Source organism: Saccostrea echinata, unplaced genomic scaffold, assembly GCF_033153115.1.
Source record: "Saccostrea echinata isolate AGI-Se365-2 ecotype Australia unplaced genomic scaffold, CSIRO_AGI_Sech_v1 ptg000004l, whole genome shotgun sequence".
NCBI classification, from domain to species: domain Eukaryota; kingdom Metazoa; phylum Mollusca; class Bivalvia; order Ostreida; family Ostreidae; genus Saccostrea; species Saccostrea echinata.
Window position 1 is genome coordinate 3,376,880 of NW_026889753.1, and position 288,358 is coordinate 3,665,237.

Genomic DNA, 288,358 nt, shown 5'->3' on the forward strand with positions numbered 1-288,358 from the left:
GAAGAACTACATGTATTTGCACCATGCGAAGAGAATGCCTGCAGAATTTACAAGAGTAAAGAAAATTTTAAATGGTATAACAAATATATTTAAGACCTTGAAAGCCACGATTTAAGAATTTCACAGCTTTGGTAGAGTTTTAATTAGAGTCATAAAAACAATTTACCTAATACTTTACTTCCAGATATATGATTTTCAAAAATGTAATAGATGATGAATATACGAGCAATTTAGATTCTCTCCTGACTTTTCCAAATTTCGTACAGGGCTAACAGCTTGCTATAATCTTGCAAATTGTGCTGCTAGATGATTGAAAATGATTTTCAAACCAAAAATTTCACTAACGGCCATGTTTTGAAATATATTAATCTTTTATGTCAATAAACTCTTGAATATGGTACCTAATCATTTATAACAAATATTGAAAGTATTCATCTAAGAAATAGCATACATACACCAAAGAGGGCAAGAAACGGTCAATTTAATTATTCTTCATACTAAAACACAATTTTTCCATACGAGAGGGTCTTAGCTCCATTTTTGTGAAAGGTTATACTCAAAGTATGCGTAAAAATGCACATTCTTTGGTCAACAAAAACATGGAGAAATGACTCACTATACCTTAAAGATACATTTTAAGGACCCTCTCTACACTAAACGAAAATGTTTTTGGACATTGAGAAAATTATATTGTATAAAGGTGTAAATATTGAGCTTATTTATATCGTTTTCAACATAGGGTGTCTTGCTTTTGCCCCCAGGAAAAATGTTCAAGGTCAACTAAGTTTTGATGAATAGAAATCACTGTTGTTTACCTAAGTGGGGAAAAGCATGCAGATGAAGTGTTCAATTAATTTATCTTAGCCCATCAAAATGTTAAGAATGCTTCAATTGATTAGAAATTGATCGATAAACTGTAGACTTCAATTTATCTTATTTTAGATCTAAGGGCAGATTACTCAAACTACATAAAAATACCAAAGAATCAGAATCCTTTAGTGTGCAGTGTATAGAGGTTCTTAATGACACGGAATTTGTATTTTTTCGAGAAATATTTGAAGTTCATTTAGCCAAGGGTCATATCAAAACATGATTTAAATGCCCATATTTGTTTTGAGTGGTATAGCTTAGTGGTAAGCGTGTTAGTCTCGCAGGGAAGTTGAAACCCAATTGAAGAGTTTTATTGCTTGGGATCGGACCCAAAAATATCACATTTTAGAATGATTTTTGCTGAGAGAATTTTTCGCAGAAAAGTTTTGTTTGTTATAATTTCACACCTTTCAATGGTAAGAATTTTACTCTAAATACTAAATAGTCACAAATTGAATATGACTTTTATACATTTGAAGCTTTAGACATTTTGCACGCCTTATTCGTCCATCTCCTTTCAGACATTTATAAAATAAATAGTTTCCATAAAGTGACACTTGAAAATTCTAATTAATTAACGAGAAGAAAGGGAAACAATTTTTAATGACATTTCAAATCTTATCCTTTTTCTATATAATTATAATAAAAACTTTAAGAAAATGTACAGATTCAGCACAGACATTTGACGTTTTTAAACATTTTTCTTCGTGAATAAAAAAATTCTCCAAACCATAATGTACGTAATATGGAGATTTTTTTTAATTTCTGGAGAGAAATGTCAAATGACTCAAGTCTAAAACTTCTTATTGATCCTTGGGCTAGGATTGGGAGGCACTAGACACACCTGAATCAATCCTAGCGTTCAGATATTTTTATCATTTTAAAAAACTCATCGATCGAAATTCGTTTGTCTTATCTGGAGGATTTGAAAAGAAACACATCCCCTAAATTAAATTGTATCAATCATTTTTTTAAGGTTTTAAGGTCAGTTATTTGTAAGAGATAAATAAAACAAATGGATGTTTATTCATACAGACAAGGAACACAATGAATTTTCAATTTCTGATACTCCTTTGCCCCAATTTTAGAGTACTAGTATTTGATCGAATTCGATTCGGAACAGAAGATGACCTCGAGCAAGACAAAGGTATACTCCTTCATTTCCTACTAGAATCATCCGTTGATGTACATTCCCTAATCTGTGTTAACCTTAATATCAGGCTTATCTTCTTTATTCAAATGTTGCAGCTTCTTGATATGTAAAAATTATTAATAAGTCGTGTCAATATGTAATTCAAATTTGTCTGTAATGACTTAAAGGTCCAATGGGCCAGGTGCATAATGATTGATTAATTTCATTTATGACACTTCAGAAAATGATTATTTATCTTTAATCAGGTTTGGTATCTATGGTTTTTGGTAAACCGCAGAAAATGTCACAGTATTTTAAAAAGCCTTTTTTTCATTTTCTCATATTCCTGTTTCGTTTCTCAGGGTATGCTTTTTTGTTAATGTTTTGGAACAAAACAAGGAGATTGTCATATTTTATGTAAAGATCTAGATGTAATGGTGCATGATTTAAAGAGTAAGCTTTATTATGATAAAAACGTTTATTATATGGGATGAATTAATATACCCTCAACCTCAAATATATTTTCTGTATATATTATCAACAGTTTGCAATTTTCATTCAAAAACGTTGTAAGCAATATGAATAATAAGCCATTCCACTGTAATGAAACGTTGGGGGGAAGGGGGGGGGGCAAACGAATTTCAAATCATTTTAAAGGAATCCACGACATGTGTGCTTTCTTGGATTTTGGACACGAAGCGATCCTGAAATAACTTGTTCTTTGATTTACCATCTACATGTAAGAATTTCCGACTCTGTATAACCGATAACTATAAACAATTTGATATTTTGAATGTGTATTACTCTTATTTTTACAGAAAATCAAAATGATGTCATGTTTTAAATTTTGCATTTATTTGCATTTATTTAATTAAAACTTGGGAATTTTTTTGCAACTCGTTTAAATTTGTCAAGAAAGTAAAAAGAAAAAAAACTTGCCAAACATCGGAATTGTAGGCAACTGCATGGTCTTATATTGCATACCAAGTAGATTGTTTCGAATTTGGAAAAGCAATAAAAACAAAATGATATATAAAGCATAAAAAAAACCTTGAATTAATTGACAGAAAAAATATAGAGTGTCATCATTTTATATGTAATATGCCAAATAAACATCAAAAACTTAAAAAATCACGATGTTCTACACTGTAAATTGCCTTTTAATTACAAAATTAAAATTCTAGTCTCATGAGTTACAAATGTAGGAAATCTTGTTTACATAAATGACTGTCAGACAAAAAAGAATTTTTAAAGTAGAAATGACATAACTCATCTCTCCTCTCTTCAAATTTTATCAAGTTTTTATAGCATTCTTTGCTAACAATTGTATAATGGAAATGAGAAAAGAAAATTAACAGCTTTCAGGTAGAACATTTCTTGGGATCTTTGAAAACAAAGTTTTTCTCTCAAATCTTTAGATAACCTTAGGAAACAAAGAAATACACACAAAATTTCAAATAGCAGGTCTTTATCCATTGTGCATTATGGAATGCTATATCAACGATGGAATCATCTTGTTTGCACTTTTTGCATTTTAGAGAACCATGCAGTATCAAGTTTTATTCAAAAATTTAAAGGAAATGCCATATTGAACAAACAGAGACTTTATAATATACATTGTACTTGAAAAACCTATTGTTGGACAATCTACAATCTCTGAAAAAGTCATAGTGACATAAACTATGGTTACTTTTCAAAACATATACGTCTCAGACTATCTCAATTCTGACTTTTATATCAATTAAAAATAGTATATTGTCATGTTTAAAAAAAATATAGTTGTATCAAATACTCATATATCGGAATTCAAACACAGAATGTTTTAATATTGAGAAGCCATTGTTGTGCTAAATAACCACAGGACAGACACTGATACAGTAGAGGGACGCCCCCTTTTTTTCTGAGTATAGTCTTTTGCTGTAGTTTTAATATGGAATTTCTTATGCTGCTTGCTCCCCCCCTTTTTGTTGTTATAAGGTCAAACACTTGCAAAATTGCAAGGTGAAAAGGGTGCAAAATTAAAGAAAGGTCTAAACCCCCCCCCCCCCCACCTCCCGAAATAGGATTTTAGGATTTTCAAATTTGGGCAGTATTTATTTATTCATTTATTTATTTATTTATTTGTTTATTCATTCATTTATAGGGGGTTCCCCCCTCCCTTCCCCACTTTTGAAATCATTGCTATGGCCCCTGCATTAGACGCTCTGCTACTCATTATCAATTAAGGCAACAAAAGAATTTTTATAACTGAATTAAGTTTATGTCTCTTTAAAAAGAAAAGAAAATCTAAAGAAAAGTACTTAAGTCTGAATTATTTTATTTTCTTTAGTAATTTTCTGGTAAAAACTATTTTAATTTAGGTATTTGAATTAGTTCTCTCAACAGTGTAGTCTGGTGATGCATATGTGACAATTTAAAAAAAAAGGTCTTTGTCTGGAATGTCGTTTTGCCATATTTTTGTGCTTTAAAAATGTGTTTCAACAGAAAATATGCAAACACATGTTTTGCCTCCTTAAATGTGCAGTATTAAAATGCACATATTGGTCTTTCTACTGCAAAGAAAAACCCTGAAAAATAATCGTCCTCTGCCAAATTTCTTCTTTAAAAAAATTGCCTACATGTTTTCCAGAGATATAACCAAGTTTTGTTCTGTTTGAAACATTTAGTTTTTCTTATTTTAAAGTTATTCCCCGCAAACAGTAGAAACTATTCCAAAGACAATGAATTTAAAACTTAATTTTACTCTCCATTCTTTAATTGTTACATTCGCACCAGGTCTTCGGAGTCCCAACAATTCGATGGGCACAAATTGTACTCCTTTATTAGCCGATCTGTTTTTATCGATATTGTTGCATGGCCTTCAATTGGACAATAAGGGATGTCGACGTTTTATCAATAAACAATAGTTATTTTCATTCAGACGTCAACTCGATGTATCCCATTAAACTCGAAATAAAGGATACCACAGAGTCTGCCACATCAGTTTCATATTTGGATGTCTTACTGACTACGAGGGGTGATCAAAAAGTTCGCGAACTAATTGAATAACTTCCATAAAAGAAATAAATTAGATTTCGGTTTTTATTGCAGCCCGGAGGACCGGGCTGCTCTATACATATAAGTTTAAGTGTTGGTATATGGGGATTGAGGTGGGAGAAGTTATTCAGAATTAAAGGTTTTCTAAACATTAAAAAGATTGTTAATCAGAATGTTCTTTCCCTTTATAAATTACGAGATACACAATATATTTACTTCCATAAAGTGAATCTCTAAAAATATATATGTTTTTCATATTTAATATATAAAGTTGCTTATCATTTACTATCGAAAAACGACAGGTCCCTTTTTTTAGAACATCGAATTTTACTTATCGCATAAAAACGTAAAAATGTACTTTACACAGTTCGTGTTTTATATTCTTAAAGTGAAAGATATTTTTGAAAATAGGTGATGCATGTGTCTGGTTTCAAATTATATTTTATGCAGCCAACATTTACTTGAGGAATTGATAAAGTTTAAAAGGGTATCGTTTTTGATCGATTTTCATCCGACTATAAGTTTTCAAAATATTTTCGACTATCGTCTCCATCATTTAGACGCATGCCTTTTTCACACATATCGAAGCGGTTTGATGATAAAGACTCATTTCCATTGTTTACTTTATTTATTTCCCGGGCGACAATTGATGGTTACATCAATGTTTTCTTGTTATTTTTTAAAGTAGTCCTCTCCAATTTTAATGCACATCTGCCACTGTTGTGCCCATGCGCAAATCACGTGATCCAGGCGGTCACGTGACATGCTCCGTAGCGTTTTGTTTACAGAAGCTGAAAGATTTTTTCCGAGTCTTATGTTTCTTACCATGCAAGTTAATTTTTAAACAAGAATTGTCCATTTGTCATAAATGGCCAAATCTCAGCTATAGGATGGGTTGATAAGGATATCTTTTATGAGCATGGTGACCATCACAACCCGACTTCTCTGTCTTGGGTGCGTCGTTTTTCCATTGTGGACAAAGTATGGGCGCCTTCTTCCTATCATATCTGATATGTTTAAAGTCTAAAGTAAACGGCATTTTAGGGATTTAATAATTAATATAATATTCTTAAAATATTTAACTATATCTCTAACTGTAACTTGGCGATCTTTCATAACAAATTGCACAACTAAGGACGCATATCTTCTCCATCTTACTTTCACTGGGCACCAGAACAAACATCATTTTTAACCATCTTCCTTCCTTCACTTTAACAATCAGTCCAATTAATAATTGAACTTCTGGCAAGTCTTTTGTCTTCATAAACCTTAAACAAATTATTATATGCTACTGCAAAGGAATTTCCAAGATATACGTTAAACTTTACAGCCTTTCGTTGCTCGAGTACGACTGAGTCAGCCATTTTTTGTTACTTGTAAGTCATCTATATATTGACGTCATTTTCACATTAAGACGTCACAAACATGGAGCAAAACATTACGTACCATCTGCTATTTATAAAATATGTTTATGATTATATGTGTGCCAAATTTCATTCTGATCTGAATACTGGTTTTTTAAATATAGAGATAGTTCGCGAACTTTTTGATCACCCCTTGTATAGACGTTAATGGCAAAATACTACGAAACTATATGATAAACGGGATGACTTATGCATTTCCACCGTCAATTTCCCCTATTTACAAATATTACATTATCACCTGCATAAGCTGTTTATGTATCCCAGCTACATAATGAAATATGATATCAATGACCATGTTCTGAGGACTTTCTACTTTCCGCATCTTCTCAGGTAATGAAATGACCTTGTTTGCATTTTGACTGAGATGTTTCATATCAATATTAAGGCCATTCTTTTTATACTAATTTGGAATACAGATAACTCCATGTACCTGATCAATACAGAGGGGTTGTGCCGGACTACAGCGACCTCTAGTGTTTCCGGAGGGGTCTGTGTTTTTGCCTTGGTTTGTATTGTTTGCAGGATTCATGAGATTGATCACAGTTTGTTATCATCATGCACGTTTTTTTGTTTGTTTGTTTGTTTTTTTTGTTTTTGTTTTTTTGTTTGTTTTTTTTTTTTTTTGCTTTAAAAGGGGGTGAGGTGGGTGGGTATCAATTGGTGCTCTTTGGACATCCCTACATCCCAAGGCTATTTTTTTTCGAGTGGTTCATCCCAAAAAAACATTTCAGAATGGAATACTGAGAATGAAAACAATGCAAGAAAATGTGACAACGGATTTCCTTTTTTAGTTTACACAAATTTTGTAAAATTTTCAAGTTATTTTTGAGGATTTGATCGTGAATAGCAAATTGCTTAATTAGCACCATTTTCAAATGATCAAGCATAAAAAACAACCCTTTTAGTAAATTTTTTTGAAGAAGGTTAGAAATATGGCATCGATCGACATTGTTACTTATTAGTGTTTTACAACATTGCACGTTCTGATTAGAGTTTTTATGAAGTTGATTAGAGACATTTTTTTTCAAAATTATAAAACCGTTTAATCAGAACGGATTTTTGATCTCTATTATATTTGAGATCGTTGAAGATTTTAACACCTTTTTATGCTTGTTTCTCTGTTATCTGTAATGCAAAAATTGCTGGAGTAAAGAACAAGGGCCTTTGGGCTTTTTTTTGCCCTGTGAATTTCTGAAAAATCAAACAGCACAGTTTTTGTTGAAAATACATTGAATTTCACTTGGACCCTTGGTGTCTGCATATCTATTAAAATTAACCTAATTTTTTCGCTAGTTCAAGTATTATGACTAATGAATTTCGTCATTATCTTCAAATTCCTGAAAATTTCTTCAAAAATGGCCAAAAATTTAAGCTGTCTTTCAATATTATTTCATAGTCTCCAACATCTGATCCAAAATGTTCAATCATATAATGAAAGAACTGTTTCAGAAGATCACAGTCCATGTTTTATTTTTTGGATCGAGGGGTGGGCTCATATTTTAACTTTTTGCTGAAGGTACTCAGGCACCCATTTTCTTCAAAATTCAAGAACATTGCTATTTCACAAAGCCTGTTTTTCAATACCTGGACTCTCAGAAAAAAACTTTTTTAATAGAAAAAGAAAGCACATAGTCTCTGTTTGAAAAGGGACATTGTGACTTGATCAGATAACTGGTATACGGGCAGGGCCATTTTATGGATAAAGTAAACCTAGCTCTTTATCTGAAGAAATATTTTTTTCCTCTAAAACGCCTTTGCAAAACACTTTGTACAGGTGTATCTTCTATTTGTGTACGCTTGTCTAAACCAATTAATATCCGGGCTTCACTCACAAACATACAAGATAATTGAGGAAACATCTTATTAATAATTAATTATGAATACATATGAATTAAGCATGGTTAAAGAAATGTCTTCTAATTTTATTTATTAGAGATATTAATTAGAGATATTAAAGTGAATTCCACTTATGATTAATTTGAAGTAAAGAAAGTGGAGGCGTTTGTGTGTGTGTGTGTATATATATATATATATATATATATATATATATATATATATTCCTCTGGGCGTTTTTAGTTAGTGTGCATTCCTCATTAATTAAAATAATAGTCATTTGCTGCATAAAGAACACTCAGAATAAGCCATTTGTCTTATAACCAACTATATGTCCTATATCAAAACGACAGTCTGGATGTTTTCGTAGAAGGCCGAGGGAAACTGCGTTTTTTTTTTGGTTCAATTATCAAACAGACAGAAAGTGAAATAAGAATTCTCAAGTTTAATTGAAGCACGCTGTATGCCACATTTCAGAAGCACATTCATTATGCATATACATATGAGATACATGTATTAAAGCATACATAAACTTCTTGTCATAAATATAACATCATCGTTCTTTTGGAGTAAAAGAAAATCTCTGCCCATTCACACTCAATTGCATCTCCTCCCTAATATCAGCATTCGAAATACCCCAACTGTTTAGTACCCTAACCTAGCAAGCCAAATACACAGCTTGGTCCCCGTATTGAGAGACACCTCTTACACACTACATTTGTCCCTGTAGCAGCATCTTTCTCAACTAGTGATTCGAGATTAAATGCTTTGAATCCACGCGATAAGTTTTGGAGTTTGGAATCACGACGAGTTTTTCACGACTTCATTCGACGACTGGATTCATCGAGAAATGGCCGAGGAATTGGGGAAGGTTGTGGCAAATGGAACTTATAAATGTTGTTTTTGTAATTCATGCTGTTAGACTGGCGTGTATTCGCCAATGAAATAGCTTTTCCTTTGTATGGAACACAGACCGAATAATTGTTTCTCGTGTGTTGGCAACAAGCCATGTAAGAATCACAGTCCATGTCAGTTTTGCATTCTCGATTCGCAGAGGATATGATGTTATGAGTGAAACACGTCCCTGATTGCGTCATCTTTGTGATATGTCTGGCTGCAATAAAAAGAAATCTGGTTAAAGTTTTGAAAAAAAGGTACGGTTTCAATACAAATCTTGCCCGCACTTTATCAAAAATATATTGTTTTGAGAAATTAAAACATGTTTCTGAATTGCTCAAATTCCATTCAGTAAGGACATACAAATCGCTTTTCTCATACGTCGTCCTAAATGCTCATCATAACATGCACATCTTCTCGTAATTGCAAAAGACATCAATTTTCAGTGAAATTTTCTTTCAGACAAATTGTATAGACCACATGCATCGCCGAAAAAGATTTTAAGAAACGATTGTACACAACATATCCAAAAATTTTAATAAGCATCAGTTGTGGGCACTATTTTCTTCAGGAAATAATCCTAGAAATGAAACATTTTGATTTTTTTTTTTGCTAAAAACTTAGAAACGTAACAAATTTAATGACGTCATCTTTCTAGAACGGTCTTCCTTTATGCCATATTTATCACATTATTTCATGTTTTTGAAAATATTCAGTTTTAAAGGCACAATAAAGCCAAATCCGTACATATTTGTTGCGTATTACAAAGAATCTTTCTTGGTAAGTTATACGAGAAATGAATTTTTAAATTCTTTACTGTCCTGGTTTGTTATCGTTCCTTTTTAAGCAGCATTACGTGCAGTAGTACTGCCCATAAAAATTTAAGATGCCATAAAATTTAGAAGGCGTTAAAAATTGTTTTCTAAATAAGGTTAATTATTTCTCACGACTTGAATTGTAACAAATCTAACAGAAACAACAAATTATCTATCATAGTCACTAGAATATACCTATCACGTATTTTGCGACCTTTGATCATAATGTGAAGTCTTCAGTGATACATCACAGACGATGTTTGATTGGTTTAAAGATCTTTAACATTTAACAGGTTAATGGCTTTTGATTTATGTTAACTTCGATGGTGTTCTTGCGAAGAGAGCAATTTATCATGCGTTACTAAACATATGTTTAATTAATTGTTCTATTTTTTATTTTAAAATATTTGCGGTGTGTTTCTGCCAGGTCCCAATACTGCTATGACAGATGAAATACAAGGCTTGCTTTCAGTTCAATGCGCTTAGAATACTATTGAAGAAGATTACTTAAGCGGGGTTACATGTGATATCCGAACTTCCCATCACTTTATAAAGAGTTCTGAATATGCAGATATACCCTTATTAAGATTAGTTGATATTCAAAGTCACAGATGTTAAAATTAAATAGACCTTTTAGAGAGTATCATAGACTTAAAGCTTTCTTTATGATATCTGTGTAATGGTTACAAAATTAGAGATCTTAGGTCTAAACTAGAGGAAAGTTCTGCATCAAAGACTTTGCCCTTTGAGAATTAGAAAGTTGTACAAAAAATGTTTGGCTCACAAGTAGAATCAAACCAATTAGAAATGATGCAAATAATTTCTGGATAATAATTTTTATTATAAAAAATCCCTGGAAAGAATGCTATAATAAAGATTCTACACATGACCCCCCCCCCTTTTATGAAAATTTAAATCCTCACCTTCTAGGATACTAAAGCAAGCAAACAGTGCACACAAAATCCAGCTCATGTTTTGGAATGGAAAAGTCTGCAAAGCGAGAATTGTTGAATTGTTTCAATTTCCCTCAAATCTCGAATTTCCAAGAAGCAACCTAATTACTCTTTATGCAACGTTAAACTGAAGCCGGTGTCTTGTAGGGGCTGTGTATATAGTCCTCGGTGACAACAGGAAGTCTCGTCCAATGACTTCATTTCAATTAAAAATGTGTTGTCGAGTTTCATCAAAACAAATGTCAACATTTTTAATTAATTCACTTGATGCTATAAATTACTTACAACAGGTTCACAAAAGTTACACATCTAGTTCTTTCCGCTCTTCATATTTTTTGTGTGTTCAAGGCAAAGGTTCTTGTAAAGTTTGAACCACAAACCACAAAAAAAAAGGTTGATAACATTTTCCGAACAGTTCAAGTTTTACAGTGGATTATTTTGTGATTGGGAAAAGAAAATATGTAAATGTTTAGATTCTACCGTGATTCACAATTTCCAAACTGTCACATTGACAGTTTTATAGGTGTAGAGCATCCAGTGATGGTACCACAGGGTTGTAAATGAAATGAGTGATCAGGGAAAAAGCCCTTCTGATAATTAAATTTGCAAATCTTATAGAGTAGTTAAGTACAAATTTTAGATACCTATTGACTTTGTCTTATGTTTTAGTCAGTTTTTGGGATTCATAAAATCGTTTTAAAAATCTATTAGACAAGAAAATGCAAAAAAGTAAATACCAATTCAAATATAGAAAGAATAAATTAAACTGTGATAGATCGATTTTTATGATTTTCAGCAAACTAGGAACTAGGAAGACTGTTATGAAATTTTCTGAAGAAGAATACTTTTGCTGTCAATTTGAAATGTTCTAAACAGACAATAAAACAGAATAAGTGAAACGTCTAAAAATCTTTAAATAATCATTCTTTATTATGGCTTCAGGATTTGGGTTAGTTGGTTGGTTGTTTGCTTTATGTCTCCGAGAGAATTTTTCACTCGTCTTGAGACGCCACCACTTGGTGTTGAAGGGCTGCATATTAAGACTTGTACTTGTCACTGAGCAGCGATGAATCTTTTTCGTGACAGCACCTACTTGTAACACGGGACCTCTATGGCCATGTCCAAAGGACCGGTCTCTACGGCCCGAAGTGGAATTCGAACCCACAATGCAACTAAAGGATCAACTCCTTACTTCACGAGTCTAGAACGAAGCTCTTTAAGCACTACAATATCCGGGCGACACATAAATTCGGACCGAGCAGAAATAATTTAGCTCAAACCAACGGCTTTACTGGCCCTAGCCATTAATAAGAGATGCCACTGAGTCAAGTCTGTATCTAGACACAAAAAGTGATCTGAGGGTGTATAGTCATTCATACGGAAGCCCATTTAGGACCTACCAAAAAAATTTTTGAATTCGATATAACGAATTGTCGAATTTGTTTAAATGAATTTAATCTGTTATAACAAATTTATAGAATTCGCTATAACGAATTAAATTCGTTTAAACGACTTCTAAAAACTTGTTATAACAAATTAAATTCGTTTATACAAATTCAAAAATTTGTTACAACGAATTATATTCGTTTAATCAAATTCAACAATCGGGACCTATAGATAAATATATAGGTATTCGATATAACGATTTGTCGAATTTGTTTTAACGAATTTAATTGGTTATAACAAATTAAGGAATTCATTTTAACGGATTTAATTCGTCAAAACAAGTTTAAGAATCCGTTATAACGAATTTAATTCGTTATAACGAATTTTTGAATTCGTTTTAACGAATCTAAAAAATTGATTTTAACAATTGAATTTGTTATAACGAATTCAAAGAAATTGTTATATCGAATTAAATTCGTTATCATAAATTCGACAATTCGTTATATCAAATTCAAAAATATTATTCGATAGGTCCTAAATGGGCCTCCGTAACTGAGGGACGGACAAAGGATATCCGCATACATTTACTTACGGGCTGGGGTGGGGATGGATTAATGTAAAGGTACAACGGTCGTTATCTTCACAGTATTTAATTATTTTTCTTATATTGATTGAAATGAGTTTTTGTCGTTAAATAAAACACGACAACATACAGTAAGTACGGCTATAACAAATCCCTAGGGACAGCTAAGAAACTTTTTAATTTTTTTAATTAACTTGATATAAGCAAGTATGTGTAGTATCTGTATCAGTTGTGAACGTAATTTACTGTAAATTCAGAAATGAAAAATATCCAGGTGCAAGTTTTTACACAACATGTTTCATATAGATATTTTGCTTCCGACATATTTTACAAGACAGTGTGTTTGTTCAGAATTGCCCCACCTGAAATATTTGCATAAAGGTACATGTATCTTTATTAACACATATTTAATTTGCATAATACAATGTTCTGCAACATTCTCCATACTGTGTTAAAATTACAAATTTTAATGCATGTTCATAAAATTACCATTTTGTGCTACAAGGAGAAGAAATTTTTTTATTGTTGTCCTTTTAATATCCTTGAGACTATTTCACCTCGTTTTACTATTTTTTCCTAGAACTTAAGAGGAATTGGTCGTAGCTATCCTTCAAGTTCACTTTTTCTTTTCATGCCGTTAGTCTTTAATTTAATGCACTTTTTTTTTTTAGAGAAGATTCGTTCGTAAAGGTAAAAAGAAGATTTGTGTTGATGATTAACACACACACTACATGTAACAACATTGTTTGATTATTTCATTGTCTTGTAGCAAAATGTACAAGTTCCTAATTTTTCGAGAAAGAGAACAATTCAGGTGAAGTTCACCGTAAGTAAACCAAGCTTCATTGTAATTTTAAACATCACACTGAAACAAGGAAAAAAAATGAATGTTAAAAAAAACATATGAAATATACATTTTCATTAAAGTTGTCCATTTAGCGAATAAAAATAGTACTAAATTTAACTTAGTTCTTGATTGCGATGATTAAATCGTACAATTCTGCCAAATACGACGGCCCGCACTTTGACGCGTTGACGTAGTTCACATAAATCCCCTCGACGTGAAAAAGCACAACCTCTTGACACATCACATATCCTTGAAATGTCCATTGTAGAAAACAAACTTTGAATTCTATTCTCAAACTTTTAAAATAGAATTCACATTTATCAAATACTTTCAAGTATCAAGAGGAAATGCATACCATCCTTATGACTTTCAAAATGTCTATCACGTCTCCAGAAATCTTTAGTTATTCCGATGTATATTTTAAAAGTAATTCACAGTGAATTCCTTCATCAGCCCATTTCCTTATTATTTATACACAATATTCGTAGGAGCATAGATATAATTTGGCGGGGAAACCGAGGTGAACGAAGCAAGAAGGGGGATGGGAATGGGACGGGGTATGGGTAAAGGTAATGTCGACTCCCCCGCAGTTCGTGACCTCGGGGAGTACTGCACGATGACAATATCTGAGGGTCTTAATGGAACACAAACTGATTGGTCTGATGAATGAATTCTACAACAAACAGATGAAATATCACAGTCTAAATTACTTTTACACTTTGTCGATAGAGAAACAAAATTAAATGTATTTGCACATTTCCCCGATCTAGTTACTCTCTGTATTCCATTAATGTAGCGTCCTGTGAAAAGAAAATAAATATACATGTAGTACATGTAATTTTTTTTAAAATAAAAAATGAATTGATTTTATAAATTATGTAGGATAATGAATCTATTATTAAGATGTATATCGAAGTTCTTCCATTTTTTTTTAAATTCACATATATTTTAATTCAATTTTTTTTTTAAATATGCAGATTTTTTACTTTATTATTGTTATTTATTTTATTTTATTTTATTTATTTATTTATTTATTTATTTATTTATTTATTTATTTATTTATTTATTTATTTATTTATTTATTTATTTACTTACTTATTTATTTATTTGCTAAATTCTTGAAATTATAGGAGTACCTGTTGCTGTTCCGAGTAAGCTGAATAAGATCAAGTTCCCCCAAATCATACCTAAAAATAAAAAAAAATGTCAAATTGAAAATACACTTTTTAAAAATATAATAATGATAATTGAGTAATATTGCATATACTCATTTATGATTTTATATATTAATAACATACCTACTGATCAGAAATCAATTAGTGATATTTGTCTTTCAGATCCTATGGAAAAATTAAATTAAAAGCCTACTGTATGTTTTAGCAGTTTTATTCGGTGACGATTCATCATGTTTTCATTTTTCTACAAGGACATTTTATTACCATTATGTCAAAAGGTCAGCACTATGATAATTGATAATAATTAATTTCGTTAATCAAAGGGGTGAATTTGGGGAAAATTTGTACTTTTATGATAGGAGAATATGAAACGATCCAAAAATTTCCTGAATGTTCCCAGCAGACCATTCATAGGTTTTCTTTTTTGACAAGAAACATTAATGAAATTTATTAAGATAAAGGTATAATGACTGACAGAATTTTATGCGACATCTCCATGTAAGTGAAAAGTCTAATAAGTGGACGCTTATAAAACATTAAACTTTCTAATTTGACTCTAAGGGGGAAAAGACCCATTTTGCTGTGATTTACATCACCTGTTTCAGGTAATTTGGTTACCTGGTAGTAAATTAACTTATTTAATAATTCAACTAATAATTTTTTTGATGAACAAATAAGATTAGAAAGCATAATCAAATTCTCTCGTTTATACACTTCAATCACAAATTCATTGTTTCGAAAAAAAAAAATACTGTAGTCAAGAAATTCCATTTTCCTTCTTACGAAATTAAGAATTTTTAAAATTAATGTTAAAAATGACATTGAACCACAGAGAATGAGGTTGGATGAAGGTTACTCCAAAACCTGTAGCGCTATAGACAGTGCAGGTGCAAGAATTTAAATGAATATCATCCACACAAGAGGTTACTTCAGAAAAGAGGCGAAGTCGCTTAAACCAAAATAACCTTTTCAAATTTGCTTTGAGTGAAATGACATCAACCCTGCAGACTTTCACAGATTTTGCATTTACGAATGCTTCGGATGCTGTTGTTGATGTACATTTTCCGGATTAGTCATCAGGTTAAAATTGTTCTTAAGAAATAAAATTAGTCCATTTAACCAAAATTGGATACAAGTATATGCTATTTCTGGGAAGGGATATACCCCCTCGATGTTTTTGTTGCTGAATTTGACCTTCATTGTTTAATAATTTTTTATTCTTCTCTTTTTTTGTAACTATATTTTAATTTAGACGAATAGTATGAATAATGGATGTTGATGGTGTGAGCGAGTATCTCATAAATGAAAGATGTGTATCTGTAATTACTTTGTTTATTTATTATGAGAAAAATATATATTTAAAAAGAAAATTACTTGCACTTACCAGAATTAATCTAGTAGGCCTATTATCAAATCCTGAATCTGAACCACAGTATACATATGGAATATGAAAGACATGCTATCAGTCTTGAAAATAGCTTCTTTTAAGTTATGTTTTTCTTTTCTTTTAATAAATTCATTGATGCAAGTATATACCATGTCACTATAGAGTAAATAATTACTTATATACAGGTCCTGAATTTTTTTTTAAATTACGTTTCATTCCTTTTATCTAATTTTATTTAGTCTCCCATTTTCCGAATCGGGTGATGAGATTGAGTCATCAACATTTCGGCCATATTTCTGCAGCAACCTGATTAATCAGGGTACAGATAAACGTTGTCTTTTGTGATTAATCTCTAGCCAACTGCAGTAAATGCTTGTTTTAATTGTCTGTTATGTCATCAAGCATCTTAACTGGTACAATTTTATACATATTGCTTGCAAACAACTTAAGCTTATCGCTGTTTCGCTAAAACCTTGAAATGGCAAGGATCTAAAACACATTAATTTAATAAATATTATGCAATTGTAGAATGCCTCTAGACTATCTAAGCGGATGTTTTTTCCTTCATAGTGAAAGAAACATGATAGTGATTATATATTGAATGTTTTAAACAAATTCATATAACAGTGAATCGTGAGCGCATAAATTCTGTGCAGTCAATATTTTTTTGGAATCGTCGTCAAGCAATGAAGACTGTTGCTACGCCGGAGGACGTGGTTCATCATTCAAAGGGTTACAGTGTTTTTTAACCAATGTTTTTCGCGAATTAGATTCAAGTAATTTATATGAAAGTATATTACATGTTCAATACAGACCAATTATTTTAATAACATGTTTGAATCACATGCATGCATGCATTGTCTGATAAGACTGTTGATTCTAAGAAATATTTATCATCCGTGGACTTGACCTATCGATTCCGAGAAACTCCCTTCTGAAACGTCAAATTTTACTTTGATTATTTATTTCTTATCATTTGTAATTATTCTACATATTAATAACTTGATTGACTTTAATATAAATATGACGTAGCAAGAGACCTTCACAAGAATGAAAAAATGACATTATAAAACCATTAATGATAAAATGCAAAACGAATTGACATTTCTTCAGTAATCTAAAGGCATTAATGATAAATGTGATGTAATTATTGAATATTGATGAACTTTTCTGTGGGCAGTAATTGTTTGCGATATCCCTTTAGTCTAAGCAACTTTATGCACGATTGTTGTTTTAAGCATGGCTGGTCATTGAATTTAGAAGTGGTCTCTGTCGTAGATGAATTACAAATCTGTAGTTTTCCAAAAATAAGGATATCAACTCGGAAATATTATACAAAAATCAGTTCGAAACGTTCTAAAGACTAAAGTGCAAATTAAATCAAAACTGAATTACATGTATTATTTTATTTTATTTAAAAATTGACATTGATAAATTGGAAATATTTATGAATTTAAACATTAATCCATTTCATAACTGTAATTTTAATGATGAGGCAACCTTCATCAGAACTACACATGTATATATACATCTTTATTTAGAAGGAAAATACATATAAATTTATCATTTAAGATATAATCCTGAATATCGGAAATTATGAACATGCAATATACATGTATGTATAAATTGAACGAAAATGAAAATTATTGTTTTATCAATATGCATGATCAATAGGGTATGTTTGTAGATTTTATGAAAATTCATAAAGAATTAATAGCTTTTTTAATAATAAAAAACAAACAAACAACAAATTCTGTGTTTATTCTGACAGTCTGGTGTAATCTAGCTCGGAGTCCTTTTTCACTTTCTGTTGTTTCTTGAAACAGCACACGGCTACAAGAATGCCAGTGACACAAAGACAGACTAGTCCAACACTGATTCCAATCTTCATGTACAACACTGTTAAAAAATATACATAGGGTTAATGTTATGGTATTAAATGTCACTGTGAGAGTATTCTGGATATCTGGAGAAGACGGTAGAGAAAAGCATGAGGCAGACAACTAGAGTTTGCCAGGAGACGTGCGTGGCGGGACGGATAGCTAGGGTTCGACAGAAGAAGGTACGTGGTGGGGCAAATACTTAGGATTTGATAGAGGGCACGCAGTGGGACGGATAGCTGTGATTCGACAGAAAAAGGCAAATGAGTGAGCAAACAGCTAAGATTTGGCAGGATAAGTCAGGTGGTGGGACAAAAGATAGCTTTGGTCCGCCAGGAGAAGGCACGTGGTGGGGCAAATAACTGGGATTTGGCAGGGGGAGGCATGTGGTGGGACATATAGCTAGGGTTTGCCAGAATAAGGCACGTGGTGGGGCACATAGGTAAGACTTGGAAGGAGAAGGCATGCGGTGAGACAGATAGCTAGGGTTCGGCAGAAGAAGACACGTGGTGGGGCAAATAGCTAGAGTTCAGCACGAGGAGACATGCATGTAACGGGACAGATACATGTAGCTAGCTTATAGGTGCCTGAAGACGGCACGTGAAGACAGATACATAAGATTCGGCAAGAAAAGGCTCGTGACAGAGCAAATACTCGAATAACTGAGATTCAGCGGGAGAATGCAAGTGGCGGGGCAGTTAATTAGCAAGGGTTCCACAGGAAAAGGCCCATGGTGGGGCAGATAGGGATAATTCGGTAGTAGAAGACATGGGGGTTAGCTAGGGTTCGGCAGGAGAAGACAAGTCAAAGGAAATAGGTTGGGTTTCGCAAAAGTAGGTACTTGGTAACTGACAGGGCAGATACATGTAGCTTTGGTTCAACAGGAGGAGAAGATAAGTTCAGGGACAGATAACTAAGGATCGGAATTTTGCGAGATTTGATTCAGGATAAGACAAATTATAATGCTTTTTAATGGTTTTACTTGGCCAGATCTATAGCTCGCTGGTCTGAAAAAAAATCCTATGCACGGCTGGACAGCTACAGATTCATCCAATGAAAATAGCGTATATTGTTAAGTCCATCGAAAATTTCGCCTATTTATACTTCCATTTTTTTGGTCGCAAACTAATTCGACCAATATAGCAATGTATACACGGGTGGCATAAACTTTCCGTCAATGCTATCTGAAATATTCAACTGCTTCATAAATCAGGAAAATGTTAATACCTGGTACAAAAAATACAACATCAGAAGAAAAGACTCGAAAGACTTAAACAACAGACTTCAACAACACTGGGCGAATGAGAATGTATGTATGTGTATACACGTCTTACACGAAGCAATGGACCGAATTGTCATGACACATAAATATGCAAAATTTTCGACAATCGGATTTTTTGGGTCTTCCGGTAAGCTCGGAAAAACACCTCGAATGTATTTACATCACATTAAAAAACAATACAAAATGGAGTCTCTTCCAATTAATTGAAGTATTGGCTAGACAGAGGTGATTGTCCCTCTGAGGTATATTTTAGCTGATATCGTTGCATTCTATGAAGTTTTGCTCTAGACTCAACAGATAAGAGGTCGCCCTGCATTTATTTCATTATTTATAAAAGGGGGGGGGGGGGGTCATGGATGCCTTCGTAACAGATTCCATGTTTTTTCCGCTTGCGGAAGGCCCGATAATTTGCGATTGAATTTTCGATGGTCTCAATTTCAGGCCAAAGAGGGCTATAAAAAGGTTGTGGAGATTTCTTTTTGTTAGGAACACTGTGAGTAATATGTTGAGATGGCAGCTTAAATATAAAATTCAAGAAACGTGTGCATTTCTGTGTGCAATGAAATTACACTTTTTTTTTCAATGCTCTCTGGTCGTCCATCCCGATTTTTTTCAAACCAGCGAGCTACAGATCTGCAAATACATCAAAACACACTTGGGAAGGAGAAGCCAAATTTTTGAAGAAACAAATGGCTAGTCCTTTTCCTTTTTGGAAATATTGAAATGAGGGTAGTTTCATTGAATCATTCTCTAGAATCACAAAGTCGGAAATAAAAGCAAGTTTAATACATGTATAGTGTATTCAAAATCAGAATTATGGCCCCTGGGACAAGGAAGGGACCACATAAGGAGGGAGTACATAGTTTCAACCTTGGAGTAGATTGGAAAAAAATATATGAATTCTTCTGTACTCCCACAAAGAAGTCACTTGAATATACAAGCAGCCTCACGTTGTGAAGATTGAACCTTATTTAAATATATCAGGGATGGAGCAGGGGAACACATACAATACAAGAAATAATACTCGAAGCGACGGCGTAAATCGAAGGTTTGTACAGCACTTGGATCTGTAGCTTGCTGGTTTGTCTGTCCGAGTTTTCTGAACCAGAGAGCTAAGTTTCTGCAGCTAAGAATGATAGTGTCGTAGTTTGTTTAATCAATTGGCACGCATCTTTGTTTGGATTCAGATTTGTTCGCGTTGCCAGGGTTAATTGCCACTTTTTCAAGTCTGAAGTTCTTAATATTCTGAAAGAAGAAATTCAAGCTTAGGTTTCTAAGAGAGAAACCTGCAAACTGAGTCTTAACTTTTTTATGTTAGAAAACCAAAGGTACATTTAAAATTACTACTGTTGTTTTGAACATATTTTATTGACAATATGTCAAAGTGATTTGGACACAAGTTCCAAAAACTTCTCTCCATTTATCTGTTTAGGTTTGTTGGCTTTATTCAAGGAGGGGGGGGGGGGGGCAAGGGATATGGGTTATATCTAATTTTGAAATAATAACCTTCTTTATCGGCGCTATCTAGAGTAGACCCGACACATAAAGTACCGCTGTACTTCAATGATCTTCGTGAATTCATCAAATGCAAAACTGAAAGTGTTTAATTGCAAGGGTCCTAATTTGGTAATAAGTGTAAAGGCATTTGACAATTGATGAATGTGTCAAATTATTGTACCTGTTCATGTAAATTTGTACTTCTTAATTTCTAATGAACATTTTCAATTGCATATGCAGATTTAATAGAATATCTTCTTGTTTAACGAGCATATTTAATGTTATTCTGCAAGTTTTGTCATCAGTAATGCACTTGGTTGCAATCTTTTTATGATGAGTTCACTTGTACACGCAATTAAACGGCAAGTATTATCATATTTAATTGTTATCATAAAATTTATGAAATGAATGGGGATTTCAGTTGTTACAAAAGACGGCCTTAATGGCGTTCCTTGGCGTTTTTTAAATCGGTTAAATTAGAACTCTTCACTGATTCTTTAATTGCTTGTCAAGATTGTGATGACGAACTCTTCTGACAGATTTTAAAAGACTCTAAAAACTGCATACATTTATTTCACGTGTCCACCTTGAGTGCATTATGATAAATCATCCTATGGGTAAATGTTTGAAAGACTTTGAATAACCCTCAAAGAAACTTTCTTTGAAAGAAAGTTAAACAGTTAAATGTGAACTTGAACTGCAACACTAGATTGTATAATCAAAACATGAAACGTTTTACTCCTTAACGAGAACAAATATAGTCCTATGCTACCAACATCTGACAAAACAAATAGTTACAACTACATGGTTCTTTTCTCGATGATAATGAAATAATCTTGCATTGTTCGTGTGAGGTTGGGTATATCTGGAATATCGAGGAGGCAATGGTAATTCTGGGAATTTTGAGAATGATGTAATTCTGGTAACATTGAAGTATGTAAATATAGAAGATGACGTGGGTAAGTTTGGGAATATTGAAGATGGCTTGGGTAATACTAGGAATGTTGAGGATGGTGTGGGCAATTCTGAAAATATGGAATACAGCGGGGTGATTTAGGAAATATCGAGGATGGTATGCATAATTCTGAGAATATTGAGGATGGTGTGCGTAATTGTTGGAATATTGAGAATGATCTGTAGTTACTAGTAATTTTTCAAATATTAGGAAAAAACTTGAGTAATTATATATAGAAATAATTTTAGAAGGATGAATAAATGAGAAAATCGTAAGTATAAAATTATAAGATTAAATCTATCTTACATGTGTTTGTTTTCTGTGCTGTAACCAGAATTTTGAATGAGGATGTGTCGGACGAGTTTAGATCCGCTCCTATGAGGTTGATATTGGCAATGTGATTGCTTTCTGCGCACCAGACTCTGGGTTTGTGGGCACATGAATAGTTCTGCAAAACAAAGGTCATTTTGCTGATATAATGTAAAAGAAATAATTATTTACTGTGTAATAAAAAATGATCCATTTCTGATGTTTATAGCTTGCTGAACTACTAGAGTAAGCATAAAGTTAAATATTTCACTACTGCATTATTAACAGAATGTAATTAATATTCAACATATAAAAAAACGACACCTGTGTGTACATTACACTCCAATATTAATATTATGCCCAGTTTAATGTTAGAAATAAAGCATGAGTGTATTTGCAAAATACGAGGTAGATCAAAAAACGATTGCATACTGTGTACAGCCTCAACTTGCTCACCATCTGTTATTTATCCAGGATTAACCTAATAAAACTTATATTTGGTCTGTTTTATTATGTACATGGATGAATACTCAGTCGATTGAACTTAATATAAGTTATTGCAGAACACTAGCGTAATCATTCAATAACTTTATAGGGTCAAACAAAAAAAAAGCATGGACACTTAGATATGGTGCTAGAAGCTCCTACAGACAAAATAAAATACAGGAAATAAGTCATAAAATTATTGCATTTAAGGTAGCACACCAGGTTGGCTGATGCAGAGAGTAGAAAAAAAGGGGTGTAAATAAAAAACACACACACCTTGGCTTTTGTTCCATCTTTTTCTGAAAACTGTAATTTGACTTTGCAGTCCTTGACTTGGAAGGATACTGTGTCATAACAGACGGACCTGGTGTATATTGTGTCTCCTATCGGCCCGGAGAACCCCAGTATACAGGACGATAAGGGCATCTTTTCTCCTTGCCACGTGACCATGTATGAAAGTTCCGAACTCACATCTCTGATCTTGTAGTGGCCACAGTTTTTCAGGAAATGTAGTCCTTAAAAATAAAAGTAAGGATAAAAATCTTTCTCTCATTGCTGACTTCTGTACTAAACCAGAGCTGAAATGAACAAATAAATTAGCATCTTATTGTCACGACTACCAAAAGATGTAAAGGAACCATATAAAACATGGCTGCCTTGCACGTTCTTGTTACCTCTAGTTTCACTTTCAATTGAGAGAAACAATGAAAAAAGGACGAAAACAGCGCTATATAGGAAAGCATGACTAATCCTTCTCGGGATCATTCCAAATTTCGTTGTTTAACAACAATTGTTCAGAAATTTTCACGATTATTCCAGATTTTCTAAAGAAAAAGAAGTTTTTGCGTTTAGAAAGGTGTCGGATGCAACCGTAGGATATGCCATATATATGTTTGTCCTACAAAGTCACATTGCATAGGACAAGTACTTTTGCATAGGATTATCGGTCTTCAATTCATGGATGAAAAACTGAAGAATGCATGGACTTAACGAGAAACCATCTGTTGCTTAGCCGATGTCTTTCTGTTGGGACGGATCAATCGTTAGTTGTTTACCATCAGTATTTATTCTAAAGGGGAATTCAATATTAATATCATGTTTCACCAATGTTTGAAAAGTAAACCTTTGATTGATCGAATTTATTATAGAATATAGGACAGTGAACGAAACATTTGTACAACAGGTTTTTTAATAAAATGTGACATAATTTATAGAGGGTATCGATGTGCATTTATGTTTTGAAAATGTGACAGACAAATGCTGTAAACTGTACTTACTTGACATTTGAGCATTTAAGCGCATTGCGAACTGTTTTCAGATTAATCATCGCCAAATATGACATGCATACAAATGGCCCGAAGGAATTAAAAAAAAATCAGTTTCGGAGGGGGACACAACCAAATATTTTCAGTTTGGGGGCACTATCAAGCAAAAAATCCCTGAGAAGCCAAAAAGGGGGTCATCAGACCTTTAATATTATTGAGGGGGACAGGCCCATAGCAACGGTCTCAAAAGGGGGGGGGGGACTTCCCAAAAAAATCTGACAAGCAACAAAAAATGCTAATCTACTGTCCAAATCCTGGAATTTGCCAGTGCTCGATCTTACAACGTCAAAAAGGGGGGGGGAGGGGAGCAACCGGAGGGGGGGGGCAAAACATAAAGTAACTATGGTTTCTATGTATACAATATATCGGCAAAATTATTGTAGGGGGGTACAGACCCTAATGTCTCCCCCCCCGGTTCTTACGGCCATGTACATTTATTCATATAAAGCACAATACATCATACACCAGATAATATCATAGAAGTCGGATATCTTAAGATATGTTAAGAAATAGAACATTGCTCTATTCATAATACAACTTTATAAGCCTCAAAAACCTTGTGATACATTGTATTGAGAATGTATACGAATGCACAGTAAGATTTTGTAGTAATAATGTAATACTTTTACTTACTGTGTGTACCGGCCTTAAGCCTGCAAAATGACAAATGGATTCTATCATGTTTCTAAATTTTGAATTTACTGGGTTGGAGTAATTACAGAATTTAGAACATGACAACTTTCTAAAAAGCACAGAAGATGCCTGGAACAATACGGACATCTTTATTACTTTTTAAAAAATATAAAAATGATTTTTCTTGTTTTATACGCTTGGATATAACATTATTAATAATATAATTTTATCCAACGATTTTTTTATTCCCCAGAATTTGGCGAAGGGATATCAGAAAAACACAACCAATTGGATGAAAATCCTATCCCATTACAAACCTGGGATCGAGATTCTTTTTATCGCACGTTTTTACCTACGTTTTACTTGTATTATCCAATTTCCCGATATGTAAAACAATAAATTACACCATTAAAAGTAGTGCATACTGAAGATATTGTTATCATTGGTAAAAATGTCCTTATAAAATTGGATATTTCATTCGTTTTATTAATTAGATTATTTTGCATTGTACAATGTGCCTCGATTTTTATTTTGTAATGTCAAATTGGTTGATGACCTACACATGATTACTATAGAAAGAAAGTATTTATTCAATATAACTGTATACATATTCTAAATAAGTTACATAGTTTTGCACATGAATGAATGATGTATTCCGAATCTCTGACTCGAGCAGACATCCACTACATGTATATGGCCCATATATACAGGTATACGTATTACATATCAAAAATGTCATTGTGAAACAAATATACATGACGAATAAATGACGTTGCCTTCAACCAACTGCCCCCTCTTCATTCTGTTCGGTAGGTTCAGGGTCCTTGTTTTTCCTGAGATTTGAGAGGAATTTATTTGCGCTCCTCTTGACTGCAATGGCAGGAACGATAGACTGATCACGGGCAATTCGGATACTTGCTTTCTGCTTGGTTGCCATCTTCATCATGTTATGTAAATTATCTGTTGTTTTATTTTGACAAAATTTATCAAAAGCCTTTTCCAGCTCACTTTTGTCAAGAGAAAGTTTTGAGCTCTTTTTTGCAACGAGTGTTTGTTGCTTTTTCCCATTGTTCTTGCTTAAAGGATTGTACATAAATCGCTGCCTGGTTCGAAAATTTAACGTATATCCCGCCGGACGTTTGTTGAAGTTGTCTTGTTCGTGAACAAATGTTTTCACTTTCTGTTGAAGTCTTGCATAATTGATCTTTTCGAACAAAATTTCGCTGTTTCGTTCCTCTTCGTCTGTATCTTCAAATCTGACGGATTTTCCATGTATTTGAGTTGTTCCTGTGGTCAGATACCTTGGAGATTCAATTCTACTAGTTGAATGAACCCCTGTAAAATATGGCAATGTTACGGATGACTTAACGCTATTTCTTGATGAAGACAATGCATGGAATGGTTCGGAAACAGAACCTTTCCTTGCACCTGTTGGTTCACTGCTAGCATTATTGCCCTTCATTTCCATGTTTTGAACTTCAGTTAAAAAGAATTCTGATTGCTTTTGCATCGCGTCACTCAATATAGGTGGCGCTGATTTCCCGCGTTTAGTATGAACGTCTGGAATAGTATGGCACCGGGTATCTGTGGGATCGCTCTTAGCAGACGACAAACGTTTGAAAGCTATCTCCGATTTTCTTTGAAGGATCGCGTTTTTCTTTCTTTCCATCATTCTTTTCTCAATGTTTATGTTTTTAACCATGGTGTCCCTTTCTTTGTCGAAAATCTGTTTGACTGTGCTGCACCTTGTTGACAAAGCTTTATGTTTACTAGCAAGCAACTGGGCATGAAGAGGTGCAAGCATCATCTCGACATTGATTGTGTGGTCTTGCCATGTCAGGTCGTGAGTCTTGAGCATCAATAGCGCCATCGTTGATCTATAATGGAAAGAGATGCTTAGAATCTATGGTATGACATTAGATTCCTGGTCCATTTATTTGAATTTTAACACATCAAATTAAAAATTAAGTCAGTTAAAATTACAGCAACAATCCACTCTACATAACATTTTACTTACTGCTTTGACAAGAATGGCGAAATTATGAATATTCTGGTTTCTATTAAACAAACTACATTATTTTGCCTAGCATACACACTAACATTCTGAGTAATTTCAAAGTCTTTTTAATAAACTCTTGAACTTGTGTGAAAATCAGTCCAGTTTGTATAACTAATCCTGAAGCTTATGCATAATCCTAAAAAAAAAATTACATGCATCATTTTATAAAAATAATTAATCCATTGCAACATTTAAAGCAAATGTTAAGAGTTAAGACAAATAATTATGTAAAGGTTTGTGTCTTTAGAAGGTTAAGTGGGATTAATAAGACTTGATTTAATAGAGAAGATTTAATTGCAAGTCAGTCTGACTTTTCTCAGTGGTTGCTGTGTAGTCACTTGATATATATACAATTCGGTGTCGGGATGACTTCAAATTACACAACGGAGATAATAAATGGCCCCCGTGTCAGAATTCTGGGCTTTTATTTTCAGAGAGAAGTGTTCATGTCTAGAGAAACTGGAATTTGTCATTATGAGAACGTAATATAAACTTCATTTAGGCAGAAAATTACTGTAGATAAAGACTCTGCAATTGTATGTGCACGTTTTTTGAAAGATTAATCGAGGAACTACAAGACAATTTATCATTATCTTTGAGACAGTAAATTAGGTTTAAACATAAGTCGTTAATGCTATACTAAATAAGTCTTTCATGAACTAAAATCGCAAAAGATTTTAAGAAATAAAAATCCATTTTGATGATTGGCGAAGTTATAATTCAGATGGTCTTTTCCATTTTTTAGTATACCACATAAGAAGACAATGTTCCTTTCTCTAGATTTATTTGTACATGTGTGAAGCCTTATAGATATGTAATCCCTATGTGTTTATATAGCTTACATGTACATACATTTAGTCATCGTATAAGTTCTGTAAATGTTTATTACCATGAGAAACAAATATCTACGGTGGCGTGAATTTGTTGAGGTGTCAAATGAGATTTGAATAAAGCTCAAAAATATTTAGTGTCCATGACTTTTAATTCTTAAAAACACTACGTCTTCTTTGATTTAGAGGCAAAATATTTACGCATAGAATTAGACTCGGTGTCCTTTATCCTGCTTAAAATTCATGGGTATTTGATTCTGCATAAAGCATTTCTAATTAAACGAATTAAATTAGAGCTTTATTTAATTTAATGACATCAAAGAATTTGTATAGTACATGTACTATTTCAAACCGAATTAAAGCAAAGATAGAGAGGGGAAATCGTTAATAATTCCGTTTTCTTTATTTCATATAAGAAATTTTGCAGTAAATTTCGTAAGAGAGCAGCACTGATTAGAATTCTTTTTATTTGGTCTTGATATTGGGTCCTTTAATGAATATATATTGCACTGGTTCCAGCTTTCTATGGAATAATTGGAAACAAAATCGTACATTTATAACAATAAAATATTGACTTCTTACTTATTAATTAAGCAATATACGGATTAAGCTTAAAGATGTTAAATATTCAGACTGGTGACAAATGTTTTACAAGATGCGCCATTTAAACTCATTTACCTTCCGTAAAAAACCTAAATTGTTAAAAAAAAAAAAAAAAACCTACAAAGTCTAAATAATTACGTTTCACTGGAATTATCCTTAATTAATTAAGTTGATTAAAATTCATATTTATTTCGAGAGATAAAGGTTTTTTTTAAAAAGTTATATTGGCAATGCATGTCGTATCAGAAACAATATATTGTCCTTCGAAGATAAGGTATTTCGAGACATAGTATGTGGTTCGTCATCAAAAGGCTAACAGAGAAGTAAAGAAAATCGATGAAATGACATTGTAGACTAGTTAACTTTAATTGATCTTAATATTGCCTTTCGAAATATATTTTTGAATTTAAATACCGATAAATTTTGTCCCCGTTTAAAAATGAAGAACATTGGACTTACTGCTAGTGGTCGTATCCAGGCAAACTTCAGTTTTCAGCAATACATGGTATAATTTGACATGTCCGGGTTGACTTATAACAATGTCATCATAAATTTGCTTTAATTCATGATAATCGTAACACACGTAAAAACTTATTCAATATCCCAAGTAACCGTGTAGATTTCACTGAATCAGCTGGACTAATCCGATTTTCAATAATAATTTTTTAACAATACTCGCCGATCTACTAATAATCTCTCTCTTGGAGACTTATTCCATCTTTGAGAGAAATCGAAGCTACACCATCACAAGGAGGCCGAGATTTTAAATACCTTATCAAAACACTTCGCACAATGCAATGTGTCGGTCGAGAGTTAAAATAACTAAGCTCTGGGTTTTAAAAATTATTACAAATGGCATCAGTTGCACTTGACAAACAATTGTAAACAAAATAAAACTCTTAATGTACGCTGGAGACCTAATAGTTTTAAAAGGTTTAAAGGGATTAAGGGAATAATGCACTTCTGAAAATAAAATCAAATTACAAGCGGAATAAATTTCTACATTTACACATCTGAGATATCAAAGGACACGGTGTTGAAATCTATACTGTTACGGTGGTCACTGATAAAAAAAAATATTAGCACCAAAGTAGAATATTTATTTTCTTGGAAGTGTTGCAATGTAAAGGGTAATAGTATTTAAAAAAAAAAGGTATGGTATATGACCCCTTATTTGATATAAAAATAAAAACACAATCAAAGTTGTGATAGTTTGAAATAAAACATCTTTAAATGATGCTTATTTGAAAACGCATTGCTTTTGATTGGAAGCACACGTGGAGGCCACAAGAAGGGGGGGGGGGCAAAAATAGACATTTTACCTAATTTCGTCAATTTTGATGAAATTTCGTCACATTTTCAATTCAATTCAATTTAATTTATTCACTCAAAACAATGTAAATGGTACATGAGGTGCATAAACATATAAAACATATATACATAAAACAGTGGGTCAAGCAAAAGGTGAGATTAATTAGCTAGCTAGGGAGAACAGACCATACTATTAATTTTAGTAATAAATGTACCTAATTTTTTCAAAGAATCAACATCATTTTGGCACATGTCTTCACAAAACTTCATAGTGTTTGGCTTAGAACAAAATTTTTGGTTCAAAAAAATTTTCCTCAGTTGGTTTAAAGCACTACATTCTAAAATATAATGATATTCATCTCCTATCTGATTACTATCGCATAAGGTACAAAATCTTTCATTTCTTTGAGTACCATTCCATCTACCTGTATCAACTGTAAGGTGGTTGTTTGTGGTTCTAAATTTAACCAGAGTTTTTCTAAATTTACATGATAACAGTGTTAAATATTTTTTGCACTCAAAATTGGTTTTAAAAATCCTATAATTTAAACTTTTTGAAGATTCTTGAACTTCACTATTCCACTTTTGAATATACTGATCTTTTAATCTTTGTTTGACTATAGCATATATCCATTCTACATTATAGAAATATTGCTCATACCATATATTTGATAAACCACATCTGTAAAAAATATTTTGTACAAATGAAATCCATTTTGAGATACTATTTGTCTAAAACAAACGAACAAAAAACAAACAAACAAAAACAGAAGAAACAAGATGTGTTTGTGAAACACTATGCCCCCGATGGTAACACAATTCTGGAGTGGGAGGTAGACTACAGTGCAATAGTTATGGCCAATCTTAAAGTTTTTCAAATGTAGGTCAAAGGTCACAGTTGAGGTCACATGATCAAAAATTTCTGTACCAATGGAAAGGTCTTGTCATAATGAACACTCATGTCAAATATTAAAGCCTTACCCTTGACAGCGCAATAGTTATGGGCTAGGTTAAAGTTGACAACAGACAGACAGACAGCCAAACAGACAGACAGGACAAAAACAATATACCCCCGGTATCTTTCGATCCGGGGGCATAAAAAGAAACAAAGTACAAGCTTGTCTATCTGAGATTTTCATATAAGATGTATCTGATACTATTGCATGAAATATTTCAGTTTGATAGATATAAAGCAAGCTTGTGACTTGGCTTTTCCAGAACAGAATGTATCTTGGTACTTATGCAAGAAAACATTGAACATTTTTTCGTTTTTGTACTTTTAAAATAGGAGCTTTTGTGGCACATGTATAAAATTTCAATGTTTCAGCTTTTCCAATAGATTCCATTCATGGCTGAAATTGCCAGACTTTAGGACTGTGCCAGCTCAGGTTTCACTTTTAAAGGGTGTGTTATTTCGTACATGTACCATACCATAAATCTATAAAAACTTCTGCTTTATTTTATATAGTTTGTTAAAATATATAGGCCTATGAGCGTTTTGAAAGTGATTTCACTTCATCATCTTAATTTTTTCACCCATATTTAATTACGAGAATTTATATTATCATGGAAAACACTATCATGGTATAACCATGTTCTATACATGTATCTGATAAAGATATTAAAATATATTACTCTCGCATTTGAAAAATACATACAACACAACACATTTTCGACCCTCCAGGAATATTTTTTTAATCATACACGTAAAATCCGGTGGGGGGGGGGGCTCTCCGTTTCCCCATTTTTCCCCCGAGAATAATCTTCAGCTGTTAATTAAGTATAGACATTTTCAGGGAAAGGCTAATAACTCTTCCCCCCCCCCCCCCCCACACACACACACACTTTTTGTGACATTTTGTCAAGTTCTCCCACATAAATGTATTGGAAATAAATATCTTTTCGAAAGAAGAAAGTTTGAACTCCTCTCCCCCTTCCCCACGAAATATCTGGTAGATAGTCAAATTTGGTCAATTTATCTTTCTTTCTTTTTTTTTTTAGCTTTTCAGGTATCTTGTAATTTTTTCCACTTTTAAATATGGCACGTATCTGTTACTAATCCACCCCCACCAATGTTATTGTGATTTAAATTCAAGACGCGTGGTGTAGGTTGACCCATTCTAAGGTTACAGGGTAGAAATTGGCAGTAAACAGGAAATTGCTATAATTTGTTTCTTTTAAAAACATGTCCTATAAAAATGTGTTTCCAGAATTTTCTGAAAGATTTTTAAGATTTTAAAAAGAAATGAGTGGGATTTAAAAAAATTAAAGCTGCTTAATTAATCTTCGCTTTTCTGATAATTAACGGCAAAAATTGGAGCTTTGCGGGTAGTGTCGCGTGTAAAGGACTTAGTGTGAGCTTATCTCACTAGACAAGTACTGATATGCAGTATTGAAATCGTCTTTGATTGTTCTACAAAGTCATCGGCGCTTTGTTTGAGTCTCAAAATATTCACTCATCAGTCAAAAAGAAGTGTTCATATCTTTTGCGCATACCCAAACTAGTCATTCGATATAAAAAAAAAAAAACAACAGCAACACGTAACTTTGCGAAAGTCCTTTGACTCAATTACTGATGTTAATTTTGATTCATATCAAAGAAAATAAATATTTAAGGATATGAGAATAAAAGAAATGCTCTCTAGTCTGTTTTGAAACTTTTTTTTCAATTAGCATAAAATGAAAAAAAGTGTGTCTATTCAATCAGTTTTTAAATTCAATTAAGAAAAAAAATTGACTAAGTTAATTTTGATGGTATCACAATGTATCGCATTGTATTACAGCAGAGTGCAGTATGGTGCAATTGTACTTGAATTTAAACAAAGAGAATTATTTTACTTGTCAATGTATTAGAAATATTCCCCACCATCCACCCTCCAAAGACAGCTTTTATATACAATTTGTCCTTGTGATTGAATGTTTCTTTGAAAATTTGCATAATGTAAGTTTTGTTTCAAAGTTCGATAATTCAAATTATATCCCTTTGAACAACGTAGACAAAACGATCATTGATTTCTGCTTTATATTATGTAAATGTTTAAGCAATGCTAACGAGTAACAGGCTTGTATACTATATATAAGACGTTAGAGAGATACATTCACTAATGACCATGTGTTAAAGTCTGAGTAAATAACGGTTACGGGTAATGTCGCGTGTAAAGGACTTGTGTGAGCTTATCTCACTAAACAAGTACTGCTAAGTAGTATTGAAAAGCGTCTTTGATTGTTCTACAAAGTCATCGGCGCTTTGTTTGAGTCTCAAAATATTCACTCATCAGTCAAACAGGAAAGTTTATATTTTTTTTCACTGTTTTGCCCAATAATAAAAAAATGACCAAGTATGTTTTAATTAGACAGTACATCAAGCATTACCATGCAATGAATTGTAGGACTGTTATATTTTTATTTAAAAGCAAAATTGATTAGCTTGCAATTAAAGAACTTCACTCGACACTCCAATTTTCCTCGGGATGTTTTGCATATATCCATATCAGTCTTTCAATAAAAAAAATCAGCAAAAGTAACTGTTCTTTGATGAGAACTTAGCTCTATGTACTGTTATCAGAATATATTCTGTTTATCCTTCCTGGTGCTTATCTGCATCACTCTCAAAATTTACACTCATCAGTCAAACACGAGATTTCTCTCTTTTTCAATCTTTCATATACCCAAATTAGGCGTTGCATAAAATAATAAATAGCAATGAAAAAACATGTCGAAAAATCCTTCGACATTATTACTGCATTGTTAATATAGATTCATATGAAAGAGAACAATCATATAAGAAAATGTGATTGAAAATATTCCATCCATTCTGTTTTTCAAAACTTTTTAGAAATAAAAATATATTAGAAAATATGTTAATTTACACCTTATTTTCAATACCATAATGTAAAACAAAAATGGACTTCATTTTATTGATTGACATTGCATTGTAGTACAGTGCAATTAAATGCAGTTAAATTCTTATTATGGTAAACGGTAAAAATTCTCTTGCAAATAAAAAAAAAAATCCATTCATCAGTCAAAAAGAAGTGTTCATATCTTTTGCGCATACCCAAACTAGTCATTCGATAAAAAAAAAAAAAACAACAACAGCAACACGTAACTTTGCGAAAGTCCTTTGACTCAATTACTGATGTTAATTTTGATTCATATCAAAGAAAACAAATATTTAAGGATATGAGAATAAAAGAAATGCTCTCTAGTCTGTTTTGAAACTTTTTTTTCAATTAGCATAAAATGAAAAAAAAGTGTGTCTATTCAATCAGTTTTTAAATTCAATTAAGAAAAAAAAAATGACTAAGTTAATTTTGATTGGACAATTTGGCAGGCATCACAATGTTTCGCATTGTAATGCTGCAGAGTGCAGTATGGTGCAATTGCACTTGTATAGCAGCAGAGTGCAGTATGGTGCAATTGTACTTGAATTTAAACAAAGAGAATTATTTTACTTGTCAATGTATTAGAAATATTCCCCACCATCCACCCTCCAAAGACAGCTTTTATATACAATTTGTCCTTGTGATTGAATGTTTCTTTGAAAATTTGCATAATGTAAGTTTTGTTTCAAAGTTCGATAATTCAAATTATATCCCTTTGAACAACGTAGACAAAACGATCATTGATTTCTGCTTTATATTATGTAAATGTTTAAGCAATGCTAACGAGTAACAGGCTTGTATACTATATATAAGACGTTAGAGAGATACATTCACTAATAACCATGTGTTAAAGTCTGAGTAAATAACGGTTACGGGTAATGTCGCGTGTAAAGGACTTGTGTGAGCTTATCTCACTAAACAAGTACTGCTATGCAGTATTGAAAAGCGTCTTTGATTGTTCTACAAAGTCATCGGAGCTTTGTTTGAGTCTCAAAATATTCACTCATCAGTCAAACAGGAAAGTTTATATTTTTTTTCACTGTTTTGCCCAATAATAAAAAAAAATGACCAAGTATGTTTTAATTAGACAGTACATCAAGCATTACAATGCAATGTATTGTAGGACTGTTATATTTTTATTTAAAAGCAAAATTAATTAGCTTGCAATTAAAGAACTTCACTCGACACTCCAATTTTCCTCGGGATGTTTTGCATATATCCATATCAGTCTTTCAATAAAAAAAAATCAGCAAAAGTAACTGTTCTTTGATGAGAACTTAGCTCTATGTACTGTTATCAGAATATATTCTGTTTATCCTTCCTGGTGCTTATCTGCATCACTCTCAAAATTTACACTCATCAGTCAAACACGAGATTTCTCTCTTTTTCAATCTTTCATATACCCAAATTAGGCGTTGCATAAAATAATAAATAGCAATGAAAAAACATGTCGAAAAATCCTTCGACATTATTACTGCATTGTTAATTTAGATTCACATGAAAGAGAACAATCATATAAGGAAATGTGATTGAAAATATTCCATCCATTCTGTTTTTCAAAACTTTTTAGAAATAAAAATATATTAGAAAATATGTCAATTTACACCTTATTTTCAATACCATAATGTAAAACAAAAATGGACTTCATTTTATTGATTGACATTGCATTGTAGTGCAGTGTAATAAAATGCAGTTAAATTCTTATTATGGTAAAAGGGAAAAATTCTCTTGCAAATAAAAAAAAAATCCATTCAGCAGTCAAAAAGAAGTGTTCATATCTTTTGCGCATACCCAAACTAGTCATTCGATAAAAAAAAAACAACAATAGCAACACGTAACTTTGCGAAAGTCTTCGACTTAATATCAAAGAAAACAAATATTTAAGGATATGAGAATAAAAGAAATGCTCTCTAGTCTGTTTTGAAACCTTTTTTTTTCAAAGCATAAAATGAAAAAAGTGTGTGTATTCAATCAGTTTTTAAATTCAATTAAGTTGTTTGCGATGCCATAATCAAAGAGAGACAACTTGTTCTAAAGTTCAACAAAAAAAAATATGTTGTGTATATTTATAGACAAAAAAAAAACTGTCAAAATTTTCATGGACACCAAGTGATAATTTTACTGAAACACTCTATTTTCCCTTGAAACATTACATTTCAGCATAGCTTAATATAAGTTATTTAAAAGGATTGTCATAGAAAAAAGACACTGCTTATCGAAAAGAAAAAAATATTAAATAGAACACTGTATGCATCACTGAATTAACAAAAAAAAAATAACTTCACTTTCATGTAGTGCTCTGGGAATAAGCCTTTAGCACTGCGCAATCTAGCTGCAGATCTGTAGCTCGCTGATCTGAAAAAAAAACTGGGATGGGCGACCAGAGAACTCTAGTTCTACCCATTGAAAAAGAAGTGTATTATTTATTGCGCACAAAAAGTGCACTGTTTCTCGATTTATTTAATCCTGTGTGTTCCTAAACTACTCTTTTACTAATTATAGTGTTGCTGTTGATATTATATGAAAAACATGCTTAACAAGATGTGTTTGTGAAACACTGATGCCCCCGTATGGTAGCTTATAGCAAAGGTTAAACTTTCTCAAACACAAATCAAATATGTCGATACCCAAAGTAAGGTCTTGTCTCGAGGAATAAACCTGTGAAATATGAAAGGCCTAGCAGCAGCCATTGAATAGATATGGAAAAGGTTAAAGTTTTTTTTTCAAAAGTATGTCAAACATCAAGGTCAAGGTCAAATGGTAAAAATTAATGGTGCCAAAGGAAAGGCCTTCTCCCAAGAAATACACAGGTGAAATATGAAAGCCGAAGCACCAATCGTTCAAAAGTTATGGCAAAAGGTTAAAGTTTTCCAAAAGTAGGTCAAACTCCAAGGTCAAGGTCAAAGGGTCAAAGCTGTTGGTATCCAAAGAAAGGTCTTGTCACAAGGATTACATATGTGAAGTATGAAAGCCCTAGCACCAACCGTTCAAAAGTTATGGCCAAGGTTAAAGTTTGGTAAAATTTTGCAGAACTGGGTCAAACTTCAAGGTCAAAAGGTCATATATGGTGGTACCAAAGGAAAGGTTTTGTCATAATGAACACTCATGTCAAATATTAAAGCCTTACCCTTGACAGCTCAATAGTTATGGGCTAGGTTAAAGTTGACAACAGACAGACAGCCAAACAGACAGACAGGACAAAAACAATATACCCCCGAGATCTTTGGATCCGGGGGCATAAAAATCAGAAAAGTATTTAGTGTCCTTGGATAACTAGCCCTTACATTTAAATTCCCAAAACTTTTAAAATTTATTCACATTAGTAACATCTCTGATTTTCAGTTTTGACTAGTATACAATCTCTTTATGCGATATTAATTATTGAGTATTTATTACAGAATTCATAAAGTTTCAAGAAAAAATCACTTTAAACATTTTGTATGTTGGTACATTATGGTTAACATAATGTACATGTACCAAGTTCTCTGTGTTACATGGTCTTAAAGATATATACATGTAACTTTGTCTTTCCATGAGATGGCGGTATTCATGGTATTAATCAAAACTAATCCTCAAATTGTGCGTTGTATGCTGTGTTACCATGGAAACCATGATATTATAAAAATAATATTTCTATATTCTATTTATATAAGGTCAACTATTTTTATAGTTTCTCTACCATTGCCGATTGAGTTTGGTCATGTAGCTCCTATAATTAGTAAATAGTGAGCATTTTTCATCATATGGGATGGTTTGCCAAATGTAGCCATGGTTACTACCTACTTACAGATACATTCCAAAGAAGCACCCAGGTATAATGTTTGTGTAAGTGGTCGATTTGGTTTCCTCTGTCCTCGATAAGGCTCCATAAAAACTTGATGTACCGATAGCTGAACCTCTCAACTTTTGAAAAATTTCCGTCTGTTACTATGGCAACCTGGTCAGTACACATTGCAACCAAATTTTGATTGATTTAAAATCTGGTGTCAAACTGTATTAATAAGCAAAATTTCATTAAAATCGGTGACCATGCATACCAGAAAAGTTTAAGTGATTACAGAGAATTGTTTTTTAAAATGTATTATAACAAGCCATTCAGCGATGCACCCAGGTGCACCATGGCTACATGCATGTACTAGTCCATGAACACAGGATGTACGTAGAGAATTTCGTATGATTATGGGCGTAATCATTTCTGCTGGAATCTAAAGTTGTAAGCTGTTTTCAAATCACTCAAAGGCCTAGTGGTAGGGCGTTTGCTTCGTGATCGGGTGAACCGAGTTCTATTCTTTCACGCGTCAAACCTAGGACGTAAACATGCATACGTTCGGTAAGAAAAACTCAAACTTTTCATTCAAACGAAAATTTTTACCACTTCAATGCGCTTCATTGTAAGTAGTGACTGTTCCTTCGCAAAGCGCCCGGCACTAGAAATAAAAGTCACAGGTCTTTAGGATGAGACCTTAAAATCGAGGTGCCGTATCACGGTAGGCGTTGGCTAGATAAAGAACCCTCACTGCCCAATAACCCTGAGTGCTGAGTATATGTCTAAATTTCAAACCCTTTATGATCACATGCAACGGTATATGGTGAGGTCTCTGATTAAAAAAATTCTCGAATGGGACGTTAAACAACACACAATCAACCATTCCTGTCACTCTTGAACGCCTCCGATCTATGCTGACACGCACAAGAAACGTAAAATCCTATTTTCGGGGGGGGGGGGGATAGATAATAAGTATAATTTTGTGTCTGTAAATGTTACATCTTCAACTTTGCTTAGTCGATAATTTAACGGTGGATTGATTTTCATCCAATTTCCCAGAATAAACCAAAATCTTGAAGGGGCCTGGACATATTGGTACATGTATTTGCATTGTCGTTGTGTTTAATGTTTTAAATTTCTATTCTTATTCAAAAAATAACTTCAGTTTAACCATTGAACTTACATGGAAATTCTTAAGTCAATGACTCATAAGGACATTCTTTATAACATTACGTCAAACATCTGTGTTTTTAACATGAGCACGATCTCGATTATTGTTATTGTTTACGTTTTACTGTATGTGTTTAGTTTGTTAAACTCTGCACACAAAACACGAACTGACAATACTGGTGTTTTCGTTTTGCTTTCTCACAAATTCACTCTGCAAGTGCAAGGATGTGTGTCAATTAATCAATAAATTCCCAAAATTTAACGCTTTAATAACATTTCTGTCTGAAATTCTCTAGCAACATGTAAGTCGAATTCCCAACATAGCCCCCCCTTCCCCCTCACCCTCGGTCGTTTTCATAATTTTAATTCCTCCTTCAGACTTAGAATTGAATGCTTATTTACGAACTTTATCTCTATAATGTTACATAGCTTGAGGAGGGGGCGCCGATGCAACCTTATTACATTTTTTTTTCAGCCCACAATTTTCATGACTGAACTTTTTGATTGAATGGCTCTATTGCTTAATTGAATGAGTTTAATTTTCTCAGAAGCATGGCTAGGGCCTGTAATAAGGTGAACATCTACTCAAATTAATCTGATGGCCCAACGGTTAATCATTTAACACTACCCATTCAAATTAGTTAAGTGTAAATCTGTGGTTAGTAAAGTAGAACCATGTTACAAGTGAAGGATACATGTAGGTTTATGAATTAATAGTACGCATTTGAATAAAACACCAAACGAACATTTATATGCAATGAGAAAATATGACATACCGGGTAATGTATAGAACAACAAGGGAGTCATGATGCAAGTCCTGATGAACAGGACAAAAATTATTAAAATACAGACTTTAAGTAAACTGAATGCATACAAGGGAAAGGGATAGCGAATGTCAAACCCTAATTACATACTTGGTCAAATAAAGAATATTTCATAGACCTCCTCTCTGCATGTGGATGATTTATTGCATCAGCCACACATACACTTTTCATAACGGTACAAAAATTAATATCCAACAGGGATTTCAAGCTGACATATCATGTTTCTTGCCTGTAAGTGAATTTATAAATATTGTTCTTCAAGCATATAATAAAATTAAATGCGCAAACAAAAAACGCATAGATCAGTGTGAACTGAGAAGCAGTATTTTCTGTTGTGTGAAGTTGTTGCCCTTATAAGTATAAATTACATTCATTTTTTGCAAAATAAAACAATTCTGCTAAATCCAATTTAAAGTAAGAAGATCAAGAATAAACATTTTATAATTTCCTTTAAAATATCATAAGAATTTTCTATTTGTTATAGAATAAGTATTTTTTTTTCATTATTTTTTATTGTAAAAAACTATCTATGTATAATGCATATATACAGTTTATTTCATAGAACGAAATAGTAAAAAAAAATAGAGTATGAGAGAGTGGTTGAGAGGAAACGGCTGAGAGAGGGTGGGGAAGAGAGAGGGGGGAGAGAGAGAAGAGAAAGGGGGAGGAGGAGAATTGGGAGGAGGAGAGAGAGTGGGTGAGAGAGAGAGTGGAAGAGAGAGGTGGGAGCAAGAAAGTGAGTGGTTAAGGGACAGAGAATGTGGGAGAGAGAGTGCTGAGGGTGGTTGATAGAGTGGGAGAGAGAGAGAGTGGCATAGAGGGAGTGGGCAGTAGAGAGAAGGGAGAGAGTGGCAAGGGCTAGTGGGAAAATATATCTTAAGCAGCATTTTTACTCATTCTCCACGTTTACTGTGGACCGGATAAATACAGGGAAGAAATTTTGAGGTCCGTGTTTGCTCTGCTCCAAATTTGTATCGTTTCATTGGACTTTCCAGATTGAATACTGTTCGTTATCTTCATATTTCATTCGTAAACTTTTCACATTTTCACTTCTTCTCAAGAACCACAGGGCTAATTTTAACCAAACTTGCCATAAAACATCCTTATGTGAAGGGGATTCAAGTTTTATTCAAATGAAGGACCATGCCCTCTCTCAAGGGGAGAAAATTTAGAAATAGTGAAAATTAGGTGCCATCTTTTAAGAACGTCTTCTCTAGAACCACTGGGCCAAAAACTTATAGGAAACCTTCTCTACATAGTATAGATTCAAGTTTGTTTAAATAGAGACCTCTGGGGGTAAGGTGGGGCCAAAATGGGGGATCAAAGTATACATAGGAATAGATAGGAAAAAATCTAAAAAAATCTTCTGTTCGAGAACAGCAACACCATTAGTTACACTGATATGGAAGCATCCTCATGTAGTTGTTTATTTATGTGTGTATCTCTTTCTTACACCAGCTAAGAAAACGATCTTGATTTTTAAATATTTACAACGGTGGAAACTATTTTATGAAATCTGATAAAACAATTTATTATAAAAGAGTCTTTGGGTTATCAATTAGATAATTATTCTTCTTTACCCCGCAATATAGGAAGTCCTTAGAGACTTGAAATTTGGCATTTGCAGACACATGAAAAAATTGATCGCATGTGTACATAACAGCGATACATTTTGATCTTGTTTTATTTATGAAACACTGATGTCAAAATAGTCACAGAAGAGGATTATAAGTCTTTGAAAGAACTTCACGCTTTAATTAATATCTCAGACTAATTTCGAAAGTACACAGCTTAATGTTTACACTTGGGTAACCCTATTTAAGGATAAAATCTGGTGTTCAATCTATTGCTGAGATACTGTAAATGATGTGTTTTATTTGGCATGTAGATTTGATTTAGCGCTTTCTGAATATGATTTATTATACATGCATACATGTACACAAGACTTGATTTAGCGGAAGCTCCCTTCAGCTAAAGCGCTAAATAGAATACGCAGCCAAATGTAATACTGTATGTTTATCGTAATCTAAATTAAAGATAATAGTGGTTGCTGGATGCTGACGCATACGCAGGTTATGCATTTTTTTTCTGCAATGTCGCAACCGTTATCCCCACACTAACAAACAAAGAAACAAAGAAAGAAAGAAAACATTGTATTGTTTATATTTATATCTGTATAAAGTACATGTATTGTATGGAGTGGATGAAAATATGTAAAATATTGTACTGTTGGTCAGTACATTACATTGACGTTGTCTGAAAAGTTTCTATATATGGCAGAATTCAAGATTGTTTTTAATTAAAAGACCATAGATGCTTATTATAGATGCTTATTATCGGGGTATGTTACAAACACGCAAGGATTGGGTAATAGGCAAAGTCAATGATATACATATATAAGTATTTTCCTGTGTATTCTTTCATGATATGCTGTATGCTGTCTCCAATTGGGTTTAAATTTGACTAATCATTCCTCTTACTCTTCGCCGCTGAGAAGGATTAAATAAATATGGGTTTATCCCATTGTATTTTTAACACTTTGGACAGGATTAAAGTAAATTTAAATAACTTAATCGTTCAAACTTATTAATGAATGAATAAAAACATAAAAATCTTATTTGTTAAGATACAAAATAATAGTGAAATGTCAAAGAAAGAGAAAAAAAAAGAAGTTAAAAGAAAAGGAGAGGGGGGGACCAAAGTTATAAGAAAAGCATTATGTCGGAAAGGGGTCAAGTTCAAATTAAAAATATATATTTTTGATCAAGATCAAAAATCACAAATACCAATAAGACGGAAAATGGTTCAGTCAATATTAAAGTGGACAATGGCAAATTGTTCAATTTTGAAACACAGGACTGACTATTTTATCTTCTGATTATACATCTTGTCTGGCTTACAACTTCTATCCTGTGCATTCAAAGAGTTCCCCCTAAGCGTCTTCCTTTTATTTCCCTTTTGAATTTAGGGTATTCTTGTACAACTTTTAAGTATTTCAGGATAAATTAAATTAATTCTGTTATTATTATGAATCGAAGTAGCACCTGTCAATCTTGTTCAGTATTTCAAAATCTATTTCTTCATAGTTTATAAGACTTTTGTCTGATTCGTTTGAGACAAATTGCAAAGTGTCTTTTATTTCAGTTTCACTGGGATATATCGAGTCGACATATAAATGGAAGTTACTACAGTAACTACATGTATTGTTAATTGAAAAAAAGTCATCGATATATCTGAATATCGAGATGAAGGCTGCAGTGTTTTCTTTTAAATAAATTCTGCTTCAAAGGAATATAAAAACAAGTGGGCTAATAAAGGAACACTAATAGTGACCATCGAAATTCCATCCGAAGACTTCCTAAATGTTGTCAATGAGGAACTCCGGCATCTTTTTAATATTAACTTTAGAGTACGTTTGTGTACAACCAGAGTGTATTCAACAGAGTACATTGTAATTTTGTTGATGACCAATCACCAGATACGAAAATTTCAGAGTTATATTTTTATTGAAAAAACCTTTATATATCTTTTTGTGTGTTGCTTAGATATATTCAAAATTCATACCTTTATTATTAAAAATATATAAATTCCATTGCTTCTATTCTTTACAGAAGTATATATATATAAATATTTATATTTTACAATGTTTACGTTTCACGAGTATAACCGGAAGGGAGGGGGAAAATAGACTAGGTTCTGAACCAGGTACCATGAAATTTAGACAGCTGTCTATCAACTATTCAAGTTGTCTGACAACCAGCAAACGAATTTGCCTGGCCGTCATACAACTTCTCAAAGCAAAGAAATAGTTTAGAGGTCACGTGAGACGACAGCGGTTATGCAGGTATAATTCCGATTCTACTGGCATAGTTATCTAATACTGACAAAAAAGTCAAATATAAAAATGTATTCATAGTTTGTTTCATGAAGGAATTTTCTTCTTAATTTGCTTCTTTGAACTTCAAAAGATCTGTGTCATAAGACGCAAAGGAAACGTATAGCTTAGATAGCGGATACAGAAAGCTTTCATCAGCACCGTTGTACCGAATAATTTATAGATTTTTTTCAATAGAGACATGTGCCATTCAAAATATTAAATCATTAATCAGCTTGAATTGCTGACATTTAATCAGTACAGACAACGATCTCTCCAACAGCGTCACGTCTGAAAAGATACATACAAATTTGATGCCAACATGTTTGTTCACTTTATCAAATGTCACTCAGAACGCGTCTCTCTGATATTCAAAAATAGTTTCATACGTATATCACAACTAAAGCAATCAAGTTAATTTTATCCTTTACAAACGACTCGATCTCTTTCCAAATCAAAAGTATTAAGACATGTAATTTTTACCTAGAGTGCCGTGTCAAGTGTTTTATTATTTTTGGCTTTGTCACGTGCCCTGAACGAGATTTCGCGCCTGATTTCCCATTTGATTCTGTATCATGAGAAAAGACCGGGATGCTTTCACTGTGTCCACCGAAGGCACAATTTTGGAAGACAAATGAGAGGCTACTTTGTACTTCGTAGCATATTTCACAAGTTTTTGAAAATTATCTCGATTTGACAATTCGCAAAAATCGTCAAATGCACTGACTAGTCTGGTTTTAGAAATTCCGCACAAGTCTTCTACATTGTTCCTCCTCGGCAATTCAGTCTTTGGGATCGGAGCCCTTTTATTGAATTTACTTTGTTCCATTAAGAAAGCGTTAACTTTTCTCTGCACTTTAGGCTTTAGATTTTCAATTCGATTTTTCTCTTCTTGATACAGATCAACCCTCGGTTCTTTTGCATTTTTATTCTCTTCCTTATTTTTTTCTGCAAATCTAACAGTTCTGTCTGTGAGCAAAGGATTTGCCGAGTTTCTTCTTTGATCCTTCATTATTCCACTGGGCAAAGGTTGTTGGACGGATGGAAGATAGCTTGGTATCGGTGTATTGTTCCGACTTGACTTCTGAGATTCAGGGGTACCATCAAGGTCATTAGCAGAAGCAGAAAGATCTTTTACACAGTTATGGGAAGATAAGTTCATCGAGGACTTTGCCTGTCGTTGATACTGTATCCTAGGACTCGGTTCCGGTGTTTGCAGCGTAATGGCGGGCAGTACCGTTTCTTCCTCTCGAGACATTATTCCTACCATGTTTGGCGGAGCCGAGGCTCTAGCATTTGTTTCATCATTGATATCTTTGGTAAGTTTGGTTAAACTAATAGAAAATGATCTTCTGCTTAGAACCTGTTGCTTCATATCCGGAGGAATGCTCTGTAAGAACCTCTGAGTTTTAACGATGTAGAGTTCTTGGTTTCGTTCATCCATATATCTTTTCTCTGTCTTATAATTCCGTATGGTTGCTGTTCTTTGTTTGTCGTATCGTTGTCTGTCTTTTTCGCACCGCATGGAGAGAGTTTTGTTTTTCTTGAACAAGAGCTGTGTTTTCTTTGGTTCTAGCATCACTTCCATGTTCAGAGCCCGGTCTTGCCATGTCAGATCTTGTGTCTTTATCAGAAGGAGCGACATCTACACAGAGAGGACAAAAATTGTCGAGATTGAACAATACCTCATTTTAAACTACATTACATAATTTTGTTAAATTAACCATGTACCATTATTTGTTTTTATCATTAGAATATTAAGGTATGAAAGTAAAATCAAACTTGGCTATAAATATTGCAAAAATTGTATATCATACCTTAAGAATCAAAAGGGATTCCAACTGTAGACTGATTTTTTTTTTCAATCCTTATTTTTGTGCAGTCAAGTCATGATTAAAACATTTTCTTCAAATGGCTATCAAAATGGTACACTCTGACTCGACAGCACACACCTTAATAACAATTAGGGATAGAAGGCATTTTAAGCTGGCAATACGGCGTGTTCTACATTTTACTGTAACACTTATTATTTCAATTAATAAACTTCATCCAACGTCTGATCATAAAATTTAAGTATATCAAACAGTGCCAAAAATTACAAGGGGAATTAGTACACAATTCTTTAGCAGGTTGAAAAGCATTCGATCTCTTCGGATTAATCATATGGATTAAGGAATTATTTCACAAGATTTATTAATCTTTGGATTGAAATGCGATCGAATTTAATTGTCAGTTTGAATTTCTTAGTTAGGTGGTGTATAATATCTTTTGTTTTGATGTGTGTCAGTCAACAGGCACTTTTGTCGATAAAATAACGTGTCACACGAATGGGTTAGGTCAGCGAAGGATTTACATGTAGGTCAAGGGAAACGTTTTATTCTTAAATCATTTTCTAATAGATTACACTCTAACTGGCCTTTTTTTCTGACAGATATTTGATTTAAATATTCAACATTTTAGTTTTTCAATAAATATTTAAATATAAATACAATTTTTTTTTCTTTTTTAAATATTTTTCTTAACATCATGCAAATGCAGTTGTTCATAAATGCGTTTCACGCAAAACATGTAATCCCCCCCAAAAAGAAATAAAAATAATACTTATATTACTATAGTAATGAATAGAATGTACATGATGGTATATTTAATGTTATGTTCAAATGAGATAACTTAATTTATGTAAATTAAACAATTCCTTAAGAAAAATCGAAAATGCATTACTAGTAATTAAATTGTACAGAACGCATTGCGTTCTTAATTTGATTCAGTTAATCGGATTTGAATGTTCGGGTTAAATACTTCTTCTGCAATATAATGATAAGACTTCCAAAGTTAGCTCTCGCGGGCATGGTTGTACTGTACGTGTACTCGGTCCAATTTTTGTCGGGGTTCAAGAAAACTATCTTTTGACTGATTGCATTTCCGCTTTCACCGCCGACCAATAACAATCCTCCTTTTCTGTGAAGCGCGCCAAATCGTCGTCTGTTGAAATACTTCATTGTGTGAACACATTTGGCATCCCCTTGGTCAGACATTTCTAAAATCGAGCCATCCGTGCATACAATGTAGATGTGCTTATCACACACCACGGTTTTTGTTAATTTACATGGAGAAGGCAGAAAAGACACAACAGAGCTCGTTGAAAGGCGTGTGTCGAAGCATTGAATGTGGTCTGAATCCTTATCATCCGAAAGGATTCCGCCGTAGATGTATATTTTCTCTTTGGATACGGCAGCCGACATAGAGCGGACTGCATGTACCATGTCACCTGCTTTCCGCCAAGTTCGCGCGTTGATAAGATATTCCTCCACCGAAGAAAGAGTACGCTTGCTTTCGTCTTTGATTGTGTCGTCATATCCTCCAAGGACAAATATGCTTTCGCAGACAGCCACCATTACATGTCTTCTCCTGCCCTGAACAGGCGATGTACATCTGTACCAATCATTATTTTCTGCGCGGTACCGAAGCAGACAGTCGAGTTTCTGGGATCCTCCAGAAACGAATATATCGTTACCATAGACAATAGACGCAAACTCTCGACCAAGTTGAATCGGTATTGGTGTGAGAAAGAACCACTTTGCTTGGAGAAAGCTATATGCCAACATATCGACAACCTTTTCTCCAACTGCATTATATCCCCCAATGACGATGAGAACATCTTCAACAGAGGCATACTTTCGGAAGGCCACTCGAGGAGAATTTAGGTCCCATCTTCTAGAAGGCAACATCTGGTACTGGATAGCTTCTTTGACGATCTCTCTGCAACGCGAATTTTCGTTCACGATATCCAGCGGTTCAACTTCATGAAGAAGATATTCAGAACCGAGCAGTGGAAGTCGGAGGTATTCAAAAAGATGGATTGTGTCCTGTTTCCTCCCCTCTGGATCCGCTCCGAACCACCTAAACACAGAGTCGCAGACCAACTCTTCGCTACTTATGTGCAAGTCTTCGTGAGTTATTATTTCTATCAAGTCGTCTTTATCAAGGCACTGGAAATCTTCAGATCGACATATATCTTGAAAATTGTACATAATAATTCCCCAGGCTTTCTCTGATAATTTAGGACATTCATGAGATTTTGCTAACTTCCAGGCCCCAATACAGTTTTCATTGTTTACGTTTTCTAATAAAAACTGTTCGCATTTTGCGTGCAGTTGTTTAATTTGGAAAAGGGCACTTGCTTTCAGTAGCTCCTCTGCATTAGATTTTGTTACAACTTTAGATCCTGAGTAAATAAATTTCACAATACTCTCAAAGTTTACTTTGGATACTCCATGTAGTGTCACTACTCCGTCAATACTTTCTTTCATTCCAGACGAAAACATGGCGTCGAAATAAGGAGACACTGCGGCAAGAAGCGTTCTATGACACCGGAAGGTCCTATCGTCTACAATGACATCAACATCCGTGTGCCGACACTCTCTGTACATTTCTTCAAAAGCACCATGAATAAGCAAGGCAATGTCGCTTCTCCACGAATCCTCCATTTTTTTTGATTTCCTGCGGAGAAAATAAGAGCAATTAACTTCGTCACTTCATACATATACCAGTATCAGAAATAATTGCTATGAAAGTCTGGTAATTAATGTACAATTCTTGCTCCGAGATGGATAATTTATTGAATTGTTACCAATGACAACATTTGAAACATCATCTAAATGTGTTATCTCTGGCTGACATCCTGCATATTTCAAATAGAATTGATTAATTGCGAGAGGAAATTACAGGTTCTGCAATGATACACATGGTCTTGCATGTTTATGTGTAGTAATGACACGATAATCAGGCGCAAATAGATAATCGATAGGATATACATTATAATCAGATTCGAAGTTATCAAAATATCTCAAATTAGAAGTTTGCAATCGACAAACTTCATCCTATTGCAAACATAATTTCAATGGGATTGCATGTAGAATACAATTTGAAACAGCAGGTGTTTGTTTGCCTGGATACTAAAAATTACCGAATGTTGATTCTTCGGCTCAAAAGTCTATTATTATTGATATCTTTTCAATGTTGTACGCTTTCGATTGACATAATTTCAAACAAACATTTCTTTAAAATGCCCATCCTTCAAACTATTGCTGATGAAACAAATTAGTCGAGTCATTCATAGTCTGATAAGTGCATATGACGCATTTATGTACATATTTGAACACATGCATTAATCATTGAATACTTCCATAGAAGCAGTTTCAAAATACTTTGAACTCTATGATTTTTCACCTACTTCATTAACGCAGAATCAATATACTCCGTGTAGGATGTGTGTATTATACATGTATGCGGATATACAACGCCAACCGGGGGAGGGGGTTAACATTCACTTTAACCTGTGTACACATATAGGTATGAGAGTTATGATCTGTCTTCTTTCTTCCCTATTCCAAAATGACGTATTTTGAAGTCAAACCTCCTTTTTGTTTCTATATACATGTATACAGTTTTCATATTGTCTTAATCAACATCAAGATGTGTTGCTCATTACTCGGCACATAGAAAAAAAAGAAAACGGACTTTGTTTGTTTCTTAATATAGTGCAAGAACAAAAATATGATGCAGAATTTGCTGCCTAGAAGTCGAGACAAAAAAAATGTGCTCAAGCTTTAATAGGATCGAAAGTCTTAAAAATGGGACAATACATGCAAATAAAGTATTTAATTTTTCTACATTGGCTTAATAAACTGTAAAGAATGCTAGAATCGACTATAAACTGAGTAAAATTGTGTGGATTTCAGTTTGTTTTATTTAGATCTAAGGGCAGATCAGTCTAACTAAAAATACCATGGAATTATAACTCTTTGAGCAGTGAGCAGTGCATATATGGTCCTTAAACAAAAATCTATACTTATGAAATCACCCATGAAATCACCTTTTTTCTTGGCTACTAACAGAGACATATGGTTTTTATATGTCTCTGGCTACTAAGTCCTTCTATCAAGCTGTAAATTTTGAATTTACACAATAAAATCAAAATAAATGTTCTTAACATTAGATGTGTAGCTTAAAGCATTCAATACAATCAAAAATGTTTTGTAAATTCTTTCCCAAAAAATGTGGATCTTACATATGATAGACATTATTTTAAAACAGAATTATAATAAAACCTTTCCTACTCCTACTGAGAAATTAATTTTTAAAAGAGAACAGAGCAATTTTTACATGAAAATGTTTTTGTCTACAATTACATATGCTACGCTTAATCATCGTAAATGTCAACCAGCAAGAGTACAACAGATTCTGTACATAACTCGCTTCAATTTCACTTCAATAGATTTGTTTTCATTAAGACTGAAAATGAACTGATCAGTAAATGTTCTGAATCAATTCACCCAACAGCCATTTAATCAGCAGAGTTCTCAAATAAGAATGCAACAAATTATTCTGTACATTGTTGATCGAATATTTAGCATCTCTGTGAGATATTACTTCGAGAAAAAGTTCTTATTCCAAATGACCAACAGCATGTTTTTACTCACAATTGTTGAGCAGTAAGTTCCCTTTTGTCTTTAAAACCTAGATTAATTTTCTGTTGTTCTATCCATCGAAGCGATCTTGAGCAGCATACATATGGAATATTTACCTGAGTATTTAGTTGAAATGTGAAAATTACCCGCGATAACAGGCCGTCTATAGTTATATACAGCGAAAAAGCAATCGATTTCTGCAACAAGTCCACGAAAATAATCAAAGAGGAATTTCCCAATGCATGTGGTTGTTACAAACAATGGAAAAGCATCGATTACAGTCGGATGTTAAAAAAAATAGAACGTAAAACGAAGAGACGATTCATTTACGACCGACAAAACACAAATACCGGTTATATTTGGGTTCAAAGGACAAAAGCTTCTCCCTCTGAATCATTGATCCATGATATTCCGTTCCATGTTTTGAGCAAAAAGTCAATACGCTCCGCAGCATAGTTTGAAAGATACTTGTTTGAATAAGACTAGTCGAAAAACAATTTTCTTTTTTTTTTTTATCTATGAATCGATGTCAACACAGAAGGGTTTAATCAAATATTAATAAAGTATCAGTGAGTATTGAACTTTCAAATTAAAAAAAAGAATCGTGTTAACGAGATAATTCCTAGTGGGGGTATATTATCAGGGTTATATTTGCAAAAAGGTTATACATGGAAGAAAAAGTTTATTTTTAGATGATCAAGATACTTCTACATTGACATGATCTAGCTTCGACGCCTGCAATGAGCAATGGATATATGGTTGTAATCATAACATATTCTACATGTACATAACTCTTTAGAATAATTGTTTACAGTTGATTTTTTAATCTGAAACCAATTTTCATTGTATAGTTATCCACTGATTGAAATCTTATAAACTGTAATAGCTGGAACGGATCAAAACGGTGGAAAAAATCAAAGTTGTGATGTGGTTTTAGCCTTTTCCCAGTTATTAACCTTTCTTTTCTCTATCACGATGACGTAGACTGTGCTAATTCCTTACAAATGGGATTTCACACTCTGATTCAAATGTATCTACTTTAATCAATAATTTCCATAATTCTGTTAATTAAATAGTAAAAGCCTCTCTGATCAACCTTTACACAATAAAACTGCACGGGCAATTTCCTTATATAAAGGAATATAACTCCATACCAAATATTTATCAGGTATGATGTTGCATTTATTTGTAACGTCAAATTTCTGTGTCAAATGGTAAGGGTACATGCACGAACGCAGTAAGTAAAAGTAATTAAAATCGTTCATAAAAAGTATTGAAATATACCCAAATGAACAAGTTTCCAATTAATTTATAAGCACACTCCAAGTATGGTTGATGTCCATATTACGACGCAATAGCAAAACAAAATATAAAGATTTAATAAAAATACTGGTGTTTCTCTTCTTTGCCTGAAACAGTGTTCATTTAGTATATACATATAATTCATAAATATAAGAGCAGATTTCTTTTTAGTATAGATTTCAAATATGTCCTCATTTAGATTGATTGGTTTTCATCGTCAAATGTGCTGACTTACTTGCCTACAGTATTTTTGTGACATTCATTCATTCATTGATTTGTATCTCATCACCATTTTAAAAACATTTAACAACAGCATGAAGTGATTTAAAAAACAAACAGATGATATATACAAAATTATAATTAATGACAGAAATGGATCTGATCATTGGCCATATCAGAGCCAATATTTACAGGTCTTTTCAAAATTTAAAACCTAAAAGTAAAACAAAAGCCAGAAACAAAATTAAAACTACAAAACGCTTGTATTACCAGTACATTTATATGGAAGTGAAACATACAAAATGAGCAAAAAAAAAGAAACAACAGTTTGATAGACACATTCCAGAAGAAAGGGTCAAAGGCTGGTAAAGGTCTCGAGAGCTGAAACGAATGTCACTAGGTTACATCATCAAAACCTCTTGTTAATGCCTACCGTCTAAAATATATTCTGCCAACTAGTCACATGTCACACCTTCTCGAGGTGACCCTTGGCATGATTTCAGTAGCTGAGTGACAGTTGCAAAAGGCGAGTCTCCGATACCTTTAAATAACTGGAACCTGTGACTAAGGAAAACCTAACAGAAAACCACCAGTCCTCTGGATCCCGTTTCTTTTTAACAAGAAGAACACTGGAACTCAATCAAAGACACCCCGAGAGACACATCTGAAGAGATCCGAGGGAAAAGAGAAACACGATGAATGGCTTTCTGGGGGCACATGGAACTTTCTCGAGCAGCAGATTATCAGGATGAACAAAAGAAACAAGAACTAAAAGAAAGATACACTACACTAAACAACGAAGTAAAGAAAAGTTCAGAGAAAGATAAGAGACTCTTTTATAATGCACTAGCCACAGAAGCTAGGAAACAGCATAGAAAAGACACTTCAGCACCCTGTAAGGAGTCACTAGAACTTTGGCTGGGAAGAGACCACCATTGACCAAGTCAGGGAAAGATGAGGCAGGAAACCCCATCACAAAGGAAGAAGACCTGAGAAAGCTTTGAGTGGAGTACTTCAGAGAACTCCTAATCCTCCCTACACTTGAAATAGTATCAAACATACCAACAACAGAATCTGATTTAGCAGAGGAATGAAAAGGCAGCTGAGCCTGAAGGAATCCCTCCAAGGCAGAGATAAAGACTTCAGCAGGTACGATACTGCCTCTCCTGCAGAAGATCTGGTCAGAGGAGAAGGTACATGTTCCAGCCGATTAGAAGAAAGGACTTCAGGTGAAATTCCTAAAGAATGAGAACTTGGGACAACGTTAGAACTGGCGTGGCATAATGTTTCTCTCTGTCCCAGGCAAGATTCTGACAAGAATAGTACTGGAAAGACTAAAAGATGCCATAGAAGAACGATTTTGTCCAGAACAAGCCGACTTTAAAAAGGACAAGTTCTGTACAGACCAAATCGCCACTCTCCGCATAACAATTGAACAGTCATTAGAGTGGCAGATAACACTGTATCTTAACTTCATCAACTTTCAGAAGGCATTTGATAGTGATGACAGAAAAGTCATCTGGAACCTACTCCTGTATTATGGAGTCGCCCGCGTGGCGCAGTGGTTAGAGCGTTCGCTCTAGAGTCGAGGAGTAAGGAGTTGGTCCTTACGTCGCGGGTTCGAATCCCACTGTGGGACGTGGAGACCGGTCCTTCGGATGAGACCGTATACACCGAGGTCCCGTGTCATAGTATACGTAGGTACTGGCACGAAAAGATTCCCTCCATGCTAAATGGCCCTGAGTGCCGAGTATAGGTCAAAATTTGCAGCTCTCCACTGGCAAGTGGTGGCGTCTCCATATGAGTGAAAAATTCTCGAGAGGGACGTTAAACAATAAACAAACAATCAAACTGTATTGTGGAATGCCATCGACCATCATCCTCATACAACAATTTTATCGACGTGACATGCCACGTCATCCACAGCGGTAAGCTTACAGAAAGCCTTTGAGGTGCAGACAGGGTTAAAACAAGGCTGTTTGATATAACCGATGATCTCTCTAATGGTGGTGGTCTGGATCATACGAGAAACCACAAGAAATCGCAAGACAGGAGTCCAGTGAACTAAAAAAAGAAAGTTATTTTCAGAATTACATTTTTGTTACAATTTGTTCTAAGTCTTAAGTTATTTTTGCAAAACGGGGCCCAGAAATATGCGGCTCAAGACAGACAGGCTGTCCAAGAGAAACAACAAAGGCAAGTCTACAGGTCAACATTGAGAAAACAGAGGTCATGTTACTCAAAAACAAACAGCATACACAGTCACTCTTGGAGAGCATAACCCGAAAGACGTAGACTCCATCACATACTTAGGTATCATTGTCATCACCCTCTAACCAGTGTGGAGATCAAAAGCACTGTCCATATGCAACAAGCTCTGTATTTATAACAGTAACGTGTAGTCTGTGCTTCTCTACGGTTCAGAAACGTGTAGAGTCACGAACACCACCTCCAACACACTACAGACCTTCACAAACAGATGTCTGCGCCACATACTAAACTTCAGGTGGCCAGAAAAAATAAACAGGAACAGGTGGAAAGCAACAAACCAAGACCCGCTCACTCAGCAAATAGCCCGTAGGAAGTGGCGGTGGATCACTGGATTGGACACACCCTTAAAAAACCATCGGGAGACATTACACGCCACGCTCTTGAGTGGAACCCCCAGGGCAAACGTTGGGTCGGGCGTCCCAGCACATCTTGGCAAAAGTCATGCGAAGAGGAAATCAAAAAGCTAGTGTGGACATAGCTGGGGACAACTGAAAAAGGTTGCCCAAAACCCTAAACAGTGTGCGCTGGAGGACTATTGCTTAGGTCTTCCTGGAGCCAAAAGGAACCATGATGAAAGTTGGTTAAAATTTTGCAAAACTGGGTCAAAAAATTCATGGTCAAGGTCAAAAGGTCAAATATGATGGTATCCAAAGAAAGGTCATGTCACAATGAATACACCTGTGAAATATGAAAGCCAACCAATCAAAAGTAATTGACAATGTGAAAGTTTTTGCGGACAAACAGACAGACAGACGGACCGACAGGGCACAAACTATATACCCCCGAATCTTCGATTACGGGGTCATAAAAATTAACAACAAAATGTTTTGTGTTGGCTAAGAAGGTTAGAACAGAAGTTATTATAAGCGAAGTACGGTAATGATAAGGTAAATCTCTCAAGAGTCATGTCACAGTTATGGGGAGTGAATTCAATAAAACGTAAATAAGCACCAGATTAGTTTCACTTTGTGGTGACAGTCATCTGTACTTAGAGTTAGACTTTAAGGTAATCATTATTTTAGCGCTATTTGAACGGGTATAGTCAATTATATTGTAAACTAGAATGTCACTGGATTGTTTTTAAGATTTTACACGGATTAGCAGGTCGTGCACCGAAAGGCTACATTATCAATCGGGGAAGGGGCGTAATTTGCTGTAACGGTTGTGTTATGGATTGTGAATTGAGTTTATTGTGTTAATTGCTTATATTCAGGTCTATTTGTAGCTTAGAAAAAGAACGGACGATTACATTATTTTGTTTCAATACCTTGGTGAAAATATCTACAGCTTCTAAAAATCACCGAGTATACCTCTTCTTATTGACAGAAGTGCATACAGCCTGTATACTATTTGATAGTTTTTTACAGAGCTTTTCTCGTTTCAGAGAGGAAAAAAGATGACATCAGCTGGTATATTATTTAATTATATTAAATACAAATTTTTATCTATCAATCGATTCATTAAAAAATTAATTGTTCTTGCTGAAATTTTGAAATGACAAGACATATACAGTTGAACTTCATTATCTCGAAACACTGATATCTCGAATACCATGGACATGTCAAAGTGATATGGAAGTCCCAACCACATATTCTTTAATTAATTTACATGTGATATAATCATATCCTTGAATATCTTGAGTTTTTTACTTGGTCCAATCGAGTTCGAGATAACAAGGTTTGACTGTATATACTCTTTGGCATTTAAGCGACTCAAGCATGTAGTATTGAGGTAATTCCTTGCATAATCAATAGTCAAATAAATTTTATAAAACATCCCCAAATTTTTGCTACACATTACTTTTTGCAAGATTGTCAGTAGTATTTTTAAGCGAGACAAAATTTTCACAAATGTATATGCTAGGATGAAATTTTCAAGCAAACTGGCTTGCCTAATTACACAAAATAAAGTTTTTGAGAATAAAAAAGTGATTTATATATTTGATTTGTTTATGATAAGTACAGTTCAGGAATAAAAGCTACCGGTATACTAAATCTAATGCTGAATACTAATGTTAATTTAAAGCAGTTCCAACTATTTTGCCTATGCAAACAGTTCTGTTAAATTCTGAGAGAATATTAATCAGTTTCTTTTTATGTAGAGTATGTTTACGAGGACGTAAAGTTTGAAGTTACTGATAAAATGAAGGAAGATTTTGACAATTATGGTTACATAATGGTCAGGTAAGTAAAAGAGAGATATATTGCATTTGATTAATAAAATTTTGTACAATCATTTATGAATAAAAATCCTTCACATTTCTTGCATGTGAGAGGTAAAAAATTCTTTCCAAATTAGTGTTTTCCCTAAGAACCAGCTACTGGCCAAATTGACCACTTCAACTGAAAAAAATGCTGCTTAAAATAAAAAATTTGAAAAATAATTGTTGAAAGGTCCACAGAGATTTTGTTTGTAAACCTCAACCCCTAGCCTGTTACTATTTATCTCTAACCCTTGACTTTGAAATAAAGGGAAAACACTGCCAAGGAGAAGGAAAATGTGTGGATAAGACAAGTCATCTTTCAATGAGGAATTTTTAAAGTCGGAGATACATGTACATGCATATAGCTAATGCTATGATTTTGTTGTATCTGTGAATCAATTTTCTATTAACTAACAGTTTTGACTCTTATTCTGGTACATGAGGTAGATAATGGTTTTCTCAATAATCTTTATTTACGTAAGAATCATACAATTTTTTCTTACAGAAAACTTCTTGATAGTACTGAGCTACAAAAGGTGAAAGAGGTGCTTGAAGACAACAAAGAAATTACCAAGCATTCTTATGGTGTGAGTTTTCATTACACATTGTTTTACAAATTTTGTTTTTTACAAGAAACAACACGACCCACCAAATTAGTTACAACACCAGCAATTTTTTCATGATTAAGCTTATCCATAACCACATGATGACCTTCAATTGAAAATTTGGAACTTGCTTTTATTTTATCAATAAGAAATATTCATTTGCATCATTAGGTCACCTGAGTCACTCAGGTGACCTATTGCTATCTGTTCTCGTCCGTCGGCGTGCGTCGTGCGGTGTGCGTCGTGTGTTAACATTTGAACATTTTTAGCTTCTTCTCTGAAACCGCTTAACCAATTTCAACCAAATTTGGCATATAGCATCTATGGGTGAAGGGGAACAAAAATGGTGAATTTCATGGTCCCTGCCCCCCTGGGACCTGAGGGGTGGGGCTAAAACCACTGAAAATAATGCAATCTTTAAAAATCTTCTTCTTTACTCCAGGACATCAAGCAGTCAAACTGTTGGCATCATAGTAATAAGCATTGAGCCCTCTACCAAAATTGTGAAATTCATGGCCCCAGGGTCAGGGGTTCTGGTGCTAGGGTGGGGCTATATAGAACATATAGTGAAAGTGCATTATTTCTTTGAAAATCTTCTTCTCTGCTCCTGGGTATTAAATAAACTAAATAAGTACATAGTTATGAAGAGCAAGAGTGCCTCATCCAAAATTGTGAATTTCATGGCCCCAGGGTCAGGGGTTCTGGTGTTAGGGCGGGGCTCTATTGATTATGTAGTGAAAATGCATGAATTCTTTGAAAATCTTCTTCTCTGCTCCTGGGTATTAAATAAAGTAACTAAGTACATAGTTATGATGAGCAAGAGTGCCTCTTCCGAAATTGTGAATTTCATGGCCTCAGGGTCAGGGGTTCTGGTGTTAGGGGGGGGCTCTATTGATTATATAGTGAAAATGCAGTAATTCTATGAAAATCCTTTTCTGTGCTCCTGGGTATTAAATAAAGTAACTAAGTACATAGTTATGATGAGCAAGAGTGCCTCTTCCAAAATTGTGAATTTCATGGCCCCAGGGTCAGGGGTTCTGGTGTTGGGGGGGGGGGGGGGGGCTCTATTGATTGTATAGTAGAATTGCAGTAATTCTATGAAAATCCTTTTCTGTGCTCCTGGTTATTAAATAAAGTAACTAAGTACATAGTTATGAAGAGCAAGAGTACTTCTCCCAAAATTGTGAATTTCATGGCCCCAGGGTCAGGGGTTCTGGTGTTAGGGCGGGGCTCTATTGATTATATAGTGAAAATGCATGAATTCTTTGAAAATCTTCTTCTCTGCTCCTGGGTATTAAATAAAGTAACTAAGTACATAGTTATGATGAGCAAGAGTGCCTCTTCCGAAATTGTGAATTTCATGGCCTCAGGGTCAGGGGTTCTGGTGTTAGGGCGGGGCTCTCTATTGATTATATAGTGAAAATGCAGTAATTCTATGAAAATCCTTTTCTGTGCTCCTGGGTATTAAATAAAGTAACTAAGTACATAGTTATGATAAGCAAGAGTGCCTCTTCCAAAATTGTGAATTTCATGGCCCCAGGGTCAGGGGTTCTGGTGTTGGGGGGGGGGGGCTCTATTGATTGTATAGTAGAATTGCAGTAATTCTATGAAAATCCTTTTCTGTGCTCTTGGTTATTAAATAAAGTAACTAAGTACATAGTTATGAAGAGCAAGAGTACTTCTTCCAAAATTGTGAAATTCATGGCCCCAGGGTCAGAGGTTCTGGTGTTGGGGGGGGGGGGGGGCTCTATTGATTATATAGTGAAAATGCATTAATTCTTAGAAAATCTTTTCTGCTCCTGGGTATTAAATAAAATAACTAAGTACATAGTTATGATGAGCAAGAGTGCCTCTTCCAAAATTGTGAATTTCATTTCCAGGGTCAGGGGTTCTGGTGTTAGAGGGGGGGGGGCTCTATTGATTATATAGGGAAAGGGCATGAATTCTTTCAAAATCTTCTTCTCTGCTCCTGGGTATTTTTCAAACAAAGGAAGTGCATGGTTATGATAAGGAAGAATGCCTCTTCCAAAATTGTGAAATTCATGGCCCCTGGGTCAGGGGTTCGGGGGGGGGGGGGGGGGGGAGCTCTATTGATTACATTTATATAGTGAAAATGCTTAATTTCTTTCAAAATTTTTTATCTACTCCTGGTTATAAACTAAAGAAACAAGTGTATAGTTATGATGAGAAAGGGTGCTTCTTCCAGAATTGTGAGTTTGTGGCCAATGGGTCAGATGTTCTGGTGTAAGGATGGGGCTTTATTTATTTAATAATATGGTGAAAATGCATTTCTTTGAAAATTGTCTATGCTTCTTTGGATGTTCAAGACAAACAGAGTAAAAGTTTTAATATGCAAGGGTATTTTTACCAGAATTTTGAACACCTGGACCATTTAGTCAAGTTTTCTGGTCCTGGCCAGGGCTCTATTAACTTGTATTCTACTGAGCAAAGTTATTCCCCTTCATTCACCTTTGATAATTAATCAATTTACATAATGTATTTGAAAGCTTAATAGAATAAGAGAATTATGCAAGAAAATTTATTGTATAATAAAAAAAGTACTTTCATAGTTTTAATGACTTGGAAATAATAGATGAATAAAAATGCGACAAAAATAACCTATCTTTTTAAATGTTCTTCAACGGCCAAGAGAGGCCATTGTGAGAAGGAATAATATGGGCTTGAATAATAGACATTTTGTTAATAGTCTGCATGGGAATAGTGATAAATGGGGGGGGGGGGGGGGGGGGCAGATAGATACTAGACCAATTATTTTGTTGATGCTAATCATACTATTTTCTTGCTGTTGGGCAACAAAGCTTCATTTATCAGTTTATGGATCCTCTAAATTGTTGTATTGTACTCAGGTGACCGTTAAGGCCCTTGGGCCTCTTGTTAGAATTAAACGATGTTTCATGTGAATTTTTTATTGACATTTTATTTGATTTTTATTTTCCACAGATTTCTGATGGATCGGGTAGGGAATGCAAGATGGCACTGTGGAGCCATCCAGGAAGTGATGTCACAGGAATGGTGGGAAGGTGTGAGAAAATTGTTAATACCAGTGAAAAGGTATTATTAAATCAAGAATGTTTAGTAAAATGTTTTACAGTAAGTTTATTCTCTACAAACTTATAGTGAATACTTGTGTTTAAGTCATAATTACTGCCTATGTATCAAACTATAGTATTAGCTGTTCCTTGAACTACAATTTTACAAATTAAATTTCAGTTGTGTTTTACAAGTAATTAATCAATTTTTTGATAATGCTCCTTTGCATGTGTAAGATGATTTTTTTCATCAGTGATTTTTTAGACATATAATATCACTTTCATTTATTCTGCAGTTACTTGAAGGGGAAGTGTATCATTATCATACCAAACTTATGATGAAAGAAGCAAAAACAGGAGGAAGTCACCTGTGGCATCAGGACTATGGGTAAACATAATGTCTTTTGATAGAGCCCAATACATATATATGTCATTGCAGGACAGAGTTTACATTGCATAACAGTATAATTGTTATTGTCTACAGTAAAACCTCCAATCCAGACTTTATGAAAGGGACTTAAAATTTACATTGTATAAATAGGCAAGATTTTAGATTGCACAACATCTGGATTAGACAAGTTTTACTGTATGTATATTGATATTTTGTTATTCAGATACTGGTACAAGAATGGTTGTCTGTTCCCAGACCTGTTAACTGTTTTCATTGCAATAGATAAGTGCAACAAAGCAAATGGCTGCTTACAGGTATATTTCTATTGAAAATCTGATCATAAATTGTAGAACACAAGAAAAAAGATTTTTCAGTGAAAACTTCATTCTTTCCAGATCCTGAGAGGTTCTCACAAATGTGGAAGAATTGAACACTTGATGGTCGCTGGCCAGACAGGGGCAGATGTAGAGAGAGTGAGAGAAATTGAAAAAGTGTGTCCCATGGAGTTTGTGGAAATGGAACCTGGTGTGTTTACAGTCACCAAGAATATATCAGCTATATTTGCATAAAGACTGTCAGAGTACTCATACTTTGACAAAAAAATCAAACTATAGAACAAAATTTAGGATATGACACTAATTTTATATAGAGTTCATCATCATTTTTCTTTTATTTAAATAACAAATATACAAAATTGCCTCAAAATTGACTAATCATTTATAGCAAAATTGCTATCATTGATTTTGATAGTGAAAGGAATTCATCAAGTGAGTTAATAAACTATTGATAATTTTCTTCACAATTTTGTAGGTGATGCACTGTTTTTTCACAGTAATTTGTTACATACCAGTGGCCCTAATAACAGTGAGTTGAGGAGATGGGCATTTCTTGTGGCATACAATACCAAGGCCAATAACCCTGTCATTCCTCATCATCATCCACAGTACACTCCCCTGGAAAAGGTAATGTCCATTAAATTCCAAAATATTGAAATTTTTTTTTCAGAATGTTAAGAACTTGTAACAGCTGTTGTGAAATTTAATTTAATTTCATTTAAGTTTATGAATTTCTGACTTCAAAATTGGGAAACATGCATTAATCATAATTATTAACTTTTATGAAGGTTCCAAATTCTGCTATAAGAGATTGCACCAACGTGACAGACATGACTGGGAAGGAATTTTTGAACCCATCTGTAGATAAGACTGTCAAACTAGATAAAAAGGCTGGATAAGTCAAATTCACTTCTACAAAATGGACAGAAATCTTATCAATTGAATTGTAATATGCTTCAATATAGCATGCATAATTTGTTAATATAAGGTTTATACATTGTACATATTCCATAATGGCAATGCAAATATTTTTATCATGTGTTCTCACTTTCATTCATTTATTACAACCTTTCATAACAAGAGGGAACATTTTTCTGTGTATATTTAACAAAACATGTTTTAATTGTCCTTGCTCAGTGATTTATTAATATCTCATATTCATATAACTGGAAAGACCCCCCCCCCCCCCCCCCCCCGCCTCCGCAACTGACAAATGTGCCATATATAATATGAAAGAATGTTAGTCTTTTCAGCAATATTGCAGCAATTCCAAAGTGACAATAAAATTATCTTAATTACACTTGTTTGTGGCAGATTTATATTTCATTTTTTTAGTCACAGGTCTGCCGTTGAAACCGGAGGGGACTATAGGTTTCCTCTGAGTCTGTCCGTCCGTCTGTCTGTCTGTGCAGATATTGAGCTGATTTTTGGTATGTGACTGAGTGTATCTTGATGAGTTACAGATCAAGTTTGCATTTCGTTCCGCTTCAATGATTTTTGATGGAATTATGACCTTTTCAATTTTTCAGGGTTTTCCACAATTTTTTTCTTAACGCTTGCAGATATTGAGCTGATTTTTGGTATGTGACTTAACCTTGATGAGTTATAGATCAAGTTCAGATATCGTCCCGCTTCATTGATTTTTGACGGAATTATGGCATTTTCAATTTTTAGCGGGAACCAGATTACACTTGCCGGTAGGGGACTAGTATGGCACGCCGATTGCTTCAAAATTATTTTCTGCACAACGATCACGATTTTATACACGAGCTTGATGAAAAATATACACGAGTAAAATAAAAATGCACGTATCGGTAAAAATTGCACATAGTTTGAAAGATTTTAACACAAACATAACGAAAAATACACGAATCCGAAATTTTTTACACGATTAATGGGTATTAAATGCACAAACGTAAAATCAAAAACTGCACGAGCAGAGGAAACTAAAAATTACACAAACAATTTTACTGCGCATACAGCTGCGCATATCATTATTATGCACATAGAATATTCATTGTGTTCTTGGTTTTCTGTACTCTTTATCTCTTCTTGAATGCTGGATGTAATTAATCGAGAGAAAATGGCGTTGACGATGATATGCATGTTTGTTTGCTTCTTTATTTCTTTGCTAAAACTCGATCCGATTTCTAGCTAATGCCAATGAAACGAATGAAGTGTTTTCTTGTGAACTGTGTGAAAAAAATTAAAAGTTGTTCGGAGATATTATATTTTTCTTATATTGACCGAGATCCTAGCCAAATTATGGAGGTATTATATGATGCCGGACATAAATTGTGACAAGAAAGAAATCGCATGTTTGTGTTATAATGCGGGGGAAAGAGTACCATTGCATATGATGCACTCGACTCTGAACTAAACGTAATACACAGCAAACTCTAAATTCCTAACGATAAACAGATCTTGCTTTAAAAAAATGATAGAATTATTTATTTATCTTTTTTAAATATACGCTCTATGGCCTTTTAAAATTATCTAACTTATAGATACAACTTTAACGGAAATTACTTGTATAAAATAAAATTAAAACATGCATAATAAAACGATTAATAAAGTGGATTCTTCATGAAAATGATGGCAAAATTATTGCTGATTATAATCATTAAATTGTAGAATTTATTTCGGTACTTCTCATTTGTACTCATTATGATTTCATTTGAGCAGATTCTTTTTTCATTTGGGAGTTAGCTGGATATATTTTTTATTTTCAAAAAGACTAATAAGTGGGGATTACCTGACCTTAGATATACACAGTATGTTTTTAAAGTCAAACATAAAAAAAATATTTCTAATTATACATGTATCTTTACTTATAAAATATGAGGATATCAATTTTGGTTGGATATCTGTAGCCTACACTGTTATGAATTCCTTCCATGATATCGCATATTTTCAGTCAAAAACTGCTCAATAAAAAATAAGACATTCCTATAAAGGGAAAGCGTTACCCTCATTCGTAATGGCGATTACTTGATAAATGTGTTCACTTTTAATAAAAAGGACCAGATAAAGGAAAAATATATACTCTATGTGCTTTATATACATGCGGTTTTGTGTTTTGTTACTTAAAATTTGTCCAAATGAAATAACAAAACTCTACTCAAATGATCCTGGCATCGGCAAAACTAATGACATTAATTAGTGGCGGATCTGGTTCGTGGATTGATTGAGTCGCAACATCTGAATCTATGTATTTATTAAAGTTTCAAATCGTCGGACCATAATGATACGTCAGAAATTTTAAAACATAGTGAATTACTAAATACATCTACGTACAATGTTACAAATAATAAAATGGTAATGGATATTATAATAAATAGAAAGAACATAGAACGTGTTTTACCGCTCTTGAAAAATGCAAAATCATGTTCTTTATGGAGCTAGATGTTTGACAAAGATTTTCCAAGATAACAAATTTTCTTTACATTTCGAATTTGTATGCATAAAATTTTAATTATTATCCGAACACTTGTCTTTTGTAATAACACTTTTTTACCCAAAGATATAGTCATTATAAAAAGAACATGGCTGTATAATTATAAAATGAAAAAAATCTTCAATAACATTTAAGGAACATATTTGATACAAGCTTCACTTTTTAAAAGATTATTCATGTGCATATCTATAACATTTTTGAAAATTCAGATTACGAGTTAAAAAGCCTAATCTACGCAATATGAATTTTGTACGTATATATGTACAAGTAATTAAAAAGTTTGCTTTATAGCAATATTGTACATGTGTATCAATGGCATCAACCAGGTCTTGTTTTTATTTCGAGCATGACTACGAATAAATATAAGAAAACATATGATGAATATAAACTTCAAGAAATTTTTGTTTTATTTCCGTGTGCAAATTTATTATTGCCAAAATCTGCATTGAAAATAAATATGCATGTGTAGCCAAGTCCCAGCTAATTAAGTTCATCTTGTACATCTTCTTGAATTTGGTCTTACAATATCGTTACAAATCAGTTAAATTGCAATCCTGATTCCGATGGACTATTATATGTACCCTTAAATTCTTAGAAAATATTTCAGGCACGTAGCATCAGTAGCCCCCCCCCTTTTTTTTCCAAACACAACCTACTTCTATTGAAAATGAACACTGAAAAGCTGGTTGCCCCCCTCCCCCTTGTTGTAGGATAGTTTAAATCAAAGTAATTTGGCATTATAATGTGTTTCGAAAACAAAATGGAAGGTGGGAACCCCCCCCCCCCCCCCCCCCCACGAAATGGAGTTTTCGAGTTTGGACACTTTACCTTTTTTGTTACTTGTCAAGGTTTTTTTCAGGTAGCTTGTCAAAAAAAAAAAAAAAATTCTGGCTGCCCCCCCCCCTTTCAAAAACGTTACTACGTGCCTGTATTTTATAATTTTAAATTTTCTTCACTCCTTTATATGCATTTTAACTATTCAAAATAGACTACCGCCGGTACATTAAAAACAACAAAAATTAAGCTTTAATTCACATAAGTAAAACGACTGTATAATTTTTCTACAGTTTCATGGAGTTTTATGAAATCACCACACGTTGCTCAAAGTTAAGACTACATGTACTACTTTGTTACATACATATATCAAAAAGTGAGATATGCGTTTCAATATTAAAATTTCAGTTGCGCAATTATTTGCTTGATTTTCTTTACTGTTGACTTCCAAAAAGTTTTCGGTCAAATTCCACAACCCAGATAATCGCAACTTTGTATGAATTGCCAGTAATCTTTAATCAAAAGGTATTATTGGTGTGTGAAATAGCTATAAATCGATTAGCGTACAGATGTCTTTCGTTCCAGAACCAGCAGGGAGGGATCTCTGTATGAAAAGGTCACGCATGCACATCCTTGATTATTACCAAAAGTACACTCAGTGGGTGGTGGAGGAGAAGAGTTTGATTTGTTGTTAACTCTCCTGTATTATATCACATGTTGTTTTTATTTATTTTAATTTAGGCCTATATGCCATTGTTTTAAACTTTCAAAAGAAATTGCTATATAGAAGAATGACCTACTAAAAACAATCCAACAATTAAACACAACTGTAATATGCACCCCCCTTTTTTTTACGTTATCTATACATGTATTCTTTGTAGAATGTTTTTTATTCGGGAGTATTCATATACTACAAGTTTAAGATTGTGTGTCTGTCAATTTATCTACATGTATAATATACGTTGTACATATTCTTGAGAGTCTAGTGGAATTTTAAAAGAATCTTTTTTAAAAAGATTACTAACACGTTACTCCTCCTTTTGTATTTATAGTATGTTTCAAGCATCCAAGCCACATTGACCTGTTCTCTAATGAATATTAATGAAATATGCGCAATGAGGATGCGTTGCGTAGTATGTCGATGTTGTATTCTCACTCGTGCAGTTTTCGTTTTTACGTTTGTGTTATTTTCTCACTATATCGTGTAAATATATTGTTGATTGTGCAGTTTTTCTATAGTTTGTTTAAATTTCAATAACTTCGTGTATATTTTCCTCACTTTGTGTAAGTTTTTACTTACTCGTGTAATTTTTGTTTAAGGTCGTGCAGAAAATAATTTTGAAGCAATCGGCGTGCCATAGACTAGTATTGTTAATGCAATACTCTCAGAATGCTTGTTTAAATTTGCCTATTTTTGTCAATAAGAACAGTGCCACTAAAATCAGGGGTTACACCTTTATAACCCCATTCCCTGAGATAAAAAAGTAAATACGTATATATAAGGAACACTGCTAGTTCTTGTATGCTTCCAAGTCGGTTATCTAATCACCACTTATATATAACTGGCTCATATGCATATTGATTCTTATCACTTGCACATATGCACATTGATTCTTATCACTTGAAGTTACACTCGGCACACCTCGGCCGATTCGTACCTCATGTTTGATGAAGGTGACGGAATCAGCCCATAGGGGCTTGTCTTCCGGATTGTTAAATATAAAATAAATTTTAAAGATTTTGAATCTTCTTTAAATATACTTAAAAGTTGTTAAAATAGAGATTCTGACACTTTCAGTCAAGAAAAACCACGTTTAACAAAGACGTACCACACCTATATACATAATCTCTAGTTTATGTATATAGGTGTGGTACGTCTTTTTCTTGACTGAAAGTGTCAGAATCTCTATTCTAACAACTTTTATTAAGTGTATTTAAAGAAGATTCAAAATTTTTAAGATTTATTTTATATTTAACAATCCGGAAGACAAGCCCCTATGAATCAGCCGAAGTTTGCCGAATGTTGAAGTTATGGCTTTTCTGATCGTAAAAAAATAGATATCGTGAAAAAAATGGGAAAACGTGAATCAATATGCATGCAGTTTGGTCATGCGCGGATCTAGAGGGGGGTCGGTGTCCACACCCCAATGAATTTGCAGAGTTATTTAAAGTATATACTGAAGGAAATAAAAAAAAATACTTTGCCCCCCCCCCCTTAGAAAACGTAGACCCCACCACCACTCCCACTCCCACGAAATGGGTTTTTTCAGGTTCGGGAAATGGATTTAACGGGGTGTGTGTGTTTTTCTTTTTGTTTGCTTTTCAAGAAATTTCTGGGTTCGAAATTTTTTTGTTTGAGGTGGATCCCTCTGGAAAAAATTATGGATCCGCGCCTGTTGGTTACCTCGACGTTACTACATAGTTGCTTGACCATGATCAGAACAAACATCGTTTTAAAGAAATAAGTTTCTGAGGGGGGGGGGGTCCATTTCTTTGTTGTATTTATTTATTTATTTTTGCTTGTTCATTTTTTATTATTTTTTTTTAAATTTATTTTTATTTATTTATTTTTTCTCTTTGTTTTTTTCCGCTTGCAGTAAATAAAATTCTGAGAATTTTTTTTTCTTGAAGTGAACGTTTGTGTTCCTGAACAAATTGGCCGGATTAAGGAAGGATCCGGATTACTGAAACAATCTTAGTATAGATCAACATAAATTGTTCCCCACAAATGTTGTCCGGAAGGTGTAGCGTCCGGATTATTGGTTTCTGAGAAATCTTTTTATTGAAGTGAACGTTTGGGTTCCTGAACAAATTGGCCGGAATAAGGAAGGATCCGGATTAGTGAAACAATCTTGGTATAGATCAACATAAATTGTCCCCCACAAATGTTGTCCGAAAGGTGTAGCGTCCGGATTATTGGTGTCCGGATTAAAGAGGCTCCACTGTTTATGAGGGGGGATGGGAAAGGGTAGGGTTGTCCACGAGTATCCGTGATATTGATTTTCCAATTTCACAGTATATAGTCTTGGTATGGTTTATTTACTGTGTTCGTAAGTGACACACTGGCTTGATTTATATTTATACAAGGTTCAAGGAGTCTCATGTGATATCACTTTATGCATGCAGCCATCGACAGGTAATCTCCATCATTTTAAATATTTAATTTATTAGGTAACAATCATGTTTTGTGTAACATTACCCCCATTAAAGATAACATCTATATACTTCAGTGTACAATGTGTGTATCAGTTATCTTTTTCAGAGGAGGGGGCGTGATTTGTACATAATATACATTGTAGATTGCCCATGGGGGCTTAATCATCCGGCGTGTAAATAATTTCAAAAAAAATATATATATACTACCATCTTAAACAGTTGTTTAAATTTTAGTTGTTAAATTCATGTTATTGTTTTTTCTTTCTTAAATAAATATTTTTTTTTACACCAAAAAGTGCTGAAAAGCAGTGTTTTGCCATATTATTTAATTTACCATGCATTAAAAGCATATAAATATCTTTTTTATGATTAATATTTTTGTCATAACAGAAAACTTTTAGATACTGCTGAATTACAAAAGGTGAAAGAGGTGCTAGAGGACAATGAAGAAATAACCAAACACGCATATGGCGTAAGTATCCTAACAACAATGTGGAATCATAGATCTATGTATCTTCGTTTGTTCCTTTGCTTATAGTTCGTGTTCTTTTCTTCTGTTCTTGAATGTTTGGGGGGGGGTAGGAGGAGGAGGGGTACGTGTTTGTTTGTCTGTTTTTTAAATTTATTTTGCAATTTTTCATTTATACATAAAAGTCGACGTCTCTTATAAAGTTTTGTTTCCTTTAATTAGCATAGTTGAATTTTCACACGAAAATTGTAACTTCACACAAAACACTTATTTAACTGATAATTTAATCCAAAATGTGTAACCTTCAAAAAGCTTCCTGATGGATTAGGGAGGGAATGCAAAATGGTTCTGTGGAGCCATCCAGGAAATGATGTTACAGGGATGGTTGTACGCTGTGAAAAAGTTGTCGATACCACAGAAAAGGTAAGACTGGTAGAGATAATTGTCTCTGCCCTGTTTTGAATTAGCCCACTGGCGACATAGAAAAGGATGAAATTAAAACTGGGGCGAAAATGTTCCTGCATATGGTATATAAGTGTAAAGTGACCTTGAATTATTTTTAGCTCACCTGAGCCGAAGGCTCAAGTGAACTTTTCTGATCGAAATTTGTCCGTTGTCTGTCGTCGTTGTCGTTAACATTTCACATTTTCATCTTCTTATCAAGGACCACTGGACCAATTTCAACCAAACTTGCCATAAAGTATTCCTGGGTAAATCGGCCTCAAGTTTGTTCAAATGAAGGGTCACGCCTTCTTCCAAGGGGAGATAACTATGATTTTGTGAAAAATTAGTGGCATCATTTAAAAATATGTTTCTCAAGAACCACTGTGCTTGAAAACATGAAACTTTTGTGGAATCATTGTGAGGTAGTGTAGATTCAAGTTTGTTCAAATCATTGACAAGACCCCAAGGGGTAGGGCGATGCCACAATAGGCAATCAAAGCTTTACATAGGAATACTTAGAAAAAATCTTTAAATATCTTCTTCTTGAGAACAGCAAAGCTATGATTGGTAATATTTATATGGAAGCATCCTCAGGTAGTGTATATTCAAATTTGTTCAAATCATGACCCCCGGGGGTAGGGTGGGGCCACAATGGGTGATCAAAGTTTTACATAGGAATACATAGGAAAAATTTAAATTCTTCACAAGAATAGCAAAGCCATGATTGGTTATAATAATATTAAAGCATCCTCAGAAAATGTAGATTTAAATTTGTTCAAATCATGACCCCTAGGAGATTAGAGGGGCCATAACAGGGGATCATAGTTATACAAAGGAATATAAAGGATACATCAATAAAAATTGTCATCTTAAGAACAGCAAAACCATTGTGTGTCATATTAATTCAAAAGCATCCTTAGGAAGTGGAGATTCAAGTGTTCAAATCATACCCCTCCTCCCTCTCCCCCCGAACCACTTTTATATTTAAGCTTTTCAATACTGAACTGATGTCTGCTTTTTCCTAGCCATATTGCTCAGGTGAGCGATGTGGCCCCTGGCCCTCTTGTTTTTAGCAGCTGCTAGTTATTTTTTCATTTCAGTAGCAGCTTTTCAGTGGTTTATTTCTATAATTTTTTTTTATTTACTGTATTTATTTTCTATATAGTTACTTGGAGGAGAAGTTTACCATTATCATACAAAATTCAACATGAAAGAACCACACACAGGGGGCAGTTTCTTATGGTATCAAGACTATGGGTAAATGGAATTGACACTTCATTGTTTTTTATTTTACCAACTTTTGAAAAATGATATACCATAAAAATAGTAAATATTCTAAATATATAAATTGTTTCTCAGATACTGGTACAAGAATGGGTGTCTGTTCCCAGATATGTCAACAGTTTTCCTAGCAATAGACAAGTGCAACAAGGCAAATGGCTGCCAGCAGGTAAAAATAGTCAAGGACAGAGACATATTATAATGGAATTAAATCTGTGGAGTGTCCTGAATGGTTACTATTTTTCTCAGATCCTGCGAGGTTCTCACAAATGTGGAAGAATTGAACATTTGATGATTGCAGGACAAACTAGAGCTGATGTAGAGAGAATTAAAGAAATTGAAAAATTGTGTCCCATGGAGTTTGTGGAAATGGAACCTGGTATGTCTATGATCAGATAGGACATCAATATTCATAGGCTAATTCTATTACATGTATAGATATTACATATTGTATTATATATTGTGTAATAAAGGTATTATAAATAAAGATTATAAATAAAGATTGTCTAGTATAAATCTCCTTTTTCTCATAAAACATTTTACCCAGTAAACAGAATTTGAAAATGGCAAAAATCAATTTGTTTGTAATGCATCCATTTATTTTTCTTCTCATCAGAAGAATTTTCATCAAAGAAGTAATTTATAAAATAATTTTTACAATGATTTTCAGGGGATGCCCTGTTCTTTCACAGTAATTTGTTACACACAAGTGGTCCTAACAACAGTGATTTGAGGAGATGGGCATTTGTTACAGCATACAATACCAAGGCCAATAACCCTGTCATTCCTCATCATCATCCACAGTACACTCCCCTGAATAAGGTACCATACATCCAAATTAAGACTGTAAATAACCAGCAAAGTGTTCAGGGAAAGCTTAGCACCTTTTGTGACCTTAGATGTTACCTTGAACTCTGACAGCTAGGTCTTGCAGAACATGTGATATCACTTTATTATAAGAAAGGTCTGATCATCTGTTTGATAGTTTGACTTCTGACACTCATGATAGACAGGAACTGGGCAAATTAATTCGTGAAAGATGTGCAGACATTAGGAACAATAAAACTAATTCATGGGGGGGGGGGGGGGGAGTGTCAATTTGCAATAGATGAAAGTGGGTATGGCATTTATCAATAAAACAATTAAAATCAAGCAGTATGACATTGAGAACAATTAAAATTACAGCTTCCAGTCTTTCTATAATTTACAACCTAAATATGGACCAAAGTTCACTCTTAGAACTTGAAAATAAGTGGTGCATAGAATTTTGCATAATTTATATCTGAAAATAGCTAAAAATAGTTATTTTATTAATAAATTGATAACAATCTTTCACCAGAGGGTGCACCATTATCTTCTACATTAAAAGAATCAAGTTAACAGTCAAGTTATACTTAATAATTCATTTCCACAATAAACAATAAAGATACTTTTCCTGCATCTATTTTATACTTTGATTCATCTTGAAACTATTAAAAATTGTTTATGAAACTATTTTGCCTAAATTTCCACACTTATTACATGTACCAGGGTATATGTGATGCTGGGACTACTTTGGATACCATTACAAAGTGTAAGTGAAGTTTGTATAGTGCACCCTCTGGTGGTGGGATTGATAAGCACAATTCAACAACCTTTAATTTGATTGTAGGTGCCAAATTCTGCCATCAGAGATTGTACCAACATGACAGATATGACTGGAAAAGAGTTTTTGAACCCAGCAATTGATAAAACTGTCAAAGCTAGTGCATAGAAAAGAGCTGGACATGAAAAAAATCTTATTATTGCAAAATGGATAGAGAATCTGGGTGCAACATAAAATATTTACATTTGATAAGCACTTTCCTTTTATAACGCTTCAGAAAAAAAAAATTGTTAAATTCTGTCAAAGCATAATGTTAAATGTGGTACCACAGAGATAAACTGCTTGAGAGAAAAAGATTTTAAAAAACTTAGTGGTACTCAATAAAGGATTATAAATATAAGCATTAAGAATGTACATTTAAATAAGAATTAAGTGATGAATTTTTATAAATCACATATGTTTCTATATATTTTCATGGCACCATAACGTTTGTTTGTACCGGTATTCCTATTGATACTCATCATCTGTAACTTATGACAGTGATCGAAATGCAAAACAAACAAACAAACAAAAACAAAAAGTCAGGATACCTAACAAGCAGATAGTTTTATTCTTTATTTTTGTGCAACATTTTCATCATGAAATATATCTATAATAATTTATCCCCATTTCCACTCCTATATGAACAAGCATTCAATTACCATATACATAAATCTGTACAACACAACCAATGAGAATTTCATTTTTGTAAATTAACAAGCCAATGTGTATATTATTCTTATGCATGTATTAATTCCCTTATAGGCTCAATAAGTTGTCATGGAAATATTGAATTATTTTAATGTAAATCATACAAGTTATGAAATTGACAAATTTCAAGAGTTGTCTCTCTTGATACCTATCTTCCAGTTCGATGTTAATAAAATTTAAGGAAGCTCGATCTAAACACTGACCACTGAAAAGTTTTGATATCATGGTATTTTTATGCAGTTAGAGTGATCTGCCCTTTGATGAAAAGATGTAATAAATGGAATAAATTGAAGTATTCTTAACATCATAACCTGACCAAAATACAGTACATTATCCTATGTAAGTAAACAACAGTGATTTTTGTTCACAAATTCTTCATTGTCTTTGAACATTTTTTTCCTGGGAAATATATACAATGTATGGCTGAGAACCTTATGTTGAAAATGAACCAGATGAACTTAATATGTTCAACAATTTTCTTAAAATCCAAAAAAAAAAACAAACCTTTTTTTGTCATTTGTGATTATAGAGCTTCCTTAAATTAAATTATAATAAACTTTGACATTTTTTTCAGTGTTTAGAGCTACATGTAAAGACCTCTCTCACATAAAAATTCCAGTAGTATTCCTGACATTTTCTCCCTCAAGTTAAATTAAAGAAAAATTTTGTAAGATTAGAAAAGTTCAACAGTTTAAAATATTTTTAGAAACCATTTACCAACTTTACAAAGTTTTAAACCAAAAAAAAAAAAAAAAAAATTACAAAACTTGGACAACACAGCTGCCAGGGATGTGGACCCTTATACGATTTTACCATCAATCGTGTACCTGGTAAAGTTTTATACAGAACCACTACTGCAGAGATCTCTTTGATGATTGTGAAGTCACTGTCTTATGGTATATGTGATACAAAAACACATAAATAATGAGCAATGAAATTGTGTAAACAACAATAGAACATCAACTAAAGACATTTTGATTTTGTGTTTGGAAAAAAAAATTTCTGTCCATATTTAAAACAGTTGTAAACATTATATACCTATAATTATAACCATACAAATCTATATATCTACTAAGTCCACTCATTGACATTACTAACATTATTTGAAAACAAATCAAATGTAGACTAGATTGATGTTTAATATGCATCATTACATACATACATGTACTTAATAGCCATGACTAGTAGAACACTTCAATAATACTTATTTTTTTTGTAACAAATGTATCTATGTACTTACAAAAAAATATAATTTTTCTGTCAAACATACAATGAAATGTGTATATGGATAACATACCAAATAAATCCCATATCCATGATGTGCACTGGACATGACTCAAAAAATTAAAGGTACACATGAAAATTTGTGAGCATTTCTACACAGACAGCTTGAACATGAAGATGTTCTGTTCCTTATTTTAAAGCACCTATATCAAATTAAGAAATTTTGGCAAGTACATGTATTGAGACACCCATAGGCTACATTGCTCACCTGATTAACAAATGCTTTCACCTGACAATCAAATAAAAAAAAAGAAAAAAATGAAACACCTTACTGCAACCCATTGCTAAGCCAAATAATGAAAAGTGAGCTAAATAGGCATCAAGAAAATGAATATTGACTAGATATAATTTGATTATTTGTAAAATATATCCACAATATCGTGTGCAGGCAAGTCGTTATTGCAAACATGAATTTTCAATACTAAAAATATCTAAAATGTACATAATATCAACCAGTAAACCTATGCAATTGCATGTACATTTTCTCAAATATGATATACAATATGCATACCTGTCCAGTAAGTAAAAATTGTTTAAGTATAAAAATTAAAAAAAAAAAAAAAAAACAGCTTTGATTTTTCTGTGGAGTGTTGTTTAACTTTTTTAACAGTAAATCCATTTTTGCTCTTTTGAATTCACAGGGTTTTTTTCTCTTTATTTTTGGTTTAACTAATTGGCTAATACAGACTTATAACTTATTAGTTATTTTTAAGATAGCATTGATTTTACAGAGTTTTTTCTCCTGCAGAAACAACAAAATAAAAAAGTGGTGAAAAAAAGTGTATACAACAATAAATATACAATAAAAGTAATAAATTAATTAAGTGCTTTAAATAACAGTGTAATACTTATAGTCATACTTCAGAATTTTGGCATCACTTATATTGCAGATAAATTTAATCCATTTTTCAAAACAAAAAAAGGACAAGGTATGTATGCAAAACATCTAAATTATGATATAACAGTTGACAATATCTATTAATAGTTAAGATGGTTACTAAAAGGGGAAGAGCCCTTCTACTGTCATGATAACCAGGACAGAGACATTTCCAGAATTTTTTTGTCCCCATGCATGAATTCCAAAAAAAAAAAAAAAAAAGATTCGAGAGTACAATTAAATTAACCTGATTCAACTGGTGCTTAAGTGGTTGACCCTCTCACCATAAATATAATGCTATGGACTTAAGAATATTGTGTTCAACGAAAATTTGGCAATGAATTATACATAATTGCTTCAAAATAAGGTGTACCGTACATGTGTAGCTGATGCACAATAATGAGGCCATCTATTTATCAGTTGAGAAATCATTTAAAAATCTGTCCTTTAAAAAGGTAAATTTGTTTTTTTACTTCAGATTTCTTAATTTTGTTAAATTCCATAAATTTTGATAAAATTTGAAAGTGTAAATTTTTTTTTTAATATACTGCATGAGGTATTGTGCATATGGAAACCCTGTGGTCATGCAGCTCCATGAAGAATTCATTTAAAGATAACTTTGCAAAATTGTTTCTGCACAAAAAAGATTTTTTGAATAACAGAAAATCGCTGTGTAATGATCCAATGAAGGATATGCTATGAATTATATCAAGTCAATAAGTAGGATACTCTTTTCTCACAAAAATAAAACCATGCAGAATATAATTAAAAGTACATAATTTACATAAAGTGGGCAACGGATATTTTAGAAAAATTGCAAAAAGTATGAATGGGTATAAATTTTTAGGACATTTTAGCAGTTACCTTTAAAAATTCAACAGAAATTTTAGTGGATTTTTCTCACAGGTAAATTCAAGTCTCTTTATACAATGTAATGTCAGCAAAAGTTGACAAATTAATTGTAAAATTCCCAGCTCTAAAAGAAGTTTCAGTCTGGAAGTGCTAGATTTAGAAAACGGACCAAAGAAGAGTTATCATTTCCAATGGATTTCAAAACAAAATTGATAGAATACTTAAATCAGATGCTCTTTTCTGAAGATGCTCAGCTGCTGATTTGATATTTTGATAATGCTGGTGATTTAGACTTCAAAAATCTTATACTTTCACCTCCCTATTAGTGAGCAGGGGACAATTCATAGGCAGTCTGGCTGACAGAAGAGGTATGAATAAATTTTATGTAACTATCTGCCAAAAGGTCCACATACTATTTTAATTTCTGCTGAAATGTCCTATAAATCTTCTGTTAAAATGTCCTGTCAATCAGCTAAAATGTCCTGTCAATCAGCTAAAATGTCCTATGCCACATATATTACTAATAGATAACATGAACTTGTCTGATTGATTGAAAACTTCTACTAGACAGTATAGTAATAAAAAAAAACAATAGGGAAGGAAAGACAATGCTGTAATAGGCCAGAACACCTATTCTGGCCTCTACTGATAAACTGTCTCCACTAAAATGAATTTTTTATGATAGAATATTGGACATATGTATATTATATTTAAAAAAAATCTTATGACTTCAGATTTGTGAGATAGAAAAGACAAAATCCAAATGTTAAATGACCAAAATAAGATGAATAAAAATACCTGTATAAATAAATAATTAAAAAATGGAATGAAATGGAACACAAAATAAAAATGAACTGTTAAACAAACTGCAATGTAATTAAACACAAAACTGAACTTTAAGGACCTTGTTTATGCTCTACTTCCCAGTAAACTTTGGGTTTTGTTTTGGCTTCTTCTTAGGCTTAGGTGGGTGGAGCCAGTTGGGTGGTTTATTTTTTATTTCATCCCATAGCAAGGCTTGGATATCAATCAAAATGGTGTTGTATCTGACATAATGTTGATTGACTTCCATACTGTTCCCTGTTTTGTCAATTTTTTGCCCTGATCGATCACATTTTTTCAGCAAGTCATTCAATTTGGTCTTCACATGGGCTGGCGCATCAAATAAAACATAATCTCTCAGAACTTCACATATAGATGTATGAGAAGGTTCCATAACGTCGCTTGTACATTTTCCTGTTTGTTTATTGCACAATGAGTGACACAAATTCTGATATTGACAATGCGAGTCTTTTGAGCATTCCTTTTGGCTTAATATATTTCCTATCATAAATTCTGACATAATATTCTCAAAAGAGACCAAACTGACCTCAAATAATGAAGTGTGTCCAAAACACTGTTCAACATAATCACACATGTAGAACTTTGCGTTGTACTTCTCAGAAAATGTAATACCATATTCTAGCAAACCTACAGCCACTTTGACTCTCCTATCCCAAGTGGGAAAACTCCATCGATATGTATTAGAGAAAAAGTTATCCAAAAAAGTTTTGTTGTGTTTGTTAAAAAGAGGGCTTGCTTTAACATGTTGATGGGCATAAAGAGGCCCACATGTTCCATTTTTCAATGGAAATATTGGATCCTCATCAAAGATGAAGAGAATAAAGAATTCATGGATGTTCAAAAGTTGCCAAACTGAATTTGCTTCCCCATAAGTTAGCTGTAAAGAGATAAAATATCTTGAAATAAGATGAAAAATTAAAAATACATCAGAGATATCATTTTTTTTGCAAAAAAAAAAAAAATCCTTTATTCAAATTTTTCATATTATCATTTGAACTATTTTAACAAAATGTCTTCAATTCTTGCACCACAACTTGAACAATTAATTTTTTGCCACATTACGAGCATTATGAAATTATACCTTTCCATTGTTGTTGAAGTCAGCATATTTGTAGATTTTTTGTAACAGCCCAGTGACATCCACTTGTCCTAGTTTGGAATGCAGTAGCTCTTGTAGCATTTTTTCAAGTTGAGACATGGACAGTGGTTCTCGGAGTTGGGAATGTGGTGAAGAGGTCTTGTAAGAATGAGGTAGCTTAACAACTGTATCTTCATACTGGAATGTCTAGAAAATACAATAAATATATGACCCGATAATTACTAACCTTTGTTGACTGACTACAAGTATTTATCCATGAACAATAAATGCAGCAATCAGAGAATCTGAGATTGACAGAATACAATGACTCGATTATTTGGGTTAGAATATACACATCACTATAACACTGTGATTACTTAAACAATAAAATGCTTTCTTTCTTTATCAATATGGAAATTAATAGTTGAAACTTTTGGAGAAAAAAAATTATAACCTGCATAAGCAACTTTTGTAATCTTATTCTGCAATCTTTGCAACCATTATTCCCTGTATTTGCAAGGAAAGAAAGCATTTTATTGTTTCTACATATTCATATCTAAAAAGGAATGGGTTTTCTTACGAAATAAAGGGGGAAATACTTAGTGGATATAAATATAATGCATGTGAGCTGTGGTACATTTTACTGACCAGTACATAGTTAACTGTAACATACAAACTTAGGAATAACAACTGTGTTACACATCCTACCAGTGATGGACCACTTTCATAATGGCAACTGTGAAGCTGAATTTCTTCTTCGACACAAAGTGCATGGCACCAAGTCCCTGCAATCTTGCCATCCTTGTAGTCCTGGCACTGAAAAGGGAGTTAATCAGTTTTTCCCCTAATTTTGTTATTGTTTAGATGCCTTATGATAATAATCTTATTATGAAACATACTTTTTAAATCTGGTGTATAAAAAGTTGTACGAAGTTTACTCTATATTTTTTGCCCATTACTCTTACTATAAAGGAGAATTAAAAAAAAAACAATTTATAATTCATTGATTTTATCCCTTAGATATCATCCTCCAAAACATCAATATATCTTTAAAAACTATAAAGCATTATCCAATCTTCTATACCCGCTGTTTAGAATTATCTGTGATTTGCAACATATCTGATTTTATCATTTGTTTGTCAATTCTGACAAGGTTAATTCAGGGAAATAAGCAACTTAATATACCAATAAAAAGATTCCCTGAATCTATAGAAATCCTTTTTTTATTGTGACAAGTAGAATGCATTTACATGTAATACTATGAGACACTAGTCTGTTATTCCGCTCATTGCACTGGTGCCATGTTTTCAACTACATGTATTTTTCAACTGTATGTAAAACAAACATTCTGAGAGTATTGCATTAGCAATACTAGTCCCCTACCGGCAAGTGTAATCTGGTTCCCGTTGAAAATTGAAAATGCCATAATTCCGTCAAAAATCATTGAAGCGGGACGAAATGCAAACTTGATCTGTAACTCATCAAGGTAAAGTCAAGTGCCAAAAATCAGCTCAATATCTGCAAGCGTTTAGAAGAAAATTGCAGAAAACCCATAAAAATTGAAAAGGTCGTAATTCCGTCAAAAATCAATGAAGCGGAACGAAATGCAAACTTGATCTGTAACTCATCAAGATACACTCACATACCAAAAATCAGCTCAATATCTGCAAGCGTTTAGGGAAAAAGTGTGGAAAACCAAGTGGGACAGACTGACAGACAGATGGACGGACAGACTCAGAGGAAACCTATAGTCCCCTCCGGTTTCACCGGTAGGGGACTAATAACCTTGGCTTACCAGTCATCCATGACTGCATATCTGAGCTTCAACTCTAGTGGTAAGAGCTTTTCTTCAAATTATGAAACATATCTCTCTTTTCTGATCCAATCCTTCTTGTTATTCATTTTTCTGAGTGCAATTATTTCAGAAGTTTAAATTTAAAGTTGTTCTTTTTCCAAATCTCTTAAAATATTCTTACTTTTTCTAAGTGCTTGACATCAAAACCCATTTTGAAGTTTGTCTATTAGTTGGAAGTTTGTTTATTAGTTTGAAGTTTGTCTTTTAAAAATTATACATGCTGTCAGGTGACATGCCAATATCTCTGACTTGACTTGTTCAGTTGGCCATCATTTTTCAGCATTTTTGTATTTTTTATCTTATTTTCATGTTTTTGCTATTTTGTTCTTTTGTCATTTCAAAATGTTATTTTTTTAAGATGCCAATGTGTTCAAGGCCTCTTAAATTCCTAATTCCAATACCAAAGAAACAAAACTTGGAAATTTCATTAACACATTGTACTCGACATGTATTTTTATCTAACTGTACACACTATTCAAAATAGATTTTGAAAGAAAAATATTAAGGCAAAAGTGAATTTTGATTGGTTACCTTTGGAATTTCAAAGTGAGGTTGGTAATTGATACAAAAAGACTGAGTTTTGTGTACTTATGAGTGAGAAACACTTTTTGCAGATATTTGGAACAGGGAGGGAAAATTTAATACTTTTTAAAGGTTTTAGAGAAATAATCATTTCTATTTACCAAGTGTTTTTTGACTTTTTCTGTGTGACATTTGTCCCTTGTAATCTGCCAGATCACCAGAACCAAAGCAGCTATGAGGAATGCACAGATGTACACTGCAGCCACAATTTCCGTGTCCAGTCCACAACACTGAGGGATAGAGGTTTTAGATTAAAAACTAGATATTAAATCCATATTTACTAAATTCCACTGCTTATATAACTTACATTTAATGATTTTAAATGTATTTTGAAGTTTATAAAAACATTACAATTAACAAAGTGAAAAACAATACCAAAATCCTCAAAATTTTCTTCTTTCTGCGCTTGAAGAAAAGCCGAACTTCTCTGTTTATAGAGATCAGCATCCTGTTGGTCTTACTCAGACAATGAACATGATGAAACGTTCACCAAAACTGACCAGGATTTTATTACCCATAATGCTGTAAATAAAATGATCGAATTCAGTGCTGAATGGTAAAAATGCATAAGTTCCTAAAGCTATGAAAAACCATATCTTATTTGAGCCTATATTACTACTAATTAATAATGCATGAAAGTACTAAGATACATACTGAAATTTCTAGTTTCATCTGACATGCTTTTAACACAGCTAAGATCTCTGAATTCTGAAACTTTATTTAATTTAACATGTTTGCAGGTTGGCATTTGTGGCATTAACATTATTCTCTATTGAGAAGTTGATGTATCGTTTTAATATCCCCCCCAGGGGGAGTATTAAAATGAGCCATGAACTTTTCAATAGAGAATAGCTTTAACATCTACATGCAGTTGTACATTCAGCATTAATTGTGATTTTAACTTTGATTTTTTTCTTTCTTTTTAAATTTTATAAGGTTATGTGAATTTCGATCAGCACCTTAAAATATATACACTAAAACATTTGAATTTTTGATTTTCTTAACAGTCAGTTTAAAGAAACCATTTTAATTTATACATATTTATACGACAGGTAAAATGAGGTTTTACAAAATTACATAACATGTCAGAGAGTACTTAATACACCTGAGTAATGCACACAGCATGATTGATTGCTTAGATTAACAATTCAAAGTCCAAAAAAATCATGTGCTGTACAACTACAAATTCAGTTTTTTTTTTTTAATTTTCAGGGGGGAGTATTTCATCAAATAAAAAGCTGCTCAAATATTTCAGTGCATATTACAAAAGGAAGAAGAGTTCAAGGGTCATCAGGAACCGACACTTGATAGATAAGTGACGTGTTTACATAAACTCAGACTTGATAACTGTCTTATTCTGCTACATTTTGACCTCACTGCTATTTATATTTTTTGCTCAACACTTATATGCTTTAAAATATACCTTTATAAATAACTTTTTCTGTGACGAATCCACCACGTTTCGTATAACATTTAGTTTCTGCACTGTTTGTTAACGTGGTCAAACATATACGACATGTTGAGAAAATTCTGGCGACTGACACATCAGTAAATGTTAGAACCTAAATCGACCAATATAGTGAATTCCGAGAAAATAAGGTAACTACAGTTTACAATCAATGAAAACAAGTAAGTTGTAATAAATGCAGTGAAGAGAAATAAGGTATTTGGTTAAAAGGAAAGTAAATTGTAAAAATCACCATTTGATTCTTTGGAAAGGGAGGGGGTGCATGCGCGGATCCGATCTAGGGTTGGGGTCGATGGTCAAGACCCCCCCCCCCCCCCCGGGATTTAAGAGTTAGCAATTATCTATTTATCTATGTAAAATGGCCTCCCCCTCTCCCTCTAGAACCCTTTGGCTTGTCAAACAATTTCCGAGTCTGACAATTGTTAGAGTTGATGCCAGTGGAACCACCCCCCTTTCCGGCAAAAATTACTGGATCCGCGTCTCTGTGGGGCTGGGAAATTTTTTCGAGTCAGATTATCTATTTTCTTGCTATCGCAGGACACAATATTTATTTCTAAAATGACCAGGGAATTTTCCTTTTTCTTTTCTCTCTTCCCTGGAAAAGGCTGCCAAGCAAAAAAAAAAAAAATCCGCCCAAGAAAATCGGGATTCGGGGGGGGTGAGGGGAGGGGAGGGGGGTATATGTAGGTGTCACAAGTCAGGCCCTCCACAATTTGACAGTTAACTACAAGTAGAATATGTCCTTTAGAGAATTCGTTGTACAATATCATTTTAATGTTTGGGCATTTTGACTACTGTATATATTGTATGTATATACCTTTTTTTTTCAAGAATTTGATCAATGGCCTGGCTCCGGACTCATAAAACTTTTTTTTTATCTTTCCACCATGAATTCCTTTTGTAAATGTAAGGCTAAGATCAAAAGTGAGGATGTCTACGTTTTATGGCCCAGAAGCCTGAAAAGATTTATACATTCTTCTGAAAGTCTCCTTCAACTTAAACATATAATCTCGGGTCAAGGTTATGACATACTGTAAGTACCCTTAGGTCATAAGTGTCTTTTGAACTTCCAATTTTATTTGTTAAAAATTTATGGACCAAACACATATTATTCCCTTTCCTGTCAGTGACCTTTAACTTGCCCAAATGACTTTAAATCAAGGCCATGACATCCTTGGTCATAAGCAATTTTGACATTTGTAAGTATAGGCATTCTATATTTTTCCATTACAATATCATGACGCAGACACGGTTGTATGAACAGGTAGGTGGATAGCTAGATAGACGAGCAGACGGACGGACAAAATGATTCTGAATACATCCAAATTTTATTTGCAGGGGAGGGGTTATAATAATCACAAAAATAAAAAATATCATGTGCTTTATTAATTTATTGCAACATTACGAATGCTGGACAGAAAACGACAAACTATATACTAGTATCGTCATCCGGAGAAGCTCATTTCCGGTTAAGAGCACCTGAGCTGACTGGGCACGAAGCCTAGATATGGAGATGTTTCAAATTCTGAAATCTCACATTGTTGATTTATAGAAGAGGAACATTTAGTGTAGGTATACATTTTATTTATTTGTGAGCAATCTTTAAATTTGGAACTTATGAAAAATAAGGAGCATCTGTAGAGTGTTTTTATACCCCCGTTATCGAAGATTCGGGGGTATATAGGTTTTGCCCTGTCCGTCCGTCCGTCTGTCAGTCTGTTTATCGGTTTGTCCGCAAAAACTTTAACCTTGCCCATAACTTTTGATTGGTTGGAGCTATGGCTTCCATATTTCACATGTGTATTCCTTGTTACAAGACCTTCTTTTGGGTACAAACATATTTGACCTTTTTACCCTGACCTTCGAGTTTGACCCACTTTTGCAAAAAATTACCCAACTTTAACCTTTGCCATAACTTTTGAACAGTTAGTGCTAGGACTTTCCTATTTCACATATCTATTTATCATGACAAGACCTTTCCAAGGGTGTAAATATTTTTGACCTTGACCTTAGAGTTTGAACCACTTAAAAAAAAAATAACCGCTTACCTTGTTCATAACTTTTGAACTATTTGTACTAGAGCTTTCAAATTTCACAGGTTTATTCCTTGTGACAAGACCTTTCTTCGGATACAAAAACAATTTTGACCTTGACCTTGGATTTTGACCTATTTTTTGAAAAACTTTAACCTTGGCCATAACTTTTGAACAGTTTTTGCTAGGGCTTTTATATTTTGCATATGTATTTCTTATGACAAGGTCTACCCCTGCGTACCATTAACTTTTTGACCTTGACCTTGGAGTTTGACCTATTTTTTGAAAAACTTTAACCTTGGCCATAACTTTTGAACAGTTTTTGCTAGGGCTTTTATATTTTGCATATGTATTTCTTATGACAAGGTCTACCCCTGCGTACCATTAACTTTTTGACCTTGACCTTGGAGTTTGACCCTCACTTAGAAAACATTAACCTTGATCATAACTTTTGAATGGTCGGTGCTTGGACTTTCATATTTACCACGGATATCCATTGTCACAGGTCCTTTCTTTGGGTAACAACAATTTTGATCTCTTGACCTTGGAGTTTGACACGTATTTGAGAAACTTTAACCTTCGCCATAAGCTGCCATACAGGGGCATCAGTGTTTCACAAACAAATCTTGTCTGGTCTTACTTTGGTATATATATATATATATATATATATATATATATATATATATATATATATATATATATATATATATATATATATATATATATATATATATATATATGAAGGTCTAGATCTCCAACTATATTTTCAACTTTTTGGCATCTCGCATCACTGACGAGACGCAATTCGTTGATTGGCTGTATTATGCACACTACTGGGGACGCAATTATCAATGATGACAATGAAACGCCAGATATTCGTTCTAAGGAACGTCATCTCTGTTCAGTGACTCCTCTTAGCATGACCTCCACATATATAGTACATTTTATTTCCCATGACAGGCCATTTCTACAAGCTTGGAAGAAGACTCTTAGTAGTTTTTGACAATACAGAAGCAGCTACTTGGTCATATCCACAGAGCGCATTTATGTAGTGGCAAAGATCAGTCATGCCAAACCTTTAGCTCTTCTTCTGGAAAAGATGTTAGCATGAAATTTCCGATGTAAAGTACGGTTTTATAGTTGATTTTGTTTGTTTGTTGTTTAACGTCCCTCTCGAGAATTTTTCACTGATATGGAGACACCACCACTTGAAGTGGAGAGCTGCAAATTTTTACATATACTCGGTACTCAGGGCCATTGAGCATTGAGGGATTTTTTTCGTGCTAACACTTACTGCTTTCTAACTAAATTCGGGGGTTTTGCCAGTCTGTATAACCTAGTATGACATCCTGAACCTCAGTACTGGCCCGCCTCGGAACAGAATCCAAACTCGGTTGGGAATCAATGGATTCATCATGGGAATTTCAGTTACGCAATTCAGCGGCCAATCAAGAAGCCAACCCAGTGAACACTAAACTCGGTCATTTGCCTCGTCTAATCAGCCTTTGCAAGCTCACTCAACACCAGACAAAACAATCAGGATACGTATTCCATCTGTCGCTTGTTGTCAGTGTTGGGTCCAGAAACTGTGGTCACTTCTTGAAACTCCAGGGGACAGATTGCGTTGATCATCTCAAAAGCTGTATTTTGCTGAGCAGAATACCTCCGTTGCATAAGATTATGTCTGCTAGAAAAACACAGCAACGAACCGAATATCGTACATAAACACAAAAAACTTTATATACATGTAGTTGTAAGCATACTTTGAACGTCTTGGTTAGGATTCCGAAAACGTTCTCAACTACAAGTGGATCACTTGAAACTTTGCAGTTGTAGAATTACTGTTTTTGTTAGACCTCTAATAAGGTCTCATTAGAAATGTGCATCGTCTCCCTGAAGAAAGTAAGGCATACTCTGTCATCAAATGGCAGAGACTCTGGTTCTGGGCATTGAGTGCTACCATCTTCAAGACATTCTTTTAGTTCAAACTCATTAAATATCTGACAGTCCGAGAGGCAACGGACACCAACGTCTATCCACAGATACTACAAGTGTCATCAGGACGATAGAGAAGAATTTTTTCTACCCAGATACCCAGAGTGGGAATGAGTGGGGTGGAAAGGGGAACATGTAAAGGAACTTTACATTTGCAAAAATATTTATGAATATATTTGTAGATTTCTCGGCAAAATGTCAGCTTAAAACTTTAAACTGAGCTTAAAATCACCAGAAAACACCCAAAATAAACCCATTTATTTTTAAATTCCGTTGATTAACAGATCAAGACAAACTAGGGACTTTTATATAAGAATCACTGACAAATGATATAAAATCGTCATATAACTGATTTGTTGCTTGCAGTCTGAGAGCTAGTGACTAAGAATTATGTAAAATCCAACAATGATCTGTGAAATTGCATACATTAATGATAATATTTTTATCATTAATGAACGATTATGTACATATACATTATAAGTTTGTGATATGGCAATCCATAAATTTTTGTATCATCAGTGGTTTAAATGGATAATGGTAATTGATTATTGATACATTTATAGCATTAATAGGTGCAAAAACTTTCAAAAATGTTACATTATCATAAATGATTCCTACAGCAGTCGTGTATCATCAAGATGCCTGAATAAACTCTTGTTTAACAATCTCTATTTTTGTTTTCTCCCTTTTTAGGATAGAGATTAAATAATTAATCAATCAATTCATTTCTTCATTTTTAATTTAATATTTATTTTGAGTATGTAAATCGATCAGGGTAAGAGCGGACAAACCAATTTCTCATTTTTTTTTTTATTCCTCCATGTACAGTAAATGTATATCACATCTCAACGTTTTGACATCAATGGATCTTATTGTCATTGAATGAAACTCTTGGAAAAAGATATCAGCTTAAAGTGGCAGGTTTGTCTTTGCTCATAGCCAGGACAAGAATGTTGCATTCTTTGATAACCTATCATCTCCGGAATTTGTGGCCATGTTCTTCCAAAAGATACCCGTATTGGTTCTAAGGCACTAGTTTACAAATATTTGGAGTTATCTAAGAATGAAGATGAAGTTGTTTAATAAATTCACCATTCTTTATTTTCAATCAAATTAAGTAGGGATTTAGTCCGGTTTTTATGGACACATGTCGGTAATTGACAGTTAAAGACCGAAACTCTTGATGTTTCCAAATACCTGTCAATGAAACTATACGTACTGTGAAATTAATTAGTCTTTAAGATTAATAGAGGTGCTCCGGAAATCACTGAAAAATGTCCGGAAATAAAGAATGCACTTTATTCGCCAACTAAAAGAAAGACGAAATCAGAGCGTAGGTCAAACGAAATGTTGACCTTGTAAGACTATTACGTTCACCTTATCAGGTGTCGGGGGAACATTTACTCTATCTATCGAATAGAAGGAACTCTGTATACTTTGTTTTGTAATGGAAATCAAATTATTTATTTATTGTGAGTATTCAGTCTTAATTTTCTTTATTTGCTTTTTGAAAAGGTGAACGGCAAGTTTTTCAAATGTATCAGTTAGTATAGCTTATTTGGGTGGAAAAAAACAAACAAATGTAAAACAACTTTCAAACTTCTTGTGGTTTACATATTTAACACAAAGGATTCAATTAAATTCTGATTGATGTTTAGTTCAGCCGAGTCCGGCGATAGGAACGATGGTATTAAAAAGTTTGAGTGATATTTCTTTGCAAATTTAAAAACATCATTTTGTAATCAAAGATTATACTTAACTTTCTGTATTAAGTTTTCTTCTCGACAAAAACTCATCATCAAATCTACATTTGCATATTTGTATACTGACCAAGAAATTTTTTTAAGTGACTTGGAGTATATATATATATATATATATATATATATATATATATATATATATATATATATATATATATATATATATATATATATATATATATATATATAACGTGTTTTGTAATATGACAGAAGAAAAAGTTTGAACTGATAATTTTCCTCCCCATTCTCTTTTATTTATGAATGTGTTTTATTTTTTAGACATTCTGTTGCCATTTGTTAATAACCACGGATCAGTAGGTAAATGAGATATGTAGTATTTGTATTCTTTGTAAATTATTATAGAAATATGTGACGAAAATTCCGAAACGAGATCCTTTTCTTCCCTTTTAACATTTGGGCCTACTATACGCAAAGCTACCGTCATAATAAAAGCATTATGTACATATTGTGATATATTGAGCGACAGTTGTCTTTTTACATTTGATAGTGTCCGCATCAACGACAAATGAACCAATATCTACGACAAATAAACCCAAAAGAACATTTTTAAAATGCTTAACGTGTAATGATGTTGACACCGTGGATGCTTGCATAGAAGAGAGAGCTTGTGCTCCAGGCCAGGTACGTTTTCTTTCCATCGACTTCGTGGTAACACAAATACTATGAAATATTATCCAAGCTCGATCTGCAAAACAAATTGTTATAAATTATTTTGAATATTTGATACATGATTTTATTCTTATATAGATATATAGATATAGGCAACAATACAAAACATTATTTATACAATTTTATTAAATTCAAACACCGAAAGTTAATTTGAAATTATTGTATTTGTAAAAACAGATATAAATGCATTAAAATTTTATAGTTATTCTGTAGGTAGACATTCAACATTTGATTGAAATTATTTTTTCCCATAATGAACAAGTAAATTATTGTGACTGTGAGTTATAATGCAGTGATATTCAAATACAAGATAATACACGATGCATATGACTATAAAAACTTTTCAAAGATGCTACTTGTATTTCTTATTTCTTTATTTTTCAGTTCTGCTTCCTTGACAAATACTCTGTATTTGTTAGAGATTTTGAGGGAAATGATAAGGAAATTTTCAAATACAATGCAGGATGTCGTAGCACTTCGGTAAATAATTTAATCATTTTTTTTTATCAGGGAAATCAACCACTGAATCAGTATTTATTTTGTAATGTTTCATTTCCATCTATTAAGTATATTCGTCTTTTAAAAAAGAAACAAGTGAGCATGCTGTTGGAGGCATTCTTAGGTCCTATGACTGTTCTTGATTGTCTTAGAGATGAATTTTTAGAGATTCATGTGTCAATCATAGTTTGTACGTTGAAACCACCCTAGTTGATATGTGTAGAAGGGGAAACGAATAGTAAACGGATATACCCGCTGTTTGCTGTATGACTTGGCACTTAGCAGTAAATATGTATATGTATAACAACAAATACATTACAGAAGTGGGTATATTAGAAAAAAAAGATATAAGAAAGGCAATCTTTTTTGTTTGTTTGTTTGTTTTTGTTTTTTGTTTTTTTTTTTGTTTAACTGTTTTGGTTAAGTTGTTGTTTTTGCTTTTTTGTCGTTTATTTATTTACAATGTATTTATATATTTATTTTTTCAAAGACGAAGTGTTAAAAGAAAATGCTTTGAGGAACGTTAATATTTGATATACTACGTAAAAAAAAAAAAACAACCAAGTTTATACTTTGCTTCCTTACCAAAAATATTTTTGACTTCATGAAACTTATCTATAATTGCAAATTCTTAATGAGTCACTGATCAGAAAGAAAGTTCTATTGAACACATCTAACACTGGAGAATAGTGGTTAAATTATTTAGAAATAGGGGAGCGTAAACTATAATATGAGTGATGATATTGTATAAGTGATGATAAGACAAATATTCTCTGCTAGCAAATCAGGGAGTCTGGAATAATGAAGGTCTAAGGAATTACGTAGGAAACTTTAGAAGTTATTTTTTGTTTTAAGAATTAATTTGTGAAATGAAGAAATACTTAATAAAATTCTCTGATTGTCTCTCAGGCCTGGAATGACGAGCCTCTATGATAAAGCAATACTATTTTCCTTAAAATGAACTTACGACATGTCCGAGTTGTCCTTGGATTAAGACGATTCTTCAGAATTTTCCCAAATTAGGAATGGTTTCGATAGACGTACTTAGGCTTAAGAATTTTTCTAGGATGGTCTTCAGACATTCTCATAAAGTCAGTTGTCCTGAGTCCCCACATGGTCCTTGGACCCCTGACAAATCATTCGATATTCAATGGGCTGACTGCAGTGACGTCTTTCGGATAAATTACAAATCTTAATTGTTGTTTTTATTTCGGTGATAAACAACCCGTAACACGTGCATTGAGGTGTCAACTGCTTACTTTCTGTTTATGTTTTATGTCAAATATGAAAGCCCTAATCTGATTGGTGGTTCTCAAAGCTTAAGAAGCAAGCCCATTAAATGACGAGTGAAATTTGTCAGGGGTCTAACGGCTACGAGTGGACTCAGGACCATTGATGCTGTACGTGTGGACGTTGTGAGGATGGTCTTTGGACAGACTGTCTACAGAAGTCTAAAAAAAAATCTGTTGGGCTAGATTTGGATTTGAGCTTATGATTTTTTTTTTGGTCTAAAGAAATGCACTTTTTACATTCGGAACACCTCGGGCTTTTCACAGAAAAACAAGCGTTTTTTTTCTGTTTTCTGTTTTTTTTTTCAGCTATTCGTCAAAACGGTACCGTAAATCGAGGTATTTCAATGATTAATGTCTACGAACTGTTTATCTACTAAAGTGTATACATGTAGTGCATGTACCTCAACATATGCGTTGAAATTAGTGAGTGTGTGTGTTTTGATAAAGTTGTTTTTATACGGATCTGAACTATATGTTCTACTTGCATCACATCATCAAAAGTATGCAAGATTAGGGACCACACCACTGAAGTTTTTTATGAAAGCAATTTAATGGGAATATTTCCACAATAAAATGCTTTCTTTGGTAATAATAACACTAACAGCTGGGACTTTGCGGGAAAAAAAAACACATCACCTTTTTGCTGCATTAACAAGAAAGAAAAGATATTGTTTATATTTGTATCTGTTTAAAGTGGAAAATATCGTTTGATTCGTTAACGTTCCTACGGAACCTTGATGGAAGAGCCTATTCTTCTTTAAAAAAAAATCTTTTAAACAGGATATACATGTATGTACATTTGTATAAAACGAACACATGTAACTGCTTATTACAATTAGTACATGTACTTATTTTAGTAAAACTGAGGTGTCCTTTTTACAGATATGTCATATTACACAATGCAAAGAAAAAGAGAGCGGATTCAGTTACAATGGTAGTAACCATACTTTGAGATCGAAGAGAGCCATAACACCGATCCACTGTACACAGTGTTGTAAGACAGACCGATGTAATCTGGATCTTTGTGACTGTAACTATTTTTTTTTTTTTTGTTCGATAATCGCTTATCACTGTCATCATCATCTTAGTTTTCATTTTTGATAGTGTTACGATGTTCCTCAGCTAGATTAGTAAATTATAGTCGGAAGCAAATTGAAAGGGGCCTAAACCAACAAAAAATGTTTGGGAGTAAACTCTAATTTTCGATGTCTTTATCTTGTCTATGCAAAAGAAAAAGTGTTGGGAGATAACCCCCAGCCTCCCCCCTCTCTCTCCCCCCCTCCCGGTTCCGATGCCTATGAGAATACATCATTATACAACTATTCTTGACAGTACTTAACTTTCAGATAGGTACAATTTTTACTGAGCCCGATAGAAACGAATGGGGATTTAATCATAAGTCCCCTCACTATTCTTCCGAATCTATAATGATTGTTTTTTTCAATAAAAATTTTGCATATAATGTCCCCCCCCCCTCCCCCCGCTCAACGGGGTTATTTGTCTGTTTAAATCCGCTCAAGCTGGGATGAACATTGTGTCCACAGGCTCTTTTGTTCTTAATATAACGGTGCTTAATTATTTTTTATAGTTAAGTCAACCGGTTCCGATGCTGTTAGATGTTACTCTTGTTCAGACATCAGACACCCTAAAGACTGTAAAGATGTTATCTTCTGTCAGCCAAATGAGGTACATTTTTGTGTGATTTGTATTGTTTAATATGTTTAGTGAATTTCAGAACTTTCTGCGAAAGTTAACTGCTATTTTAATTCCTTTTAGTCAGTGTATTATTAAAACAGTCTTCAGTCAACTCTCAGACTGGATCAATCACTGAACTTTGTTTTAAATATAAATGTATTTTGGATAAAAATACTTGAAGTTAAAGGTAAATTACACAGTGGTCAGTAAAAATATCCTATAAACTTAAAAAGTGAATGAGGAGTGGTTCTTGATATAATAGCAAAGTGTAAGGGCGTGAATGATGCGTTTCAAATTCTTCAAGAATTTTTTCTTTTCTTTGTGAAAATAAGTACGGGTATAACGCATTATTTTGGTCTACCTTGGAGGTGTGCATTAAGCTTGAATAATACAACGCAATGTTGATTTCTTTTTTTCTTTAAAAATGCATCAAAAATCTCTAAAATTATATAATTATAGATTTTAATTGACTGTAAAAACAAATTTCATGAAAGAATAACATTTTTTTCCAGAAATGCTTAATCACAAGAGAAATACGCATAAACCCTGACGATTCTCTTAGTCCTGTGTATCAGCAGCGATGCGAACGGAAACAGGTAATTTTGGAATGGGGGGGGGGTGTCACGGGGGCAGGGGTTAAGGAGCGGCAATTTGCATGTTTTACAATTGTCAAGAATTATCACGTGCGCCAATCGACAAATCATTCCAACACGCCCAAAAACGAGACTGTTTATTTTTTGCTTAGTGATTAATACTGCGAAGGTATTCTGTAACATACCGTTTCTATTTTTTAATAATCCATTTACCATATGGACCCAGTTCACTATACAATATAAATTATATTATATAATTTACATTTATCTTTCACACTCTTCATGAAGGGGAGTTTTATCGCGATTTTGTTTTTTTCACTGTGAATTGCTGTTGTTGTTATTTTAACTTTGAAAAAAAAAACTATTTCTGTGAAAATATGAATTTTATTTAATGGGTAAATTACGTATTTCACTGCTGAAAAATTGTAATGAAAAGATTATTTTGCCTCTTTATTGCATACCCTACTTGATACCATAAATTATATCAACTATATCAAATCTATTTATAATACATTGCAAAATGTAATAACGATGGAAAATATATTAAACTAGGATAATTACATTTTGCGTCGAGGTAAACGCAGAATGTAATAATGCAAAATATAATGAATACAGAATGTATTAACACACTTTCTGGATTAAATAATTGTGTTGTTACATTTTGTGTCGAGTTTAACGCAAAATGCAATAATACAAAATGTAATAACAAACTCTTTGGATTGTTATATTTTGCACTGCATTTGACACAGAATTTAAAATGTGATAATCTCTTTTTTATCTCCTCAAATAAACGCCTTTTTAAATAAATTGCTATCAAAAAAGTTTTCCTAATGCAAATTAGTCTCTCCTATCCAACATTTTCATACATTTTCCTACCATATTTTCGGACTTTTGGAAGTTTTCTTGCTTTTAATCAATTTTTTTTTGTACATGTATATTTTTTAATGTACAACTGCGTTTAATGCGTTTCAATTTATATTATATTATTGTGACAAATATTCTTTAATTTGTTGAGCCTCGGGAAATGTATTCTCCTTGAATGTGAAGGGACAATCTTTTGTGTGGTAATACTAGTAATTAAATGAGTTAACAATTGAATCTTAATTTCGATATGAAATCCATAAAATATGTTCTTACATCTTGCGTAAATCTTGACGCAAAATGTAACAATCCAAAAAGTGTGTTTGAACATTTTGAGTTGGGTGCTTATCATAACCGCTACAGTTTCAAAATTGTCATTACCACTACATACTCATTACCGCTACAAAAAAGGTTACATTACCGCTACACTTAAACGTATACATTACCAATACATTGCCTCTTTCGTTAGCCAGCGGATTATGCATGTAAGATTGATTTAAAGTACAACATGTACCTGCACAAGACATGTTTCCCCTGCTCACCACGGGGAGGTGAAAGTAAGACTTTGAGCAAATTGTCTTTGTGTGTGTTTTTTTTTAATCTTTATCTAAAATCTATTTTATTTAATAAAACATTTTGAAAGTGTTAAAACCGAGCATTTTTCATGGATGAAACATATATTTTACATAATTGGTAGACCTTTGAAGGCCATTTGCTTAACGTACTGCTGTCTGGAAATCTCATATGAATTATAATGAACAGAACATACTAGTATTCTGTGCCACTGCTGGCTGATTCGATATGTAGCGGTAATGAGTTGTAATCGGCAATAATCTTTTTGATAAAATGTAGCGGTAATGTCACCCGAAATTTCGAAGAAATGTAGCAGTAATGAGTCGAAATTTTTCACAATGTAGCGGTAATGTTGACCTCCTGGTTCTTTGAGTTATTGCATCCTGCGTCAATTTGGACGCAAAATGTTATAACACACCTTTTGGATTGTTACATTTTGCGTAATTAAAACATTAGATACGTTTATCTCGACACGACTGTAATTATCCAAGTTTATTACATTTTGCGTTGTAAGAGAACTTAATCAAGATTATTTTTAAGGCAATGCAAGCAAAAACTGAGAACTACCAAAATACCCATAACCTTAAAAAAATTAGTTTGAATTCGTCAATAAATGGATAACCATAAATATAACAAATCGCATTCATGTTAGAGAACATCCCACTAACAAAGTACATTTCCTTTGTTTAGCTGTGCAAGGCTGTTCATGAACACAATATCATTCCAACCACTACCACCACAACCGTCGCTACAACAACTGAAGAACCACATAATACCACCATCTCTACCACCATTCCAACCACTACCACCACAACAGTCGCTACTACAACTGAAGAACCACATAATACCACCATCTCTACCACCACTACCACCACAAAGAAAGTCGTTGAACTGACACCTCCTCCCTCCATTTTTAGGTCACTCGCGCGTTATCGTCGTAGTCACAACCTGATACAGATAGGAGCAGAGTGTTGCGATGATGATTACTGTAATACGTTTGAAATTGGTGGACCAGTTCGTAAGTAGCGATCACTAAAAGACCATTTTACTGTTGACCACTATCTTGTCAACAACAAATAAAGTATATCGTAACTGCTTAGATATCATATATAATACACATAACAGGTGTTACCTTCCAATGTTTTCTTTAGGCCATACCATGTTTTTTTTAAATCAATTTTTAGCGCCTACCCTAAAATCAAAAACCTATCTTTCTACCCGAAAAAAAAAAAAAATATATATATATATATATATAAACCATCAGGAAAAGGAACTTCAACATTATAAGAATAATTATAAAATTTCTTTTGGGAATTTACTTCACATTGTAACAAAATTTAAAAAAATAACTAAACGTACATTATTAAATCTTTGGTACAAAACTTAAATAAGATGCCGATCCCAAGAGAAATATGCGTTCCAAATATCCAATCCGTCCGTGGGCACTAAACATCGGGGGGAAACTTAGAACGGCCTTACCTACAAGTCTGTCTGTTTTAGGTCGGCATATGAGTCACTCATGTGACCTATTGCTTTTTGTTTCATCAGTCGTCCGTTAACATTTGAAAATTTTCAGTTTCTTCTCTGGAACCGCTAAAGCAATTTCAACCAATTTTGGCACATAACATCCAAGAGTAAAGGGGAACAAAGATTGTGAATTTCATGGCCCTAACCTCCCCCTCCCTCCCCGGAGTCTGAGGGGTGGAGTTAAAAGCATCAAAATCGATGCAATCTTTAAAAATATTCTTCTTCACTCCTGGACATCAGGCAGTGTTACAACGCACTTTGAAAAATTACGCACTATGAAAAATCTTTTCAAAGTGCGTTTAAATTGGAACCATATTAACGCACTTTGAACAAAATGTGATTAATTATTTGATTTTTATGACAATGAACATTAAAGGAATTTCAATTTTAAAAGAACTAAAATTCCATTTACTAAGGACTTTCTTATACTTTTAACTGTATTTAGAATTTTACAATATGACCTTTAGGGTACGAGATATGCGACAAAATAGGGACCATGCAAGCTTGTATGCTCATTGAAAATAATTTTCCCGCATTTTTATAATAGTTATTTGATAAGAATTTAGAGGTATGAAAAATTGTTTATTCCCGCACAATATATGATGACCTAGCTTTTCTACAGTTCTTTGATTAGTACATGTATTAAGAGGTATGACAAATTATTATGCATTTTATACAATTTTTTGAATTGCATTTGATTTGGTAAAGCAACATGTACTTTGATTATCGTTGCTTAGATCAGCGATATGACCCCTGAGCCTTTCTTCTTTTAACATCATAAGGTGCGTAATTTTTTTCAGGAAAGCTTACCTCAATTTTAAGTTAACTCGAATATATTGTGAGAAAGTATATAAATGTCATACCAGTTATGTATACATATATTTGGGTATAGGAAAAATAAAGAGTAAGGCTGAGGGGCCTTCTACCTGTCTTCTCCTCGTTCTCGATGAGGGTAGATCAAATCATCAGTGTTTCGAAAGAAATATAACAAAAAATGCTGACTTTTACTAAAATCTAAGTCCAGAGATTTTTGTTTTACACATATTTTTTTCAAAGTGCTTTAAGTGTCTCCATGGTAAAATATATTGATGTACACTTTTAACGCACTTTGAAAAAAATTGGAAGTGCATTTATTTTGCTCCAAAACGCACTCTGAAAATTTTCTTCAATGTCCCAGTTTTAATGCACTTTGATTTTTTTTTTCAAAATGCGTAATCTTTTCAAAGTGCGTTGCCACAAAGCAGTCAAACTGTTGACATGATTGTATTAAATATACCAAAATCAGCTCATTATCTATTAGCACAACAATAAAAAAAAATCCGAAATACTGTGAATTACTAGAAATTTGCAAAGTGTAAGGGCAATTCCTTTTCATAATCAAAGTACTGAAAGTACTGATACGAGTTGATGGTTGTCCAAGCTTAGCTAATGGGTATTGCTTTTAGTGATGAAAAATTGAAGTGTCTCTTTAGAAAAAGAAATTAAAATTTCCATTTTATTTCTGATGTCAATTTATAACATGATGCAATGCATTTTAAAATTCAATTAACAAACAATACTTTGTGATAATATAAGAAAACAATATTTCTTACTTTTTTACAGTATAGATATACAAGTTATACATTTATTGAGCATTGCTGTCTTATTTTAACAAATGAAATGTACTTGCACAACTATCATAAAGTATATTAAAACCACAATTTTTGACATTCCTTAGTGTGTATGCAGCAAGTATTCCTTTTATATTTTTTTTTATAATTAATGACTAGTATTATACCTCATATAAAAATGTCAATTGTTAAAACATTACTCTGGTCTTCCAGTTTGAAGTGTAGTAAGCCAATAAACAGTACAAGAGAATGAATTTTTAGACAGTCAATGTCATATTTTTTGTCTGTAAATATTTCATATTTGACACAAACATTTTCAAATATAGAAAGCAAAAACAAAAAATATCATCTTAATACCAGAAGTTTTATACAGCATCCAGGTTTCAGATTTACAAATAAATGATACACTAATCAAAGTTATGATACAATCATGAAACACAGGGTCAAACTATTATAATCAACACAAACTTTTGCAGATTTTAAAGTCCTGTGACAGTGACACATTATGAACTTCGTAGAATTAAATTCAGTTTAAGTTATAACAAATAGGCAATTCTAAAAATCAGTGTTATGGACCTAATACCATGTTTAAAAGGAACAGGGAAAAATTAACCTGACACCATTAGTAAAAGTAATCAAACGTTGGAGCTTGATGATTAAATCTGTATTTCTAAATGAGAAGGTGATAATGATAATATTACAAAATCTAAACATTCTGTATCTGTTGATACATGTATTTTAAACCTGGAATATATTACAGCACCAAACATTAAAATAGTGTCAAGTGATTTGAGGTACATGGCTGACGAAAGTCATTTTCTTTCAAAAGAAAAACACAATAAGCTGATATTAAATAAATTTTTACATAGAATATTTATAAAAGGGAAAAGTCCTTATCATAAAGATGGACCCTCTTCACACTGAAATCAAGGGGTGGTTGTCCTCCAACATACAAAACACTGACAGCTGAATTCTTCGATACATCTATGTTAGAAATACCAGTTCTTCAACAAAAGGTTTATAAATATCTTCCAAGGCACAAAGCAATGACCATCTCTTTTGCACTGCCTTTTGTGGTTTATGCTTCTACAAAAGTAAAATCAAGGATCTGATAGGTACATAGCATTGTATATATATACAACTGTTGATTTAATATTAAATATTTGATTAAGTTTAATTTTCTTAATTTCCAGAATTTTTGGAATTCCCTCTTGTTGTGAAATTTAAGAAATGTCTTTTTTTTCATGCTTTACTCATTTAAAAACTAGACAAAATACAATTATTTAGCTCTAAAATTAAATTCTCAAATTCTCAGCCAGTCTGGACAAAATTTGTCAACATTTAATGGTAGGTAATTTTTTAACAAGCCTCTTTTTTCAAGTAAGCATTTTGCATAGACAGATATTAATTAATTTACTTTAAAATGTATACAAAGTTTCTATTCATTTTAATAATTTGTTACCAGTAGATTATGCATGCATAAAATAATTGTGTAGAAAAAATATGTTCGCTTTCATTTATGTTGAATTTTTCAAAATCAAAGATAAATTATTGAAGAAGGAACTAAATAAATGAGCTGTGTTCTTTGGATTCAATGCAGGAAATCTGAGTAAGAGCGTAACTGAGTTGATGTTCCATCAACTCGTAAAAATGGGCCAATCAACTCAAAACTCGAACTGTGAGTCAGTAATATCAAGAAATATTAAAATCAGCTAATTATCTTCAAGCACATCGAAGAAGGTCCGAAAAACATTAAATTATTAGGCATTTTTAGTGTAAGGTCATAACTTTTGTAAAATTGGGTCAATCAACACGAATCTTAAACCTAAAAGTCATCAATATTAATCCACAGACAAAAAATCAGCTCGTTATCTTTAAACACAGCACAACCAAAAACAAACAAACAAACAAAACAAAACAAAACAAAAACAAATAAACAAAAACAACAAATAAATAAATAAAAATAAATAAATTTTATTTAATAAATAAATAAATATAGAATAAAATAATTTTTTTTTTTCAAAAAAAGTCCAGAAAACTAAATAAGGTAAAACCCGGTTATAGCAAAGATCTGGGGATCTGTGAATTTACTTAGCTATATATATACGTTATTCGTTATATCCGTATAACGAATTTGTTACATGCAGCGAATTCGCAATAAATAATGTTTTCCTTCAATTATGACTATCCAATATGTTCTGGGAATTATTAAATACAAAACTTACACTGGGGTATGAAAGTTTTCAATGAATTGATTTTAAATATAAATATACTTAGTTACTTACAAAAAATAATGTCAGTTCAATATAATTAGTGATCTTTTAAATATTCGCTTTTCGTTATTTTTTTACTTCTGGGACACAAAATCAATTCGCTATATCCGTAAATTCATTATATCAGAAATTCGTTATAACCATAAAATACAAAGAATTGTTAGGAATTCCGCTCGGGATCCCCCAAAACTTCGCTTTTTCCGTAACTTCGCTATATTCGGACTAAAACAAGTTTTACTGTATCGACGGAATGACGAACGAAAAGGGGTAACACTATATGCCCCGGCATTTCATGGCGATGCATAAAAATAATAAGTGTTTTTTTTTTAAATTTTTTTTTAAATTTAAATCGATCGCATATATGTTTGACTCACTAGAAAAAATACTGTGAAAAAGGAAGAATTATTTATATTCAAAAGAAAACGGTAACAGTGCATATGATTAGTGTAAAATACTAGTTTTTTTTCTCTCCGCGTGTTTTTGCTTATTATATATATATATATATATATATATATATATATATATATATATATATATATATATATATATATATATAAAATTAATGTGTAAAAAACGCATAATCAACAGAAATTATTATGAGAACATAAAAGGCAATTATAATTCCATGTACATAAGACTTCATGTCAATTATTTAAGACAAAAACGACATTGACGTGTATATTTTATACATTTTTAATAGCCTGTATATATATTGAGAAAGAGGCTAGAGCACCGATTTTAGTTTGTCACGTACTGGTGTTTGTCGTTTTTACACACCCTCTCATAAGATTTAATCCTTTTCATTGGGGGGGGGGGGGGGGGATGCAAAGGAAATGAAAACAAAAGGATTCCGTTTTAATAAAAACTAATTCCGACGTCTAGCCAAATTTGCTTTTTTTAATTAACTACAAATATTTCGAAAGTGTGACAATCTTTCTTTTTCCCAATTTTTATTTATGTGAAAGGATGTTATATAATTAAGGTTGGCGGTAACATTTAAGGTTGGTCTGAAGAGTGTAAACCAACATTTGATTAATTTACACTACCTTTATTCTATTTTTCTTGTGAATGGGGTGGGGGAGCTTACATTTTTGCATATCCGTTTTCAAATTGACAGGGCTTTGTAACCATTTCTTTCTCATACTATTATGTACATGAATTACGTTTGAATTACTGATTTTGAAAAATCATTTTTGATTTGAGAGAGAGAGAGAGAGAGAGAAAGCACAGATCTCTAACACTAGTATAATTTTTAATGTGTCTCTGTTTCCGAGAATGTACATCTCGAAAAGAATTGGATGGATGAAAGCTTTAGAAATAAAACGAAAGTATATTCACTGTTCTTTATTAAACATTGTGCAGAAAAATATCACATTATTAAATTTTATATGAAAATAGAGAATGTCAGACATACATCCCAGCAAAATCTGTTGATGTAGAAAAGAAACCGCCTCACATTCTGTCGAGTTAATTGTTTTGAAGTTGTAATTTGTTTCGAGTAGTTTCTTTAGCACATGAAAGTCCAGATACATGATATTTAATAATAGTAATTTTTCGAATTGAAAGAGTACGTAGCGTTTCTAAGGGTGTGTTAAAAATCACGCAATTTCATGTTTTAAATTCTTTTAAATTTTTTCTCCCTTCGGGAGAGGGCGAATCTCTCTGCACTCAGCCCTTATTTGGTACTTTGCGCCTCAGAAGAGCCTAAGACTTCTTATAAGTGAACAAATGATCAGAAAGGATTACATATATATATATATGCCACTGAAAACCCTTTATACATTTTTCATTATCATCATAATTTACTTTAATTGTTCATTATCTGATATTTCTTAATAGAAGAAAGTATAATATGGCAATAAAATCTTGTTTTGATTTCAGACACTCCAGAAGAATTAATCTCACTGCCCGATAGTTACGTATGTCGTGAGTACACTAGCCAACATTCCAAAAAATCAAATCACTGTTTGAAAATTATGTATATGTTTATCCGAATATTTTCTTTCGCTAATGGAGACGTTGACTCAATAAGAATTATCAATTTTTAAAAAAAAACAGCAACAACCACTACACCATTCATAAATTTTACCTTGCCAATGACAACAACAACAACCACTCTGCCGACTACAGAATCTACAACACCGAAACCTACAACACCTCTAAAATCAACTCCTTCAACAAAGACAACAATCACAACGACAGCAACTACAGCATCGACATCAAGCACAACATCAACAACAACATCGACACCAGCCACAACACCGACTACAGTACCAACAACAACAGCAAGCACAACATCAACAGAATTGACAACCGAATCGCAAACTACATCAACAACACAAACTACTGTAACATCACCACCACCAATACCATCAACTGAAACATCAACAGTTACAACAACACTGACAACAGCAACAACAAAACCGACGACAACGACAACAATACCGACGACAACAACAACACCTACCACAACACCCACCACCACCACAACAACACCAACCACAACAACGACAACACCCACCACAACAACAACAACACCCACCACAACAACGACAACACCCACCACAACAACTCCAAAAGCACCAAGTATGTCGCAAAAATACAAACTACAAAGAATGCAGTGATCATTCTGGGTGCCTTAATTTTCTCTTTGTATTTTCTGCCCCTGAGATCAAAGATTGGGAGGGGGAGAGTGGAGATTTGTCTTTGTCTTGTTATCTGTCCAAATTATCTTTCTTATGGCTTTTGAAATAAACAACAATGAACCACATTAGAAAAAAATGTGTCATGAACCTGACTCAAGGTCACAAGCATTAATTTCAGTAACTCATTTATGGAAAAATGTTAGTTGATATTTGGCATAAGAAGACGATTTATCATGATGTTTTACATTTCAGCTTCCTGTTATTTGTGCAATGGCATGCCCATCTACATTTGTGAACAATTCTCCACCCCTCTACAGTGTGATACAAGTGATCAACAATACTGCTTGAATATTCTCGTCAACAACAGAGACGGATCACGGACACTAGACAGAAAGTAAGGAAATTTAATATACTTCATCACATATGCTTGGAAAGAATTTTCCTAGAAGTTCTGAAAATGTGCTTGGCAGATAAAGATCTTCTCACTACACCAATACCCAGTAAACAAGCACAAGCTTCAGTTTTAAACTTAGAATGTTACGCAGTTTTTCCTAAGTCAATACAACATAGCTATTTATAACACAACTACAGCGGAGACTCATTATCCAGATGCCAATTAATTGGATGCTTCACCTTCCCAATGAAGTTTGTTGGGAACAATTTATATTTATTACCAAGTATGTTTCAGTAATGTGCACTCTTCCTTTGTCCGGGAAAACAAGCATCTGGATTAATGTGACTGTAATAATAATTAGTCTTCCAATATCCAATTTTATATACACATTAAATATGGAATCCATTATTGGTCAAAAGGTTCTGTAGTAGTGTTTTTTTTTTTACATTACCCCAGCCTAGTCTAAAATGAAAGGACTGAAGTAAATCTTTTAAGTTAACATATTTAGCCATGTACAGCAAACTTATTTTCATCCTTGAAATTTTAGGTGTTTTTATGAGCAATCTCAAATGTTTTGGCCATATTTGTTTCAGATGTGCGACAAAAGATGAGTGTAAAACTAAGTGGTGGGACCAGACCTCGGACAGGCAAGAGTGTTCCGGATATGATCCCACAAGTTATACCGCGCAATATTTCACCTGCACATTTTGTTGTTCATCTAGCCAGTGTAACAAAAATATAGTCCCAGATAATCTGTATGTGCCAGACCAGCAGTAACAAAAATACAAAATATACATTTTTAATGTGATAGAAGTGGTGCAGGAAGAAAGTAAAATCAAAATAACTGTACATATATATCATACTGATGAACAAAATGTGTTTTATTAAATATAATCACATGGCTATTTTAAACAGATCCCATTCTTTCAGTTTTACTTGTTTGAATGTGAGGACATTCCAGGCACATTGTAGGTATGTTGAAATAGATCAAACAAATTGCAAGTCAATGTCTTTCTATGGTGAAAAATTAGAGAATCAGTCATCCTTAGTGTAAAAGAACATTCTCAGAAACCACTCTGTAACCTCCATAACAAAAGGGCCATTTATGGTGCTGTGTACCATTTAAGGCATCTTTGTATTTCTATCCTGCCACTTCATGCTGGCCCATAGAAACTTGGAGGTGGGGGTGGGGAGCATCCCCTCATATTTTTCCAGTATATACTGTACAATAGAAAACAATGCTTTTTTTACATGTGCCCCCTCAATAACATCATGACTTTTTTGTGAGTCAAAGAATTTCTGGTAAAGTTTGCTTAACATGACATTTTAAGTTCGGTTGTTCCCTCCAAACTGAAATTGATTTGTAAGGACCTGTCACATGGAAAAGGGTGGTCATCATTTATTCTGATTTTCCACACTTTTACCTTCATATATTGTGGTAAAAGAGAGAGCAGGAAGATCTCTGGCCTTCTACATTCACAAGAGAGTATTGTCCTACACCAGTAGATGGAGAGCAGGAGAAAGTTGTGTACCAAAACTGTTCAATTCAATTTTAATTACTGCAAATTCCCCAAAAAAAGCTATGAATGCTCAAAAGTTTTACCACACATATACTTTCTAACCAATTAGGGTACAAAGGTCTGGAAAGGGATCTAAGTATCATGCAGAAAATGTCTAATGGCAGCATATAAGCCAACTTTATGTCACAAACAAGCCTTTTTTACAAGGTTCTTGAAATTCTTATGGAACAAAAGCTCAATGTTTAATAGAACCACTGGTATCCTTGCTGTATAAGTCTGGAAGATTTAAGAAGATTTGTAAATGATTAAAACATTTCTAATATGATCTCAACTTAGCCAGTGCTGGGGCTTCACTCTTTTGCTCAGGATTCTGGTTGAAGACTCATTCGTCGTTGACGCTGCAGGGTGCAGTGTGAAGACAAATCCTTTGGATGAGAAGGAACAAAAAATTAAACAATTTTGTTCCCCCTTTACTGTACATGCAAAATCAAATGATATCAAAATTAAAATTGTTCAGCAGGTTCAGAAAAGAAGTTGGTATGAATGACATAGATGAAAATATATCAATGATATGGATGAAAACAGAAGGCAATAGGTCACCTGAACAAATCTGGAGACAAAACAAAACATCACTTCTGACATTTTACATTTTAAATAATGATGCATATCAGTACAGTACTTTTTTTTTTAATAATTACTAAACATTTATAATTTGGCACAATTACTGATACAGAAAAAAACCCCAAAGAAGCATATTCTCTATGACACAAAACAGTTTTCACTACTTTTATACATGTGCACCCATTATATGTACAACTTTAAAATACCCAAATCATTCAAAGTGATATGCATCTTAAAAACTTTTCAGTACATTTGGTTCTTTGATTTTTAACTCATTAACATTGCATACAACTGATCTCAAAAATGAAAACAAGTTTCTGACAGTTTGTAAAACACTACCATGCATAAAAGATTCAAACAAGCTATGCAGAAATTCATGCTGATAAATAAGATATAATTTAACCATGTTTATTAAGAAGTGCCAGGGACGGATAATTTTGCTTCATTGTAAGCCTAATTCCTTGTGTTGGGACGTTAAACAACAAACAAACAAAAACATGTATCCATTTAGTTTATTTACTGTACTATGTTTTAAAGTCATTCATCCATTAACTTTACTGTATGTTTAAAAGTCATAAATGAAAAATCAAAATAGGGGAATGAAAATCACTTTGTTGTAAGTGTCAATTCATTATAAGCTTGTTTTACTTTATATCACTCAAAAGATGAACAAAGCACGATTCATCCATGCATATGGTTTCTTGAGGTTTTTTAAAATCATATACTAAATATTTTAAATAATATGGTTCTCACCAAATTCAAGTCGAGAAGTACGATGAAGAAAATATTTTCCAAACTGCTTTGACATTCAGGAAATGTGATGAATTTTGCTTTGAATGCTCTAAACAAACCATACAAATCACAGATGGAACTAATTAAACACCACAGCTCGTCAGAAGAGAACTCTTGGACTAGCTACCTTAAGATATGATTACGAGAAGAAATAATAGACCAGACGAAAACACAGGCATTCAGGCAACACTAACAACATACAGGCACCTGACGTTTTAAACCATTCTCTTCATTGATAAAAAAAATAACCAAACGATGATAATTATAATACGAGGTTTTTTTTCATCAATGAAGAGAAAAGCTTTAAACTGGTTATTAACGACACTGAATAAGAAATAAATGAACCTCTTCCACAAATATTTGCTTTTCTCGAAAGGGAAAAAAACAATTCATGAAAAGATGATATGAAGATTGTGACTAGACTTACTTGGAACAGCAAAGTGAACACAGGTATAAATATAACAGTCTTCAAAAATAAAGTAAAAAGAACTAAAATGCCCATAACTGTGAATATAAACACATGGTAAAACATATATTGAAACTGAAATTCCCCCCCTAATTTTTTCATTCAAATTTGAACATCTATGCACTAAAAATTTAGCGCAATCTTCCTCATAAACTAGTTAGCATAATCGTAAATTAATATTTGAAGCAAAGCTTCTATATGTTTTTGATTTAATCATATATAATAACAGACAAGATGTTGCACTAAAAGAGTTAAAATATGATTTCTGCAAAATTAAGTATGTTTTCAGTACATGTACTAATATCTGTCTAAAAACAGAAGTCTATCATGAGAATTTCTTAAAAAAGTAAGCAGACACCAAAAACTGCTAATGATATTTTAGTGTGCAAAAAATCAAATTTAACAAAAATTACTACAAAAATTGAACTTCATTCACTTTTCCATTCATGTCAAACATCATAAATGAGCTTTCCAGTCATATCCTGATTTAACATTTTTTTAAAACCATTTTCTGAATAATTGACTTATCATTCTGACAGTAATAAAAAATTGCTGTTAATCATCACCTCATTATGTAATCAACCATCAACATAGCCTCGTCCAGGGGGCTGAACTCTGGATTGAGACCATTGTTGCTTGAAGACTTTTTTGCTTATACATCAAATATATTGCAAATCATAAAGCTCACCTGCTATATGCCCAGGAGCAAAAAAGAGGATTTTAATTGATTAAATGCACTTCCATTTAGATAATCAGCTAAATTTCATCCTTGGGCCCCGTTCTTTGACTGAAAGGATATGAATGACCCAATTTTGCAGAGGTCATTTTCATATCTAGCATGCAAACAACTAGTCTCTTTGATGTTCCAGGAAGTCAAAAGAGAGTTCTTAAGATGTAATGCTTTTTTTGTAAAAATGGACATCTTTGATAAATCTAGCTGTACACTAGGACATTAATACTGGACCCAATGGACATGAATATGTCAAGTTATATTGCTTATACAATAGACTAATCAAAGTTATTTAAGTGATTTTCCTTGTATTCAGTAGTGATAAAGAAGAGTGCAAATCTGGCAATCAAAATTTTAGCAGCTTCAAACAAAACCTCTAAAATAAGCCAAAGTCAGCACCCCGCTAAAAATACATGCACCCCGCTATATGGTATTACAAGATGTCCAGGAGTGAAAACAATTTTTTTTAAGATAAAGAAAAAATTAAAATCTTCTAACAATGATGGAAGGAAAATGGGTCTTAATATGACACTTGAGTGACTCAGGTGACCTAAAAATAAAAAAAAATGACCTAAGAAAAACTGTCATCATGAGCCTCTATCTCTCACTAGAACTCTGTTTTCTTGCTTATTGTCAAGACAAGTTTTAATTTTCTCCAAAACAATCTTCAGTCTTCTGTCCAGAGCCTGATAATGTTCCTCAGTCAATATAGGGGAAATTGGATCCTGCTTTAACACATTCCTTAGAACTTGGCTTAAAATTCCATCACTGAGGGTGAGTAGTCTGTTGTAGGTATCATACCTGATTCTAAAGAAAGCAGAAACAATATTTAAATAATAGGCTTAGCTGTGAGTCAACTAAATTGCCCCAATACTGAGAGGAAAAAAAAGTTTAATCTACACTACATGAGGATGTTTTCATACAGACATAAGCTTATAGTTCTTTGTAGTCTTGTTATTCTTACTATATACAAACTGCATAATATTCTCATGCTGAATTTTTGATTATGTTCAGTTTTTTTATTTATCTATTTTATTCTATGGCCTTTTACAAGTGCAAAGCCAAATCTACAATGTTTAAGAATAACTGCCCCTTCATTTTGAGAAGAAAATATCTTTACATTTAATCTACCGGTTCATTAGGTCAGATTTCAGCCAACTTTTAATTTTTTATTTATAAGAGCTTTTAAATAACTTTTGACATTTTGGTCAAGTGGTTCTTGAGATTTTCAAATGATCATATCCTAATTTCATTATTTCCAAATATTTTGAATTATATTGCATCTGACAATCTATTTTCCTATTTCTAGATTGGTAAAACACCCTTGATCAATTTTGCTTTCTGCCAAAGTCAGAGAAAAATTGACACCACTGCCACTTGTTAAACTAAGCCTAAACTTTTTTCCTCCCCTATTTAACAATACTGTAAACCAACTATTATTTGTGACAACTTTTATTCACAATTTGTCAGTATGAAATCTACACGTGTTGACTAATTTTCAAAACTGAGGAAATATTGTACATACGGTAGATACACTACGAAATAAATAGTTTGATGCGAGTATAATACAAGGTTGCAAAAATTGCAGATATTTCTCAACACTAATTCAAGAAAATATTGAGCATTTCAGACCTAGAAGAACTGTACGGGTGATACTGAATAATTAAAGTACTGAAACCTATAAAAGGATTGAGATGGTACGTACATCGATCTTAAAATTGCCAATAATTAATATTACAAGTACATGTATAATACATGTAGATCAACACACAAGAAAATATACCGGTAAATATAAATGAACTTACACACAGCATTGGTATAGAGGTGCTAATATTGAGATTTCATCATGGAAAGGATTTCCAAAGCTGAAAAGAATGTATGTTCTAGAGATTTTTGTAAAATATTAACAATGCCAAAGAAAATTACTCTCATCTTCATATTATCTTCCTTTCTTTATTTCAAGAACAAGTGAAAATTTCTTGGTATGAAAGCAAAGTTTCAAAATATACCTTTTTCCATTGTCAAGAATTAGAAAGACTGATTCTAATTGATTTCCAAGGGTTTCATATCTATGTCTGTCAGCATTTCCGATCAGAAAATCAAAGACAGCTGTGTCAATCAAATCAAAAAGTCTGGGTCCATGACCATATATTGGACTGGATTTTACAGCACTGCAGTAATTTGGATCCTTCTCCCATCTTAAGAAAAAGTTTAAATTATTAAGTTTAGCTGTTCGAGCAAGTGCTTATTCTTAAAGATTAAAGATTCTGATGGTCTCTTTGGATTATAAATCACAAACATCCCTGGTCAAAGTTAAACAAATTATTCAGGAGTTTGGAGGCAGAGAAAAAAATTAGAGAATGCATACTTTTGTGTGCATATCATAGTCTAAGATACGTAAAAAAAGTCAAAGGGGTGACTGGGCAAAAATGACTCTAAAAGAAATGACAGCAAACATATTCTTTTCCTGAAATTAGTTTTAGACTTGTAGAGCCATGCCATGCAATCAATATGAAACTGCATGTTCTCTCCAAAAAAGGTCCAAAATTTAATAGTGATTCTTTCATGCCTAGTCAACCAAAAAGTTATTGTAATCAGAGACCTCTTTTGATTTACGCACCTGTATCTTTAACATTAGTACATTGCATTTCAAAATACAAAACATACATGTATCAGGTGAACACAGTTTAGACTTACTGTGCTTGTTTCCCAGAGCGGTAAGTTCTTGCCCAGGGGTGTCTGTAAGTTTTGAGGGGGAAGGATTTTGGAAGCCACAGTATTACGGTCCCCTCTAGTACGTCCCCCTCTGCACACACTCCGGTTTCCTCCCCTTTACAGTAGTAACATTTACCATAAAAACAAGTGTTAGAACCTGCAAGAGTGAAATATTGAAATACCAATACAGTAAAACATGGTTAGAGCCAACAAACTTATAATGAATTCACACTTAAAGTGTTTTTCCAATCCTGTAGTTTTAAAACACACAATAAATACATAAGATATAACAAACTTTGTTTATAATGAAACAAAACTGTTCAACTCTAGCACTTCAACATAAGCATGTAAAAAGAGGCCCATGGTCCACATAGCTCACCAGAGCACTTTGGGTAGTTCAGTATTTAAAAAAAGGTTCATTAGATTTATTATAAGTGGTCCCAACCTACCCATGAAGGGGGAAGCATGATTTGAACAATCTTGAATTTTTACTACCTGAGGATGCTTCTACATATATATTAATATGACTAATAATCATGGCTTTGCTGTTCATGAGAATATTTTTAAAGATTTTTCCTATGTAAAACTTTGTTTGTTCATTGTGGCCCCATGCACCCTACCCCTGGGGTTATGATTTGAACATATCTGAACCCACACTACTTGAGGATGCTTCCAAATAAATATGACCAACCATGGCTCTGCTGTTTTTGAGAAGAAGAATTATAAAGATTTTTCCTATGTATTCCAATGTAAAAATTTGATCTTTCATTGTAGCCCAACCCTACCCTCAGGGATCATGATTTGAACAAATTTGAATTTACACTATGTAAGGAAGGTTTCACATAAGTTTCAACATTTTTGGCCCAGTGGTTCTTGAGAAGAAGATTTTTAAAAGATACATGTACCACCAAATTTTCACTATTTCTTGATTATTTCTCCTTGAATAAGGGTGTGGGACTTCATTTGAAGAAACTTGAATCCCCTTCACCCTAGGATCTTTTGTGGCAAGTTTGGTTGAAATAGGCCCAGTGGTTCTGGAGAAGAAGTAAAAAATGTGAAAAGTTTACAGACAGATGGATGGACGGATAGTCATATGGACTATAGACAAAATGTGATCAGAAAAGCTCACTTGAGCTTTCAGCTCAGGTGAGCTGATAATGTATTCAGTTCACATATTGCTCATAAACTGCATTATAAGTCAAGCATCTCTTCTCTTTTCAAAAGTGTTTTCTGTATACCCTAAACATTTGTCACAAAATTCTTTCAAATGCAATGACAATACAACAAACAATTAGAGATGGAAAACTTACAATGCTGATGTATGTCTTTTCTAATAACTGACCAAATATACCTATACCATTTACAAAAAATGTTTTCAGCAGCTGTTCTGATCCATTTGGAATAATTTCTGTTTTCAAATTGATCTTTCTGCCAATTGCCAAAGGTGTTCGTCTAAACTCCAAGATTCTGAAAATGCATACAATCATATTTGTAATCCAGTTTTTGTTTGTTTTTTTCCTTGACAATATATTTTTTTAATTCTTCAATTCCACAAATATTTCCCCGATATAACTTTTTCTAAAAAAATTAAATTTCAAATCAAGTGTCATTGCTGTGCAAATATGATTTCATAATAACATTTAAACACTTGAAACACATCATTAAGACAAACTGAAAAAAAAAAATTAATTTTAAAAAAGACTACATAAAATATAGCTTTTATACATCAAGTGGTTAAAAAAAGAATATAAATACAGTATAAGTGTTAAATAATCACTACCCTATTTGCATTGTACAGTGTCATACATCACACTATCTACAAATTTTCATATAAATGCACAAAGATCTTTGAACATCTCTTGTGATCTCTGACACATGCAAATGAATGCAAAAATATTATGATTCAAAGCTTGTATTCAATAAGCTTATCAAAATATTACCATTACAGCTCCTTATTGAGAGGTACATCATTGAAGGATACTGCTAGATACATTTCCTAACAAGTCATTCTGTTTTCTTAAAACATATAACTCTATATCAAAAGCTAACAAGAAGTGAAATGTCCGCAACATTTGGATCATAAAAAAGTTCATTAACTACAACAGGAGTCTCCAATCTTCATAAAAAAGGTAGTACTACCCATGATTTATGTACAAAACTCAATAAAGTGGCACTAAGTGCTCTAGGGTAATTACTTATTGATGATACTGTAGTTAATTACATTTACCTATTGAGATGGAAAGCTGCAATTTCACCATTATGTCTGTCAGCACCAGAGTATGGGGTCTCTGTGAAAATGTCCTCCCTCCTGTACCTGAAATATTTCAAAAGAAAACTTTGTAAACTCCTTCCTTTCATGCATATGACAATCAATGAAACATATGGCAATCAATAAACAAATGACAATTATTGAAAATATGACAATTAATGAACATATGACAATATCTGAACATATGACAATCAATGAATATGACAATCAATGAACATATGACATTCAATGAACATATGACAATCAATGAACATATGACAAAGAGATTGTCATATGTTCATGAACATATGGCAATTTTGTTTTCAGTGACTACTAAACAAAGAAACTTAACATTTTCATTTTTCAAATTAATAACAAATAATTTAATTGCTCTTCAATATCTGGAGGGAAATAAAATATAATCAAAGTTTCAAATTATTTATACTCAATTTATTTTTTGTAAATTACCATCTAGGTTTGAATGCTACCACTTGCCCTCCTTCCAGAATCAAAGAGAGCTTGAGTTGTGTCCCTTTAAAGCCTGTATCAGCTGAAATAATTTTCCGTGTGGCCATTTCGCTGAGAATAGAACCTGAAACAAACCAATAAAGATCTTAAAATAATATGTGAACTTATACTATCTACATGCATTATGTACTCTTATATGCAAAAACTAAAGATAAACATTGATTTTTGCTGTGAAGCAAAATAAAATGATGGTTACTAGAACTGTCCAAAAGGGACAAATACCCCCCACTGGGTTTTTCAAAGGTGCCAAATCACTAATATTTTATGGATCTAAGAGGTGTTTTCTTATTAACATTTAGAGTGAAAAAATAATTGCTCATTATATTTTTTTTAATGAATGAAACCAAGGAACAACCTAATAAAACATCAATACCAATACATTGTAGTTACATTGCTTTTTAATACATTGAAAAAATAAATTGCAACTATCTGTCATCTTTTTGAGACATGACATTCTGCATTGGTTGTTGAAAAAAAATCAATGAATTACAAAATCAAATTAATCTTGATAACTTTATATCAAATTCTTTTTAAAAATGAAAGGCTGGTCATCCAGTAACTATGTACTATGACAGACAATAAATTACAATTAAGAGAATTAAAGAACAGAGATCTTTAAATTCCCAGGAGATATAGATAACACATGCTTGATCAGAGATGCCCTAACAACTTCCCACACTGAACTCATTAATTTATCTCTAACTGGATGATGTCCACTCATTAGTCCCAAGGGACAAATGGATTTACACTATCTGCTGTGTAATGTAAGAATTGTTTTTAATACTTGGTGATTTTTTTTTTGTTTTAATGAATAGTTTTAATCTGTAGTTCACATTTTTGTACAGATGTTCTAGATTCTGTGTCTCAAACCTTAGAAATAAACCCAAAATGACTAGGTCAATAAAAATAAAAAAAAAAAAAACCCTGTAAAATGCAGAAAAATTATCAAATAATGTTGAAAATACCAGGTGCACATCTTCGTATGGTAAATAATGAGTGTACAAATTTTCATACAATTCTATGAAATAGTCTTTGAGTAAAGGTCAGGACAAAACCACATAATAAAAATGAAAAAAAAAAACCACCTGTAAAATGCAGAAAAATTATTCAATCATGATGAAAATACCAGGTGCACACCTTCATATGGTGAATAATAAGTGTACAAAATTTCAGACAAATCTATGCAATAATTTCCGAGAAACATTCAGGACAAAATCTTGTCTACAGACAGACGGACCGACAGACGGACATGGTGATTCCACTATACCCCCCCAAAACTTCGTTTGCGGGGGGTATAAAAATACTGAATAATTCTCTTTTTTTATTTCCATGCATAGAATACGGCAATAAATGTGACATCTGTCACAGAGCCTATCCCCAGAGATGTAACAGACAAATATGATTAATAATTGTGCACTATAAATAATTGTGCACATTATATAGATAACTTTTTGATCAATACATAGCAAATGCAATAACTAACCTCCAGAGTTCAGTTTAAGGGTTTTCAAGCCAACAACAAAACCAAAATTTTTTTCTACATCTTTTGTAATTTGAGTACTACCATATTTTTATTAATAGATGGTATGTCAATTTGATATCAGCAAAAAAAGTATAATCAATGGTTTTAAACTAAATAATGCATCTAGGTCTAATATTTTACACTTTAATCAATTTGGACGTTTAATCCCATATTGATTTACGAGAACAAATCCATCAAATGTGCTTAGGGGTTGAGGCTACTGAAATTGGTTGTGATAAGTGGGCTTCTTGCCTAGAAAGTTATTGACATTTCCTATGTGTTTTTCGTTAGTCCTGATGAGGTGCCTTAATCTTATAACACAGGGCTTCTTGACTTTACACAATAAGCTGTTGAAGCTGTCTTTGATGTGCAGTAGACTACATCTAAAATCTTGCTCAATAAAACCATTGATATCCCGGCCATTAAAAAATTACATAAAAAATGAAAAAAAAAAACAAAAATTCTTCAAATAACAAAAATGTGGCAACCTGCAATGCATTATGGGGTACACTTTATCAAAAAAATGTCTGCCCATGCAGTTTAATACAAAATTTTTTTTTTCAAATTCCCATTAAGCATTTCTGTCATGTAATGGGTCATTGAAACATGTATGTCATGAATTCAAAGACAAATACTCTTGTGAAGCAAAGAAGATGTCCCATGGCTGGAAATTAATGACTTTTCTAATGTGTTTTTCTCTCCTGCATGGACAACGACACAGTGTTGGAATAAATTTAATTGTTGAAATTAATGTAGATTGTCACAATCTATTAAGCATGTAGGATCTGGACTCCATCTACACAATAAGTATTTTAACTATGCCGATTCTATTAAATGTGCAGAACTAAATATCAATCAAAGAGGTCCATGGGTCACAGTGCTAAACTGAGTCATTCTGGCCCACCACATTTTTCAAAAAAAAAAAAATATCCTCTTAAATGACATTACCGGTAGTATTTTGACTTCATGTTGTGGACCAAAATCTACAACTAAAGGAGTTAAGATTTATTCAAAGTTAAATCAATGCAGGCAACATTGGGATGCTTTAATACTTTAATATCAATATGTTTAGTTCAGATCAGATTTTTTCCTTTACACATGCATTATGTAAAATCTGGATCTCTTATTTCAGATCAACTCTCCCAGGGCTCATAATTTAAAAAAAACATAGGTAATCAAAGATTACGAAGCTCACCTCGACGAATGTTATCTACATGTAAGGCAAATTTCACGTCATATTTTTTTTCTAGTTAGGGTACATCCCAAGATCAATATCCATGCAAGTTTGATTTAATTATAGATCTGCTCAAAAAACTTTTGACCTGTTTAGTAATCAAGAAAATTTTGGTCAGTTCCAACATCCAAAGCAAGTCTGGAAGTTTTCATCCTTAGATGCACCATCTATGCAAGTTTAATCATAACAGGCCATAATATTATATAGCTACTCCAAAAAATTACCCTGCATGGTCACTCATCTGGAAAATGTACTTCAGATTCAGAATCCAAGGCAAGTCTGGAAGTGTCCATCCCTAGATACATCATCCATGCTAATTTGGTTAAAATATGGCTAAAATTCACTCATGTGGAAAATCTAGGTCAGATCCAGCATTCGAAGCAGGTTGGTTAGTGTACATCCCTAGATGCATCATCCATGAAAGTTTGGTCCAGGTAGGGCTTATAGTTACTTGGGAACGAGACTACTCCTAAATCTAAACCTGGTCACTCATCTGGAAAATCTACGTCAGATCCAGCATCCGAAGCAAGTGTGGTAGTGTCCATCCCTGGATGCATCATCCATGCAAGTTTGGTCCGGGTAGGGCTTATAGTTACTTTGGAATGGACCTGCTCCTAAAACTTTAACCTGGTCACTCATCCGGAAAATCTAGGTCAGATCCAGCATCCGAAGCAAGTGTGGTAGTGTCCATCCCTAGATGCATCATCCATGCAAGTTTGGTCCAGGTAGGGCTTATAGTTACTTGGGAATGGACCTGCTCCTAAAACTTTAACCTGGTACACATCTGGAAAATCAACATCAGATCCAGCATCCGAAGTAAGTGTGGCCATGTCCATCCCTAGATGCATCATCCATGCAAGTTTGGTCCAGGTAGGGCTTATAGTTACTTGGGAATGGACCTGCTCCTAAAACTTTAACCTGGTCACTCATCCGGAAAATCTAGGTCAGATCCAGCATCCGAAGCAAGTGTGGTAGTGTCCATCCCTAGATGCATCATCCATGCAAGTTTGTCAAGGTAGGGCTTATAGTTACTTGGGAATGGACCTGCTCCTAAAACTTTAACCTGGTCACTCATCTGGAAAATCTACATCAGATCCAGCATCCGAAGCAAGTGTGGTAGTGTCCATCCCTAGATGCATCATCCATGCAAGTTTGGTCCGGGTAGGGCTTATAGTTACTTGGGAATGGACCTGCTCCTAAAACTTTAACCTGGTCACTCATCTGGAAAATCTAGGTCAGATCCAGCATCCGAAGCAAGTGTGGTAGTGTCCATCTCTAGATGCATCATCCATGCAAGTTTGGTCCAGGTAGGGCTTATAGTTACTTGGGAATGGACCTGCTCCTAAAACTTTAACCTGGTCACTCATCCGGAAAATCTAGGTCAGATCCAGCATCCGAAGCAAGTGTGGTAGTGTCCATCCCTAGATGCATCATCCATGCAAGTTTGGTCCAGGTAGGGCTTATAGTTACTTGGGAATGGGACTTGCTCCTAAAACTTTAACCTGGGACGCCGACGCTAACGCCGACGCCGACACCGACGCCGACGCCGGGGGTATAGCATAAGCTCATCTCGACTTCGTCGAGGTGAGCTAAAAACTTAACACATCTTAGCTTTGCTTATTAAGTTAGATTTAGTGATCTTGCACCTCACTTCACACATTTTCCCCCCTATACTCAAAGGAAGATAAACAAACACAGGCATTATGGCAAACACAGGCATTCTTTATATAGAGTAATTTATAACATTTACACATCAATGCAGTCAGAATTGTACCACTTTGTCCAAATCAAGACCCCTGGGGCTAGTATGGAGTCATATATTATAGTATATATACTACCAGAGGATGCTTCCAAATAAATATGACTAACAATGGCTTTGCTGCTCTTCATCATCAGATTTTTTTAAAGATTTTTCCTATGTAAAACCTTGATCACCCATTGTCACCCCATCCTGCCCTTGGGCTTTGCTGTTCTTGAAAAGAGAATTTTTCAAGATTTTTCCTATATATTCCTGTGTAAAAATTTGATCACCTACTGTTACCCCATCCTAGCTCCAGGGGTCATGATTTGGACAAACTTGAATCTACACTATGTAATGAGGCTTTCACACAAGTTTCATCTTTTCTGGCACAGTGGTTCTTGGGAAGATTTTTAAAAGATTCTATTTAACTTTTCCTAATTCTGTATTATCTCCCCTGGAAAGAGAGCACGGCCCTTCATTTGAATAAATTTGAATCCCCTTCACCCAGTGATGCTTTGTGGCAAGTTTGAAGTCAGAAATGTGAAAAGTTTACAGATAACAGACAGACACTGGACACCTTTTGATCAGAAAAGCTCAGCTGAGCCTTCGGCTCTCATTAAATACATTAAAAGAAATTTATTACGTAATGAAAAATGTACAAAAGTTTAGCTTTATTGTTTCTTTGAAAACAAATTTTTACCTCCAAACAGATAACAGATACAAGAAATTCTGTTAAGTCATGATTTCTCTAAATCTGAGCCGAATTCTTGGATGAATCAGACCAAATATCAAATCAGTGCTGAATATTCTTATATCTAATCTGATCAATATCAAACACAAATGTCAATTGATTGTTGGGACTCTTGAGACTTTCCACAGTAAAATATGCAGACTGTTATAATAACATGATTCGTCAAAAAGGCAACAGAGCTCAGAGGCAAGATCTTGCACAAGCAAACATTCATCAGTTTCATTTGTCTAGCCAAAGGTACTTGAACCTCAAAATTATTCTCATCTCAGGAAACTATCTTCCAAATTTGAAAGCCATTATCTCAATTAATAAGTTTTGATATCAAAATCTAAAAAAAAACCAAAAAACAAAAAAAAAAAAACTTTAATCTGATATTTAAAACTAAAAAGAGATCTCTGTTAACTTATTTTCTTTTTAATTAAAGAGAATCATTTCACAAAAACATTAATTACTAGCTCATATTGTAAAATAATATCATAAATATGTAAAGATGATGCCTGACACAACAGATGAACACACTACATGTATTTACATATCCAAGTTTCATTAGGAAATTAAAGCAGGTTTTCATGGATAAAAGTATCCCCCAAAAAATCTCTTTAGCTCTGATCATATTGATGCAGCTACCTCCTTTGAATCAAAAGAGCTTATTGGAATTTCCCCGGATCCAATACTTGCTCCCTGCTGGCCAGAGTGTTCACAGTTGGTAATGAAGTGTTTTTTTTCCAAAGTTGTTGCATGCTTGTGATCAATAAACAAAATCCTGCGTGTACATCTCTACTATAATAAATATGTAAAGGAGACATTTACTGCATGGACCTATTAAACACAGTTTAGAATAATGTTACCTCACAATTTTCAAGCAAACTAAAAAGTGTCTTTCTTAAATAACCGATCATGAAACAGAATGGGAGCATATCTGATGGGAAACATGTTATAATTACAGGTAGGACACCATTTTATGAGAAAGTAGCATGGAGAAAGAGATTTTATTACATTTATTTATTGACAAGTTGAGGGATTCAACTGAGGCATTTCCATTACTGAAAGGGTTAATGTCTCTTGTACATTAGAATTATTATAGAAATTTGGAAAGCACGTAAAATCAATCTGTCATAATAGATCTCAAGTTTTATTGATGATATAATCTTGATTATTTTGATATATGAAAATGTAATACCATAACTTGTTATCCTTGAAACATTCTGCATTAGTGTCTGTGAATCACTATGCATGCAGATAAACTCCACCATAAAAAAATTTCACAATGAAAAATTACTTTTGCTTTCTCTGTAATTATGAAATTTTGTGACTTCTCCTCAACAGATAGACAGATAATTAATAAAGTGGTTTCTATGGACCTCTGCTCCACAGGCAACACAAAAATTGACCTTTCTGTAGCCCAATCCTTGTCTTCACAGTCATACGGTTTAAAATTTACCATTCAGGAGCATATTTGCACAGTAAACATCTACCAGATGTTACACATATAACAATGCATAAAAGATGAAATTTTCTTCCATGTACTTGTTACAGTTGTAGATATAGTACATGTAGTATAGTCAGTTTTGTATATATAGTATATGAATATATTCAGTTTTGTATGCAAAATTATGATGTATGTCAAAAGTTGTGGTTGCATTCAAGATTATAATGTTTCACTCGCCTGATCTAGTGACTCTGAAACAGACTTCTCAGATTTTCTTTGATATAATACAAATACATGTATCTCAAAGCAAATCAGATTGTTGTCATGGATTTGGTACTATAATAAGCATTAAATATTCATTTATACAGGGGCTGGGACCAACACATTTGTCTGGATTGCAGCTCTTTACTGCAACTTAACTGTGAATTTGTGCATGCAGCCCCTGAGAAAATGGCCTGTAAAATGTTAGAATATATATAAACCCTACAAAGTTTTAAAGACAATTTCTAGTATTTGAAACAGCCATTTTTGAATTGTTAACTATACCAAGGTTCTACCACATGGGATAATTTTATAAAGTCAGGCTTACATATATATCCTGTTTACTGGCATTGACTGATACCTCTACATGCTCAATGCTCATCATCTGCGGATCGACTCCCACGATCAATCTCACTGAAGATGCTACATGCATGATTAACTTTACTTCCATCTTCTTCCATTTTGAAATGGAAATAACTGACTTAACTTTATTATCTAAGTATGCACCAAGACAAAAAAAAAATGCAGAAATTGGAACCATTGGAACAAAACTCAATGGATTTTTTAAAAAAAAATCTTTCCAACTTCCTGAGCTACAATCTCCAGTTTTTCCCATATTTGCTGCATGTACCTGACCTTTCAAAATGTGATTGTGAAAAGCTATATTCCCATTGCATCCATTCTAAATTCCACTTAATTTGGATGCAGACATAAAATACATAATATTCCCATAATCACCATGCATTTGCATGAATGAAGTTTGAAGTGTTTATTTCTGAAGGGCTGATGGTTCAATAGCAATTTAAAGTTTTTGATGGTAATGAAAAATAGAAATTCATACACAATATGGCTAATATTGTGTTCTGGATATTATAAGAATCATAATGAAATGATATTTTTTAATTAGAAATATCACTTTTCAGGGCTGTCTCCGTTGAGAGAAATTCTGGCGTCGGAACGTCCTGTTCATATATTTTTTCTGAGTTGTGTCACATGAAATATATATTACACTTACTCAATTACAAAACAAAACAAAAAAATCAATGCTGTAAATGCAATACTTCTGACCTACAGAGAGTCAGAGACAGTATCACTCAACTGGAATTTTAAATTACAAAATTTGAATAAAAGTAGATAAAAATATGTGTTAATGTTCATCTAATATGCAATCCAAAGTCGTTTCCAACAAACAGACAACAAAATAACTCTGGCAAAGTAATTGTCAATACTCTGTCTGAAAAAGAACTGCCATACACATAAACCACGCAACATTGATATAAAAAACATACTTGCTGAATTAGAAAAAAAAAAGTGTTTCGTGTTTGGCAAGCTCTTACAGTAGCATGGATGTTGACAGAAGTAAGCTCAAATCAGTCATTGATTTTCATGTGCATTCATGTGAAGCAAAGTCAGTTATGTTTCTCTCACAATTGCCCTGTCCGATAGATCAAGGGTATTGAGTTGACCTGAGTATTGACTAAAGGTGAAAAATAGCCATTGTGAATCTGCATTGAGTAACTTGGTCATTAATATGAATTATGGATTTTGTTTCACTGACTTTATGTGAAGTTATGGGCTTTAGCTGTTACTGTCAATAATGGGGTGAGTGTACAAAAACAATTTTGGCAATTTTTTTTTTGCTTTCCTATTTTACATCTACAAAGAGCTAGAGTTTTCCATAACTAGTTGTAGACATAACAGAGAAGATAAAATAAAATTTACTCTTTTTCTTTTTTCATTAACGTACAGACGTCGAGCTCCATCCCGAGCATCGGCGTACATTTCTTTGAGGCAAGGAAAACTGCAGTCTCATGTTTCTATTTTGGAAATCTAGCTTGACAGTGGAAAAGAGTCTGAATATATTTGGAATGAATAGGAAAAGTAAACACACGCTGCAAAGAATGGGATGGGTGGGAAAAGTGAACATGCACTGCAAAGAATGGGATGGGTGGGAAAAGTGAACATGCACTGAAGAATGGGATAGGTGGGAAAAGTGAACACATGCTGCAAAGAATGGGATGGGTGGGAAAAGTGAACATGCATTGAAGAATGGGATAGGTGGGAAAAGTGAACACATGCTCCAAAGAATGAGATGGGTGGGAAAAGTTAACACACACTGCACTTCACTTGGGTCAATTTAGCTTTTAAGCTTTTAAAAGCTAATTCAAAACTTTAATTATCACAACACTCTTTTATGTCCACAATATGTACAGTGTAAAAATTGTATTAAAAGCTTTAAATTCAAGATAGATTTTGCCCAATATAATTTTTTTAACCTTTCAATGGTTGCTGCTACATGTAAAATAACTCCCATGAATTATGTTCTATGGGATTGATTACATATACAAACTGAGCTCACATATGAGTATGATGGCAGTAGTTTTTTGCCATGGGAAAGCTCAAATATCTGTTTGGTCAAAACTAGGGATGTCAATTTTGTCAATAATTAATATTCGAATATTCAATGAAAGTATTCGAATATATTCGAATATTCGATTAAATAAATAAAATCTGGTTTATTTTAAATACCGGTATGCAGCATCCTCCTCTCATGAAAGATTTAGCGTTGGTATTCTTATATTGGAAGTAAAATTGTATGAATACTTTTGTATATGTACAATAAGGAATTCCATTTGATATTCGTCAATGTTTGAAATAAATAATTGATTTAAATGTAGAAAAGTATAATTTTAACAAATGATACATGTGTATTTATAGTAGCTCCGAGGAACCAGTCACCTTACCAAGGATAGTCATACACTGTTCAGATTTCAATACATGTCATTAATTACAATTATCAACCTAATAAGAGATATGATTATAATCTTTGATACAATGTTTTTAAAATATAAACAAATATTACCATAGACAATTTTCCTAGGTAATTAACTAATTTCCCGATAATGAATATAAAATTCAAGATTATGTACAACCCGAGATAGAGTAATTTACACATTTATTCTGAAATTGAGCCCTGTACAATATTAATTACAGACTAATTCTATCGGACAATTGTTCAATGATCAATTAAATTTATTTTGATAAGTTTACTCTTCAGGCCAGGTCTTTAGACATTCTAAAAAGATTTTGTTGTCCTCAATTCTAGATCCGATTGTATTTATTTAATAAAAACTAGGAAAATACGTTTGTACTATACATAAAGCATTGTTGTATAATTCTTTAATACCTTACTCAAAACAAAATAATTTAGTAGATATATACGATAAGAAAGTAGTGAAAGAAATCAGGCGATCGAAATTGATCACTGGTAAATTAAACAGGGATAATTCCAGCACTGTTCTAACCAAAATTTATTAAACACAGTACTTCTTTTTATGAAATCAGAAAAAAATATCGAATATTCGAATCTTAAATTCATATTCGAATATCAACTCATGGAATGAATATTCGAATGTTCGAATATTCGTTTACATCCCTAGTCAAAACATAAAGAAGGAGGTGCACATTGGCACTATGCAATAAAGATTCCGTGAAAGTATCATTAAATTTTATTCAGTGGTATAGGAGGAGTTGCAGATAAGAGATGGGTACCCCTCATTTTGTAAAAAGCGTGGCAGTGTCCATGTTTTGCTAAGTTTTCCATTACTCTCAGGAATGTTTATATACCAGCAGGGTACAACAGATTGGCTAACATTCAACAGAGAACTACAAGAACTTGAAAACTAAACATTCCATGTGAATAATTTATACCTTATTTTGGCACAATCTAAACCCTGGAACCAATAATCTGCATGAGAGGCCCATTATTTGAACAAACTTAAATCTACACTATATGAGAATGATTGCATATTGATTAATAGGACTAATCATGACCTACTTTTCTTTCCTCCATATTCTCATGTACAACTTTGATCCCCTATTGTGGGGTGAGGGTGGATCTGAACAAATTTGGATCGTATCATTATCTTATGATACTTGCATATTAATATGACTGATCATGATTATCTGTTCCTGAGTACAAATTAAAAAAAACAAATCCTCTATATTTCACTGTTAAACTTGGATTCTGTTTCTTTTCCCCACTCTATCCCCAGGGGTCATGATTTTATTGAATCTATACTATGGGAAAAAGCTTTCACATAAGTTTCACATTTCCAAGCCAAATGGTTCTTGAGACGAAGACTTTTAAAATACAATGCACCCTCCTATTTTTGCATTGTCTTGATTATCTTCCCTTGCGAGGGGACATGACTCTTGATTTGAATAATGTTTATCCCATTAACTGATGGACACTTTGTGCCAAGTTTGGATGAAATTAGCCCAGTGGTTTTGGAGAAGATATCAAAAATGTAAAAAGTAAACACATAGACAGACAAGGGGTTGACAAGTGAGCTTCAATCAGAAACTCACTTAAGCCTTTGGCTCAGGTGAGCTTAAAACAGGTATCATGCGATACGAACGAGTGGCCATTAAATTTCTTTGACAGACCAGTGTGCCATGTGGTCATTAGAGACCTTTCATTGCTAAGTATTTATGGCATCTTTGTTTAACCTTATGCTTAAATATTAGACACTGGTATCTTGATGTACATGTTAATATTAGTGAATTTAAGAGAATGCTGAATCTCACATAAATATAGAAGGCTACCTATCTATGTATATAAACACAAGTTTTTTTATTCTGACTAATTTTAAGTCTAAGGCATTATCCTGATTTATTAAAGTATTTATCATAAGTGGCTTAACACAATGAGAATTATAAGCTGTATATCCATGTAAGAAGATATACAACAAAAATGCATGGACATTGAAATGGATTTTAATTTAAATTCAAAACAACTGTAACATATACTAAGTAAAATTAATCCTTGTACACAAATGAAATTACATGAAAAACAAGCAAAATTACACCATCAGGTCATCTCATTTGTGGATTACATTGACCTTGACATGCAATACACGTGCATCAAGTGTTCCAATTTTCCCCAAAAAATTAAATGTTGAGTGAAGTACAAGTGACACTTGATTCTTCCTGTTCAATATAACAATGCTTGGCTCCTTATCTTCTTTAGTGAGTGAGGAGGGGGAGAATGGTTCCACAACCCATCGTCGAAGGTATAAAATCAAAGAGAGAAGAGCTATGAGGAATAGATATCAGAAAGTTCCGACATACCCTTTAGGTCCTGATAAAGACATCCTAAATTATGCATATGGATCAGAGACCAATCTTGAAAGGTAAGCTTAAAATTTTTATTAATAATATCACATAAAAGGAGAATTATGCTGAATTTTTTTGAAAAAGCAAAAACTTATTTCATATCACACTCAAATATTAATTTAAAATAAATCTACAAATCCATTCATAATGGGGATCCAGAAGTTTAGAAATCTTATACAGAGCCTTTTTATCATACTCATTTGAATATAAATTAAAAATACAATATTAAAACTCAGCTACAATATCTCAGTGTCGATAAAGATTAAATTCTTAAGAATAATGATAAACTTTTCTAATGTGTCCTTAAATTTCATGCTTATCGAGGAAATGCATTGTTTGCTTTTACATGTGTAATGGATTATCCATGAAGGAGTAAATATAACTAAATGTACTTCTGAACTCCTCTGCATTGCTGTGTGATGACAGAATAATATTTTCTAAGAATCTAACTTTTTTTCTGGCACATGGTACGCAAGTTTTTTTGAATTGTAAAACAAGAGAGCAACTCCCACACCAAAAGCATGCAATATAAACTGACCTATTTCTGGTGCGAACTCCGGATGTATTTCTCGGCTCTTCACCATTTTTTCTGCCACCCGCCATGGAGATTCTTTGAGGGGATAGTTGAAATCTAGTCTGTACTTTTTCTGTAACTCAATAACAATGTCCCCTGGGTCTCTCTGAGTCTTCTCTCTCACTAGGCCAGAGTTGTCTTCCCTTGCTACAGGAAGACCTTTGTCATCTGTCTGGATTATCTCCCCTTTGATGTCTGGCTCCAGTATTTTGTAGGAAACAAACAGGATAAAGATGACTGTTAAACAGACAAAAACTCTCCATTTTCTTCTCATGGTAATGACTTCATTGTAGGCTGATCTGCCAGAGTTGTCCCTCTTTCACCTAGCATAGGAATTAAACTTATCAATAATAATTAACATGAATATAGAATTGTACGTCTATAAAGCTTTTGTAGATGGCAGCTGCCAAGTACTGGTGTTAGGAGAAATCACCTGTAATACCTAAGATAAGACAATCATCTACCATGTCAGTAAAAGTGATTAGACAACTCAGAGTTTATCACAATGTCTGACCTTTCTCAAGTAACATTAGAAAACTGTCTCCTAGGCTCCTACTAGAACTATAGTACATGTATATGGTTTAGCATTTATATACATGTTTATGTACTTTAGAATATATGACTTCTGAGCATGTTTCTTCAGCCAAAAATTTGTCAGACAGCCATGGTGTGATTTTGTATGTCAAATCAAAGCTACGGGCAGGGAAAAATTTTAATAACATTTCCATTTCCCATTACCAATTACATAAAATAGGTTGTTTTGGAACCAAATTGCAAGTTCTACTAAAATAGAAAACATTACAAAACTTCATCTAATAAATAATGCCCCATTTCAAAAGACCATTAAAAATCTTAGATTAAAATCAATTTGCTGAATGTAGGCATTTTAACAATGATTATGTGCATTATTAGTATAAATATAAGGTTGTATGCACTATATATGTGTACAGTAGATGTACACATACATGTATCAATATCTTTACAAATCAATTTTTTCACTCTGCTTCCCATTGAACTAATAGTTGATAATGATAATGAGCATCCAACATTTTAACTAAGCTAAAGGATGAAATATGAATAATTCACCATTTGAAAGTACTTCTATAAATAACAAGAGGCCCGTGAACTCTAACACTCACCTGAGTCAAATTGGTCTTACTGTTCTTCAGAAGATTTTGAAAAGATTTTGTTCCATTCCCATAAAATTTATCAAATACTGAGGCCCCAACCTAGCCTGAAGGAGTTAAATGATTTAACAAAACCTGAGTCCAAGCATTGGGATGCTTCAATATCAATAAGACTAAATGGCCCTGTTGTTCCCCATGGAGAAGATAGTTAAGATTTTTTGGCTGGACACATGTGTTATCTCTGATAATCTGCAATCTCTGATTTTAGACCCACTCTAACCCAATTAAGGGTTCAATATTTAAAAAAAAAAAAATAAATAAATAAAAAATAAAAAAAAAGCTACACAACTTAAGAATGTATATACATGTACAGTAAAACTTTTTTTAGTACAAACATAAATATAACAAATTTAAGGATAAAGTGAAGTTTTTAAAGATCCCTGGCAAAATTCTAAACAATTCCTTGTAATATTTTATGGTCATAAAGAACTCTGATGTAAAGAATTTATGGCTATATTGAACTAATTTTGTATTCCATACATGTTAAAAATAACGAAATATTCATTTTTTTTTTTAAACAAATTTTAAAGATCTAAAAATTTAAAATATTGAACTGACACTTTTGTTGCATGAGTATTTATATTTGAAATTCAATTCATCAGAATATTTTAGCAATCCAAAGTAAGCTTTATATCTAATACTTCCCAGAGCATGATTGGTTGTCATACTTGAAGGTCAAGAAGTATATATTAGGAATTCGCTATATAAATTTTAATGAATTTAACGTGTTACATGGATATAAGGAATTACAGATATAGCAAGGAAAATTCAAAGGTCCCCAAGACTCCACTATGAGTTGTACTGTACATTAAATAATTTAGTGTGTCTACTCTTGGTTAGATTTGTTTTTATGTATTCCCTTGTAAAACTCTGATTCCCCATTGTAGCCCAACCTTCCCCTGGGGCCAGGACCAGTGATTTGGAAGGGCTTGCACCATGTGCCATAATTAGTTGCATGAAAGTGAAAATTGGTGCATTAAATCAACCATTGGCGGCACCAAGGTGCACATTCAGTTTTTTTGTGATGTTATTTGGAAATATTTTGTGTACGACTTTCTTTGTTTTACTTTTGTTTTAAATGCAGTCATTTTAATACAACAAATCTCATTGGTTGAAACCTATCAAAACTGATTCCTGCAATATGAAGCATTTAACATAAGACAACAAATGGGGTACATTACCTCACTCATTTCCAATGCTCAAGCCAAATTTTGATGTTAATGATCCAAAAACAGGGATAGATCATACTACATAAGAGGGTTCCTATAAATGTGCTGCACTGCATAAGTGAAAAAATTAGATATGGTTAATTAAAAAATGTGTTTTCTTTCGTATTCCATATATGTTTGTCTGTTATTTCTTAAAATGGCCATTCAGAATATATAGATGCCCCATTCATTTTCAAAATGGCCCATTAAAATTTTGACAGATGCGCCACAGTCCCATTGACCTTCATGGCCTTCCCAATCACTGCATGACTTTAATAAACTTCTCATGTTATACTTTGATCCTCTGTTGAGACCCCATCCTACACCTTGGGGCCATGATTTGAACAATTTTGAATCTACCCAACATGAGGATGCTTTGAAATTCATATTAATATGACAACCAGGTGATCGTGGCTTTGCTCACCTTTAGAACAAACTTATCAAACTTTTTTCTCTATATATTCCCACGTAACACTTTGATATCCCCTATCCAAGCCCTTTAACCCCCTACCCTCAGAGGGTCATGATTTGAACAAACTTGAATATATACTACATCAGGAAACTCTATAAAACTTTCATCTTTTTTTGTCGATCGAGTGATTCGTAAGATTTTTAATATGTTTAAAAGATGACTCAAAATTTTTCACTTATTCTTAATTAACTCCTTTGGAAAGATGGTGTATGTGGCTCTTCCTTTGAATAGACTTGAATCTCCTTCGCCCAAGAATGCTTTGTGGCAAGTTTTGTTGAAACTGGCCCAGTGGTTCTGGAGAAGAAGTTGAAAATGTAAAAAAAAAAATGACAGAAAACACACAACATATGGATGCCAGACACCCTACAATCAGAAAAACTCACTTGGAAAATTGAGTCTTTGGTTCAGGTTAGCTAATAACTAAAATTTAACAATTTCTACAAGTCATTCTTTATCACAATTCATTCCTTAAATCCAAGTACAAAAGATTCAGATGATTTTATGTTTGTCAGCATATTTACTTTAGGCAGGGATGTATACATTATTCTACTAAATCATTGCTTTCAGAGGATCAACATGAACACAGACCAAACCTCAGAAACAAGAGCATTTACTTATGCTTATCCAGACTAACTTTTATGCGTACAAACCCAGTTGGGCTTTGACTCCCATAATTTTTACTAACCGGCTGGCCCTAACCAAAATTGCAAATTTACTACATGTACTTATACCTGATAATTTTAATGAGATAAATTTTGAAACCCATTTTGATTAAAACATCACTTCCTGAACGTGTCAAGATTTTGACAGACAGTGAGACTGTTGATAATTCATGGTGAATGCTGAGTTGGGTAAATTGGGACATGCAAATATGTAATTTTATGAGGCTTTAAGAACACTCCCACAAAGTTAATTAAATTACAATATTTACATTTGCTATGTTTTTCTACTAAGCCAACTGTGAAATGGATTTGAATGCCATTTTCGTGTATACTCACGCGTAGAAATATGCACTGAGAAACTCGCACTAAAGTGACGTCACAATGAGCTACAGAGACGTTAATAAAAATGTAACGATATAGGACAGCGAATAATTCAAACTTTGAGTATATTTTTGGTGCTTTTGAACATGTAAAATGTAAATATAAGGAATGTTTTTAAGTTTAGTGTGAATTATTGGTGTGTAAATCACACAGACTTGTGCACGTAGGCATATTTTTCATGATGTGCTAGTGCGCTTTATGAAATATGCCTACGTGACAAGTCTGTGTGATTTACACACCAATAACTCACACAAAACTTAAAAACATTCCTTAATTAATTCTTAATACTTATAAACTAATCAAAGATTAAACATTCTATTTAGATCAACTGACTCCTCGGGAAGCTAGTTTTTAAAAGTCTACATCTATTACAGCCGTGATCTAAAAATACTGATTATGCCATGCGGGAATTTTCCTTTACATAATGATAGCTGGGTGTAATAAGAAAATTTCTTTAAAGATTTTTGGAATATTTATTTGAAAGACTGAAATAGGGATTACTTGTATTTTATCTACACAACCCAATCGGTCTAGTTCATATCATAGTTAACGGTTAATTGTTCTACTTCTAGCTGAAAGGAGTGAGCTACAAAATCTTAAAATACTTGAAAAAAAATTAAATTAAGGCAGTTTTATCCCTTATTACTTTTAAACATTTACACCCTCGGATCAAACTTTAACATGGTTAACCAAGGACCCATATGCGTCCCAGGGTTAACGAAGTTGTTGATATATAAAAACTGAGGAAATTCGAACCACTCACTACAGTATTGCTCGCAAGTTCCTGCTTTTGACGTTTTGTGATTTATTTATACTTCATCAGTCAGTTCACTTTTTGTCATTAAACTTTGAACAATTTGATTTTTTTTACCATATTTGGTTTACGTTTTTCTCCTCAGACTCGCCTCTCCATCTCGAAAAACACAAAATCTGACAAGTTTGCACATAAAATTTAACAAAACGAAAACGATGAATGGTATTGCAAAATACTTCATGAAGACTTGTTAAAAGATACTTTTATTTATTTTTCATGGGCATTTTTCTAATTGAGGTTGCTTTGATCGGAACGATTACTTTAATGGACTGTTTGCTTTGAACATTTCCATTATATTCGTTGCGATAAATGACAGCTCCTAAAAATCAATAATTCAAGATTTGATGCTGCAGCTGAGAATGGATAGATACAAAAATGTTTGAAGATGACATGGAATTTACGGATTCCTACTCACAAGTTCCTCCCCTACCACCAAGATATAGGTTCAGGGATCTCATCTGGGGTGAATCTAGTCACCATGGTCAAATTGAAGACAGGTTAGTCCCAATTTAATGGTAAAAATGAAGCCTTAGTCTTTGAAGTTTTATCAGTAAAGCTGATAAACAGACCTATAGACAGGACTCAAAAAAACGTGTAAAAACTCTAAAATTATATTTGATTATTTCACATGCAGTATTTGTAAAAAAAACAAAAACGAAAAAGTCTAACTTAAATTATGCATTATTCTGCCAATATTTATCTCATGACATATATTGATAAAATTTCAGACATTGTTCTATATCTTGCTTGCAGCCTCACAGAAATCAATTATTTTATCTATAATGAATAATTTAAACAGTAAAATTAATTATATTCACTGACAAAGGAACATTTTCTTAACATGGAGTATGCATGTACATGATATAAATTTTATGTTAGACTTTCAGATTTGAACTTCATGCATTATTAAAAAAAATTATGATATATATGAATGTTATTTCTACAGAAAGCAATTTTACAAATAAATTATCTATCATGATTAACTGTAATAATTTGCATTTTGCAAACCTGGAACTTGTCAAATGTTTGTGAATTATTTTTATGCTAAATGAAAGAAAGTTCAAATATATCATATCCTGTATGTATATATATGCAATTAGGTTAAAGCTCTTGGAGCAGCGTGGATAAGTTGACATAAATGAACTTTCATGTTGTACACTGATTGACCAAATATGAATTAACTTAATAAACAATTATTAAGCTCACAACATATCATCTTGATCAATAGATCTAAACAACTACAATTTTTTTTTAAAATAATGAACTCAAAAAATGTATACTATATTTCATCAGAATATAATGCATTAGAAAAGTCATGCAGGTAATCAGTGTAAACATGGTAAAGAACATTTTAAGATCAAGAGTTGAGAGTGATGTTGTTTGTTTAATTAGCAACACTCAGTGTGTGTTGGTCAAGATAATAGGTCATTTGCTGGTCAACTGGGAGAGCGGTAGATAGATCAAAGGGAAGAGTATTACATGTATATGCCTATAAGTCTGTTCACTAACATTTTTCAGATTATTTGAGAGGGATTTGCATTGACCAGCTTATAAGTTGGTATGGTTTTTTAGCTCACCTCAACATGCTCAATGAAAGTTGAGATAAGCTTATGCTATACCCCCGGCTTCGGCATTAGCATCAGCGTGGAAGTGATGGGACATCAATTAATTTTCATAATGATTGATTATTGGTTGGAATCCATTTCTGGATCCGATGTGATTTTACCGATTATAATTGGATGTCATAGCTTTGTATATAAAAAGCAGACTATCACAAGTATTTCATATTATTTCTTTTACATGAATATTTAAAATATATAATACATGTATTTATATTGTTTTCTTTGTTGTTTTGCTTCTTGATGTTTGACTTACTTTTGAAAAACTTTAACCTTTTCCATATCTATTCAATGGTTGCTGCTAGGGCTTTCACATTTCACAGGTATATTCCTCAAGCCAAGACCTTAATTTGGGTACCAACACATTTGATAGGCATTTGAGAAAGTTTAACCTTTGCTGTAGGTTGCCGTACAGGGGCATCAGTGTTTCACAAACACATCTTGTTGAATCCTGATTCCTTCAGATCCTGCCTGTTTTGTTGATCCTTAGCAGAGCTCTCTATATATTGTCTATAATTGGCGCCATTCAAGGGCCCCATTCCCAAAAACGTGTATCTTTTTTTCCGAATTGAATGTGTTATTTTTCCCAAAAGTTATTTCTCCCAAAAATTAAATATAGTTGGAAATATAATAACTAAACTTCCTGTTCATATTACTCTGTACTCTAAAGCAAAAATTTAGTTGATAACAAAGACCAGAAACCTAATATATATCATGATTTTAAAGTATAATGGTTATCCAAAAAAAATTCCCAAAAGGTCACTATTTTCCCAATCTTTACACAATTCCCAAAAAGTGGTGTGAGAGCCCTACTTAAAAGGTTTCTTTCAGGTTTCTTTCCATCGGTGTTTTTGTTTGCTTTCCTGGCTTTTAGACATTTTAGATAATTTTCTTGTCATTGATAACTTAATCTTGGACCAATACATTTACAGTTCTAGCATTGTACATGCAAAATCCTGATACTTATAACACTCCATGCAGTTTTGTGGTTGAATTAACTGAATTCTCCATTTAGAGCTTTCTCAGTTGTAGTCCAGGAACACAGAGTTATAATTTTTGTAAAATGTTATGGACCCCGAGTCATCAACTCAACATGATTGTACTGAATCAAGTACTGCTAATTTCAAAGACAGTTAATTGATGGTCTCTTTGCCTTAAAGGCTTTTGATGTTCATGGGATTTCACTTTCATTCACAGAATCACAACTAATTTTCCCCAAGTTCAATGGTGCAGAACTCATGAGAAAAATGAACGTGTGTGTATGTCAGAGACTTAAGTCCTTTAACAATATAGAATGTTTATTAAAATCTGTATTTTTGAATATTAAATCGCAAGTATTTAGATATAATTGTAAGTGTATTTATCCCAGTAAGTGCCATATTTGCTGAGAAATTTTTAAATCTTAAAGGACATATATTATATCTGCTTTTGTTATACCCTTATAAGATATCTCTCTATATATTTATTACCAATAAAAAGTCCAATAAAGTAAATGTTTTTTTATGTATCAGTCTAACAATTTCATTGTTGACTGGTCTGTCAGTCCAACATAAGAACTGTTAGACTGCAACGTCACTGCTGCGTCACAAGCAATTAATTTTCAATCAATATCGGCAACACGGAAATAGCCAAAGTTTAGAGCTGCAAGAATTGTTAATTTGAAAGAAATAGTTAGGGGAATATTATGTTTGTGATAAATAATTTCTGTGTTTTAATAATTTATTCATTTTTTTTCTTCATTTTTTGTTGTTGTCATTTTTATTGATAAAGCCAAAATATTGCCTGTCAAGTTACTATTTAATATGTATTGATTAAATCTGTTCAAAAGTTTTCATTTTTGAGCGTTCTACCGTAAGTGAAGAGTATAACAAAACAGACTGGGATTCGGGCAACATATGATTTGTTGGACCTGAAGATAATGTGGCCTCGGGCAACATTTTCACCTTTTGGTCCAACAAATCATATGTTGCCCTTGGTTCATGTAATAAAGGGAATTCCATCAGAAAGTGATGTAATAAAATACAACTTTGAAATTAATGATAATTTAAAGGAAAATAATTTAGGTTTTTAAAATTATAAGGGGTACTGATGTTGTCAAGGCTTTAAAATATGCTGTTGTCTAAATTGGGTTCTTTAAACCTAGTCTATCAATTAAAGTGAATTTTGTATTTAGGATTTAAAGATTAAAAATGTCCTCTCTCTGTCAAATAAAAAATCCTTTGTTTGACCAAATATTTAATTATTTCCTTGGAATCTTCATTATTATTTAACTTGACTACACTTTCTTTGCTAAATCATGACATCCAATCTCTAATAACTTTTGTTGTTGTTGTTTAAAAACTTCATATATAAATGAAAACTTTTCAAGAGTATCTACTGTACCAGTATATACATGTGTGTAGCACAATCATGCTTGAAATATTAAGTAAACGGGGTATCTGATGAATGTTAAAATCAGCCTATTATTAATAATCTTCATGTCTAAGCAATTTTTTTTTTTTTACATAAGTAGGACAATATAATCTATACTTTCCAGTTAGCTTAAAGAAAAAATTATTTATCTACCATGTACTAGGAAGGAAGTTTGATCATAGAATGGGATCTAAATTTTTCTCTAAATAGAAAGAGGGGACATTTGTGGGAACATTGTAGCTGCTTAATAGGGCTAGAATAATTAATATTTTGAATTTTCCACAAGTGACAGTTGTTTTTAGTAACATATATATTTGCATTCAAAATATTCATTCTTTAAATTTAATAACAATTTGTATAGTATTTAATGCAAGGATGCCACTAGATAATTGTCCTCTGCCTTAAAAAAGTAAAAGATCTATATTGTTATGCCTAACAAAAATAAATGCAATGGATGTTTTAGAAAAATTCATGCCTGCATAATCATTGAGGACAGTGATGTCTAATTTTCAGAAATTATTGAAGTCAATAGTTTATTCATTACAAAGCTTTCCTGGAGCAGTTTATAAAGCTGTGAGAGTGTGTATAGCTGCTATACATGCTATATGTTCTCAGGTGGAAAGAATAACAATAGAGGGCTATATATCATAGATCTCCACTGATGTCGCATCTCTACATTGACAACTGCTTGTGACTTTGTCAATATCAGATTGATTATAAGAGGCCATTTTGCACGATATAGGATGATTTAAAATTCCTGCGCTTTGACGGCAGTTAATGGGATGTTGGAGAAGCTTCACTCTTGTGGATAAAAAAATGTAAAGAATGAAGTGGTATCATTATAATAATATAATGTCTTTGGCAGAAGGTACCTACAATCGGGGATACTGTTTGTTGTTGCAGTGGGGGATTTAAAGGCCTTCCTGTCAATTAGTTTGTGAATGAGTCTTTGATTTTAGATATCAATGCTAAGAATTACTTTTATTTGATGGGGAAATCAACTTGAGTGAAAGTGTTCTGTGATTTACTGAAAACTTTGCCGTGAATGAGGAATTAATATTTCTGGTGCGACTATGTCCAATGTGTGGTTTTATCATCGGAGTGGATTAAACTCTAGGCCCAACAGTCCTCATCTTAATTCAGGGGTAAGGAGGGGGCGATATCAGAGGAACCAGGGGCACAGGAGTAGTGGGGTGGAGCGCCTGTCCATTAATTCTGACAACTTACCCCCACCCCCAAAGTAAGTCTGGCTGTATCTCAGCAAATTAAATGTAGACCATATCCAATCTTATCATCGAGTCAATAGTTTGGGATATTTTTGTACTGTTCAATGAAATACATATTTTATAAAGGGGTTATCTTTATGATATTTATTTGATTTTATTTTAAACATTTTTGTTGTTTTTACAAGAGGATGATATGTTCAATATAACATCTATCTTTTGATAAGTATGATTAACATAAAGGGATATCTAATGAGGGTGTCACAGGGTTAGAAACTCCCTAAAATTACAACTCGCAAATAATTGCGAGTACCAAGAAAGTGAACTCGCAATTTTATAAGACTACTCGCAATTTTCATATCATATAAAGTTAAATTTATATAAATTAAATACATGTAACTTAAGGAAAAAGTAACTACTGTACAATACACAAAATACAGCTACAGGGTGACTTTTATTTAAATTACTGATTTAAATCAAAATCATTGTGTGTTGTCATATTATATAATTTTGCTACAGTTTCAATGCAAAAAAATCAACTCGCAAGTTTTTGCGAGTTACCTAATTTTTAACTCACAATTTTGGAATTCTAACTCGCGTTTTGCGAGTTGTATATAGTGAATTTCGAACCCTGTTATCGTCCAATTACATATTGACAGAAAAGGAAAATTATATTAATATTTTCTAGCTTATGAGATGAACATTATTAGCAATATATTTCCAGGCTTATTGGCTATTAGAATATCTGGTTACATAGAGATTTTTCTGTTTGTCTCAGGTATACAAGAATACTCATTACTGCATAGCCTGAATATACGGTGACAACATGCTGTATATTAATTACATGCATATTGTGTATATTTTATATACAGTGGAGCCTGGTTACACCGGACACAAATAATGTGGACGCTTCACCTTCCGGACAAAATTTGTTGGGAACAATTTATATTAATTTACATGTACCGAGTATATGTTTCAGTAATCTGGACGCTTCATTATTCCAGAAAATTTGCTCAGGAACACAAGCATCAGGATTATTGAGGCGCAACTGTACACTGTATTATTGATATTCCAGAGTTATCTGTTGCATATAGGTGGGGTTAATGCTAGGCCAGGAGACATAATAGAAAATCCCCCCCCCCCAAAAAAAAAAAGGTTAAACTTCCCAAATGATGAAGAGATTGGATTTTCTGGTGTTTTTTGCAGAAATCTATTTTTGAGATTATAATAGTCTCAAAGATGTGAATAGAGGATAGGCCTATAATCTACAGTCTTTATTTTCTTTTTCTTTTATTTTACAGTAAAACACAATTTAAGTCATCAATATTTCACCTTTTTACCAGTTTTTCATTTCAATTAAATTCCCAGTTGAAAGGGAACGTGACTGAGTAGCAAATAGAAGGTTAAATTAAGCCCTGTATTTATTGGTTATATATGAAATTACAGAAAATTGTAAAATAAGTTAATTATATTATTATACATGTACATTGAGCTTATTTACTGTAGGATGCCCTGCAGTGCATCCAGTTAATTTAGAATCTAACTATTATTTAAATCAACATTCATATATTGATATTTTATGTTTGCATGAAAATGTCAATTCTTTTAATTGGTATAAAAAGTATTGATGATTAAGAAAGATTTCAAATGATATATTAAATAATTTATAATTACTGAAACCAGTAAGTTATATACAAGGTTTGCTGTTTCAGGCATACTGTATATTAATCCCACATTGTTAAATTAATGTGAGTTAATTAATTGGTTTTTTCTATATATATACATGAATGTATATATAATTACCTTCACACTATATTGATTAAATGAGTGTACAGTATTGTATACTTTGCTCTTATGCTAACTATATATTGAATTTAAAAGATAATAAAGCATAGATTTTACCGATTACAGAAGTTATACGTGTACTAGCTACTTAAGAATATACATGTAGTTGGAAAACATGAGAAATTGATCTGTCAATTTGATGTACACATCTTTTCAAATCATGTAAGATTTACTCAGGTAAAATTATGCTCTGATCTTTAAAGTAGAACACAGGATTATACCATATAGATAAGTCTAAGACTCTTTGCATGTTTGTGTTAGACACATAAGTAACAGTTCCATAACGTAAGCTGAGGATTAAAAGAAACCGAGATGCTAAAAAATAATAAAAACATACAGATTGTGTGTGAATGACGTACACTGCACAGACAAACAGACAATGGAGGAAAATCAATCTTTCTGTGCCTATAATGCAGGCAGTAGAAAATCCCTGGGTGTCTGAAATTAAGGCAAAACAAAATCCCATAGCTAATAACGTATACCAGGTAGATTGACATAAAATCCCTAGGTGTCTTCAATTCAGGACATACACCTTTCCCGGGTGTCTTTAATTCAGATGAAACAAATCTCCATTTTGTTTGCAGTTTAGTTGACATAGGATTTATAGATGCCTGCAATGCTGGTAACACAAAAAAAATCAGATAATCTCTTCATGATTTTATGTGTCATATTCTTTATACTTCATGTCTGATTTTAATTGGTTTTCACAAAAAAGAGAGAAAGCTATCAAACTTCAATTATTTTTTTCATTTGTATATGTATTTTTTGTTACCATATCTCATTGCAAACGTTATGATTTATCACACGTAAGTAAACTAATCATTTACACAAATTCTGAATCTCACACCTTGATGACTCATTTTTAGCTCACCTGAGCCGAAGGCTCAAGTGAGCTTTTCTGATCAAATTTTGTCTATTATCTGTCGTCGTTGTCCTTATTGTTAACTTTTTACAATTTCATCTTCTTCTCCAGAACCACTGGGCCAATTGCAACCAAACTTGCCACAAAGAATCCTTGGCTAAAGGGGATTCAAGTTTGTTAAAGTAAAGGGCCACATCTTCTTCCATGGGGAGATAATTACAAATTAGTAAAAATGTAATGACATCATTTAAAAATCTTCTTCTTAAAAACCAGTGGGCCAGAAAATATAAAACTTATGTGGAAGCATCCTCAGGTAGTGTAGATTCAAGTATATTCAAATCATGACCCCCGGATGTAGGGTGGGGCTAGTTAGAATAATTTAACTGTGTCTCGGGACAAGTCCTCACTGAAGGACAATATCATTTTAATGATAGAACGTTCTATCTAGGGTGGGGCCACTATGGACAATCAAAGTTTAGAAATATGTAGGAAAATTCTATAAAAATCTTCTTAAAAACAGCAAAGTGGCAGTTAGTCATATTGATATGAAAGCATCTTCAGGTAGTGTAGATTTAAGTTTGTTCAAACATGAGCTCCAGGGATAGGGAGGAGTCACATTGAGAGATCAAAGTTTAAATTACAGGCATGCATGTATGGGAAAAATTTTAAAAATCTTCTCAAGAACCGCAATGCCATGGGTTAGTCATATTTATGTGGTAACATCCTTGGGAGGTAAAGATTCAAATTTGTTCATATAATGTCCCCTGGGATAGGGGTAAGAAATGTAAATACAGCTGAACTTCAGTCACTAATCTTGAACACGGATATCTCGAATACCTTGGATATGTTGAAGTGATTTGGAAGTCCCAGTCGCTTATTCCTTAAAGGGGGAGGAAATAAGCACCACCCTCAATTTTACCTGGTCTGTGAACCCCTGTCAATCAGATGAAATTAAGCCTGAGATTGGATACTGAAAATTGATTGACATTTTGTTACCTGCCGTTGTGTATATCTTGTATACCTTGGCTCGGGATCGTACCGATCATTGAATTAACATTCAGTCTTTGATGCCTACCGCATACATCGTGATAAAGAAGCAGCCAGAGCTGATATGATTTTTTTTTACTTTATGATAAAGTAATTAGCCATATATGATTTATATTTAATCAGTCTGTCAAATAATTAAATAAATGAAAAAGAAAATCAGTCATGTATCTATTTAAATTGTAATTAAGAAAGGGGGTTCATTTCACTATACAATCTATAATGCGGTATAGATTATCCAAATTTACACGTACATCGATTTTACTTAAAACAGAAAATACTGAATTGCTTTGGAAGCATCGTGTAATTTATTTAAATAATAATTCCTTTTTTATAATTATGAGATAGTCATATTGTCCAAGTTGAAAATTTCAAGATGTGTAATATTTCTTCGAGACGTGGTGATGAAAGTTACGGTAAAATAACCAGTTTTAAAGAGAAATAAGCTGTATTATAAAAGCTGTCATTGCGTGTGCAAGTTATGTTTAGAATTATGGATCCCGAGGAAAAAAAGTAGGATAAAGTGATTCTATTCCCGTTTCGTCTACCTGTCGGAGAAACAATACGCGGATGCCATGACCATTTTTACGAAACATGCATCATGGGTTAATCACATAGGAATTATATTAAAAATATTTATCTAATTTATTATATATTTTCTACAAAATTTAGACTTCCAACAGGATTTCTAAGTTTTAGAGACTTATTCAGGACCGCGCTTTTTTCTACTTTCGTTTTGCCAATGACTATTTCCCTCGGTGTCACCAGCTTTCAACCAAAGATTTGAAATTTATTAATGCACAAAATTAAACTAAAATTGTCTCCTTTATTCAAATATATTTTTAAAAAAGAATTGAACTAAAGGAATCAGTCTACATAAAAAAATTAGCATGATTTATTTCAGAAATTTGACGATCAACATTTCGATTGACCAACACGCGAAGTAAAACAATGTCTTAGGAAAACATTTTCAGGTAATACTGTGTATATAGATAGGTATACACAAGCCAGCTTGTTTCCCTCGGGGCTTCTCAGCCGTTTCAATTTAGCTCCACCCCACACCAAATTTACCTGAGGAAAACCGACCGGTTGAAAACCTCGGCCTTTAAGTATTTTGCCCTGGATATCTTGAACCCTCGGATATCTTGAAGTATTTTCTCCATCCCATAGAGTTCGAGTTATGAGGTTTGACCGTATATAGGAAAGTTGATCTGTTAAATACGTACATTAAGTATGAATACTGGTCCATCATACACATTCACTAATACATATAGTGTTACTTTTATTATTTGATAAGTATATATGTCAATTGTCGGAAGTCTTGGGCCGGTCAGACAGTTGGTCACCTATTGTTTATTGTTTCTGGCTCTGAATACTGTAAACCTACTTTTCCATATGGGGTCATAGTTCCATGGAATCACAGTTTCTATTCAATCCATGCAATAATAGAAAATCAAAACATACCATTTAATGCATAATACCGGTAATTATATGGCTGCAAAACAGGAACACATCATATTTGTATATAGTGTGCCATATTTGTTTATTAGCAAAGTGCCAGAGACAAAAAAATTGATTTGTTTTATATACAAAACTCATTATATCCATTGGCAATTAGATAGATCAAAAGGTGTTTAAAAAATAACAGGGAATTAAATTCACTTGACTATAAGTGTGAATTCATAATAGGCATGTTAGCTGTAACCATATTTTACTGTATTTACTAAGTATAAATTATAGCATTGTAATTCAAGGATATCCATTTGATGGGAATAGAAGCTTTAATAGAACATAATTGTAAAATAATCCATAATTTCTCACACGCTTGCATGTCTATATAGCATTCATTGACCATTTTCTAAGTGTATTAACATACTATGGTTATGTGATACAGGCAGTTAATGACTCCAGTACGCTGCATTTTTGACAGGTTTGATATAATATTTTTTTTTCTTTCAGAGTTAGGGTCGAGTTTTTCACAAATGAAAAATCCCTGAAAGAGCGACTGCAGCTGTACTTCATCAAAAACCAACGATCAAGTAGGTCATGTGACATGTTTGTCTCATTTATTTGATCATGTGATGGGTGTTCATTAAAATTCCTCACAGTAATTTTTTTTTTATTCATTTAGCCCCTATTTATAAGCAGAAATTGAAATTGGAATTACATGTACTCAACTGTGACCTTTTGTTTAGTCTTGTTTTTAGCTCACCTGAGTCGAAGGCTCAAGTAAGGTTTTCTGATCGAAATTTGTCCATTGTCTGTCGTCGTCATTGTCTTCATAAACTTTTCACATTTTCATCTTCTTCTCAAGAACCACTGGGCCAATTTCAACCAAACTTGCCACAAAGTATCCTTGAGTAAAGGGGATTCAAGTTTGTTCAAATGAAGGGCTGCACCTTCTTCCAAGGGTGGATAATTATGATTTTGTGAAAAATTAATGGCTTCATTTAAAAATCTTCTCCTCAGGAACTGTGCTTGAAAACATGAAATGTATGTGGAATCATTGTGAGGTAGTGTAGATTCAAATTTGTTCAAATCATGACCCCCGGGGGAAGGATGGGGCCACAATGGGGGATCAAATTTTTACATAAGAATACATAAGAAAATCTTTAAAAATCTTCTCAATAACAGCAAAGCCATGATTGGTCATATTTGTATGGAAGCATCCTCAGGTAGTGAAGATTCAATTTTGTTCAGATCATGACCCCCGGGGGTAGGGTGGGGCCACAATGGGGGATCAAAGTTTTACATAGGAATACATAGGGAAAATCTTTAAAAATCTTCTTCTCAAGAACACCAAAGCCATGATTAGTTTACTTATGTGGAAGCATCCTCAGGTAGTGAAGATTCAAGTTTGTTCAAATCATGACCCCTGGGGGGTAGGGTGGGGCCACAATAAGCAATCACAGCTTTACATAGTAAATAGTTTAATAAGATCCTAATTGTGCATTAATATACAATTAAGTTTATTTTGGTCGGTGATACTGATTATTTTGTTGTAGGTCTTCGGATTCGAATTTTTAACTTTGCCATCAAGCTATTGACATGTATTCTGTATGTTGTAAGGGTGATGTCAGAACCTGAACCATCAGAATGGTAAGTGACTGTGTTGTTAATTAATGAACACTTGAGCATATAGTCCATAATGGAAACCTCTCTGTTTATTGGTAATTGATGTGGGCTGAAAAAAAGTTAACATAAAATTGAAATTTACATTTAGCATTTATTTACCAAGTACCTGTACTGATACTGTACCATAATGCAAGATAAATCTACATCCACTCTGATATTACTATGCAAATCGGCTCCCATCTAATACATGTATAGTGTATACCAAGTTGGCATCATTATATTCTAATCAAAGGTATTACCTTATGGCAGTTAAAAAAATCCTTTAAAACTTGCTTCATGCCAAATTTCATCAGCCAAAATATTGTTGTTCTCAAAATGTACCTATGAGCTAAATCAGAATATTGCAGTATTGCCATATTGAGGTAAATTTGATCAGTTGCTTGCTGGTTTTGCAAGGCAATGATTGTCTCTGATATAATCTGTACTTCAAGTCACTAAAATCAAGCCACCTCTGGGCCTATGATATTGTTATTCTATAGGATTTGTTACATAATATTTCCTTGATGTCTAGCTATCATATAAAATCATTTTTATGAATTGGGAAAGCTCTGGTAACCTTTCGATGCATTTTTGTACATACTGTTTTAAATACAGTTAAACCTTGTTATCTTGAACTTGTAGGGACTAAGGAAAAACTTCAAAATATCCAAGGGTTTGAGATGTTGAGGTTTAAAAACATAAAGAAATTCCAAATGACTGACATATCCATGGTATTTAAATGTAGGAGTTCAACTGTATAATGGCTTAAATCAAATTTCTTGCCAGCACAGAAGTAAAGAACTGATAGTTATTGTCATTAGTAATATTTTAAAACTTCCATAATTCTCCGAAATGAAGCACACATATATAAAATGATTTGTAATATTAGAGCACAGTATGCCTGAACTTTCACTTCAGTTACTGCTACATGTAACAATAATCAAGCAGACAGTATGCATATATAGTTTTAGCCTAGCTTGTTTATTCATATCAAATTTTCATCTGTTGTTTGTTATTTAATTTTCATAATAAGGCTATGTATGGTATGCTTATAGCAATGAATAAATAATGTTTATATCCTCAGATTCACTGCAGACATGGTGTTCAATGTTTTCCACTTCATAAATTATGCAGCATACTTGAGCACCAATAGTGCAACCTGAGATATTAAATAGCCAGCGAAATTTTTATCCTACTTCTCAGTAATGCCATTTACATGTAGCATCTATTTTAAACATATGTGTAAGTAGAGCCGGGTGAACTTATTTTATACTGATTATAGAGTTACAGATATATAATGTGCATCTCACTTCCTTTCTCAGTGACTGTATAGTGTAGGGTGGCGCCATGAGAAAGCAAATTTTTAAACTGGCCTAGTTGGTCAAGCAGCATAGCACACTGTTCTTGCAGTGATAAGAGACAGGTTCTGCAGGTTGAGAGTTCAACCCAGGGTTGGGGGGGGGGGGGGTAGTGGATATGTAAATTTCTTTGTACTTTTCTATATCGATATTTCTTCACTTAGGGCAGCTTTGTTAGTTAAGGAGTTCATTGTAAATGTGCTTTAAATAATAAAAATAATATCTGTACAATGTGTATCTTTATCAATCTCTAGTAAAACTGATTTTCAAATAGCTGTATCTCACTTCCATTCTCAATGACTGTGTAGTGTATAGGCAGTGCCATGAGAATTCCATACCATCAAAAGCAAACTAGTTGGTTGAATTGTCTGGCAGGTTGTTCCTGCACTGCTAAGAGACATGTTCTGCTAATTATGATTTGTTTTCTTGGATATTTTGTAATCCACATAATCATGTCCTGTTTATGTAGCTTTTGAAAAGACATCCATTTACTAGGTCGAGGATTGATAATTAAGGCTTTATACATTTATGCAAACCAATTACTCAAGTATTTTTAAGCCAAAAAATAAAAAAAGAAGACACAGATTTTGAGCTTATCTAGGGAAAGGTCAAGGTTAGAATTATTCATTGTGTATGCTTCTCAAAATTTTGAGTATATTTTTAGCTCTTCTGAGCCAAAGGCTCAAAGAGCTAATGCTATGGCCATTTGTGCAGTGTGTGTAAACTTTTTAGAATATGGGCCATAACTCAAGAACCCCCGGCCAATTATTGTCAAATTTGTCACAGGGTATCCTTGGCCCAAGGGCTCCCGTTTATACTAGAACTAGGGTTGTGACCCTTAAACAAGGGGAGATAATTAGGAAAATAGAAACAAAAGTACTGGTTGCTAAAAAAATCTTCTTCTCAAGAACCACTGGGCAGATTATTACCAAACTTACACAAAAGGATAAGGATATGTTGTAGATTAAAATTTGCACCAGCAAAGGGCGTGGTCTCAAGGTCACTTCAAAGTTGACCAAAAATTACATTTTATTAAAATGTTGATATTTTGCTTACTATAAGGACTAGGATCATCAAATCTTGTCAGTTGATGCATCTAAGGACCTCATATCATGTTGACTCAAAAGTAGGTCATGATGACCTACTTTTTAAATTTTGCGGCCATCCTTTTTTCAAAATGATTTAGAGGCATATTTTGAACAATTTAAGGCCTATGATCATCAAACTTTGTCAGTTGATGTATCTTGGGTCCTTGAAGTGTGTCCACTAAAAAGTAGGTCACCTTGACCTACTTTTTGAATTTTATGGCGAATCATTTTCAAAACAATTAAGGTCATTAATTCAAATACTGAGAGGTTTAAAACCATTAAATCTTGTAAGATGAAGCATCTTGGGGCCATAAAAATATTTATTAAAAAGTAGGTCACAGTGACCTACTTTTTGAACTTTGCAGGCATTCAATTTCAAAGCGTTTTAGAGGCATAATTTGGACATTTTAAGGCCTATGATCATAAAACTTTGTAAGTTGATGCATCTTGGGTCCTCAAAAAACGTCAACTGAAAAGTAGGTCACTGTGACCTCAATTTATATGACTATAATTAAATATTTCAGGTACTAATTGGCTTAGAATCATCAAACTTTTTGATGCATCTTGGGTCTTCAGAGTAGGTCGACTGAAAAGTAGGTCACCATGACCTACTTTTGAAAATTTATGGCATTAATTAAATATTTTGGGTACTAATTTGCTTAGAATCATCAAACTTTGCCAGTTGATGCATCTTGGATCCTCAGAGTACAACAACTAAAAAGTAGGTCACCATGACCTACTTTTGAAATTTTATGGCTTTATTTAAATATATCAGGTACTTATTGGCTTAGAATCATCAAACTTTTTCAGTTGCTGCATCTTGGGTCCTCAAAGTATGTCATCTGAAAAGTAGGTCACTGTGACCTACTTTTGAAATTTTATAGTTATAATTTTAAAAATATTTTAGGTATTAAATTGGCTTAGAATCATCAAACTTAGTTGATGCATCTTAGGTCCTCAGAGAATGACAAGTGATAAGTAGGTCACCATGACCAACTCTCAGGTACTAATTGGCTTAGAATCATCTTGGGTTCTCAGAGTGTTTCATCTAAAATGTAGGTCATTATGACCTACCTTTGGAATTTCAAGGCTTTATTTAAATATACAGGATACTTAGAGGCTTCAAATAAAAGTGATAGGTTGTACAGTTTATCAGACGAGCAATTGAAGGCCCTTGGGCCTCTTGTATTTTACTGATATCTTTTCACTGTAAACAAATAGAAACAGATTCTGAGGCAACTTGCTCAAAGGTCAAGATTTTAAATAAAAACACATTACAGGACCCTGTTTGACGGACAATTTTTTAAATGTTGAAAATTTTTAACTGTATGGTATAATATGCTTGCTGTGATCAATTTTTACCTTTTTTTCAGTTCACAGCTCCAGATTCAAGCTCAAAACACATCTTCATGTCATGTGACACTTGACCCAGATGATTTCAAAGAAAACAAGGTCATTAACTGGTAAGTCAATTGCAACCTATACATTCCAGTACTGAATACTTTTGATTTTATGAACCTAAGACAGTAATTGTTAATTCAAATACATTAATCCAGATGAATCTTGTAGCTTTCAAACAACATTTCTGGGATACTCTTTACAATATTAGGCAAAACTTTTACAGAAGTGATCAACTAGTACCCCCGAGTAAATGCATTTAATATTTCTGAATATGATTTCATTTGTTCACATGGTTTTAAAATTTAATTGATCTAAATTATTATCTTGATTATACTATTGCAAATTTTTGAACTTTGAAAAAATGTTCTTTGGAAACTGATAATACTTTTATGAAAACAAACAATCAAAAAACAATTCCAATTGAAAAATGCAAGTAATGAATTTTATAACATTTTGCAGCTTTCATTTTACTGTCCATATGGCACATGATAGCTAAATTAAGTTCTTCATAGACAGTGTCAGTCATGGTATTGTAATGTTGTGTGGCAAATCTTGCCCAGAATAAGCCATTTTCTGGAGAGTATCATTAATGCTGCAATCTGTCTCCCAGTGTAATTACAGAGCTTGTCAAAGACATGGCCTTGATGTACAATACATTCTCTAACCACGGATTTTAACCTCAAATCAACCATTTCTCTTTCTGATGGTATTGATAGCAAATCTCTCTGAATGTGTATTGGAATTCAATACAAAAGCAGCTGTCTGTTTTCATCAGATAGATGAATAACCCCAGAATTGGATTTTGTGAATCTTTTCTACCAATGACATGTTGCATTTACTTCAGTTTCATTTCCACTTTACTTGGATTATTTTTACTTTTTTCCTGAAATTATTGAGAATTTACAGAACAGGCATGTTGTTGCCTGTAGCTGCTAAATTATTAAAGTGGTGTTTCATTTGAAATACATGTATGTTCACAATTCTTGCTCCCTTAAGAATCAGAAATAACATTCTAGAATGTGCATACCTAGTGTATACACTGTAATAAGTTGCTAGGTATAAAATGTTAGAACTTTTTTAACAGTGAAACAATTTAATGATACAGATAATGCCTTTAGGACAGAAGATTATTGATATTACATGCACTCGTATTTTAGTTTGATTTTTTGCAATTACTTTGTTTAGTGTGATTTATTATTGATTACTGAATAGAATAATTTACCCTTTATATAAATATGAAACCTAGCTTTTATCAAATGAATTATTCAGTTATGTTTTTTTTATTTGCAAGTCACCTTACTTAGAATTAGTACAATTGTATTATCTGATTATAACTGCAATCACATTTTATTGGTGAAAATTTTATTTGTGTGTTATTTTAGCAAGATTATTTCAATACAAAGATGAAAATATCATCAATAGAAAAAGCTAGGTAATAACTTTGTGTAGTAATTACATGGATGTCAATGTATGCAAAAATTCTGCCACATGGAAAAGTATGTTCCATATTATTTTCTCAATAATAAGTTTTATGTAGGAATAAATTACAAAAATCTTTAAAATTCTTCCTCTTATCAACAGCAAAAGCATTATTATAGTCACATTGTTATGCAAGTATCCTTTGGTAGTTTAGATTTGATTTTATACAGATCAGGGCCCTCGGAAATCAGAATTTTATAAGATAGTATATTTAGTAAGAAATCTTTTTAAAAGTGGCAAGACCACATTAAATCATATTAAAATGCAAAACATACCTGAGTTATGTAGAATCATTTTTTTTAAATTATGAGCCCTTGGGTAAGGGTTAATGGGCTAAAATCATAGATCCAGATTTGTACACTCCAGAACAACAGAGCTTATTGATCATCTTGATATTGAAGCATCCCAATGTTGTTTTTGTATGATCATCCTTGAATAAATCATAGCTCTCCTAGGGATAGAGTTTGGTCCACAATAGAGTCAAAATTTTTTTTTTTTAAATTAACTGATGAAATGTGCACAATTTCAGTAATATTCAGTGTATGTGGTATTTACATAATAAAGGCACTTTGAAATGAAAAAAAAAGAAAAGAAAAAAGTTGTATATATATATATATATATATATATATATATATATATATATATATATATATATATATATATATATATATATATATATATATATATATTATACATATGATTTTTGTAAGTGTAGTGCACAGTGAATAATTGTATAGAAATTAACTCATCAGTGCTGGTTTTTGCAAGATTCATCCTACATTGTTAATTCACTGTTACATTTTTTGTCTGCATGAATTTGATCAAACTTGGTACAAATGTAATAAAATGATAGTTGGGCCTATCATTTTTCAATTCTGAAACTGATAAATGGTTTTGCAAGCACACAGTAAAACTCTGCAGTTATATTAAGGAAGTCAATTGGATCTCAAACTTCCTTACGACCTAGATTCTTTCTATCAGTATAAAGAACATAGTGAAAAGTCTTTTATGGAATTCATAAATAATACCTTATAACCAACATTTCTTTATAAGCAAGTTCTATATTACCAAATTTTACTGTATTTATAAAAAAAAAATGACTGCATTTCAAAATGCCACCACTATAGCAGTTTTTCATTCATTCTTTTAATCAATTTTTAATTTTCATGAACCTCTATCATTAAATAATATCCCGATAATTTACTTCAAAAGGCTTCTTCTTCCATTAAGCTTCTATCTGATGAGGGGAAAAACCTTGTTTTTTATTTTAATAAATAGTATTGTTGCTTTACAGAAAAAATAATAATAACAAAAAGCAGGCAAAAAAAATCTTGAAATAGATTTACAGAAAATCATGCTTATATATAATGAACACGCTTGTAATAAATTTAAGCTTACAGCAAAGTGATTTTCATTCACCTTAACTTTAAAATATATTGTGATATATTATAATGAATTGCATTTATCATCCATTCCTAGCACTTCATTATAAATGTGTTTTACTGTAAAATCTTTTCCAGTCTGAATGTATGATTTAAAAGAAGGCTTGATCAACACAACAAAATGTTATTAATGGACCTTGAGAGAATATTTTGAAATATAATCATGATAATTTCACCAATGAAAGCCTGAAATATGCTATCTATTAATTTATATGAATTTTTGGCTTTTTCAGAAAAAATGCAGTTTTCAAAAATGAAAGATTATTTTAAGGCTTAAAATATTGCTGTAAATCAATGCGTAATATTATGCCCTGTTCACACAGAGAGTTTATTTCGAATTAAATGTAAGTTACTGCGAATTAAATTTGAACCACGTTCACACGAAGAATTTAATGCGAATTAGTTTAATTCGAATTAGTTCACTGCGCATTAAAATACTTCACATTACCTCTGTGTGAATGCTAATCGAAGCTAATTCGAATTCAATTCTGATGCATGCGTAACGGCAGAATTATGTTACATGCCACATACTGGTGGTCAGATATAGGTATCTGTGCTATTTTTGAGTGAAAAACAAAGGAAAATCATGTTAATCACTAGAATGTGTACAATCAATACATAAGCCTTAGTATCAAATGGATCTGCTATGCTCAATGTGACGTGATTTGCAAATGACGTTATAATAGCCGTACTGAATAGCCTTACTGTAGAAATAAAAATTTAATTCGCATTAGTTTACTTCACATTAGCTGTCGTGTGAACGCAATTTAATTTGCATTACATGTAGTTAAATTCGCATTATTTTACTTTACACTAATTTACTGCAAATTAAACTCTCTATGTGAACAGGACATTAATATCTACTACAACTTAGACTGTCAAGAAGTTAGTTTAATTTTGATCAGGATTGGTTAAAAATTGAAATAATTTCACTTAAATTAACTTTTTTTCATAAATAATTCACAATTTATTATTTTTGGTGGAAACATTTCTGGTTTATTAAATTATAAACAAATAATTAAGTATAGAATTTATTCACTTTCAGCAGTAACAACTGCAGATAAAACGTCAACTTCTTGAAATAATTTGAATATTAAACAAATGGAAAATTATTGTGTATGGTACCCCTTACAGAAAAAAACCAATAGAAACTTATAAGTGTTTTTTACTTTACTTATAAGAAACTGATATGTCACCTATAAGTTTTGAAATTTACTTATAAGTGTACTACATGTATAAGTCAAAGTAAGTATAAGTGAGGAACAGATTTTGTTAATACTTCACTTATAAGTGAAGATTAGCCATGTATCTGTGAATATTTCACTTATACTTCACTTATAAGTGAAGATCAGTATGGTATTAGCCAGAATAAGTGTGGACTTAGAATTTTTACACTATACTAGACTTCTCTTGAGTTGCATTGTGGGTATTCAAGCTAACCAATCAGAAATTTTGTCTCTGCAGAGATAAACAACAAGAATTTGAAACTAAGTTAGTCTCTGTGAAAGGATGTTGTTGGAGATTTCAATTTATTTTGAGTATGCTTTCACATCAGGTTCAACAAGTAGGTTCTATTCACATCATCTTTTTATTTTAACTTCCTTTGCCTGAAATTTTGAATCAATTGACTTAGTTGCTTTCAGATTTCATAAATTTGAAGAAGCCTCAAGGTCATTAAATCTTAACTGAATTCTTTTTGTCCAGCATTTTTGTTTGTAAACTGAAATAATATATAAAGTTTGCATCATCAAAGAATGTCATATGAGAGGGAATTTTTTTTTCATAAAATGTTAACTTGATTATTTCATCTTAGTGCAGATGCATATGTATATGTAAAATAAAAAAAAACTTTGAACATCATGCAACCCCTGCATGATTGGAAGTTCTGTTCTAAATTAAGATCTTCAAGGCAGTGCTGAACTTCACTTATAAGTGTAAGTGACTCATACTTGATAAAGTGTGAAGGGCTAATACTTGACTTATAAGTCACTTATAAGTGACTATACTTGCATAAAGCAAAAGTGGCTAATACTTGGCTTATAAGTCACTTATAAGTCAAGCACCTCATTTGCATATAAAATCCTAATGAGTCACTTATCAGTCACTTATAAGTTAAATGTATCAGTGAAGTATAAGTCCAGTATAAACAACTTATAAGTAAAAGAATAAATCATTTATAAGTCACTTATCAGAAATTTCTGTAAGGGATTGTCGTAACAACATGGTAGGCACTTTTCTTGCAAATAAAACACTTTTGCAGGGCCAAATATGAATATTAAGTATTTGCCCCTGGAGCAGATTGTCTAAATAATATGTTTTTAGCTCACCTGAGCTGAAAACTCAAGTGAACTTTTCTGATTCTTGTCCAGTATCAGTCTGTCAAAAGCTGTCCATCTACAAAGTTTTCATATTTTTGACTTCTAAAAAACCACTGGGTCAATTTTAACCAAAGTTCACACAAAGCACCCTTGAGTAAAGGGATTCCATTTTTTTTTCAAATGAAGGACCAAGTCCCATTCTAAGGGGGGTCAATCAAGAAAAGGCAAAAATAGAATGGTGTCATTAAAAAAATCTTCTCAAGAACCACTGGGCCAGCATAAGTGAAATTTAAGTGAAAGCTTCCTCCTGCAATATTTTTCATACAATGATGCAGGTTGTACTAGTTTAGTCATTCTTTTTTTTTATTTTTAGAATAGATCATGGTATTTTCCATTAATCGTTTAGTTAATGGCTAATGTCTGTGCTCAAGAACAAAATGAGAGATATAATCTCCTAGTACAATCAACACAATGATGTATTGTAGGTTTATAATGTGGGTAATGCATATTTTAAAAAAAATGCTGCATTTTATTGGATAGGATTATACTCAAAAACAGAACAATGAAGATCATTTAATTTTTAATGAGGCAGACATGCAAACAGACAATATCCAAATCCCCTGAGATATTGCATGCAATTGACTGCAGAATGTCACTTCCAGTGAGAGAAATAAACAATATAGGGATGGCATATACTGCTCTTAATATTTATATAGACTTTTCTAATTGTTAGAAATGTATCCCTGTGTTATCTATGTGTTAATTTTGTAAATGACCTTTTATCAAATTTATAACAAAATGAGGGTCGACCATACAGAGGCTCAAGGGGAGTTTTTTTTAATTGATGTGTTACAATAGGCAGTGTTTTGCCACAAGTCTCATATGAATTGGTTTTGTAATATCAAAACTAATACTGTCAGTAGTGAAAAAAATCATTATGTCATTTATTTCCTAGTGTATTGGATTCTCGATACTGAATATAGTCCAATTAATTTATGAAAATGAAAAGGGTTTTCTTTCTTTGCTTTATGATTCAACTTTCAAATGCAGTCAGATCTCAATATCTGGAACTCAGAAAAACTAAAAAATGTTTTAAAAAATTAGTTATCTCTGTATTTAATTGAGATGTCCTAGTTAAAACTCAAGTTCAGGTCAGCTTCAACATATTGTTATGAAAATTGCAAAGAATTTCACACAATGAAAAAAAAAAAAAAAACTTAGTCACCATTACAAAGTATGGTTTTATAAATGAATGTTTATTCAAATGTACAATATTCGATCCTTTGCAGGGAGAATATAATATGGGTGAACCGGCCATTTGCTCTTTGGATTGCTCAAGTCACAGTAGCCATTATCAGTCTACTTGAAACCATTCTTATACAGTACCTCAGTTACAAGGTTCGGGTTTAATTAACATTGATTTCTGTTAAAACATACTGCAACAAGAGATAATCTTGTTGATTTTAGAGGCTTGAAAACATAAAAAAAATTCCTAAAAATGATGAAAATATGATACAGACAGCTAAGTACCAATAGGATTAAAGCATAAAACAAAACCAGGACACATATTGTTATAAAAAATAACTAAAATATTTTTCTTTTTTTCTTTTGCAGGGAAATATATTGCAACAGATTCTGTCTGTAGAGTTTTTATTGGAACTTGTGAATACAGTTCCCTTTGTAGTAACAGTAAGTGACATTGTGTTGTGATGTTTATTCTTGTTTTGAAATTTTTGAAGTCTCACAAAAGACAAGTGTAAGAATTGAAGCATTAGATGAATTGTGCAGTAACCATATCTCTTATTTTTCCTGTCACAGTCTTTCTTTTTGGTTACAGATATTTTGGCCTCCTTTGAGACAGCTTTTTATTCCTGTGTTTTTTAACATCTGGTTAGCTAAGCAGGCCTTAGAAGATATGTTTGTAAGTACCTGGTAGATTGATATAAAAGATTTCATTGATTTTTATCACCTAAAATACCTGGTAGTTGGGTTTTGCCCAAAGGATATAATTTCTCAGTTTTCCAGAATCATCTCTAACAGAATATAAAATTATTTTGCTTAAGCAGTTTTTATCTTATTTTTTTCCCCAAAAAATTTATGCAATGTAGTATTGAGTGATATAGTTTAATAAAAATTAAATAATAGATAACAGAGCTGTTATGTCTGACTACAGGTCAATGTAGATAATGACAAAGCAAAATAACATAGATCATATTTCAAGCTATCTCTCTTAGCAAAATACTTCAGGTGCAAAAGACGTGACATGATTTTTGGACATTAGTGAAATGAATTTTCAATCAGGATATAAGTGAATTGATATTTTCTATAAATGAGTTCTTTGACATGATTCTTGTAATTGTATATCTTTATCTCCAAGGAAATGAAAAGTAGAATTTATCTACTTAAAGACACCTATATCATAACTGACGTAATAGTACCTATAGGATCAATTATTTGTTGAGGATCATAGAGATAATTTCCTCGATAAAACCTAGAAGATTGATAAATTAGAAGACTTTGTTAAGATTGAAAGGAAATATTTGGGTCTGGGGAAATGTTATTGTATTATTATGTTTATTGATTTTATTGAACAGAATGATTTACACCGAGTGATGATGAAGTCACAGTCTGCCTTGTCTCAACAAATCATGATCCTCATAGCTACCATTGTATGCCTTGTCATAACCAGGTAAGATAACTTATTTAGCCATCACTAATAACTAATTAACCACCAGTAGTTACTGATTAACCACAACTAATGATTGTATGCCTTGTCATAACCAGATACAACTAAATAACAATGACTAATTACATGTACTACTTAACCATGACTTATTACTAATTTACCACACCAATGATTGTATGCCTTGCCATAACCAGGGAAGACTACTAATTACCTATTACTTACTCCTAATTAATCATGACTAATTACTAATTAAACACCACTAATGACTGCATGCCTTGTCATAACCAGCTAAGACTACTACCATAAATTAATACTCACTGTCAGCTATTGATTTAAAGGTTCAAGTGAGTTTTTCTGATTAAAGGTGTCCAGTGACTGTCTTCCATCTTGTACTCTCTGTTCTTTGTTGTCACATTTTAATTTATTCTTCAGAATCTAACTGTACCTGTTCCAACAAAACTTTCCAAAAGGGAAGGGGATTTGTGTTTCTTCAAGTGAAAAGCAATACCTCTTTTAAAGGGAGGCAATAAAGAAGTACTGTAGAGAAAATAATAGTGTAGTCATTCAAAATCTTCTTCTCAAGAATCACTGGGATAGAAAAAAATGAGACTTATATAAAAGCTATAACTCAGGGTTATGATTGGGAAACAATAGGATTTCAAATATTTACTTTGAATATATTAAATTGGGTTATGTCATGACCCCTTTGGAATAGGTTTGATGCACAATATGTTGTCAAAATTTTATATGGTAATATATAGGATTAAAATATTTAAAGATCTAAAAAAAACAGTAGTGCCAATGTGACTCAGGTAAGCCTTGTGGCCCATGGGTCTCTCGTTCTGTAACCTGTAATAACCAAATAGTGAGTAGAATTTTCTAATTGGTGATTCAAAATTACTCCTCCCAGTCAACTTATCATGTGCAAACATTGTTGTAAATTAAATTCTATTTATGATTGTAAGATTGAAGTTTTTGTTTTTGTGTTTAGTACGTGCGGCGTGCAGCATCTCCAGCGTGGTGGTAACAGACAGTTTGATCTGTTTGAATCCCTCTGGTTCTCCATGGTGACATTTTCTACTGTCGGATATGGTGACATATACCCTGATATCTGGATCAGCCAGCTCTACATGTTGACTATGATCTTTGCAGCCCTCATTGTTTTCCCCAGACAAGTAAGAACTAAGTAAACATAAAAAATCTATACTTGTAATGCCTAAAAGTTGTAACTGTTTTATTTGTTGTGATCTCTTTGATATGTCTGCAGACAGTTATTGAAGTTTTTTTTTATTTTGATGAGTCATAGAGATTAGTTTGATAATTACATATAGTTATAATCACTGTTTCAAAGTTGCTAAAAAAATTTAAATTTTAGAATAAAATTTAAAACTCAGAATCATCAGATACTTTGATACAATTAGGTGGCCAATATATTTTTGAACATGGAATCTATACTCTATACAAGTATTTTCTATATACTGTACGTTGGCAAATAATCACTATGGTTTTAATTTCACTATGTTCGTGAATCATCATTTTTCCACAAAATTAAACCCATAGTGAATGCTATCATTAGTTTTTAAGAAGGTTTAAATGCTTACCTATACAAAATTTAATTTAATTTCTTTTTGAAAAATCATGAAATTTTAACACCGTGGAATTAAAATGACTTACAGTATGTGGTTACAGGGTAGATATTGATAGCTAGGTTGAAGTTTGATGAATTTTTGATTTTAGAACTTTGGTGAGTCAACACTATAACAGTATACAGTAAAACTCTGTTATAACGAAGTCACTGGGACCTGTGAAATTACTTCACTATATCCATAATTTGTTGTATCCATATAAGGAATTCGGTAAATTTATATAGCTGGGGATCCAGGAAAACTTCGCTATATCCGTGAATTCGCAATATCTGTGTTCGTACTAAGCGAGTTTTACTGTAGGAATCTTGCTGTAGTGATGATAAGTTGAAACATTGAGGATTATGTATTAGTCATTCATTCATATCATCACTTTCCTCTTCATTAACCTTTCCAGTTTACAGTATTTAATATTATGGATACATAAAGATAAAATGTGGACCACCTTCATATGAATCTTAGCACACCTTAGCTGGAGAATCAGTGATTTTTTTTTAGTGATCAAAGTTTGTCCAGCCTTTGTAGATATGTGTGTATGTATGTGATTGTATGCTTTTACATGCATGCTTATCTAGCATAAACTTTTCATCTTGTCAAGAATTACTAGACCATTTTCAACCAAACTTGGCAAATAGTTATTTAAGAAACAATGAAGGAAGGATGGTATATATACAGATCTTCCTCTCATGAATAACTTCCTAGAAAAAAAAGTAATTAGGTGAGATTTTTATATAATTTGCTCAAATTATGCACCCCCCTCCCTTTCCAACTTTCCTTAGTTTGTTGCATTTGTTTGTTTATTCAGGAAAATTGCACATAGAATACAGCATAATTGACACAAAAAATCTAGCATAATTATAAAATACAAGTAAAATTACAGTAGGTTCTTAAAGTCAATAATATTTCATTGGCATAAGGAGTCCTGCTGAATGATATGAGAAATTAACATATTTCCTTAAATATGGTGTTATTAGTTTGTGTGTGTGTGTGTGTGTGTGTGTGTTCTGACTACCGGTAATTAATGCAGTAGAAGTGACTAACAGAAAGTTCATTTTTTTAGCTGGAACACCTAGGTTATACTTGGTTAGAGAGACAGAGACAGGGTGGTGCTTACAGTAATCACCGCGCTCAGACAGAACGCCACGTGGTGGTGTGCACTACCACTCTACAGTCAGACACAGTGCTCGATTTCCTCAATGAATTTTATGCTCATGCCATTTTGCAGGTAAGATTTGGTAAATAACATCTGAAGATTATTTTTTGGATTGAAATGCATATGCTAGATTTCTACTATTCCTTCTCTTTCTTTATTGGAAAATGCTGGTAGAAACAATTTTCACTTACTAATTGATTAGAAAGAACTATAAATATTCATGTATATTTCATCTGCCCCAAATAGGAATCATTATATTTCATGGGGATCATTTTTCCTGGATTTTGAAGGTATACATGTATATCATTATACCCAAAAAATGTACATTCTCAGAAAATATGGAGACTATATAATTAGGCTGAAGATATCCTACATATGGAGATGATCACCCATAAAACTATGTCCCCATGAATTAATATATTTTTGGCAATTAAATCTAAAGATCATAGAAGACAATCTTGCTCTGTCTTCTGTGATTTCATATATCATTGATGATATTCTACACACAATTATGAAAGGTAAAACTCTGGGTAGACATGGACTTGATGTTTCTCAGTCAAAAAGAAGGACATCAGATACCCATTCTACCCTCAAATCAGTGAAATTTATATTTGGATGAAGCAAATTTATTATCAATCGGTCGACAAGTACAGCTCTAACTTTAACCTAGAGCTTAATTTATAGATAGATTATGGGAAGAGAGAGGGATACAAAATACTCATTTCTATCAATTTTTTTTTTGCATTTTCATTTCTCAAGAACAGCACCAAGCCACCTTTTGCTTTATTGGTTTGGCTTATATACAATGTATTTACGGTAATTTTTCTGAAACTAGCAGCTGACTTTATTTTTTCCCCCCAGTATTTTATGTTTATTTTTGTTACATTGTACTAAAAAAAAGTTAAAGATTAAGCATAACAATAAACAAACTTATTCTAGATTGATATATTTAATAAGTCTGGTTTTGAAGTGATACATATTTTTAGCATCACCAACATTTGGATGCATACTTAGGTGAATATTTTTACATCACCGGCAACTGACACTCACTTAGTTAACAAGATTTAGAACCATTTCACACAAATAGGAAACCTCACAATTCCCTCTCTTCTGAAGCCATTAAAGACCTTCTAACAAGTGTTCGCTGTGCATTTAAGTGGAATCTCATTCTTTTTTATTGCCTTTTCACACCATAAACAACAGAAGCAACTGACAAGCAATTGAACTACAAGTCACTTTAGCTGTTTAGATGTTTTTTTGTAACTCCTTTTTATGTCACCTCTTTCATGAATTCAGCATTTTATTATCGTTTAACTAGTGCATCGTTTTAGAATGGAAAGAATGTTTAAAGCAACAGTTACTTTAACGGTAATAGCCAGTAATTATGTACAGCAGAAAAATTTGAAGCTTACTGCCATAAGTTAGCTCTCATAAAACATCTGACCTAAATGTAGGTCAATTGTTGTTAATCTTTATTTTTTGACTTGATGATCATTAATTTGATAACGATGAATAACTTTCTTTGGGGCAATTTATTTATGCATGCATGTTCAAGGCAGTGTTTAAGTGGCCTCATTATCCCATTTTGTTCTATCCTAAACATGTTTATAACTTTGATAGCGTAACGTACACATGCATTTTGTTATAAAACTAAATAAGTAAGCTATTCTAATGTGTTTCAGGATTACTATGTTGTTCTGCTTTCTCCATGTGACCTTGACCCCACAATGAAGGTCCTCCTACAGGTTCCTATTTGGGCTCAGAGGGTCATTTACATCAGGGGATCAGCTCTCAAGGACTCCGACCTCACCAGGGCAAGGTTCTTGTCATTTTATTGATTTCTCAGCAGAATAAAAAAAAAAACTTTTGCCCTTTTCAGCTGAAGGACACAGTAAATTTTTTTTTCAAAATCGTAAGAATAAAGGAATTTATCCAGATTTATTATACTGAGAATTGAATTCCTATCTTCTAAGTTGACCCGTTTAGATTGAATATTCAAACAAGGCCATATATCATATAACCTGAGTAAAACCTGGAAGCTGTGTCTGAAAGACTTGATTTATAGTAGTTGTGGCTATATTGGTTGGGATCAGAATAAAGCTCAGTTTTCAAAATAGGAAAGTTGTGTTTGATGTTATGTCTTTAAACAAAGATCATCAATTCAGTGTTATTTAGATACCCATTTGAGAGTACTTCTTTTGAAAAGCTAAGATTGAAGTTGAATCACCAATTAAGAACTACAAAATTTGATGTTGAATAGAATCACATTGCTTTACACTTTAATAAAGAGAGAGCTTAATATAATGGTTCTATTGACAGAGTACAGGACGCTGAGGCATGTTTTATTCTGGCAGCTAGAAATTATGTTGACAGAGGTGCTTCTGTAAGTACAAAAGAGTTTATGGAGTTTTCATTAAAACAATATGTACATTCTACCTGAAATTTTTTTTATGAATACACAATCTAATTAAAAGTAGACTTATAATTCTCCTACTCTATAATGTGCTGTAATGGCTTGGACCGTGGATATTGGCCTGGGTAGCTCAGTCAGAAGAGCTCCTGACTAGTGATGCAGGGGTCCCGGGTTCAATTCCCGGTCCAGCCATACATTTTCTCTTTTCCTGTTACGGTGCTATGCAGCATTTCATAGAAGATTAGAATTACAAATTTAATTTTCATGTTCCCTTTCAAAAGAAATTGATGTTAGTTTGTACCTGTTGGTCTGTAAGTGGTTGTTTTACAAAGTGCTGTATGCTCAGAATCTTAAATCTTTCATTTTGTTTGAAGACATCAACGGTACACTATTACCCCCTTAAAAGAAGATGAACTCTATTGATTTTGAGATCTCAAGGTCAAAGGTCAAGGGTTAAACTACATTGGACATAAGAAGATATTGTATACTGAATATTTTTAGAACCCTTTACCTGACATACAGTAATCTTGGTACTCCCTAAAAGGTAGATAACCCCTGTTTATATTGGGGTCACAAGGTCAAAGGGCAAGGGACTATGGACTAATCTTAAAGTCTGCTCAGTTATCTTTAAACTCTTTGTTGTTGATGCACATATTGTTTTGTAAGTAAATGATAATACATGTACCTATTTGTATGATTAAATATGTAAATTCTATGTAAAGAATAAAGGATACATTTTTAATTTCCTCGAATTATAATTTTCAGTTTAAGGGCACCATTTTAACTATGATAATTTAAGGTATACACTTTTTTTGTTGGTAGGTCTTGCTTGTCCTATACGTATGATTGTCTGTACTTCTGTTTTAGGATCAACACACCATTCTAAGATCCTGGGCCATCAAAGATTTTGCCCCTCATTGTCCTCAGTATGTGCAAATATTCAGACCAGAAAATAAATTCCATGTCAAATTTGCAGGTTTGAGAATTTTATTTTATTTAAGTAAATTATCTTCCAATGTCTTGGTACCCATTGTTATACATGTATATGGTATGAATTTCAGACAAAGAACACATACAATATAATGCTGACCATGTTTAGATACGTATGGGACTCAAGCATGCTCCTTTCTTGTATGTCAGACGACTTTACATATTTATATCAATAATTCGTATTCTTTCTTATTTTCCTTACTGTCACTACAGTAGAGATGATAAAGAACATCAATATTTCAAACTTCTATTTAAATTCAAGTAAACTGAATAGAGGCATTTTTGTTAATTATTGATCAGTTTTAGGGTTTGAGCTCTGTGATGTTTGTAAAACAGACAGTCATTGATCTTGTTCTAATTATCATTTGAGCGGAACATTGATTATTTTCCCCTTTGTCAAGTTCACTGTTTATTGTGTAAATGACTTCTAGAGAAAAGACATTTTTCTTAATGCTCTTGATACTGGCTGAACAAATGCGAGATTGATTCTGTGACTTCTGCCAAAAGTTCATGTTTAACTTTTCTGCAACAGCGATTTTATTCTGCTAATGAGATTATTTTGGTTTTGTTTTTTTTTTGCCCCCCCCTCCTTCAAATAAGCTAAAAGCCTCTGTCTTTGGGGTTCAGTTGCAATATTTTGTGCATCTTACAATAACAAAGTGGCAAATATAGCAACTTTTTTTTCAACTGATCAGATATTTAATATCATTTACTTTAAATCAATAGGTTACAGTTTTTTTTACCCAAATAAAAAGTGTTATTGGTAGCATAAAGAATTGAAGGAAATATATATATTGGAAAACGATTACTAGGATATGCTCCAAATCATGTGCCTTTGTAATTAGGGATTTCGTAATTATGCATGACCCATACTGATAAGTGGTACACTAGAGATTTTATCTGTCCAGAGACAATTAGCTTCCTGGTACAATCTTTTGTGTAGAGAAATGGTGTCTTTAAATGTTGGTTAGAATTACAATTTTCTGAAGGTAACTATATTGATTTCTTTGTTTCACAGAGCATGTGGTTTGTGAGGATGAATTTAAATATGCTTTACTTGCCAACAACTGTCTATGTCCAGCTACCTCTACATTAGTTACTCTGCTACTCCACACCTCTAGGGGACAGTAAGTCTGATTGGTTATAAATTACAGCAAGTAAACTGTATAGTCATTGGTCAAAAATGAGAAGATAATGAAATAAAAATCTGATTGGTTAAAATGACTGCAGAAAGATCTCATATGAAGTGTATCAAGAAGATACTGAAATCTAATTGGATAAAATCTCATGTACAGTGTATCACTTCAAAGTGAGGACATGAAAGGAACATGTGAATTTAATTTGTACATATGTTGAAACATCTAGATACAAAGGTTAAAGACCACCACAAACTTTTCTGACCAATAAAATAACTTTCAACTTTCAGAAAGGTGTATCTGATTTGACTGTTTCATTTGAAAGCAAACTGGCACATTCTGCATGTAAAGCAAATAGGTGTCTTTGAAAATTAATGCCAAATTCTTTCACAAAACAGTGCATTATAATGATTGGTTTTGGTATTGATTTTGTAATCTTTGAATTCTGTTGACAGAGAAGGACAACAGTCTTCTGAAGAATGGCAGAAATTGTACGGAAAATGTTCAGGAAATGAAATCTACCACATCAAACTTGGTGAAAGCAAGTTCTTCAAGGAATATGAAGGAAAAAGCTTTACATATGCATCATTTCATGCTCACAGAAGGTGATTGCTAAGCCTTGTTGATTACTTGGAATTAGTATCAGCATTTCACTTAAAAGTGCATTAGTAATTACAGTCTTAACAATCATTGCCAACATAAAGTATTCTACTATCGAAAATATTTCCCCTTAAAGTACCAATGTGTAAATGGGTCATATAATTTGACTATCAGTCTTGCCTGAAACTGTATGAAGTTAATTCCTTGGACAAATATTGTCTTAGTGAGTCAGTAATATGGTTGAAAGTTGAAATCCTTTCTTTGTTGTGTAGATTCATATTTGATGATATTCATTGTGTTCTTGGACATCAATCTTCAACTTTTTACAAGTTGACACAACTTCAAAATGATATTGGATTTGACTAGTTCACTGCAATTAAACATCTCTGCTTTAATATTTAACTTACATTGAATTTTTTAGCTGTGTTTGCATGACTCACTTCATTAATATTTTTTAGATTTGGGGTCAGTTTAGTGGGAGTTGACCAGAACATCCAAGACTCCACTATCCAGCTGAACCCCGGCCCCCGACACATCATGAAGACATCCGACATCTGTTTCTACATGAACATCACCAAGGAGGAAAATACGAGGACATTTAATCTGGCCCACCCTCAGGAGGGAGGACAGAAACTTGACCAGCAGAATCTCCCCACAGGGACTCAACAGGCCTCTAGGGTGGCTAGCATGATTGCCAGTGTGGGTAGGTGTATAGTACTACTACATTAAACTTTGTGGTACACTGTAGAGAGATTTATTGTTGTTGTAAAGTACTGTTAGAAATAAAGACTAACATGAATGAAATATTACAGTGTAGAATATAGTGTAGAGGAATGATTACTGTTGTATATATCTTGATACAATCACATCAAAGTCCGTTAACTCTTCTGCTTCCGCATTCTGAGATATTCATCATCATTAACTTTTTAATTAAAGTATGACATTCCTGATATAAATTCACACAATATAATTCTCCTCTTGTTTAATCTAAGGTGAAGGTTTTGATGATTTTGAGCCAGGTTTGTATTTCTATCAGATTTTGAAAGTTTTTATCTCACAGTTTTTCTCTGATATATTTCCATTCACTTCTCCTATCATGTGAAATCCTTGACAAAGATAGTCTAAATGAAAATTATTATAATAAAAGATAGTCTAGATGAAAATTATTATAATAAAAGATAGTCTAGATGAAAATTATTATAATAATCTTCCTTGATGGAACATGGGGAAAAAAGCAAAAAAACGATATATATATATATATATATATATATATATATATATATATATATATATATATATATATATATATGTTAATTTACTATCTGTTTTAAACTGTTCTTAAAATTTGCTTCAAGTTTTTCTAGTATGAAAAGCCACTTTATTATAAAGTTCATTTCTAACAATTGTTAATGATGGAGTGTCATTCACTTCTGACACCAAAATATCATTGCTTTAAGGGATTTCTTGTGATATTTCACCTGTGTTTAATTTACAATTTATTGTATGAAGATTTTCGATCCTTACTTTGTATGATTCCTGAGAACCGCGCTGGAACAAAAATACTAGGTGATTAATCATTCTACCGAATTTTTCCTTATGTTGACTGTTAAGGGGATATATCTTCCTACCTCAATTCCATGAATCAGATCTTAGTATGGAAATTTTGGTGTTTTTATTCAAGTAATTCTTTGTATGTAACCTATAGTATTGTATTTTTACAAAACAAATATATAGTATACAACTACATATATGAATATGTAAATATAGAACAGCATTTTTAACTTTTTAATCAACCATTACATTCAATCAGCAAAACACTTCATAGAGGGAGGGAATCTTACAAAATTCCCCATAATGTTTCAAAATACAATGTCAGAATGTATTCATATACATGTGAAAGGTGTGCAGACAAGATGAGATTATATTCCCTGGTTTAGTCCATACCCAGTGTTTGTTTTTGTTTTTTTTAATAGTCCATGTTGGTGTTTATAAACATTTGAAATATTTTTAGTTTATCCAGTGGCACATTAATGTCCTCTCACTCACTGGAATACAAAGGATAGGTTTTTCAGATAAATATGTGGACATTTCAGTGTATTATTTTTTTCTTTTAAAAAAACAAGATACAACATTTTGATTTTTGGTCATTAGAATTTTATTTTTGAAAAGGAAAAATTACTTTTTTGGGGGGAGGGGGGATTTCACTAAAACATTTAGATATGTAAATTGGTAATACACATTTGTCTTATTTTTTAAAGATCATGTTCTGAATTTTTTAAAGATTTTTTATGCACTTGAAATCTGTGTTCTTTGAATGACTTTCTATCTGTATAATTTCTCTAAAAATTTCATTTAGAAGCTGAGAAAGAGAGATGTTTTTACTCCAGATAATAAAATCTTTTGCATTTTCTTTTCATCAGATTGTAATTTCAATACACACAGTTTTTTAATAAAGTTCTTTTCACCATTTTTACAGCTTGAATCTTCTCTCTGTAATTTGACTCAAAGTATATTATGGTTTTCTTTATATAACCACTAATAAATAAGAAAAGTTTTGGTTGAATATTAATTTGCTGTGCTTTGTGTTTTGATTAAAAGCATGCTTTTCATATTGGCATATCAATTTGCTTTTTAAGATGACTCAAAGTTCAGAGGGTAGTTCATATGTCTCAGTTGAATGTACATGTATTATGCCTTTGAAAGGTTTAATATACAGATGAACTTTAAAATCTCGAACATCAATAGCTCTAAAAACCCTTGATATGTCTAAGTGATTTTAAAGTCTCAATCAACCACTTTCCTGTATGTATTTTTAACCTCGATATCTCAAATTCTTGGATATCTTAGATGCTTTATCTTGGCTTTATCTATTGAGTTCGAAATAACATGTACATGTAGTTTTACACAAAGTATATAATTAAAAGCTTAATTAATAAATGAATATGATATTTTGTATGGTAAAGAAATTATCATGTATTTAGATTCTTATAGATGAATTATGGTATAAAATAGTAAAGAGAAAGGTAAAAGAGTTTGTCAAGTAAAACAAATGATATGAAAAAAAATATATATTTCTGTAGCTAAAAAGATACCCCAATTGAAAATCCATGATGGATCAGAAACCACAGAGTCATTCAGTAACACATCTAAAACAAAATGTACTGTATATCCCTGGCAATGAATCTTTTTCAATGTGACATGCTTCATAAAAATTGAAAATTAGAATATCATTATAAATTGATTTTTTTTTTAACATGTTAAATTGATTTACCTTTTTTAACACCCAAGGTAACTTTTTTTAAAGGAACTGTAGCCCTAGAATTACAACACACAAGAGTAGCTACCTCAGACTCCAACAAGTCCCTAAGTTCCCCATCAGGTGTGAAACGCCCCTCCCACCTAGAACTTCCAAAAGGCTTGAACATTCAGAGTCTTCAGAAACGTCCCAGCATTGCCCCCGTCCCAGCATTCCTAGAGGCTAACGATATCCGGATCCAACTGAACTCAGATATAGAGTCAGAAGAGGAGGAAGAAATTCCATCCATGGATTCGGATGATACTGGATTTGAGTAAGTCATCCATCTTAATTTAATATCCAGTTACAGCAATCCATGTCAAACATTTAAGGGGGTTAAAAAAAAATTTCATAGTTTTAAATCAAGTAATTGTGTTGTTTACATTATTTTCATGTATTTCATTGATGATTAGTGCCTTTTAGCAAGAAGTTTTATGTTAATGTTGTGAATCCTAATTTATGGGTAGAGTTATGTTTCTGTGTATTAAAATGGATTTTAAACAAATATCAAAAATAGTATTCACAATGACATTCAGATATGTTCGAGGATTTCCACCTGTAACTCCATACATTGGTACCTCTCCAACTCTATGTCACCTCATGAAGGAAAAGAGGCCCCAGTGTTGTCTTAAACTTGCCACAGTAAGAAATGCTTAAAGTACTGTCATACTTATATACAGTTAATGATATGTAAAGAAACAGAGAGAATAGAAAAAAATAGAGAAACAAATAAATAAAGATTGCCGTTAACTTTCAATTTTTTATTCAGGAATGTGAACATTGCTTCCATAAGAATGCTAAGGAATACCAGTTTCCAAACAGAGCCATTATTGTGTGTGCTGACTATGCCAGCAGTGGACTTTACAACTTTATTGTGCCGCTCCGATCTCATGCTCGCCCCAGAGCTTCACTCAATCCTATTGTCCTACTGTTAGAGAGAGAGTAAGTCATTATAGTACAACTACTGTTAGAGAGAGAGAGTAAGTTCATATAGTACAACTAGGCTACTGTTAGAGAGAGTAAGTTCTTATAGTACAACTACTGTTAGAGAGAGAGTAAGTTCTTATAGTACAACTAGGCTACTGTTAGAGAGAGAGTAAGTTCTTATAGTACAACTAGGCTACTGTTAGAGAGAGAGTAAGTTCTTATAGTACAACTACTCTGAGAGAGAGAAAGAGAGAGAGAGTAAGTCATTATAGTACAACTGCTGTTAGAGAGAGAGTAAGTTCTTATAGTACAACTAGGCTACTGTTAGAGAGAGAGTAAGTTCTTATAGTACACCTACTGTTAGAGAAAGACTAAGTTCTTATAGTACAACTAGGCTACTGTTAGAGAGTAAGTTCTTATAGTACAACTACTCTGAGAGAAAGAGAGAGAGAGAATAAGTCATTATAGTACAACTACTGTTAGAGAGAGAGAGTAAGTTCTTATAGTACAACTAGGCTACTGTTAGAGAGAGAGTAAGTTCTTATAGTACAACTACTCTGAGAGAAAGAGAGAGAGAGAATAAGTCATTATAGTACAACTACTGTTAGAGAGAGAGAGTAAGTTCTTATAGTACAACTAGGCTACTGTTAGAGAGAGTAAGTTCTTATAGTACACCTACTGTTAGAGAGAGAGTAAGTTCTTATAGTACAACTACTGTTAGAGAGAGAGTAAGTTCTTATAGTACACCTACTGTTAGAGAAAGACTAAGTTCTTATAGTACAACTAGGCTACTGTTAGAGAGTAAGTTCTTATAGTACAACTACTCTGAGAGAAAGAGAGAGAGAGTAAGTCATTATAGTACAACTACTGTTAGAGAGAGAGAGTAAGTTCTTATAGTACAACTAGGCTACTGTTAGAGAGAGAGTAAGTTCTTATAGTACAACTACTCTGAGAGAAAGAGAGAGAGGGAGTAAGTCATTATAGTACAACTACTGTTAGAGAGAGAGAGTAAGTTCTTATAGTACAACTAGGCTACTGTTAGAGAGAGTAAGTTCTTATAGTACAACTCCTGTTAGAGAGAGAGAGTTTGTTCATATAGTACAACATGTAAGAGAGAGAATAAGTCATTATAGTACACTCACTGTGAGAGAGAGAGAGTAAGTTCTTATAGTACACATACTGTTAGAGAGAGAGTAAGTTCTTATAAGAGAGAGAGAGAGTAAGTCATTATAGTACAACTACTGTTAGAGAGAGAGAGTAAGTTCTTATAGTACAACTAGGCTACTGTTAGAGAGAGTAAGTTCTTATAGTACAACTCCTGTTAGAGAGAGAGAGTTTGTTCATATAGTACAACATGTAAGAGAGAGAATAAGTCATTATAGTACACTCACTGTGAGAGAGAGAGAGTAAGTTCTTATAGTACACATACTGTTAGAGAGAGAGTAAGTTCTTATAGTACATCTACTGTGAGAGAGAGAGAGAGAGAGAGAGTAAGTCATTATAGTACACTTATTGTTATAGAGAGAGTATGTCATTACATTAAACCTTCATTCAGAGAGCAAGTAAGTCAAATTAGTTGACTTACTGTTAGAAAGAGAAATAAGTTCTTATATAACACCTACTGATAGAAAGAGACTTAGTTCTTCTTAGTACAAAAATTAACTTTGTTTTAAGTCCACTTTCATTGGTACAGAGATTTTTTGTCAAATACAAGCTAGATGGTAAAATCGAGACATATTCAAGTATTGGGAGAAAATTTGAAGTCAGAAAATTTGCAAAGAATATTGTTTGTATTTGGCACATCATTGGAAAACTGACATGTTTATTCAGAAAATCATGCTGTGACAATATATAAAATCAGAGATTTTTTTTAGCAAATCATATTAAATTGACTCAACTGCTTAATTTGATAGTATGTGTACATGCATCAAATTATTTTTATCGTACCTTACTTGTGTAATTATTATTAAGGGTTTAATAACCCAAGTTAAAATTTTTGTTTCACTTGAGCCTGTGAAGTAAAAATCAGGACTTTTATCAGTATCCTAATTTTTGTTTTGTAGACCTGATTCCACATTTTTAGAGACAATCTGTCATTTCCCAATGGTTTATTGGATGATTGGATCTATAGAATGGTAATTGTATTTTAACACAGTATTGATTCCAAATTTATTTGTTCCTCTGAGCTGAAGGCCCGAGGTTTTCTGATCATGTCTGTCATTGTCATTGTTGTCGGTCTTAAACATTACACAATTTCATCTTCTTCAAAATCATCACTCTATAACTGCTTTTTTTAACCAAACTTGGCACCAAGTTTCATTTGTGATTCAATTGTGTTCAATTAAAGGGCCACAATCTTTTCAAGGGGAGATAATCAGGAAAAGGCAAAAATAGGGTGGGTGTCATAAAAAACCTTCAAAACAACCACAGGGCCAAAAAGATAAAACTTACGTGAAAGCTACCTGATATAATATAGATTCAAGTTCAAATCATGACCCCCCAGGGGTAGGGTAGGGCCACAGTAGAGGATCAAAGGTTTACATGGAAATATTAAACAAATATTAATTACAGTTGAGGCAACATTGATTATGTTAGCCCCAAGGGATGAAATATTGCCAGACACAGAGCAGAGGGCAATATTTTCATCTGAAGGGGGGTAACATAATCAATGTTGTCCAAAAACGCAGTCAATAATTGTTTTGTTAAATAAAAAAAAAACAAATCAATAAAATAGTATTTCATTGAACTCATGTGTATCCCATGCATTATCTACATGTTTGACTGTAGTGGTAGGAAATTTTGAAGCTGTCATTATTGTGTTACCTGTTTTCTTTTTTTTTTTTATCGTGACGTGTTTTTCTTAAGTCACGACGGTTTCATTACATCACAATAAATCAATAGTCTCTATATTCTCTATATAGAGAAACAGTTCAATATAATTCATGTTAGCAGTACTGCACTGTAGATTTAAGGTTGATCAAATCGTGGCCCAAAGATAGGGTGGGGCCAATGTTCTGAAGAACAGCAGGGTCAAGGTGACTCAGGTGAGCGTTGTGGCTCATGGTCCTCTTGTTTTGTAGCAATGCCTAGACATATAACTCCTTTTTGTCATGTAGGAAATTTTTCTGTTTTGCATGCAAATTGATTTAAGTTATTGTATATGTAAACTGAACAAGCAACGACCTTAGCCTGAATTATTTGCTGTAAAGATTTTTCTTTATTTCTTGTTGCATTGTACGTGTATGTTGTATTTCAACAGTGAAGGAAGTCAGATTAAAAGGTGCTGTATTGTTTTTCATGTGTGTTCCAGAACATGTACAAACATCACAATTCTAAAACACCAGTGCTCATAAATCATATACTGCATTTTGCACCATCATATGGATTTTTTTTTTTAAATATGTGTATTCATATTCCTTAGAGTAAATATTGAGGTGTACAGAAATGTATGATACTTTATGTCATATCCTAATCTATGGGTTTATATGACATGGGAATGGTTTATAAATTCTTGCACAACACCAAGTTAAAATCACACAGCACCATTGCATAATTATATAAAATGCAGAAAAACCACATGACTTCGTTTTAGGTTATGTTAGTCCTTATTTCATGACTCAGTTATATATAGTTATTGTTTGCCCTATTACACAAACTTGAAGATAAGATGTCAGCAAATTTTTAAGAAAGTGAAATATATTGCTATCAGGAAGAAAAACATATTACAGTATAACTCGAATATAGAAGTCCTGTGAAGTTATCGGTTAAATCCGTAATTCGTTTTATCCATGAAGTGAATTCCTTAAAGCTCATATAGCAAATCATGTAATATACATGTTTTCCAGCAAGTATGACTACCAAATATGTTTAGAGAAGTATTAAACACAAAACTTTCCTTAGATTATTAAAGTTTTCTGATGAATTGAATTTTAAATAAGAAAACTTATGAAAAAATAATTTTCACTACCATTTTTTTTTTTAATTTTGACATCTTTAAAAATTTGTTGTAAATGATGTAAATTTTGTTATTTTAACCTTTACGTGTCACAAAATTAGTTCGCTCAATTCATAAATTTGTTATATCAGAGTTTGTTACAACCATAAAATTTTTCAAGGATTTGTTAAGAACTTTTTCTGGGGATCCTATAAAACTTTCCTATATCTGTAAATTTGCAGTATCCGTGTTTGTACTAGCTAAATGAGTTTTACTGTACATGTATTTATTTCATTTTTGCTATCAGGATTGACAGAAAACTTTTTTTTCAACAGTATTGATGATTTACTGCGAGCTGGCATCAATTTGGTTGATAACATCGTTATTGTCAACAAAGAGTCCTCAAATTCTGCTGAGGAGGAAACTCTGGCAGACTGTAACACAATTGTAGCTGTCCAAACTATATTTAGGTGAGCTTGTACTTTTTTCCTTTCATTTGGTTATATTAATTTTCAATAACATAGTATGCAGGTTGACCAAAAAAACAAGCATTCTGAGAGTATTGCATTAGCAATACTAGTCCCCTACCGGCAAGTGTAATCTGGTTTCCCTTTAAGAATTGAAAATGCCATAATTCTGTCAAAAATTAATGAAGCGGGACGAAATGCAAACTTGATCTATAACTAATCAAGGTAAATTCATATACCAAAAATCAGCTCAATATATGAAAGCGTTTAGAAGGAAATTGCGGAAAACCCGTAAAAATTGAAAAGGCCGTAATTCCGTCAAAAATCAATGAAGCGGAACGAAATGCAAACTTGATCTGTAACTCATCAAGATACACTCACATACCAAAAATCAGCTCAATATCTGCAAGCGTTTAGGAAAAAAATGCGGAAAACCAAGTGGGACAGACAGACAGAGGGACAGACGGATAGACAGACGGACGGATAGACTCAGAGGAAACCTATAGTCCCCTCCGGTTTCACTGGTAGGGGACTAAAAAGGGAAGGGGGTGGTGGTAATAAATCGGATTCATTGCTAGAAATGTCCATCAGCTAGACTCTGTGTAGTCCTAGCAAGTTCTTAACAGAAGAGCTATTCATTGTCTTTATGTAGTTTAATCTCCAGTACTATATAATCCTTACTTTTAAATGCTTTGCCTTTTGTCCAGACTGTTTCCCAGTGCTAACATAATCACAGAGCTTTCTCAGACTTCCAACATGCGCTTCATGCAGTTCAGGGCCAACGACTCCTACGCTTACTCACTTGCCAAATTGGAAAAGGTATTACATTTAACTTCATGAGTAAAATCTAAGTAGTTCTTTTCATCAGATTTATCAAAGTTTCCATTCTTGTTTTATTAAATACAAAATTGTAATTACATTTTAACTTTAGTATCTTGAACACTGATATCTTGAACACCATGGATATATTTTGGGGTGTTTTGGAGGTCCTAACCACTTATTCTTTATGTATTTTACCCTTGATATCTCAAATCCTCAGATATCTCGAAGTGTTTTCTCAGTCCCATTGAGTTTGAGATAATAAAGTTTGACTGCATATGTCATACAGATATTGTACAAGCAATGCATATTTATATGTAAAAATTGAGATTATTTATTTTGAACAGGATTTTTTTGTTTACATAAATTGAAAGGACACCCTTTGTTATAAAAGCATACTTACTGAAAAGCCCATTTTTTCCACAGGAACTTTAGCTGATTATTTATATTTTTTCTAAGTCTTTTATGATGAGTGCATATTAATGAGGTATGCACATTAATCTGTTTATTTAACATTGTAGAAAGAGAGGACAAGGGGCTCCCATATTAGCTATATGTTTAGGTTACCCTTTGCTGCTGGTAATGTGTTTAGTGCCAGCATGCTGGATACACTACTTTATCAGGTAAAATTTAGTGTATTTAAATTGACATTTAATGCATTATTTGAAGGATTCTTATTTTCATGTAAAACTTTTTGAATTTTGAACATGTAAAATGGATAGATAAAATATTTAGGCATTATATTGATATTTGTGTATTTTGTAAACAAATGAATTTTCTGTATAAATGACAACTCTATCTATATATGAGAGGAAGTGTTAATTTTTGTCATAACTCTATTAACTTTTCTATTTTTTTGCAGGCTTACCTGAAGCCATACTTGATCACATTTGTTCGACTTTTACTGGGCATAGATCAGGCAGTTGGTTCAGGACATTTATCTTGTGTGAGTTTCATGGTTACTGATGTGAAAATTTTCGACAAATATCAGAAAATGTAATTTTTATTAAGGCATTCTCCATACAAGACTCATAGTTGAAATTATCCAATGGATGGACAGATAGATAGACAAAGCAAGGTTTTTTTGGTATATTCTGCCATCAAAGATAATGTACTTCAGATAATTATCATAACTGTCCATATTTCACACACTTCAATGATTGTAAGGAGTAATTATATAAACCCTTGTTGAACAAGTGAGATATTTAATAATAGACAAATTCTTTATTTATAATTAATGTTTAATTTTGCAGATGAAAATAAAAAAGGAGGACCTATGGATTCGGACATATGGTCGTCTCTATCAGAAACTTTGCTCAACGACATGTGAAATTCCTATTGGTATTTATAGAACAACTATACAGCCCCGCAGTGCTCCAGTGACAGTGGAGTCACACGGTCCTGGGAGTACAGTACGTATTACAGGAGTGGTGTCCCTTAGATCAGTGTTTTGTCTTTATAAGACTGAGTTTGAATAGCATGTGTCACTATAAGTTTGCATGTCGTTTTCATGATTTCAAATTTATGTAATTAGTATCTATGTATATAAGTTTATTTAAGTAAGTGTACAAGGTTTTCTGTAAACAATAAGATGAGATACAATGATTTAGATCTCCTTGGAAACAGTAAAATTCATTTTATATTGTAGATTATATCATGATAATAATTAACTTCACTCATTTTTCCAATTCACATCATATAAACTAAGCAGACACTATTCTCGATGGAATAGAAACACAATACAGTAAAACACACTTATAACCCAACACACTTATAATGAAGAAGTGATTTTCATCTTTTGGCATTAAAGTATAGTGTAAACTTAACAGATATAACGAAATATTTTGATAATGAAACAAAATAATCTGTTCCAGACACTTTGCTATACGTGTGTTTTACTGTAGCTGTTTGTGTGTGTGGTTGTTATATAATCTGAATAGTTAATAACTTACTTAGAGAGTGTGAGTTTGTTAATAATTTAGCAATATCTAAGACAATTTAACTTTAGGGATGAATTATTTTTTGCTTCCTATAGGCTCCACGAGATCAGTCTGCTCTGAACCTAGCCTTTAGAAATTCTGTTGTAAGTAACCTAAAGCTTTTACTTGCAGAAGTCACTATTAATTCATGGTTTGTGTGTGTGTGTGTGTGTGTGTATTTGAGAGTTTTTCTGTTGTTTATAATTGTTTTTCCATATCTTTCCTACCAGTAGAATCCCTTCATCTAGAATATTTCCACGTAGAGCTTTTCCTTTTCTTTGTGTAAAATATTTGTTCCTATCAAGCTGTAAGATTTCTGTTTATTTGTTTGCGATTAGGGATCTAGGGTTATATATATCTTGATATGAAATTTCGGATGCTAGAGGTGTTTGATATATAAAGTAGAGCATCGTAAACTGTGAAGTGAGACTATGGTTAAAATATCTTCTGGTTGTATTTAATATAGCTCCTTGTTTAAGACCCCGCAAGCATTTGCAAATGTCCTATTGTAAATAATTAATCTGTCTGTCAAACCATTTGTCCAAAGACTTTCTTTTCTTTATGAAAAAGTATAAAGATATGAATTTCATTTTATATCATAGAATATAAATAATATAAAAGTGCCAACTGTCCTTGTTTAATTTCAAGTCACAATCTCATCTATCCAAACTTTCAAGTCCCATCCTTATATGTATACGCATAGGGCACTTGCTGACTGGTCAGTTTCCTAGTTCAATATACCCCCTGTAAACAAAGTTTGGGCCTTGTTCTGTTAGTCCTTTTGTCCATCTGTCTGTGCAATCTTGTCAGGGCAATAACTTTGGAATAGAGAATTGTTTGAAGTTCATACTTGGTACAAAGATTGTTTATGATCTAAAGATGTAACATATACTTGACCCAGGGTCATTGCCACAAGTTCAGGGTTACTGGCAGTAAAAAGTATAAAATTTATTCAGATACAGAAAAATGTCTAATTCTTGCCCTGACCATATCTTGTAATGGCAAACATTAGAGGCTCATACTTATCACAGATATTGCATTATATGATCTGAGGATGTGTATTGACCATAACCCAAGGTCATTCTAGCAAGTTCAAGGTCCTTGGCAAAAAAGTGTTTTATTTGTGTCCTATCTATAACTTTCAAACAGAGACTTATTGAAAGTTGATACCGGTACTTGAAAGAAAGATTGTTTATGACTTCAGGGTGCATCATGATCTAACCCAAGGTCATTTTGACAAATTCAAGGTCACTGGCAGAAAAACATGTTAAATTCATGTCTGGTCTATAACTTTCTAGTGGATACACACTTCATACATATATCATTTAGTCTTGAAGCTGTGTCATGACCTTGATCTAAGGTCATTCGTCAGGTTTAAGGACACTGGCAGAAAAAGTGTAATAACTTTTTTATTGAAGGTGAAACTTCCAAAGATTATTTGTGAGCTAAAAGTTTGTTGTAGCCTTGACCCAATGTCATTGTGGCAAGATAAGTCACTGGCAGGAAAACAAAATGTAAAATTCATATAAGATGCATAATTCTCTTATAAGGAAACATTGAATCTCCATATTTTAATTTTACAAGAGATTACCTATGTCCAGAGGATGTGTTTTTGTTTATCCAATGTCATTTTGGCAAGTTCAAGGTCACATTTACAAAATTGTGAATAGGTACTGTAACAAATTACAGCAGGGGGTATAATTTGTGAGTTCATTCAAAATACCTCATGTTTAATGTTGAGAATACCATTGTAAACAGAATAATGTAATGTATATGTTTTTGATGAATGTCCAGAATATTGTTGTAAACAGAACCATGTCTATATATGTGTTTCTATACTTTTTCCTTGCTATTGCTTTTGACAGATCAGAAGAAAGCCGAACCCTTCCCAAGACAAGAATGAAAAAGATGTACGCAATGTTTATTCTCTCTCTAAATGTACTTTCAATACTGAGTGTAATACCTATAAAAGTTTAAGAATACTCTTCATGCATGTAATGTTGCAAAACCATTGTAAAAATGTGTTGTGCTTCCAGTTTTACATTTTAAGCAAAATGACTCATAGGATAATACTATACTGATAAAGAGGTGGATGGGTACAAAATTTCATCAACCATACAGTATGTAATATAAAAAAAATCATGTTTGAAAAATCAGTGTTTTAGCCCTGTTTTCTGGTTATTAGGTGAACCTAAGTGTAATGGGAATAGAGGTGGACAATAACAACCAGATGACCCCTGAGAGGCATGAGATCAGTCAGATGGTCAAGTGTCGCATGCACAGCCTAGGTCAACCAACCAAAGATTATGGTCAGTGTGTTTAGTGTTTCCATTCCAATCCTTTTACCATACTATTTGTATGAAGATGTTGACATATGGGCCTATGTTAAGATGACTCTGACATATTCTGATTGGTAAAACAATGTAAAATATGAAAGTGCTATAAATGCAACAAATGTTGATGGAACAAAAATTGAATTTTAGTCAATTACATGTATTTAATTTGTATGCACATGAAAAGCAGAAGTAATCCTCCAAAAAATAATGTGAAAGTTAAACCTGGAGTAGAAATATTCCGAGGCCTAAGAGTATGAAGTTTTGTTAACATTGTGATTCTGATGCTTCAACAAAATTAAATCCCTCATTTGAGCTTCAAACAGGTTGATTTGGTGGTGTGATCTGTGAAGCTATAAAAAGATAACTAGGAAGTGGAATGTGATCTGTGACATAAATCTGAAATATTTCTGTTGATGGTGTGATTCCATGTTAATATTGTGTATTGTAGATGAAGTGAATGACAAGAGGAATACAATCTCCTATGTGATTATCAACCCTAGTTATGACCAGAAACTACAGCTGGACGATGTCATGTAAGTCAAGGAATTAGCTGAGTGCATTGAAGTTACTCCACATACTGTATACCGGGTTATTTTCGCCCCTTGTTATTTTCACCCTTTTACATTTGCAAGTAATTTTTCCCCATTTTAAATTTGCCCATTCACAGTTTGGATTAAAAAATTATGCTGTGTTCTTTGAATTTGCCCCGTTTTAAATTTGCCCAACTGAGAGAAGGGCAAAAGGGGTGAAAATAAAACGGATGCAAAAATTTCCCTGTATACAGTTTATATTTAAGGAAATCTTATGAGCTTTTAATTTTTAATGTTATGAAACTCAAAATTATTTTAAAAGTATTGCATAATCAGTTTGCAAATTTTTGCAACTGTATTTTATGCTTCTTAGATTATTTTATAGTAAGAAGTAAAATAATAAGAACTATTTTTAAAAAAATTCATAACAGATACTTGATTAGACCAAGCTCATTATCCCCACAACCTTCACCCCTTATTGACGAGAGAAAATCCCCTCACATCAAGAAAACCATGAAGAAACGTGAAGAACCAACAGGGGCAGATAATCCTGACAATGAATCCAAGTGTCAAAGAGACTGTTCAAATCTGCCTCATGAAGGGCGGTTTGGCAAAGCTAAAAGTTTATCAACCCTGGAACAAAAAGCAGATGTGTTGTGTGATATAAGGAAAAGCAAGACTTTCTCACCAGATGAATTGAGAGTGGTAAGAATCTATAATGGTTTGGGCCGTGGATATCGGCCTCTGCAGCTCAATTGTTAGAGCACCTGACAAATGATGCAAGAGTCCCAGGTTCAATTCCTGGTCCAGCCATACATTTTCTCCTTTCCTGTTGCAAATCATCATTATGATTCCTGTCACAAAATTGTAACAAGCATATATTGAGACCAGCTTATTTGTGGTATCAAAATATTATTGTTTGTTTTAAAAACTTTAATATGGTCTAGTATTTACCTTGAATTACTTTAACCCTATTAAATCTAGTATTGTGATGGGACAAACTAAAATATTTGCCAATGAAGAGGCAAATAATTGTATTGTCCAAATTAAGTGTTTAATGCCTTCCAATATTCGAGAAAAAATAACTTTTCACTTGATGTGATAATGCAGCATGATTTTTGACTGAAAAAAGATATATTGAATTTGAATAGAGATTGAAGCCCATGTATCCTTGCAGATTCCAGACAAGTTGGGGTACAGCAGTGAAAATGAATGGGAGTCTGATTACTGTCACTCCCTGGAGGACAGTGAAGAACAGCCCAGATTTCACCTTGACAACAGATCAACAGAAGACAATCCAGCCAATGAGGGGACAGGATTAAGTGGAACTGTTGTTTGATTGGTTTATATAATAATCAGACAAGGCAACAAATCAACAGTTCGGTGGACAATCCAATCAGTGAGGACAAAGGATTAAGTGGATTTGTTATTTCTTGGTAAATTCAAGGAAGTTGATTGGTTATAGTAAGAAGGGAAGATATTTTCTAGCTGTAAAGTAGGGTTGGTTTGAAATTGGATAAACATTGTTTACAATATTTTTAATGTTTATCACAGGTGTTTGCTGTGTAAACATACATGTGATAAGTTTGATATTCCTAAATATTCAAACATGAAATAAAACATTCATTTTATTTATTAATAACTTAATCAGATCAGATTTAATCAGTTACCATTTTGTGAATTGTTGTCAGAGATGAAGTGGCCTATTGCACAGTTGACATAACCAAAATCTTGTATTGTTGAGAACCTGCTTTAGCTTCAGGAATGTATTATCTGTACATTGAACCCATATGTAAATGTTTCCATTATGGTTTTTTATGTCATTATTTACTTGATATTTTTTATTTGAAATACAGTTTGTAAAAATGATTTTATACACCTTTATATCAGGACAAAAAGATCTCCTTGGCTTTTAGATGTTTCTTCTTGATGTTTACGTATATATTATATTGGGAAGATTAATTATTTGTTACTATTGAGTTGAGAATTTACTTGGGATTTTTATCAGAACATGTATAAGTGTTATCTCAGAAACTTGTGTATGCTCATATAAGTACTTTATCTAACAAATACCAAGTAATTTATTTTTGTTGTAAAAGTTGTTGATTTATTTTTCCTTCAATTTTTGACTAAGGTTTCTTGAGTAGTTGAAATTATAAAGATTGACAGTTTAAATTCCTGTCAAAATATGTCAGCATATCTCATTTGGTCAAACCATATGTACTTTAGTCCCTATATTGTCAATATTATTTTTGACTTTTAATTAACTATGATTTCCCATCCCTTTTGTTGTTTTTATTACATTTTTAGCTCTTCTGAGCCAAAGGCTCAAAGAGCTAATGCTATGGCCATTTGTGCGGTGTGCGTAAACTTTTTAGAATATGGGCCATAACTCAAGAACCCCTTGGCCAATTATTGTCAAATTTGTCACAGGGTATCCTTGGCCCAAGGGCTCCCTTTTATACTAAAACTGGGGTTGTGACCCTTTAACAAGGGGAGATAATTAGGAAAATAGAAACAAAAGTACTGGTTGCTAAAAAATCTTCTTCTCAAGAACCACTGGGCAGATTATCACCAAACTTACACAAAAGGATGAGGATATGTTGTAGATTAAAATTTGCACGGGGATTTACCCTGGGGCAAAGGGCGTGGTCTCAAGGTCACTTCAAAGTTGACCAAAAATTACATTTTATTAAAATGTTGATATTTTGCTTACTATAAGGACTAGGATCATCAAATCTTGTCAGTTGGTGCATCTAAGGACCTCATATCATGTTGACTCAAAAGTAGGTCACGGTGACCTACTTTTTAAATTTTGCGGCCATTCTTTTTCAAAATGATTTAGAGGCATATTTTGAACAATTTAAGGCCTATGATCATCAAACTTTTTCAGTTGATGCATCTTGGGTCCTCAAAGTACGTCAACTAAAAAGTAGGTCACCTTGACCTACTTTTTGAATTTTATGGCTAATCTTTTTTAAAACAATTAAGGTCATTAATTCGAATACGGGGAGGCTTAGAATCATTAAATCTTGTAAGATGATGCATCTTGGGGCCATAAAACATATTTATTAAAAAGTAGGTCACAGTGACCTACTTTTTGAACTTTGCAGGCATTCGATTTCAAAGCGTTTTAGAGGCATAATTTGGACATTTTTAGTCCTATGATCATAAAACTTTGTAAGTTGATGCATCTTGGGTCCTTAAAAAAGGTCAACTGAAAAGTAGGTCACCATGACCTACTTTTCAATTTATATGACTATAATTAAATATTTCAGCTACTAATTGGCTTAGAATCATCAAACTTTGTCAGTTGATGCATCTTGGGTCTTCGGAGTAGGTTGACTAAAAAGTAGGTCACAGTGACCTACTTTTGAAAATTTATGGCGTTAATTAAATATTTCGGGTACTAATTGGCTTAGAATCATCAAACTTTGTCAGTTGATGCATCTTGGGTCTTCAGAGTAGATCGACTAAAAAGTAGGACACCGTGACCTACTTTTGAAATTTTTTGGCTTTAATTAAATATTTCGGGTACTAATTGGCATAGAATCATCAAACTTTGTCAGTTGATGCGTCATGGGTCTTCGGAGTAGGTCGACTAAAAAGTAGGTCACCGTGACCTACTTATTGGAAAATTTATGGCGTTAATTAAATATTTCGGGTACTAATTGGCTTAGAATCATAAAACTTTGTCAGTTTATGCATCATGGGTCCTCGGAGTACAACAACTGAAAAGTAGGTCACGGTGACCTACTTTTGAAAATTTATGGCTTTAATCAAATATTTCGGGTACTAATTGGCTTAGAATCATCAAACTTTGTCAGTTGATGCGTCTTGGGTCCTCGGAGTACAACAACTGAAAAGTAGGTCACTTTGACCTACTTATAAAATTTTATGATTATAATTTAAAAAAATATTTTAGGTATTAATTGACTTAGAATCATCAAACTTAGTTGATGGGTCCTCTGAGAATGACAAGTGATAAGTAGGTCACCATGACCAACTCTCAGGTACTAATTGGCTTAGAATCATCTTGGGTTCTCAGAGTGTGAATTGGAATTTCAAGGGTTTATGTAAATATACAGGATACTTCGAGGCTTCAAATAGAAGTGATAGGTTGTACAGTTTATCAGAAGAGCGATTCAAGGCCCATGGGCCTCTTGTATATCCTTCATTTTACATATTATTAAGGGTGCAACGATAAACCGTTTGACGGTATATCGCGGTATATTTTTCCACGGTCAATTCATGATACGCTAAACTGATATCGCGGTTCGGTTCAATCGGTCCAGAATTATCCGAATCGTCCATTTTGTTTCCTTTTTTAAAATTTCAAAATGGCTTCCGCACAAAATGTGAGGTCGCCGATAATGCATTAACAGAAGTTAAACTCATTTCCAGCATCTTACAGACCTCAGATTTAACACTGAGAAGGACTTAATGTGATTATATGTTATAGATGTTAAGACAAATGATAAACCCTTTAGATCTAAACATATTCTTTGGTAATACACGATATTTCATCACGTGTGTATTTCGATGAGAATTCACTGTCTTGTTGACTAAAACGTGTTAACACGAGAAATATGACAACTGGTTTTCTACGTAAATAAAAGGAATAAAAGAATGAATGTCTTCCTTTTTCATTCCAATTTAAAAGGAAGATTATTAGGAAAGGTCCCCGAAGTTCCCTGTAAATGTTCATCATTGGTTTAGAATATTGTCAAAACTCAAAGATGTACCCAATAATCCAATTCAAGTTAACAAAATTTTATTTTAATTATTATCAAAAAATATGAACATTTTATATAACCCTGTCAAGTTAAAGAAAAAATATGGTGACAAACTTGAAAGACTTTTTAACCTTGTCATGTATCATGATACGTATCGTATCGTGAACTGAATACCGTGATACGTATCGTATCGTGAGGTTAGTGTATCGTTGCACCCTACATATTATCATTTTTATCATTGTAATATATTTCACTGCACTGTGATTTAAGTATTATAAGCCTTATTTTTACTTAAGTTTGTGTTTAACACATGTATTATACAATCATATATTATAAATTTTATGTATGTTGAATAATAGAAATTCTTTTTTATATACATGTGAATTCTAGTCATTTTTTTTTTCAGTATTTATAGATTATCAGTTTTAATGATAGAGAGGTTTATTGTTTACATGTATCTGACAGGCACTGCAGAGTGAAACACCCTGGTCATTTTTAATTTAATATCCAGGATCATCCTTTAAAAAAGTACTTTGAATCACTAATTTTTTTAGGGGATTTCATTTTGGTTGCTTTTGTGGTATGACAAGACCCAAGAATTCATGTCCTTCATGAAATTTTAAATTTCATATGAATAACAACTCAGTCTTGAACAATTATACTCACAAATCAAGAATTTTTCCTCAAACCACAAAAATCTGACCACATGAAAATACATGATTTTACAGTAATAGCTAAATATATAGATTATTTTTTATGGAGAAATTAATTATTTATATTTATGCCACTTGTAGTGTTCATTATATATTGTTACTGCAGAACAGTCAATTTGGCATGCATGTAAAACTAGATATGTGATGATAATCAAGATTTATGAGTGAAGTGCAAAATGACATGTGATCATTGCATTGGCTTGGTCAGAAATTTACATCAACTCCATACATTTGTATATACAATTTTCTATGCGTTTAGTGGAATGTTAGGTATTTTGGTTTTGTTCATTTAGAAATCTTTTGTTACATTATATACAATTTTATAAATTATCTTCTGTGATTTTTTCGTGCGTGTTTTTTACACCTATTTTCAACTTAAATCAGTACACCTATCTTTCAACCTGTTTTGTTCTTCTTGCATATATTTATTATTTGTTGATATTAATCTATATTTTATGGTCAGTTATTACGATCGATATCTATGGCTATCTGTTTTTGTCCATTGAGTATGGTCCATCATGCATGAGAACTTATCACATTTTATACTTTTCCAGAACCACTTTGCCAATTTCAGACTTTCTTCAGAGCATCCATGGGTGATCAAGATTTATGTTTCATTCAGCAGGGTTGATAACTAAAAGACATTCTCAAGAACCACTGAACCAGAGATATAATTTATATAAAAATATTCTTATGTAGTGACAATCCCAATTTGTTCAAAGCATGGCCCCTTGTGTCATGATAGGGACACAAATGGAGTTCAAATTTATATCTAGACATATGTATGGGGGAAAATTTAAAGTCTTCTCAAGAATAACTGAGTTCAAGTTGTTTGAAGTTTTACATAGAAATTCATTGGAAGAAAGCAAATAAAAAGTGTAGAATTTATTTGTAAGCATTCCTGCACAGTGCAGATTCAAATTTGTTCAAAATGTGGCCATTGGGAAAGATAAACAGGGCCAGAATAAGCATTATAATTTTCAGATTGAGATAAACTGGAAATATCTTCTCCACAAGTACTACAGGGCTCTAGATTGTTAAATTTATTTGCAAACATGCTCAAGTAAAATGGTTTCTCCAAAACAAGGCTACAGTTGTCAAATTATTATAAAAAGAAAGTCCTTAGAGTCATGTTGAATTCAATTTTTCTATATCATTCTTCTTTTGACCAAGTGGAGATACAAAAGAAAAAGTACAATGTAATGTGGTTAAAAAAATTACCTTATGACACTCAGATGACCATTAATGACCATGAGCCTCTTGTTTTTAAGAGGTATCCATATATTTTTACTTCAAATTTGTGTGGACTTGCTGAACACACCTTTTTTGAGAAAGATGAAAAGAAATAAAGTAAATACAATGTTCTACACTAGTCTTGTTACCGAGTTTAGGATATATATTAAACTCTTCATGGTCATCTTTACTCTCTTCCACAAAGCTGGTGAAGGCTTGGATATGCATCAAAGATTGCAAGTTATCAATCTTGCTGCAGATACTGCATGTGACAATACTGTCTATAGACAGAACAAGTTACGGTAAATGTTTTGGAGAACAATGATAAAGGTAAGTTTTACTTGAATCATTGTTGATGGATGTATCCAGAGATATCAATTGCTATGCTGTATGTGACCTTTTCCAAGGATACAGGATTAAAACAAAAGCTCAACTTGAGGAATTTTTAACTATGAATTAAAACATATGGATACTATCGCCCTGATTGTGACATTTTCCAGGTTTGTGGGGGTCCATTCCATCCCTTAATAGACCCTGAGTTGCTGTTTTAGTAGTTTTGAGGAATTTTCTGAAGAAATATGGAGATAACGAACAGTATTCAAGCTTAAAGTCCATTAAAACAATAGAAATCGGGAGCAGAGGAAACACGGACCTCCAAACACATCAGAGATGGGATCAGGTGCCATTGAGGAGTGAGCATCGCCATCCCCTCACATCCGTCATGTGCTCCTTGTCAGGATCAGGAAATAACGGAAAAATCCGTCGACAATTCAGTGTGTAAATATACATTATTATAACAGTAACTTGATCCGAAGAGTCGTATCACGTCGAGTTGACAGGCGCGGATCATCAGATCAAACGAGACGCGAATAATAATGATAAATTTATTATATACCTCTTTACAACTAGCAAAGTAAAACAAAAGGAAACTTTTTGGATCAATTACATAACTTTTATCCATTAAACAAACCATTTTGTCAAGGAGCTTTTTGATGCGCGCGAATAAAAACGTCATTTATCTGTGTACTACGTCATCAGTTTCAGAGAGGGGTGATATGGATTCAGAAAACCACACTGTGGTGATCCGGAACGTCGGATCACATCGCCACGTGATTGTGTAAATTCAGCAGTAAAACTGAGTGACAAACAGTTGGGTATATAATAAATATACATTATTATAACAGTAACTTGATCCGAAGAGTCGTATCACGTCGAGTTGACAGGCGCGGATCATCAGATCAAACGAGACGCGAAGCGTCGAGTTTGATCTGATGATCCGCGCCTGTCAACGAGACGTGATACGGCTCTTCGGATCAAGTTACTGTTATAATGATAAATTTATTATATACCCCCCTTACAACTAGCAAAATATAGTTTTAAAAAACTTTTGAGATCAATTATATAAGATTTTCCTATTAAACAAAGCATTTTGTCAAGGAATTTTTTGATGCGCATGAAAAATAACGTCACGTTTCTGTGTACTACGTCATCAATTTCAGAGAGGGGTGATATGGATTCAGAAGACCACAGTGTGGTGATCCGGAAAGTCGGATCACACCGTCAAGTGATTGTACGAAATCTACAGTAAAACTGAGTGATGAACACTTGGGTATATAATAAATAATGGTCTAACAATTAGTATGAAAAACGTCAGTCAGCATTTGACTCAATGATAGGTTGTATTTGCTGACCATTGTATCGACCATAGAACTTACGAAATGATGACTTTAAACGAGACTGTCGATATTCTTGTTTCATCAACTTGTTTGTCAATAATTTACCTCGTTTTAGAAATTGTACATATGTAGAGCATGCTCTGGCGTATCGAATCAACTGAGAGATATAAACCCTGTATGCAGGTGATGAAGGTATATTGCTGCATAAGTAAGGGAAGTTGACGATTGAAAAGTTAAAGTCATCACGTTTATCATAAAGCTTGGTTGTTAGATTACCATTAACGTCTTTTTCAACTAAAATATCCAAATATGAAATAGATGTGTCAGACTCTGTGGTATCTTTTATCTCAAACTCACCAGGATATATCGTATCGACATAAGAATGGAAATAACCATTGTTAATTATTTGACAATACGTCGTCGATATACCGTTTATCCGTTTTTTTCGCGATGATCTAATTTTTGCGATCATTTTTAATTCGCAAAAAATAAAACACGCAGAAATTGTATCGGTTATTGTGTGCCATAAAACGTTACCTTTTTTTAATTTGTTTTTTCAAATCGCAAAAAATAACTTAGGCAAAATAAAAACTGTACAAATCTACTCCTTTTTCGCAAAATTTGCGACACACGAAAAAAAAGGATATACGGTATCTAAATGTCGAGTTGAAGGCCACAGCAAGTGTTTTCTTCTTTTCACGTATAAGATTTTGGACAAATTCTGCTTTGAACATATGGATACAAAAAAAGTCTTCTAATAACGGGGCGCAATTGGTACCCATGGAATTCCAATAGATTGTTGGAAGACCTGGTCTCCAAAAACCACATAGATATTGTCAATCAGAAACTCAAGCATCTTTTTAATGTCAACTTCAGAGTACTTGTGTGTACAATCAGAATGTTTTTAACAAAATAATTTTGCAAATGATCAATGACAAGGTAAGTAAATTTACGAGTTCCATTTTTATTGAAAAAGCAGCTGTCAATGATATCAAAAAGCCTGGACTTTAATTTATCGTGGGGAATGGTTAAAAAAGAAAAGTTGAAAAGTCGTCAGTTTTTAACGTAGGTCGCGGAGTTAGTGACCTTTTAAAATTGCCCGAAAACATACCTTGAAAATTACATATATGAATCTCCTACTTTTGTTGCGCATTCTCTGAAAATTTTATAAAATTCGTCTGCATCGTTTTTGTGTTATTAAATCCCAAACATGTCATCGTTGTCGTAACATTTTCGACGTTATTCTATTGAATTCTATTGGGAAAACGTCATTTTTGACTCGTTTTCAGGAAAGATTTCTTTTCAAAAAATCTCAGTAACTTTTAAATGGTGCAGACGAAATTGTTTCCCTTTTGGTCATTTCACACAGAGATGATTTCCGATAATTCCATGTAAAAAAATGAATATGTCTTCGAGTTAGTTTTCTTGTAATTTGAATGCGAATAATTGCTTTTACATTGCAAAATGTAACATTTTTAAGAATGGCGTTATAAACTATCACGACGTCACGCTTGACGTCGTGAATACGGTCCGATATAAAGTGCAGAAAAACAAAAAGAAGAAAGAAATTTATGTTTATATATATTCAATGTAAATTTTATATTTAAAATAAGCACAGGTGTATGAGTTATTTAACAATGTATCTTGTCTAAAACACCTTCTTTAAGCTGTATCTAAGAGAGAGAGAGAGAGAGAAGGCTGAGGGGGGGGGGGGCTTGTAGGTGCAGTAGTCCTAGCGTGATTCAGAAACAATGGGGGGGGGGGGGTGAATATTAAATAGAGAATCAAATTAGAAAAAAATTTTAAAATTTCTGATTAAGAAAATGGGTAATCGCCAAAACGTTAGGGAAGAGAATTGGTGAGTGGTTAGGTATACAACTATTATTCAGGAGCAAATGTGGTAGGGGATGAGGTAAATAATCTTTTTTCAACAAATACATATCTATTCTCTGTCGAGTTGAAATGTTACATGTTATAAGTCCAATTTTCTCCTAAATCGAAGACCAATTTTCGTTCCATTTCGGTTGATATAAATCCTAAATAAGTAATCTTCCCGAGCAACAGCTGAAGTGCTAACAAATAGACTTTTTCTTAATTCAATACCGATCAACGAATTTTGGACCCCAACACCCTTGTATTCGATGTAATTTGCTTCCGATGCCTGTGATACGTACATCAAGTGCTTTCAAATGACCCGTATAAGGAATTTTCACATTGGTAATGCTTATGCGAGTACACACGCCGCATACAACTGCTCTTTTAACAGGATGTCGCTGTGGTATCACCACATGTCGTCATGCAGCGTTTTTCCAAATAAATCCCATTCTGTTGGTAAATTTAAAAAAAAAGATACCAAGAACTACTCGTGTTTTGTATGAGAAGATCACAAATTTTCACCAAACTTTGTCATTTTTTGAGCGTCCGATTTTTCATTCTAGGCACCGTTCGATATTGTCAAAGTATTTGCAAAACATGGTGTTGTAATATTTTAAAGAATTTAGTCTTTGATGAGCGTTTCTTTTAAGGATACCAAAATACACAGGAAAATAGGATGCAATTTTAAGTTCGTGGGGGCACAACCTAACAGATACAGACAAGTTTAGTCCCGTAGCAACGGTTTCAAAAACGGGGGGGAACCTAAAAAAAAAAACTATTAAGCTGTCCAAATCCTGGATTTGCCAGGCTCGACCTAACAGCAACAAAAAGTGTGTTGGGGGGTGGGGCAACCAGCAAGCATCTAAAGGAAAAATTACTGTAGCAAAAGACTATACTCAGAAAACAGTGGGACCCCCCCTCCCCCCGTGCATTCTACGGGCCTGAAGACATTCTTGAGGGAGCACAGCCGCAAATTAGCTCTGTTTTCTAATATTATAATATTTTCATGCAATGGGAATATTGTTGAGGGTGACAACAACTGTATATTACCTCGATTTTCAAAAATAATTTATATACATTGAAAAAATTATGGGGGCACGCCCCTCCTCAGATTCATACCGAATTAATATCCCTTTTTTCTTTGGCACGAATTCCTCATAAGTCTGCCAGCGATCTTTTCTAATCAGGCGAAATAACACACCAGTACCTGTAGCTCCGAGACGTTGTAATTTTGGAGCTTTAATTTCTTTGTCGCAATACTTTTACTTTGTTCAAATTTTTCTATGATAATAGATGTATCTATATCTAGTTAAACATCACTCCCTTAATTCTCTATACATATCTGTATTTATACGGCGCATTTACAATGCATTCCTCGCCTTTTTTTTAAATTCTTTACTCGGTTTTTCGCATACAAATGGGGGATACCTCCCAAACTTTTACCTTGATTTTATAATTTCTGAAAAGAATTTTTTTAAAAAAGCCATCGGACGAAACACTTTGAGAGAGGTAAATGGAAATGAGAATCTAAAAATTAATTCTATCTTGCCTTATCAACAGGCTACAATTAACTACCCAGATTTTTTTATTTTTTTTTTTTTTTTTTGGTTTTGTTTTGTTAGCGACTTTTCAATTTATAGGGCAACTTGCTGGACCGGGAAAGCAAATTAGATAAAATCTGAAGCTAACAGTATTACTTATAAAAGGTCTGTGTCTTTTTATGCTTTATACTTCATAACTGAGCAGTTTTTCAATTGTGATATAGATATACATGTATTTTTAAAATTTCATTTTTATAAATAAAGTTTAAACTTTTGATATAACAGCTGTGATTGCGGTTGTTTATATAATGACGGTTTTTCAGTGTAACAAACTTTTAATTAATATACGTCAAAGGAAAAAAAAAATAATCATGCAGTTGACACTTGTTTAGTTGTTCCATATCTTTTCGTGATACTGTTGTGGTCTCAAAGTGATGATAGATAAACGCTTTCGATTTTCGAACTTTAAAAAAAATCGTTAACAAGTTTTCTATCTGTAATAACTTCAGTTTGTTGTGTTGAAGAGTTTTAAAAGAAATGTCTTACTCATTGTGACGTCATAATCAAATGTGCACAAGAAAGTCGCCCAAATCATATAAATACGTTATATTTCCATTAGTGTACTCTTCAAAATTAGAGGCGCGTTTGGTCGTCTGACAGGGACAGCATGGCGTTGCGGATAATACAAAACCTGCCAATCTCAATCCGATTTTTAATGTTAAATGTATTTGTCATTCCAATTAAAGAATGGAAGAACTAAAAGACATATGTAAGAGAGCGAGAACCCTAAATTTATCATCCATTAATAAAAAATACGACTTTTCCGAGGCATGTATATTGTATTTAGATGTAGCATACGATAAATAGATACATACGATCAACAATATAGATATAAATTGATATCGTTGTCATTCCTACTCTTGATGTATATAAAGTCCACAACAATAAAATATTTCATTTGCATTTTCTTAGGATTTGTTCATCGACATTCAACATACTGTTTACATGTTTACGTTACGTTTGTCCCTGAAATCCCGCGAGATTTGTACATTTACCGACTTTTTCACAAAAGAGCTCACTAAGAAGTATAACTCTTCCATAGTGGAAATAGAACGTATTGCGTACTCAGTTTTAACGACGTCAGCAAACCCGCGACCTACGTTAATTAAGCTGTTGATTTTGGTAAAATCTTGTGATTTCAAATTTTCCAGAAGTATCCACATCTGATTTACACACCAATTGTTGCACAGTACTCTTGAAGTTTCTCCTTCACTACTGTTTTAAATATCTTAGTGAGGAGTAAAGAAAGAGGCTTGGTTGAACATTTACTGGAACCCGCTATGTACCTAAGGATTTTTATGAAGTTTCGGAATCCAATATAGAGATGGTAATTCAAATTCATTTTGGTTGTTTGGAATATTAAAAATATTCAAAACTGACATATGATTTTGAAGAATTTCTTCGTTAGAAATGGAACTATGAGTATAAGTTGGATATACCACTTGTAGAATTAAATCCAAGTTTCTCTAAAATACACTTAATATAATGAGCCTTACAAACAAAGACAATGTTGTTACCTGCTTTGTCAGCCGGGACCAGTACGTACTGGTCATGTAATCTATCTAATTCTTTTTTCACTTCTGGATTATTGAATACAGAAGGATAGATGGTTCTCATATTGCCCCTCAATCTTTTAATGGGCGATTTTAACGTACATCTGATACATTTAATCCATTTCGACAAAGTGTCAAGGTCTTCTTTTTCATGTCTGGCCCATCGCCTGGCGTAATCCTCTACAGAATCCATAATATTATGAAATTCCGACGCCAGTTGAAGGATCGGGGTTCCCTATATTTAGGACCTTTAAAAATTAGTGATCTAAGGTCCTCATTATTAACTATATTTACGTCACCAGTAGTAACGTGTCCAGCAGGTCTATAGTTGTAGGGTGAAGAGCATGAACACGATGGAGGATTGTGTTTCAGATTTTCGATATCCAGGCCCTGTAAAGTTTTCTTGTAATTAAAAAGTTTGGAATCAATAGTCGATGTATATTTGTAGGAAATACAAGATGTAGTCTTTAACTTGAAATATGGTGGAATACAAGACTGGACCCTTTTGTGATTAAGAATATTACTTATATTAACCGCGTCAATTCCTTTGTTGGCATATTGAAGTTAAAGGAAAAAAAGGATTGGTTTAGCTGCATTTTCTTAAGTAAAATGTGGGGGTTTAAAAAGCCTATGATTTGCAATATCCATAATCACAGATCCGAGCCTATATTCTGGTGTCGAGGAATCAAAAAATGGACTTTCCTTGACCTTTTCAAGAAGACTGTTTAAAAGTTTCAAAGGGACAGAGTAAAGTTTGGTGCGAATATGATGTAGACCTAACTGTTGATTTACGTGATGTAGTAATGAATCAAAAGAGGCATCGTGTATTAAAGGTTTATTGTAAGACCGATGCCCATGACTAAGCTTACGTCTCTGTGTATGGTTAAAAAGTCCCATCACATTTACATTGTTACACTGTGGACTGGAAAGATTTCCAACACTATCGACATTGTCATTACATCCATAGGGAAAGGGTGTCCCTAGTTTTCTAATCCAAAATTCTTCTCGTTGTCTACGGAAAGGTGTACTCAGTGATGGACTGTTTGTGTGGTGGTAAATCTTTTCTAGAATTCTAACTTTCATTGACAAAATAGAATGATCAGGTAAATTAAAATGCTTGTATAAAAGCTGCTGACCCCCATTATTTATCTGAAATCTATGATCTGATATTCTTTTATTAAGTGATCCCTTGGTTTCACCAACATAAACAAGTCCGCAAAGATTACATTCTATTCCGTAGACAACATTAGAAGATTTGCAGTTCAGATTTTCCCAAGTTTTGGTATAGAAGCTCTGTCCAGTAAGATTACTGGTGAAAGAAGTGTTAGTTATCAAAATATCACAGTTTTTACAGTTTGTCGCAGAACATATTGAAATAGAAGACATGGGATCGGAAAAGGAATCTTCAAATATATCTCTAATAGAAACCTTACATTCTTTCAATTTTTGTATGAACTATTGGTTTTATACGAAAACTGGGAATCTGAAGACTGTACATTTGACATATGTTTAATATCCCTGAGGATTATCCGAGGGGCACCGAATGAACTCTTCGAGTCTGTGTCCCTTATAAACTCAAAAGAGTGACGCCTTTTTGCTAGTATACTGGGCGACGCGTCTGCCAGTATCATTTCGTTATTCTGTGTACTCATGAATGAAAAGGTACCGAACGACAAGTATCCTAGGGGACAGACTGTTCACCAGCAAAGATACATGTTCGGTGGTTAAAATGAAATATATGGAGATAACGAACAGTATTCAAGCTCAAAAGTTCATTAAACAATACAAAATAGGAGCAGAGCAAACACGGACCTCCAAAACATCAGAGGTGGGATCAGGTGCCATGGAGGAGTAAGCATCCCCTGCCGACCGGTCACACCCGCCGTGTGCTTCTTATCATGATCGGGAAATAACGGAAAAATCCGATCAATCTTTCATATATCCAAACTAGGCACTGCATAAAATAATAAACAGCAATGAAAAAAATTGTTGAAAAACCCCTCAAAAATTATTACTGCATTGTTAATTTAGATTCGTATGAAAAAGAACAATCATATAAGAAAATGTGAATGAAAATATTCCATCCAGTCTGTTTTTCAAAACTTTTTTTAAAAAATAAAAATATATTAGAAAATATGTTAATTTACACCTTATTTTCAATACCATAATGTAAAACAAAAATGGACTTAGTTTAAAATATATTTTATTCATTACAAATGAAATGGATTGAACAGCAGGCATAATGCCTATAATCGTTCTCTCCATAGGTCAAGGTACATATAACAATTATTGGTACATTTAACATTGAAAACAGTATGTAAAATAGATCATTAATTGGTACATATATAAGGTGAATCCAGAGAAAAAGAGAGTAAAATAGAGAGAGAAAAAACATAATAAAGTACATTTAACATTGAAAAGCAGTATATAAAATAAACCATTAATTGGTACATGTATAAAGTGAATCCACAGAGGGTGAAAGAGAGAGAGAGAGTAAATAGAGACAGAGAAAGACCATAAAAAAAACATAATAAAGTTGACTCAGAGTGGAAAAACTTCCTTAACATGCCTAAAATAAGATATTATTCTTTCTAGCATATCATGATAAACTAAGATTTCAGTGAAAAAAAATCAGAAAAAGTAACTGTTCTTTGATGAGAACTTAGCTCTAAGTACTGTTATCAGAATACATTCTGTTTATCCTTCCTGGTGCTTATCTGCATCACTCTCAAAATCTACACTCATCAATCAAACACGAGATTTCTCTCTTTTTCAATCTTTCATTTACCCAAACTAGGCATTGCATAAAATAATAAACAGCCATGAAAAAAGTTGTCGAAAAATCCTTCGACATTATTACTGCATTGTTAATTTAGATTCATATGAAAGAGAACAATCATATAAGAAAATGTGAATGAAAATATTCCATCCAGTCTGTTTTTCAAAACTTTTTTAAAAAATAAAAATATATTAGAAAATATGTTAATTTACACCTTATTTTCAATACCATAATGTAAAACAAAAATGGACTTCATTTATTGATTGACATTGCATTGTAGTGCAGTGTAATAAAATGCAGTTAAATTCTTATCATGGTAAACAGTATAAATTCTCTTGCAAACAAAAAAAATCCACTCATCAGTCAAAAAGGAGTGTTCATTTCTTTTGGATCTTTTGCGCATACCCAAACTAGTCATTCGATAAAAAAAAAACAGCAACACGTAACTTTGCGAAAGTCCTTCGACTTAATTACTGATTGTTAATTTTGATTCATATCAAAGAAAACAAATATTTAAGAATATGAGACTGAAAGAAATGCTCTCTAGTCTGTTTTTAAAACCTTTTTTTCAATTAGCATAAAATGAAAAAAAGTGTGTCTATTCATTCAGTTTTTAAATTCAATTAAGAAAGAAAATTGACTAAGTTAATTTTGATTGGACAATTTGGCGGGCATCACAGTGTATCGCATTGTATTGCAGCAGAGTGCAGTATGGTGCAATTGTACTTGTATTTAAACAAGCACAATTATTTTACTTGTCAATGTATTAGAAATATTCCCCACCATCCACCCTCCAAAGACAGCTTTTATATACAATTTGTCCTTGTGATTGAATGTTTATTTGGAAATTTGCATAATGTAAGTTTTGTTTCAAAGTTCGATAACTCAAATTATGTCCCTTTGAACAACGTAGACAAAACGATCATTGATTTCTGCTTTTATATTATGTAAATGTTTAAGCAATGCTAACGAGTAACAGGCCTGTATACTATATATAAGACGTTAGAGAGGTCGACATTCACAAATGACCAGGTGTTAAAGTCAGAGTAAATAACGGTTATGTCGCGTGAAAAGGACTTAGTGTGAGCTTATCTCACTGAACAAGTACTGCTAAGTAGTATTGAAAAGCGTCTTTGATTGTTCTACAAAGTCATTGGCGCTTTGTTTGAGTCTCAAAATATTCACTCATCAGTTAAACAGGAAAGTTTATATTTTTTTTCACTGTTTTGCCTAATAATAATTGACCAAGTATGTTTTATTTAGAACGAACATCAAGCATTACAATGCAATGTATTGTAGGGCAGTTATATTTTTATTTAAAAGCAAAATTAATTAGCTTGCAATTAAAGAACTTTACTTGACACTCCAATTTTCCTCGGAATGTTTCGCATATTTCCATATCAGTCTTTCAATAAAAAAAAAATCAGAAAAAGTAACTGTTCTTTGATGAGAACTTAGCTCTAAGTACTGTTATCAGAATACATTCTGTTTATCCTTCCTGGTGCTTATCTGCATCACTCTCAAAATCTACACTCATCAATCAAACACGAGATTTCTCTCTTTTTCAATCTTTCATTTACCCAAACTAGGCATTGCATAAAATAATAAACAGCCATGAAAAAAGTTGTCGAAAAATCCTTCGACATTATTACTGCATTGTTAATTTAGATTCATATGAAAGAGAACAATCATATAAGAAAATGTGAATGAAAATATTCCATCCAGTCTGTTTTTCAAAACTTTTTTAAAAAATAAAAATATATTAGAAAATATGTTAATTTACACCTTATTTTCAATACCATAATGTAAAACAAAAATGGACTTCATTTATTGATTGACATTGCATTGTAGTGCAGTGTAATAAAATGCAGTTAAATTCTTATCATGGTAAACAGTATAAATTCTCTTGCAAACAAAAAAAATCCACTCATCAGTCAAAAAGGAGTGTTCATTTCTTTTGGATCTTTTGCGCATACCCAAACTAGTCATTCGATAAAAAAAAAACAGCAACACGTAACTTTGCGAAAGTCCTTCGACTTAATTACTGATTGTTAATTTTGATTCATATCAAAGAAAACAAATATTTAAGAATATGAGACTGAAAGAAATGCTCTCTAGTCTGTTTTTAAAACCTTTTTTTCAATTAGCATAAAATGAAAAAAGTGTGTCTATTCATTCAGTTTTTAAATTCAATTAAGAAAGAAAATTGACTAAGTTAATTTTGATTGGACAATTTGGCGGGCATCACAGTGTATCGCATTGTATTGCAGCAGAGTGCAGTATGGTGCAATTGTACTTGTATTTAAACAAGCACAATTATTTTACTTGTCAATGTATTAGAAATATTCCCCACCATCCACCTTCCAAAGACAGCTTTTATATACAATTTGTCCTTGTGATTGAATGTTTATTTGGAAATTTGCATAATGTAAGTTTTGTTTCAAAGTTCGATAACTCAAATTATGTCCCTTTGAACAACGTAGACAAAACGATCATTGATTTCTGCTTTTATATTATGTAAATGTTTAAGCAATGCTAACGAGTAACAGGCCTGTATACTATATATAAGACGTTAGAGAGGTCGACATTCACAAATGACCAGGTGTTAAAGTCAGAGTAAATAACGGTTATGTCGCGTGAAAAGGACTTAGTGTGAGCTTATCTCACTGAACAAGTACTGCTAAGTAGTATTGAAAAGCGTCTTTGATTGTTCTACAAAGTCATTGGCGCTTTGTTTGAGTCTCAAAATATTCACTCATCAGTTAAACAGGAAAGTTTATATTTTTTTTCACTGTTTTGCCTAATAATAATTGACCAAGTATGTTTTATTTAGAACGAACATCAAGCATTACAATGCAATGTATTGTAGGGCAGTTATATTTTTATTTAAAAGCAAAATTAATTAGCTTGCAATTAAAGAACTTTACTCGACACTCCAATTTTCCTCGGAATGTTTCGCATATTTCCATATCAGTCTTTCAATAAAAAAAAAAAATCAGAAAAAGTAACTGTTCTTTGATGAGAACTTAGCTCTAAGTACTGTTATCAGAATACATTCTGTTTATCCTTCCTGGTGCTTATCTGCATCACTCTCAAAATCTACACTCATCAATCAAACACGAGATTTCTCTCTTTTTCAATCTTTCATTTACCCAAACTAGGCATTGCATAAAATAATAAACAGCCATGAAAAAAGTTGTCGAAAAATCCTTCGACATTATTACTGCATTGTTAATTTAGATTCATATGAAAGAGAACAATCATATAAGAAAATGTGAATGAAAATATTCCATCCAGTCTGTTTTTCAAAACTTTTTTTAAAAAATAAAAATATATTAGAAAATATGTTAATTTACACCTTATTTTCAATACCATAATGTAAAACAAAAATGGACTTCATTTATTGATTGACATTGCATTGTAGTGCAGTGTAATAAAATGCAGTTAAATTCTTATCATGGTAAACAGTATAAATTCTCTTGCAAACAAAAAAAATCCACTCATCAGTCAAAAAGGAGTGTTCATTTCTTTTGGATCTTTTGCGCATACCCAAACTAGTCATTCGATAAAAAAAAAAACAGCAACACGTAACTTTGCGAAAGTCCTTCGACTTAATTACTGATTGTTAATTTTGATTCATATCAAAGAAAACAAATATTTAAGAATATGAGACTGAAAGAAATGCTCTCTAGTCTGTTTTTAAAACCTTTTTTTTCAATTAGCATAACATGAAAAAAAGTGTGTGTATCAATCAGTTTTTAAATTCAATTAAGAAAAAAAAACCCACTGGGCCAGAAAACCTGAAACTTATATGGAAGCATCCTCGGGTAGTGTAAATTCTAAATTGTTCAAATCATGACCCCTTGGGATAGGTTGGGGCCACAATGGGGAATCAAAGTTTTACATGGAAAATATAGGAAACATCTTTAAAAATCTTCTTCTCAAAAACCACTGGGCCAGAAAAGCTGAAACTTATATGGAAACATCCTGGGGTAGTGTGCATGTTAAATTGTTCAAATAATGACCCTCCGGGGTAGGGTGGGGCCACAATGGGGAATCAAAGTTTTACATTGTAATGTATGGGAAAAAATATTCTCAAGAACCATTGGGTCAGAAAAGCCAAAACTTATATGGAGGTATCCCGGGGGTAGTGTAGATTCTAAATTGTTCGAATCATGACCCCCCCCCCCCCCAGTAGGAATCAAATTTTTACATTTAAATATACAGGAGAAATCTTTAAAAATCTTCTTCTCAAGAACCATTGGCCCAGAAAAGACGAAACTGATATGGAAGCATCCTGGGGTAGTGTAGATTCTAAATTGTTCAAATCATGACCCCAAGGGGTAGGGTGGGGCCACAATACGTATAACAAGGGCGGAAATCTGTTGAAGAACAGCAGGACCAAAGTTACTCAGGTGAGTGTTGTGGCCCATGGGCCTCTTGTTGATTTTGAAGTCAACAGAACAAGGTCAAATTTCACGTCTTGCATAAAATGGTTTCCTGATGATAACCTAAGTTCTTTTTGCAATGAAGTTTTATACCATTGGTCAACATAGTCAAGATGACTCAATTAAAGAATATCCTTATTTATTTTGATGTCAAAGGCCAGAGTTTGAAATGTGTTTTCTGATTAGAACTTGAGTTATCTGTAAGCTTTTACATTGAATCTCAAGGTCATGAATTTCTTTAACTTTAGAAATACCCCCAATGAGTTTATGGCCAAAACTGAAAAGTCAAGGTCAATATTGTGTCTCGTCTGCATTTTAAGGTCTTCTTTCCTTAAGCGGGGAAGCAAATTCCCCTCCCAACCGAAATTGCTACCTACTGGACTGATAAAAAAATGCATGTACACTGTATAAAGGGACGGGGGTATACTGTGATGTACTTGGGTGAAAATAAGAAGAGAGGACAATTTGTGTTTGTAGGAATTTGTATACATGAATACAAGAAAACCCAGGATAGCTCCGAGTCTCCGACAGCTATACAGTATGAAAGCCGACACCCAAATGTACTACAAATATTTAAGCTATTTATTTACATATTCATGATTTATTTATTAGATTATACATGTATGGTGTTTCCTATACGCACGAGCTTAATTGTATTAATTACAAATACATACTCAGAAATCATCCAAGTCAAGTAATCAGACTCCATTAGTATTTAATTATTTATCATGTTTCAAATTTCAACAAGGAACTAAATTTATACATTCGATTACATGTTACGTGATATCTTATCAAATGAGTATAGACACACCAGAGAAATACTGTATGTACTTTCTGAAGAGAGATGGAGCGAATAAGGTTCAAGCATCTGCGAGCAGGTATGTATATATTTATCACATTTTAAACAGTGAAATACTGTAATTATTGAATAAAAGTGATATTCTGTCACAGTGTGGTAGAATATCAAAGTTATAACCTGTCACAGTGTGACAGAATATCATAAGTGCGGCAAAACACTCCATTTTCGTTCCCTTCCTTTCCCTTCCTTTCACGAAGAATATTGTAAAAAGTAGTACTCCCTGGCTCTTATAAACCATCCCGATAGAGACTAAAACTGTCAAAGTGTCTGTTGTGTTTAACATTACAATGTTTTCAATCTCACAATAAGCTATGGCGTCTCAACAGCTCAACTATAACGTCACAGACTTAGACATTTTGCTGGGGATAGACAGAAGCAATGGGAAAATCAAAGAACATGTGAAAAACATGCAGAAAATTCAATATTTTATGGTTAAATATGAAATTTATTTTACTCTTCAGGATTTTTTGATATTTTTACGAGTGCGATTCTGTTCCACGACATTCTTTCCATATCCAAAACACTGAATCTCTCTCTCTCTCTCTCTCTCTATATATATATATATACATGTATATCCTCTATCTTCACCTTCTTTTTTTCCGGACTCAAAAATCTAAGGTAGGGGAAGGCAAGGTGTTCTTTATTCAACAGCTCTTTTTGAAGCTGGGTTTCAACTTTGATGGTTTTATACAACTTTTCTTTACAGAGCAAAAATTGACATAAATTCAAATAATTGAAGATATTTTTAATTATTTGAAGATGCGCACATCAAATCAATCATTGCTCTCGTCAAAGAAATGAGGCACGAATTCATTTGTTGGGAGAAAAGCTGATTTGGTAATTGAATTATATAATATTTGATTTATTTCGCGCATTAATTGCTCTTTTAAATTCAATTGATGCGCGCATCAGTTCATTACGATGTGCGCATTAACTAATTCAATTGCTGAGCTCATCAATGTGGTGGAATTATTGCTCGCAAAAATTAATTTACATCTCGGTATCGATGATTTGACATTATTGATCTATCTTCAATCGTTTTCTTTAATGGAAATGGAATTTATCTCTGTTGGAATTCATAACTCCTGTAATCACTAATTTACAGATTTCGAAGATTTAAGACTTAAGGCGCATCCTTCAGATAAAAAAGAAGACAGAGAACATCCAGTTCGACCAAGAGTAATAATAAAATCTCTCTCTCTCTCTCTCTAATCTATATGTATTAGACTGAAATTTTAAATTGATTACTGATACCCCACTTGATTTTAGGTAAGTGCAGAATGTACACGTAAACTCAAGTTTTGCGTCATTGAGAAACCTGATACCAGATATGAAGCAACGACGAATTCATATTACGGCATGACAACAGCTTTGACGGCTCAAAACGATGTCTGCACTGTGTGGATTGCTGAAAATCACCTCAGAAAGATTCAAAAAGATAAATTCTACAGGACTAGGATAATACATCAAACCAATGGGTTTTTACGTCTACAAAAACAGGCAAAGGAAAGTTTCTTTTTCATCCGAACAATTAACGGACATAGATGATATTATTAATTTGAAGACCTGCTGTATCAAGCGTTTTTTTTTTTTTTTTTTTTTTTTACAAAAGACAAATACATAAGTGCATTTTTCACACTGATGCTTGATACGTTTAACGCATAGCACTTCCCAGCTTAATTGTTAAATAAATATGTATCTACTACTAGCTATATATAGTATACTATAAACATCAGGCGCGGATCCAGGAATTTTTTCCAAGGGGGCGGGGAGGGGGGGTCCACTCCAGTAAAAAAAATCCCGACCCAAAATTTTCTCGACAAAAATATATACATATATATATATATATATATATATATATATATATATATATATATATATATATATATATATATATATATATATATATTCCCTTCCTATGATTTATAAAGTTTTTACGAAAGCCTATTAGGATCAAACTACTGTAAAAAAAAATTTAAAGGCGTAATAACGCCTTTTCAAAAGGCGTTATAACGCGAAAAAAGGCGTAATAACGCCTTTTGAAAAGGCGCTATAACGCGGAAGAAAGCGTATTTACGCAAATGAAGGCGTAATTAAGCCTTTCCATAAGGCGTTATTGCGCCTTTCGAAGAGGCGTTTTTACGCCTTTCTAAAAGGCGTTATTACGCCTTTTAAAAAGGCGTTATTATGCCCTTTGAAGAGCCATTATTATGTCTTTGACATTTGGCCCGTGCTTTTGAAGTGGGGGGGGGGGGGGGGGGTGGCAGCCTCCAATAAAATTGACAAGCAAACACAAAAAAAAACCCCAAGAAACACCCCCCCCCTCGAAAAAAAAATAAACTGCCTAAACTTGCGGGGTATCTTTTTCTAACTTTTCGGTAAAACTTTTTTTTAAATGCAGTGACTTGCCCGAGTTTAGCCATACTGCAACAAAATGTTAAGGGACCAAGCAATCAATAAAGGATTTTTTATATTTAAACTATAGCAAGACTATTCTCCCAAAAAGTGGGGAGGGGGAGCCCCCCCCCCCCCCACTCGCATTCGTACTACCGGCCTATTTGAAAAGGAGTTATATCCAAAAATGGAAAGGCGTTATTTTAAAATAATTAATATATGAAAGATTGAACCAAAGCCATCTTTATTTATGCAATATTTAGATTACAGTTTTAATATCATAAATTACATAATAAATTTTAGTATTTTCTATATTCCTGCACAGCTGTTTGCATGCGCATTAAGAGAAGTCAACACTCTACTTTTGAAAATCCAGGATATAGGGAGAGCCAGCTTTTGGCTTTGCTAGCCATGTATTAAAAATTCATGTCAAATTTGAAATATTTTTCTCTCCTCTTGGAAAAAAACAGGCAAACTATTTGCGTAGGTATAATGAGCAATTAGCCTTCAACCAAATTTCTGAAATCCATGCACCTTGCTAGAGGTGTCTGGCATCAGAGAAGGACTAAGTTGGTTTAACACTGAAAATTTTTCAAACATTTAAAAATCTTTTTTCCTGGAAATCTAATTATAATCAGCCACCAGGGCGGGCTAAGTAAGTCATGTATTGAAAAATAAGAGGCGTAATAACGCCTTTTGGAAAGGCGTAATAAGGCCTTTTTAAAAGGCGTAATAACGCCTTTTTGAAAGGTGTAATAACGCCCTTTAAAAGGCGTAATTACGCCTTTTTGCGTTATAACGCCTTTAGAGAAGGCGTTATAACGTCTTTTAATTTTTTTTTTTTACCGTAGTTTGATCCTAATAGGCTTTAGTATGTTTTAAATAAAGTTAGAAAAGTTTGTACTCGCATTTTTAAAGCTTTATGGCAGTTCATTGTAATAATCGGTTATATAATGGTAAATGCGTTTATAAATGTACCGCAAGCAGACGGAGGGGGGGGGGGGGCAGAATATAGTAATTTTAGATCTCTCTTTAACGGAAAATTCTGGAGTCTCTCCTGCATCCTTCCGAACCAATTCTGTTAAGGGTTGTATTATGGTTTGTGCTTGTCTGTCCTTCTTTCTGTCTGCTAAATTTATTTTTTTTTTTGTTTATTTAAGATATTATGTCGAGTTAAAAATGAAAGTCGCTGTGCAGGACCTTAAGTTGGAATTTGAGGCTATACATAGTGAAAGTCTGTCCGGATTATATTTTGCACACGCAGGCGCCGAACCGGGGGGGAGGGGGGGCTAGCCCCCTTTTTTGCAAAGATAGACATAATATAGGCATTAAAAATTGGGGCCTAGCCCCACAAACGTTTTTTGTTGGTTTAGTCCCCCACTTTCTATTTGCTTCCGACGCCTATGGTACACGAGGTCCGTAACACGGGTGGGGGGGGGCACTTTTTCCTTTTTCTGCCTACAGTATTTTGCCATGGCAAATTTTCCTTGTTCCCCCCACTCTTTGTTGCTGTAAGGTCGGGCACTTGCTAATTCCAGGATCTGGACAATTAATTAGTGGTTTTTTTTTTTTTGCTTGTCAGATTATTTTTGGGAAGTTGCCCCCCCCCCCCCCTACTTTTTGGTCAGTTTAGGTTTTTTTTCCCTTAGGCTTGTCAGATTTGTTGTGAAGTTACCCCCCCCCCCTTCCCAATTTCTAAAACCGTTGCTACAGGCCTGCACATTGTAACATGTGTAAGGCTCAGAGTAGCCAAACCTTGCCAATTGATAGATCTTGGGGAGGGGGGGGAGGTGCTGCAAAAAATAGGCCGCTGTGACCTCATTGTAAACTTATTTCCTGACATGCATTTAAAAAAAATGGGGAATATTGATTTGCACCCATCAATGGTTAAAATAATTTAGACATAGGAATATATATTGTCCACTCAATGTATTGAAAACTCTTTGCTTGACAGAGATCAAACCTAATAGACTGGTACCCCCTAAGGAGCAAATGATCCTTATGGATTTTGAGGTCACAAGGTCAAGGGTCAAATGATCTAGATATAAGATGATAATGTCTGTTCAATATTTGCTAAATAGATATCAAACTTGGTACACGGGTTCCCTAGCTGCCCCAAAATGTGAGGTCACAAGGACAAAGTTCAAATTATCCTAGACATATGAAAATATTGTCCACTCATTGTAAACTGGTACCCCTAAGGCATAGATGACCCTGTTAATGTAGAAGTCACAAGGTCAAAGGTCAAACTGCTGTGCCATAGGAAGATATTGTCAGCTCAATATCTTTTAATTAGATCCTTTGCTGACAGAGATTAAACTTGAATTGTGATTTCTGTGCCTAGCAGGAAACCTGCATTTTTCACTATCAGTACAGACATTCTAAATTTCACAATAATCCTTTCAGAATTGCCACACAGGTTGGGGTGGGGGCATATACTAGGGTATGTTTTCAAACATTTCTTGGTTTTGCTTTGTTCAGTAAAACAGCTTTTAACCTCTGTGCTTCATTCAACAATTAAAAAATAGTGGCAACAGATCCCATGCAGTTTCCTGTTTTGATAACTAACTCGAAGCATATACTAGATACTTTTCTACTTTAGTTATATAATAAACATTAATAAATACTAGGTGAATGAAACAAAGCCATTCAACATTAATCCAAAAAGAGTTGAGGAAATTCTGTATCCACCTTGTACTAGCATTGCTGGCCTGTCCATGGAAAAGTTGATGACAATGGAAATCCGCACAAGACTTTCGGTTAAGGGATATGTTAAAAAGGTACTCTTGCTTTTCCTGTAAAAACAACACTGTTTTTTGAAAATGAGCTTCTCAAAAAATGTTATTGTGAAGTGGGGCAGAAGTATTAAATTTGTATTTAATCAATGTGTCTCTTGTGATAAAAATGCTATACAGTACATGTGCCTATATATTTTGAATTTGTTTCATATAATTACAGGTCAAATGCATGCAAGTAAAATATTCATGACTTCTTAACTATTTAATCATTGAACAGTGTGGTGGTATGTATGATATGAAACACCAACCCAAGAGAGATTTTGTCTTGATGGAGAAAGAAAGTGGTGGAGCAACAGTACTGGTAAAATTATGGAACGAAAAGGCTGAAATTTATTTACAGAAAGGCACACTGGTTCAAATCTTGTCGGTAAAAGTTGTAAAATATAAAGAATCCAGGCAGATCCATTCCACACCTTCAACAATCATAAATGTGTTTTAATATAAAAAGATGGAGAACAGTTTTAAAAGGGAATTAGCCATTCTTGAATTTGATGTCAAGAAGGTCATCAAAATATTTGGTATAGGATATTGCTTGGTGATACTAATACGTGGATAAAAACAGCAATAGGTGCACAACTTTACCAGTTCTGGTCATCTATTTACATTTCCACAAATATAACTGAGAAACAACTGTGAACTAACTTAAAGGTAGCAGTTTTTTTTATAAACCACACAAAACTTTCAAGACCATAAATGAACAATATTTTAAGAGCTGACATGTATAAGCTTTATTCAAAACAGAGAAAAAAAAGTTATAATTCGATCAACAAAATACCTTAGGCAGAATGAATAAAAAATATTGAAAGACAAAATAATTGCAAGGTGTACAGAATTAAAATACCATGGGATCTAGGTTCATTGACCCTTTGAAAAGAGAGACCACTCTACCTTGAATAAATGTCTCTTATTCCATTATAGAACTGTCAAGTTCAACAGTCATTTCTGTCAAATTTTGTTACTCAAGATTTGCTGAAGTTCTGTGCATTTTCATTATAATTTAGATTTCTTTCAGAAAATCATTGCTGTTAAAGAAGATTTTTTTATATGTATGAAAGGGAAAATGAACCTTAAATCATAATACATGTAGTGTACTGTTAATCTCTTTTTATTTGCGAGAACTTTATTTTCCAATCATTACGCAAGGCAGTCTGATCCAAAAAAAATTCATTCTCTCATATTTTTGCATTCTTAAAGATTATACAGAGCAATTAGTGAAAATTTTGTCTCGCTATAAAGAGTAAATGACTATCTCACAAAAATAAGTTGTTGCCAAAATTTAGTGATCTACAGCATCTGAAAAAAAAATACATCCAATGAGAATAGAGGACAGTTTTTTCTTCAAAATTACATTTAAACGAATATACAAACATTTTGTTTTTATGCTGTAAACATGTTCACAAGGGAAATAATTGGATGTAATATATGCTACAACATTGTTCAACTGGATTTGTTCTTAACCAAAATGTCTTCTCCCTTTTTTTAAAATCATCAAGGAATCTTTTAAATGATTTGTAGCTATTTTTAACATTTTTGTTGTATGTATATAACGATATATTTCAATAAATTATACCACAACACTACAATATATATAAAAGTATAAAATGAGGTAAATTAAGGCATCACACATATTCTTTAAAAATCTCTAATGGGTAGTATTGTTATCAAATCTAAATTCTAAATAATCATCTCTTCTAGGGGAAAACCCCTTTTTGAGTTGGTTTACATAAAACTCTATTTTAACTGTCACAGTACCTTTTCTACTTATGTGAATACAAACACTACAATGCTTGTTAAGTTTTTTTTTAAATCTATAATATTCAAAGTTAGAAATACCCCAGTAAATCTAAACAATAAAAGTGTTTGTAGATATGTTCCAGTCTATATAAGTCCAGCACCATTTCCAAAAAAAAAAAATAAAAACAAAACAAAACAAAAAAAAAAAAAATAAAAACAAAAAAATACAAAAAAAAAAAAACCCAACTAGAAATATGTCCATGGGACATGAATGTTCTGCCGAGGGAAAATTAGTAATGCAACCTGGAAATTTTTATTAGTAATGTATATGAAGTTTAATGAGAATATCTTGAATAGCTATTTTAAAAATGAAATTGAAATATAAAATATTGGATAAAGATAATAAATTCTCACCAAATAATGTATAAGTGCAAATTTAAAGCTTACATAAAAATATCTTAATTGGTTTCTTTAAAGCTAAGCAAAATGCAAATTTACGAAAAGTGAGGCCAAGGTCACAGGAAAGTTCAAGGTCAAAAGTTTTTTGATGCAGTTGAATAGCTCTAACTAATAAATTTCAGCATATTAAGTTTGATAAAAATATCTTGAATAGTTTATTTAAAACTGAGCTAAAAACTAACTAAGAAAAGTGAGGTGAAGGTCAAAGGAAACCTTAAGGTCAACAAATGTTGATGCATTTGAAAAGCTTGCATCAGTATGCATTAGCATATGAAGTTTGAAAAATATTATGAATGGTTTCTTTAAATCTAAGTTAAACACAAATTTAAAAAAGTGAGGTCAAGTCAAAGGAAAGGCCAAGGTAAAAAAAGATGATGCAATTAAATAGCTTACTTCAGTATGTATCAGCATATGAGGTTTGATTACACTACTTTGAATGGTTTCTTTAAAACTGAGCTAAACACTAATTTAAGTAAAGTGTGATCAAGGTCAAAGGAAAGTTCAAGGTCAAAAGTTTTTGATACAATTGAATGGTTTACTTCACTATGTAGCAGTGTATGAAGTTTGATAATACTATCCTGAATGGGTTTTTTTTTAAACTTAGAAAAACACTAAGAAAAGTGAGGTCAAAAATGTTGATGCAGTTGAATAGCTCTCATCAGTATGTATAAGCCTATGAAGTTTGATAAAAATATCATGAATGGTTTCTTTAAAACTGAACTAAACTCTAATTTAAGAAATGTAATGTCAAGGTCAAGTTAAAAAATGTTGATGCAGCTGGAAAGCTAACATCACTATGAATTTTGAACACACTATCTTGAATGGTGTCTTTAAAACTGAGCTTAACACTAATTTTCCTCATACTTTTTTCTCAAATTTTCATATTTTTGGCACATAAGTATAAAATGAATTCGTTCAGTGAGGTCAAGGTCAAAGGAGAGGTCAAAATTTGATGCAGTTGAAAAGCTTACATCAGTATGTATCAGCATATGAAGTTTGATTACACTATCTTGAATGTTTTCCTAAGAACTGAGCTAAACACTAATTTAAGAAAAGTGAGGTCAAGGTCAAAGTCACAGTCAAAAATTTTGATGCAGTTGAATAGCTCTCATCAATATGTATCAGCATATGAAGTTTGATAAAAATATCTTGAATAGTTTCTTTAAAACTGAGTTTTGAACTGAGTTTAATCCAAAGCACGACGGAATGACAGACGGAAGGACGGAAGATGGACATGACAAACTCGCCATATTTATGGTGGGGCATTAAAAAAAATGCTTGGGTTTGGTACATTGACATAAAACAAATAATGCTGTATTCAAAATTTTAGCTTAAATATAAGATATGGTGTGAATTAATTATAAATATTTTTTTCAAATTTCTACAACAAAATGTCAAACTTGGCATGTGATACATATATATAGTAATATGTTTGCATTAAAACACAGTCTGTTTAGCTAATAAAATTGTCTTAGTGATAACTGGCAAGGAAAAGTGAGTTTTAAATTCAGGAGAATAGCAAGTACATCACTAACATAATTTTTGTTGTTGTTGAAGTTCAGCAGAACATGTTTGTTTATTGCACAAAATAAAGTTTTTAATAGCCTTACAATTAAAACTTTTTACAGAAGAGGAGGAGGTTTTTCCTATGTCCTCTCTGCATACAACACAAATTTAGACAGACAAAAAGAAGCCCTATTTAGCTTATGTCACACAATGTTTCACATGTAAAAGCTATTCCAACAAGACAGATGACTTGAGATATTCTCAGATTCATAGCACTGTAATATTAATCTACTTATTCCTAGACATAGCACTCAAATTGATTCCGCATTCCCTTTGACCATTCCAATTCTTTAAACCATACACCATATTTCTTAGGAAAAAACAATACCTATTCCAGAAAACAATCTACACCATCCAAGGTAAACGAAATACTTTCAAGATTCACCACAAGCACATGGACACAGTAATGTCAACATGAATTGACATAACACTTTTCAATATGCTTCTGACAAGAATGTTTGGATCACTTTTGGGACTTTGGCATCAAACCCTGATACATCCAGCATGTTTTGGTCTTCCAGATTGGCAAACTTCATGTTGGAATTTGTTAAACCAATAGTTACTAGCCTGTAAAATAAAAACACATGAGCATAAGTAGCGTAACACCCCCTCCACCCCCCCCCCCCTCCCCAACTTCCCCAAGTGTTTTTTTCCTACACATTAATTTTTTTATTGACTGAATGTTTATATTTTGAACACACATTAATTTCTTTTATTATTTTGAAACACAGAAAAGAATTGTGTCAGAATGTTCCTCTGAAGCATGAATTTATGGATAACTATAGACAAAGTTTTCATTATCATACTTTGTATTTGGTAGGTTCCTGTCCTTTCTGTATTGAGCAATGGCTTCCCCTAAATTCTTGGAGCCAGTGCTTTTGTTGGCATCAGTCACTAAAATGAACACATCCACATCCTTTTTCTGGCTGGTGGCCCACTGGATTGGAGCAACCAGGTCACAAGGTTCTGGAGGCACCTGTACAAAGTCCATTTGGCATAAATGCATTTTCATTTGCTTTTGACTTAATTTATCTGAATTCATTTTTAATTTTGCAAAAATTAAAAAAAAGGGAAAAAAGCAGGAAATAATTCCCTTGCACAGCTGTCTATTTCTTTTTTTTGGGGGGGGGGGGGGGGGGGGAACAAATTCTTACCCCTACAAAGATATCAGCTTCCTCCCCATCATCCCCTACCTCTGGTTCTTGATCGTCCTCCTACAAGTAATCAATAATGAAGTTATATATGTACCTCACCTTGTACCAGTATTGAGTTATTTTTTATACCCTTAAAAAATATGATAAAAATTCAAAAGTAAAAATCATGGTGTAATAATAATGTTTTTTTTTTGTTATTTAGAAAATAAATGTACGAACTACCTCTTTCTTATTAGCTTTCTTGACTTGCTCTTTAATATCATTTTGCATATCAGTTAATTTGGTTTCCTTGGTCACTGTCAGTGGTGTGACAGTGTCTGTGAAGAAGACAACGTCAGCATTCTCCTCGCCCCTAGTGATCACCATGGCAACCCCAGCAGCTGCAGCAGTTGTTGACAGAGTCATTGTGCCTCGCACTGTAGATTTGTTTCTGTTGATTCCAATACGTATTGCAACAACACAACGTTTACCTGTGGGCTTCAAATTGCCCTGAAAAAGAAAAACAGTGTACAAACAAATGCAACGTATATCCTGATTAGACAATTTGAAAATGGTCTGAAATCACAAAAAAAGCCAGTAATGAAGTGGCACATGTCAGTGAGTTTAAAACTGCTAACTCTCCTGAAGTATATGGCTGTTAGCTAGGATTTAGGAAAGAGAACTGTTTTGATGATGACATTTGGATAAGTCAGTACACATATTGTGAACTGAGACCATGTTTAAGCATTTCTGTTATCGTTTGCATAAAACGTCACAAGTCTTTTTTATACTCAGACTATAGTACATGTAATTTGTTTTCCTAGTGGAATTTATTTTCAAACTAGAGATACTGTAAGCAATGAGCTCACAAAATGATACCCAAACCACATGAGTATAATGGCAAAGTCCAAGTTTTGCTACGGGAAACCCTAAATACTGTCTATACAAATGGCACTATGTTAGAAAGATTCTGTGAATGTCTCATTAAATTTTATTCATTGGTAAAGGAGGAGTTGTGGATAGGAGATGGGTATCCCCATATTATAATGGACAGCATTATCAAGGTTTTGCTATAAGAAACCCCAAATATCTGTCCAATTGAAACAAAAAAAAGATGCACAATGGCACTATGCTATAAAGACTTTGTGAAAATGTCCTTAAAATTTTACTCAATGAACAGGAGGAGTTGTGGATAAGAGATAAATACCCCCTAAAGTTTTGAAAGAATGGCAGTGTCCATGATTTGCTATGGGAAACCCCAAATATCTTTATGATCAAAATATAAAATAGGAGGTCGCAATGGCACTATGTAAAAAAGACTCTATGAAAGTATCATTAAATTCTATTTAGTGGTATAGGAGGAGTTGCTGATAAGACATGGGCTCCTAAGTGTTACAAACATATGGAAAGACATATTGAGGGACGTACCAAAGGACGGACACTCCCATCACTATATACCCCCCTGCTTTTCAACTAGGGTATAAACAGGCTGAAGATGTTACTATGGATCTATCACAGTAGAAATAAATAGCAAACTATCTAAAAATATTGTGAAGCAAAGTACCACATTACCTTCGAAGTGTAGTCAAGAGCAAAATCCAATGCTCTGATCACTTTGTCATTGTGTTGCCAGGTGATGCCCTTTTTCCTACCCTCTTTATAGTAGTTGGAAGCAATAATTACCTCAAATGGCTGGACACTAGAATAAGAAAAATTCAGTTTTAAAGACAATAACATACATCAATGTGTGGCAATGTTACAATCAAAACATTAATTTATAAAAATTGAATGATTTCTCTTTAAATAAAAAATCAGTAACAACCTTACATGGATTAAAACTAGAAAACTGACCAGTCAGCAAGGGCCCCGCCGAGGGGTAGAAATATAAGGGTACAGCTTACAGAATGAGAATTTAATTGATTACAAAAATTTAAAAATATATGAAGAAAAATATGCAATAACAACTGTATTTATAAAATTTCAAGATAATTCCTAAATATCCAACAACCTGTAAAGAGTATCCCTGTATTTACATAAGGCAGTAAAAAACATCACATCTATAATAACTCAATTAAATGTATATTTAAAGATAGAATGAGTTAATTATTGGACTACCCGTTAAAATTAATAGTATTCTTGAATTTACATATGGCAGCTCCCAAAAAAAGAATAAATAAATAAAATAAATTAATAAAAACAAAAAAATAAAAAAAAACATATCTTTATGTATATCTTGTTTTTAGAATTCAATAAAATCATAACTCATTATATATTTTACCAAAATAAAGTATGAACATTATTTAAATCCACATTTCAGAGAATGTAAACATCATTCAGAATTGACCTTAACTTCAAAACAAACTTCATTTGCAGACAGCAGTGTTAATTAATCTCAATTTGAAAGAAACAGATAATGCTTAGGATTTTCTTCAAGAGGAAAGTTAATTAATCCCATGGGACTAGTTGCAGCTTTCTTACAATAGGAACATTCTCAGCAGTTATCTCTCTTTGCCCTGGCATTCATTCTAATGTAAAGTTAAGGAATCTACCCCACCACCCCAGCTCCAAACTGGATGACATAGAGAACCAAACTTAGCATCAAAATATGTCTTACTGCCTCTTCAACCAACATACCAAATTTGAACTTAATTGGTCAACTACAAAAAAAGTTATTAAAAAAAAAATAGAAAATTTGTGGACGGAAGAATGACAGATGGACAGACAGACAGACGGACAGACAAACAGACAGAGTGATTACTTTAGGGCACCCACAAATCCTTGCGAGGCCCTAATAACTGGCTTCCTTCCAACTACAGTCAAATCTGAATGAATTAAAAGGTTTTCTAATCCCTTACAACTACAGTCATAGTCAAATCTGAATTAAAAGGTATGCTTATCCCTTCCAAATACAGTCAAACTTGAATTAAAAGGTTTGCTAATCCTTTACAACTATAGTCAATCTGTATATATTGTATAAAAAAGAACTTATACAGTATAATTAGATGCAACTTTACAATATTCATGCCAGGTTCAGTCTGAGAACATGCAGTCTTTCTGGAGAAGTTCAAAATGCTCAATAAACGAGCCTCTTAGAAATACTTTTCAAATTATAAATTGACAACTGTTATCCAATAAATCTATCCTGCAAAGAATCTAAAAACTTCTTCAAAGTGATTTGCAAATTGGTTCACTTCATTGAAAATTATTTATTTTAATGACTTGTAATTATCCAACAGTCTAGAATCAATAAGAATATTTTGTAATTTTGCTGTGGACATACAACATACTTTTGTTCTTTTAGCAAAGCTTCATTCATAAGCTTGTCCACTACAGACTGGCTACCATCAAAGCCCTCATCTAGATATCCTATGTTTGCCAGCTGTCCTATATTTTCTAGTATTTCTTGTATTGTCATTTCTTTCAACAGAGCTGTCCAAATCTGCAATGACAGAAATTTATCATTTACATGTAAGACTGTGTAAGAAACATGTAAAGAAATGCCTTGAATCAAGCAATGAGTTCAAAAAGCAATAACATGGTTCACAAAAAACAACAGTTACTTTGATTACACAAATTTCAAACCGACCAATGTATGACTTTAAATGATAGTATATTATGCAAAGGTCACAATGAAGGACTTTCTTAACAGCCCCATTTTCATGGATGCTTTCATTACATACATTTGGCTTCATAAAACATAAAGTGTACAAGCTAACTTAAGATGCACTAGTGTAGATAGTTTCTGTAATGATAGGCTTGTTTCCCAGTGTGTTACTGTTTTCCAAAGCAAAGTGCAATTAGAAATGATATAATCCCTAAATTTGATCTCTTTCACTTTACTATAGCCAATACATGTATTTATGTATTGAGGATGACATCATTTTTTTTTAATTTATAATTAGAAAATATCAAATATCTATACATGATTACATCCCAACTTTTAAGTCCGTTGATGGGTCAAATTTGGTTCTTTCAGTACCTCGCCCTTTACATGTAAGTAATTTACATCTATCCTCTTCAAAACCTTGAACAAACTAGGATTCTCTTCATTTTAAAAAAGGGAATTCAATAATCAAATTAATATTGCAGAAATACATACAATCTTATATATGGTGAGCATTTTATCAAGGAAAAAACCTTTACATGTACGTAAGTAATTTACATTTATTTTTTACATTTTTTACAGACCCAATATTTTTTTTACTTTATGCATGTTACCTAAGGAGTGGAGTGGTCTATCAGCTTTGTGATATCCTATGTTTATACAGTGAAACTTGTCTTATCTGCATGTTGTGTATTCTGAAATCTTGCCGATCTTCCGGAAGAGATATATGCATGTACAAATTCTTGAGTATCGATGAATCTTACTGAGATTAACAAAGCAGTAGGTTATTTTCCTGCATGATTTGACAAGTGGTAATAATTATAGTATTGATCTCTGCGTTATTTACACTTTTGAGGTGTTGACATAAAACTGGGGATTTACATCACATTACAGGTTCATTTGGTAATATTCTAAATCCCTTTCTGGTCTGTTATGGTACACATAAAATTAATATTAAATAATTATATTTAACAACCTCCTTTTCCTTAAGCAAAACTGTCCGTAGATGGTCCTTTTTAAGACTATGGAATTCCACAAGCTTTGCAACTTGTAGCACATCTTCCTTGTGTTTGGCAATGTCAACAGCAGAGAGAAATTCCAAAAGTTTTTGAATGCTTTCCTTGTCTGACTTTCCAAAGGACTTCTTGGTCTCAGCTAGGCCTAGGACTAGATACTTAAAGATGAGGTCCATTTCTACAACATATCAAGGGAGATAACCTCAGTGATATACACATATACATACTAAAAACATTTCAAAATATCATTCGTATATACTCTTATAATATTCCCACAATTTATATTAATTATACCATTAGTCAATAAAGTATTTGATTCACCTACAGATCTATATATTAATCCTGTTACAGCTAGGGCACATGATTTTACTAAAACACCATTATAATGGTTTAGGTATGATTTACCTTATATGTATGTATATACATGCTGAGATGAACTTCAGAGTTTGTGCTATTCAATGTAAATGCTGATTATTCAGCACCAGATGAATTTTTTGTGCTTCACAGTGATATATTATAATGTGAACACTTGGGCTTGTATGCAAATTGACTTACACACATTTGTTATGAATTTATGCACACCTGTGTAAGATACATGAAGTGCTAAAAATAATCATTTAACATGTTTAATGCTGATTCACTTTGACCACTCAATAATTCAATAATCAGATTTTATTCTGTTTTCTTCTAAAGTTTATTACTCTGAAATAAAGTGTGCAATTCATTGACATAAACTTTTGTCATTTATAAGAAACTTAAAAAAAGGAAAATTTCTCTGTTAATTTCTTTCACATTATTATGTCTTCCTGCAACATCATACTATAAACACATAGAGTCAATTATCACATATTTGTCATTCACATTAATTGCTTTGTAAATGCAGCATGTTTTTTATTAACACAAAAATCAAGATATCCTCTGATAACCAGAGATTATCAACATTCTGTATACGAATCATCACCTCAGACATAATTGGCTTACACTGACAGAAGCACCGGGGCATGTTACAGCACATGTATGTTGTAGTAATTGTTCACACTGCTCACAAAAAAGAGACATCACAATGCTGGTGCAGTCAGTTCATATGCCATCATTACAGCTTACACATTTCTCATCCTGGCATTTGTGTTGTCTGATGAAATATTCGCATTTTAATTGTTTGGCATTTTTTGTTGTTCAGCTTGAAGATATATGGCTTACGGTAATTTTATACTGAACCAAGCATATAAGTGAAACATAGGCTGGAATCTTTGGACATATGTATGTAATTCTGCAATGATAACCTCCAAGAGATGATTTGATTGTTGTAAGAAAGGGGGAAGTATTTCAAGAATGCCTGCCTCCCTGCTGTTGTGCAACAGATGTGTTTTGGCTGCCATCAGCAGATTTACAGTCTAGCCACAACAAATCCCAATGCCAAAAGATCAGAAATATTTAATGCCCTGGCCCTCTTCAAGGGGTCCCGAAATATTTTAACATTAAAAGTTTTTACTTCCAGATGTATTGTTATACAACTATAGTATATTGGTAGTAAATGCATATCATCTACATGATTTAATCCTAGAGATCGAGATATTGTCTTGCTTTTTATGACATCTGTGATATGGCCTATCATGGTTAACATCCCAGAAACTCCCCTCTGTCAGTTTGTAATAATGTTCTTGTTTTTTTGAACCTTGCCAATATTTAAAACTGAAGATTGCTCAATAATTGTTTGGAATGTTAAGAGGTAAAAATTCATATGAAGTACACTACACATGAATGTTTGTATCAAAGTATTCTCAATATTATCATGGTAATTATGTGGTTTTTAAAACAAAACTTCTAAAGAACACTTCAGAGGTTTAGATTTACTACATGTATATGAGAAATCTCAGCTCCAAGAAAACAGTAAGGTTACATTTTTGGTAATAATTTTGTTACTTCCAGTTACTGTCTTGTTAAAGCTTGAATTAAGATATTAATCATATTTGAAGGTATCCATCACCTAGGCCTAGCTATAGTCAGCTTGATTTCAGCAAGTAGGTTTTTCATCTAGATAAACATTCAGACATCTCAAGTTGAGGAATAAAACATGTTCCAATTTTTAAAAATAAATACTCATATGGGCAATGAAAACTTTGAAGGGCACTGGCCTGGTTAGAAACTAGAATTTCATCTATGTCCGCAGTTGTGATATCATTGATTATAAAACATATTTTCTCACCGAAATCATAGTTTTTGATTATTATTTAGATAAAATAATACAAAATATGATAAGCAGATGTCTACACATTTTTTTTTAACAAGACACATTATGCAATAGAATTACATAATTTTAAATGGTACATTAAGGTACCTATACATAAATTTACGTGGCGTAATGTGTTTTCAACATTATGTGGCAAAATGTGTTCTTTTTCATATTGGCTAGTAAATATCATTCTGGGCTAGTGAAATTTGAAAGTTGGTAGCCCATTTGGCTACCAAATTTTATAAGGGTTAATTTTAACCCCTGTTACACATTATTTATATATATACAGTTTTAATTATATGTATTGCATAGTAATTTACAATTATTGTCATATTAATTTTGGATACACAGACACATGCCATTCCTTCCACTCTTCAGTAAGTATACAAAGGTCAATGAATCACCGGCTGTTATTATAACCATCCAGGGAGTGCACTAGCTTTCTCAATGATTGCATGTACACATTGCACTTTCTTCGGCATACAGTGCTCTGCAGGTGAACAGATTTCAGCAGGGTTGTCATTTTGGCACCTTGACCCAAATTTTTATTGTGAAAATTCAGGAATAATCAATACCACCAATCATCAAAAGATGATTTCATAAAAATGTAAGACATAAAAATACTTAATATCTTGCAAATAAATATGACTCATTCATAATCATCCCCAAATAATTCTTGCCTTTGTTTCAAAGTACTAAAAAATAATACATAAATACAGTACAAGTACATCAAAAATAATTTGGGTTAAAAAGAACAATGTACTAACCATCTGTTTTGGGTTTCAGATGTCCCATTCTAAGAGCATCCCTATGTGACCATCCTAAGAAGCTAATCTCTTTGCTGACATTTCGTGCCAGCTGATATGGATCTTGGTTGTGGTACCAGGTGCTAATCAATCTCTTGAAATATCTTCCCCAGCTCTTTGTTGTGGACAGATTGTTATGAAATTTGAACAACTGAAACAAGTCACAAGGAGTTTTACATATTTTATCACATAACTGCTCTGCTTGTTTCTTCGTGTTTTTGTCTGTGGATTTACAGCAGAGAGCATATGCAAATAACAATGGTTCTCTGTCTATTAAGGCTGCTGATGAGCTGTATCTCTGTATCTGGGATAAAACCTCTTTCCCATGTCCATCTGCCAGTAGTTGGGTCACACACAATGCCTTTTCTCGACTAAATGTTTTGGAGATTACTTTGTAGGCACCATCATCTCTGTAGAGGATTAGCCATTGCTTAAGCTTTTCTAAACTTTCTTCCTCAACTGAATTTGCCATTCTTGGCTTAACCCTGCAAAAAAGAAAAAGATAACTGAAATACAATGTGCACAATGACCATAAATTTCTTTTTATCTTATCCTCTTCATAATAAATGTTCATTATTGTTTTAAACGAATCTTCAATGTTGGACAAAATAAAATGATAAAAAAAATAAATAAATAAAAACAAAATAAATAAATTAAAACATATTCAAGAGTTAAAAATATTAAAGTTAAAACTGAATTAATAATATGATGATTGATGACTCACTTTGACATATCCTTATCCTATTATGCTTTTTTTTTGGGGGGGGGGTATAAAAAGACATGCACACAATGAATCTACTGATCTTCATCAGAGACATAAATGTTATTTATGTCTATTGAATAATAAATGCATTAGTAAAAAACAAGCAAAAATAATTGATTATGTATCATGTTCAATCATTCTCCCTAATATTTCCTTTCAAATCCGTTGTTGATTAAGATTTTAATTAACTTAGACAGAATTAAATATATGCCTGAAAACACCCCCTGAGCCATGTGCACACACTGATTGGTACAGTAGCTCATCATTAAATTTTCCAAAATTGGGCATAAAAAATCACATTTCATTCGAAAACACAATGTGAGCATATGCAAAATAATGTATTTATTACCTTCAAAACCCCTGGACTTTCAAAGGAAATCCAGAATTGCCGAAATGGAATGAATGAAATTATTTGTGGAATTCTTTCTAGCCAGTTTCAACTTCCGATGTGTATTTCGTCATCAGTTTATGTGTTCGGTGCTTTAAGCGCACAAGTGACTAAGAATTTTAAAGTATTATCACATGATCTGACAGTAACTGAGTAAGGAAAAGATGGCAAGTCAATCTACAGGGATTCAGCAGCTACTAAAAGCTGAAAAACAGGCTGCAGAGAAAGTGGCGGATGCTAGAAAACGTAATTAAGTTCTTTATTATGATCTAAGGATCGGGGTATACGAATTTCTTAAGTAGATGTAGTTTAGGTAGTCGGACATTCCTCGGTTGATGGGGTTGTCATACATGTAATAACCGATTCTTCTTTGACCCATTGGGATTGTATAGCACCATGTTAACCAGTGTTAACCAGTCTGGTCGAACCCCCGAACGGGGGTATACCCCCAAACGAGGGTTTTCCGTCCCGTCATGCAATGCGCAAGAACAGTAACTCTTGCCGTAGCCAATATAAACAAACTTGCCTATATCATCTATCTTAGGAAAAAGATCGATAATAATGTTATTTCTGCTATGAAATTGGTAAAATGTCAACAGAAAAAAATTAACAGATTAAATTTTCCATAGTTTGAATTTATAATGTAGGAATAACAGAATATTTTCCGTCATTTCTTGAAATTATTTATTATTTTGTAGGACGTCTCAATTAGGATTATGGAATTTAAAACACAAGGAAAAATATTCTAAGAATGAGGAAAATGTTAATTTAGAATCTAGTTTTAAATAAAATTAAAAATAATCGTGTTTTCCCCAAACAATCGCATTTACTAAAAAAAAAAAAAAAACTACAACAACAAGTTGCCAAACATTTTATTTAATTCTTATAAGATATAAAAGACTATAAATACGATATTTTTCATTTGAATTTTATTTTTATATGTATTTTTGTTACACTTTCTGGTCATGATTATCGATAATAAAGACCGTCGATTGCTAGTCAGAGGAAACGCGGACTGAAACCCACGATCATATATAAATCGATATTAGCACCGTTTTTTCTTGTATTTTATTATGAAAATAAAAGATATAAGGTAGAATAATACATTTTTTTTATAATTTCAATTTAATATTAGTTGCTTTTGTCTGTTTATCGAATATTTTATCTTGAATACCTGCATGTCAAGGAGCAAAAGATCGCCAACTTTGCCAGTGAATAAATCCATATTTGTACAATAAAGTTGTATTTTTGTAAAATACAAACTCTAAAAGCACCTTTAATCTATCATTTCCGAGTGGTTTTACATTTGCCAAATAATCCGTTACTTTGCACCGGCGATTTTTGTAAACCCCTACTTTTTGCGTGAAATACGCACATTTTTAAGCATCTGCGCATGCTCGTACCCCCGATTGGGGGTATGGTTTTCCTTTTTCCGGTTACCCCCGTTTGGGGGTTCGACCAGACTGGTTAACACTGTAGTAATGTGTTATAATTCATGTTTTGATGTAAAACGCATATTGCATTTGAATTAAGTTAACTGACCTTTTCAAGGAAGACTGCACCAGAGCTTAGCATCAGATTCTTCTTCTTTTTTGACAACAAAAGTAAATTCCCCAAAAGGTAACAACTGTCTGTAGCAGCTCCCCAGGGCCTGAAATTTAGACCATTGAAAATACTGCCATTATTGATGGCTTGACAGTTCTGTCGTTAAAGTAATTTTGTCCTACGGACCCGGTTTAATGATAGAATTCGTTCCGTGTATTTGCAATGTAGCAAAATAAACAGGAGCGATAATTCTAACTCAGTGAATTTACTATGAACAATGCAGAGAGTTCAAAATGTCAATATGCCATGTAAATTTGAAACGAGAAAAAACGTTGATAAGGCCAAATAAAAAAATATGTGTGGTTCCGGTTACCCGACCGTCCCTATTTTATACCGCCGACCCTAAACTTTTTTTCCCGACAATTTTCAAATTTCCGGAATTTTCCCCGATTTCCGTCATCGGCTCTGATATTAGTTTTGGTTTCAGCAATGGCTGCCTCCATGGGAAACAGCGTGTCAACTCCCAGTACAAGTGTATTGTCGCTTACGTTTAACAAGTGTTGCCACTTAAATGAAAACAAGAGCATAATTGCACCAATACTAAATCTAAAAACTTTTATCGATATTTTTGATGAGCATCACAACTTCGGACTAAAGAATAATGCATTCAAAGTTACAAGCCAGTCGCACGTGATATCTCCGACACTGACTGTAGGTGAGGTAGTGTCATTATTCAATGTAAGACAGTTTATTTTTACGTGTGAGGGTGGACTTCCGGAAGAAGAAGAAACTCTTTCCAGTCGTATAAATAGTGCAGCAGAGAAAGCAGATGTGCAGGCAGTGAATGCTTTCCAAGTATTGATGGCAAGTGGCCGAACCTTCCCTCCCCAAAAAACTAGCAGGTAATGTATTTCAAACGAAATGCTGATATCTAAACACCTTTCAAGGTAGGATATATGATAACATACTCTATAAATGTTGTCTGCCACAATATCCTATCTACTTCTTCCTATCCCCCTCCTTGAAATGTATTTAAGTACAACTCTGAAGGGAATATAATATCTCTGAATGAATCTTGATCATTAATTAAAGCACTTGGACTTTATGTTGTCACCAGAGCTCAGATCTACCAATGCTCAATTTCATTTCCTGGCTGGCAGAATAAATTTCCCCAGGAAAACAAGTATTAAATAATTTTTATGCAGAAAATAGTGTTTGATACAGAAAGTTTAGCAATATCAATTTATATTTAAATTGAGGGTACACTGATGAAAATTAAAAATAGAAAAATTTATCTACTGGTATTTAAGGTGTGTATTAAAGAATCTGTCCAGTACCTCTCTTTTTAAAACTATACCCCTAAGACCTTGGTTTTACATGAATTATTTTTGCAAGATATTTGACGGGTCATGGGAAGATAAAATTTTACTCTGGAAGTAGTATGAAAATGTATATAATTGTAGCTGTTTAATATAAAATGCAACACAATAGCATTTTAAAAGTTTTCTGGATGTTCTAATAAACATGTTGCTTGAATGTACAGGTATGCACCTCATATTTTGAGATTGTATGTAATGCATAATTGTATTTACATTTATTTACAAACTATAGTTCTGGAGTGAAGGATGGCATATCAAGAAAAGATGAACTTTTTAATGATCTAGTAGACGAGTTCAAGTCCAGAAAACTAGACTTTCCAAAAGCGATACCTGACAGTGAGGGGACCTACTTCATTCAGGTATTTTTATATGTTAAAAATGAAATGGTTAAATGTAATAGAAATTATTACCCTAATAATTATTTAATATTAAAAAGAAAAATAAATGCTCTATGAATGAATATGTATATGTACTATAAAAGGATTTAATAGCTGAAAATTCAGTTGCAGATTTTTTTTGAATCCGAAGAATAAATTTGCATTGTTGAAACTTAAAAGAATTATTTTCACTATGGAGAGTAATTCATGAATGTAATTTCATACGAAAGAAATTTTGTTCCGGAATTTCTTCAATGGTTTTTTTCGTTTTTTTTTTTTTAAATAGTTTCTTGCGTGTAAGTATGAAATGATTATGAATGCATAAATAATCCTAGAGTGCTCTACTAATATCTGCTTTGTAGTATTTGGTGTTGGACTACTTCAATATGTACCTCTCTTCCATTAAATTGTTTCATTACTTTAATATACATGTGAAAATAATCTTCTCTTGTGAACTTGATTTATATTTATTACCACTGCTCTATTAATAGAGATTTTTTTCAATCTTTTACATCGCATCACATATGTAGCAGGAAAAATATACAAGTATCACTATCCATTGTCCCATATCACTGCCATCTGTCATCAACTCGCATTCTTCTGTCTACAACTCTTCCTATGCTGCTTCAGCTGCTTCAAATAACACCAATTTTTAAATGTGCACCAAGATAAATTTTTTTTATTCAATAAAAACAAAAGGAGAGTATATATGTAAATACCAGATGCATTAGTCTTCCTCAGAAGACTCACAAATTTTTGTTTTTATTTCAGGTCATATGTAATGCCTTATGGTATATAACAGACAAACAGACAACTATAAATGATGCAGCACTTCGCTAGAAACATGTTTCACCAGTCCCACCACCATTTGATCAGTATACAGGTTATAATGATACAAAAAGGAAAAAGATTAAAAGTCAGCCGCTGTCAAGTTGGCTTTTGAAATCTCATGCTGAAGCAATTTTCAGTTCACTAGAGAGGCCATTCATGAACTCTTCACCTGCATGGAAGGGAATGGCAAAAAAATTAGAACTGTTGGCTGAATGCTTTTTAGGATATAAAAAGTATTTAGATGAAAAAGCCAAGGAATCAGAGGAAAACAGGAACAGTGATCATCCAGTAAGAACAGTAGATAGACACGCCGCAGTTGAACACAGAAAAGGAGCACTGTTTGTGAAATCCAAATACTCAATGATTGAAAAAGAAGTTAAAGAGGCAGGTGAGATGAATCCAGTAATATTTGATGAAAGCAAGCATTTGGAGAATCCATTTGAAAACAGCTCACAGAGATACCGTTTCTTTAGTGAACTTCAGTTATCTTTTCCTATTGATATTATCAGATACTGTCCTGGTGGATCAATATTTACAACAGTTTGCTTAGTTCAGGTGGCACCCAACCGAACAGAAGTTCAACTTTTAACACAAGGAGCAAGGATGGTACAAAAATTGAGGCCTCATTTAAAGGAATATCACACAAGAGCACAGAAAAAGGCATTCAAAATGAAATTGAATAACATTGCCAAAATACAACCCAACATTGTTGATTTCATATATAATGAATTAGCACTTGATGGGTCAACTGCTAATCACCCTGATATGCAACAGAGACTCAGATTGATTTTCTTAGGAGAACAAGGACTTATACCAGATTTGCATCATTTGAACCCAGGTCGTCCCTCTAATAAATTTGACACTTTTTTTGAAGTGTTGGGGAAGATGGTGGAAGAAGTCACGGTTGCCGATGATAGGAGACATGGGTTTGCTCATATGGCACAATGGATATCATTATCAGATATGATAAAACAAGCAACAAATAAATGTCCCCCAGACACCTTGATTCCATCCAAAAGTCATGTGCGACTCCAATTTGCACCTACAAACCCATATACCAAAACTGCAATGAACTTCACTTCTCGCCTCAATGTCCAACATAAAATTCAGAGAAGGGAGTTGAGAGTTCAACATCCAGATGACCACTATTGTGCTGTGATTTTAAAATACTTAAAATGCAAATCAGTTGAAATGGAAGACGATGTTATGCTTTTCTTTTGTGATGACAAAGCGAAAGTTCCTGTGGGTAATCCAGGAAGTCCTGTATCAACTGGAGTCAGAGGGAGACAGAGTATAGCCCCTGTGACAACTGAGTTTGTAGCCTTGGATCATGATATGACTTCTGCATCATTGACACCAAGTGTTGTATTGCACTGTTCTATTCCTGACGACACAGAAAAATCATTTGTTCGAGGACAAGTATATATTGCAGTAAATGATTCAGTATTTCAAGTTTCATCTCCATTTAGACATGCAACAATGCTGAAGAAAATTATAGATGGAAAGTATAAAGAGAAGATACCTAGTGTTCTTTTTAAGTATACTGATGGTGGCACGGACCAACGTAACACCTTGGAATCTGTGAAAATAGCAAGTATTTGCCTTTTCAAAGAGTTTGACTTGGACCTGCTCATAACAGCTAGATGTGCACCTGGGCATAGCTACAGGAATCCTGCAGAGCGTGTCATGTCTGTACTGAACTATGGTCTCCAGAATTGTGCAACAGAAAGGAAGATTTTGGATGAAAAAACTGAAGACAAGTTAAAGAGAATAAACAGTATGGCAGAGCTAAGGAAGCATCCTGAATTGAGGGAAAAATGGACTGAATCCATCAAACCAGTTCAATCAGTAATAAGAAACCGGTTTCAGAAACTCTCGTTGAAAGATGAACCGATGACAGGTGTTGATCCAGCTACTGATGAGGAAATAGAAATCCTTAAACGATATGCATGAGAGTTATTTCCTAACCTTGATCTGACAAAGCTGCAAAAAATCCATACAAAGAAATGCAAAGAGTATAACGAATGGAAAGATAAGCACTGTCTAGAAACAATGTACACATTCCAGATCAAGAAATGTTTGGATGAAAATTGTTGCTTACCTCAGAAACTGGACAGTGAACATTTGAAATGGTTACCAAATCCAATGTTAGATGAAAGTAAGGAACACTTTCAGTCATATGAAGATCTGAAAGAAGCTGAAACTACAGAAATTGATAGACCTTCTCTAAAGATCCAAAAACAGCCAAAGCAAGGTACATGTAGTGGAAGAAAAGAACAAGACAGTTGTGAGGCAGCTATGAGTGAAAGACCGTTATCATCAACAGGAGAAAATTATACACAGGATACTACTGATAATGAAGAAAATCAAACAAAAACACTTTTTGTTGAAGTTAATCACCAACTGGCTTTTTCAACTCAAAATGCCAGAGCTGTTGCGTTGTGTGTTGAATGTTCTAAACCACGTGTTATATATTCCAAGTCAAAGCTAAGCCAGAGACAACAAGTACTTGTAGCATCAAGTCTAAGTGAATTTGAATATACTTGTGGCTCTTATCTATTTCCACCGACTGTGTCTGAATCAGTTCGGAAAAATGTAACATGCAGACCAAACTTGCAATGTGCGACACCTGTAGAAATACCGTATTATGCATCTGGACTAGGACGAAATGATATCTGTGTTTACTGCGGAATAGAAAATGCCGACATCGATGCTGAACTGAAAAAGAAATTTAAAACAGTTCTGCCATTGTGTGATAGTTGTCAGAAAGACGGAAAAACTCCATTTGTGCAAAGGCCATTTAATTAGGGCCCCACATGAAATTTTTTGTTTTATTAAACACTGAAAGCCCTTTATTAAATAGCAGGGCTCTGTTTATGTCGGTTTTCTAGTTTAATTAATTAAATATATAAATAAAAATTAGTCTGGATAAAATTCATTTATTCGTTTATAAACTTGGATATAAAAATGTTGCACATCAATATAATGGAAATAGTGATCTGAAACCTTTTTTTTTTTCCTGCATAAAAGTGAAATTGTTTGATACTTAAAATTAAACATGAACAAGGATCAAATACAATAATTATATAAATATTTTTATTAATTTTTTATTTAAAAATATTTGTTTCATAGTCAAAACCTAGGGTGCTTCCTATCAATCTTGATTTAGTATTTTAATCTGACCACATATACTTGCCACCTGCAAAGCAGTGCTAGCCTTAGGTTGTACTAAGGAAATCATTTTGTACAAATATTTAAAAAAAAAAAAAAAAAAAAATCCCTACCTACCTACCCTAATTTTTTTGGAGGTGTAACCGGAACCACACATATTTTTTTATTTGGCCTCAAATGAGTTGAATTTTCATCTTAATATGGATTATTCTTTAGGTGAAAAGGCATATACAATCTCAAAAAGGTTCGTTATGATTTATTTGATAAAATTATTTTCAGTGCAACTCCTTTTGTATTCTTCAAAATCATTTTGGAGCGGATCTGCTCCAATTTGCTACATTGCAACAATATGGGACGTAACTGTGGCGAGGGCTTGTCCCGAGACACGTTTGATTATTCTAACTAGATTCACAGTTCATCCCACTATTGGTGTGCAAGTTGATATTAAATATGAGTTGGACAAGGTTTTCTTTTTTCTTTTTTTTTTGAAAACAATTGATTTTAATTAGCCAAATCTAATTTCAAACATTACACTTCTAGAAACAGAATTCACTAAGACCAGTGAGATACAGGTATGCAGTACTCTTGTGTACTTCCAATTTAAAAAAAAAAAATTGCGAGCACTTTCGTGTCTGCTGAAGAGGTCAGATTGCATGGGCAAATACCAAATAATTAGCTTATGTGAAGCTGATAATGAACAGTTTACACTCAGTTGATCATTAAAACATCTTATTTTGACAAAATTCTGTTTTAAAGCTTCCTATTGTGATGTAGATTAACTGATTAAGAAGTATTTATATCATTTTTAAATGTTACCAGAGTGGCAAGTGACCCTCTTGATAGCTACAGAAAAGTCCATTTTTATGCCCCGCCATGAATATGGCCGGGGCATATAGTGTTTGTCATGTCCGTCTTCCGTCCTTCCGTCCTTCTGTCCTTCCGTCTGTCCTTCCGTCACACTTTGCGTTTAGCTCTGTTCAAAGCTCAGTTTCAAAGAAACTATCCAAGATATTTTTATCAAACTTCATATGCTGATAGATATTGATGAGGGCTATGCAACTGCATCAACATTTTTTGACCTTGACCTTTCCTTTGACCTTGACCTCACTTTTCTTAAATTAGTGTTTAGCTCAGTTTTAAAGATACCATTCAAGATAGTGTAATCAAACTTCATATGTTGATACATACTGATGTAAGCTATTCAATTGCATCAACATTTTTTTGACCTTGACCTTTATTTTGACCTTGACCTCACTTTTCTTAAATTAATGTTTAGCTCTGTTTTAATGAAACCATTCAAGATATTTTTAACAAACTTCATATGCTGATACATACTGATGAGAGCTATTCAACTGCATCAACATTTTTTGACCTTGACCTTTCCCTTGACCTTGGCCTCACTTTTCTTAAATTAGTGTCAAACTTCATATGCTGATACATACTGATGAGAGCTATTCAACTGCATCAATATTTTTTGACCTTGACCTTTCCTTTGACCTTGACCTCACTTTTCTTAAATTAGTGTTTAGCTCAGTTTTAAAGAAACCATTCATAATATTTTCATCAAACTTCATATGCTAATACATACTGATGTAACCTTTTCAACTGCATCAACATTTTTTGACCTTGACCTTTCCTTTGACCTTGACCTCACTTTTCTTAAATTAGTGTCAAACTTCATATGCTGATACATACTGATGAGAGCTATTCAACTGCATCAATATTTTTTGACCTTGACCTTTCCTTTGACCTTGACCTCACTTTTCTTAAATTAGTGTTTAGCTAAGTTTTAAAGAAACCATTCATAATATTTTCATCAAACTTCATATGTTAATACATACTGATGTAACCTTTTCAACTACATCAACATTTTTTGATCTTGACCTTTCCTTTGATCTTGACCTCACTTTTCTTAAATTAGTTTCTGAATCAAACGTCATATGCTGATACATACTGATGTAAGCTATTCAACTGCAGCAATATTTTTTGACCTTGACCTTTCCTTTGACCTTGACCTCACTTTTCTCAATTTGTGTTAAAATGTTGCATTACTAATATACCCTTGGCGGGGCATTCATGTCCTATGGACATATTTCTAGTTAATATACATTTGGAAATATTTTTGTAGGTAAAGCCAAACGTTTAAAGCAAGCCAAAGAAGAAGCACAACAAGAGATAGAACAGTACAGAGCCCAGAGAGAGGCCCAGTACAAGAAATATGAACAATCAGTAAGTCATTTATAATTCCCCAGTACAAGAAAATCAGTAAGTCAGTGAACATTGCCCAGTACAAAAAATATGAATAATCAGTAAGTCAGTTATCATTCCCCAGTACAAGAAAAATAAAAAAATCATTAAGTTGGTGAACATTCCCAGGTACAAGAAATATGAGCAATCAGTAAGTCTGTGATTGGGATGCAGTGTTCAGAGAGAGAGATAGGCCATGACTAACTTAATAAAGATCCTTTTGATTACAAAGGTAAAATGTCAAGGTCACATTATGGAATAAATTAAGTTTCTAGATTCATTTCATTACTGTCATAACTAAGACATTGCGACACCCTGGCTGAGTATATTTATTTTACAATTAGGGCATTGCAGAAATAAAGAGTTTGTTAATATTAAAGATATACACACTATAACTTGCGTCAGTTAAAAATAAAGTTGGAAATTTATTTCTTTTGCTTACTAAATATAGTTATGAAAATACTGTAAATTACACAGTTGAAAATGAACGCATTATAAAGATGTCAAATTATAATTATTTATTTTCCTGCCAGGAAAGTAATGCCTTTATTTAAATCAATGCATCACATGACACCGTCGCTACTTTTAGAATGATAAACAAAAATGGTGTCAAGAAAACGAGGTAGGCCGTTTGGTTTACAAATAACTTTTGACAAGGATGGTGCGCATATAACGCTTGAAGATACTTATCTTTTAAAACAACCAGTATTAACCATCTTCTCTGTAATGACAGACATTAACCTTTTGTTCATAATCGTAGTCAAAATGCAACGTACCTCGTCGTCCATGATTTCCCACGGACATGAGTGTCAATATACTGTCTACGCACTTCTTTCATCAATATTCATGAAAAGGCTGAATTTTTAATTGAAGATTTTGTTTAATTGTTTTGTAATTTCAATGACTTATATACCGGGTAGTAAAACTTTGTGGAAAGTATTATTTCTTCATTACGCATCATCATGTTTCTCAAATCATTTAATCATTTTGTTTCACATAAAAAATCACATTTTTATAGCATGTATATCTTTAATATAAAGGATTGTCAAGGAATACAGAACACAGTGAATAAATTCAAGAAATTTTTATCAATATTCATGAATAATAAAACATTTGAGCTTACTACCCTGCTCAAATAATCGTACTTGGCGTGACTATAACATCTAGTTTTTTTACCTATTGATTTTGAGGTAAAAAGGTCAAAGGTCTAGGTCAAACTTGTTTATGGTTACAATTTTTTTCTTGATAATATCTTGAATTTCTTTCCTTATTAGTGAGGAACATTAATTCCCTAGAGTACATGTAGCTTATTTTGTGTACTGACTGTTATATTCATATCAAGGAAAGGTTCATAACATTAAAGAATAAATTAAAAGTAAATATGTAACAAATTACAAATGCAAGAAATATGCCTTTAATTTTCAGGTTCTTGGATCTAGAGGTGATATGGAGAGTAAAATAGAGGCCAGTACTCGTCAGAAGATCAAGGAACTGGAGAGTAATATGGGCAAAAACAAGGAAGTCGCCATCAAAAGACTAATGGAAATTGTCTTAGACATCAAACCTGAAATCCATGGGAACTGGAAAAAATAGACATGACATATTTCTTAGGAAATTGATGGCTGATTCCTGCTGTGGTTTTATAATCATTTTAAATGTAGGCATTTGAAAATTTTGTGTGTTTTATTCATCAGTTCCTGCCAAATAAGCCCTTTACTTATGAATTCATTGCAATGGAAATAATTTTATGTATGAATAGATTTAACAATGGACTCTGCTTAATGATTAAAAAACCACAGTATGATATGTCAGCAAACAGCAATCCATGTACATTTACATATTACGGGGTAGTCTTTATGAATTGTATATCCATGATCATTTGTTGAGTCTAGTGTTGATTTTGTGCTGTAGATTGAGTAAGCCATCCACTGATCATATTGTGATTGGTCGCTGTATACAGAGTTATTGTACTCGGAACTAGGTAGTTGTCCAATTTGTTCAATCATCAGTATGAATGAGGAAGGTTGTATTTGTAATGTAGAACCTGAGTCTAGTCAAAATGAATGGTCGTATTGTGGGCTTATATATATATCCCAACTTTCCCTTAAAAAAAAAAAACAATTATTTACTGGTATGAGTTTATATATCAAGTGCATAAATAAAACATTCCATTTGTAATGAAGTGCTGGCACAGATGAGGGATTATATCTAAAACTTATGAACAGTTCTCAAAAGTTTCCATCCCAGGTTACATTTAAAATTGTTAAGATTGAGGTTGGATTAATTTATTATAATTTTTGAGAATGTGTGTATTATATTATTTTGTATTACATGTATTCCTAAAAATATATATAAAGAAATCTATCTGTTATATTGTGTACTTTATCCTTTTCATCAACAGTCAATTAACTGACAAATGTTTCAGTGACAAGATCATCTTTAAATATGGCATTTCATGGCTGATGTCATGCTTGTAATGAAGCAAAAGTTACACTACTGTGTATCTAAAAGGTTATACTTCTTAAAATTTGATACAGTGATGATTACATATTCATATTAAAGTCATAGAATATGCCTGTAAGAAGAGAATTCTCACATGATGCAAGGAGAGACAGTATGATTAATTTCATGTAGTACTTGCAAATTTTTCAGGACCCAGTTAAACACAAATAATTCTGACCCAATTTTGGGTTGTGACCACAATATAATTTGACTGATAAAATCTAGATGCAAGCTATTTGGCTGGATCTCAGGGGTTCAGGCTGACAATTTGCCACATTGGAGTGTCTGCCTTTCCTGATCCAGTCTCTTGGTTGTAAGTCCTTGATATATAGAGCAATTCAAGTACAAATGTATTTTATATTCCAAATGAGGTCACTAATCATTTTGGTTATAATTATAACCCTCTCCTCTCCAAAATTCAGTTCCTATGTAGAAATTTGTGACCTGAACACAATGTATAGATTATGCATAAATGAAGAATCCCAGAATGATGTCAATGTAAACTGCTTTTGTATTATGTTAAAACCTCTCCCCCTTCAAATGACAAATCTTGGCAATTCTAACTCAGCATGTACAAAATATGACAGACTGTCAGACACAATAAAACAGACAAGAGGCTTAAGGGCCTAGAATCACTATTCTGATAAATTGTACAACATTACACTTCTATTATAAACCTCCTAGTATTCTATATATATAGATAAAACCTTGAAATTCCATAAGTAGGTTATTGACCTACATATTGGTTAAACAAACTCTAAAACCCAAGATGCATCAACTGAGAAAGTTTTATGATTCTAAGCCCCTTACTATCTTAAATATTCAGATACATGAATAGCCATGAAATTCCAAAAGTAGGTCACAGTGACCTACTTTTTGGCTAGCCTATCAGAGACCCCAAGATGCATTGACTGACAAAGGTTGATGATTCTAAGCCTCTTATTATTTGAAATAATAAGGTATTGCCTTAAAATTCCAAAAGTAGGACACCATGATTTTTAGCTCTTCTGAGCCAAAGGCTCAAAGAGCTAATGCTATGGCCATTTGTGCGGTGTGCGTAAACTTTTTAGAATATGGGCCATAACTCAAGAACCCCTTGGCCAATTATTGTCAAATTTGTCACAGGGTATCCTTGGCCCAAGGGCTCCCTTTTATACTAAAACTAGGGTTGTGACCCTTTAACAAGGGGAGATAATTAGGAATATAGAAACAAAAGTACTGGTTGCTAAAAAATCTTCTCAAGAACCACTGGGCAGATTATCACCAAACTTACACAAAAGGATGAGGATATGTTGTAGATTAAAATTTGCACGGAGATTTACCCTGGGGCAAAAGGCGTGTTCTCAAGGTCACTTCAAAGTTGACCAAAAATTACATTTTATTAAAATGTTGATATTTTGCTTACTGTAAGGACTAGGATCATCAAATCTTGTCAGTTGATGCATCTAAGGACCTCATCATGTTGACTTAAAAGTAGGTCACGATGACCTACTTTTTAAATTTTGCGGCCATTCTTTTTCAAAATGATTTAGAGGCATATTTTGAACAATTTAAGGCCTAAGATCATCAAACTTTGTCAGTTGATGCATCTTGGGTCCTCAAAGTACCTCAACTAAAATGTATGTCACTTTGACCTACTTTTTGAATTTTATGGCTAATCTTTTTCAAAACAATTAAGGTCATTAATTCGAATACCGAGAGGTTTAGAATCATTAAATCTTGTAAGATGATGCATCTTGGGGCCATAAAACATATTTATTAAAAAGTAGGTCACAGTGACCTACTTTTTGAACTTTGCAGGCATTCGATTTCAAAGCCTTTAAGAGGCATAATTTGGACATTTTCAAGCCTATGATCATAAAACTTTGTAAGTTGATGCATCATGGGTCCTTAAAAAACGTCAACTGAAAAGTAGGTCACCGTGACCTACTTTTGAAAATTTATGGCTTTAATTAAATATTTGGGGTACTAATTGGCTTAGAATCATCAAATTTTGTCAGTTGATGCATTTTGGGTCTTCACATTTAATTAAGGAGTGAATTAAATACCTACCCAATTTATACTGTATAAACTGGGTAGTGGCAGTTTACACTTTATAAACCACAATCAAAGTAGGTCGATTGAAAAGTAGGTCACCGTGACCTACTTTTGAAAATTTAAGGCTCTAATTAAATATTTCAGGTACTAATTGGCTTAGAATCATCAAACTTTGTCAGTTGATGCATCTTGGGTCTTGGAGTACAACAACTTAAAAGTAGGTCACTTTGACCTACTTCTAATTTTATGGTTATAATTTTTAAAAAAATATTTTAGGTATTAATTGGCTTAGAATCATCAAACTTAGTTGATGGGTCCTCAGAGAATGACAAGTGATAAGTAGGTCACCTGACCAACTCTCAGGTACTAGTTGGCTTAGAATCATCTTGGGTTCTCAGAATGTGAATTAGAATTTCAAAGGGTTTATCTAAATATACAGGATACTTAGAGGCTTCAAATAGAAGTGATAGGTTGTACAGTTTATCAGAAGAGTGATTCAAGGCCCTTGGGCCTCTTGTTTAGTTGACACATTCTGAGGACCCAAGAGGCTAGTGATGGGACATCGGTTAATTTTCATAATCGATCATCGGTTGGAATCGGTTACTGCTTCCGATGCGATTTCATCGATTATAATCGGATGTCATGGTTTTGTATATAAAAAGCAGACTATTACAATTATTTCATATTATTTCTTTAAAATGAATATATGAAATATATAATATATTATTTTCTTTGTTGTTTTCCTTCTTTTTACACTTTCTATGTTATACACCTTTCGGTTCTTAATCACCTCAGCTTCGTGCTAGTTGGTGAATGCAGATGCAGATGCCATTTTCTTTCATTAAGAAGAAATGAATTTTAAACCAGAAATGGATAATTCCGGAATGTATTGTATTAGAAGTATGTTTCCAATGATCAATTATGAAAAATTATAATCGATCATCGGAATCGGTAGCATTTTTTCGTCAACAATTGATGTTTTCTGATTATCGGTACAACACTACAAGAGGCATCAACTGACAAAGCTTGATGATTCTAAGCCAATTAGTATCTGAAATATTTAAATATAGCCATGAAATTCTGAAAGTTAGTCATTATGACCTATTTTTGGTTTACACATTCTGAGGACTAGAGATGCATCAACTGACAAAGTTTGATGATTCAAAGCCAATTAGTATCTGAAATATTTAAATATAGCCATAAAATTTCAAAAGTATGTCACTGTGACCTACTTTTTGGTTGAAATACTTTGAGGCCTTAGGATGCATCAACTGAGGTTTGATGATCATAGGCGTCAAAGTGTCAACAAGAGGCCCAAGGGCCTTAATGGTCACCTGAGTATAATACAACAATTTAGAGGATCCATAGAGTATAAAATGAACTGAAAGGTGAAGCTTTGTTGCCCAAAAGCAAGAAAAATAGGGTGATCAGGATTAACAAAATAATTAGTCTAGTATTCATTAACAGTTCATAAATTAGGTTCTAATCTTCCCCATTTATCATTCTCACCAGACAGTATATAAAGAAACTATCAGTGCTTCTGTACTCTTTTAATTCCTTGTGGAAATCTCTTACATTGGCCTGAGTAAGACTCTTGGTCTTTGATGAACATTTAAGGTACTGGTATTCCATCCCTAATAGCCTCAGATTCAATGAATTTGAATACATAACAGATGTGTACGGGTGGAATACTCAGTATATTTAGACATAATCTACATTTATTACTATTAGCATGTAAGAATGGAAGTGTCCTAATTTATGACTTGCCCTTTGTTGAAGAGTTATCTCCCTCTTTTTTTAAGTAATAAAAATCAATTTTAAAAAAATATACGGTAAAAAAATTGTTTTCAATTGTCATTCTATTTCTAATGATTTAATGGATCTTTCCACCACAGTAGTTATTGATATTCTTATTATCTGAATTTTTATTTTAAAAAAATCGCTTGTCTCCATAGACTTCAATGCAATTTCTATTAATTAAATACTGCTTAGTTAATTACGTTTTTGAAACTTTCACTTGGTAAATCCTTTTCTACTGTAAAGTTCTTTGAATTAATATCAGAGTATTATATACGTGATTGATATTTAAGGATAGAGAATTAGTTCCTATTAGGCATGGAAAACCTTAATAAGACAAGTCTACCTGATCATTAAAACTATGAAAGTACTTTTTGTATTATACAATAAAAATTCTTGCATAATTCTCTTATTCTATTAACCTTCCAAGTACATTATTTACAGTGATTAATTATCACAAGTAAATGGCAAAGGGGAATAACTCCTCTCAGTAGAATACAAATTAATAGAGCCCTGGTCTGGACTAGAACACTTGACCAAATGGTCTTGATGTTCAAAAATCTGGTAAAAATACCCTTCCTTATTAAAACTTTTACCCTTTTTGCCTCTGATATGCCCAGGTGCAGAGAAGATTTTTAAAGCATTAATGCATTTTCACTATATAATAAATAGAGTCCCGCCCTAACATCAGAACCTCTGATCCAGGGGTCATGAAATTCACAAATTTGGAAAAGGCATCCTTGCTTATCATAACCATGTATTTGTTTAAATAATACCCAGGAGAAGAGAAGAAGATTTTCAAAGAAATAATGCACTTTCACTATATGATCTATATAGCCCCACCCTAGCACCAGGACCCCTGACCCAGGGGCCATGAATTTCACAATTTTGGTAGAGTCACTCTTGCTTATCATAACTATGTATTCGATTTGTTTCAATAATACCAAGGAGTAGAGAAGATTTTCAAAGAAATAATGCACTTTCACTATATGATCTATATAGCCCCGCCCTAGCAACAGAACCCCTGACCCTGGGGCTATGAATTTCACAATTTTGGTAGAGTTACTCTTGCTTATCATAACTATGTATTCAATTTGTTTCAATAATACCCAGGAGTAGAGAAGAAGATTTTCAAAGAATTAATGCATTTTCATTATATAATCAAAAGAGCCCCGCCCTAGCACCAGAACCCCTGACCCAGGGGCCATGAATTTCACAATTTTGGTAGAGTCACTCTTGCTTATCATAACTATGTATTCAATTTGTTTCAATAATACCAAGGAGTAGAGAAGAAGATTTTCAAACAAATAATGCACTTTCACTATATGATCTATATAGCCCCGCCCTAACACCAGAACCCCTGACCCTGGGGCCATGAATTTCACAATTTTGGTAGAGTCACTCTTGCTTATCATAACTATGTATTCAATTTGTTTCAATAATACCCAGGAGTAGAGAAGAAGATTTTCAAAGAAATAATGCACTTTCACTATATGTTCTATATAGCCCCGCCCTAACACCAGAACCCCTGACCCTGGGGCCATGAATTTCACAATTTTGGTAGAGTCACCCTTGCTCATCATAACTATGTATTCAATTTGTTTCAATAATACCCAGGAGTAGAGAAGAAGATTTTCAAACAAATAATGCACTTTCACTATATGATCTATATAGCCCCGCCCTAGCACCAGAACCCCTGACCCTGGGGCCATGAATTTTCACAATTTTGGTAGAGGGCTCAATGCTTATTACAATCATGCCAACAGTTTGACTGCTTGATGTCCAGGAGTAAAGAAGAAGATTTTTAAAGATTGCATTATTTTTTATGGTTTTGGCCCCACCCCTCAGGCCCCAGGAGGGCAGGGGCCACGAATTTCAAAATTTTTGTTCCCCTTCACCCATAGATGCTATATGCCAAAATTGGTTGAAATTGGTTCACTGGTTCCAGAGAAGAAGCTGAAAATGTTCAAAGGTTTACGACCGACGAACGACGGACGACGATGGATGAAAAGAGATAGCAATAGGTCACCTGAGTGACTCAGGTGACCTAAAAATATGCCTCTAAAACAATTTGAAAATGAATACAGTTGAACTTCAGTATCTCGAACTCGAATACCATGGATATATCGAAGTTACATGTGTATTTGGAAGTCCCAAGCAGTTTTTCTTTAAGTATTTTATCCTCAATATCTCAAACCCTCAGATATCTTGAAGTTTTTTTTTTCAGTCCCATCGAGTTAGAGATAACAAGGTCTGATTGTAGCTGCACTGTGACCTAGTTTTTGATAAATAGGTTTTAAGGCCCCAAGATACATCAACTTCCAATGTTATATGATTCTAAACATCCCAGTATCCAAAATAATGACTGAAATGTTTTGAAAATGATTAGCCACTAAATTCAGAAAGTAGGTCATGGTGACCTATTGACACACATTAAGCCCCATGATGCTTAAATTGACACATTTTGATGATCATAGGTTTCAAAGTGTCAAAGATATGGATCAAAATCAAACTGAAAATGAAAATCTGCAAAATTCAAAAAGTAGGTCACTGTGACCTACTCTACGAATTCTAATTTTCCATCAAACAGGACAACATGAAACTATAGTAGTTCAGGCTGCATGAACAGTGGATATTGAAATTAGCCTGGACAGCACAGTGACTAATTTTGAAAAATCAATTTCCACCAAATATAGTACATAATTTGTACATGCCAAATAAAATATATTAACAGTATTCTGTTGTTTTTCTAACTTAATTAAGTTCAGAATTAAATTAACTATTGATATTCTCCATTTATTAAGTTTCTACAACAATCACCAACATTCATCCATTCAAGACATCAATAACCACATGCACAGATGTCTGTTTAATAATCACGATAAAAAATTGCAGGAAATTGGATCTGACACGGAGTGCCTGGAAAAATGAGTGAATGAATTTTGTTCTATGATGTCAATAATCCTTATTCACCAATAACACCACATACACTCAATAAATAGCTTTAATATACACGTCGTAAACGTCCTTGACCAAACAGGAAGGAGCAGACTCGATCAATGATAAAAGATCCACAAACATCTGCAGCTAAAATTTGTAGTACTGTGTTACGGAACTGAAATTGAAAAAGGTGAAAATTATAATATACAATAAATGTAATGCATAATTACTACTGCATGCGATTTTTTTTTCTTATTTTTTGGGGGGAGGGGGAAGGGGGATAAGCTATAAAGAAAAAACCTTCATGTTTAAAATTTTTTGTCCATCTATCATGATAGACCTACAGGTTGGTCATATCTGAAGTACTTAACAATAAATCTGATCACATACCAACCCATATCTATATAATATTGATGATGAAACTTATATTAATATCTAAGATTTAAAAGATAACTTCAATGAATGTTATCTTTAAATGAGGCAAAGACTTGCACCAAACAAATGCTCTGGCAATGTGCATTTCTAGATGCAAAGCTTATGCAAGTTTGGTAATGGGAATGAACTTGCTCCAAAAACTTTTCTTTCAGTCATCTGGAAAATATAAGTAAGATTCAGTATCTGAAGCAAGTCTGGAAGTATGTGTCCATAGATCATCATACATGCAAGTATGGTCACCATAGGGCTTATAGTTACTTTAGAATGAACCTGCTTCAAAAAAAACCTTGAACTTGTTCACTCATCCGGAAAATATATGTCAGATCTAGAACCCGAACCGTCTTATAGTTTTCATATTTACATGAATCATATATGCGAGATTGGTCCAGGTAGAGCTAATAGTTATTTGGGAATGGACCTGCTCAAAGACATTAACCGTTCATTCATCTAGAAAAAACAGGTCAGATTCAGCATCCAAAGCATGTCTGGTAGTTTGCATTCCTTGACGCATAGTACATGCAAGTTTGGTTACCATAGGACTTAAAGTTACTTGGACTTGCTCCAAAATTCTTTAACCTGGTCACTCATCCAGAAAATGTAGATTAAATCCTGCATTTGAAGTAAGTCTTGTAGTGCATCACTAGATGCATAATTCCTGCAAGTTTGGTTCAGCTAGGGCTTATAGTTACTTGGGAATGAGACCTGCTCCAAATACTTTAACCTAATCAAACATTAACCTGGTCATTCTTATGGAAAATATTGGCTTGAATGGTACAATGAAACATAAAAGATGCATCATCCATGCAACTTGGACCAATAAAAGGCATAGAAATACTAAACGACAACTGCTCCAAAATCTTTAACTTGGGATGCCAATGCTGTCACCAATGGTATTACATAAGCCCCCCCCCCCCCCTTTCACTCAGGTGAGCTGAAAATGATACCTACCCGTAATTACTTATACATGTATTTACACTTGGGATTCACATGCAGCAATACCTGCATAGCAATCATATCAGAAATGCAAAATGTTTATTTTCAATTGAACTTTTTTTGACTTTACAACGAAATGTAGTCATGTAATGAACTGCAGGTTATACAAAATTTTATGAAAGTTTCATTAGTAATGTAATAACTTTACATGATTTAAAACACTAATTTGCAAATGAAAATTGTTAATGAAATATGCACATAAATGAACTCTTCTTAATGACACAATGGCACTTAAAAATAGATACATGTAAAAGCAAACCACAAATCAAAATGCATCACTTTACCTCTGGAGGTAATGGAACTATTTCAAACTGTTCTGCCACTTCAGGGACTACACCACTAGCTAGAGCAGTGATGGCTGTCCCAGAGAAGGCAAGACTATACAGCAGGGGTTTGTTATTGAACAAACTCTCCATGAATGGCTCACCCTGTTAAAAAAAGGAAAAGGACAGAATATGAATCGCAAATGTATGATGTACATTCTGCACATAATGATATTGACTGTCTATACTTATAGTTCTAAAAATAATGTAAACATATTATTGCAGCTACTTTCAATCCTTAGAAACTCCTTTTGTCTAAGAATAAGAATTGAACTTTTTCATTCCAAAGAGTTCCAACAATGGCAGTATTTAAATATGGCTTAATATCATAAAAAACAAATATGTACCTTGTAATTTACAGCAAATGTTGAGACCTGTAGAGCCATTGATATAATATATACTGTAGTATTTAATATATTTGGAGAAAATTTTGCTTCTAAATCTACAAATTCTTCCTCCCTGCAAGAAAAAACAACTTTCATAGTTAAAATATTAACATCCGAGTATTAGTTAGAATACAGAATTTTTGAAACTATTGTAAACAAACTTTTATTATGAAGTCATAATTCCACAGAATCACAATTTTTTGTGCAATCCGTGAGTGGAAAAATGCAGAGACTTCTTGAAATGTCATTGTACGTCTTGAATGCATTTTAAGTACACTTATTTGACAATCATCCAACTTCATGTACATGTTGGCTATGACTTGTAAGTTATTGGAAGGGGGTATTTGTTATAAGATAAACTTTTGTTTTATTGTGATACTTTAGACATACATTTTTCCACGTGGGATAAATTTATGCTATGTACATGTATATGGTCAAAAGCATTCTGCGGAAATTTGTCAAGGGTTCTTAAGATACTGATCAGACTTTTGATATGGAATATTATTGGAAAACTCTGCTGACCTCTGACTTGAAAATTACTAGAGGTTATGAGCTCATCATGACCTACTGTTTGATAACTAATAACTTAAGGAATCCTAATATATTTAATGAGTATGGTAGACGTCTACCTGATAAGTGACCTTTGGCCTTTCAATCTGAAAATCTACAGGTGTCAAAGATTTATCATAGCCACATCTAGTGTGCAGAGTTTGCTATAAACCATCTATTTTCAAGATAACTTTTGATGTGGGTCTTAGACTACTATACTTAAAAATCGATAAGAGAGATCTTTCATGGTCAAAACAACCTTTGTAAAGCTTGATGACTATCAACTTACAAGTAAGTTGGTTGGACAACATTTGATGTGGTTATAGCAGAAAACTAATTGAACCTTGACCCTTTGAGCTGAAAATCAATTTCACCTTTTTAACATATCTGGCCCCCCTTTTTTTTTGACTGTTGAGCAAAGGGTTCTGGACACATTGGTTGGAAACTATTTAATTCTAAAGCAGGAAAACTCCATGACCTTTGACCTCTTGACACAGAACCATATGCCAACCTCTGTTTGAGGACTGTTAAGGTAGGTCTTGGATTGCTTTCATCATCAATTTCTGTACACAATTTCCATGATCCGCGCATTTTTTGTGCACTTTCGATTATGACGACAGTTACATCACAAAAGTGTAAAACCTACCTTAAGGTTCATAAACCCTCTGCTCAACAATATAAAATGTTTCTTTAACTCTTATGATTTTCCAAAAGAAATGTATTTTTTAAGTAAAACACAAACAATTACAGCATAGCTTGCAGGGCAAAATTGGACAAAAAAGACATTTCAACCTGACAAGTTTATAAAGGAATAATAGACATTTATGTCATTAAGAGTTATCTCTCTTATCAGAGTATCAATGAACCTTAAGCAAATCATTCTCAAGATTATTGATTGATTGTATTTTGTTTAACATCCCTCTCGAGAATTTTTCACTCATATGGAGACGCCACCACTTGCCGGTGGAGAGCTGCAAATTTTGTCCTATACTCGGCACTTACAGCCATTTTTCGTGCCAGCACCTACTGCGACACGGGACCTCGGTTTATACAGTCTCATCCGAAGGACCGGTCTCCACGTCCCACAGTGGGATTTGAACCCACGACGTAAGGATCAACTCCTTACTTCGCGACTCTAGAGCAGACGCTCTAACCACTGCGCCACGCGGGCGACTTCTCAAGATTAAGATAAATCTTTTGATGTGAGTGTAATAGAAATCAATGTGACCTTTGCCCATTTATCCAGGAAATTAATATGTGTCATCTGCTTACCACAACTTATTTAGGTTTATTGTTTGATGATTATCTAGCAAATGATTCTCAATAGTTCACTCATAAACTATTGGTCTACTGGTTTTCTGACTGACAGGTGCAAAGCAATAAGCCACACTTCTTTGAAGAGGGGATAAAAAATAAAGAATTACTTGATACCTATGAAAACCAGAAGTCTCTGATGAGACTGTAGCTCTACTGGTTTGTACTTATAAAGAAGAAAGATAAAAGTAGCACTTGGACTTGAAACCAACAGCAATAAATAGAATAATGATCCTTGGTTTAGTCTCTTTTGTGGCAAGATTTATTGCAATCAGACTAAAACTGTAAGAGGAGTAGCCTTTTGAAAGAAATTTTACAGAAATTTTGATTTTAGTAACCATGGCAACATCATTCAATAAAATCAAAAAACAATAAAGACAATTATGTATCTTAGTGTAGTCTACTTGTGTGCCAAGTTATACTGAAATCAGACCAAAAGTGTAGGAAGAGTAGCATTTTTGAAAGTATTTCACAGAAATTTCTATTTTTAGTAACCATAGCAACACCGTTCATCGAAATCAAAAACCAATGAAGATAATTATGTATCTTAGTGTAGTCTACTAGTGTGCCAAGTTATATTGAAATCAGACCAAAACTGTAGGAGGAGTAGCATTTTGAAAGTTTTTCAAGGAAATTTCTATTTTTAGTAACCATGGCAATACCGTTCATCGAAATCAAAAACTGATATACAGAATTATGTATCTTAATGTAGTCTACTTAAGTGCCAAGTCATATTGAAATCAGAACAAAACTGTAGGAGAAGTAGCGTTTTGAAAAATTGTTTACAGACATACAGACAGACGGATGGAAGACGGACACCTTATTATCGCATAAGCTCTTCTGGTCTCTAACCAGTAGAGCTAAAAATGTACATTGCCACAACAGACATTGTATGGAGGCTTACCTAGGAGGAATTAATGCTTTAGCACCTTGTACTAAATAGACTAGACAACAGAAGTGGACAGCAAACTGCAGCACCACTGTCAGTAGGGTGTACACATTGAAAATGTTAGGTAATGGCCTTGCTTTTGATAAAGTCTTCAAAGGCTGCAAAAATAAACATACAAACAGGTATGAACAGATAGGTAAACTTTGTGTCAGAGTGAAGTGATTCCAACCCCTTAAAAAAAGGACCCCTATCAATATATCATACTGTGATTGTTAGCTTTACTGCCCCAAGGATCATAAAGTCTTAAGACTTAAATCAAAATTTCAGGCATACTGTGAAATCACTAATTTTTTTTGGGGGGGGGGGGGGGGTTGTGGTTTTCATGGTATGAAGGGACCCACAAATTCACGTCCACCACAAAAAGTAAAATTTTAAATGCATCATCACTCAACACTTCAAAAACCATGAAATCAAATCCCCTTAAACCAATGAATTTTCCGAAAAGCATGAAAATTTGACCCCTCAAAAATATGTGTTTTTACAGTAATTTTGTTTCTGAACTGACACTTGAACATTAAAATTAACAACAGGAAGGGAAACAGTTATTAATAACAGTTCAAATTTTATGTGTTTTCTAAAATAAAACTTCAATATTTAAATTTTGACTTAAGTCTGAAACTGTTTCGTGATCTTGGCATCTGATTGGAATCTTCTAATCTTAGTCAATCAAAAATTAAAATTATTTAAAGGCTAGAAAAGCTCCTTGATTTCTGCAAATGTCATGTAAATTGAACATGCATTGTACTGTAATTATCTTTAAAAAGGAATCCTTACCTTTGACCTAGAAATAAACAAGAAACAGCCAGCTAGTAGCAGGCCCTGCATGGTGGCCTGACTGTCACTGAATTTGATCCCATCTAAATACAGCACACTCTGACTGTATGCCAGGATCAATGCATTCAGGGCAAGGATTTTAAACATTTGTAGGGTAGTCACCAGCGTGCATCTACCCTGTTTAATGATATGGCATACTGCAAAGAAAAAAAACCCACTCGCAAATATTATACATTTATTGCATGATCATGAGGGAAATATGAAGATTTATTCAGCCAAGAAAAATCATATTTCCCTGAGGGCTTCGTTGGCTTAATAAATCTTCATGTTTCCAGTACATTCATGCAATAAATTGTTTATTATACTGAAGCAAGCAAAAACTTTAAAAATAAACATAAACTTTCAAATTCGGCACCGCTCTCAAATTCACTTTCAATTACAATTTTTCACTTTCAGTTACTACTCTCAGGAGTTTTCGTTCAACTAACGATAACAATTGCGGGAAAATGCACTAGGTCTCTGTTGAGGTTGAATATGATGAAAAGCATGACAACGATATGGAAATATGAAGTTTTATGACCCTGTCACGTGATAATCTAGAACCAATCAGATAACGCGTTGTATAGCATTATTAAAATGAGGTATAATAATGCCTCTTATTACAGTAGCTTAGTTCATTATCTCCAACTCAACTAATTTTAAAAGCCTTTGTATTGGTGTTGAAATTAAACATGGATATCTAAAACAATTCCTCATCATTCTTTTTCTAATTTAGTAATTTATGATTTTATCTAAATTATATGTAATTTATGATTTTATCTAAATCATATGTTATGTGCATGAGAATTTTTGTTGAAAGACCAATTCACTTGTTTACATATAACATCAAAGAGCTAGGTTCATATAATTAACAAAATGGCCTTGCCCATAAACCAATTAACTGACCAAGACCCAATGTCCCTTTTCAAACATCAAAATAAAATAAAAACTTAGTGCTTTCATTTCCTATAAAAAATAAAGTTTCCTTTCAGAGTCCAGGTATTAAAAAAAAACAATTTTTGAATTGCAATGTTCTTGAATTTTGACGAAAATGGGTGTAATTGAGTACCTTCAGGAAAGAATTAAAATATGAGCCCATCTCTTGATCCAGAAATTAAACATGGATTAAAATCTTCAGAAACAGTTCTTTCATCATACAATTGCACATTTTAGATCAGAGGTTGGGCTCAATGCAAAATCTTGAAAAACAGGATTGGAGGATAATAATGCAATTCATGATTCATAATACAAGGACTAGCAAGAAAATGAAGTAAATTTTAATAGATATACAGTCATCGTCAGATACCCACAGATGATCTCGTCTTTTACTCATCACCCGTGGGAAAACTCGCCGAAAAATCAGCATATGTATGGGTCATTAGATTGGCTGCTCCACAGAGTCGAGATAGCAAATCAACAAATTATGTTTACGTTATGTATGTATGTTTGGCAATGACAAAAACTTTTCCTTAGTTAACACACGAATTGCAAATAATTCCAATCACCGGTGCATTTCGCAGATTGAAAAAGGTTCTCCTATATAATTTCTTACTAGTATTTGATGTAAATGACCTGTATGATTTGTCTTTTATCATTTTAAAACAAAATTTGCTTGTCTATAATCAACAAATTAGCATATTTTGCAATGATATTTCGGCAAGTTTGCCCACGGGTGATGAGTAAAAGACGAGATCACCCATGGGTATCCAACGATGATATAAAGTCTTTAAGGGTCCAAATGAAATTTAATGTTTTTTAAACTAAAACTGAGCAGTTCTGATTTTCAGAAATTCACAGGGCCAAAAAAGGCCCCTAAGTGAACCTGGTTATTTACTTAAGCTCGTAACTCTTACCACAAACTGTAGTGGAAAGCTTGGAGGTGAATGGAGAGGCAATACTGGCGTCCCCTAACTTTACAATCTGAGCTTTCTCCTCTTCCTCTATTTCCTTCATCATATTGGCCAACCTTTTCTATTAAGATTAATGAATATAATAAATAAATAAATAAAATAAATAATAAATAAATTTTATCCAGATGCAAGGCAAAGTCTCATACAGAATGAATGTTCTGGTAATGTGCATCAGTAGATGCATTTTCCATGTACGTTTGGTCACCATTTGGTTTATAGTTACTAGTACTTGGAAATGGACTTGCTCTAAAAACTTTAACCTGGTCAACCATCTGCAAAATGTAGGTCACATTCACCATCCAAAGCATGGCAGTGTTCATCCCTAGATGCATCATCCATGAAAGTTTGGTCACCATTGAGCTTTACTTACTTGGGAATGGACTTGCTTCAAAAACTTTAACCTGGTCACTCATCAAGAAAATGCAGCTCCGATCTACCATCAGAGGCAAGTCTGGTAGTGTCCATTCCTAGATGCATCATCCATGCAAGTTGGGTCCAGGTAGGGCTTATACATATAGTTAGGTGGAATGGACTTGCTCAATGAACTTTAACCTGGATGCAGATGTTCATGTTGATGCCGACAGTATAGCATAAGCTCATCTCGCATTTGTCGAGATGAGCTAAAAATATTGTGTAGAGCATTAATAAAAACAAGAAGTCTGTGAGCCAATGCTCACTAATAATACCCCCGCTCTGATGTGAATACACAAGTTCGGTTATGGACAAACACAGTGATAATCAGGAAATTGACATCGGATTTGTAAAAACTGAATCCCAACATATGGCATGCCTAAACAAAGATTGTGCTAAAATTTCAAGCATCTGCGATGAGTAGTTGCTGAGAAAACTACGACCAAAATTTGCTAAGTATGATAGGGACAGATGCACGGATAAACAGGAAGTTGACATCGGATTTGTTCCAAAAATGAATCCCATTATATGGCATGCCTAAACAAAGATTGTGCTAAAATTTCAAGCATCTGCAATGAGTAGTTGCTGAGAAAACTATGACCAAAATTTGTTATGTATGATACAGACAGATGCACGGATAAACAGGAAGTTGACATCGGATTAGTACAAAAATGAATCCCAACATATGGCATGCCTAAACAAAGATTGTGCTAAAATTTCAAGCATCTGCAATGAGTAGTTGCTGAGAAAACCACGACCAAAATTTTTTATGTATGGTACGGACAGACGCACGGATAAACGGGAAGTTGACATCGGATTCGTATAAAAATGAATCCCACCATATGGCATGCCTAAACAAAGATTGTGCTAAAATTTCAAGCATCTGCAATGAGTAGTTGCTGAGAAAACCGCGACCAAATTTTTTTATGTATGGTACGGACAGACGCACGGATAAACAGGAAGTTGACATCGGATTCGTACAAAAATGAATCCCACCATATGGCATGCCTAAACAAAGATTGTGCTAAAATTTCAAGCATCTGCAATAAGTAGTTCCTGAGAAAACTGCGACCAAAATTTGTTACGGACAGACAGACAGACAGATGGACAGACAGACAGACAGACACACAAGGGTAAAACAGTATACCCCCCTCTCCTTCGGAGCGGGGGTATAATAAAGTAAAACAAGAGGCCCAGGGGCCACATCGCTCACCTGAGCACTGTGGCCAGGAAAAAAAGGAAAAATCAGGTTAGTATTGAAAAGCTTAAATGCATAAGTGGTCCCAACCTACCCCTAAAAGGGAGTGGGGGTATGATTTGAACAAAATTAAATCTACACTAACTAAGGATGCTTACATAATTTTTTGACTGTGACTTTTTTCTCTAAGAGTTTAAACTTTCATTGTGGCCCCACCCTACCCCTGGAGGTCATGATTTGAACAACTTGAATCTACACTATCTGACGACGCTTCCATATAAATATGACAAACAGTGGCTTTGCTGTTCTTGAGAAAATTTTTAAAGATTTTTCCTACATATTCCTATGTAAAACTTTGATCGCTCATTGTGGCCCCACCTTACCCCCAGGGGTCATGATTTGAACAACCTGAATCTACATCACCTGAGGATGCTTCCACATAAATATGACCAATCATAGCTTTGCTGTTCTTGAGGAGAAGATTTTTCCTATATACACCTATGTTAAACTTTGATCATCCATTTTGGCCCCACCCTACCCCTGGGGGTCATGATTTGAACAAATCTGAATCTACACCACCTGAGGATACTTCCATATAAATTTGACCAATCATGGCTTTGCTGTTCTTGAGGAGAAGATTTTTGAAGATTTTTCATATATATTTCTATGTAAAACTTTGATCGTCCATTGTGGCCCCACCCTATCCCTGGGGGTCATGATTTGAACAAACTTGAATCTATACTACCTGAGGATGCTACCAAATAAATACGACCAATCATAGCTTTGCTGTTCTTGAGGAGAAGATTTTTGAAGATTTTTCCTATATATTCCTATGTAAAACTTTGATCATCCATTGTAGCCCCATCCTACCCCTGGGGGTCATGATTTGAACAAACTTGAATCTACACCACCTGAGGATGCTACCAAATAAATATGACCAATCATAGCTTTGCTGTTCTTGAAAAGAAGATTTTTGAAGATTTTTCCTATATACTCTATGAAAACTTTGATCGTCCATTGTGGGCCCACCCTACCCCCGGGGGTCATGATTTTAATAAATTTGAATCTACACCACCCTCAGATGCTTCCATATAAATTTGACCAATCATGGCTTTGCTGTTCTTGAGAAGAAGATTTTTGAAGATTTTTTTTATTATACTCCTGTGTTAAAATTTAATCATCCATTGTGGCCCCACCCTACCCCCCGGGGACATGATTTGAACATACTTGAATCTACACTACCTGACAATAATTCCACATGAGTTTCCTCTTCCCTGGCCTATTGGTTCTTGAGAAGAAGATTTTTTAATAATGCAATTAATTTTTTGCTATTCGTAATTATCTCCCCTTGGAGGAGGGCGTGGCCCTTTATTTGAACAAACTTGAATCCCCTTCACCCAAAGATACTTTGTGCCAAGTTTGATTGAAATTGGCTAAGTAGTTCTGGAGAAGAAGATGAAAATGTGAAAAGTTTACGACAACGACGATGCCAACGACGACGACAGACAACGGACAAATTTCAATCAGAAAAGCTCACTTGAGCCTTCGGCTCAGGTGAGCTAAAAACATTCATTGATCATGCGGTTTTGGTTTGATTTAGTTCTTTTAACCTGTGCAGGAGCTAAGTTGTCTCCCCTTGCCACAGCCCTTGCCTTTGCAGCACGACCAGATGTTCTACCAGAACTCTTCATACCAGGGGGCATAACTCTGTCATTTGAGGTTGTTGCTTCTCCATCCACAGAAGTTCCCTGTCAAAAAAACATAAACTACATGTACACGTATTTGATGAACCAGTAAAATATTTTGATAAAATGAAAAGAAAAGAATTGCCCCGTTTTTTTAGCACTGACTTTAAATACATGTATATATTATCCTGGTATATGAATAAACTTTACATAAAAGTAATTTGTGAAACAATAATCTACCTCATCAGATTTTTCTTTCCTTTTCCTTCTCTCCACTGGCCTTTCAGGAGCATTTGCCAGCAAAGCTACACCTAAAATCATTCCAGTTCCATTTAAATATTGGTTGCAATGTGACTCTAAGGCTAAATTTAGTTCCATTTCAATGTGATGAGGATTCACATAAAATGATCACCGTGCTTGTAGAAATCAATAATTCATAATAATAATAATAACTGTAATAATTAAAAACTAGTAGACTAATTGTTCTCGAACAATTAGAGGTCTTTCCACCTTCTTTAAACTTCCTATATTCTTCACATTTAACTCTCTACTGTTTATTTTTATACAAAAGAAACCAGAAATGGCTTGAGAGATGGAAAAAAAAGCAATTTTAAAAAATTTGAAATGACCTTGACCTTTGACCTTGAACAAATATTCAAGGTCAAAGGTCAAATTGCAAATAACCCCATGCTTCTACGACTTTTAGTTTTAAAGTTATAAGGTTTACTAGTAAGCGCAGAGACATTAAAGGGCGATAACTCATATAAGGGGTCAGGGGATACTTTTGCACTGATAGACTGAAGTTGTGTCTAAAGACCCTGAATACATTAGTGAAGGTTTCGTGTCTCTGCGGTATACGGTTTCAGAGGAGTAGTGATAACAAGGTTTTTTGCACAAGGGGCAATAACTTTTAAAAGGGTTAAGCTTAGGGGACAAGATTGAAATCTTTGAAATAGTTTTAAAAGTACATATTAAAGATGTTAAGATATACTGTATATGTTGAAAGACAAAAGAGCTATAAAAAGAGCTTTTTTTATCATATTTGGAATGACCTTGACCTTTGACCTTGACATAAACTTCAAGGTCTAAGGTCAAAGAATCTAATGCAGTTGGTTTTATGTCTCTACGGCTTATTGTTTTGAAAATTTTTCATTATTTGTAAACTTCAAAAACTTTCAGGGGCAATAACTCATAAAAGGGGTCGACGAATACTTTCGCAATGATACAATGAAGCAAGTACTAAGTTAGTCGAAGACATTGATGAAGGTTTTGTATCTCTACGGTTTACGCTTTCGGAGGAGTAGCGATAACAAGTTTTCTAGCGAAAGGGGCAATAACTGCGAAAGGGGTCATAGGTTATATGCGTTGGGTCAAATTTGTTCATAACTTTTTATGACCTTTACGATGAACAAAAAATCTTTTCGATAAATGTCGAAACAAAAAATCAGCGGGGGAAAAATAATAATAACTAGTAGACTAATTGTTCTCGAACAATTAGAGGTCTTTCCACCTTCTTTAAATTTCATATATTCTTCACATTTAACTCTCTACTGTTTATTTTTTTTACAAAAGAAACCAGAAATGGCTTGAGAGATGGAAAAAATGAAAATTTTAAAAAATTTGAAATGACCTTGACCTTTGACCTTGAACAAATATTCAAGGTCAAAGGTCAAGGGTCAAATTGCAATTAACCCCATGCTTCTACGACTTTTAGTTTTAAAGTTATAAGGTTTACTAGTAAGCGCAAAGATGTTAAAGGGCGATAACTCATATAAGAGGTCATCGGATAGTTTCGCACTGAATAGATTGAAGTTGTGTCTAAAGACCCTGAATACATTAGTGAAGGTTTCGTGTCTCTGCGGTTTACGGTTTCAGAGGAGTAGCGATAACAAGGTTTTTCGCACAAGGGGCAATAACTTTTAAAAGGGTTAAGCTTAGGGGACAAGATTAATATCTTTGAAATAGTTTTAAAAGTACATATTAAAGATGTTAAGATATACTGCATATGTTGAAAGACAAAAGAGCTAAAAAAAGAGATTTATTTCTCATATTTGGAATGACCTTGACCTTTGACCTTGACATAAACTTCAAGGTCTAAGGTCAAAGAACCTATTGCAGTTGGTTTCATGTCTCTATGGCTTATCGTTTTGAAAATTTTTCATTATTTGTAAACTTCAAAAACTTTCAGGGGCAATAACTCATAAAAGGGGTCGACGAATACTTTCGCAATGATACAATGAAGCAAGTACTAAGTTAGTCGAAGACATTGATGAAGGTTTCGTATCTCTACAATTTAAGCTTTCGTCAAAGTAGCGATAACAAGTTTTCTACCGAAAGGGGCAATAACTGTGAAAGGGGTCATAGGTTATATGCGTTGGGTCAAATTTGTTCATAACTTTTTATGACCTTTACGATGAACAAAAAATCTTTTCAATAAATATCGAAACAAAAAATCAGCGGAAGAAAAATAATAATAAGAATAATAAGAATAATAACTAGTAAACTAATTGTTCAGAGAACAATTAGAGGCCTTTCCACCTTTTTAAGTGTTTCCGTGTCATCTGGGCTTAAAAAAAAAAAAAAGAAAAAGAAAAATGCAAAAAATGAAAAAAAAAAAAAAAAAAAAAAAAAAAAAAAAAAAAATTGCTCCTCCAGCTGGGCTCGAACTCAAAACCCTTGGATTGAAAGGCAGGTGCGCTAACCATTCGGCCACGCATTCCGATAACATACATAAGTTAATTGTTAAAGACTATAGAAGAAATGCAAGCGTATTTTTAGAATCGGTAGGGGAAGAAAGAAGTTCCGTAAAAAGGAAATAGTTCCTGAACTTGCAAGCAGTATATAAAATAGCAAGGGACGGGCTGCGTGAGAAAACGTTAACACTGTTCCCTAATGAAAATGTATTAATGGACTGTAGCTCGATTCATCGATATTGTGAGCATGCTGAATTTTTTGTAAATAGCTTTGTTGTAAGCTTAAAAGATCGGGTTCGGATTTTAACATTTCTGACTGAATATCCTGAAATAAATATGAAACATTTAAATAAGCATTTCTTTGGGTTAAATTAAATATGTGTAGCACAAATTAAAAAACTCCCAGCATGCATTTTTAGAAGGGAAAGACGACAATGAAAGCGAGAATTTTTCTTTTATATACCGAAAATCGCTATTTCTGGAAACTGATTAATTCTAAATAAAAATCAAATAAATTCCAAATGTAAAAGAAAGAGAGAATGCTTGGTATTAAAATGTCGTATCATATCAGGAGAATTAAATGCTACTAACGACATCTGAAGAAATAGCCGATAAAAGGTTTAGATCATTTCTTCGTTCACCTGCACTTAAATTTCAAACACAACAGAACTTGTAGTTTTTGCCGTGAAACTTCATGACTTCTACAAACTTATAAGACTCACCGTAAAACTCTCCTGAAAGTTTTTCTGAGGTCTATACTACATTTGTACCAAATTTGGTGTCGATCCGAGGTCTCGTTTGAATTCTAGAGTAATATTCTACATTGTTGTTGATGTGATTTTTTTTTTTTTTTAAGAAAGGGGGGGGGGGGTTGAATTACTTATTTTATTCCTCTTTTAAACTGAGAATTGTAACTACTTCCACATCCTTAAGCCTTATTGTGACCTTTGAGTCAAGGTCAAAGGTCAAGGTCAAAGGTCAAGGTCCTAACAAAAAAAAAAAAAAAAAATCTTTACTTTCTGTGTTTTATCCTGATACTGGAGCTGGATGCATGTCCTAACTTTTCCATTTAAAGCAATGTCAAGGTCAAAGGTCAATTTCAAAGTTCAAGGTCATTTAGTGCATTGCTATATTTTACACATATATAAGGGATTTCTTATGTTTTTAAATGACCTTGACCTTTGACCTTGACCTATATTTCAAGGTCAAAGGTCAAATATGCCGATGTAGTTGGTCCCATGTCTCTAGGATACACCGATTTAAAAAAAAAGTTCAGTAAATGTAAGCAGCAAAAACCTTCAGGGACAGTAACTCATAGAAGGGGCCGAAGAACCCTTTCGCACTGTATAGATTGAAGAGTGTACTAAATGAGTCGAAGACACTGATGAAGGTTTGGAATGTCTACGGTTTACGGTTTCGGAGGAGTAGCGATAACAAAGTTCTGTTGCAAAAGGGGTGACAACTTTTGAATGGGTCAAGCTCGGGGGACAAGAATGAAATCTTTGAAATAGTTTTACAAGGACATATTATAGATGCAAAGATATTCAGTATATGTTGAAAGACAAAAGAGATATTAAAAAAGCTAATTTTCTCATAGTTTGAATGACCTTGACCTTTGACCTTTATATAAATTTCAAGGTCAAAGGTTCAGATATCCAATGCCATTGGTCCCATGTCTCTACGATTAATCGTTTAAAAAAAAAAAAATTATTCGTAACCATCAAAAACTTTCAGGGGCAATAACTAATTAAAGGGGTTCATGCAACCTTTCGCACTGAAAAGATTGAAGAGTCTACTAAATTAGTCGAAGACATTAGTGAAGGTTTCGTATCTCTAAGGTTTAAGGTTTCGAAGGAGTAGCGATAACAAGCTTTTATTGTGAAAGGGGTTATAACTCCTTGAGGGGTCAAAGTTCATATACGCAGGGTCAACTGCAAAAATCTTTTACGAAGTACATTCTCATGGACTATAAATCTTTTCGATAACTTATGAAACAAAAAATCATTCGGCGGAAAAATAATAATAATAATAATAAACAGAACAATTTCAATAGGTCTTTCCACAGAAAGGTGGAAAGACCTAATAATACACTAGTAAACTAATTGTTCAGAGAACAATTAGAGGCCTTTCCACCTTTTTAAGTGTTTCCGTGTCATCTGGGCTTAAAAAAAAAAAAAAAAAAAAGAAAAATGCAAAAAATGAAAAAAAAAAAAAAAAAAAAAAAAAAAAAAAAAAAAAAATTGCTCCTCCAGCTGGGCTCGAACTCAAAACCCTTGGATTGAAAGGCAGGTGCGCTAACCATTCGGCCACGCATTCCGATAACATACATAAGTTAATTGTTAAAGACTATAGAAGAAATGCAAGCGTATTTTTAGAATCGGTAGGGGAAGAAAGAAGTTCCGTAAAAAGGAAATAGTTCCTGAACTTGCAAGCAGTATATAAAATAGCAAGGGACGGGCTGCGTGAGAAAACGTTAACACTGTTCCCTAATGAAAATGTATTAATGGACTGTAGCTCGATTCATCGATATTGTGAGCATGCTGAATTTTTTGTAAATAGCTTTGTTGTAAGCTTAAAAGATCGGGTTCGGATTTTAACATTTCTGACTGAATATCCTGAAATAAATATGAAACATTTAAATAAGCATTTCTTTGGGTTAAATTAAATATGTGTAGCACAAATTAAAAAACTCCCAGCATGCATTTTTAGAAGGGAAAGACGACAATGAAAGCGAGAATTTTTCTTTTATATACCGAAAATCGCTATTTCTGGAAACTGATTAATTCTAAATAAAAATCAAATAAATTCCAAATGTAAAAGAAAGAGAGAATGCTTGGTATTAAAATGTCGTATCATATCAGGAGAATTAAATGCTACTAACGACATCTGAAGAAATAGCCGATAAAAGGTTTAGATCATTTCTTCGTTCACCTGCACTTAAATTTCAAACACAACAGAACTTGTAGTTTTTGCCGTGAAACTTCATGACTTCTACAAACTTATAAGACTCACCGTAAAACTCTCCTGAAAGTTTTTCTGAGGTCTATACTACATTTGTACCAAATTTGGTGTCGATCCGAGGTCTCGTTTGAATTCTAGAGTAATATTCTACATTGTTGTTGATGTGATTTTTTTTTTTTTTTAAGAAAGGGGGGGGGGGGGGTTGAATTACTTATTTTATTCCTCTTTTAAACTGAGAATTGTAACTACTTCCACATCCTTAAGCCTTATTGTGACCTTTGAGTCAAGGTCAAAGGTCAAGGTCAAAGGTCAAGGTCCTAACAAAAAAAAAAAAAAAAAATCTTTACTTTCTGTGTTTTATCCTGATACTGGAGCTGGATGCATGTCCTAACTTTTCCATTTAAAGCAATGTCAAGGTCAAAGGTCAATTTCAAAGTTCAAGGTCATTTAGTGCATTGCTATATTTTACACATATATAAGGGATTTCTTATGTTTTTAAATGACCTTGACCTTTGACCTTGACCTATATTTCAAGGTCAAAGGTCAAATATGCCGATGTAGTTGGTCCCATGTCTCTAGGATACACCGATTTAAAAAAAAAGTTCAGTAAATGTAAGCAGCAAAAACCTTCAGGGACAGTAACTCATAGAAGGGGCCGAAGAACCCTTTCGCACTGTATAGATTGAAGAGTGTACTAAATGAGTCGAAGACACTGATGAAGGTTTGGAATGTCTACGGTTTACGGTTTCGGAGGAGTAGCGATAACAAAGTTCTGTTGCAAAAGGGGTGACAACTTTTGAATGGGTCAAGCTCGGGGGACAAGAATGAAATCTTTGAAATAGTTTTACAAGGACATATTATAGATGCAAAGATATTCAGTATATGTTGAAAGACAAAAGAGATATTAAAAAAGCTAATTTTCTCATAGTTTGAATGACCTTGACCTTTGACCTTTATATAAATTTCAAGGTCAAAGGTTCAGATATCCAATGCCATTGGTCCCATGTCTCTACGATTAATCGTTTAAAAAAAAAAAAATTATTCGTAACCATCAAAAACTTTCAGGGGCAATAACTAATTAAAGGGGTTCATGCAACCTTTCGCACTGAAAAGATTGAAGAGTCTACTAAATTAGTCGAAGACATTAGTGAAGGTTTCGTATCTCTAAGGTTTAAGGTTTCGAAGGAGTAGCGATAACAAGCTTTTATTGTGAAAGGGGTTATAACTCCTTGAGGGGTCAAAGTTCATATACGCAGGGTCAACTGCAAAAATCTTTTACGAAGTACATTCTCATGGACTATAAATCTTTTCGATAACTTATGAAACAAAAAATCATTCGGCGGAAAAATAATAATAATAATAATAAACAGAACAATTTCAATAGGTCTTTCCACAGAAAGGTGGAAAGACCTAATAATAAACAGAAGAAAATCAATAGGTCTTTCCACAGAAAGGTGGAAAGACCTAATAATAAGAATAATAATAAACAGAAGAAAATCAATAGGTCTTTCCACAGAAAGGCGGAAAGACCTAATAATTTTTATCCCAACTTTGCAATATATTGCCCAGATAGATGAATCTTCTCTCACTACAACCACATTCTTTTTGATACATGTACATGCATGTTTGAAAATTTAACCACCCCCCTCCTGAATATCCAATATACATGTACCTATATAGATGAAATATCTTACCAACATCTGCATGCTTGAGAGCTCCAACATCATTGGTTCCATCTCCACACATTAATGTGGTAAAACCCAAGTCCTTTAGTGTTATTATGACAAATTCCTAAAACAGAATACATCTATATAGGGCATTCATCTAAGACTTCAATATTTATATTTTTTTCACTTTCTCTTTGAAGAGGTAGGGTCTCGGCCTTTTACACGTAACTTGGAATATTTACCTTTTGTTTGGGTGACACACGAGCAAAAACTCTGGCTGCTGGGAGCACAGCTTGCAATAATTTTTTATGTTCGGTCTGAAGATAGGCTATGCCCTAAATAACAAATTAAAAAAAAATTATTTGTCTTCAATCATTCTTAAGGACATACCGGAATGCAACATAGTTTTGAGCTTTATTTACTCATTCCCTGTATAATTTAAAAGTTTCAATAATTGAAGGACCTCTATGTGATTTTTATAATGCCTAATGATACTGTACATTTCTAAATCAAATTATGAGGAAATATCAGCTAAAACTATACTTTTATCAATTTTTCTTTGAATTACTCAAGGAATTTCATTACTTAATTTCTGTTCAAAACCCCCCGTAATGAATGCTGATTTTTTTGTCTAAGAACATCTGATGGTACACTGTACTATGATTGTAAATCAAGAATATCTAGAAAAATTATCAGTGGGAAAGGTACATTGTAAGTTACATTTACATGTATGTTGCATATGATGCTAAGCAACTTGATATACAGATATACTTTTTTTCCACGAGGGATTAATTCAAGCTATGTGTGTGGTCAAAATATTTCTGAAGAAATTTGTCCCAACATTTTTAAAGTGCATCCAAAACATACAATCCTAAGGGGGGGGGGGGGGGGGGTTCCATCCTAATGAAAAATTTGATCTAGGAATTTTTTTTGTCATACAGACAAAAAAATCCACAGAATTTTCAACCCGCTGATTGATTCCATGGAATTATGACCCCATGGATGAAAGTATGTGTACATTATGTAAGTCACCTAAAGTTATAATTTTGTTTATTTCTCATACAGATATAAGTTCATTGCCAGATATTTTTCACTTGCACAGAGTAGCTTTAAGGAATATTATGAACACAGGGAGGTTACCCAATCTAAATCCTAAGCTTAGGAGAATCAGTTCCTACAACACTTACATCTCCAGTAATACAGAGGTCATACTTGGGGAGGATCTCAGATTTCAGTTCCTTTTGGTTCAGAGGGAGAATAATTTTGTCATCTATAGACTGCCAATGCCAAGAGTCATCTATAATTAAAAAGAATATACAAATCAAACTACCAAAATTACCAAAACAGCACCCATGTCTAAATCTATATCATGGTCTGTAATTTAATTTAAGCAATAATTCATTAGGTAACTTATTACATGTTAACAGTAGGGCAGCAGGCAGTGCCAAGTAAACATGCCCAACAATAAGATCTTTGAAGTTTATATCCAAACATGTCCACCATATCCTACTGGATATACCCTGTCACATTATTTTATCTCATAAATTTACTTGTACTTTGTTGAATGAGAATAACAATGGAAAACATCATAATAAGTTACATACCAAAATGGTTAGGTTTCTCTAGAATTAACATTTCTTTTCTGGTCATTCTGAGTTCTTTGGCTACATGACAGGCTGTTAATGGATTATCTCCTGTGATCATCACAACCTGTTTCAACAAAACATACCAAGTTATATAAAGAAAAAAAAATGTAGACTTATTTAAACCCACTGTACAGAATATTCTGCATTCTACAAACATTTTACCTTGTTTCATTCCATATAAAATCATAAAAGTAAATAATCACATGTATAACTCATTCTTTATATCAGAATTTTGTTGCTTACCCTGCTCAAATAACGACTCTGAAATAATGACCATTTTATTCCAAACAGTGAAACTCATAAGTAATATTTAACAAATCATTTTCCTTGGTAAGAAAAAATTCCCTTACATGGTGAGAAGCCTGGCTGATTTCCTTGATGACAGATTTGGAGTCTGACTTGAGAGGACATGAGATGATGACAAATCCACAAAACTGCAGGTCTTTTTCAACATCTTCTCTGGACATTTCCCTCACCTATATGGAAAATAAATTAAGCTATATTCCACAGTACCTTCATGCTGTACATTACAGAAACAAAATTATTATATTTTTATCAGCTCTTTTGCAGAATCCCATACACAGCTGTAAATATACCAGTATTTTCAAAGCAGTAAATGTTATGTTGTTAATCATAAAACAGTTCTGTGCATTTCAAAATCATTATTGTAGAATCAAGATATAACTGATACCATATCTAGTTATGTAATACATGTGTTGCAATGATGCTACACATTCTAAAATCAATGTTTTAATTTCCAAACTTAAATAACTGTTGAAACCTTAAGCATCATATTAAGAAGAAACATTTCTAAATCCAAATGTATGTTTATAAATAGCACTGTATGAGTTTCTGAGAAGCAACTTTTGTAAGGTTTTACCTGTTGATGGGACAGATTTCCGAGTTTTCTACTCCCAAGGGCCAGAACTCTAGCTCCTCTGTGTGACATTTCCATGTACACATCATCATAATCAGATGGCATTTCTTTAAACTGAAAAGATTGAGGATTGAGAGAAATACTGTAAAATAATGTAGACAATGGCTATGTATTTGATTTAGTGGATGTTGCTTTCCGCCAAAAGCACTTAACAGAATACACAGCCAAATGTTATACCTTTACAGTAGTTCATTTTATTGTTCCTGAAAATTTAGATTAAAAGCCATGTTATTCCCTGACTCATGTTCAGCAAATCTCTTTCTATATGGAAAAAAATTTGCATAAAACTTGAAAAACAATTCAACATGTGGATAAATTCTGTGATTCGTATCATATTCAGAAAAGTTTTACTTATTGAAATGTTCCCATATCTTCAGGACACAAAATGAGCAATGTAACTGAGCATGATTTATGAACTTCACCATAGGTTTAAGTGTCTCTGGTGCTCCTTTGACTGTGGCTATGTACTCCGTCTCTACAGACCCTGGGGCTGTGTGTCCAGCAATGACCGACATCCTTTTTAGAGCACTGGCAAAGTGAAAGCGGTGGTAAATCTTCAGACCATGAGTCCTCCTCTTCTGTGGTACCACTGACTCTCCTAAAACAATCAATTTTACTCTTTATATAAATCTGACAAATGAGTCCGTTAATCAGAATAATGCTTTTAGCAGCCAGAGCTTGGCATAAATATTTAGAAGTACATGTAAGTACAGCTGTAGCTTCTATTCAAAGTGATCTTCAATCTTGTTTTGAAATTTACAAATTACTTTCTTAAATCTCATTTACAAATTACTTTCTTAAATTTCATTTGAGTAGCTCCCCTTATTTTATCATTAACATTTTCTAACCTTTTGTAAGGTTCCACTCCACTGCTTTGAGTGTCGCCTTCTCCAAGGGATCCCCTACCAACTCATCATCTAGGTGAACCAGAGCGTGACAAGTGGCCAACACCTGAGCTGTCTCTATAGGAGACTCGGCTGCTGATATCATCTCCTTACCACTGAAAGCAGATTTGTTTTATTATACACTGTTTATCCAGTTATCATTTCATTAATTTGTATTGCAAAGAATTTGGACAATCACTTTGTTATAAAAATGTTTGTTATAAAACTGTTTCACTTTAGTGCAGATGTTCTTACTTCAGTCCTGTGATGCCCTCTACTACTAGATCATCTGCTGTCAGTGTCCCTGTTTTATCAAAGCAGCAGATGTCCACTTTGCCAGCAAAGGGTATCCTGAATGGCTCTGTACAGTAAACATCTGAACAGCAAAAATTGTAATGGTTTATTATTTTAAAATATTTTTTAAATATTTGTCTCCCATTGAAAATTTGTTTCTATTTTTTTTTTTACCTCAATGCCAGAACAAAAGAATGAAATTTCAATAAATGATTTTAAAAATAGATTTTATTCAATAACAATAGCTCTAATAGCCATAGCTCTAAATTAAGTGAAAACAAATGTCACTGAGGATCAAGATGGATGAGTATTTATAATGTGTAGACTTACAGAGTTTGGTAAGAGCCAGCAGACTGGTATTAACAGCTAGAGACAGTTCTATAGGGAGCTCTGGAGGCACCACAGAGGTCAGAATCAATGTACACTCCAAAAACAACTTGTAACGGTTCCTCTTGGGGTCTTTTGTGCCTGATGAATAAAGCATGGTTTTAGTTCTACTATTTCTGCATGTTCAAATATGGTTTGAAAAGTTATAATTTATAATCATATACATGTATATAAAAAAAATCAAACTTTGTAAATGTGAGAAGAAATTGACAAATTGATGGCCAGAAAGACAAATAGACATGTTCACTGCTGAAGTCTACATGCAGGCAATACCTTGGGCATCAAGACCTCTAAGCAATGGAGCCTACTGAAGTATAACGTAATGAAAATGCTCAACAATCCTATATTGTCAGTAATGCAAACACTATGTAAATATTAAACACAAACCTTCAATCCACACATAAGATGATGCTGTGATGGCAAACACAAGGAGGAAAAGGATAAAACAAAAGGTCTCCAGATTATTGGCTGTCACTCTCTTCACCCCAAACAGGATGGTTTTTAACAGCTTGCCTTGTGATGTGCCAAAACTGTGTCTCAGTACATATGCAACACATCCATTGTCTGTAGCTGGAATGAAAAAAAGAAGATTTTTATTATTCTTGAACTCATACTTGTTTCCGACATCAACATACATGTACTTGCATTTTGTACACATGTAATCATTATTCCTTCACAAAAACACACTGTTGAAATGAGATAAAATTATAATAGCTTTAATTTTATAATATATGCACCAGTAGTTCAGTTTCCATTATTTAAAAAAAAATGAAATGATTTTCATTTTCAAAATATCAAACCCCCAAGATTATCTTTTACCTTTTACGCCTTGTCCTACTTTAAAGGATGGTGTTGTGGAAATTTTTTTTTTTTTACTTTGATACTATTTTACTGAATGGTCTTTTAGGAGAAAATGTTTTAGCCTTTTAATCCTGGACCTATTTCCATGGTAAGTTGTCAACAATTAATTTACACCATCTTAACCCTAGTCCTCTTCCATTGGGTAGTTTAGTGCAAGACTATTTTTTTTATTTTTATCTTTTGGACTTTGATACCATTTTACTGGGTTGCGTTGTGGGACGTACGTTTTTACCTTTTTACCCTGGCCCTGTTTTACTGGGTTGTGTTGTGGAACATTAGTTTTTACCTTTTAACCCTGGTCCTGTTTTACTGGGTGGTGTGTGCTGTACCACTTTGGTCCCTCCAAACAGGACATGAAGCTTGCCATCTGATTCCATGTCAAGAATATGGTGACTTTCTAAGTTCTCAACAGCTTCCTGTAACAAGAAAAAAATCATTCTTTCTTAAGGTATTCAATTGAAAACAATGAAAAACAATTTCAGTCTGCCAATAAATCATATGTAAATTTAATACCGGTAAGCTAAACCATTTGTTAATAGAGTATTAAGAAACTTAATTTGGAGAACTTTGTGATTCTCTGTTAAAAAGGCATAAAAAATATAAACCTTCATGACTGGCACGGATTCTCCTGTCAACATTGATTCATCTACAATACATGGTCCCCTTAACAGTAACAAATCACACGGCACTAGACGATCTTCCTGAGATCTGCCAATTGACACTATATCTCCAGGAATCAGTTCATTACTCAAAATGGGCCTCCATTTTCTGTTTCTATAAACCTATCAGAGAAAGTTGTTTACAGTAAAAAATGTGCACATTGTCAATGGCTACTTAATATGTGTGAAAATACATGTACTGGGTAAACAAAATCCATGTCTAAATATTTTAGTATTTTTCTTGTGAAATTTAAGTGTCAGCATTTATTTTTCTGTTAAGAAGTCTGAATGTCATAAATAAAAACATCTGCACAAATCTTTCTGACCATGCCAGGAATATTATGATAGGGTGTGCATCAATTATATTAAAATATTTCATACGTTTTCATTCAGTTTTGCAAACTTTGAGATAGTGTTTCAGTGTATTAGCTTTTTTTGAAAAGCTGCAAGATAACCAATTTTTTATTCCCTGATGTTGGGAAATGCAGGCCTCTACATTGAAAAATTATAATGCATGTTCTTGATGCAAATTTAGATGTTTGCAATGACAGTCTATATTCATATACCTGTATTAAATAAGGTTTGTTTCCCATTTTTCTAATTTCTGCCATATTCCTAAGTTGCTGTTGCACAAGTGTAGCTTCAAATGCAACTAACATGAATAAAGTGAACACACTGTAATACCAATACTCATCCAGGCACCAGAGTCCAACACAAAACACTTGGAACACAAAGAAAGGTGCTGTAGCCCTCTCCTTAAATAGTTCCATAAACTGTGGAATGTCCATCTCCATACTGAAATGACATGGACAATTTGAACCTCATCATCAACACACTAACAGTAAGAATCAAATATAATAACGAAGTACAATATCTTTTAAATTTAAAAATATGATAAACAAGCCATTCAAAAGCATACACATCATTTAAAGCTTCCCCCATCAACATTTAGTTAAAATTAAGCATTCCATCTAGCATTGAAACCAGGGCTAAGAGATTTAAAATAACTACAGAACTATAAGGTAATAATTTTGTGCTAGAAAAGAGAAAAACATTTTGTGATAGAGAATATCATACATATTTTTTCCAAATTTCTTTTCATTCTGCTTGAGATCCTCCTCCTCCTGATAACCTTTCCAGTCCATGTAGTGACTGACAGGAAGATCCACAGGGAACTGGGCAGAAACAAACTGTTTTTTCTCCTCCCTGTCATACATGTAACGGGTCTTTTGGAAAACAAACCAAAGATCTGGAGGTCTTCCATCAACCTGTGAAACAAACTAGCATGTATAGACTGCCATTTGAAGGGAAATACCAAAACAACAAGTCATTATCAAGATTATGATACACATAGAATTCACATACAAACTGTTTGGATTGATACTCAGACATTGTAGGAACTACACAATTTATACAATGTATAATCTTGAGACATTTTTTTGCAACATTGAACAAAGAACAGTTGGACTTGTGAAATGATGAAAATTAACCCTAAACAATTCATACCTTCTCTCTGTGTAATTTGACAAATTCTGTCGATCCATTATTTGGGGTGGGTGTTACTTTCAACCATTCTGCTTCATCAGGATTTTTAACCTGTATTAATACTGATGTTCTTTAAAACTGTATTGAGAAAATCAAACATGCAAGTTCTATATATAGTAAAGAGGGAAATGAAAAATTCTGGTCGTCATGTTGGTTCAGAAAGATTTGGTTGAATTTTTCTAATGTTCTTGTAATGCTTTGGGTAATCAACAACATATCTCACTCAAAAAGACATTAAAACAGAAAAAAAAATCATGCCATAAAATCCCTTTTTCCTGTGAGTAATATGTTAGTACTCCATGAAATTGTTAGAACTATCTATCACTCATTTACATTTTACTGCAGAATTCTGCAACTTTTCTTTATTCTGGAAGGCTTCATTTGATAATTTTGGAACTTGCAGTCGTGGCACTTCCATTTGAAAATATAACTGACTTGCAAGATCAGTCTTGTAAATGGTATACTTTTAAGGAGCAAGGGTAAAATAAGAGATCAAATTTGTAATTCACACTAGCATTTCAAATGCGCACTTTCTTCATTAATATAGATAAGCTTACAACATACCAGTACATATATTGCACTACTGAAAAATAACAATCTTGGTTTGTAAATGCAAATTTTTGACTTTCAAGGAGTGTTGTTAAGTGACATCATTGTCCAGCAGATAGATAGAACATTCTATCGTTAAAATGATATTGTCCTACGGACCCGGTTTAATGAAAGAATTCGTTCCGTGTATTCGCAATGTAGCAAAATAAACAGGGCGATAACTTGAACCCTCTGCATTTTCTATGAACAATCCAGAGACTTCCGAATGTCAACATGGCATTAAATTTGAAGAGAGGAAAAAATGTTGAGAAAATGAGTTGAATTTTCGTATTTATATGGATTATTTTTTAGGTTAAAAGGCATATACAATCTCAAAAAGTTTGTTATGATTAATTTGGTAGTTATTTTCAGTGCAACTCCTTTTGTATTCTTCAAAATCATTTCGGAGTGGATCCACTCCGATTTGCTACATTGCAAGTATATGGGACGTATTCTAACTGTGGTGAGGGCTTGTCCCGAGACACAGTTAGATTATTCTAACTATCCAGCAATGCAGGCAATCTTCCACTATAATATTATTATGAGAACTCAAGATGAATCTTTCCAATACATCAGACCAATGACCAGTAAATAAATGTAGTTGAAATACATGTACCAATTACAAAGGAAATATAACTTGCATAAACTCTGTTTTCAATTATTTACACCTACTTTAAGCTATTGAAATGCTCATAATGGCTCCATCTGCGCTAACAAGCACACCATATGGCATATCATACGTTACTGACACAGTTTTTTTGCATTTTGAGCAAATTCGAGCTACCAGCTGTTCAAGTGAAATGTCATTTATTTCAACTACATTTCAAGACTTCACATGTATCCAATTATTTATTTTCATGTTGTTAATTTTAGTACCTTTGAACATGTCATCCAACATCGCAAATCTACAGACCACACACAACATAACATAGCCAAAATCTGTAAAATAGCTATGCCAGCAAGAGCAATCAAACCGGCTTCAAAATAGTTTTCCACGCCATAAACAACGGTCCAAAAATAGAACCAAATTAAATAGAATATGCAGAATGGCCCTATTGTTCCATGTAAAAAAAGAGGGCGTAGATTGTGGAAAGTGATCGTTTGAATATCCTCATTTAACGCCGGACCAGCCATGGCTTTTGCCTGCTGAAAACAAATCTATGTCAATTTGACGCTTACGTGTACATTCAGAAAAAATCCTGATCCCGACTTCAAATATTACATCTAGTCAAATTGAGTATTTTGTCTTTACAAGCTGATATGTATCTTGTACAAGTTCATGCATTATGCACTCTGAATAAATTCTGATAAAACAAGTAATTATCAAAGTTACACATTATTTTTATTTATTGATTCATTTAATCAATCAATCATGATCATCCAATAATTTATTTATTTATTTTTTATTTATTTATTTTTAGCATTAAATCTTGTTTGCCTTAATTTTACATGTTATAAAACTATTTAGGTAGCATTTACATTCTACCCATACAGGTTAATTACTAAGCTTTAATCCCAGGTAAAACCTTGACCCTTGAAATTACCCCGTTGAACATTATCCTACCCTATATTTTTACTGATACCCGTACATTGTAATAATCTCCCCAGCTTGGAGGAGGGCATGAATGGCCAGACATTCTGGAATGCATGCAGATATTTGAACAAATTTAACTTAGATCCCCTCATTAAACGAAGCTTAATGTAGATCTAATGTCAGACTGGTTTTAAGCTGCAATTCATACAGACAACTGGCATGCTGATTCCAATCCCCCCCAAGTATAATTAGTTTTAATTATATTATACAATATCAATTAGTTTATTATACAATATTGAAGTTTGATGAAAATATTTTGAATATGAGTTTCTTAATTTGAAATTGAGTTTTAAACATATTATCATCAAATAATTTTTTTAGTCGCCGGTCATAGGGAAGGGCAAGATAAAAAAAAAAAATGGACACAATTGATAACTTCTTACAATACGTATCAGAATATGTATTCACTAGTTGATAAAAATATTTTAAATTGATTCTGTTAAATTGACATAACACAAATTTAAGAAAAATAAAGTCAAGATCAAAAAAAAATATGCTGTTAAATGGCTCTCATCAATATGTATCAGTGCTTGAAGTTTAATGAAAAATATCTCAATTTGTTTCTTAGAGCAAATTTAAAAAGAAAAGTGGGGTCAAAGGGAAGGTCTAGGTAAAAGAAAAGATGCAGTTGGATAGCTCTCACGAATGTGTATCAGCAGCTGAAGTTTGATAAAAATATCTTAAATGAGCTAAACACAAATAAAAGAAATATAAGGTCAAAGTCAAAGGAAAGGACAAGGTAAAAAATGTTGATAAATATAGCTCTCATCAATATGTATCATATAATCTATAACGTTTGATAAAAAATATCTTAAAGTTTATTTGAAACTGAGATAAAATCAAATTTAAGAAAAGAGAGGTCAAAGTCAAAGGCAATATCAAGATCAAAGATTAGCTCTCATCAGTATGTATCAGCATCTGAAGTTTGATAAAAATATCTTGAATATCTGAGTTTCTTTGAAACTTAGCTAAACACACAAATTTAAGAAAAGTGATGTCAAGGTCAAATGAAAGACCAAAAAAAAAAAAAAGATGACACAGCTGAATAGCTCTCCCCAGTATTTATCAGCATATGAGTTCTGATAAAAATAGTTTCTTTGAGTCTGAGCTAAAGTCAACGTGTGATAGGCAGAGCTGTGGAAGGATGGAAAGATGTAAGATGGACATGACAAAGACTATATGCCCTAGCTGGCCATTTATGCATTTTAAAAAATTATGCATACATAATTTTATGCTACACAAGGGGGGGGGGGGGGTATGATGTCCACATGAGTGAATCAGAACAACGATCTTCTTCAGTCAAAAAAAAAAACAAAACAAAACAAAAAACAAAAAAAGAACACTGCATATTAATTTGTGAAGAACATGCAGTGGACTCATTCAGGGGTAGAACATTTTTCAACGGTGATTGTCATATATACTGAAACGCAAAAGAAACGCAACAAATGGTAATCTATTTGAACCTTTTAACTAATGATTTTCAAAACTGATTACAGCTAGAGCATTTGAAATGCATACTTAAGTCATTTTTGGGAAGCCTTGGCATCTCTTCCGGAAATGAAAGAAGAATTTATTTTGCGGAGTATTGCTGCATTACTTATGATAAACAGATGGCCCATAGGAAGCAATTTTTCAGTTGATTGAGGGGGCACTATCAACCAAAATTTTTTATTGAGGGGGCACAAGGATATAGTAGCTATGTTTTCTATAGTAATCTATATATCCGCAAAATTATTGGGGGGGGGGGGCACAGCCCCCCCCCCCGGTTCCTACGGCCATGGATACAAACCCTTAAAACCCCATATTTTTGTCAAATGTTTTGTTAAACATGCAATTTTTTATTTCTGTTCAGCGGGCTCAAACTTAACTTCCGGTTATGGCATGAAAATCATTCAACCGTTAAATTGTCGATACTTACAAAGTTGAAGATATCCGTACTTTTTAGATACAAAATTATATCCTTTATATAATTTTCCCCTCTAAAATAGGATGTTGCGTTTCTTTTGCGTTTCAGTAAATATCATTAAAAGAAACAGAGAAAATAGTTGAAAGTAAGGATTTATTGCAAAATTGATGAAGAAGTACAAAAATATAATTATATGTACTTTATTATATATTTTAAATATACAACTCATTCACATAATCTAATGGTGCAAATTTCAGAAACAATTAAATCAAATCTTTTTTTTTTTTTTTTTTGTGGTTCTTTGATATAAAATTAAGGTTACACTTACACTAGTTGAGCACAATAAAAGAGACTCAGAGGTATATTTATTTATATATGTACTATATAACAATATCTGTATAAATGTAGAGTCTATAAATACTTCATTTACTCTCTCAGGTTCAACAACACATTTCCATCATACCCTTTTGTTGTCTGGACAAATATAGTCTATAATAATTTATTTATTAATTACATGTACAGTAAAACAGGCAAAAACAATTGCTATGATGGTTGAAGTTGCATGAATTTTCATTATATGTGCTTGCTATAAACATATTTTACTGTTTCTGTACATTTGATCATTTGGCTCACCTGGCTATTACTTATGGCTACTGATCCATTATTTGTTAATATATTCTAAGGTATAGTCATATCTTAATAGCAATACATTTAAACAAACTGTCATTATAATTAATAGAAAAGTTTACCATTTCAAATAATGCACATATAGTAATTTTTTTAGCATATCCCATGTAATATACTTTGTATAGAAAAAGAACACAATGCCAATAATGTTCCAAATACCTATCAAGCAAAATATTAATTTAATGCCCCATTCACTCAATGCTAAAAGTTACTTCTGAATAAATTGTATCAGTTTTATATCATTATTTATCTGATTGACATATAATTGTGCACTACATATGATCTTATTTTTTCAAGGAAAAAAAATACTCAGATCACTAAGAAGCTTACAGGAGCTTTTTTTAAATCTTAATTACCAATACAAATACATGTATCTGGGGTTTTGGGCATACTGTGTAATCATTTTAACTCATGGGGGTTAATGTTTGTGGCCAAGCAAAATTTTACTTGTTGGAGGCGACATAATTGTGGGTTACTAGTTTATATGGTTAATTAAATGAATCAACATGTTTACAAAATAAACATTCATAGGGATGTAAATTTGTGGGTAAGGGTGACCCATGAAATCCACGAACATTGGTCCCCCACGAACAATGATGATTTCACAGTATAATAGAACACTTTTGAAAGGACCAATAACTCCTGCAAGACCATCCCAACTACAGGCCTAGAAAACCACATCTACTACATGTGTATTTACTTTGTGATCTTGTCAAATCAAATGCATCCTTTTCAAGCAATGTCACCTATACATTACTAAGTAGTAAAATAATATGCCCCCAAATTAATTCAAAACCCTCTTGTCCCATCTGCTGTGTCAGTGTAATTAAGGTACTTTATCTTAAGCAGTTAAAAATGTCTGGTCTGCACAATTATTTCAAAACCAAAATACTTCATACTAGTGACATTGATTTTGGCTATTGTAAATTATCTTGCATGGAAAACATGACAGTATTTGATATGACTTGTTGTACGGGATTCTTCGATGACAAGTCAGTAGCCTTTGGATGAAATTCACAATTTCATGTTACAACAAACTTTTACATAAGGTATGAACTTCTAAAGGTTCCTTGTTCATAATCATGGACAACATTTGTGACAATCACATAGAAGTAAGCAGAATGTACAGGATATGATTTCCGCCTGCTGATGCATTGCCAGTAAAACTTGTTTTGCAACTGTTAAATCAGTAATCAGTAAAACTCAGTTGATGACTGCAGTTGCATTAACAGTCACAAATAACAAACAAGAAGACAGTTATTCTCTAAATTTCATCCAGAATATTGTAAAAACAAGCAATGAAGCATATAAAGATTCCTTCACAATCAATACACATATACAATCATTTCTTGGATACCATTTCTTTCATTTTTCACAATTACACACAAGTAGAAATTTATCCTAAACTAACACTGTCATCAGCTGACCTCCATTTCCACATAATTGGAGGCTTGGGCTTTCCTGTAGTCTCGCTTTAGTACAAACATAGACAAGAAATACACAGGGATACAGAACACGAAAGGTCCAGCATACAGAGCATACAGGGTATCTGAAAGAACACATTGCAGTGTATACTATATGAGAAAGCGTATTTGCTATCAATGATTTTGTCAAAAAAAAATGATTTACAATACATTTTAAATTTAAGACATTCCAAAGTAATACAAAAAAAAACAAAACAAACAAACAATAATTATTTCCTATTCCTTACATACAAAACACAAAAAATGTGCAATGCTTTGCGAAAAAAATTGTGATGGTAGTGTTCTTATTAAATGTGTGCAAAAAGGGGACATTTCTATCTGGTAGGAATGACAAAGATACAGAAATTATTGCAAACATTAAACCTCTAAAAATGTGGAAATAATGCAATGATACAAAAGTAGGACATGTCTTTAATTTATTCCCTCGTGAAAACAAAAATATATGCAAGAAAAAACCTCAGAAATAGATGTTTCTCTAACTCACATAAAATATTGTCTACCATTTTCATTATACCGTAATAATGGGAATTTATGCACATATCTTCTTAACAAAAACTGAACATTAAGCCTTTCTTACTCTCTACTTGTCAGCTTCGTAGACCATTTCCTTTTGTGTTTTCTTTTTATCTCTCTTGATGACACACAATGAACTAAGATATACAACAGCACCATACACATAGGGACCTGGATACATGATATACAGGGCAGCTGAAAGAAAGGTCAAGTGTTAAAGGTCAAAGGTAAGCGTGCATATCATCAACAATCATGCAAAATATACAAGAATTTATATAATGTCTTAAAACAATTAAAAAAAACAGTCTAAATCATTCTTTCAGGAAATATTTGTGATCAGAAATTATCTTGTGTTCATTATACTGCAGTTGAAATTTCAAAATTTAATGCATTGATTGAGATGAAAAGTAAAAGTTATAAAAGCATGTAAATTGTGTGATTTCTGTGATTGGGTAGATAATTGAGGTCCAACTGCAAACTGACAAAGACAAACCATCTACCCAACAAAGTGTTATTTTTCTAGGCAAATCCTGGTTAGGGATTTATCACTTACAAGCCTGGTACATTGTGAAAAGAGATTTTAGTCAAATACAGTTGAGCTTTTTTATCCCCAAAATTGCAAAACTGTCACAGACCTTCTAGATTTCAAAGTGTTTGAGAAATGAAACTTGACACTTATACTAATAATAAAATGAGGACTGCTCACTTCAACATATATCCATAATATTCCATATATATGATCAAGATAACAAAGTTCAACTGTATCTGTATATGGAGGACATATTTTTCTTTTACCTCTTAAAGCTTCAGACTTTGAATAATCCTTATTTTCAAAATATTTTGTGAGTGGAGGGACCAGGGTGTTAGCATTTCCTCCAATGTTACTAATAATAAAGAGGTAGGCGGCTACAGCTGTCGTCTTTATCTCGCCAGGGACGAGCTCCACCACCACGGCTAATGTGATCCCTACCCACATCTCACCTAAACATTGAAGTGACAGACAATAAATTAAATTGGTTGATAAAATCCACAGAATTTTGAGCTATTTTGAGAAAAAAGCTTATTTTTACATGTATATTGTTTTATATTTTTAGTAATTATATTATATTGTCAGTAATTTTTGCTACACATTGCAATAAATCCTCATGAATTAGTGTTACAAATATTATTTAGGCCTTCCATTGTGCATAAATTCCAATAGTCCAAGAGTAAAATTGTAATAAAAACTATACATGTATATCATATATCACAAAGAAATATAATATCTTGTGGCTTTCTTTTTTAACAAGTGCAGAAATTTCATGTTATACGTGTATTTAGAATATAAAAGAATGATAAACCCAAAAACATTAAATGTTTACCAAATATATATGTAGGTATTTGGAAGAAATATGCCCCTGGAGGATCAAAGTACAAAGTCCCTGCTGCAAATGGAGCTGCTATTAACTGGAAAGTACAAGGAGAATGAAAAAAAAAGATCTACAGATGATTAAATCAATTTCTGTGACAATAAGATTTACTGTACATGTAAATACAAACTTTACTTACTTTTTTAAACTACTTAATATTAATTCAATGTTCAAACAGACTTATCTAAAACTTATATATTTTGGTAAAGAATTTAAAGAAAATAATTTAACTTTTTAAAAGAATGCATCAGTTTGGAAAAATTAAATGTATGGAGTTGGTCAGATTGTTGACAGAAACGGAGCTTACCAAACTAATCCCAATAACAAGGATTCTGGAGTAAAGCCCCAACCTCCTGACCAGTCGGTCTGAGATGAACCCTCCCAACAAGACACTCACACTTCCCCCAACCAAGGGGACCCAAGACAGGTACTTCCCAATTTCCTCTGGACTCCGATTGATACTAGTAAAGTATGGCTGGGTGTTATAGGCAAACACATATCCTGCTGATGAAAGAGATAAAACATAATATCAAGATAAACTACTGAATGAAATTTCAAAGGGTTTTATATTTATGTCAGACATCAATAAAGGTGCGATTAATATAAACATAATACTTTAAAAAAAAAAAAAATAAAAAAAAAAAAAGAATTCTCTGCGAATACTGTAGCTCTACTGGTATGCACTTATCATAAAGAAATATGTATCTTAGTATAGACTACTTGTGTAAAAAGTCTAAGGCCAAAAAAATTAATCTTTAGTTTCTCAGGCCAAAAATTTCAAAATTCAATGTAGCAGGTTTATTTCTTTTCTCTGGAACAACAAGATGATATCAACTGATTCTTACTTTTCTGTACTCTTACATTAGATTTAGTATGTCCTCAACTTAAGACAATGTTATTCCAAACATTTTATATGAAAAGTTAATTCATAAAATATTGTTTTATATACCCCGGTATAATAAGAAAATAATTTAAAAAAAAAAACTATTTCCTGCATGTATGAAAAGGGTAATAACTCAATTTTCCTTTTCAACTTGAAAAATAAAAAAACTGAGTTATTTCCCTTTTCAATATGTCAATATGATTAATCAATGCGGCAGTGTTTGACCTGATACAACAGTGCCTGAGAAACCATATATTAAATTTTTTTAGCCTTATCAGAATAAAAACTGTAGGAGGAGTAGTACTTCAAAAATATTTTAAGACATTTTTATTTTCAGTAACCATGGTAACACCGTTTGCAGAGTTTCTGAAAACCATTGGTCTTACCGGGAAAACCGATAGAAAATTGAAATGTCCGATGCAATTCACTGTAACACCGGTCCGAATGACTGATAATTTTCTGCATTAACAATCCATTGTTCTTGTTTTGTTTTTTTAAGTTGTACCTGTTATGTTTTGTCTTTTCTTCGTAATCTCAAAGCCTTTAGCAAGTTACTTTCTGGCAATGTAGCAAAATAAATGGGCAGATATTTCTAATCTACACTACTACGAATAATCTAGAGAGTTCCGAATGTCAACATGGCATGTAAATAACTATTCGAAGCAAGAAAAAACGTTGAGAAAATGAGTTGAATTTTTGTCTTTATATGAGTTACTATTTAGGATAAAAAACATATATACAAGCTCAAAAAGATTTGTTATGAGTAATTCATGTTCAGTGAAACTCCTTTTGTATTCTTCAAACTTGTTTTGGAGCATATCCAATTGAAACTATTGATATGTGTGACATATTTTAATTGTGATGTGGGCTTGTCTCGAGACTCAGTTAATATTATTCTAATTAATTGTACTCTGAACTATTGAAATGCCTCACAATCGTTGTTGTTACAATCCGCAGAATCATTTACACACTCAATCTGAGTTCATTCAAGGTCCAGTTATCTAGGTTGCCATTGATGTTCTGCAGCATATTTAAAGTATACTTTCAGGTGAAACAGACCAGTTCTAACCAATGTCATATTCTTTTGAATTACATCATGAATTATACTAGAATTTATTCGGACTGATAAAATTTGCTTTGGACTGGTAAGACACATTAAGTCATCAGTCCGAATGACTGATAGAAATATTTGGTTTTCGGAAACTATGCGTTTGTCAAAAAATCTTAGTAAGTCTACTTGTGAATCAAGTCTTATTGAAATTAGACCATAACTGTATGAGAAGTAGCGTTTTGAAAAAAAAAATCTGAGAAAGTTGTATTTTTAGTAACCAAGGCAACAATGTTTGTTAAGATCAAAAACTAATTTAGCATTATGAAATTTTAGTATAGTTTACTTGTGTACCAAATCTTATTGAAATTGGACCAAAACTGCAGGAGGAGTAGCATTTTAAATGAATTTCAAAGAAATTTCTAATTTTAGTAACCATGGCATCAAAGTTTGTTGAAATAAAAAAAAATTAAAAGAATTATGTATCTTAGAATAGTCTACTTGTGTACCCAGTCTTAATGAAATTGGACCAAAACTGTTAGGAGGAGTAGCATTTTGAAAAATTGTTTAGGAGTAGCATTTTGAAAAATTGTTTACAGATGGACAGACAGACAGACAGACAGATGTACAACAAACACCACACCAATGCATAAGCTCTCTTGATCTCTAACTAGCAGAGCTAAAATTGAATAGGTAACAAAAGCCACTTATCAGAATTAAGCTTTTTTCAATATTAATTTAAATAAATTTATTTTATTTAAATAATATACTACATGAGAGAAATACTTACAAGCATTTCTAATGGATCCAGCTAAACAGATGAGTATTAATGAGGGACTACAGAATTGTTTAAGTGTCATTCCGAGACGACTACACGCTGAGCCAGAGAGTTCCACTTTTTCCTTCTTTCTTTCTGGCTCCTTCAGAGTTAGCAACATAAGTACTCCTATAGCAATACCAGGTATACCAGACAGAATAAAGGTCCATCTCCATCCCTGAAACAGTCAAGTTCTTCAATTACTGTAATTTTTTTTTAAATTGAAAAAGAAAACTGAAATATCAGTGAGAGATATACCACATGCTAGTGAGTATGTCTATCTTTGCAAAAAGCCATACTCAGACAATTGCAAATGAATATATGTCATCTAAAACTCCATTTACTTGACCATTGATGTCTGCTAAAGAAATGAAATTTCCAAAAGCATAAGCCATGCTATAGCCAAAGTAGATCCCCCAGTTATAAATTCCAAGAGCAAATCCTCTTGTTTCTGGGGTGAAGTAATCTGTTAGAATGGACACAGCAAAGGGGCCACAACCAGCTTCTCTGCAATGGTAAACAGTCCAGAGTTTACATTGGGAGAGAGAATAATTTAGAGACAGATAAATTATCATTTGAATGGTATTCATGTCACTTTGTCTCCCACTTGGTAAATTGATTTATTAGTACTTAAATTCATCAGTAGTGACTGTAATTCTTTGAAAATGTAAGTCAAAAATTGTTAAAATTTTCAGAGAAATTTACCCTTATCATATAAGAACCATTCACGCACCCGAATCCAAGTCCAAACCGAAGAATAACCAGCTGCCAGTACTCCTTGACAAATCCGGTTAACAGGGTCATGACTGACCAAAACATTAGACACACAGCCAACATCACCTTTCTGTTGTATCTATCAGCCACATAACTAATGAAGATTCCGGCAAATGTATAGATGACTATGAAGGCAGGTCCTGCTACAATCTGGTATTCATTTCCTTGTCCATTATAGTCATAGTAACAAACATGCTGTGTTTGGTTATTTGTTGCATTTCGGCACCTGTAAAAAAAAAAAAATATTTGCATTACTTAATACAAGACAACATCAGATCCCATATAATTTTATGCAATATTATAATGTATAAAGTTTTCATTACAAATGAAACTCATATCAAGTTACTGTTCCATATTTTTTGGAAGGGGGGGGGGGGGGGGCAGTTGGTGATGAGAAAATGTGGAACAAATTTCCTAATGGTGATATATAGTCCAACTTCATTTTTGATATTGATATATGATATTAATCTGTCATGAAGCTTTGGCCTTGACCGTTTTCTTGCCCAAATGTAAAGTGCTTTGTATAATTCATCAGTTAATCAGTTATAACTGAGATTCATGTGGTTGTAAAAAGGTTTACTTGAGCTTCAAAGTATCTCAGTAAACTTGAACTGGCAGAGGGCCTTGACCCTAACCTTCCATTTGCCCAAAGATAAAGCCCTTTCTACCTTGTACAGTTAAAAAATTACTACATAGGTTACAGATGTGGAAAGACCATTTAAAAGCCATATACTGAACCATTCTTCAATTAAAAGGGCATAAAATACATTATAGTTAAGTCATAAGAAACTTCATGAATATAAAAAAACAATTAAAATCCTTCTGCAGGTTAGTGTACATTAATTTCTCTTATTCTCTCGAAGTCCGAGTTTGCAATGTGTTTTTTACATTTGCTAAGTCTAAGAAATGCAAAACTCACAAAGCTTCAGTAGAAATGTCTCCACATTTAACCCCTTTAAAAGCATTGTCAGAGAAAGATGTGTTCTTCATGCAGGCTTTGTCCCCAAAATGAATTTCCTGAGCCATGGACTTGGATGTGATGGCCAGCATGTATCTGTCTAGCTGATTCAGTAAGTAGGTCAGCAGCAGGAGGAAGAGGACATACAACTTGTATGGGGTCAAAGTTCGGTACCATGGTAATCCCTCCTGCTCCTTAGTCTCTGTGAAAATATCATTCACCATAAAATAAATCACAGTATTTCACTGTTGAAAATGTAATAAATGTAATTAAACTTTGATTTACAGCAGTAAAAGTGAAAAAGACTAGGGAAAATTCTGATTTTGACCTTTCTATAATCTTAATAAATTGGCAAGTCTAGATCAAGCTTTTAATTTTGATAACTAAAGGTACTTTCTCATCTTCAACTATTATAAATACAGTAAAACTTCAATATCTCGAACTTGGTGGGACTGAGAAAATACTTCAAGATATCCAAGGATTTGAGGTATCTAGGGTAAAATACTTAATAAATAAGCACTTGGGACTTTAAAATCACTTCAACATATCCATGTTACTTGAAACATTGATGTTCGAGATACCAAAGTTCAACTGTATGTTAAATATCTAGTCAGTTTTTACCAATTGGTTTATACAGATTCTTTAATTTGGTTATTATAAATAATTTTCTAGTAGAAGCTAGAAATCTTGAAAATTTCAACTAAGAATTATAAATTCTAAGAAAACAAACTTTGTTATTGCAGATACCATATTATGCAATAAACATAATTCTGTATCAAATCTTAATTGTTATGAAACAAACCTTCAGAAAAAATATTTAAGTATTGGAGTAATTGTTTTCTTTCAGGTCATAAAAAATCATCATAATTACCTGACATTTGTTCCAAATTATAGAATTTTTTAACCATTTTTTTTATCCAGTTTACAAACACTTGTGCTTGTTTATATAGTTATAAAAACATCTTTCATAGCATTGTTTCATAAACATACTGGACAAGACAATTTGACCTGCAGGTCCCCTACACCTAGAAACAATTAATCTCTTGTAGTTGTCAAATTAATGTTCTTTAGAAAAACAAGGGCTAGTAACCTCGCATACCGAACAACATGTAAACCAACATAATCACACAACCTTGTATAACTGTGTTGATTAACTTTTAAAATAAAAGCAAAAAATTATACCTGGCTCTTTTTCCATTGTTGTGTCAGATTCTGAAAAAAAAAATTCACTTTTTAATCAATTATGATCCAAAAACTGATTTTTTTTTTACACATGAACTTGTTTGGGAATCATCAAAATTATGCTTTTCTGCTAGTAAATTTGTTCAAGCAAGTGATTTTTACGAGTTGATGGTATCAACTCATGTTATGTGACTTGTAAGGGATTCCCTAATGTATCGAAACTAATCACATTTTCGTTTGAGTACTTTGCGTACGGGTTCTTGTATAATATTGGTTTATTTACAATTTTCATAATCTACAGAACAAGAATATGTTTCCTGATATGCTTTGAAGTGTATATAAACTTATATATTTTATTATTGATTTTAATGGAATTTTTGTCTATCCGCTAGAGAAAATAGTGTTAGGGACAGCGGTCAACAAAAGTGACATGTCGAGCAAACAAAGCTTTGATTTATAAATCAATAAATGTTTATATAATAAGAAGTATTTTGAAAACAGACTTTTAAAGAAAATTCACAAAATTGAACATTGTACAAACCAGGTTATTTTTACAAGATTGACGTGCTGGTGGTATATAAGTAAACTAAAATTCTTGCGCTGTTATGCTAATGAACAGTTTGCCCGCGCTTGTGATGAATCGTTCAACACAGAGAACACTGCCTATGTTTGTAAACAAAGCGAGGAGTTTGCAGTAAAGAAGATCGAAGTAAACCAATTACTAATCTCAAACGGAAGAAATGAGCTGTACCAGTTGAAAAAAAAAAAATTTGAAATTATAGTTCTTATTTCTTGTGCAAGAAATAAAAGATTTCGATTGCTTAAAGTGTTAGATTTTTTCATCAGCGGACAACTTTGTGTTCCAATTTCTTTTTCCTTGTTAAAAACAGTGTTAAGAATTCCCGTCTTCTAAAATCTAGATCTGTTTCGCAGCAAGCTTTAAATACAGCAATGGTCACTTACTACGCCTGTCATTAATTGTCGGCACTACACTGGAAAGTGGTTTCCTTTAATATGCCCAGCTGTGTTTTGCTATCAGATGCTGACCATGTGATAAAGTGAATTAGTACTGTGAAGGCAATAAATAAAAACGAAAACAAAAAAAATTAAGCGGGTGTTGTTGATAAATTAAATGTGAAATGCATATTTATAAATGTGAAGAGATCAAGAAATCAAATTAATTCAAGAGTAGATAGATCATGTAAATAGTCAATATCATGTCATTGTGATGAATTTAAAGTCTTCAGTCGAAAAGCCGAAAGAATTGAAATATTAAATGTGCACACATGTATCAATGAAAGTCAAGTAGTTGAATTTCAAGAAAGGCTAAACCAAGAGAAATGATGTATAAAATGTGCATATCAATTAAAGTCAAGTTGTTATATTTATTTCAAGAGTGACTAAACCAAACGAAATGACATATAAAATGCTCATTTCAGTTAAAAGTCAAGAAGTTGAATTTCAAGAGTAGCTAAATCAAGATAATTAAAATATTCATTGTGCATATCAATGATCATAAAAGACAGGGTGCTGAATATCAAGAGTGGCTAAATCAAGAAAATTGAATTATAATACGTGCATGTAAATTTTGAAAGACAAAGAGTTGAATTTCAATAGTAACTAAATCAAGAAAATTGAATTATGTAATATACATATAAATGAAAGTAAAAGATATGAATTTTAAGCCTGGCTTAATCACGAGAATTGGAATATATTGACATGCGTTGAAAATGTCAAATTGTTTTTCAATTTAAGAAAGCAGTGAAAATATTCAATGAGCATGTTAATGAAATAATTCAATTTGCGCTATTTGCAAGTAATAATTCCCTACTTGTAATACTATTGTAGGTTTTGCCAATTAGTTTGAGATATGTGTGTTTAAAGCGTTTTCTTGTTTTTGTCTATTTAGGAGTTGTTTTAGTTCTGTAATATGATTTTATACAACAGTTGTGCCATTTTTCCCTATGTGAAATTTCTAGTTACTTGATATATAATATTTCTGTCAAATGATATTGAGTGCCCAAAAACTGTTCCCGGTAGTTTTAATGATGATATTCTGTGCTCTGTGACCATTTCAATGATGGTAGTATCCTTTAATATTTTGTAAAAATACAAATTACTTTAAATGCAAGCTACATTATCATTTTACAAAAAATCCCAAAACTAATTACATACGCGGATCTAGAGGGGGTCCGGGGGGGGGACCCCCTGGAATTTACAGAGTTACTAAAAGTATATACTGAAGCAAAAAAAAAAGACATTGGACCCCCCCCCCCCCTTGAAAACGTGGACCCCACCATCACCACCACGAAATAGGTGTTTTTCACGATTTGGAAATGGATTTTAGTTTGTTGTTTTTTTGTTTTTGTTTTTTGTTTTTTGTTTTGCTTGTCAAGAAATTTTTGGGTTGGAAATTTTTTTCACTGGGGTGGACCTCCCCCCCCCCTCCCCCACCCCTCGAAAAAAATCCTGGATCCGCGCCTGAATTAGTATTACATTGTATTTGTTTTCTATATTTAAAGGTTCGATTTGTGATAAATTATTATACATTCCAGTAGATATTAAAAAAATACAAATATATTAAAAATGCATGATAGAAAAGGTGGAAATAAAATGATACAATTTTATTTCTCAAAGAAAACAAAAAGAAAAGATTAAGTGATAGTTTTCATCATTGCACATAATATCACATAATCCAAATATGGATTAGAGATCTCTACTCATTTAAACATTAGATAATCAATACCATCAACTCGTAGTAGTACTTTCAGTACTTTGATTAAAGATAATTCTTAAAATTTTTATTTTTGTGAGGCAAGCAAGATAAGATTAAATGATAAAAATGTTTACACAGCCTCATCAATTTAGCTGTGAGGCGGAGAGTTATACTTGACCTATGAAGCTGCAATTTGTCAATTAAATGTTAAAAATGAACAAATCAATTGCATCCTTCTTCCAAATTGTTTATACCCCCCCTAATATCATTGGAAACCCAAAATCACAACCCCCCTCCCCCTATAAATGGTTCTATCTTTCTATTTCATCTCAGAACTCATTCTATTGGTGACCTTTCATGACAATGTGGACACATGGATTACTTTTGCAGATTAGCCAAACAGGTAAATACATTATCTGGGAGTCAAGAAAGTGTAAACCAAGTCATAGTTTTATCTCTAGACAAAAATTCACTTCTTTTAACTGTACTTCAAACAAACCAAATTTTGATCGGACAATTTATCCTTATTCAAACACTCAAAATTGTCATTGTCCGATGTCATGAAAGAGACCTCAGAGAATTTAACGATTTTTTTAAAAATTCCTCAGGGAGACACCTGAGGAATCTTCATTCTTTCAAAGTTAATGATTTTAAAAAAAATCAGCCTACATTTCAGGACATACATGGTATCGCATCCGATGCCTAACATACAGAAAATTCTCTAAAAATACAACCAAAAATTCAAAATGCAAGTCACTTATTAGAACATACAAAGTTCAGCTTAGCACATGAATGTCTACCAGAGTTTAACACGAACACTAGTACTGTAGACCAAGGCTAATAAAATTTGTACAACTACCGTTTTCAGGCTTTGACTGACAATAAAATTAATAGACGGGTTCACGTGACCCCATCTAAAAATCAGAGATGTTACTTACATATGGAACTGTTCTGTCATCTTTAAAATGTATACATGGCAATGTTACACTGGAAGTTAAAAGTGTCTACTCTACTTATAAAATATGTTGTTATATCTAGTATATGGTGTATATTAAAATTGGCCCAGTAATTTAAAGAAAAAAAAAAGCTGGAAAAGTGAAAAGTTTACAAATGAACGGTCAGACAGACAGCTAGAGAGACAGATGCCAGAAAATGGTTTATCAGAAAAGCCACACTTGAGCTTTCAACTCAGGTGAGCTAATAAATATTTTTTTGCTTGGGGGAGGGGAATCGATCTTGGATGTTCCAAGCTTATGAGATTAATGAAGTAATGTAAAAAATAGTGCTCCAGACATTTAAGTGGTCTAGTGTATGACTAAAATGCCTAATAAATTTTTGTGCCAAACCCTGTTTATTGTTTTCCCCATGCATTGCAATTTTGTCAAAATATAAATATCTAAAATCATTCTGTAGTGCAACCTTAAGTATGTATTGTGCTGCATTCTTTCCACCAACAATGCACTTGAGATTGGGACTGTAGTTAGCTTACTGGTAGAGCACAAGCACAATTAATGGAAGGTCCAGGACTCGAGTACTAATTCACCAAACACTTATTCCCATTTCTTACATTTGGCTCCCAACTACAATCCCCAAGGGTACTAGTATTTTGAAAAGGTCTAAGTGATGTTTTCAGGGGCAACCTCAAGAAAAAAGGGGGAAAGAGTGTTACATGTACAGGGGTAGGCTACCTGACACTTTTGAATGCACCAGCATTGTGAAAAGTCTGGGTTACAATCCCAGTCTAGATATTAAACATAGCTTATTTCATGAAACTTTATGTGAAACATAAATATTACAAATATAACAGAGAACACAATGAAAAGGATGCAAGTATTATGCTGGAAAAATTTATACTAGGGTACCAGTATTCATTTCATAGCTGCATGCTTAAGATGACTTTGTTGCATGCAATTACTAAGTTAGCTAAGATGGCGAGATGGAGTCAATTTCTTACATGACAATATTCCAAGACGTAATAAAATAAAGAACAAGATATGTTTCTGAAACACTGATGCCCCTGTATGGCAGCTTATGGCAAAGGTTAAAGTTTCTCAAATGCAAATCAAACTCCAGATCAATTAAGAGATCAAAACAGTTGGTACCCAAAGAAATGTTTTGTCTCAAGAAATATACCTGTGATAATATGAAAGCCCTAGCACCAACCATTGAAAAGTTATGTCGAAGGTTAAAGTTTTTCTATAGTAAGTCAAACGTCAAGGTCAAGTGGTCAAAATTAATAGCACCCACGGAAAGGTCTTTCACAAAGAATATACCTGTGAAATATGAAAGCTCTACAAAAGTTATGGCCAAGGTTAATGTTTTTCAAAAGTACCCGTAGGTCAAACTCCAAGGTCAAGGTCAAAATTGTTGGTATTCTAGGGGACATCTTGTCACAAGGAATACATCTGTGAAATATGAAAGCCCTAGTACTAACTGTTGGCCAAGGTTAAAGTTTTAAAAGTTGGATCAAACTCCAAGGTCAAGGTAAAAAAAAATTATACCCAAGGAAAGGTCACGTCACAAGGAATACACATGTGAAGTATGAATGCCTAGTACTAACTGTTCAAAAGTTATAGCCTTAATTAAAGTTTCGTAAAATTTTGCAAAAATGAGTCGAACTCCAGGGGCTGACAAATAGATTTTTCAAGTATTTGCCCATGGGCGAGTACATGGTCAAAATTCACTTGCCCTACCTGAATTTTTACTTGCCCCACCATAAACTATGAAAATAGGAAGACAAAAAATGATTTATTTATTACAATTGCCCATTTCCACTTAAAACTAAGACTTATAATTTTTTTCCTTGAAAAAGTCACTTGCCCTTGGGCAAGTGGTTAATAAAAATTCCCTTGCCTAACCAAAAATTCACTAGTCCCAGGCGTCGGGCAATGGGATTTGTCAGCCCCTGAACTCCAAGGTCAAGAGGTCAAATATGATGGTAATGACTGTTCCAAAGAAAATACTTGTCACAAGAAATACACTAAGGCCATAACTACCATTGATGCAAGTGAGGCAAATTGCATCACTAAAATTTTAGCGTGTTTTGGAAAGTGAAATAGTTTTATTTTGTTTCAATTTCTGTAAATTGATCTTTTCACCAGGTGCTTCATTATAGTTTAGAATGTATTTGAAAAATATTTCAAAACATGAACACTTTCAAATAATTTAAATCTTTAAATTGCTAAAAACCCAGGTTTTGGGAACTTAGCTCCAACTCCCTTCCCCGAGAACCTCCATTAGGACTCTACCCTGGACCAGCTTGCGATTCAAGTGCCCCCCTTGCCTCACTAAAAATTTGGGCCTAGTTACAGCCTTGTTCACCTCTGAAATATGAAAGTCATATAGCTCCAACAAATCAAAAGTTATGGGTATACAAGTTTTAGAGGACAAACAGCTAGACAGATGGATGGACAGGGCAAAAACTATATGCCCCAGAATTATATAATCCTCGATTACGGGGCATAAAAAATGTGACATAAAATTTTTGCCATAAAATTTTAAACCTCTCTTCTTAATATGGTTTTAATTTTAACTCAACACACAAACTTGTAAAAATGTAAACATATGACATTGTTGCCATTGTTACAGCCATACATAGTAATAATTGTATGGCAAACCTTCATCATTTTTTCCCGAAAGAAGTGGCCTATCGTCTTCCATCTTTGTTTTACAAAGTTAAACTGATATTTTGCAAAAACACAGTACAGAAATAGTTACATAACCAGTCACAGGATCACATTCAATGATTTCCGATCATTTCGTAATTGTCTGTTTTGCAAACTTTCTCCAGCTCCGACGAATGCACGTTAATAGATATATAATGAAGATATATTTCCAAAATATAATTTAAAAATGTCTAATCATTATTAGAAATAACGATGACCAGATGAACGACTTTTTTTTCTCTCGGTCCCGAAAGGTGAAAATGAAAGTAGAATCTGCTCCAGTTGCCAGCTGACGATAATAACGATTTTCACTTCAGCTACTGAAATATTTTAAATTTAGTATTTCAGAATATTGTAACTACTGTATGCTGACCATTTTTTTTTTAAATTAAAACAACTGTCACGCGTTTATTCGAGCTGATCCATCTCGAGTCGATGTGTCATACTTCGGATGAGTCCGTATGTTCATAGAACGGAAAATAGCGAGTTTAATCGAAGTTCCCCGAATGTAATTTATTACTTGGACCGATATTGATATTTTTTCCGCATTTTCATATTGCTTAGATCTTTAATTTTTTTTCATCAAAAGGGGAACCAATAAAGAATTTTCACCGGCCAAATTTACTCGACAAATTGATACTTTCATAGTACAAGTATGCACGGATCAAGGGGAGTGGAGTGGGGTCCGGATCCCCTTTGTAATTTTTACGTAAAGTAACGAAAAAAATTACCCCCCCCCCCCGGAAATACGGACCACTTGTAATAGTATTGTAAGTAGTGTTCTTGAAGAAAAATATGATTTAGGAAAGTGACTTGTCCTAACCGCTTACCCCCATCTCCTTCTCTCTTTTACAAACACACCTCACGAAATAGGTTTTGGGCAAGTTTTCCAAGTCGATCCAACATTTGTATGAGTTAGTGTAGACCCCTGGAAAAATTCCCGGATTCGCCAATGGCAAGTATTGGCACTAGTTACATAGTGAATACATAAAATTAATATAAAAAGAATTTTAAATATAAAGAAAGGATTCAAAGGATCCTACTTTATCCGAATTGAAATATCTAGAGCTTCAATGGAAAAAAAAGGCACTTTCAGCAGACCACAGGGCTTATTTGGAGCTGATGAGTATTAATAGTTGAAAAGATTGTATATCAACGTTCATATCAATGCTATCAGGGTCACATTTAAAAAAAAAAATATTAATCTGAAATCCCTGGATCAACTTTAAAACTCCTTCAGTGGCGGATTTCGAAGAGACAGTCCCTCCCCCTTTTAGTGACCCCCCCCCCCTTTTTGGTTGTTGTTAGATATTGTTCTTATATTCTACATAAGTAAAGTATAGTTAGAATAACTCATAAAGCTGTTCTAAAAAGACGTATTACACCTTTATAAAAGCATGAAGCCCCTCTTCCTTTAAATAATCTTGTACTAGCTCCGGCCCACAACTAATTTTAACCCACCAAAAGTACATGCACACCACTGTTAACATTGTATGGGTCAGCAGGATATGCGAAGCTCTGATTAAATGATTAAAAAGTTTCAATGATTCACTTGCATGAATGTGCATTGCAGAATAAATATTGCCGATAAATATTTTAAATTTCGATATGCTCTTTTGAATTACAATTTTTAGCAAGAGAAAAGGTGCATTGCTCACATTTCCCCCCTTTCTGCCTGCTGTGAGTTTGGAAATTGAGTATTGATACCGTGAATTTCAAAGCGCATGATATCAATATGAAAGGCATGTTCTTTTAATTTTCAAGTTTATAAATTGAATAAATTCGTACACAGCAAATTCGCATTTTTTAAGCACGACAAAAAACACGTGAATGGAGTCATACTTTGTCAACTGTTTTATAAGTATATAGTTTACAAAAGCTTTGGTAGAACACAGAGGAAAATGTCTTAAATCAAATGGAAGATAGTGTTCAATACATGAGAGGTACCTGTACTATATACTAAGAAAATACTTACATTATTCAGTCCAGTACTGGGTGAGAAACAAAAACCAGGGCTTGGTCATTCGACGAAATTGTCCCTGAGAATGAGAGAGAAAGAGAGTGACACTGCTTCACGGACTTTGATAAGATTATATAAATTAGAACACAAATATGGGGAGGGTAGATATGATAGGTATACACCTCGGGAGATAGATAAGTGGAAGGGGTTTGTTTACCCAACATTTCTTTTTGGATAGTCTTGATTATATTCAAAATTTTAATACCATATTTTTAAAAGTTCGAATCATTCGTTAGCAAACAGCACAGCTAAACATGTGGTAAGCTGTTTCAAAGCGAGGGGGGGGGGGGGGGTTATGCCAAAATATAAGGGTGGGAAAAGATCAGAACATTAATGTATCCTTTAAATTAAGCCCTAATTCAATAAACATTTTTTGTGAAAAATATCACTGAAATGTATATTTTGACAGATACTCTCTATTTCTCTCCGAGTCGTCGTTGCGCAAGAGTAACATGCAAGTCGAGCATGTGCAATTCTCTGCCACCAGCGGCTGAACTTATGGAAAAAGACCCGGGGTGAAATAAAACTTGTTTGCGGTACATTAGGCAATAAATCAGCATTTATGTTTTAAATAATTTGATGACATAAACATGACACATGAACAAAAGATTAAAAAAACAAAGGTTATCTTTATTGCAATCTTGTACGGTAAATGCGCGGACATTCACTGAAAAACGTAAATGCATTGCACGTGAAATGCTTAGGTCGAGAAGGCGCCTGCGGTCATCCGTTTTTATGTGCGCATATGTAAATGATCTAAATACACAAAACGCACATTTAGTCATTGGACCTTTTATTGCATTCTGTGTAGAAGGCCTGTGTTCTTTTCAACAATTCATAGCAAATCTTTTTTTTAAATTCCATTTGTCTAGCTTCCTGTTCATTTGTAAAATATCTATACTCTTTCAACATTCCATATACATGTACACATTTAAAAAAAAATCACTGTATTTTGAACAAGAAGATTTCTTTGCATTTGATTAAGTCTATTCTAGTAATTATTATTATTTCGTTGCAGTTGTTATGATATGAAATTAAAGATAACTTCCCTAAAATGGTTGAATTTTGTTTAGTAATCACACTGTTGCTTTAAATATTTTTTTGTGCTTTACTAATTTGAAATACTGGGAAAAAAGCTTAGTGCGACCAGAAACATAAATTTATTTATCTGTTTGGTGCGACTATTCAAAAATGTTTTGTGAAAGCCAATATATATAAAATTTTGATTCGGAGAAAATGAAGTATTTTCAGATGCCTTTCCGTACCTCTGGCAGAGGTTGTCCGTCAAATTTCTTTTCCGAGCTGTCAATCTTCGTCAAGGGCGTGTGGAGTTCGACTGTTAATCCTGTATGCCCATTGGCTACTAATTTTAGGCTAATTACATATTGCTGACGGAAAATGCCGAAGGAACCGATCCGATATTTTGATTGGCTAATCTAGCATCTACGGGAAAGAATCTGGTTAGTTTCACGCTTGTGTAGCCGCCATTTCTATTTAGAGGCATTTTGACTGGCATTGATGTACCACCCCAATAATCCTCAGATGTAGCGGAATTTGTGTAATCAGTGTATGTGTATTGTGCAAACTTGCTAATGAGGATCTTTAACATTAAGTGATCAGTTTTACTTTATATGCAGAGAGCATAGTCGTTGTGTGAATAAACGTTCAGGACAACAGTGAAAAATATGGAAGACGGACAAAGAATGTATTCACAACAAGGGGGGCTGACTAACATGTCTGGAAACGTGCTGCCCCAGTACAATATGGGACAGGACGAACCGTCCGATCAAAGAAAACAGGAGATAGGGGATATCCTCCAACAAATTATGACAATTACAGACCAAAGTTTGGACGAAGCACAAGCAAGGTGCCGGTACAGGCCTATCTTATTATTCTCTCCGACTCCCTTCCCCTTAGTTTCCTATTTCATGCAAAATAATTTTATTCCCCTCTGCTGTGTCTCGATTCATCTGTCCATTTTATTTGTTTTTCTATGAGGTCTTTGCTTTTTTCAGGAAACACACATTGAATTGTCATCGAATGAAACCAGCATTATTTAGTGTATTGTGTGAAATCAAAGAAAAAACGGGTAAGTCGTTTAGTTGTGAGTTATACTGACACTGTACTTTTACTTTCACTTTACATACAAGTACTGTGAAGTGTAATGCAATATGGCTGTGCCATATGAGATGAATTATTATATTTCTATTATCTTATAACAAATCAGATGGAACTAATCAAAGGTAGAAGGTACATAAAAGACTGAGTGGTATTTTTGTGTCCATTGGACTTGAATGATGTGCAAGTAGACATGTACTTGGTATTAAATGAAGATTTTAAAGACAAAATAAGTCCAACTTTTAAATGTTCCACTTTTTAAATTGTTGCAACAGTTAAATATCATCTGTACAGTTTAACATGAATTTCTGAGCAAAGCTTCTTAGTTTATTCTGCATCTGTTTATTTTAATATTGACACAAAAAGTGGTGTGCTTCTTTTGTCATGTTTGAAAATTGAAATGAAAAGTAACTACCATCATGGATATTGGAATTTAGACTTTTATGAATGTCAGTGAAAGGTAGATGAAGAGTCTGCTATATTTATGGGCACTATAAGTTATCTTAGGAAACGTTGTCATTGTCTGAAAACAGGATTTTTGATAATGACTTGTTTCATAAGAAATGTAGAGGACAGTTAGAATCAAATAATGAAATATACACGGTCCAGTTGCATTCTTTTAAGGTAGGTCCCTAATGGCCTACTCATAGATTTTATGTGTAAACTGTGCAATTGTTGTCCCGATTTACATTACAAAATACCATATGTACTTCAAAAGCACAAAAAAACATTTTAGATCATCAGTATTTTTACAGAGATAGGGTGTGAAACACTCAAGTACCCCCTTGTACATGTACCATTAACCAATAAAAAAAATCATGACTGATATGAAGACGGTCTGTATTTTACATCATTGCACATGTCCTATAAATTCTTTTTAACATAAATCACAGGAATAAGGATAATTCTGAATAATTACAAGCTACAGTACACATATTTACTGGTTAAAACTAAGAAAATTTTGAAGAATTTATCTCATTTGCTAATAAATTAAGAAAGCTTGAAACTCTAGACAAAGCTTCCTATTAGAATAATTAATGTGTTTACCCTGAAATTTTTATCTGAATTTATAGAGCTGATGCTTAAAGTATCAAAATGCATTGATCATCAGCCTTTTTACCAAGATATGGGGTAAAACATACAGGTACCCCCTTACGTTCTTAGCAGTTTAATAGCTCAAGCCTTTATAATGACAAAAATCAGCAAAAAGGGGAAATATTCTTTTTAAGAACAATAACATTAATAATTAAACACAACATAAAATTTATTACATACATATAGAGGACATGTCCACCACTACAGTGACTACTGAACCAACTTTCCCTGATGCCTTTTACTACTAACAAAAGATGATAAACAAGAGATGCAATGTCTTTCATGCAAAAATTATGTTTTATGAATGCAAATATCTTATTAGTAGCCTTTGTTTGGATTTTTTCCCCAATAACTTGGTTATCGTATGTGTAGCAAATTTACCTTAAAAGATGAGAGTAGGAAAATCCAACCAGCACAGCATACCAATTATACATAAATGTTTACAATAAACGAAAACTATTACTTAATGAAATTAAGACAAATTATTCACATTTTCTCGAAAGAGGTTTCAAAGAAAGAAATATTCAAGTTGTACCAATGTACTCCCTGCCAAATTGGCAACTTTGCATTTGAAATGTTCGGCATTCAACTTCGCACTTGTGTCTTACATCAAATAATCTTCTTCTACATACTGTATGAATTTCAATTCTTGCACAAAAATACCCTCATTTATTTAACTTTATACACCCTGTCCAATATTTCTGCAGATGTTGTTTACATTTTTTTAATGCTATAAAGTATGTTGTATGTATTGGTATATGTATTGTAATTGACTACCGGTAAATCCAGCTTCCAATTAACCACGAGAAGCTCCCTAAATTAATTGCTTGAAATCTTCCTTTTATTGCAAATTCCTCATATGTGTATTTGATATATTAACACTAATTTATTATTAAAGAGTTCAAAATCTGTTGAGCTTTGTGAAAACAAATTTAATAGCACAATTATGTATAGTTATATCATGTCTATTATCCTGAATTGATGAATACTTAAAGTGAAAGCTTTGAGAGAAAAAAAATATAAGATAATCTTGTTGACTATTAGTCAACAAGATTGTCTTGTATCTTTTTTTTTTCAATGTGTAAATGGTGCATTTTGTAGCCAGTGTAAAAATAGCCCTCTATGAAGTCATAGATGTCATTTTCAATTAATTGTATGGGGAACTTTGTAAAAAAAATAAATGAATCAATTATAAATAAATGCTTTTTTGTACCTACTCAAGTTCATTAATACCCACATGCACAATGAATGAATTAAGATTAATTTTGTTTAAAGTGTCCAAAAATATTGCTTTTGGGTATATTATATCTGTAGTACATTATATTATTTTAATATGGATAGTGTTGTCATTGTTGTTAAATATGGACTTTAACCCCCTACCCCCTAAGTGTGCATCAAATATATGAATAATCAGACATCGGTTTTTTAGAGTAAGAATTTATAAATAAGTCTTTTGATCCCATACACATATGCCTAACTTGTTCATGTGCCAGTGATTTATTTATGTAAAAAAAGTCTGAATTTGAAAGATGCAAAAAATGTATGGCTAAATGTCTGATGGTCCATAAATGACAAAGGTCTGTCATTAATGGGCCTTTTCTGGTTCGGCTTACAAGGACAAAGTAATTGGTTACGTCATTTGATATTAAATTTGCCACTTTCTGTAGATATATCATTACATGTGATTAGATGGGATAAGATCTCATTGAAAAATGATCCTTGCATTTTAAATGCAGTGGCAATGTCTATGTTGGGAGTTGATAAAAAGAAGGTGGGGGTATGCAGTATTGTCTGAATCAGAAAGAGGAACACAAAGCACAACTGCAATTAAAGATACAAGACCAAATTATTTGACGCAAGAGAAAATGTTGTATATAACACATCTTTATCAGTTTGAGATGTTCTATTGATTTTTGCCAATGACTTTGCGAGGCCCTTCCGCCAGTGTGCAATTTTTTTTTAAGGTCGGCTGTCTTAAATTGATTTATGGGTATTTAGATAGAGAACTGCATTTAGCTGGAGGGATTTTATTTCTTTGCACATGCTGTCCAATTTTTTTTCCCTCCAGTCTTTAACAATTTTTGCTGTGAAGGGTCATTGAACCTCCATTATTTTTGTTGAAAATTGATAAACAAAGAGAGTATCAAAATAGTTTTTTCCTATCCTTTTAGATACAATGCTTGTTCTGGAAAGGTTTAGTACATGAATTTAATTTTTAAAAAGTGTTGATAAATATATATATATACATGTATTATGTTGATGAAATTATAATGTATGTAGTAAGGAAGCATCTTTGTTAATATATATTTATTCATTAATTTCTTCATAGTGCTTAGTATAAGAAATTCACAAGAAGAAGAGCCTCCAGACCCTCAGCTGATGCGATTGGACAATATGTTAATCGCTGAAGGTGTGGCAGGCCCAGAGAAAGGGGGAGGGTCATCTGCTGCAGCCAATGCCACAGCTGCTGCGTCTGGGGGTCAGCCTGACAGTGCCATAGAACACTCCGACTACCGTGCCAAACTGGCCCAGATCAGACAAATTTATCACACAGAACTAGAGAAATATGAACAGGTTAGTGGCATGGGTGTGTTCGAAGAGGAGTTCTTGTGTTCCCTATCAGTATCAGTGATAATAATGAAATGAGATCCAAAATGGGTGTTAGACATGCATATTTTATTATTTCTGCACATTGTCTAATGAATTTCAAACCAGAATTTCATTGAACATTCAGAATTTCAAAAGCAATTATGATAATTTGCTTTTGAAAAACAGATTGAATGGAAAGCTTGTAACGGATCAATTTAATTTTTGATGTGGTTAAACGCTGTACTCTGTGAACCAAGTCCTCCTCTATAACTGCTGTTTATTCATTTTATATTCATTCATCAGTTCTTATAGAGCAGTGGAACACATGCATCCTTAGCAACAATGACACATTCACTATTGTACAGATATGTGCCGCTTTGACTGATGAATTTATTTCTCACAGATTGAAAGTTACTTGGCACAAAATCTTCTTCACAGTGTACTTTGCCAACATATGAAAAATTCACGAAAAACTTCTTTCATATTTTTTTTTTCTACAAAGTTTTATATATCTTCATTCAGCATTTATACCAATAACTTCTCTGACATTCTCTGTAATTAATACCAAGCATTTTGTTCCATAACTTATGAATGCATATTTATTTATAATGTTGATAATATTGATATAGATTTCCAGCAACATTCTTGTAATATTATAACTCTAAATGCAACACTTTGTATCCAAATTGTAGGACCTTGATCTAGTAAGCTTCATGTTATTTTCCCTTGTTGTTTTGGTTTGGGTTGCTATGCTAACCACAGAAACTCACAAACCTCCCTTTCTTTCAAAATTTGAATACAAAGTTCTTTAAGGTACAGTAAAATTTATCTAATCCGGACACCTCTGGTTCTATAGATATTTGCCGGATTAGACATTTAAACAATTGATGTTACTGAACAGGATTTAAAGCTTTCATCATAATAGGCAAGATTTTGGAATAGACAATATATTGGTAAGATAAGTTTTACTGTAAAATATTCCTATTCATTCAGCTTTTTGCAATTTCTTTTAAATTAGATGATTTAAGGAAAATTTGATGACAAGCCTCTTAATACAAAATCTTTGGTACCATATTTATATTTTTTTCTGTGGTTGGCATAGTGAGACTAACATTTTGTGGTTTTTTTCACACGGCAGACACTTTTACTTGATCACTTGGATATATAACATTTACAGCATAGAATTCTTTTTACTAACAATGTAACAGATATTGTTTATAATAAAAGAAGTTAACAATAAATTGGTAGGAAAGTATCTTGGAAAAGAAAAAAAATTGAATATAACTATTTTTGATAAGTTTGCGTATATCAACAAAAATATCAACAAAATTATTCTCAAAATAAATCTGTTGTGAAATTGTTTAAAAGAATTGTGCACAGTGAAACTAAAATGATAGTTTTCTTTA

General features: G+C 33.1%; 17 protein-coding genes across 37 annotated transcripts in view; 7 read left to right on the forward strand and 10 right to left on the reverse strand.

Moving 5' to 3' along the window:
* Nucleotides 1–8,725: 8,725 nt before the first annotated feature.
* LOC133179016 (uncharacterized) lies at nucleotides 8,726–11,095 on the reverse strand. The gene is made up of 2 exons (XM_061313693.1): nucleotides 10,931–11,095; nucleotides 8,726–9,409 (listed from the first exon to the last, which is right to left on the reverse strand). The coding sequence occupies exons 1-2, from the start codon at nucleotides 10,977–10,979 to the stop codon at nucleotides 9,111–9,113; spliced, it is 348 nt and encodes a 115-aa protein (XP_061169677.1). The 5' UTR covers nucleotides 10,980–11,095; the 3' UTR covers nucleotides 8,726–9,110.
* Nucleotides 11,096–18,042: 6,947 nt separating this feature from the next.
* LOC133179392 (uncharacterized) lies at nucleotides 18,043–23,689 on the reverse strand. The gene is made up of 4 exons (XM_061314159.1): nucleotides 23,422–23,689; nucleotides 23,024–23,262; nucleotides 22,259–22,400; nucleotides 18,043–18,237 (listed from the first exon to the last, which is right to left on the reverse strand). Exons 1-4 carry the CDS (start codon nucleotides 23,510–23,512, stop codon nucleotides 18,098–18,100), a joined length of 612 nt encoding a protein of 203 aa, XP_061170143.1. The 5' UTR covers nucleotides 23,513–23,689; the 3' UTR covers nucleotides 18,043–18,097.
* A 1,648-nt stretch (nucleotides 23,690–25,337) lies between these two features.
* LOC133179393 (uncharacterized) lies at nucleotides 25,338–28,997 on the reverse strand. Its single transcript, XM_061314160.1, has 2 exons — nucleotides 28,657–28,997; nucleotides 25,338–26,582 (listed from the first exon to the last, which is right to left on the reverse strand). The coding sequence occupies exon 2, from the start codon at nucleotides 26,573–26,575 to the stop codon at nucleotides 25,484–25,486; it is 1,092 nt and encodes a 363-aa protein (XP_061170144.1). The 5' UTR covers nucleotides 26,576–26,582; nucleotides 28,657–28,997; the 3' UTR covers nucleotides 25,338–25,483.
* Nucleotides 28,998–43,543: 14,546 nt separating this feature from the next.
* Nucleotides 43,544–44,671, reverse strand: LOC133179394 (uncharacterized). The gene has a single exon (XM_061314161.1). The coding sequence runs from the start codon at nucleotides 44,669–44,671 to the stop codon at nucleotides 43,550–43,552; it is 1,122 nt and encodes a 373-aa protein (XP_061170145.1). The 3' UTR covers nucleotides 43,544–43,549.
* Nucleotides 44,672–45,655: 984 nt separating this feature from the next.
* LOC133179396 (kelch-like protein 24) lies at nucleotides 45,656–47,514 on the reverse strand. Its single transcript, XM_061314162.1, has one exon. It carries the CDS (start codon nucleotides 47,511–47,513, stop codon nucleotides 45,795–45,797), a length of 1,719 nt encoding a protein of 572 aa, XP_061170146.1. The 5' UTR covers nucleotide 47,514; the 3' UTR covers nucleotides 45,656–45,794.
* Nucleotides 47,515–54,255: 6,741 nt separating this feature from the next.
* Nucleotides 54,256–142,552, forward strand: LOC133179021 (methylphosphonate hydroxylase-like). Of its 2 annotated transcripts, XM_061313700.1 has the most exons (11): nucleotides 54,257–54,294; nucleotides 54,673–54,697; nucleotides 55,390–55,471; nucleotides 55,997–56,078; nucleotides 59,058–59,168; nucleotides 59,443–59,534; nucleotides 59,761–59,851; nucleotides 59,933–60,062; nucleotides 60,348–60,499; nucleotides 60,661–60,771; nucleotides 142,541–142,552. In XM_061313700.1, exons 2-10 carry the CDS (start codon nucleotides 54,685–54,687, stop codon nucleotides 60,769–60,771), a joined length of 864 nt encoding a protein of 287 aa, XP_061169684.1. In that variant the 5' UTR covers nucleotides 54,257–54,294; nucleotides 54,673–54,684; the 3' UTR covers nucleotides 142,541–142,552. The 2 variants fall into 2 exon arrangements, with proteins under 2 accessions (XP_061169683.1, XP_061169684.1); XM_061313699.1 differs by lacking the exon at nucleotides 142,541–142,552 and having other exon boundaries at nucleotides 54,256–54,294; nucleotides 60,661–61,172.
* Nucleotides 66,989–71,260, forward strand: LOC133179245 (L-proline trans-4-hydroxylase-like). Its single transcript, XM_061314034.1, has 8 exons — nucleotides 66,989–67,071; nucleotides 67,650–67,731; nucleotides 68,041–68,151; nucleotides 69,338–69,429; nucleotides 69,532–69,622; nucleotides 69,703–69,832; nucleotides 70,124–70,275; nucleotides 71,105–71,260. The coding sequence occupies exons 1-8, from the start codon at nucleotides 66,989–66,991 to the stop codon at nucleotides 71,204–71,206; spliced, it is 843 nt and encodes a 280-aa protein (XP_061170018.1). The 3' UTR covers nucleotides 71,207–71,260.
* Nucleotides 75,672–79,647, reverse strand: LOC133179019 (divergent protein kinase domain 1B-like). Its single transcript, XM_061313696.1, has 5 exons — nucleotides 79,535–79,647; nucleotides 79,261–79,389; nucleotides 77,431–77,538; nucleotides 76,726–76,929; nucleotides 75,672–76,521 (listed from the first exon to the last, which is right to left on the reverse strand). The coding sequence occupies exons 1-5, from the start codon at nucleotides 79,604–79,606 to the stop codon at nucleotides 75,718–75,720; spliced, it is 1,317 nt and encodes a 438-aa protein (XP_061169680.1). The 5' UTR covers nucleotides 79,607–79,647; the 3' UTR covers nucleotides 75,672–75,717.
* On the forward strand, nucleotides 84,065–102,066 carry LOC133179246 (mucin-2-like). Its single transcript, XM_061314035.1, has 12 exons — nucleotides 84,065–84,302; nucleotides 86,924–87,057; nucleotides 87,490–87,585; nucleotides 89,778–89,925; nucleotides 90,484–90,581; nucleotides 91,103–91,186; nucleotides 93,308–93,433; nucleotides 93,497–93,635; nucleotides 99,909–99,953; nucleotides 100,086–100,613; nucleotides 100,925–101,066; nucleotides 101,660–102,066. Exons 1-12 carry the CDS (start codon nucleotides 84,065–84,067, stop codon nucleotides 101,841–101,843), a joined length of 1,962 nt encoding a protein of 653 aa, XP_061170019.1. The 3' UTR covers nucleotides 101,844–102,066.
* LOC133179020 (glycosaminoglycan xylosylkinase-like) lies at nucleotides 103,041–128,196 on the reverse strand. Its single transcript, XM_061313697.1, has 9 exons — nucleotides 128,158–128,196; nucleotides 123,341–123,699; nucleotides 110,627–110,750; nucleotides 110,138–110,224; nucleotides 109,268–109,377; nucleotides 107,893–108,067; nucleotides 107,205–107,393; nucleotides 107,001–107,060; nucleotides 103,041–106,002 (listed from the first exon to the last, which is right to left on the reverse strand). Exons 2-9 carry the CDS (start codon nucleotides 123,648–123,650, stop codon nucleotides 105,783–105,785), a joined length of 1,275 nt encoding a protein of 424 aa, XP_061169681.1. The 5' UTR covers nucleotides 123,651–123,699; nucleotides 128,158–128,196; the 3' UTR covers nucleotides 103,041–105,782.
* LOC133179017 (potassium channel subfamily T member 2-like) lies at nucleotides 116,611–176,609 on the forward strand. 2 transcript variants are annotated; one of them, XM_061313694.1, is made up of 33 exons: nucleotides 116,611–116,880; nucleotides 122,657–122,819; nucleotides 139,065–139,144; nucleotides 140,111–140,204; nucleotides 144,039–144,128; nucleotides 150,595–150,703; nucleotides 150,920–150,994; nucleotides 151,143–151,226; nucleotides 151,900–151,994; nucleotides 152,983–153,166; nucleotides 154,695–154,859; nucleotides 156,470–156,606; nucleotides 157,107–157,170; nucleotides 158,068–158,176; nucleotides 159,209–159,317; nucleotides 159,782–159,931; nucleotides 160,385–160,629; nucleotides 160,919–160,945; nucleotides 163,231–163,495; nucleotides 163,758–163,863; nucleotides 163,991–164,163; nucleotides 166,212–166,283; nucleotides 168,418–168,552; nucleotides 169,257–169,368; nucleotides 169,890–169,991; nucleotides 170,231–170,314; nucleotides 170,622–170,780; nucleotides 171,404–171,451; nucleotides 173,213–173,257; nucleotides 173,533–173,656; nucleotides 174,132–174,216; nucleotides 174,645–174,918; nucleotides 175,391–176,609. In XM_061313694.1, exons 1-33 carry the CDS (start codon nucleotides 116,832–116,834, stop codon nucleotides 175,550–175,552), a joined length of 3,975 nt encoding a protein of 1,324 aa, XP_061169678.1. In that variant the 5' UTR covers nucleotides 116,611–116,831; the 3' UTR covers nucleotides 175,553–176,609. The 2 variants fall into 2 exon arrangements, with proteins under 2 accessions (XP_061169678.1, XP_061169679.1); XM_061313695.1 differs by lacking the exon at nucleotides 160,919–160,945 and having other exon boundaries at nucleotides 116,612–116,880.
* A 19,062-nt stretch (nucleotides 176,610–195,671) lies between these two features.
* On the forward strand, nucleotides 195,672–201,317 carry LOC133179248 (uncharacterized). The gene is made up of 5 exons (XM_061314036.1): nucleotides 195,672–195,705; nucleotides 196,792–196,865; nucleotides 196,956–197,186; nucleotides 200,711–200,860; nucleotides 201,096–201,317. Exons 1-5 carry the CDS (start codon nucleotides 195,672–195,674, stop codon nucleotides 201,315–201,317), a joined length of 711 nt encoding a protein of 236 aa, XP_061170020.1.
* A 1,542-nt stretch (nucleotides 201,318–202,859) lies between these two features.
* LOC133179022 (RNA-binding protein RO60-like) lies at nucleotides 202,860–214,663 on the reverse strand. Its single transcript, XM_061313701.1, has 9 exons — nucleotides 214,542–214,663; nucleotides 213,391–213,914; nucleotides 210,351–210,568; nucleotides 209,058–209,209; nucleotides 207,343–207,469; nucleotides 206,014–206,280; nucleotides 205,792–205,851; nucleotides 205,444–205,613; nucleotides 202,860–205,204 (listed from the first exon to the last, which is right to left on the reverse strand). Exons 2-9 carry the CDS (start codon nucleotides 213,899–213,901, stop codon nucleotides 205,072–205,074), a joined length of 1,638 nt encoding a protein of 545 aa, XP_061169685.1. The 5' UTR covers nucleotides 213,902–213,914; nucleotides 214,542–214,663; the 3' UTR covers nucleotides 202,860–205,071.
* A 40-nt stretch (nucleotides 214,664–214,703) lies between these two features.
* LOC133179023 (V-type proton ATPase subunit G 2-like) lies at nucleotides 214,704–226,501 on the forward strand. The gene is made up of 3 exons (XM_061313702.1): nucleotides 214,704–214,826; nucleotides 224,012–224,112; nucleotides 225,556–226,501. Exons 1-3 carry the CDS (start codon nucleotides 214,745–214,747, stop codon nucleotides 225,721–225,723), a joined length of 351 nt encoding a protein of 116 aa, XP_061169686.1. The 5' UTR covers nucleotides 214,704–214,744; the 3' UTR covers nucleotides 225,724–226,501.
* A 6,740-nt stretch (nucleotides 226,502–233,241) lies between these two features.
* On the reverse strand, nucleotides 233,242–260,665 carry LOC133179028 (endoplasmic reticulum transmembrane helix translocase-like). The gene is made up of 25 exons (XM_061313706.1): nucleotides 260,371–260,665; nucleotides 258,868–258,957; nucleotides 258,439–258,629; nucleotides 257,928–258,156; nucleotides 257,308–257,484; nucleotides 256,989–257,118; nucleotides 256,229–256,411; nucleotides 255,785–255,922; nucleotides 255,416–255,536; nucleotides 255,125–255,276; nucleotides 254,699–254,874; nucleotides 254,220–254,330; nucleotides 253,690–253,815; nucleotides 253,298–253,403; nucleotides 252,881–252,990; nucleotides 251,936–252,028; nucleotides 251,721–251,817; nucleotides 244,613–244,683; nucleotides 244,298–244,435; nucleotides 241,022–241,139; nucleotides 239,130–239,326; nucleotides 238,311–238,453; nucleotides 235,505–235,616; nucleotides 235,119–235,262; nucleotides 233,242–233,581 (listed from the first exon to the last, which is right to left on the reverse strand). The coding sequence occupies exons 1-25, from the start codon at nucleotides 260,626–260,628 to the stop codon at nucleotides 233,471–233,473; spliced, it is 3,522 nt and encodes a 1,173-aa protein (XP_061169690.1). The 5' UTR covers nucleotides 260,629–260,665; the 3' UTR covers nucleotides 233,242–233,470.
* A 2,566-nt stretch (nucleotides 260,666–263,231) lies between these two features.
* Nucleotides 263,232–279,339, reverse strand: LOC133179024 (MFS-type efflux pump MSMEG_3705-like). The gene is made up of 11 exons (XM_061313703.1): nucleotides 279,083–279,339; nucleotides 272,750–272,779; nucleotides 271,529–271,769; nucleotides 270,569–270,835; nucleotides 270,180–270,342; nucleotides 269,809–270,013; nucleotides 267,395–267,591; nucleotides 267,040–267,124; nucleotides 266,474–266,659; nucleotides 265,743–265,873; nucleotides 263,232–265,230 (listed from the first exon to the last, which is right to left on the reverse strand). The coding sequence occupies exons 1-10, from the start codon at nucleotides 279,123–279,125 to the stop codon at nucleotides 265,746–265,748; spliced, it is 1,545 nt and encodes a 514-aa protein (XP_061169687.1). The 5' UTR covers nucleotides 279,126–279,339; the 3' UTR covers nucleotides 263,232–265,230; nucleotides 265,743–265,745.
* Nucleotides 279,340–282,584: 3,245 nt separating this feature from the next.
* Nucleotides 282,585–288,358, forward strand: part of LOC133179030 (pre-B-cell leukemia transcription factor 1-like) — a 21,898-nt gene continuing 16,124 nt past the window's right edge. For 2 of the 19 annotated variants that reach the window (XM_061313711.1, XM_061313725.1), the window contains exons 1-4: nucleotides 282,587–283,023; nucleotides 283,166–283,239; nucleotides 286,693–286,937; nucleotides 287,645–287,656. In XM_061313711.1, the coding sequence (XP_061169695.1) occupies nucleotides 282,836–283,023; nucleotides 283,166–283,239; nucleotides 286,693–286,937; nucleotides 287,645–287,656 (519 nt within the window). In that variant the 5' untranslated portion in view covers nucleotides 282,587–282,835. Of the gene's footprint in view, nucleotides 283,024–283,165; nucleotides 283,240–286,692; nucleotides 286,938–287,644; nucleotides 287,657–288,358 lie in introns of all 19 variants that reach the window. The other 17 variants (XM_061313727.1, XM_061313726.1, XM_061313723.1 and 14 more) reach the window with 15 other exon arrangements.

What these genes read in the sequence shown, in the direction of transcription:
- LOC133179016 (XM_061313693.1), bottom strand. Translation starts at nt 10,979, where the DNA reads ATGAGCTGGATTTTGTGTGCACTGTTTGCTTGCTTTAGTATCCTAGAA. An exon ending in TTGCTTTAGTATCCTAGAAG is followed by an intron (nt 9,410 to 10,930) that starts GTGAGGATTTAA and finishes TTTTTATTGCAG; the next exon opens with CCAGACATATCACAAAGATG.
- LOC133179392 (XM_061314159.1), bottom strand. Translation starts at nt 23,512, where the DNA reads ATGATCCCGAGAAGGATTAGTCATGCTTTCCTATATAGCGCTGTTTTC. An exon ending in AAGATGGAACAAAAGCCAAG is followed by an intron (nt 22,401 to 23,023) that starts GTGTGTGTGTTT and finishes TTTGTTTTGCAG; the next exon opens with AACTATTCATGTGCCCACAA. An exon ending in AGCACAGAAAACAAACACAT is followed by an intron (nt 18,238 to 22,258) that starts GTAAGATAGATT and finishes ATTTTTTAACAG; the next exon opens with TGTTGTACATGAAGATTGGA.
- LOC133179393 (XM_061314160.1), bottom strand. Translation starts at nt 26,575, where the DNA reads ATGGCGCTATTGATGCTCAAGACTCACGACCTGACATGGCAAGACCAC.
- LOC133179394 (XM_061314161.1), bottom strand. Translation starts at nt 44,671, where the DNA reads ATGTCGCTCCTTCTGATAAAGACACAAGATCTGACATGGCAAGACCGG.
- LOC133179396 (XM_061314162.1), bottom strand. Translation starts at nt 47,513, where the DNA reads ATGGAGGATTCGTGGAGAAGCGACATTGCCTTGCTTATTCATGGTGCT.
- LOC133179021 (XM_061313699.1), top strand. An exon ending in TTGTTAATACCAGTGAAAAG is followed by an intron (nt 59,169 to 59,442) that starts GTATTATTAAAT and finishes TTTATTCTGCAG; the next exon opens with TTACTTGAAGGGGAAGTGTA. An exon ending in AAGCAAATGGCTGCTTACAG is followed by an intron (nt 59,852 to 59,932) that starts GTATATTTCTAT and finishes CATTCTTTCCAG; the next exon opens with ATCCTGAGAGGTTCTCACAA.
- LOC133179245 (XM_061314034.1), top strand. Translation starts at nt 66,989, where the DNA reads ATGTTGTCCGAAAGGTGTAGCGTCCGGATTATTGGTGTCCGGATTAAA. An exon ending in AGGCAAATGGCTGCCAGCAG is followed by an intron (nt 69,623 to 69,702) that starts GTAAAAATAGTC and finishes TATTTTTCTCAG; the next exon opens with ATCCTGCGAGGTTCTCACAA. An exon ending in AGTACACTCCCCTGAATAAG is followed by an intron (nt 70,276 to 71,104) that starts GTACCATACATC and finishes ATTTGATTGTAG; the next exon opens with GTGCCAAATTCTGCCATCAG.
- LOC133179019 (XM_061313696.1), bottom strand. Translation starts at nt 79,606, where the DNA reads ATGCTGATCTCTATAAACAGAGAAGTTCGGCTTTTCTTCAAGCGCAGA. An exon ending in AAAAAGTCAAAAAACACTTG is followed by an intron (nt 77,539 to 79,260) that starts GTAAATAGAAAT and finishes CTCCCTTTTCAG; the next exon opens with TGCCAGGACTACAAGGATGG. An exon ending in ATGAAAGTGGTCCATCACTG is followed by an intron (nt 76,930 to 77,430) that starts GTAGGATGTGTA and finishes TGTATTTTCTAG; the next exon opens with ACATTCCAGTATGAAGATAC.
- LOC133179246 (XM_061314035.1), top strand. Translation starts at nt 84,065, where the DNA reads ATGGATTCATCATGGGAATTTCAGTTACGCAATTCAGCGGCCAATCAA. An exon ending in CGTTGATCATCTCAAAAGCT is followed by an intron (nt 84,303 to 86,923) that starts GTATTTTGCTGA and finishes TACATTTGATAG; the next exon opens with TGTCCGCATCAACGACAAAT. An exon ending in CAGGATGTCGTAGCACTTCG is followed by an intron (nt 87,586 to 89,777) that starts GTAAATAATTTA and finishes TCCTTTTTACAG; the next exon opens with ATATGTCATATTACACAATG.
- LOC133179017 (XM_061313694.1), top strand. Translation starts at nt 116,832, where the DNA reads ATGAAACAGAATGGGAGCATATCTGATGGGAAACATGTTATAATTACA. An exon ending in GAAACATGTTATAATTACAG is followed by an intron (nt 116,881 to 122,656) that starts GTAGGACACCAT and finishes TATCTTCTTTAG; the next exon opens with TGAGTGAGGAGGGGGAGAAT. An exon ending in GTATGCCTTGTCATAACCAG is followed by an intron (nt 151,995 to 152,982) that starts GTAAGATAACTT and finishes TTTTGTGTTTAG; the next exon opens with TACGTGCGGCGTGCAGCATC.
- LOC133179020 (XM_061313697.1), bottom strand. Translation starts at nt 123,650, where the DNA reads ATGAGAAGAAAATGGAGAGTTTTTGTCTGTTTAACAGTCATCTTTATC. An exon ending in GGAGTTCGCACCAGAAATAG is followed by an intron (nt 110,751 to 123,340) that starts GTCAGTTTATAT and finishes GGTTTGTTTCAG; the next exon opens with GTTCTATTCTCAGCGAAATG. An exon ending in CGCTCTGGGAAACAAGCACA is followed by an intron (nt 107,394 to 107,892) that starts GTAAGTCTAAAC and finishes CTTTTTCTTAAG; the next exon opens with ATGGGAGAAGGATCCAAATT.
- LOC133179248 (XM_061314036.1), top strand. Translation starts at nt 195,672, where the DNA reads ATGGAGCGAATAAGGTTCAAGCATCTGCGAGCAG. An exon ending in AACATCCAGTTCGACCAAGA is followed by an intron (nt 196,866 to 196,955) that starts GTAATAATAAAA and finishes ACTTGATTTTAG; the next exon opens with GTAAGTGCAGAATGTACACG. An exon ending in TTTTACGTCTACAAAAACAG is followed by an intron (nt 197,187 to 200,710) that starts GCAAAGGAAAGT and finishes AATAAATACTAG; the next exon opens with GTGAATGAAACAAAGCCATT.
- LOC133179022 (XM_061313701.1), bottom strand. Translation starts at nt 213,901, where the DNA reads ATGGCAAATTCAGTTGAGGAAGAAAGTTTAGAAAAGCTTAAGCAATGG. An exon ending in AGAAAGCTAATAAGAAAGAG is followed by an intron (nt 205,852 to 206,013) that starts GTAGTTCGTACA and finishes GATTACTTGTAG; the next exon opens with GAGGACGATCAAGAACCAGA. An exon ending in AAGCTGATATCTTTGTAGGG is followed by an intron (nt 205,614 to 205,791) that starts GTAAGAATTTGT and finishes GACTTTGTACAG; the next exon opens with GTGCCTCCAGAACCTTGTGA.
- LOC133179023 (XM_061313702.1), top strand. Translation starts at nt 214,745, where the DNA reads ATGGCAAGTCAATCTACAGGGATTCAGCAGCTACTAAAAGCTGAAAAA. An exon ending in AGTGGCGGATGCTAGAAAAC is followed by an intron (nt 214,827 to 224,011) that starts GTAATTAAGTTC and finishes ATATTTTTGTAG; the next exon opens with GTAAAGCCAAACGTTTAAAG. An exon ending in ACAAGAAATATGAACAATCA is followed by an intron (nt 224,113 to 225,555) that starts GTAAGTCATTTA and finishes TTTAATTTTCAG; the next exon opens with GTTCTTGGATCTAGAGGTGA.
- LOC133179028 (XM_061313706.1), bottom strand. Translation starts at nt 260,628, where the DNA reads ATGGCTGGTCCGGCGTTAAATGAGGATATTCAAACGATCACTTTCCAC. An exon ending in ATCTTATGTGTGGATTGAAG is followed by an intron (nt 255,923 to 256,228) that starts GTTTGTGTTTAA and finishes TTTATTCATCAG; the next exon opens with GCACAAAAGACCCCAAGAGG. An exon ending in GGAGTGGAACCTTACAAAAG is followed by an intron (nt 254,875 to 255,124) that starts GTTAGAAAATGT and finishes TGATTGTTTTAG; the next exon opens with GAGAGTCAGTGGTACCACAG.
- LOC133179024 (XM_061313703.1), bottom strand. Translation starts at nt 279,125, where the DNA reads ATGGAAGACGATAGGCCACTTCTTTCGGGAAAAAATGATGAAG. An exon ending in AACAATGGAAAAAGAGCCAG is followed by an intron (nt 271,770 to 272,749) that starts GTATAATTTTTT and finishes ATATTTTCACAG; the next exon opens with AGACTAAGGAGCAGGAGGGA. An exon ending in AATACCTACATATATATTTG is followed by an intron (nt 266,660 to 267,039) that starts GTAAACATTTAA and finishes TTCAATGTTTAG; the next exon opens with GTGAGATGTGGGTAGGGATC.